The 288358-nt window shown below is 36.8% G+C and overlaps 1 protein-coding gene and 2 long non-coding RNA genes across 3 annotated transcripts; 1 reads left to right on the top strand and 2 right to left on the bottom strand.

Annotated features, from left to right (window-relative positions):
* Window positions 1-64800: 64800 nt before the first annotated feature.
* On the bottom strand, window positions 64801-283074 carry LOC106086884 (serine-rich adhesin for platelets). Its single transcript, XM_013251706.2, has 5 exons — window positions 282591-283074; window positions 199266-200674; window positions 98800-98960; window positions 73307-73403; window positions 64801-73236 (listed from the first exon to the last, which is right to left on the bottom strand). Exons 2-5 carry the CDS (start codon window positions 200489-200491, stop codon window positions 72204-72206), a joined length of 2517 nt encoding a protein of 838 aa, XP_013107160.2. The 5' UTR covers window positions 200492-200674; window positions 282591-283074; the 3' UTR covers window positions 64801-72203.
* LOC106086887 (uncharacterized) lies at window positions 82798-83394 on the bottom strand. The gene is made up of 2 exons (XR_001221199.2): window positions 83169-83394; window positions 82798-83081 (listed from the first exon to the last, which is right to left on the bottom strand). It is a non-coding gene; the product is annotated as an uncharacterized LOC106086887 (long non-coding RNA).
* LOC106086888 (uncharacterized) lies at window positions 83414-106727 on the top strand. The gene is made up of 3 exons (XR_001221201.2): window positions 83414-83503; window positions 106216-106349; window positions 106479-106727. It is a non-coding gene; the product is annotated as an uncharacterized LOC106086888 (long non-coding RNA).
* Window positions 283075-288358: the final 5284 nt, after the last annotated feature.

The following is a 288358-nucleotide window of genomic DNA, read 5'->3' as shown; positions in this document are numbered from 1 at the left end:
TATGTCTATTTAGAGCAGTTTTCGGGCTTGGGCTACCCCTTGGATACTTGAACCAAAGTTTTTATATCACGTTCTTTTCCTACTCTCCAATATCTTTCATTTGATACCCATATTGTCCCTATCGGTCAACTTTTGATTTTGGGTGGCGTTTTTGTGGTAACGGGGAAGGGTCCGCCCCCCTCCAACATCAACTAATTATATAGCCTATACCTCCTTCCTGACCATATTCGTAATCTAGTCGCGAATACCTTTCATTCGAGCCCCATATTGTCATTATCGTCCAATAAACCAATTTGGGGGGTTTTTGGGGTCGGGGCGGCCCCCCAATTACTTGGACTCAATTTTAAATATGGAAATCGTACTGTATTCTTGAATACCTTTCATTTAAGTCCCTGTTGTCCCAATCGGTCCACTTTTATTTTTGGCTGGTACTTTTGGGGTAAGTAGGAGGGTCCACCCCCTTGCGATATCAAAATGGGAATCGAATACCTTTCATTCGATTTCCATTTTGTCATTATCGTCCAATAAACCTATTTTAGGGGGTTTTTGGGGTCGGTGCGGCCCCCAATTACTTGGACCCAATTTTTAATATGGAATTTGTACTCTACTTTTGAACACCTTTAATTTAAGTCCCATGTTGTCCCAATGGGTCCACTTTTATTTTTGGTTGGTACTTTTGTGGTAAGGGGGAGGTTCCGCCCCTAATGCGATATAAAAAAATTATTGGGTTACCCAATAAGTAATTGCGGGTTTTTTTAAAGAAAGTAAATGCATTTTTAATAAAACTTAGAATGAACTTTAAACAAATATACTTTTTTTACACTTTTTTTCTAAAGCAAGCTAAAAGTAACAGCTGATAACTGACAGAAGAGAGAATGCAATTACAGAGCCACAAGCTGTGAAAAAATTTGTCAACGCCGACTATATGAAAAATCCGCAATTACTTTTTGGGCAACCCAATATATAGCATATTGCTCCTTCCGGACCATTCCCCACAATCTGTGACAATTTCAAAGAAATCGGTTTAGCCGTTTTTGAGTCTATACGGAACAAACAAATTTACAAACCCACAAACAAACAAACAAATTTAAAAACAAACACAAATTCATTTTTATATACATATATAGATTAGAAAGTGAATTGCAAGTATAACATTATTCCCTTTGTTTGACTAAAGAATATATATTGACGTTTTTAGTATTTACTTTTTCTTGACAAAGAAAAACAGTTGTATATGTTTAACAAAATAAAATAAAATGTTGACGTTAAGTTATTATACCCACCAGCATAGCATGGCGGTATACTAACTTAGTCATTCCGTTTGTAACACCTCGATATAATAATGTGCGACCCCAAAAATAGATATATATATATTATCGCATACCATACCATCGCATACCCGATGATTGGAACCTCAGCATACTATGTCCCGTACACAAGAAAGGAGACAAGACGGAATGTGCCAACTACAGAGGAATAAGTCTCCTCCCCATCGCATACAAGATACTCTCGAGCGTACTGTGTGAAAGATTAAAACCTAAAGTCAATGAGATAATTGGGCCCTATCAATGCGGCTTTAGACCTGGTAAATCCACCCTAGACCAGATATTCACACCTGGAAAATCCGCCAAATCCTGGAAAAGACCCGAAAAGGACAAATCAACACCTACCACCTCTTTGTTGACTACAAAGCCGCATTCGATACTCCTTTACGTTCAAAGGTATTTCAAGCCATGTCTGAGTTTGGTATCCCTGCAAAATTAATAAGACTCTGCAGGATGACACTTGCTGATACGCGTTCCTCAGTAAGAATAGGAAAGAATCTCTCCGAACCATTTAATACCAAACGAGGTTTCAGACAAGGAGACAGCCTCTCGTGTGATCTCTTTAATATCCTGCTGGAGAAGATTATACGAGATGCAGAAGTGAATAGATATGGCACACTAATCACAAGAGAGCACATGCTACTTGCCTAGGCCGACGATATCGATATCATAGGTCGGTCACCGGAAGTAGCCTTTGAAAGAATCGAAAGAGAGTCAGTGAAAATGGGTCTGGCAGTAAATGGAGATAAGACGAAATGGATGGTCTCCCCTCCCAAAAAGCCTTGTACAACCGAGCAGATAAAGAACACGGAGAAAGTTGGGAACCACAACTTTGAGATAGTCAGTAACTTTATCTACCTCGGCACCGCCGTAACCGAAACGAATGACACCAGTTTTGAGATAAAGCGAAGAATAATACAGGCAAACAGATGCTACTTTGGACTAAGTAAGCAGTTTAGAAACAAGGCCACCTCTCGACAGACGAAGACTACACTTTACAAGACACTGATACTACCCGTGCTGTTATATGGTTCTGAACCATGGGTACTTGTGAGAGCAGAAGAGGCAGTGCTTGGAGTATTTGAGAGAAAGATTCTTCGTAAAATATATGGACCAGTTTGCGTTAACGGAGAATATAGGCGACGTATGAAACACGAGCTGTATGAGCTGTATGACGACGATAGCATAGTTACACGCATAAAAATACAACGGCTGCGTTGGCTAGGTCATGTTATCAGAATAGATGAAGAAGCTCCAGCAAAGAAGTCTTTTGAAGGCAAACACGGTGGTACACGCATACCGGGAAGACCAAAAGCCCGATGGAAAGATCAAGTTGTGGGAGACAGCTCGAAACTTGGTGTCAGAGATTTTAGAATGAGCGCAGAAGATCGAGGCGCTTGGAACGCTATTCTACGTTCGGCTAGTGGAAGAAATATTCTGTCATAGCCAATTAAAGCAAAGCAAAGCTAACTGTTTTTGTTGAACTCGTGAACACTGAACCCACATGATGTTGTATTTCAAGACTACTGAAGAGCGAGACACTGAAGATAGAGTTAAACGAACAAGTTGCTGTTGAGTAGATAATCTTGAAAACGGCCACCATTCAGTACTTGGGAATATTTTTATCTTGTATTCATAGCCGCTTCAGTGAGTTATGAGAAATTACTCGTGTGTGTGTGTTTACCCATGCTTTTCCCAAATCAACCACGTTGCCTTCGTATGAATTTCGCACTACGAAAGAAGACCACAAGAAAAATAGTACTTTTTCTGAAGCAAAATGTACACGAATACATGCATTGTACAACGTGCACTCACTGAAATCCGAATCAATCATTCAATTTGCTGAAGAGCTCATTTTATGGATTCATTCGTCTCGTTACTTGGTATCTTGTTTATCAGTTTTAATCAGTTCTCAATTGTCTTACACAATGTTGTATTTTTAAACGAAGAGTTCAGTTCTTGAAATACTCTATGATTGTTGTCTTGAAAGCAGAAATCAATGGTCTTGCACAGGCCTTTGATGTAATATTGTGTTGCAATATGTAATTATCCATAAAATAATTAGGCTTTCTAATATTAACTGACACAACAACCTAACAGCACCCCTTCATGTGGATCAATACTTTGAGATATTACACGCGAAATGCTAAAGTACGATTTATTTCAATATAAAAATATTTTCCTTATTATACACTCGGCAGACACGGCACAGACTTCGATTAACAAAAACAGCAATAAAATAAAACAAAAGCAATCACGGTTGAAAAATTGTGAAACTAAAATATTTTGTAAACCAATGAGGCTCATATTATTGTTCTATTAAGACTCTCTCCGCTGTAAAAGAAATAGTTTTTGTTTTTAATAAAAAGACAAAATATTTTAAAGCGATACATTTCATTCGCAATTATCGATTGAAGTAAAAAATGGTTTATTTATGGGAAAAATAATTTTTTTTTTTATTTTAATTAGGTCAATTAAACATGTTTTTGAAAGAGTAAACAGTTTTTTCAGGATTGCCAAAAAGCTACCGAAGCCAAGAAAGCGACGTACAGGGCAAGCTTACAGTCAGTAGCAACATCAGGTGAAGGAGAGGAACTGTGAAAAGAGGAGAGAGGAAAAACTTATCTTCCCCAAGAAGAAGAAGGAAATGGAAAGTCGTGCGAGTGTGAGCGAATCGAGATGTTCAGGAGCCAGATTGCAGTCCGAAAATTCTACCAAAGAATTAAATATCAAACTTTGAAATAGGTCCATCCTCCTGCAGAGACAAAAAAGGAAAAGGTTTACCATGAGTATACCACAGGACCAATCCCGGATAAAATAACACTTTTACCAGCTGCCGATATCCGACTATGATTTCCATGAGTATACCGAAGAACCAATCCCTGATGATGGTATAGAATGTGTACCACCAAGTCAAAACAAGGTCAACGTAGCAGTAAGTAAGTAGTTATCATATATCAATGAGTACAGTCCGATTTAAATGTAAGCTCAAAGATAAGCGGCCTACTTTTTATAGCCGAGGCCGAACGGCGTGCGTCAGTGCTACACCTCTTTGTAGAAGTTTTTACATGACATAGTACCTCACAAATGTTGCCAGCATTAGGAGGGGAAAACCATCTCTTAAAATTTGTCTAATAGTCTCACCAGGATTCAAAGCTAGGCGTTCAGCGTCATACGCGGACATGCTAACCTTTGCATCTGGCTAGAAGAACGCGTGCCCGATACAAGAAAGGGGACAAGGCGGTATGTACCAACCACAGAGGAATAAGTCTTCTCCCCATCGCATACAAGGTGCTATCAAGCGTACTGTGTTAAAGATTAAAATCTTAAGTCAACGAAATAATTGGGCTCTATCAGTGCGGCTTTAGAACTGGTGAATTCACCATAGACCAGATATTTACACTGTGCCAAATCCTGGAAAAGTCCCGAAGTTTATTTACACTGTGCCAAATCCTGGAAAAGACTTGAGAACCGTTCAATACCAAACTAAGCTTCAGATTAGGAGACAGCCTAACATCCTGCTGGAGAAGATTTTACGAGAAGCGCGTGTGAATAGGCATAGCACACTACTCACAAGAGATACACTACTACTGCACTGAAAAATTTTAAAACCATGTTCGACTTATTAAATATGGTATTGACTTTCAAACAAAGTGTTAATTGCTTAAATAATTTTTGACATAGAAATTATATTTTCTTTTTATCACGGCACGTGACTGGTGAACAAGGCATACGTTGAACATATTTTTAATCGTACGAATTAAATTGTTATTTAATAATACAAATTGTACATGATTATATATTGTTTCCTTTTACACTTATGTTATGCGAAAAGAAGTGAGAATGATTCAAATATATGTCTCGCTTCGATCATATGCAGACACAATGTAGACTGGCTAGACAAAGAAAAATATGAAGAAAAATTGAAAGTGCAGTTTTTTTTATATCTCTCCGTAAAATATAATTTATTTAATTACAATTTCAAAATCAAAAATATTATTGTGATAAACGCTACACGGAAATAGTGAAAAGCGGAAAAATAGGACGTCAACATATAGAATGGATGAATTCCAAACGCAACAAATTGGAGGACACTATAAAATGCAAACGTGGTAGTCATAGATATCATTAGCATTATATTATTTTAATAGTTTATTTAGCATATAAAGGGTGATATTTTAGCTGTTATTTTTTCGGCAACACTGGTTTAAACAGCTCACACACTTTTCGTGTTTTGTTTCACTGTCAAACATCTTCAGTTTGGTCAAAAAAATTAACCATGAATCGTCTTACAAACGAACAACCCTTGCAAATTATTGAATTTTATTATCAAAATGCGTTTTCTGCTAAGAAAGTTCAAAGCGCTTCTTTTTTAGCGACGAAGCTCATTTTTGGCTCAATGGGTACGTAAATAAGCAGAATTGTCGATTTTGGAGTGAATATCAGCCAGAAGCATTGCAAGAGCCAAAAATGCATCCGGAGAAAGACACAGTTTGGTGCGGTTTATGGGCTGGTGGCATAGTTGGACCGTACTTCTTCAAAGATGATGCGAATCGTAACGTAACTGTGAATGGCGTGCGCTATCGTGAGATGATAACCAACTTTTTTTTGCCCAAAATGCAAGAGCTTGACTTGCGACTTCGGTGGACATTTTATTTCACATTCGGGAGCAGTCAGTTTGCCGCCTAGATCGTGTGATTTAACGCCTTTAGACTGGGGGCTATGTTAAAGCTCATGTCTATACACAGAAAAATTAAAACTATGTTGAATTAAGAAATTTGTGCATTCAATTAAAAAATAAATAAATTGTGCAATTACAATTTCAAAATCAAAAATATTATTGTGATAAACGCTACACGGAAATAGTGAAAAGCGGAAAAATAGGACGTCAACATATAGAATGGATGAATTCCAAACGCAACAAATTGGAGGACACTATAAAATGCAAACGTGGTAGTCATAGATATCATTAGCATTATATTATTTTAATAGTTTATTTAGCATATAAAGGGTGATATTTTAGCTGTTATTTTTTCGGCAACACTGGTTTAAACAGCTCACACACTTTTCGTGTTTTGTTTCACTGTCAAACATCTTCAGTTTGGTCAAAAAAATTAACCATGAATCGTCTTACAAACGAACAACCCTTGCAAATTATTGAATTTTATTATCAAAATGCGTTTTCTGCTAAGAAAGTTCAAAGCGCTTCTTTTTTAGCGACGAAGCTCATTTTTGGCTCAATGGGTACGTAAATAAGCAGAATTGTCGATTTTGGAGTGAATATCAGCCAGAAGCATTGCAAGAGCCAAAAATGCATCCGGAAAAAGACACAGTTTGGTGCGGTTTATGGGCTGGTGGCATAATTGGACCGTACTTCTTCAAAGATGATGCGAATCGTAACGTAACTGTGAATGGCGTGCGCTATCGTGAGATGATAACCAACTTTTATTTGCCCAAAATGCAAGAGCTTGACTTGCGACTTCGGTGGACATTTTATTTCACATTCGGGAGCAGTCAGTTTGCCGCCTAGATCGTGTGATTTAACGCCTTTAGACTGGGGGCTATGTTAAAGCTCATGTCTATACACAGAAAAATTAAAACTATGTTGAATTAAGAAATTTGTGCATTCAATTAAAAAATAAATAAATTGTGCAAGATATATTGTGTTCTCTTTCACTCATATCCATTGCGAAAAGAAGTTAGAATGAGTCCAATATATGTCCAAAGTCCAAAAAATTTTTATCTCTCCATAAAAAAATGTATATAATTATAATTGCAAAGTAAAAAAATCTAGTAAGAAAAACGTTACACTGAAATAGTAAAATGCGGATTTGAAGTGAAAAGCAGATTTGAAGATTCGTATTCTACTAGTAAATACCTTTCATTTGAGTCCCATATTACCATGGACGGTAAATATGTCCGATTTAGGGGTGTTTTGGGGGTTGGGGTGGTCCCCCTAAGACTTGGTCGGAGAATTGGATATAAGATACGTTTTCTTATCCTAAATACCATTTCCGAAATTTGGATATCAAACTTTAATTTTTAGGGTACTATATGAGACCACACGAAATTTCGCTCAAATCGCACCAACCATCTCCGAGATCTGGCGTTTCTGAAAATTAGGGTAAGGGGAGGGTCAGTGGATGATTTCAATTCCCACAAAGCTCTGTTAGCTCGAGCAGATAAAGAAAATGAAGAAAGTTGGGAATTACAACCTCGGCTCCGCCGTAACCGAAACAAATGACACCGTTTTTGAAATAAAAGGAAGGATAATATTGGCCAACAGATGCTTCTTTGGATCAAACAAGCAGTTGGGAAGAATTCATCACTCGGTAGACGAAAATTATGCTATACAAGACATTGATACTACCCGTTCTGTTGTAAAGAATGGGTACTTGCGTAAGCAGATGAGTCGGTATTTAAAGCGTTTGAGAGAAAATCTTTCGTAAAATATGTGGAACAGTCTGCGTTTGAGCTGTATGACCATGACAGCACAGTTAAGTGCATCAAAATACAATGGCTTTGTTGGCTAAGTCATGTTGTCAGTATGAATGAAGAAGCTCTAGCAAAGAAGTCTTTTGAAGGCGACCATAAAAGAAAACGCAAAATGGGAATACCAAAATTCCGATGGATGTCCAATTGGACAGCGACATCTCGAAACTGGGTGTCAGAGATTGGAGAAGAAGCGAAGAAGATGGAGGAGCTCGGAAATCTATGAGATTGGAGAAGAAGCGCAGAAGATGGAGAAGCTTGGAAATCTATTTTAAGTTCGGCTAGAGGAATACATTTTCTGCAATGGCCAATCAAAGTAAAGTAAGTAAGTATGGAAAATTGGTCTAATTTAAGCTAATATTTTTGTGAGTTATATTGAATACCAGCCGAACCGGGCCCGCTCCGCTGCGCCTTCTTTAACTCTCTAATATCTTTTTAGGGTGGGGACACTTCGCCCTGAATGCGGATATCGAATTCGTGCCATTGTAGCCTATGGCGCTGAACGCGTTCGAATCCTGGCGAGAACATCGGACAAAGCGGTGTTTATCCCCTCTTAATCTAGGCGAAATTTGCGAGGTACAATGCCTTGCATGGTCATTTAAGAAATGTTCCCCATTTTTTAAATGGGGACGCCGTTCGGACTCGGCTATAAAAAAGGTCCCTTATCATTGAGTTGAAACTTGAATTGGAAAGCACTTATTAATGTGTAAGAATTTGCCCCTTTTCGGCTGCACTTCAAATCGCTATAATTTGAGCACCCATATTGCCATGGCCGGTAAATATGAAGCGTTTGGAGGGTGTTTTGGAGCTGGGGCAGCCACCGGCACTTTGCACTGAAAATATATATCAAATTCGTTCTTAATAACCAACGGAAATGAAGTTCAGTTTAGGGGGTGGTTTAGGGCGTACCCCAAAACAATTGGTTCCAAAATTGGATATCAAATTCGTTTTCTATTCACAAAAACATTTCATTTGAGTCCGATATTGGGTCAAATAACCCATTTGACGTTTCTTTAGGAAGAAAAGCGCCACCTAGACTTGAACGCAAATTTTAATATCATATTCGTAATCTACTCCCCAATACCTTTCATTTGAGCCCCATATAACCATGGTCGGCTAACAAGCCCATTTGGGGGGTGGGCGATCTCTCATTACTTGGACCTAAAGTTTCATGCCATATTTGTAATTTACTGCCTAATACTTTTTATTTGAGTCCCATGTTGACATGAACTTCGAATATATCTGTTGAGAGGAGTTTTGGTTTGGGGGGGGTAGCCGGGTACTTGGGGCTGGGGCTGGGGCGGCCCATAGGTACTTGGTCCCAACTTTCATTATGAAATTCGTACTCTACTTTTGAATACCTTTCATTTGAATCCCATATTGTCCTGATCGCTCCACTTTTAGGGAGGGTCCGCCCCCCTCCCGATATCAAAAAATTATATAGCCTATGTTTCCTTCCAGACCAACCTATATAATCTGTGAAGTCTATACGTTTTTGAGTCTATACGGAACAAACAAACAAGCCGACAAACAAACACAAATTTAATTTTATATATAAGATGGAAAAATTAAAACTTTTTGTTAAAAAAGTTATCTCTGTGAAGTTGATAAAAGCGTCAAAGAACCAAATTTTAAACAAAAACAAGTAAAAGCGTGCTAAGTTCGGCTGGGCCGAATCTTATATACCCTCCACCATGGATCGCATTTGTCGAGTTCTTTTCCCGGCATCTCTTCTTTGGACCACAATTAAATTATATGTTGGAGACCTGTGAAAAATGTCAGCCAATTCGAATAAGAATTGCGCCCTTTGGGGGCTCAAGAAGTGAAATAGAGAGATCGATTTATATGGGAGCTGTATCGTGCTATAGACCGATTAAGACCATAATAAACACGTATGTTGATGATCATGAGAGGATCCGTCGTACAAAATTTCAGGCAAATCGGATAATAATTGCGACCTCTAGAGGCTCAAGAAGTCAAGATGCCAGATCGGTTTATATGGCAGCTATATCAGGTTATGAACCGATTTGAACCTTATTTGGCACAGTTGTTTAAAGTAAGAATAAAATAAGTCATGCAAAATTTCAGCCAAATCGGATAGGAATTGCGCCCTCTAGAAGCTCAAGAAATCAAGTCCCCAGATCTGTGTATATGACAGCTTTATCAGGTTATGAACCGATTTGAACCATACTTAGCACAGTTGTTGGATGTCATAACAAAATACTTCGTTCAAAAATTCATTCAAATCGGATAAGAATTGCGCCCTCTAGAGGCTCAAGAAGTCAAGACCCAAGATCGGTTTATATGACAGCTATATCAGGTCATGGCCCGATTTAAACCATACTTGGCACATTTGTTGGATATCATAACAAAACACTTCGTGCAAAATTTCATTCCAATCGGATAAGAATTGCGCACTCTAGAGGCTCAAAAAGTCAAGACCCGAGATCGGTTTATATGGCAGCTATTGGGTTGCCCAAAAAGTAATTTTTTTTAGGATTTATTATATAGTCGGCGTTGACAAATTTTTTCACAGCTTGTGACTCTGTAATTGCATTCTTTCTTCTGTCAGTTATCAGCTGTTACTTTTAGCTTGCTTTAGAAAAAAAGTGTAAAAAAAGTATATTTGATTAAAGTTCATTCTAAGCTTTTTATTAAAAATGCATTTACTTTCTTTTAAAAAATCCGCAATTACCCAACCCAATATATCAAAACATGGACCGATATGGTCCATTTACAATGCCAACCGACCTACACTAATAAGAAGTATTTGTGAAAAATTTTAAGCGGCTAGCTTTACTCCTTCTGAAGTTAGCGTGCTTTCGACAGACAGACGGACGGACGGACATGGCTAGATCGACATAAAATGTCGCGACGATCAAGAATATATACACTTTATGGGGTCTCAGACGAATATTTCGAATAGTTACAAACAGAATGACGAAATTAGTATACCCCCCATCCTATGGTGGAGGGTATAAAAAATAATCAAAATGACGCAAAATTGTCACGTGTGAGATCCCTGAATACGCCACATAGGCCGTTTAATGCTGTATACACTTTTTTAACCAAACCTCAGTGAAGGATGCAGCGAATTTTCTGCTCCAACATAATAACTAATGCTGATCTGTGAACTGGAGCTAATGAAATTCCGAGCACCAACGAAACAAGGGAGGAGAATATATGGAATGGACTGAAATCCGCAAGTAAGAAGTGAAACTCCAAATATTTGGCAATAAAACACACAAATTTACATTTTTTAAAATAACACATTTTCTGTTTTTTATTTTTCATTCACTTTTTTTATTTTAGGTTGTTTACGTTTCTTTTCATTTTTAACTTTATTTTATTGTTAAAACTCAGCAATGGTTTTCTAATTTTGTTACTTTAGTATTTTGACATTTTGTGTTTTGTTGCTTTGTAAGGGTTTTCTTCGTAATATGTATGTATTTAGTATAAGTACTTCTTTTTTAACGTTTATCTGTCATTCATTGTGGTTGTTGTTGTGGTAATGTAAACTTATTATTAATAATAAAATATTTTTTATAACATATTTTCTCCATACATGCAGACGAAATAAGACTCAGTCGAATATACGTACATGTGCATGTGTGAGAATGTATTGACTTCTGTCTCATTTTTCTTCTCTTATAACTATTGTGTAGCTTTTAATTATATTGTTGTGTTGTTGTTTTCGGTTTTAGATTTTTTTTCTTCTCAAAAGTAATTAACGGATAATAAATACAAATAGTTTCTCGTACTTTTGGGTTGGGGCGGAAACAAGCATAACATGAAGTTTTGGCAAAAAATATGAGTGTAAAGGAAATTAAAACTTTTGTTTATTATTATTTATTCCTTTTTGCTCTATGTTATTTGCTTCGGTGCTGAAGTAAAATTTTCTTATTGGCTGCTGCTATTATTCAATAACACTTAGAATAGAACGGCAAATGCTAAAATACCTCATTTTGTTTTCGTTTTATTTAATACTAATGATAATTTAAAACGATTGTTTTTGTTGGTTTCTTTTTCGAGACGAGCGCAATGATCGTAGATTTTTTCTTTGCAAATGGAAAAGGAAAGCCAGAGATCGCAACCCACACCAATCACGATGGGACGCTTTTGGTCTTTGGTTAGAAGACTTTTCAACCATATTAGGTGTGATGGCTTCAAGGGCCGTACATTTGTATGTTGAATTTGCATCGTATTTATTGCGAAAACGCCTCTATGATACAAACACCACATTAAGCACGCTCGACAACCCTGTTGATTAGCTGTACTTTTCCCAATGCATGTGTTTTCGTGTAAAGACAGATTTTTTGTCTGCAACAACTACACTACTTCCATGGTATGCCCATCATTCTGTGCACCTGTTGGAAGTTGTCTTGATGGTTTTGAACGCAAGATAACGGCAACGGCTCTCGCTGTTGCTTCGTGTGCCCAGGTTCGAATACCGGCAGGGCATTGCCCAATTTTTCATGGTTGTTAAGTTTTCATTTGATTAAAAGTAATAAATTCTTTAACTTAGTTTTCCTCATTTTCAAAAAATAATTGTAGTTCTTCTTATTTTTAATAAGTTGTATTTTGAATACAAGTTTATTTGTTTGTTTCTTATGCTTAGATGTAATAAGAGTAGGGCGATCATTGTAAATTTTAATTTGCATGTATTAAGCCTCCTTGGCTCATTTAAGTTCAAATGGATCGAAAGTTATAGCATACTATTAGAATCTTATTATTTCTTAACCCGAACAATAATAGTGGGCACAGGGGAAATTATTTATCGTGGCAGCCTGAAAGTGTGCAATGTTATTTCACCCTTAAAAATTAGAACAATTCAGAGTTGAAAAGGGAATCGCAAGAAATGGTTATTTAGTAAAGTTTTAATCAATTTTAGCATAATATAAGTTTTTTATATTTGCCAAAACTAAAATTTAATTTAATCGAATATACATTTTAATTTTATTTGATTTCGTCCCAGTGAAACTTTTTACAACATTTATGAAACGTGCTTCATAAAACTCAAACAAATGGAACATTTATGAAAATCAAGTTTATAATTTACAAAAAGTTTACATATATATATTATGAAAATTTTTAAATTATGGTCTTTTTCTTTAACAAAATTGGATGATTATATTCTTAAATTTTTTTCATAGAACTTTTTCATAATATTTATGATTTTCATTGATGTAATAAAACTTTTCCTAATATTTAGAAACAAAAGGTTACGAAAGCCGATCATTAAATTTATGAGCTGCTAAATATGGTATTCATTACAGACAGTAGGTTTGTACATTTAAACATTATTTTTTAAGTAGAAACACAAATTAAAGTTCTTTCACCAAATACCTCCTAAAGTAAATTTGTCTCTGGGGTTAATTTAATATAAATATAATAACACTTTTTGCAATAACTTTTTTTATAGAAAAATATTTGTTCTTCTTAATTTTCGGTGTTTTGTATAGTGGTTAGTGTATCAAGTGTATTATGCCAAGAGTTTTATGTGTTAAAGGTTTAAAATATATGTAAAATTTGCTGTGAAATGTTTTAGAAAAGACATTTGACCTAATTCATTCCACAGCATCAATTTTATGATGACATTTAAACAAACTGTTTCCCAATTTTTTTTATTCCATATTGTTGGGCAAGACGCAAATGTGCAGAAAATTGGATTAAACTGAGCAAAAAATTCCAGTCCAAATTTTCGGAAGAGTGAATTTGATTTTTCCTTTTTATAAATATAAGACTGGTATTATGTGATTTCCTGATTACTTTTTTGTGATAATAGATTTTGAAGCAATGCTGATTTCTTTCAGTAAGACATTCCTCCATAAAGGTGTGTATTAAGTTTCTGTTCCATCGTGTTTTGCAAGATTACTTTGTTGTAAAACTAGAAAAATCTCACTAATAACATAACACTTTTAAATGTTGTTTTTTTTAGGTTATGAAGCAAAAAAAAAAAAAACGTGCTGATTGCATTCAGTGGGACATTCTCTCGCTATTTTGAACGAATTTTCATAAAAGATTTTTGTAGTGTTTCAAAAAACTTACCGTCAAAAACCATGAAAAACGAACACTGTACCAGCCATAAAAGTGTTATATTAAAAATAATAATATTAAAAAAAATATTGATTTTTTCATTGAAACACTATGCAGCATGACATAACTACCAGGTAGTGTACCGTTAATATCTGAGTACAATTTTTCTCTCGAAGTGCACTATCTGTCAACCAATATTTCTCTCGAAGTGCACTATCTGTCAACCAATATTGGTTGTATGTGTGTATTATAGGTAAGAACCGTAACACACTCACAAACTAAGAAATTGGCGCGAACTAGTAACATACACAAATTCAGAGTTGCACTAATCACTGATTTTGACAGATAGTCAATATTTTGTTGTTGGGCAACTGTCACTATCTGTAAATTAATATATCTTGGTATGTAGATGTTTCAATTGTACTTTAAGGTGCTATTACACGACATGTGCTTTACGTATGTGCCCTCACTTCTGCATCCATAAGATTTTCTTTATGTGCCATGGCGAAACAATTAAAGGTTGTCTCATTTGCACAAAAGCTAAAGACAAGACGTACGGTCTACTTGGTCTTCCTAATATCGTAAAAGCGGCACAAATTAGATTCATGAATACAGCATTTTAATTGTTTCATGTTTCAATTGTACTTTAAGGTGCTATTACACGACATGTGCTTTACGTATGTGCCCTCACTTCTGCATCCATAAGATTTTCTTTATGTGCCATGGCGAAACAATTAAAGGTTGTCTCATTTGCACAAAAGCTAAAGACAAGACGTACGGTCTACTTGGTCTTCCTAATATCGTAAAAGCGGCACAAATTAGATTCATGAATACAGCATTTTAACCAATTCCTCTTTTTGTTCCTTCGTAAATAGCAAAATATTTTGCAAATTATTACGAAAACAAGTTATAGTCCGATTCGGACCACAAATGAATGCTGAACATTGTAGAAGTCATTGTGTAATATTTCAGTTCATTCGGATAAGAATTTCGCCTTGTAGGGGCTCAAGAAGTAAAATCGGAAGATAGGTTTATATGGGAGCTGTATCAACCTAGTAATCGATTCAGATCATATTGGGCACGTATGTTGAAGATCATAAGGGAAGCCGTTGTACAAAATGTAAACCAAATTGGATAATAACTGCTCCCTCTAGAGGCTTAAGAAGTCAAGTACCGATTTGTGCCAAACTAAGCACAGTTATTGGAAGTCATAACAAAACACCTCATCCTAAATTTTAGCCAAATCGGATGAGAATTGAGCCCTCTAGCGGCTCGGTTAAGATCAAAGATCGGTTTATATGGCATCTATACCATGTTATGGACCGTTTTGTAGCGCTTCCATCTAGAATATGACCTCTATCATATATACATGTTTTAACCGAAAGGTTAAACCAGGGTTTACTATTTTACTTGTTCTCTTGGTCTTTAGAGGAACTGTCGAATTGTAAAGCTCAAGTGTATTAGCCTGGAGGAATCCAAGATGCTGATCAACACAAGTAATAGCACACAAAAGGTATATGTTTGTCCCCCTTCCACCCTAATATTGAAGCTATAGGAAAGGAATATAAGGTTATGCCGAGAAAACCAAGAAGCAGAAATTTGATCATACAGAAGAACGTTGTTGAGGTTATTCGCATAAAACAAATCAAAGAATTGTGTTCATCGTTGTAAAAAAATGGGTGGCGCTGCTGTCATTTGTAGCACAAAGACCAAGAGAATGCATGCTGTTTGTCAATGAAGGATCACTAAGCGTGTTAGAATTGAAATCCCCGGCGAGGATGTATTTGTATTGTATTGTAGTTTTTTTTATAGACATGTGTCAATGCGTATGTTTGATAAAATACTATTAAAGCAATAGAAAGAATTGCATATTTATTCTAAATTAAAATTTCTATATTAAGTTTTTTGCACGTATCACACGATGTGTACAACTTTCAGATTTCCTACATTTGAAAAATATGTTTTGGAGAAAGAGTGATGCCCTAAATACATAGTCCTGCATTTGGATATCAAATTCGTATTCAACTCCCAAATACTTTTATTTGAGCCCCATATTGCGATGGTCACTAAAAAATTTCTGTTTGTGGGGTATTTTGGGAAAGGGTTAGACCCCCAGAAAATTGGTCCCGAAAGTGGGTATCAATTCTTACTCTACCCCCCAATACCTTTTATTTAAGCTCCACATTGACTTGGTCGGTAAATATGCCCGATTTAGGGGTGTTTTGCGGATTGGGGTGGTCCCCCGAACACTAAGCCCGGAAAATATATCAGCAACGTGCTCTATTCTCATATATCTATATATCATTTATTTGAACCCCATATTGCCAATGGTCTCAAAATAGGATATCAAATTCGTTTTCTAATCTCATTTAAACTCCTTATTGCAAAAGTCAGCAAATATGTCCGGTTTGGGGTATTGGCCCTAAAAACTATAAATATTTAGTTCCACTCTCTTTAAGACCCAAATTGTCTTGGTGAGCAAATACGTCCTATTTGGGGGTTTTTATGGTGTTGGGACGTCCGCTAGACAGTTGGCCCCTAATGTAGATATCTACTCGCAAATACCTCATATTTCCATAGGCGGCAAACATGACCGGCTTGGGGAGGTGTTTTGGGGGATGGGCGGCTACTCAGTAAGTTGGCCTTGAAAATATATATCGGATTCGTATTCTAATTTAAAATCCCTCTTATATGAGCCTCATATTGCAATAGTCATCAAATGCTTCCAATTTGGGTGGTGTTGCGGGGTTGGGTGGCCCCATAGACACTTTTTCCGAATATTGATATCAGATTCGTGCTTTACTCCCAAAGATCTTTCATTTGAGCCCCATATTGCTATGGTCGTACATTTGTACCCTTGGGGGATGTTTTTGGGGAGAGGCGGCCCCCCAAACACTTGGTCCCATATTTGGATATCAGATTCGAATTCTATACCTTTTATTTAAGCCCCAATATTCCCATGGTCAGTAAATAAGTCCTGTTTGGGGGGTGTTTTGGGGAAGGGGTGGACCCCCAGAAACGTGGTCCCACATTTGGATAATAGATTCGTATTCTAATCGCAAATACCTTTCATTTGAGTCCCATATTGCCATGGTCGGTAAATATGTCCGATTTAGGGGTGTTTTGAGGGTTGGGGTGGTCCCCCTAACACTTGGTCCGACATTTGGATATCAGATACGATTTCTTATGTTAAATACCTTTCATTTGAATCCCATATTGTCGCGATTGGTCTAAATATATGTTTGGTAGGTTTTAGGGTGGGGCGTAGGTACCCTATCCGAAATTTGGATACCAAATTTTTATTTTTAGGGTACTATATGAGAGCACACTAAATTTTGCTTAAATCGCACCACCCATCTCCGAGATCTGGCGTTTCTGAAAATTAGGGTAAGGGGGAGGGTCCGCCCCACCCCTTCAGATATCAAAAAATGTAGTACCCTATTTTCACCACGGGATCATTATGCATTATGCACTTGGTCCCAAAAGTGAAAGTCAATTTCGTGCTCTATTCCCAAAGACCTTTCATTTAAAGTCCATATTGCCATGCTCGGTAAATATGTCCGATTTGAGGGGTTTTATAGTGGTGGGGAGACCCACGAAACACTTAGTTCCGCAACTTATTGTCCGATGTCGCTAAAATTTGAGATAGTGAGTTTAGTTAGGCTCTTCGACGTCCCTCCTCAATTTGGCCCAGATCGGTCAAGATTTGAATATAGCTGCCATATAGATTGATCTCTCGATTTAAGGGTTTGGGCCCATAAAAGGCGCATTTATTGTCCGATTTTGCCGAAATTTGGGACAGTGCTTTGTGTTGGGCTCTTCGAAATTTGTCTGTAACTTGGCCCAAATCGGTCCAGGTTTTGATATAGCTGCCATGTAGACCAATATCTCGATTTAAAGACTTGGCCCCATAAAAGGCGCATTTATAATCAGATTTCACTGAAATTTGACACAGTGACTTATGTTCGGCTTTTCGACATCCGTGTTGTATATGGTTCAGATCGGTTTATTTTTAAATATAGCTTCTAAAAAGAAATCGGAACATATTTCGATATAACTGCTATGGGACATAAGGTATGAAATTTTCACCGAATTTTGATGAAAGGTGGTTTACATATATACCCGAGGTGGTGGGTATTCAAAGTTTGGCCCTGCCGAACTTAACGCCTTTTTAATTGTTTTTAAATCATATTAAATTGCCATATTAAATGATTTTCTGTGGTAAAAAACTAATTTGCCAGCCTATATATTTGGAACGGTGGCGATAGTTCTAACCATGTAAAACTCTTGAGCCAAAAAGTGTTGCCCAGCAACACGTCATTTGGTCTCGTCTATCGGTGAGCTAAAAATGGTTGCAACCTTATTGTTTAGGTTTGCAACTCCTGCTTTCACGCTGAATGTTATAATTTCGGGGCTATGGCGGCCTACACATTAATTAAATCACACAGTGTCCCGTTAGGTCATTGTAATTGATCACCGTTTTGGGGTGAGGTGGTCCGCTAGATATAAGAGCAGAATAATGATATCAGATTCGTAGTCCACAACCTTATACCTTTAATTTAACCTCATGTTGTTATGATTGGGCGTCTAATTAATTAATTAATTAATAGGTCAAATAACCTATTGGAGGCGATTTTAGGAGGTAAAATACCACCTAGGTTCTTGGACACAAAGTTTAATGTCATATTTGTAATCTGCTCTCAAATGCCTATCATTTGAGTTTCATCAAGCTATGGTTGAGTAGTATTCCCATTTGGGGCACTTATCGGGGATGGGGCGACTATCAATTACTTGGACCTCGTTTTTTATGCCATATTCGTAGTCTACTGCCGAATACCTTTCATTTGAGTCCTATATTGTTATATACGTCGAATATGTCTATTTGGAGCAGTTTTCGGGCTTGGGCTACCCCTTGGATACTTGAACCCAAGTTTTTATACCACATTCGTTTTCTACTCTCCAATATCTTTCATTGTCCCTATCGGTCAACTTTTGATTTTGGATGGCGTTTTTGGGGTAACGGGGGAGAGTCCGCCACCCTGCAACATCAACAAATTACATAGCCTATATCTCCTTCCTGACCATATTCGTAATCTACTCCCGAATACCTTCCATTCGATTCCCATTTTGTCATTATCGTCCAATAAACCTATTTTGGGGGTTTTTGGGAGTCGGGGCAGCCCCAATCACTTGGACTCAATTTAATATGGAAATTGTACTCTACTCTTGAATACCTTTCATTTAAGTCCCATATTGTCCCAATCGGTCCACTTTTATTTTTGGCTGGTACTTTTGGGGTAAGAAGGAGGGTTCGCCCCCAATGCTATATCAATCTGTAAAAATTTCAAAGAAATCGGTTTAGCCGTTTTTGAGTCTATACGGAACAAACAAGTTTACAAACCCACAATCAAACACAAATTTATTTATAGATATATAAATTCCTGATAATTTGTAGCAAAGTACCTAATAAGATAAGTTGGTACCTAATAAGATAAGTTGGTGAAAGCTTTGAGTTCCAAGTATAAAATATCAGAATCTGGGGTCAAATAAATTATTGCTTTGTTTAAAATAAGGAAGTCAAATAAAAGTTTGATAATTTATGTGGCAGAAAACGTAAGACGACGAAGCTTGAGGATAATAATATTGCAGTTCTAGCAAAGACATATTCTTTTACGAGAGCCAGAGATATATAAGAGAAGCTTGAATTTAATATTTCGACTCGAACTGTCCAAAGAAGACTTAATTAAATGGGGTTAAAAAGTGTCTTTTCCAAGAAAAACCTCTCCTACGAGCAACCAATAGACAAAAAGATTGTCTTTTGCAAAAAAGTATATAAATATGGCTGAATCATTTTGGAATAAATTTATTTGGACAGACGAGTCAAAATTTGAACTAAAAAATGGCAAAAATCGGAAAAGAATGTGGAGTGAACCAACACAAAGGCTAAAATCGAAAAACCTTATACATACTGTAAAACATGGTGGAGGAAGCTACATGGTGTGGGAATGTTTTACCTCTTCAGGAGTTGGTAGGCTCGTAAAAATTTACTCTAAAATGACTCTAAAAATGAAAAAATATTTTGAAGAAAATAACATTGAAAAATTAGAATGACCTGCTCAAAGCCCTGATCTAAACTCCATAGAGCGTCTTTGGGCTACCCTAGATGACAAAATCCGGATGGAACCTTGATCAAATCTTCAAACATTTTGAGAAAAAATGCAAAGTAAATGGAGGGCAATTCCAACAAATACTTTGAAGAACCTTTCTTTAAGTATGCCGAAAAGGTTGAGAAAAGTCATAAATAATAAAGGAGGAGCAACTTACAAAATTGTAAAGTTATTGAATTTTTAATAATATTTATTTGAGAAGTGGTACTTTATGTGTCATATAGTCTGTATTATAATAGAAAATATATTCAATGTTAAGTTCATTATTAGATAAAATATTAACCGAATTATTGGGTTGCCCGAAAAGTAATTGACGATTTTTCATATAGTCGGCGTTGACAAATTTTTTCACAGCTTGTGACTCTGTAATTGCATTCTTTCTTCTGACAGTTATCAGCTGTTACTTTTAGATTGCTTTAGAAAAAAAGTGAAAAAAAAGTATATTTGATTAATGTTCATTCTAAGTTTTATTAAAAATGCATTTACTTTCTTTTAAAAAATCCGCAATTACTTTTTGGGCAACCTAATAAAAATAAAACTACATTTTATAAACATTTGAGAACAAAAAATACATATTTCAATCAAAAAATATTTAAACCGCGCTTTATTTTGTCCGACAGTGTATACTCTTAGTTGTAGTTTTTTTTATATTGCTGCCAGATGTGGTCCGTATGACGATTTTTTTGGGATTTGACTGTCAAAATATTGTAAAAATTGCAAACGGCACATACTTGTATAAAACGTATACGAACTAGTAAACGTCATAAACCGTCATTTTTTCTTGAAGTCGTCGCACCTTATTAGCTGTGTTCGGAAACTCAAAAAAAGAGAAATTTTCGGTTTCTTAAGTGTTTTGATGGAATCATCCTTATCGGAGAGCACGCTCGTCTGCGAGTACCACTGCTTGCGCCGTGGGGGTATTCGACCGGCAGGTATAAAGCGAGCGGCTGCTGTGTAAATGATGTCTCGGAATTTCCTCTCGCCCACTACCACATCAGAGGAAGTGGCAGTTCACTGAAGCGGCGATTGGTATACTCTCTGAAGCCAGCCCAATCGGGCTTCTTATGATTGATAAACGTCCGGCGCTCATAGGTTATGAAGTCGGGTAGTTGGTCGATGGTGAGAATTATGGGGAAGTGGTCTGATTCCAAAGAGATGACGGCTTGCCAGGAAACGTCACTCAGGAGATCAGGGGATGCAATGGAGATGTCTGGCGAGCTGCTGCACCTCCTCGTAATCCTAGTGGGGGCATCCTCATTCAACGTGCAAAACGTGGAGCTTTCAGTCTGCTCTGCCAAAGCTATACCACGCTGGTCGTTACCTAGGAGAGAATGCCATGACGTGTGATGATCATTAAAGTCCCCTAGAACCAGACGATTATGGCCAGACAAAAACTCACTTATGTCGGGGTTGTAAGCCTGGCCATTAATCGGGACACAGCTACCAACCGGCGGTATGTGCACGTTGAATAGCTCTATCTCGGCAATACTGGACCTGACTGCTATCCCCATGCATTCCATGTGGGGGTCACTAGCGCCATGCGCAGGCGAGATAGGTCTATATTGCACCGAATGGTGTATTACGAAGGCCAATTCCCCACCATTTCTTGAGCGTTCCTTACGTAGCACATTGTAACCGTGACAACTATACAAGCTGCAGGTGTTGGTCAGCTTTGTCTCCTGAATCGCTGCGACCAATATGCTGTTCCGACCCATAAAGTCCACAATCTCATCGATCTTGCCACAAAGTCCGTTGCAGTTTAACTGCAAAAACGATACACTTCGCTGCACTGGCCTGGGATGCTGCCGTTGCGTAAATTGCCGTACGGGAGCGGTGGGGGCGTCACATAGTCCGACGACGAGGACGCAGAATGCGACGACGACGACGCTTATTATTATTATCTTATTCGAATTGGATGACATTTTACACAGGTCTCCAACATATAATTTAATTGTGGTCCAAACCGGACCATATCTTGATATCGCTCTAATAGCAGAGCAAATCTTTTCTTATATCCTTTTTTGCCTAAGAGGAGATGCCGGGAAAAGAACTCGACAAATGCTATCCATGGTGGAAGGTATATGAGATTCGGCCCGGCCGAACTTAGAACGGTTTTACTTGTTTTTAGTTCTTCTATTATCCCTTGTCTACCGCACAATCTAAATTTTACTTTTTTTGGGTATATTGGCTCAAACATATGTCGACCTCCGTAGATAAAGTTTCCATATTATCCGAATGAAATTCATGAGCCCCATGGCGTCATAATTTTTGACAGATTTTGCTGAATACCCTATAAATAGATCCACAAATAGAGCCTCAAATAAATTGATCCGCTGATTTGATTTTTTGAGCTCCTAAAGGCCAATTTGTCCGAAATTTGGTGCGTACTGTGCTTTCCATACACATGAATGAACCGCTATATAGGTCCACAAATAGATATAGCCCTCACTTGAATCAATCCCTCTATAAAACTTACTTAGCCTCTTCAGGATAGTTATCACGAAGTGATACCGAAGTTCACACTGGTTTTCAGTCATACCAGAAATTACAGCTTACAAATTGCAAATTTTGCCCATGCACACTCCACCAAGGAACTGGGGCAAACATCTCATATGTTAATGAGTGCAGTCCGATTCAAATTTTAAGCTCAATGATAAGGGGCCTACTTTTTATAGTTGAGTGCGAACGGCGCACAGTGGCCGCTGCCTTTGGCCAAAATTCAAAAAATATGTATACATTAACTCCTAATAGGTTAAGCATCCCAAAAGTATACAGATAAATAATTCATTCTAACGGTACTCTAGAAGAATAGCAACAAAAAAGAGAAGATGCATTTCTTGGTTTCAGCCGTGAGTTAAGTGCAAAAGTGAAGTGAAAACGACATATAAAATAAATAAATCAAATTTATATTGGAAAAAACTGTAATTAAAATAAAGATATTTACTTATGTTTTATGTAGTTTTGTGTATGTGAAGTTGTTGTGGAAGCAGCTCATACCATCGCGGTATAATCGAGGCGACGATAGGAAACCTGAAAGAAAGGGAAGAGGTTTCCGATCGGATACCTGAGATGAGCCTTGAAGTCGAGTGCGAGGTACTGCTGTTATCGGCACAGTATTGGATTGACGGAACCCTAGTATTGCCATCTGGAAGATCATGTTACACGGATGGATCAAAGCTAGAGGACAGAGTGCGCCTGGGGGTTTACATTGATAACCCAGGGACTGAGATCTGTTTTAGACTGCCTGACCATAAAACGGTCCTGCAGGAGGAGATCCGGGCGATCACGGAATGGGTGAGGTGGCGTGGTGTTAACGCGAGGACGTCAAGTGTGAACATCTTTACCGACAGTAAAATTGCCATAAGGGCAATAACAACCGGGGCGGTAAGTTCACGATAGAACGAAATTAACGCCTTCTCTGAGGATGGTAAAATCCGCATTGTTTGGGTGCCGGGCCATAACGGAGTAAGGGGATATGAAAGGGCAGACGATTTGGCGGTGGAGGCCAGAGGACTACCGTCAATTAACTTGGTTAACCCGAAGCCTTTTGGGTCGACGCAGTCCGAGTTAAGGGAGTGGACGACAAATGCGCATGCAACATTGTGGAACAGCGAAACGGTCGGTAGGACTGCGAAAATCCTATGGGGAGATCCAGATCGTAAGACGACGCTATTACTGAAAAAAAGCAAGAAGGAAGTCAGTGTAGCTATTGGTATTATAACGGGCCACATAGGACTACGAGCTCACTTATGTAAAATCGGTGCGACAAGTGATATCATGTGTATGGCATGCGGGGAAGATGATGAGACGTTGTAGCACTTTTGTCATTGCCCGGCTTTCGCGTCTAGCAGATACCGGTCTTAGGTGGATACACAATACAAGACATGAACCAACTTAGGGGAGTGGTATTGAAAACAATTAAGGATTTTGTAAGTAGCACAGCTTAAAATTTTCTTAACTCTAACTTAAAACTTTCTTTTTAGAGGTTACTTTAGAGTTTTTAGAGCGCACAACAAGCCGATAACGCTTAGGTGTATGTCCTTAGTGGCATGGGGCGGATTAATATCTGCACCCTCTTTTCAACCTTACCTAACCTAAGTTGTTGTATAGGTTATATAAAATTTGTGTAAGTTATTTGTATGTTTTGTATTGTTGTCTCGCCAGTATAATTGAGCTTCATGCAAGGTTTCTGTTGAAGCCAGTTCAACAGCACATATCTTTATAACCCTTAAATTAACCATTTAATTATTAAATCTCTTAAATCCGGAATTCTATATTTCTTTACGTAAATCTCCCTTTTATCGACCACTTTTTACATGAACTCGTAAAGTAGGGTAATTTTATAGCTTAGCCTTGCTGCGCAGGGAAAGCTTTTACTCAATTTTAATATGAAAAGTATCTGTATCACTTCTACTTCTAAACGAATCACTTATGCAGTGTCAACATTCAAAGGCGGTAAGAAGAGGCTTAATAAACTGTGTCTAAACTGAAAAACGGTCTTTTCTTGTTTTTGTTCTACTTTCAAACTGATACACCGCTTATTTTACACTTCTGGGAGCTCTATATTAATTCACAGAATAAATATAGACCTAAAATTTACCAACTAAATATGGTATTGACTTATAAAAAAAACTTTCATACAAAGTGTTAATTGCTTTAATAATTTTTTACATAGAAATTCCATTTTCTTTTGTATCACTGCAAGTGATTGGTAAAGAAGGCATTGTTATTTAATATTATAACTTGCCCATTGGTCAAGATTATATTGTGTTCCTTTTCACACTTATGTAATGCGGAAAGAAAACAGAATGAGTCAAATATATCACTCGCTTCTATCATTTACTGAAACAAAGTAGCGTGGCAAGACAATTAAAATTTTAAGAAAAATAAGAGGTGCGTTTATTTAAATCTCTTCCTAAAATGGAATTTATTTAATTATAATTTCAAAGTAGAAACAAAAATTTCTTGTAAGAAACGTTATGCTGAAATAGTGAAAAGCGGAAAATGTTAGGATATGAATAAATAGAATTGATAAATTTCAAACGCAGCAAATTGGAGGACATTGTAGAATGCAAACGTGGAATTTTTAAATATTATGACCATTATGTTACTTTAATAGTATGTTATCCATACAGAGATTATATTGAGTTAGAAAACGGCGCTGAGGACGGAAGATAGAATAAGACGGAATATAACAAATTGTACGCAAAGTGCAAAGATAGATATAGCTAAGTATAATACAATTTTGTTTTCAGCAGTTTGAATAACAACTTTGATTGAGTGCATATATATTTATATATATGTACTATATACTTATATATATACTACATGTATTTTTTAATGCATATATATATATATATATATATATATATATATATATATATATATATATATATATATATATATATATATATATATATATATATATATATATATATATATATATATATATATATATATATATATATATATATATATATATATATATATATATATATATATATATATATATATATATATTCCGATGAGATAAAAAATATTTTATTCATGTTGAAAATATCAATCAATAATACAAATTCCTTTATAGGATGTACAAATTTTTCCATTGATCCTAGTTTTTATTTTTTCTGTCTTGCCATACAGTCCACTTACAGAAGCTATTTCTCGGAGTTATACAGGTTTCGTTATATTCTCCTCCTATTGAATTTAGGAGGAGAATATTGTGTCTCTGGCATTGGTTATGTGGCATTGTTTTATTTATGCGGTACTAGGCTAACCGGGCACACTCCGGCTTTTTCTCTCTAATACATTTTACTTAACCCTTTATTGCCATGGCTGCACCACTTAAGAAGTAAAATCCGCAGATTGGTTTGAATGTGAGCTATATAAATTTATAGTAGGGTTCTCAAGTTGGGACGAAAAGTTTACTTTCAGACTTTTCGACTTTTATCAAAATAGTAGTAGTCAATCATTCGAATTTTCTATTTGTTGTTGCAAAAAATCGATTTTTCGACTATATCAAAGTTGACTTTGTAAAAAGTAGAAGTTTTGACTTTTTGTGATAAATTTCCAAAATTTTCTAAATAATTTTCTATTTCCTATAAGTCGTCGTAGATTTTTGCCATGAAGATAAAATCATTTTTTTGTATTTTCATAAAGAGGAATTATGAAAAAGAATTTATATCAAAACCAATCCGTTATCTTGAAGCCAATATGGCTTATTGCAAATGTTTCCACATTCCCTTTTTATACCCTCCACCATAGGATGAGGGTATACTAATTTCGGCATTCTCTTTGTAACTACGCGAAATATTCGTCTGAGACCCCGTAAAGTGTATATATTCTTGATCGTCGTGACATTTTATGTCGATCTAGTCATGTCCGTCCGTCTGTCCGTCCTTTCGCTAACTTTCGAAGGAGTAAAGCTAGCCGCTTGAAATTTTGCACATATACTTCTTATTAGTGTAGGTCGGTTGGGATTGTAAATGGGCCATATCGGTCGATGTTTTGATATAGCTGCCATATAAACCGATCGTGGGTCTAGACTTCTTGAGCCTCTAATGGGAACAATTCTTATCCGATTGGAATGAAATTTTGCACGACGTGTTTCGCTATGACTTCCAACAACTGTACCAAGTATGGTTACAATCGGTTCATAACCTGATATAGCTGTCATACAAACTGATCTTAGATCTTGACTTCTTGAGCCTCTAGAGGACGCAGTTCTTATCCGATTGGAGTGAAATTTTGCACGACGTGTTTCGCCATGACTTCCAACAACTGTGCCAAGTATGGTTCAAATCGGTTCATAACCTGATATAGCTGTCATATAAACCGATCTGGGGATTTGCCTTCTTGAGCTTCTAGAGAGCGCAATTCTTATTCGATTTGGCTGAAATTTTGCATGAAGTATTTTATTATGACTCTCAAGAACTTTGCTGAATAGAGTTCAAATCGGTTCATAACCTGCTATAGCTGCCATATAAGCCGATCTGGGATCTTGACTCTTGAGCCTCTAGAGGTCGCAATTATTATCCGATGTGCCTGAAATTTTGTACGACGGATCCTCTCATGACCATCAACATACGTGTTTATTATGGTCTTAATCGGTCTATAGCCTGATAAAAGTCCCATAAAAATCGATCTCTCTATTTTACTTCTTGAGCCCCCAAATTCTTATTCGAATTGGCTGACATTTTACACAGGCTTCCAACATATAATTGAATTGTGGTCCGTACCGGACCATATCGTGATATCGCTCTAATAGCAGAGCAAATGTTTTCTTTTATCCTTTTTTGCCTACGAAGAGATGACGCGGAAAGAACTCGACAAATGCGATCCATGGTGGAGGGTATATAAGGTTCAGCCCGGCCGATTTTAGCACGCTTTTACTTGTTTGCAATTAAATTAAAGCTTGAAATGGTCTATATAACCTAGCCGACTTTCAACTAGTATTACTCTGAATTTCAAAATACAAGTAGAACATCATATTTTATTTCATATGTGAGTAACGAACATTTATTTTCTATGACTTCCTCTATAAAACTCCTAAAGAAACACAAAATTATCTTTATTCTATCCGATTTTATGTATCAGGCATTATCAAAAAGCACTTTTCAATTTTCCAACAAAGAAATTATACATGAAAACATATCGCCTTTACCAAATCGGATCTAAATTCGCTGGATTGGAATATTCTTCTACCATCCGAGAAAATGCCGCTTGCCAAATTTTATAAAAATTTAAACAAAAATGTTGGCTTCAGAGCAAAAATACCGAAAATTGAGGATACGTTAGTGGGGCACCCACACCTAAAATTAGGCCGATATGGACTACATTCGCATTTTATAGGATTTAGATTTTCAATCTTGGACATTAAATACGCCTTTTAGGAGCTGAAGATTTCAAATCTGCAGTTCAGTCTTTATGAGTGCAATAAAAAGATATAGTTGTATACAGCCCATCCTCGAACATAAACATTTAATGGATACAAGATACAATTATGCCAGAATTCCATAAACATAAAACTATAAAGCTGAATCTTACACTTGCAAGGACGTAATCCCTAAAATTTTGCTTGAATATGGCACGAAGTTTTATTACCATCTGAATACCGTTGCCAAAGATCATAAAATCGATTTAACTGTTTTAATTACTATTAAATTTAAAAAAATATATATATTTATGGCAACAAGGATAATCCAAAGAGCGATGAATCGTAGCACTTGAGAAAAAAGTATCCAAATGCATCTCAGAAAATTTGAAAACAATTCTTGCTTAGCACCAACATAAGCAAAGCAAATCATGTATCTCTGTGCAGCTTTCTTTTCGACAATTCGACTTCAAAATCGATTCTACGACTAATCGATTTATCGAATGTCGACTTTGGGATCTCTAGTTTATAGGTCATTTTAGATCATACTTCCCATTTATGTTACAGGTCATAACAAAACACTATGTACAAAAATGCAGTCAAATCGTATAAAAATTAAGCCCTCCATGGGCTCGAAAGGCCAAACGGGAATTATGTTTATGTGGGAGCTATAACTAAATATGGTCTGATATGAACCATCTACAACTCTGATATTGAGGAGCCACCTGCAACTCAACCTTCAAAATTTCAACGAAATCGGGTAATAATTGGGCCAGTTACGGGCTTAAAACTCGAAATCAGAAGATCGGTCTATATGGCAGCTATATCGAAATATATAGTGGACAGCATTCCGCTCGAAAGACTGAACAGAATACTCAGCTTTACATTGATATATATATCGAGCCTTAATCATTATGAGCTCCGTATCAATTGCCTTAAATACTGTATTGTGACATATGGGATTTCAAGAAAAAAACAAAAAAAAACGAAATAGTTTCATTAGAAATAACTGTTTTAAAATGTAAATTAAGCGGGGTGATCACTTTGGAACGTGTTTCCACGTTCTTAAAATTTTTCATTTCTTTCATTCATTTTCATCTAAATAAAATTCTTTGGAAATCATATTTATTAATAATTAAAGTTTTTCCGACTAACAAGCAAAATAATTTATTTAAAGACACTTTTAAATAATATTTTTTTTTTACAGATAAAATTTCCATTTAAATAATAAAACTATAATTAGAGAAAATTCATAATAAACTATTTCTTATACAAAATTTTGTTAGATTCATGTATTTAGGATTACTTATACCCTACATCACTACTGGGGTACAGGGTATTATAACTTAGTGCATTTGTTTGTAACACCCAAATGGAAGAGAGATAGACCCATTGATAAGTATACCGATCGACTCAGAATCACATTCTGATTCGATTTAGCTATGTCCGTCTGTCTGTCTGTCCATGTTAATTTTCATCCGATCGTCTTCAAATTTGGTGCAGGCATGTGTTTCGGTCTAGAGACAAAGCCTATTGAAATTGGAAAAAATCGGTTCAGATACGAATATAGCTCCCTATATATGTTCGTCCGATTTTCAGTATTTTCTTATGACTTTTATTGCCCAATCTTGCCAAAAGTTTACACAATGCTTTCCTCGACGACTACCACAATATCTGAGTTTGCTCGAAATCGGTTCAGATTTAGATATAGCTCTTATTTATATATATTCGTCCGATTTTGGGTAATTTGCAATAATGTTATCATTTGTCAACCGTAGTTATTAATTATTAAAAATTTAACATATTTGCTTCAAATTTGATACGGATTGTTTAATAACCCATCTGAAAACATCCGCCGAGGTCCATCAGAATTGGTTTAGAATTGAATATAGCCCCCACATTGTTCTTATGGGGTAGGTGTAGGGTACTATACAGTCGGCACCGCCCGACTTTTGCCTTTCCTTACTGGTTTTTAATGATACATTGTTTGGAAAAATTTCGAAGATTTTGGCTTAAAGCTAATTTTAACAATTTTTTGCTCAAATAACCTAAACACTGTTTCTTTCGAAGAACTTATATTGCAATTCGGTTCTTAAAGATAATTTTATTAAAATCTTGTCTTTAAATGCCTCCCTGGTGAGTAGGGTATATAATTATGTTAATTTAATCGGATATCAGAAGTGCGCATCAAGCAATGATCTGTCGTTAGATCCCTTACCAGTTTTACTAACCATTCATGCAAACTGTATTCCACAAGATATCAAATGTAAACTGGCAATATTTTCGACATCAAATCAGCACTACCATAAACCAAAAACTGTCATTAAAAACGGATGAAGAAATAGCAGACGGTATAGAGCATCTAGTCCGTACCATCCAGCAGGCCTCATGGAACTCCAAGCCTAAGGCAAGCTTCTACAACCCCCCAAATTTTTCTAAGTCCAGAGTAAATTAACAGAGAAAAGAAAAGAAACGATGACAAATAAATAAATCACCGGAAAATAAAAGAAACTAAATAAGGCGGCATCTGAACTACAAAAACTCTTAAAGCCACTGAACGATAGCCATATCGAGAACCATGTCTACAGATTATTCGCTGTGGAAAGTCACAAAAAAAGTTTTTCACCAACCAAAAAAAAAATACGCTATTCGGAATGTCAGTCTCCCGAATAGCGTATTTTTTATCATCAAAAGGAACAAAAACCAACTCTGAAAAGGCGTAAGCTTTTGCGAATATCCTATACGATGTCTTTTTCTCCCACCTATACGATGTCTTTTCTCCACATAGTTCAGATGACATCCCAGAATTTATCCACACAATTTTGACTCAAACTCATCAGTTAGACTTGCCAAACAACAAGTTTTCCAAGTCTGAAGTCCGTTTTGCTATAAAATGCCCTTAACTAGGTAAGACCACGGGGTATGACCTTATTATACCTTAATTGACTGCATTACGTACATTTACAACGCCTGTCTAAAAAGAAATTTTATACCGCTGCAATGGAAAGTGGCTCGAATTATAATCATCCAAAAGCCAGGCAAACCGGCGGATCAATCAAAATCTATCTAAACCTCTAGAAACAGGATTACTGTCTCTGGTTGAGGATCGGAACCTAATACCAGACCATCAATTCGGCTTTCGTAAAAATCACGGAATTATTGAAACACGGCACTATTTGAAACAATTAGCCATGCCTTTGAAACAAACAATATAGCTCTCAGCATTCCTGGACCTTTCCTCGACAAGATATTGCACGAAGGTCTTTTCAACAAAATCGGAAAACTGCTTCCTATTAACTACTATTTGTTTATCTAACCGTATATTCAAAACAGATCCTTCTATGTCCAAGAATCAAATGAAATGAGCGAAATAAACAGTATAAGAGCGATTACCCCCAGGGTAGTGTGATGGGCCCTGTGATCTGAGACTGCTGTGCTTGGAACGTTTGCTGATGACACAGCTGTGATGGCCGTGAATAAAAATCCCCTTTTGGCAAGTGTCTTGCAAACTTATTTAAACAAACTATGTACCAGGTTGTAACATTGGCGCATAAAAGTAAATGAGACGTTGTAGTAGCTGTTGAGTGGAGCGGACGTGTTTTTATTTCATCAAAGAAGAAATATCCGTATATCAGAATAGGTACAACCTATTACGAAAAAATTTGGAGGAAATGGACTCCAAAACCACAACAGCTGCGGTGGTGGCGTAACACCGTAGCAGTTTGTTCTCCCCTCCTATAGGTGTGGGTGCTTTGGCACTTGTAGTCGGGAGAAATGCTTCAAGCGCACAACTAGTCGTCAGACTTATTAATGAGGAAGAGAGGGATGGAGGTAGTGTTTCCGAGTGGAGGATCTGGTTAACGAGCGAATTTTCTAACATGTGTGGATGTCTGTAGACGGTCCACCCATACAATTGATGAGCTGCGTGTTCAGAGGGGACATCTTTACGCTGTGTTTTGCGTCGGTGGAATGTTTTGATACCGTCAAACAGCTCGTCAGAGGTATCCACGCTCCCTGGAAGGGCGCAAAGCTCGACCTAGTGAGAAAAATGGACATCCCCCAGCTAACAAAGGCAACGTTTTTCATCAAGGGATCGGGCAGTAAATTTGCGATGGGACGGGAGGTCTTCCACAGGGAGGAGAAGGAGGAAGGAACTCTTCTTGTGGTTGGCATTGATCTAATTTCCTTGACGAGGTTGGCTAAGAGTAAGGGCATGGCGCATTACTAGGATAGGCAAAAATCCTTATATTGAGACATCAAGCCATGCAGTGGCAGGTGACTTAATACCGCCCAACGGACAGGGGCTGACGACGAGACAATCACCGCCTCTCTCAATATTGGCAAGGCTAGGATATTGAAATTCCTCCTCAGTCAGCATCCGTAATAGGTCATTTATGGTGGTCACCCATAGGAGTGGCGATAAAATGCCCCCCTTATGCCACTTCTCCCTTATATTTATGCCATGGGACACACAATTTATCAACCTGTTCCTCAGCATATGGTTTATCCAGTCTCTAAGGACCGGGTTCACCCGATACAGGCCTAAGGATGGGATCAGTGTGTCGGTCCCGACATGGTTAAAAACCCCCTCGATGTCAATGCATACCGCCAGTGAGTACGTTTTACCATCGAAGAATTCTTCTATTTTATGCACAACCTCGTGCAGAGCACACTCACCCGACCTTCCCTTGACATAGGCATGCTGTTTGTATTTGAGCAGTTCGCTGGATGTCCTACTATTTATCATGGCGTCCACAATACGTGCCATGGTTTTGAGTAGAAAGGATGTAAAGCTTACGGGTCTGTAGGCCTTTGGTGTCGCATTACTTGCCTTGCCGAGCTTGGGTATAAACACCACCTTGCCCACTACCAGGCTTTCGGAGTATATGCAAGTCCTAGGTACGCTGTGAAAATATTGGCCAGATAGTCTGCCTGTTTCTGTAGTAACGCCGTTACATCTCTGGAAGTATAGTGATTATTTAAAATGGGCATTTAAAACGTTTATATATATGAATTGGAACCTAACAGCAACACAATAAAGATAAGAATTTACTTTAAATTTCCGGATATAACTACCGACATAATTTCTAACGACATTAAGATATAAACTAAGTACATGACAATTAATTATATTAAAGTACAATATTTAAACCTAGTTCTATTTCGGAGAGGAGTTGATGGAATTTTGTCGAAACCCATCCAAAACTGAAATATCTTCAACGCACATGGGTTCATCTGAATTGATGTCTTTCACATAGACTATTCCCCGAAACGTATATGCTGACTTGATAAGGTTCTCTTTTTTTAAACGCACCTGAAACAGCCTATAGTTCATATTTGATAAATTTTCATTTATATAAATTTGTCCAGAACTCTCAAATCTAATTGTGCTCAAAGTTAGCGTCTTTTTGGCTTTCTATAAGCAGCGAGAGACTTAGGAAGGAAATTTTTGTCGTATGGAGACGTCAGTTTCGCAATAATAACTGCATCGGGAATTTTGTTTTTTTTTGTGTTTTTTCCAGTCGGTATATATGTTTTAAGCATGGTGGTGGTTCATTAAGTTCATTGCAAATAGATTCAAACATCATTTCTAAGTTCTCATTCCTGTTGAATGGTATTCCATTGGTGCGTGACTCACATGCTACAACAGAGTTTTCCTGACGGACAGACTGTAATTTAAATTCTTTTATATCATTTTTTAAAACATCTATCTCCCCAACTCCTAATTCAAGTTTTGTAACCCGCTCCACAACATCGTTCAAGACTTCTCTCATTTCACACAATCTTCTGTCGAGTTCATTTAGGAGACGATTTTCAAATTCTTTTAGGAGCGACTTCATTCTGTCCTTAATATTTTAACTCAGCTCTTCCAATCTTCCATCCATTATCTACATAAAGCGGAAAGGAAAGTCAAAGAATCTGGGTGTTTTGATGCGTTCTCCAGAACGGAACGATGTAAATTAGGCCCTCTTATTATTGCGTTTGTGGCATCCACAAACCATCTCATAATTTCGAATTGTACATTTCGTTACATTTTGTAACATTCAACTACATCGTACTTTATGATAGTCATGTGAAATAAAACGGACTTTCTCGACTGGTAGTAGTATTGTAGTTAAGAGTTGATAGAAGCATTTCTTGGGTTCTGGGTTCAATCGACCTTATCTCTACACTTGGTTTAACTCACGTCCACTACACGTTCATTGTGTGAGTCCATATTTTAAAATATAAATATTTAAAAGACTATAATTTGGCACAGTTTCTTTCAGTGTACTGTGCTAATTATTGTATTCGCAAACAACAACGAACAATGTTTGGCAATCAGATGAACACTAATGTTTTTAACTAGCAACACTTACAGCTATGATGATTTTTGTTGTTGTTATAGCTGTAGCAGTGTGTTGACGATGGTTCTATTGTTTGGCAAGACAAAGTAATGGAGCTTTTAAATGCTCCAAGTCTACTTGTGTATAATATGTATACGTTTTTATACCCTCCACCATAAGATGGGGGGCATACTAATTTCGTCATTCTGTTTGTAACTACTCGAAATATTCGTCTGAGACCCTATAAAGTATATATATTCTTGATCGTCGTGAAATTTTATGTCGATCTAGCCATGTCCGTCCGTCCGTCCGTCCATCTGTCTGTCGAAAGCACGCTAACTTCCGAAGGAGTTTAGCTAGCCGCTTGAAATTTTGCACAAATACTTCTTATTAGTGTAGGTCGGTTGGTATTGCAAATGGGCCATATCGGGCCATGGTTTGATATAGCTGCCATATAAACCGATCTTGGGTCTTGACTTCTTGAGCCTCTAGAGTGCGCAATTCTTATCCGATTGGAATGAAATTTTGTACGACGTGTTTTGTTATGATATCCAACAACTGTGCCAAGTATGGTTCAAATCGGCCCATAGCCTGATATAGCTGCCATATAAACCGATCTTGGGTCTTGACTTCTTGAGCCTCTAGAGGGCGCAATTCTTATCCGAATGCAATGGAATTTCGCACGACGTGTTTTGTTATGATACCCAACAACTTTGCCTAGTATGGTTTAAATCGGTCCATAACCTGATATAGCTGCCATATAAACCGATCTTGGGTCTTGACTTCTTGAGCCTCTAGAGTGCGCAATTCTTACCCATTTGAATGAATTTTGGCACGTAGTATTTTGTTATGATATCCAAAAACTGTACCAAGTATGGTTCAAATCGGTCCATAACCTGATATAGCTGTCATATAAACAGATCTGGGGATTTGACTTCTTGTGCTTCTAGAGGGCGCAATTCCTATCCGATTTGGCTGAAATTTTGCATGACGTATTTTATTTTTACTTTTAACAACTGTGTCAAATAAGGTTCAAATCGGTTCATAACCTGATATAGCTGCTATATAAACCGATCTGGGATCTTGACTTCTTGACCCCTAGAAGTCGCAATTATTATCCGATATGCCTGAAATTTTGTACGACGGATCCTCTCATGACCATCAACAAACGCGTTTTTTATGGTCTGAATCGGTCTATAGCCCGATACAGATCCCATAAAAATCGTTCTCTCTATTTTACTTCGTGAGGCCCAATGGGCGCAATTTTTATACGAATTGGCTGAAATTTTACACAGGTCTCCAACATATAATTTAATTGTGGTCCGAACCGGACCATATCTTGATATCGTTTTAATAGCAGAGCAACTCTTTTCTTATATCCTTTTTTGCCTAAGAAGAGATGCCGGGAAAAGAACTCGACAAATGCGATCCATGGTGGAGGGTATATAAGATTCGGCCCGGCCGAACTTAGCACGCTTTTACTTGTTTTGTTATGCTATTGGAGCTTCATCAAATTATAGTCCGATGAAATAAATTGAATGTTGAAGGCCATAAAAGAAGTCATTGGGTAATATTTCATTCCATTCGGATAAGAATTGCGCCGTGTAGGGGCTCAAGAAGAATCATCGGGAGATCGGTTTATATGGGAGCTGCATCAAGCTATAGATCGATTCGGTCATGGGTGAAGCCGTTGTACAAAATTTCAGCCAAATCGTATGAGAATTGCGCCCTCTAATGGCTCAAGAAGTCAAGCTCCAAGATCGGTTTATATGGCAGCTATATCAGGTTATCAACCGATTTAAAACATACTTAGCACAATTGTTAAAGTCATAATAAAACACTTCACGCAAAATTTCAGCGAAATCGGATCAGAATTGCCCCTCTAGAGACTCAAGAAGTCGAGATGCAAGATCGGTTTATATGGCAGCTATATCAGGTTATGTACCGATTTGAGCCATACTTGGCACTGTTATTGGAAGACATAAGTAAAACACTTCAAGCTAAATTTCAGCGAAATCGGATGAAAATTGCGCCCTCTACTGACTCAAGATTCAAGATCGGTTTATATGGCAACTATATCATGTTATAGACCAATTTGAACTATACTTAGTTATTCGAAGTCATAACAAAGAACTTCATGCAAAATTTCAGCCAAATAGGATGAGAATTGCGCCCTCTACTGGCTCAATAAGTCAAGATCCAAGATAGGTTTATTTGGCAACTATATCAAAACATGGACCGATATGGCCCATTTACAATCCCAACCGACCTACACTGATAGGAAGTATTTGTGCAAAATTTTAAGCGGCTAGCTTTACTCCTTCGAAAGTTAACGTGCTTTTGACAGACGGACGGACATGGTTAGATCGACGTTAAATGTCATGACGATCAAGAATATATACACTTTATGGGGACTTAGACAAATATTGCGAGGTGTTGCAAACGAAATGGTGAAATTAGTTGGGGTATTTTATTCTCTCGTCCTATGGTGGAGGAGGGTATAAAATGAGGTATTTATGTATGTAATATTATGTTGCAATATGTAATTATCCATAAAAATGAGGCTTCCTAATATTGATTGACAGAAACACAACAACCTAACAGCTCTCTTCATGTGGATCAAGATGTTATACGGGAAATGCTAAGGTTAATATACATTACGATTTATTTCAAAATAAAAATATTTTCCTTCTTATACACATTACAGACACGGCACACAGTGTTGCCCGGTGAAAATGAAAATTGTAACGGATCGCTTTGATTGTCTTCATTACTGTACTACAATCACGCGCGTCGCCAAGGATCGCTATTAAGATTGTACCGATTATTATGTCATTTTGATTTCAATAGGTTTCGAATGACGTTTACACAGACAGACACACATATAAGGATTTACTTTTGTTGACGAAATTGGCTGATGTAATTGTTGGACAACCCCCGAAAGACATTGTCAGTGATTGAAAAGTAGTAAGTATTAATTTTGAATACCAGACCACTAGTTTCTATGCATAATTACGACACATAGCTCAGCACAACGTCCCGAATAATTAGTTTTTTTTTTAAGTTTGTCGTTCCCCACTGCAATCACAGAAGAGAGGCTAAACTGAAAAGGAAAACCAACACCACATGCTAAAGGGTGATTTTTTTGAGGTTAGGATTTTCATGCATTAGTATTTGACAGATCACGTGGGATTTCAGACATGGTGTCAAAGAGAAAGATGCTCAGTATGCTTTGACATTTCATCATGAATAGACTTACTAACGAGCAACGCTTGCAAATCATTGAATTTTATTACCAAAATCAGTGTTCGGTTCGAAATGTGTTCATTCACCGTAACGTTGCGTCCAACAGCATCTTTGAAAAAATACGGTCCAATGATTCCACCAGCGTACAAACCACACCAAACAGTGCATTTTTCGGGATGCATGGGCAGTTCTTGAACGGCTTCTGGTTGCTCTTCCCTCCAAATGCGGCAATTTTGCTTATTTACGTAGCCATTCAACCAGAAATGAGCCTCATCGCTGAACAAAATTTGTCGATAAAAAAGCGGATTTTCTGCCAACTTTTCTAGGGCCCATTCACTGAAAATGATTTGCAAGCGTTGCTCGTTAGTAAGTCTATTCATGATGAAATGTCAAAGCATACTGAGCATCTTTCTCTTTGACACCATGTCTGAAATCCCACGTGATCTGTCAAATACTAATGCATGAAAATCCTAACCTCAAAAAAATCACCCTTTACATGGGCCACAGTGAGCGCCAAACGTGATTTTCTTCAACATTCCCGTGTGTTTTCGTGCAACTTTAAAGTCAAGTGGAACCTTGGGCAGCCGCCAGCCACAGTTTCAGATTTTGTGGTGCTGCCGCGAGAGCCAGTGGCACACTGACCCTTATCAGATTTTTTCGGTGTAGCCCCAAGAGCCAGCGGCACTGGCATTCATCACATTTTTTCGGTGCAGCCGCAAGAGCCTGCGACACACTGGCATTCATCACATTTTTTCGGTGTAGCCGTAACTACCACATTTTTCCCTTGCACGGTCGCGAAAGCCTATGATTATCATCAACCAAGGTCATGATTTGGGTGCAGACGTAATTGCCAGTGACACCTTGGGCGACAAAATCACTTGTTCTGGTATGCACATGGAAGTCAACGGTACTATTATCAACGTGGACAATGCTGTCCTGATTATGAGATGCAATAGGCGTGTGTATTTATCGTTAAGACATGGGAAGATTTGGTGATGAATAAATTTTGGTATATAGTATACATACATACATTAATTCACATTCCTTTCTCTTTTTAACGAATATTCCTGAACATGTTTCCATAGTATACAAACAATTTTACACATGTTACTCTAGTGTACACACACTTCTAAACATTTTTTCCCCCTTTCGTACACCTACATATTTAAATATGTCGTCTCTTCCGCATATATTTAAGAATAGACAGGTTATTTACTTCCCTTTCACACGTACACTGCATTATCATAAACTTAACTAACAATGTATATGTGATTACTTAACTATTCGCATATACATGACTTTATGTAAAATTATCTCTTTGATTCTAAACCGAAGTGATTATTGTCCCTGTTACTAAACAGAAATCATAGGATCAGTTTAACAAATTTTAAATAGGATTGATTCCTTTTGCCCTACCAAACGTCAGCTCATCGTTAGGCAGGTTTGAATTTTTGTCTTTGGATGAGATAAGGGACCAAAGCCGGCTGCGCCTATAACGATAATCAACCAAAGTCATGCTTTTGGTGCAGCCGTAATTGCCAGTGATACCTTGGAAGACAACATCATTTTTTCTGGTATGTACCTGGAAGTCAACGGTACTACCAGCAACGTGGATATTTCTATTCTGACTATAAGAGGCAACAGGCGTGTGTATTTTCCGTTAAGACATGAGAGATGATGATGTATTATATATTGGTTTATGATATACATACATATGCATACATGCATACATATAGATATCCATACATGTTTCATCTCTTCCCCATTGCCTTTGGAATTTTGAAAGTGACCATTTTTTCGACATTGGAAAATATCAATTTACTTATACTACCATAGTTTTAAGCACATATTCTTCGTAACCCATCTATTTACCTTATATATCTAAATAAAGGGTGATTTTTTTGAGGTTAGGATTTGCATGCATTAGTATTTGACAGATCACGTGGGATTTCAGACATGGTGTCAAAGAGAAAGATGCTCAGTATGCTTTGACATTTCATCATGAATAGACTTACTAACGAGCAACGCTTGCAAATCATTGAATTTTATTACCAAAATCAGTGTTCGGTTCGAAATGTGTTCATTCACCGTAACGTTGCGTCCAACAGCATCTTTGAAAAAATACGGTCCAATGATTCCACCAGCGTACAAACCACACCAAACAGTGCATTTTTCGGGATGCATGGGCAGTTCTTGAACGGCTTCTGGTTGCTCTTCACTCCAAATGCGGCAATTTTGCTTATTTACGTAGCCATTCAACCAGAAATGAGCCTCATCGCTGAACAAAATTTGTCAAAATTTGAACACATTTCGAACCGAACACTGATTTTGGTAATAAAATTCAAGTCTATTAGTAAGTCTATTCATGATGAAATGTCAAAGCATACTGAGCATCTTTCTCTTTGACACCATGTCTGAAATCCCACGTGATCTGTCAAATACTAATGCATGAAAATCCTAACCTCAAAAAAATCACCCTTTATAACCCCATGCATTTTGGCAACGTTAATATGAAAATTGAAACCATCTTATTATTGAGGGATGCTGAGTTTTATGTGTTTCTAGATTTACAATGTGGTCAATGGGACAGAGTTACATTTATGCACGAGTCTGTCATAGGCTATGGGTGGGGTTAATGCACCTCAATGACAACGACACCATGTCGTTGGAATATGATAAGTTTGGATAGTGCAGTGGTAACGATTAAAAAGGTAAGCTGAGTTACGGATTTACTTTTCTGGATATTTTTTTTGTACTTGGCATGGAGGAATATCTTATAAAATTGTTATGAAATTTTTTACGAATCTTTTAAAAACACCTTCAAATAAGATGTTTTCGTACGAAGGTTTTTCTTTAAAAATGAATACACATATTTTTCCCAAAAATTATATTTTTGTTTATGGAGGCCACTGTAGCGCAAAGGGGAGCAAGTCCGCCTAAGACGCTGAACGTCTGGGTTCGAATCCTGGCGAGACCATCAGAAAAAATATTCAGAGGTACTATGCCATGTAAAACTTCTCTCCAAAGAGGCGTCGCACTGCGGCAAGCCGTTCGGACTCGGCTATAAAATGGAGGCCCGTTATCATTGAGCTTTAACTTAGATCGGACTGCACTCATTGATTTGTGAGAAGTTTGCCCCTGTTCCTTAGTGGAATGTTCATGGGCAAAATTTGCATTTTTGTTTACGTAAGCCAAAAAGGGGTACCATTCTTGCATATCAAAATATTCTACAAAAATCTTCGCCGGAAAATACTTCTATAATCCTCTGATTATACCAAACCCAAAACTTTACATAAACACCGGAAATCAGTAAAACGGAAAACGCAATTCAGGGATAAAGTCGTATGTTAAAATAAACGCCTTCTACATGCAAAAAAATAATTCGTTACATATAAAAGAAAATTTCGCCAAGTAAACTTCTATTCTGATAAACGTTAGATTTTACGATACATTTTTGCAAGTATTTGTGACATATATTAAGTTGTTTTAGTTTCACTGGCAATACTCTCATTCTTGTTATATAAAATGGTATTCTGGGATTCAATTAGTTTTTCTTTACTTATAAGTTAATTTAACGTCATGCTAATGTACATGTATATTCTTTTTAACTTTGAAATAGATAGTGCATTTTGAAAAGTTCAATTTAATATTGTAATACAATTCTAACTCAAATTTTTACCAATTATAAATTCGTAATTCAAATTCCAGAGTATATTTGGATTTATTTCGATGTTATAATGTACAATTATTTAAAAGGCCTTCCATGTTGCTCTAATGATTTTTTCATTGGACATACCTATGGCGAAACTTTAAAGAGTCCGTTTCCAAGTTTACCATCAGCCCATCACATTTTATACATCACTTGTCTATATGCTTAAATACTAACCCTCTCTCTCTCTCTCTCTTAAGTAAGAAAGACACAAGAGAATAATTATTGGTCCAAGAGAATAATTATTGGTTCGTTTGCGGCTATCGAAACACTTTTGTCATTAAAGCGTTTTTAGTTCTCAACAAAATAGAGATACTTTTACCGTAGGCGAAGATGCTAAAGGGTCTACAATACACAAAGTTAGTTACATTTTTTTGATATGTTGAAGAGAAACGTCACATAGTTACAATAACAGAAAAACTTCGTAATAAAAGCTTTTGCGTGTATAGGCTTAAGAGCTCAATTCAAGAGATTGGTGTTTATGGGAGCTATATCAGGTTAGATTCCTACCGATATAAACCATACTTGTGGTAGTTAACAGATGTCATCATGCAAAATTTCAGACAAATCGGGTAATAATGGCGACCTTTGGAGCCTTATGATATTAAATCGGGAGATCTGTTTATATGGGAGCTATATCAGGCTACAGACCCATTTGGAACATACTCAATTTTTTTTTTTAATTTTTGGGAAAAAGGATGTATTATTCTTTTGTTAAAAAACCTTCGTACGAAAACATGGATATTTTTTTTAAATTTTCTTATTTGAAGGATTTTTTAAGATTTGCATTTTTGTCCATTTGCTCATACGCCAACTTCCTGTAAATTTCGGTCGAACCCATACACTTCGTTTAACAAAAACAACAAAAAAAGAAAAGGCAATCACGGTTGAAAAAATTGACTTGAACTTTTTTATCATCTACATAGTGCCCACGCAACAACCTTTAAACTTAAATATTTTGTCAATGAGATCCATATTCATATACCATTAAGATCCTCTCCGCTTTTTAAAATAATTAGTTTTTTTGTGCTTATTAAAAAGACAAAATATTTGAATGCAATACATTTCATTTTATATCCGTAATTAATTGACTGAAGAAAAAACTGGTTTTATTTATTATTTTTGCCGGTTATTCTGGTCGAAATTCAAATTTTGCCCTTGAACATTCCACTAAGGAACAGGGACAAACTTCTCACATATCAATTAATGCAGTTCTATTCAAATTTAAGCTCAATGATAAGGGGCCTCCATGGCACAGTAACTCACAAATGTTGCCGGCATTAGGAGGGGGAAACCACCGCTAAAAATTTTTCTTGATGGTCTCGCCAGGATTCGAACCCAGGCGTTCAGCGTCATAGGCGAACATGATAACCTCTGCGCTACGGCCACCTCGTAAAATTGGTCGTTTTTATCTATTTTTCATTAATCTCCCAATGGGGAGAGATACGGGCTGATTGACCACAAGAACGATTATCAATAGAATGAAAGGTTTTTATTGGTTACAGAAAAGAAATTGTCAGACACAAAGGCGGATCAGACATAGCAACAAACACACCATTAGTGGACGTTTCGGTGGTTGGTTAGGCCACCATCTTCTCCACTATCATGTTTTCTCTGTCCCTCCGTCTGCCGGGCATCAGTTCACACCTTGCTTTTTCTGGTGTATATGGTTAGAACACACAAGGGAATCCCTGTGGAATCTAATATTACCACAACAAACTAACAACTGCGGCCCGCTGTACAACATCTCTTCATGTGTCAATTTTCAATCTAATCTAATGACCTTCAATCAATTGTTGACTAAGCTAGAGTTTTTCTATCATCAATATGATTGATTCATTACCGCCACAATGCTGGTGAAACATCGAAACCTGTGGCCGAATTACCGAATACGTGATTGAGTACGCTTTTGTATCGAATGAGATTTCGTCACGTTTCGAATGGATATATTACCGCACTCGAGAGCTGTCGTATCGAAATTTTTCATACGGCTACCGATTACTTTTTGCGTCAGAGTTGATTTGAACATATGATTGTGGCAAAACCAAACAACACAAATAACAATTGGCATATACCCGGCTTTTGAATTGATTGAAAGTTTTGAAACACACGTGAATTAATAAATAAAAGAAGCATGGCTACATTGCTTTTGTTGTGCTTGTCGTCCTCTGATTCTGAAGAGGACAATAACTTTCTGCGTTTAATAAAAGTGATCGAATGTCATTGCCAAATATGCGTACCTAAATTATCTAAAAAAAAAAAACACATTTATATTATTAATAACAAGTAAAAAAGCGTTAAGTTCGGACGGGCCTAACTTTGGATACCCGCCACCTCAGGTATGTATGTAAACCACCTTTCGTCACAAACCGGTGAAAAATGTATGCCCCCATAGCAGCTTAAACAAAATATGGTCCGATTTGGATTAAATTCGACATTGATATTGAGTGGTCTAATAAGTAGCCAAATATAGATCGATCTGAACCATATATGACACGGATGTCGAAAAGCCTAACATAAATCACAGTGTCAAATTTCGGCGAAATCAGATTATAAATGTGTATTTTATGGGGCCAAGACTTTAAATCGAGAGATCGTTTTATATGGCAGCTATATCAAAATCTGAACCGATCTGAACCAAATTGCAGAAAGTTGTCGAAGAATAGGTTCGCAACTCACTGTCCTAAATTTCGGCAAAATCGAACAATAAATGTGCCTTTCATGGGCCCAAAACCTTGAATGGAGAGATCGGTCTACATGGCAGCTATATTCAAATCTGAACCGATCTGGGCCAAATTCAAGAAAGTTGTCGAAGAACATAACGCAACTCACTGTCCTAAATTTCGGCGAAATCGGACAATAAATGCGCCTTTTATGGGCCCAAAACCTTATATCGAGAGATCGGCTATATGGCAGGATGTCGAAGGGGCTAACTCAACTCACTGTCCCAAATTTCAGCAAAACCGAATGATAAATGTGGCTTTTTTGGGCCTAAGACCCTAAATCGGCGGATCGATCTTATGGGGGCTATATCAAGATATGGTCCGATATAGCCCATCTTCTAACTTAACCTGCTTATGGACAAAAGAATCTGTGCAAAGTTTCAGCTCAATATCTCTTTTTTTAAAGACTGTAGCGTGATTTCAACAGACAGACGGACGGATATGGCTAGATCGTCTTAGATTTTTACGCTGATCAAGAATATATATATACTCTATAGGGTCGGAAATGGATATTTCGATGTGTTGCAAACAAACAAAATGACTATACCCCATCCAAAACCCCCCCCCCCCCCCAAAACTTCTTCCAATCTGTTTTTCTTGTAATTGCTGTGTTTTATTTACAAGTCTAGCGGATTCGCTAGCTTATTGATAAATTAAACGCTCTTCCCGCAAAATGCTGTATACTTTAACGTTGGCAGCACTGACACACAAGTCATTTAATTTTAAAATAATGTTTCTTGGAGTTCATAAATGTGATTTTAATAAAATCCTAAGCAATTTTGTCACTTCAGAACGCGTAATCATTGCGTTAATATGTTGCGTTCTTCCTCTTTTATTTTTTTTTTTATTCAAATTGAATGATGACACCATATCTTTTAATAAACGGCGATAATATAAATAAAACACCCCCAATAAATTTCATTTACTTTGACTGATTTGACTTGGTTTGAGCTAAACTTCAAAGGGCTCATGCCTACCGTGGTAGTACCAAAGCTGTAATTGGCTATTGGGTTGCCCAAAAAGTAATTGTCGGTAATATAGTAGTAATATAGTCGGCGTTGACAAATTTTTCCAACGGCTTGTGACTCTGTGATTGCATTCTTTCTTCTGTCAGTTATCAGCTGTTACTTTTAGCTTGCTTTAGAAAAAAAGTGAGTGTCTGGGTCGTACTGAAATTCATATATGTTGTTGTAATTCGAACCAAACACCTCCCCTTCGTAATTAATAAATAATGAAACACAAGCAATTTTAAAAAAGATACAAGTTCAGCATTTATTTGTAACTACAATATAATTAGATTTTGTAGTATTTTCACTGTTATAATTTAAATAAGCGCAACTTTCCAAAAACCTTTGTCAACGACTTCCACTTCTATCCAAATATTGTTGTTGTAATTGCAGACCAAAAGCACAACACATTCTTTCACAAACCGTTTTATTTCGTACAGATTGATTGAGTTGCTTGTTGTGAAAGAAATATTTATTTTTCTTTCGAGTATATTTATTTATATTTTAAAAATACTTTCATATTTATGCCTCCACAAACACTTTATTTTTTTCCACTCAGAGTAAATACATGTGAGCAACATCACTAACAACGCGATCGCGTTTAATTTGCATAAGAAAATGACTTGTTGCACAGCGACTGTGGTTGTGATCTCAATGGGCGTCCCGAAATGTAAATTTTCCCTTGATGAAAAAACAAGTTATGACGAAACGAACACATTTCGGCAAATTTTTCCGTTTGTTTTTTTTTTATGGAGTTTCAACGCGAAAATCGATTATAGTACCGGCCTTTACTTTGTGTAAATTAGTCCAAATATCAAAAAAGGGTTTATTTACTTTTTTCATATTATAATTGCATTCAAATACTTACATTTAAACTATTTACACTCAACCAAATTTGTTATTCAAAACGCAAAAATGTTTGCTAAAGCAGCAGTTTTCGTCTGCTAGAGATGAAAAGGAAACATTACTGCTGTTTCAGTAAACGTAGGGCTGCTGTATTAGCAAACATTTCTTACTGTTATATCAACTAACAAAATCTGCTGTTCAGAGTACACAAGTCTGCTGAAAAAAATTTTATGCTACTTTTTATGGTTGCTTGTTACCTGTTTGATTACTTTAAGCATTTTTTAGAATTTACTTAGAAATTTTGTTGGAAGAGATGATTTTAATTTGTGGAATATAGCTGTAAAGAAGCTACCTGATCCATCCATTGGTATACGTTTCGAAATGTGTTTTTTGTTATTGCTCTACTAATGTGCACATGACTGGCATGACCTTTTGTATCCGAATTTAAAGAAAAAAGGTTATGGAAAGTATACATTCAGTGGTGATTATAAACATCCACTGAAACACACATTTACATGTGTGTTCTATTTTTTCTTCTAACATCCCCTTCATAATTAAGCAGCAGTCATTTTTTTCAGCTAACTTTTTTCTATGAGTGAAGTAACAATTCTATTCGATTGCTCCTGAGCACACGAGTGTATTTCGAACAGCTGATACTCGAGTTTGCACTCGTTAACGAATGCGGTATTGCCGAAACAAACACTTTCGAACAATTTTACTGGTTCCAGTATGCGGTAATTCGGCCCCTCTTCTGTCTATTAAGTCGTTGTTGTTATTTCGAGTTTTTACTTAGAATATGCAACTAATGTTTACGAATTTTCATTGCACAGGGCCAGAAAGTTAGTTAGAATCTGCAATGAAAACATATGAACGTTTTTTATACCCTCAACCATAGGATACTAATTTCGTCATTCTGTTTGTAACTACTCGAAATATTCGTCTGAGACCCCATAAAGTATATATATTCTTGATCGTCGTGACATTTTATGTCGATCTAGCCATGTCCGTCCGTCCGTCCGTCCGTCTGTCTGTCGAAAGCACGCTACCTTCCGAAGGAGTAAAGCTAGCCGCTTGAAATTTTGCACAAATACTTCTTATTAGTGTAGGTCGGTTGGTATTGTAAATGGGCCATATCGGTCCATGTTTTGATATAGCTGCCATATAAACCGATCTTGGGTCTTGACTTCTTGAGCCTCTAGAGTGCGCAATTCTTATCCGATTGGAATGAATTTTGGCACGACGTGTTTTGTTATGGTATCCAACAACTGTGCCAAGTATGGTTCAAATCGGTCCATAATCTGATATAGCTGCCATATAAACCGATCTTGGGTCTTGACTTCTTGAGCCTCTAGAGTGCGCAATTCTTATCCGATTGGAATGAATTTTGGCACGACGTGTTTTGTTATGATATCCAACAACTGTGCCAAATATGGTTCAAATCGGTCCATAATCTGATATAGCTGCCATATAAACCGGTCTTGGTTCTTGACTTCTTGAGCCTCTAGAGTGAGCAATTCTTATCCGATTGGCATGAAATTTTGCACGACGTGTTTTGTTATGATATCCAGCAACTGTGCTAAGTATGGTACAAATCGGTCCATAAACTGATATAACTACCATATAAACCGATCTTGGACCTTGGCTTCTTGAGCCTCTAAAGTGCGCAATTCTTATCAGATTGGAATGAAATTTTGCACGACATGTTTTTTTATGATATCCAACAAGTGTGCCAAGAATGGTTCAAATTGGCTCATAAACTGATATAGCTGTCATATAAACAGATCTGGGGACTTGACTTCTTGAGCTTCTAGAGGGCGCAATTCCTATCTGATTTGGCTGAAATTTTGCATGACGTTTTTTGCTTTTTATTTTTTCTTTCAACCACTGTGTCAAATAAGGTTTAAATCGGTTCATAACATGATATAGCTGTTATATAAACCGATCTGGGATCTTGACTTCTTGAGCCTCTAGAAGTCGCAATTATTATCCGATTTGCCTGAAATTTTGTACGATGGATCCTCTCTTGACCATCAACATACGTGTTTATTATGGTCTGAATCTGTTTATAGCCCGATACAGCTCCCATATAAATCGATCTCTCTATTTTACTTCTTGAGCCCCCAAAGGGCGCAATTCTTACTCGAATTGGCTGACATACTACACAGGTCTAAACCGGATCATATCTTTATATCGCTCTAATAGCAGATCAAATCTTTTCATATATGTATTACCTTTTGCCTAACAAGAGATGTCGGGAAAAGAACTCGACAACTGCGCTCCATGGTGGAGGGTATATAAGATTCGGCCCGGCTGAACTTAGCACGCTTTTACTTGTTGTTGCTAATGATGTTTCACACTCATTGCATATTCTAAGCAAAAAGTCGACAACAACAACTACGACTTAGTAGAAAGAAGACTTAAAGTGAACGACCTACAGTCTAATTCCTTTGCTAATATTTCATCTACCTGAGCATATTGCTCTTTTAATGAATTTAGTTTGAAGCCACATTGACAGCCATGGGCGCAGCTAGGGGGTGCTAAGCAGGAAAAGGAAATGCGAACAGAGGGATATGGATTCATATTATATTTTTTCTATCACAGCTACAGTAGTGGTGTAAGGTACAACATGTGTTTTTATAATTAATGCCACATGACCAAAAATACTCAATTTCCTTCGAAATTGAAAAAATACTCAATACTTCGATTTCCTAGAAATCACTACATCCCATTTAGACATCACGTCAACGTCTAATCGTTAACCGATCGCCATAACATTGCGTATTTTGATTATTGGGATCAAAAGAAAAATACGTGGGAGTCTAATGAATATTCTTGGGATCAAAAGAAAAATACGTGGGAGTCTAATGAGTATTCTTGGCCGTCGCAACTAAATAAAACCATCTACCCATGTCCGTCTGTCTTTTGAAATCATGCTAAAGTCGTTAAAAATGGAGATAATTAGCTGTATGGCCATAGTCAGGTCAAGAAGGAATATGGCTACATCAACTACATCCTGTTATACCCTCCATAAAGGCCAATTTCCCGATCTAGGGACTCGTAAAAGTTGTATTTATTACCCAATTGGGTTGAAATTTAGCACAATGATTTGTGTTGAAATAGCCCCCATTTAGAACGATCTTCTGATTTAAGGTCTTAGGGATATAAAACATGAATTTATTACATAATTAGGCTGAAATTTAGAGAATAGTTTGTGTTAAGGTCTCCGGTATGGGTGCTGAATATGGTCTAAATCGATCTTTGTCGTAATGTAGCTCTCAGGCCAATAAAAACCGCATTTATTGACCGATTTCACTATAACTTACACATTGAGCTGTCTTAGGTGTCTATGTCGAGTGTGGTTTAGATCGGACCATAATTGGTATAGCCCCCATAAAGATCGATCTACCGACTGAACTTAAACCTTTAAATATGCTTCCCGAATATGATGCTGATCGGATCCCATTTGAATACAGCTGCCATATATATCAATCTCCCGATTAACAGTCTTTAACCAATATAAGAAAGAGCCTTTTAATACATGATTTTGTTGACTGATTTGTGGCGAGTTGGGTCCATTTCAGACAGTAAATAATGCATTTACGGTTGAAAAAGTTGACTTGGATTTTTTTCATCTACATAGTGCAAAAGCACTATGATCCAATGAAATGTATGTAGTTGTTCCATTAAGACCCTCCCCGCTTTGCATACTAATTACATTTTTGTTTTTGTTAAAAATACAATATTTTTAACAAAAATACAATATTTTAAAATATGGAGCATTCCATTATCCGCATGCTGTGGATGCGCCCGGTAGCTCGCTGCTAAGCTTCTTGTGACAGTAATGAACACCACACATATTACACCTCAATGTTCCAGCCTGCGTGGTGTTCACAGCTATACCGTGCCGGGTCGTTGATTAATAATACAAATTTGTTTAAAGGTCCGATTTCAGCTAAATTTTTAATTGAATATAAAAATTTCTTAATTAAATCAAGACTTTATTTTTTTCTGTGCAATGCTAACAATGCTAAAGGTAATATAAACTAAACAAGTAAAAGCGTGCTAAGTTCGGCCGGGCCGAATCTTATATACCCTCCACCATGGATCGCATTTGTCGAGTTCTTTTCCCGGCATCTCTTCTTAGGCAAAAAAAAAGGATATAAGAAAAGATTTGCTCTGCTATTAGAGCGATATCAAGATATGGTCCGGTTTGGACCACAATTAAATTATATGTTGGAGACCTGTGTAAAATGTCATCCAATTCGAATAAGATTTGCGCCCTTTGGGGGCTCAAGAAGTAAAATAGAGAGATCGATTCTTATGGGAGCTGTATCGGGCTATAGACCGATTCAGACCATAATAAACACGTATGTTAATGGTCATGAGAGAATCCGTCGCACAAAATTTCAGGCAAATCGGATAATAATAGCGACCTCTAGAGGCTCAAGAAGTCAAGATCCCAGATCGGTTTATATGGCAGCTATATCAGGTTATGAACCGACTTGTACTTTATTGGCATATGTAGTTGTTGAAAGTAACAATAAAAGACGTCTTGCGAAATTTCAGCCAAATCGGATAGAAATTGCGCCCTCTAGAAGCTCAAGAAGTCAAGTCCCCAGATCTGTTTATATGACAGCTATATCAGGTTATGAACCGATTTGAACCATATTTGGCACAGTTGTTGGATATCATAACAAAACACGTCGTGCGAAATTTCATTCCAATCGGATAAGAATTGCGCACTCTAGAGGCTCAAGAAGTCAAGACCCAAGATCGGTTTATATGACAGCTATATAAGGTTATGGACCGATTGTAACCATACTTGGCACAGTTGTTGGATATCGTAGCAAAACACGTCCGTCGTGCAAAATTTCATTCCAATCGGATAAGAATTGCGCACTCTAGAGGCTCAAGAAGTCAAGACCCCAGATCGGTTTATATGGCAGCTATATCAGCTTATGGACCGATTTGAACCATACTTGGCACAGTTGTTGGATATCACAACAAAACACGTCGTGCGAAATTTCATTCCAATCGGATAAGAATTGCGCACTCTACAGGCTCAGGAAGTCAAGACCCAAGATCGGTTTATATAGCAGCTATATCAAAACATGGACCGATATGGCCCATTTACAATACCAACCGACCTACACTAATAAGAAGTATTTGTGCAAAATTTCAAGCGGCTAGCTTAACTTCTTCGGAATTTAGCGTGCTTTCGACAGACAGACGGACGGACGGACGGACGGACAGACGGACGGACGTGGCTAGATCGACATAAAACTTCACGACGATCAAGAATATATATACTTTATGGGGTCTCAGACGAATATTTCGAGTAGTTACAATCAGAATGACGAAATTAGTATACCCCCCATCTTATGGTGGAGGGTATAAAAATTACAATAATAGAAGTTCAGTTTTCGTACACACACGTGGGAAGTAAAATTTGATTTGTTGTATATTGCGCTCATGAAACAAGTCCCTTAAAGAGCCCTGTTCAAATTCAGATGTGTGCTTTACAACTTACTCTAGTTGGAATGGTTTTAAAGCACTATGATCCATTTGACATCTCCTGCTGATGATTTTTCTTGGTCGAAAATGAAATCACGAGGAAACCAGTCAAATGCTTTTAGCAACAACACACTTTTTGCTGACTTTTAAATGCGTTTTTTCTTTACTATTCTTTGAATAGAAAGCATTAAACAATGGCCTGAAGCCGGAAAATATCCTGCAATGGAATCTCAATTAATATGAATTCCGCTAGAAAAATAAAAGCAAATGCTTGGATATTTAGTTAAATTTATTGATGATTTTGTCATTATTAATGATCTTGTTGTTGTAGTCAAATTTGCGTGTGGAAAGGGGTAGCGATTCTTGACCAGTTTGGGAAGGCTGGAATGTTCCGATACATAAACTGAACAGTATTGTATTAGTATTCCACAGTTGAAAATAAATATTGCTTCACGGTTACTTTTTTGTGTACATTTTTAATGGTCTATCAATGGCTTCACTTTGCAAATTATGTACAAAGTTTGTACGCTTCAATACCTCGTCAGGCGATAGTCAGTTAGGAATGCTCCTAAAAATGTAAAGATGTGTTGTTGGATTATGGAATTTTAATGAAATATCGCGTATCCTCAGGTTTATTTCATGTTGGAAAACTTTTTTTTTTGGCACGAAAAAACACTAATTGCAGCACTTTCTTTTTAGACTTTTCATTTCACTGCAAAGTTAAAACACCCAATAGCTGCAACATTTTACTTAGAATAAATGACGCTAACTGTGCATGTTGTGCATTGTTGTAATGTAAAACTAGCATGTAGGTATGCGTTTGTTTGGTTTTCATTCATTCTTTTGCACACAACGAAAGCATGTGAGCAACTAGGACAACAAATGAGAAATAATGACAAAATGCTAAATTCTTCCAAGCATACATTAAGTAGTTTACTTGGACATGACTTGGAAAATTGTCCCATCAAATGAGACAATTTTCATTGTGTACCTACGTGGACATATTTCAATAACATAATTTTTATATTTATGATACAAATTATTAATATCATGAAAATATTCTTTACATGTATGAAACAAACAAATATATACTGACGTAAAAATTTTTTTAAAAAACAACATATTTTATTTATTAAAATTTTTTTTTAAAACTTTAACCATAAATCCTTTTCCTTTTTAATATAGAAACCGTCCATTCGCCCACTTTACGCCAATCCAAACTGCATTGGGATACATTTATCCTACTCAAGCTAGAATTGACCAAAGTTAGCTGTATTTTTAGGTATATTTCGTTATCATTCGTCGTTAATAGGTTAAAGTCAAACAACGTTTACACAACAACCCAAATCCACATTTGAGCAAATCTCCCAAACACGTTTAAACGCATTTGTATTTTGAATTTTCGAACAATAATGTTGCATTTGACTTTTTCGGATTATAAAGCCACTTTCAAAGATTTGCTGCAAGTCTCCCCAATTTAGCATAACACGAAATTTCCGAAATCCGTCTCAAATCTACACGCAAAAAAATAATAATTAATTAATACTATAAATTCTTGCAAGAATTTGTGAAAAAACGTAATTTTAAACACTGACAATATATTTCATCTTTGATAAATAAAATGGTATTCGGAGTTTTAACAAGTTTTACTTTCTTTTAAATAATCTTAACGTCATGCTTATGTATGTACTTTTTAATTTTAAAATAGATTGTACATATTGAAAAGGCTACCAAATTCAATTTAATGTTGTGACACACGCTGAAAACCTAGGTTAAAATTCTGGCGAGAACATCTGAAAAAAAAAATTCAGCGGTGATTATCCCCACCTAATGCTGGCGACACTTGTGAGGTACTTTTCCATGTCAAACTTTCTCCCCAAACAGATGTCGCACTGCGGCACGCCGTTCGGACTCGGCTATAAAAAGCATGCCCTTTATCGTTGAGCTTAAACTTGAAACGGACAGCACTTATTGATATGTGAGAAATTTGCCCCTGTTCCTTTATGGAATGTTCATTAGCAAGTTTGCACTTGCATAAGCAGATCTAAGATGACAATTCAAACTCTTACAAAATATATTTGGATTTATTTCGATGCTATGATACATAATTATATTAAAAGCCTTCAATGTTGCTCTAATGACTTTTGTCGTTGGACGTACCTATAGCGAAACTTTAATAATAGTCATTTTCCGAGTTTACCATACGCCCATCACTTCTAATTCATCACTGGTCTAGTAGGAGAGACTCAAGAGAATAACTATTGGTCCGGTAAACGAATGATCATTTACGACTATCGAAACAGAGTTTTTGGTCTTAAAACAAAAGAATTGTACTTTTCCGTAGTCGAAGTTGCTAAAGGGTTTACAATAAACATTCGATACCTTACAAACGATAATACTACGTTTATGGCTAACGTTTGATATGTTGAAGCGAAACGTTACTTCGTAACAATATAAGAAAAACTTCGCAATAAAAGTGTTTTGTTTCTCGCAAAAATATCTTAAACGATTTATTTTTTGCGTGAAGATTTGCGATAAGTGTAAACATGATATAAAGACGGTATAAAAACACATTCCAAAACAAGGAATGTATGGAATTTTTGTGTCAATAAGTACTTAGAAAATACTAAAAAAACCGAAACAGTTGGTTCTCCAGATGTTTAATCCGCTTCAGAACAGACCAAAGCATTTACACAATAGGTGTTTGTTAGCATAAATGCTCCCGGCATGGAATGCGTATGAGTACCATACAGTCGGGTTCTTTTATCAAGGATCTGTGAGGTGTTCATTGTCATCACAAGAAGCTCAGTTGGGAGCTACCAGGCTACGAGCCCAATCAGCGGTATCGGTATCGGACAATCAGCGGTATTGTGCGGAGAGTCTCTGTGATAGGGCCGGCGGCACCGGCTCTTGCTTAAATACTTAGTGCCTATGATGCTCGATATGACCACGCGACCATGGCAGCCGGTTGTACGCACCGGATTGACCCGATGGAATCCTCATCGGCAAGGGCTGCCGCCTCAGTGTACGTATTCTTCTTTTTTCGTCATGGGAGAGGCACACCCCGGAGTGCCTTCTCCCCACGCTTCTGGTCCGTGCCGGGATTGAAAAGAACCCCAGACCCTGGTTCTGTTCGGTTTGCCAGAACCGTCTTCATCATCGGTCGGTGTCGGTGAGGTGTAACTGGTGCATGGAGTGGGTACATTTCCGTTCTTGCTCTGGCCTAACTTCTGTAGTCATACTGGCTATGTCGCAAGGTGCTGTGCGAACATAGCCAGCAGTGGGTCACAAGCGTCACCGTCGTCGCCTTCGGCGTCCTCGTCGTCGGACTATGTGACCGCCCCGACCTCTCCCGAACGGCAATTTATGCAACGACAGCATCCTAGCCCTACTATGCAACTGACTTCGTGGCAAGATCGATGAGATCGTGGACTATATGAGTCGGAAGAGCATATTGGTCGCAGCGATCCAGGAGACAAAACTGACCAAAACCTGCAGCTTGCACAGTTGTCATGGTTACAATGTGCTACGTAAGGACCGCTCAAGGAATGGAAGTGGTGGATTGGCCTTCGTAATACACCATTCCGTGCAGTATAGACCTATCTCGCTTGCGCATGGCGCTAGTGACCCATACATGGAATGCATGGGGATAGCAGTCAGGTCCGGTACTGCCGAGATAGAGCTTTACAACGTGTATATACCGCCGGTTGGTAGCTGTGTCCCGATGAATGGCCAGACTTACAACCCCGACATAAGTGGGTTGCTATCTGGCCATAATCGTCTGGTTCTGGGGAATTTTAATGCGCATCACACGTCATGGCATACTCCCCTAGGTAAAGACCAGCGTGGCATAGCTTTGGCAGAGCAGATAGATAGCTCCACGTTTTGCACGGTGAATGAGGATGCCCCCACTAGGATTACGAGGAGGTGCAGCAGCTCGCCAGACATCTCAATCGCATCCCCTGATCTCCTGAGTTACGTCTCCTGGCAAGCCGTCATCTCTTTGGGGTCAGACCACCTCCCCATAATTCTCACCATCGACCGACCACCCGACTTCATAACCTCTGAGCGCCGGACGTTCATCAATTATAAGAAGGCCGATTGGACTGGCTTCAGAGAGTATACCAATCGCCGTTTCAGTGAACTGCCACCCCCCTCTGATGTGCTTGTGGCAGAGAGGAAATTCCGAGACATCATAAACGCAGCAGCCGCTCGCTTTATACCAGCCGGTCGAATATCCCAAGTGCGATCCAATTTCCCGGCGCAAGCAGTGGTACTCGCAGACGAGCGTGATGGGATTCGTGCTATGGACCCCGCTAACCCCAGAATCAGCGAGCTGAATCTGAGAATAAACAGGGTAGTCAACGAACATAAGCGGAATTTGTGGCTGGAACACTTGGTGCATGTAACTTAGGCACCGGTGCAGGCAAACTGTGGGCCACTGTTAAGTCTCTCTCGAACCCCGGTAGACGGGACGATAGGACCTCAGTAATTTTGGCGAGATAACCGTGACTGATACGAAGAGATGCGCCAGGTTGTTCAACCGTCAATTTATTGTGCATCCCAAGAGAGACAGGGCAAGGAGGAGAGCCATTCGCCGTATTCGTGGTCTCCGAGCCGATGAACAGCCATCACAATTTACCGTGGGCGAAGTTACGAATGTCATCCGTGGCGCCAAATCTTCCAAGGCGTTGGGCCCCGACGGAATCTCTACATTGATGCTGAAAAATCTGGATTCACCTGGAGTTGAGTACCTTACCACTGTCCTCAACCTGTCATTGAACACTCTTATAGTTCCCGATGTCTGAAAAATGGGCAGAGTGATCCCGCTACTGAAGCCTGGAAAAGACCCGAGTTTGGAGGAGTCGTACAGACCGATCTCCCTTCTCTCACCAGTTGCAAAGACGCTTGAGGCATTACTCCTCCCGAGCCTCGTAGGAGAATTTCCATTCGCCGAGCATCAACATGGATTTCGGAGACTGCACAGAACAACAACAGCTTTGCATGCCATCACCACACACATTTGCCGTGGCTTCAATCAACCCAGGCCATGTGATAGGATAGGTCCTCGTGGCACTGGGCCTATCGAAGGCATTCGACACGGTCAGCCATGCCAAATTATTTGAGGACATCGCCAACACGTCCCTCCCGCCAGGACTGAAACGATGGGTCGCGAATTATCTGTGTGGTCGCCAGTCGTTTGTGGAATTTAGGTAAAGAAGTCGAAACACCGTAGAGTGAAACAGGGAGTTCCTCAAGGTGGGGTGATATCTCCGGCTCTGTTTAACCTCTACCTATCCTCCATCCCACCCCCTCCAGACGGCATAGAGATCGTATCATAAGCGGACGATTGTACGATCTTGGCATCTGGCCCCCCACCCATTAATGACATCTGCGATAGGTTGAACGTCTACCTCAACGAGCTTGCCTCATATTTCGCTGCAAGAAATCTGAAGATATCCGCCACCAAATCTTCAGCCACACTGTTCACTACAAATACGCGTGAGGTGAATTCTGAGCTGACTGTGATGGTCGATGGAGAAATGATTCCGACCGCCAAGTGTCCCAAAATACTTGGCGTCACATTTGACAGCTCTTTCACTTTCTCCCCACATGCCACAGCAATCTGCAATAAAGTCAAAAGTAGAAACAAGGTCCTCTAGTCACTCGCTGGCAGCACTTGGGGTGCAGACAAAGAAACCTTGTTGACCACGTACAAAGCAATTGGCCGGTCTGTGGTAAGTTATGCAGCGCCAGTGTGGTCTCGTCAACTTTGTGACACGCAGTGGTATAATATTCAGATCTGTCAGAATGCCGCCCTCCGAACTGCGACGGGCTGTCTCCTCAGTTCTCAGGTGGACCACCTCCATCAGGAGACAAAGATCCTACCAGTGCGAAGACATAACTACAGGCTGTCTAAGCAATACCTTTTGGGCTGTTATCGCAGAAACCATCCAAATCATCATCTTGTGGATAGATACCCACCGCCCAGAAGCCTTAAGGTAGATCTACACGATCTAGAGCGTGAGGTTCAGTGCTACAAGAGAACCTCTAGATCAAGCGGGTCTGAACAACATTCATGCAGACACAGTAGCAGACGCGGTAATTGGCTACCGGGTGAATGTAGTCCTTCGAGAACGACCGCCACCCATTGCACCCGAAGAAATCGACCTCCCCCGGCAAACCAGAGTGGTTCTGGCTCAATTACGTTCCGGCAGATGCAGCCGCCTCACTTCCCACAGAGCTAGGATTGATGCCGAAGTGCAAAATGTATGTCCCGATTGTAACCAGGGACCGAACGATACCCGACACCTGTTTAACTACCCGGCTAGACCCACTCCACTCAGACCCAGATACCTGTGGACGCACCCCATCTTAATCGCAAAGTTCCTAGGTCTTGACACTCAACAGAATGAAGCAGACGAAAGATAGAACACAATAAACTGCTACAACAACAACAACAAGGCGAGTTATTGGCGCCTTTAAATAAACTATGTTGAGTAACTTATGACCGCTCGCCGCGGGAACATTATCCATGACGATCGGTCCTATGAACCGGAACGAGCTTGCTCACATATAAGAGCTTGAGGAGGATTGATACGTCCACATACAAATGTGGCTACAACAACAACATTAGCATAAATTCTCATACTCACTTATAGTATTTAAGAACGATTGAGTGATCGGCTTCATGCCTTAAGTCTAATACTGACTTCGACTTTTCACATAAAGAACAAATATAATGCGAATACATTACGTACAAGTGGTACTGAGCTCTATAAGCAAAATAGTAGCGACATATCGCTGCATCAGAATAAATTTAGCACAATTTTCATTGCAAATGTAATTAAATGCTCACGAAATGGGCCGAGTCAACTCTGCTCAATACTGTTGTCTTTGTTTTGTGTTATTGTTTAACTTTTGTTTGTGTTCTGACAGAGCAAAGAGGCCGTCGAATTTCACAACAATTTAATAGGCATTTTTCACTGTGAATGAAGTCAGTACTAGGCTTTAGGGTTGATATTCTATTATGCTTTCGGAATAGCAACTTAAATTTATAATCGTTTCTCGAGCGAAATTTGACTGCAATCACATGTTTTTGTTTCCATACCAAAACACATTTCTTTATCTGCACTTATTGTTTTCTCTATTTTATACATTTTTTCTCTAATAAATAAAGAAAAACGAACCACTGAAGCCAATAAAACAAATAAAAATGATGCCGGGAATAGTTTCAAGTGTTGCCACTAGTTATTTTGCTCACTAGTGACACTTTTCCGTTTCGATGACTTTTTTTATTTTTATGAAGTTTGACAGCATTCCGCCTGAAAAGCTGAACAGAATACTCAGCTTTAGGGTTGATACTCGTAAACAACTGGTAAACTCCATATGAAACAAATGCAAAAACATATCAAGAAATAAATGCATTTTTTACGCTAATGGTTTAAAAGAAGCACCTTGTGTAGTATGAATGTAAGATTAAGTTAGTAAAAAAAAATTGCATGTATTGTAATTAATTTAAAAAAATATATATACAATACAATATCATGTTAAAGATATTCGCCACAATTCCGGAAGCTGGACAGAATACTCTGCTTTAAATAAGGTAGTTATCGGCAATTATATAAAGAGCCTTTTCATCGTTGCGAATAAAAGGCCCTTTGAAGTAGCCCTAACAACACATCTGTTTAATTAGTTTATACTTTTATTTACCATTACGACAACGCCTAAAACTATGCAATACTTTTGTGGAAATCGAACACCATTTCTTTTGCGACACTATTTTATAGTTTAGTCTTTGGAGATATTCGCTTAGTTATGATAGGAACCAGGGATCCTGATTCATAGAGCAAGAGATATACATATAATTGTTGCCCTAACTATTTCAACATCAAGCAATATTCAACTCCGATTATATATATTCTTGATAGCCGCATATATCGGAATATGTCTTAATAAACCCCCCATATAAACCGATATCCTGAATTGACTTCTTGAGCCTCAAGAGGGCGCGATTTTCATCCGATTTGGCAAAAATTTTGCAAATCCAAATCCAAATATGGACCGATTTGAATCACGTTCGGTTAAGATGGCAAGAAGCTTTATGCATGCCCCAGTTTCAAGTGTCAGCGAAATCGGGTATCAATAGCGCTTATTATAGGCTTAAGACCCAAAATTGGCAGATCGGTCTAAATGGCAGCTACCATGTAGAGTTTGGATGTCGGAAGGCTTGGACAACTCACTGTTCCAATTTCAAAGAAATTTGAAAATAAATGATGCTATTATGATTATAAGATTCAATATCGAGATCATATTCGGCATGTATGTCTAGACCTCTCGGTTCCAAGTTTCAAGCGATTTTTATGAGCTTAAGACACTAAATCGGTCGTATGTGGATCGTACTCGGTCTGTATATCGAGAGACATGGTGCCATTTCACTTTTTCACATTTCAGCGAAATCGGGTAATAAACTCGACTGTTATGGCCTATGAGCCTATACGAGTACCTGGAAATCGGTCTATATGGCAGTTATGCTTAAATATAGTTCGATCGAGACCATATTTTGCATGAATGTGAATGGATCTAACAGAAGTCATTGTTTCGAATTACAATGAAATCGGGTAATAAATATGGCTTTTGTAGGATTAAGACCCAAAATTACCATATTGGTCTAACTGGCAGCTATATCCAAATAATATACCATTTGCACCACAACTCACTTATACAAATTTTAGCGAAATTAGGTTATAATTGCGCATGTTATGGCCTTAAGACCATATTTGCAGCTATACCTAATTTTAGTCCGGTCGGGACCATATTTGGCAAGAAGAACTCACCGCATGAAATTTTAGCAAAATCGGACAATACATGCCCCTTTTTGCCTCAGGACCCTAAATCAGTCTATACGACAGCAATATCCAAATTAGGACTCATTTAGCCTTATTAAGAACATAACCTGTATACGGATGAAATACGAATCTGCTCAATATCCAATTTTTGAAGGCTGTAGCATGATTACAATAGTCGGAAAGACACACGGGCAACGTTAAATCGCTTTTTAATTTTATTTGGTTGCCCAAAAAGTAATTGCGGATTTTTCATATAGTCGGCGTTGACAAATTTTTTCACAGCTTGTGACTCTGTAATTACATTCTTTCTTCTGTCAGTCATCAGCTGCTACTTTTAGCTTGCTTTAGAAAAAAAGTGTAAAAAAAGTATATTTGATTAAAGTTCATTCTAAGTTTTATTAAAAATGCATTTACTTTCTTTTAAAAAATCCGCAATTACTTTTTGGGCAACCCAATAATACAATGAAGAATATATAAACTTTGTAGATTCGGAAATTCATATTTCGATGTGTTGCAAACGGAATGACTAAATGAATATAAGTACCACCTAACCTATGGTGTTGGGTATAAATATGTGAATTTAAATAGTTTTTATTTTATCGGAGCGGATTTTGAGATTGGAAACCGCTCCGCTTCGGATTCAGAAAATTTCGCTCCCGCTCCGGCAAAAATAAGTCTGCCCCGATCCACTAAACGCTCCACTCCACTCCGAATCCGTGATAGGAACCATATCATCATATGCAAATTGCAAATTAGCCCATGAACATTCCATTAAGGAACAGGGACATACTTCTCACATATCAATGAGTGCTGTCCGATTCAAGTTTTTAAGCTCAATGATAAGGGACTTCATTTTTATAGCCGAGTCCGAACGGCATGCCGCAGTGCGACAGCTCATTGTGGAGAAGTTTTTACATGGCTGCCATACCAAATGGTACAGTACCTCCCAAATGTCGGCAGCATTAGGAGGAGATAACCACCACTGAAAATGTTCATGATATTCTCGCCAGAATTCGATCTCAGGCGTTTAGCGTCATAGGCGACCATACTAACCTCAGCGATACGGTGACCTCCATATCATCTTATATAGTAAAAGTATATTCTCCGAAGGAAATACAACGTGCTGATCAACAGAAGCAAGACCATAAATTTGATTCCAGTTGCCTTGAAGAAATCTGTCCTCCAAAACAGTGTAATCTAATTTCCTGCAGTCGCGAAACGAAAATACTTGTTCCTCATCAGGTACCTTGAATTTATAGGCAAGAAAAACGAAGTCCTTCTTTGAAAAACAGGGAGCAAAGACTTGATGGTATAGCAGAATGTTATTCAGATTGTGGACAAAAAAGAGATAAAGAAGAGTGTTTATAGTGGAGGAAAAATGAGTAGTCACTCGCCAACGCTTGATCGGCTAGAATATTAGAGTTAAAATATTCTGTGACAATTACCTCACGGTACCCCAGGGTCACAGTCTCCAAAATGTCGTATAGACCAATAAGATCAATAGAGTGGTTGGGTCTGTAAACACAACCAATAACCATTTTCACATTACGGTTGCTTAATTCAATGAATTGGTGTTCGATGCCATCTTCAGTGCTTGACTTTAATCGTAGCTTAGTTTTAAGATTAGGCTTAGCGACGTCTCCTCCACGACGCTCACGTTCCGATCTGAAAAGCTAATATCCCCGTAGACAGACTAAGCTATCAGGCATAGACGATCTGAGCCAGGTTTCTGAAAGGCATCAATGTCAGAGTTCTTAAAAATCATTTTAAACTCATCGATTTTGTTCACTAAACTTTGTGACTTATAGTCTGTTTGTGGATGTCGAACAATAATCCAGACGAACAAACAACAATCGCTCGAAATCGATTCTTTTTCGGTTTCTACAGGGTGGCTGATGAAAGCCGCTACCAAAAAAAAATGTAATAACTTTTTTTCTATTTAATAATAATAATTTAATAATTAATTTAATTAATTAATTAATTAATTAATTTAATTAATAATAATTTAATAATTAATTTAATAATTTAATTTAACATGAATAAAAGAAAAATGTATTCCATACACCGAAAAAAAAATGTAGCAATATTCATCATTGTAGCAATATTCATCAGCCACCCTGTATATATCGAATTCAATTTTTCGCTTGCACATACGTAAGTGAATGTTCTCATTTTCACTTGTTACGATTTTCGGATTACCATAGCGATGTTTTTTTTTTATTTCTTCTAATCTACTACCAATTTGTATGTACGATTGTGCAACAATGTTGTGATTTTCTTTATTTCAATCACATACACGAGACAACTCGACACGGGATAACTATTTGCTTCACACAGGCTAGAATTTTGAGCTCCAAACTGAGCTTTGAGCTTAGCTGCTAGCTACCGGGTGCGTCCACAGATTACGGATAGTGGAGTGATCCATACGGAGTAGCTGCAAATACAGTCGTGGACAACCAGCGGTTTCAAATGAAGATTCTAAGTGAGAAACTTGACGGCACCGGCTATTGCATAAATACTGAGTGCCAATGATACACGATATGAAAGGCGAGTTTTTGGCGCCGCGGCGATCCCGGAACGAGCTGCCTCACCTATGGAGCTTGACAAACAAAATAATACCAGGCGGTATTGGCAAAGTACCGTCATATTTCTATCAGTGTAAAGAAGCAAGTGTGGCAGGGAAAATGAACTTAAAATTTATGGTTATTTAACGGGACTAATATTTCAATTTTGCCAGCTGGTGGCAACAAATTCTAAGGTTGTCCTAAAGAAGTAGTCATTGCTCTGCCAACGGATAACGAAAAATTTTTATCATACTACTTTTCCACCTTAAAGCTGAGTATTCTCTTCAGTTTTTTTTTGAGCGGAATGCTGTCAAATCCCATGTTATAAAACGTCGGCTGCAAGTTGGCTAAAAATAGGCGGAAAAGTAGTACTCTGCTTACAGTTAGGAAAATGGAAAAAAAGTTAAAGTGGCAACACTTGAAACCATTGCCGCCATCATTTTTGTATGTTTTATTGGTTTCAATGGTTCGTTTTCCTATATTAATTGGCTAGAAAATAAATTTAATAGAGAAAACAATAAGCACATATTAAAAAAAAACGTGTTTCGAAAGTAGATTAGAATACCATGCCTAAAACAACAACTGAGCCGACATTGGCGAAAAGAAGAACCACGATCAAAGACTGTTTAAACTGAATGGTTGGTTGGATTGATTCTTGCTTTATTTTTTGACCTGCGATGAATAAAAGGTTGTAAATTCTCTTCGAAGTCGAATGTCCAAAGTCCATGGTAAGCACAGTTTAATTTCGATTTTTTATTGGGTTCCACAGGCAATGGATGGATGGGAGTAGTGAGTGTGTGTTGTACACAGCATATACACACTGTGTACGAGTATGATGGGGCAAATTATAATAAACATATCGTCTATCATAAAGGACGCTCTCTAAAAATGAATTTACGACTTTTTTAATAAAAAAAAAAAACGTTTATTTGTCTTCATTTAAATTGAAAAACAAAAGTTTTGAATAGACGTTGTTAATGGATTTAAAACAATTGAAAGTGGATATTTTTCACGACAAGATTTGAAGATAATAATATTAATTTATAACAATTAATTACAGCTTTCTCTCATTATTTATGACAAAATTCTAATGAAGCTATAAAGGTTGCCAGCACGACTTTTGCAGAAGATGTAGGGACATCGAGGAAGAAAAGACTGTAGAACACCTTCTGTGTGTGTGTCTCGCACTAGCAGTTAGAAGGAGTTCCACTTTAGGTTCTCATTTCTTTGAGAACCTGTCTGACTTAGCGGATGTGAACATGCGCAAGTTATTGGGCTTTTTGAAGCGAACTACCATAGAAGGCATGTAGTTCGCTTTCGGTAGGAATTAAAAGGCATCTTCCTTCTTCTGTTCCTGTGGTACCACAATGGACGAAAACGTCTTAATGAGTCTGATGACAGACTGCCACTTAAACCTAACCTATTATGTTATCAGTGAGATTTTTGCAGTTTTTCAAAAAAGTTATCGTGAAAAACATGTGTATTTCACTTAATACCCATCTTTATGGCGTTTCTTGTGATGAAAATTTAAAAATTTTGTCACTTTTTTGCGTGATTTTCACAAGTTGTTTCAAGGGCTGAAAAAGAAAGTGAAATCCTTTGAATCCCATCTCAAAGGCAAAGTCAAAAACTATGCTCTTGAACAGAAGCAGGGGTACTTACGAAGACAGTGCACAGTGGCAGTGCCTGGAATATTCGCTTTTAAAATATATAGACCAAATCTGTATTAACGGTGAATGCAAAATTTTTACGAACATTAAGAAACTGCCGCAAGACAGAGGCGCTTAGGAAATAAGATTCGTTGAAATCATAGATTCTGTCTTGGCCAACTTTGAGAGTAATGAAATTATCGGTGTAAAAAAACCTTTGGGCCACAATTTAAATTCTCAGGAAAAGAAAACCCTTAGAATTGATTAAAACATTTTAAAAATCAGTTTTATCTGATTTAGAATTATATTTGCTTTCTAAAAAAATGCCTTATCCTGCCTTAGTTGAAATGTTCTATGGTGAAAATTTTTGGAGGCTTTGCGCGTATATTAATGTCATTTTGTTAACATTGATCTAATGTCCAGTCATAGCTTGCATGACTAAAAAATAAATAAAAGTGAAAATAAAAACGTGTGTTCAATATTTTTTTTTCTCAAGGTAGAGTGTGTTTTATTATCCAGTTTTGTTTCGTTTCTTAAAGTGCTTTGTAAGAGGAGCTTTGTATTAATTTAAGGTTTCAGTGATTGGTTGTTGGAATTTTTTTTAATTATATTTCTTTTTGTCATTTATTAGGCTATACTCAGACTACGGTTTTAAAATGTTCATACTTTACAGTAAGATAAGGAAGGGGAAAGGGCGAATAAATTTTTCTTTTATTTAGGATAAGAACATTATTTCTCGTTCTATTTCTTTGAGGGGAAACTTCTGAGGGAGTAGGGTATAATCATATAACATTTCTCAATTATTTTCAAATTGTCATTGCAATGACAATGATTTGTTTTTAAGTTTTGTTTTTTTTTTTTTTGTCATGATAGTAATAGGTTCTTTTCATATATATTATTTAATAGCTTTTCCTTCATATTATACCATAATTTCTCTTTGTTTCCTGTTGTAGTCTATGCATTACTTTTTACAATTAAAATCTAAAAACTATATAGGGTGTTATATTTGTCACTTTTTGTTGCCTAAAGAAGTGTTTATGTAATACGAGTGTGTAAATGTATATAATGTCTAGTACACATTATTTTGCTGTGTGTGTGTGTGTCTGTATATAGATAGGTATGTTTATATATATATACTTTGAAGTTTTATATAAATATAAAGCATTATAAGCGTGTCATAGCATCCTGCTTCAACACAAGTGTTAAAGAGGACACATTCTCATTTTTTCACTCTTGTACATCAACTTTTAAACTTCTTGCTGCAAAATTTAACGTAACACATTCTTGTTTGCATTTTCAAATAGGAGGGGTTTCTCTAATTTATTATATATATATATATTTATCCTGTTATTGAACTTCGTTTCCGATCACATAGTTTTACAAAATTCAATATATTTATTATCCCATTTAGTGTAGTGTGTACATATGAATGTCAGTGCAAAGACATTTCAATTAGTAGCTTAGCATTTAAACACATAAAAAAAAAAAACAAAAAAAAAACCCATAAATTAAAAATGTTTCAATAAAATATAAAACAAATTAAGTCATAAATATTTTGCTTATATACAGGAAAGTTTTAGGTCTTCGGCCGGGGCCGAATGTTGGAAATCCAGACACATGTGTACTTTACGTAAAAAATTTCTGGCACGTAGAAGACTAATCGGCAGATCGGTTTATATGGGACATACAACAGTGGCATGGTTGTTGGGTGTCTTAACACAACTACTTACCAAATTTTAGCTAAATCAGATAACATTTCCAGCTTCCAGAGGCTCAAGATGCCAAATCGGTAGGTTTATATGGATACTACACGAGGTTATGCACCGATTTGGAGCGTAATTGGCACGGTTATTGAAGGGCATAATAAAACTACGTGCGAATTTAGCAACAATTGCAGCATCCAGGGCCTCAAGAAGTCAAATCTGATGGTAGGTTTATTTGGGTGCTACATTAGCTTATAGGCCAATTTAGACTGTACTTGGCACGGTTGCTGGAAGTTGTAACAGAAAACCAATTGCAAAATTTCAGCCAAATCGGATTATTGCAGCTTATATGCGAGCTATATCCAAATCCAAAGGAGGCGCAGAGGTTAGCATGTCCACCTATGACGCCGACCGCCTGGCTTCAAATCCCGGCGCGAACATCAGAAAATTTTTAGCGGTGGTTACGAACTAATGCTAGCCGCATTTGTAAGTAACCTGCCATGTTGTAACTTCTCTACCAAGTGGTGTCGCTATGTGGCACGCCGTTCGGACTCGGCATAAACAGGGAGGCCCATTATCATTAGTCGGACTGCACTCATTGATATGTGAGAAGTATCCCCTATTCCGTAATGGAATGTTCATGGGAAATTAAGTAGTAGTAGTATCCAAATCTGTACCGATTGCAAAAGCAACCTAGCACCGGATTGATTGTTGATGCACATACACATACAATGGATAACGAAGAAAACGAATGTAATGATAAAATGGATAACAAAGACGAAGAAAAAATGACCGGATAACAAATTCATACATGTTTTGGTACATTTTGAATGCATTTAACACTTCTATCAAAATTTTTAACATATTTAATAAAAAAAAAAAAACTAAATATGTATTGCATTCCGTATGTTTCGTATCGCACATGTAAACAAAGCTCATATTTGCTTTGGTCTGGTACTTTGCATACGTACGAAAGTTAAACATCGCAGTAGAACTGCATCCATACTTTGCATTGATACATTTTGGAAGTCAGTTAGGTTAGGTCAGGTTAGGATGAAAAGAGAGTGCAGATATTAATCCGTCCCATGCCACTATGGACATACACCTAAGCCAGTAATCGACTTGTTGTGCGCCCTAAGAAAGTCAGTTAGTCTCTGTATTAAATTTCAAGTGACTAGCTTCATTCGTTCGACCGGATCTCGTGATTTTCACAGATTGTGATTGTCATCAAGGATATATGTATATACTTAATTGCTGTCTCAAATCAATATTTCGGAATGACTAGACCAGTATCTTTCTTTCGTCCCTACGAGCAACTTGAGATTATAACGCAAATAAAATGTCATAATTTTACAACGAAATTATTAAGACAAGGTTTTAATTTTGACACTTTTTTTTTTGCTGGAGAAAGTGATACCATGAACAGAGCCAAATATTTGTATAGCAAAAATGAAAAAAATCTTTGTTTAGATTCCCAAGCGCAGTATCATTTAAGACAATTTTTTACACAATGTTAAGGGGCTTGGTTTTTATAGTCGAATCCGAACGGCATAAGGCAGTATTGCACGGTATGTAGTTGTCGTATGACATGTCAAATTTAGCACATGTTGAGTTGTACATGTCGTGTGATACAAACGAAACTAACATATGAAAATCACTTTTCAAAATAGCACATGCTATTTTTTTCCGATTAGAGCGTGCTCTATTCCTTGTGACAAAAACATAGAAGCAGTCGAATAAAAGCATCCCCAAGTGATTTTTTTTTCGCCAATATATTATTTAACTAGCTTTCTCACAACTTTTTCAATTAAATGTGAATACAAAAAGCGACATGACATAAGACGAAGTTAAAAATAGTGCAGGTCCCGTAAAAAATTAACAAAAAAAAGTTAAAGTTTAGATTAGTTTATGGTCTGTTTGTTGATGTCGAAAATGAAGTCCAGGCGAATGGAAGACAATCAATCTAATCCAGAGTTGTAAGCTCTTTTGACATTGACGAATCTATCTATGTTGTTGTTGCAGCTCTGTGTTGTACACTGTGGCGGCAGCCCTTGCCAATGAAGGTGGTTACCCTCCAAACATTTGGAAGTGACTTTCTCACTCTCACCCAGAATTGTCACTTTTTAGCCTCTTTTGTATGATAGTTTGTAGAGATTTTATGATTTAAAACAACAAAATACATTACTATTGGAATTCTATCATTCATGTTTCGCTAATTAGTTTCTCATAATCAACTGTTATTCACTCTAAAAGCTAAAAAAAAACATAAGGCAAAAATTTTTTTTTTTAATAATGACGTTGATATTCTAATTTTAAACTTTTTTTAAGTTTAAAAATATTTAGTCACTCATGGGTATATATTGCCAAGTGGCACGTTTCTTCCGTACCGAGACACTAATTAGAGTAAAAAATGACATCGCCTGAGATTTTTGTCAACTTCCTTGAGTGCAGATTTAGTGACTCGCACGATAGAAAATGATTGCAGGGTAATAGCTAATGCGCAGTTTACATGGCACATTAATGCATGTTCTTTGTAATAGTGTTGGTGAGTACAAAGGTGCATGCGTCACATAACCATCAGTAATGGCTGAAAAGTCGAAATCATTTGATTTTTTCGATGAATGGCGTCTATCGATTACCGTTTACAAAGAAATGTGTAATCATTAATTGTGCCAAATAAAGTTATAAAATGAGAAGTAAAGTATGAAAAATTGAATAAAATCAAAGAAAAGAAAAAATCGTATACCGTTTTTGGCAAAAGTTGTACACGTACCAACGATGAGTACGATCATGATGGGCCGTCTAAAAGGGCCATAACACTGAGGGTGAGTTTTAACTATTATCCTTTTGGCAACACTGGTTTAAAAAGCTCACGCACGTTTCGTGTTTTGTTTCACTGTCAAACATTTTAAGTTTAGTCTATAATTTAACCCAGAATCGTCCTACAAACGAACAACGCTTGCAAATTATTGTATTTTATTATCAAAATGCGTGCTCTATTAAGAAAGTCCATCGCGAGCTCACTTTTGGTGCGACGAAGCTTATTTTTGGATATATGGTTACATAAATATGTACAATTTTGCAGTGAAGATAACCAGAAACATTGCAAGAGCTACCAATGCATTCAGAAAAAGTCACAGTTTGTGGCGGTTTATGGGCTGGTGGCATCATTGGAACGTACTTCTTTAGAGATGATGCGAATCGTAACGAAACTATAAATGTTGATCAATACCGTGAGATCATATCCCACAACCTTGTGTTGCAATCTGCCAAGTGACAGCTCTATCGTAAAGCTTGACATTTATGAGGTTATACTTACTCTGTTGTTTACAGTGACATAAAGATTCATCTCGCCCAAAAAATGGAATTAAATCGTGAACATTTTGATGCGATTATTTTTTACAACTTTCGACGTGGACTAACACAAAAGCAATGCATCGATGAACTTAATTAAATTTTTGGCGATGAAGCTCCATCAAGGTTTATCGATGGTATGGTGAATTCAACCGAGGTCGTCAGTTCTTGTTCCAAAAACCATTGATGCTGTGCGCCGACTGATATTGCAAGATCTTCATGTAACCTATCGTGAGATTGAGACAACCTTGGGTATTAGTGGGACCAGCATGCATTCAATATTGCATGAACATTTGATCATGAAAAAAATTTGATCGCGTTGGATCCCACATAATTTGTTAATCGCTCAAAAAAAGGCTCGTGTCGATTGGTTGAAAGAAATACGCCAAAAAAACAAAACAACTACATTTTTGAGCACTCAAAATATCGATTTGGTTTCTTTTTATTCCCGTATGATTTCTTTTTATTCCCGTTCATAAAAAATGAAATGAGAGGTCAACGTTTTTCGTGACCTGAAGAAGCGGTTGATGCGTTCAGAATGCATGTTTTCGAGATACTTCAATCAGAGTAGCAAAAATGCTTCGAAAATTGGTTAAAGCGCATGCAAAAGAGTAAAGATCTTAATGGGGAATATTTTTGTAAAACTTTCATTGAAAACAATAAAATCAAATTTTGCTAAGAAGCTAAAATTTTCTACGATTTTGACTCATAAGATTGCAGATGAATTTCAAGGTCATGATCTGCAAGGTGGGAAATTCCGAGTTAGGGTGTTGGTGGTAGTACGTTCGTAGAGCAGTTATCAAATAATCTAAACCGAAGGGTCCCAATATTTCGTGATATTTCCGAGTTATATTAGAGGTGGGTCAACAGATGTATGTGCATTTCTGTTTTTCTTTAATCGTAATCCAAACACAAAAATCAGTGATTTAAGTTGGGGTCAAGCAACCAGGGGCAACGCCCTGATCACAAATTGGGATTTAAAAGAAAGTTGCACCCATAGAATTTAGTCTGCTGATATTTAAATACACAATTTTTGGACTTCTAAACAATCATATGCTTCATACATACATACATATGTATATAAATTTTGGCAATTTCATACGTAAATTTTTTTGTTTTGTTTTGTTATTTTATCGCCAGAAAATTGGAAAATTTGATAAAATTGGAAAAAATTTAATTTATATGCGCCTAAGACAAAAAGATAAAATGAAAAAATACATTTTTGAAGTATTTATAAAATTTTTAGGCTTTTTTCCAATTTTTACTATTTAAAAACAACGAACGATTGTTTGCTGTTTTTGCAAAAAATTACCGCTGTCCATTTAAAGCAGTTTTGTTGTTACACCAAAAATTGTTGCTAACAAATGTCTCTGGGTGTATGTTTCATTATATGGACACATTGATTCAACTCAAGTGCGGCATGTATAAATCCCAATTATTGTCTATACTTTCCTTCTGGCCTTAGATACTAGTAATACGATTCACGCTCAGTGATGTTTCGTTGTTGTGTACATTGCGTGTTCGTTGTGCACATTGCGCTTGCGCAGTTCTATTAAATATCCAGATCGCGTGCGTCCAAGCAGGTTACAAGCGGGACACATCTCGCGACTTCTACAGTCATCATCATACATAGGAGAATCTAAGTCTAAGTGCACTATTTCGATCGAGAAATTAGAATAGGCCAATCGCTGGCCTGAGAGGATAAAAGCACATTGTTTAGGATATTCACAGGTATTGAACATTTTGATACTGGAACCTTTTTATGCTGATTGTTTTCATTGGCATTGCAAATGAATGCTAATGCAGATTTGCCCATGAACATTCCATTAAGCAACAGCGGTGATATTTCTTTCATATCAGTGAGTGCTGTTCGATACAAGTTAAAACTCGATGATAAGGGCCCTCTTTTTTAATTGTCGAGTCTGAACGGTGTGACGCAGAGCGACACCACCTAGTAAAGAAGTTTACACGGCTGATAACCAAAGGCAATTTCCTCACAAGTAGCGGTAGCACTAGAAGGGGATAACCACCGCTGAAATTTATTGCTAATTTTCTCGTCGGGATTTGAAACCAGTCGTTCAGCGTCAAAGTCGGACATGCTGGGATTTTAGTTGGGATTCGTATATTTTGTTTTAAGACCCAAGCTATTACGCATACAAAGTAGATGTTCTAAAAATTTAGATAAATCTGGCTAAATAGTTCATAACTAAAAAAAACACACACATGCATTTAAATGCGCACTAATTTCTGATGAATTCCATTATGTGGCAGACACTCATTTGTACACTACATACATATGTAAATGTACATATCTGTATGTACTAATGTAGATTGAGAATAAGTGGTGTGGAGTCTGGGGTTGTTGAGTGATTTCAAATTTATTTAAAGAATTTTTTGCCATTTATTTTCACAATGAAAATTTGCTAAAAACATTTGTTTTCTTTGTTGGTTGATTTGTTTAAAAAATAATAATAATGATAATAATAATAATAATAAAAATTAAACGAAAAAACGTATTCACTTTGTTGTTTTTGCATAAAAACTCCTAAAACATTGTATTTGTTGTTTTTTGTTTTTGTTTTTGTTTTTAAATATATTAACATTAATTTGTTTATTTAACTTTACTGTTAGGTTTTATTACTCGATTAAAACTATATTTTGTTTACTTTCTTGTTGTGTTCATTTTCAAAATTGAAAAGTTAGGGTAATGATAGTACATTTGTTGTTGTTGTTATTATAGTTGTTGCTGTGGTTGTTGTTGTTGTTGTTGTAATAGTAGGAAAAGGTGTGTTGCTGTTGTTGAGAATTAATCTAGAGCAGCTATGCTGTTGTTGTTGATGTGGTAGCAGCTGTTGCTGTAGGAGCATTACTAGCATTGCACTGTATGAGGCCTGTATTTGGCGCAAAATGATTCGGATGATGATGGTGATGGTGCACCGCATGATGATGATGTGGATGATGGTGATGGGGTTGTGTTACATGATTATTATTATTGTGTTGGTGAAAAGCGCCTGCGCCATTATTACCATTATTACCGCCGCCGCCACCACTACCTCCGCCCCCGCCTCCTAATGCTGCTGGCGTATGCTGCTGATCTGCCGCCACACTGCAGGTGCCATTCATGGTGTTGCAGGTGGAAGGCGTCGTATTCTGCAGGAGACTTGTTGCGGAACAGTTAGTGGAGGGAGCAGGAACTGCTGAAGTACAATAATGCATAGTATCACCAAATTCGCCGCTACTTAAATCACCTAGAATACCGCCAATCAGGCCTCCGCCGCCGCCCACACCAAACTGTGGTGGCTTTGTACCAGCCTCAGGCTGGGTGCAAATCGGACCACCTCCATCTATCAGCGATAATGTTGTTGTTGTATTATTGTGTTGCACTGAATTGACATCTTCCCCACCCTGCTTCGCACTATCACCCGCAGTCGACGACATCGTTGTATCGCCCGATTCACTACCGCCGCCACCGCCAGCACTACTGGTTATGTCATCGGTTAATCTTAAAGCCACTTCTAAATCACGCAAAACGTCCGTCTCCTTCTCATCGATTAAATTGAATCGCCTATGCAGGGCGGTCAAATGGGCAAATGTTAAATTAAGGTGCGTATGCAATCCCAGCAGCGCGATTTCTCTGAAATGGGCCGCATAGAGATGTGCTATCACATGAAATTGCAAGCGTAAAATTTTACGGGCAATCGATTCAAACGAACTGGGAAATTCGTTGGCATATTTGGTAGGAAATATCGATTCATCGCTAACCGTTTTTTGGGTGAACGTCATCACATAATCGATATATTGTGGGGCCGCTACGCGGGTCTTCTTGCCTTTCTCATCAAACCATAAGTACGTTCTAAAATTTGATCAAATAAAAGCTTCGCATTAGTAAATAATATTTGGAATGTAAATTGCAATCCACATACCTGTTGCCCGGTCCCGTCATATCGGGACAACCCGATGTGGTACAAAATTCACTAATGGTGCCATATACCAAGTTAACATGTTCGAAAAGAGCCAAGGCTGTAATAAAGAAATCATTCTTCATTAGTTCAAATTCTTAATTAATTTCATTTCAATTTAGTTAAATACATCATTCTGGTACAAAATTAGAATTCGGAATTTATAAATAAAATTTTTGAATAAATTTTTCATAAAATATTTTCTGCAGTTTAATGGCCTTATGCCCAAAACTGAATGTAGATTTGAAAGATTTCTTTTATAGAAATGTCAAATATGCCTATATCAAATGTACAATACATTAAGTTTTGTGAATAAGGCTGTAAGTTTCTAACTCTATGCACAGTGTCAGGTAGGCTAGGTCAGGTTAGGTTCTAGTGGCAGTCTGCAATCAGACTCACCTATAGCCTGTTTGTCGATGTCGAACGGATGCTTTTCGTTCGTCTGGGCTTCTTTTTCCGATCTATATTCGTCTATATGGACGGTTTTCAGAATTTATTTTTTTTATGAGTTTTTAACTCTTTTGACTTTGGGGTGAATCTGTTTTTCCATCGAAATTGTTCCCTTTATGCTAGAATAGCAGTTAACATAAACTCTTGAGTGACGTTTCGGGATAGACAAACATGCTATTAGACATTCTAGTGTTTTGTGATACTACAGGAGAGTTGTTGTAGTTTTTTTTGCCACATGTCAATATGAAGGTAGCGATGCTCGTCAGGCTCCTATAGGATTAATTGGTAAAGTGATCGGCAGTTCGACTTGCAGATAGGAAAAGCCTTAGTTTTGTGACTTGAACTAAATCATTGGATCTAGAGAGAGAGAGAGAGATTCACATGTAGTGGTTCTAACAGTAGCTAGATTCTTTTCAACTCAATCAGAATACCAGTTGGCATACTCCTATTTTAGTGTTCATCGTTATCACGGGAAGATTGGCCTAAAGCTATCGGTTGCATCCACAATTTGCGGATAGGGAAATGCTTTGTATTTATGCTGAGTAGCTGCAAATGTGGTCGCGTGCAGTCAGCGATTTCGAGATGAGAGTCTCAGTGAGCGGTTAAGTGGCACTGGCTCTTAATTCAATACTGAGTACCAATGACAGTCGGGAGGACAAGGCGAGTTATTGGCGCCTTCAAATAACCAATGCCCAACATCAGCGTCTGTTCCCAGGTAAGGGGCGGCTACAGGCCGATCTTGGAGCAAGTGGCTCGTGACACCCATGCGGTTGGGCGTGCAACCCGCACTCGCAAAACTATAAGGATTACTCTGAGAAACCAAATAATAGTAAGAACGTTGTCTTATTTGTGCCTATCTCCCGACGAGCTGACAAAGGATGTTGTTGTTTCTGAAGGTGAGCAAGTTCGTTTCGGTACAATGACCGATCGCCGCGGGAACAAGAAGGGTGGCAATTGATTATTTAAAGGCGCCAAAAACCTGCCATGTCAAATCGAGCATCGTAGGTACTCAGTATTTTGAGCGCTCCATTAACCGCAACCTGTAGACGCGCCCGGTGGCTCGCAGCTAAGCTTCTCGTTCCGGCCTGTGTGGTGCTCACAGCTTCCCGCGCCGTGCAGACAAAGGATATTTTCTACGAGCGCACAGAGAGAGAATACGACCGCTGCCTCGCCCGTGGCGTTATGATCGTTCTGGGAGATTTTATTGCGGAGATAGGAAAGCAAACCATCTAAGGTCCTACAATCGGTTCCGATATGGGTTGAGGCTAATAGATTTCGCCCGGCAAAAAACATGGTAGTTAGCCGCACCAGAGGTTGGCACCCGTTTGAGCATGGCAAGAAAAGAACGATCTGACACTGCACGGAAGCTGGACATTGAAAACCTGCAAACACAACTAATGGCAACGACATACTCCACTCGACTGACCCAACTGCTTGATGAAAGCACTCCTTGACTCGGCGCGGGATAGCTGTGATCACCACACAGGCTGGAACATTGAGGTCTAATTTGATTGGTGTTCATTGCTGTGGACGCGCGCTAACGGGCGCGGGAGAGAGTGGGTCTGGCTGGGCAGTTAAACAGGTGACGTGTGTCGTGTGGTTCCTGGTCACAATCGGTATATACATCCTGCACGCTGCCATCAATCCTTGCTCTGTAGGAACTGCGCCGGCTGCATCTGCCAGACCGTAAGTGAGCCAGAACTACTGTGGTTTGCCGGGGGAGGTCAATTAATTCAGGTGCAATGGCAGGCGGTTTTTCTCTAAGGACCACATTTACCCGGTAGCTAGTCACCGCTTCTGCTACCGTGACCGCATGAATGTTGTCTAGGCCCGCTTGATACGCCGCTTGATTTAGAGGTTATCTCTTATAGTGCTGGTCTTCACGCTCTAGATCATGTGGATCTACCTTAAGGCTTTTGGGCAGTGAATACCTATCTAAAACATGATGATTTGGATGATCTCCAGAAGGTATCGCTTAAACAGCATGTAGTTATGTCTTGGCAAGCGTAGGAGCTTTGTCTCCTGATGGAGGTGGTCCACATGAGAATTGAGTAGTCAGCCCGCCGCAGTCCGAAGGGCAGCATTCTGATCTGACTAACCACAGACCGGCCAATTGTTTTGTTCGTGGTCAACAAGGTTTCTTTGTCAGCATCGCAAGTGGTGCCGGCAAATGACTTGAGGTAAAATAAGAGGCAAGTTCGTTGGGGCAGACGTTCAACCTATGGCAGATGTCATCAATGGGTGGGGGCGTACAATCGTCTGCGTATGATACGATCTCTATGATGTCTGGAGGGGATGGAATGGAGGATAGGTAGCTGTTAAACAGTGCAGGAGATATCACCCCGCCTTGGCGAACTCCCTGTTTCACTCTACGGTGCTTCGACTTCTTATCCCTAAGTTCAACAAATGACTGTCGACCACACAGATAATTCGCGACCCAGCTTTTAAGCCCTGTCTGGATGGACGTATTGGCGATGTCCTCGAATAGTTTGGCATGGCTGACCGTGTCGAATGCCTTCGAGAGGTCCAGTGCTATCTCCTATGTGTGCGGTGATGGCATGCAAAGTAGTTGTTGTGCTATGCAGTCTTCGAAATCCGTGATGATGGTTGGCGAATGGAAATTCTCCAACGAGTCTCGGGAGGAGTAGTCCCTCAAGCGTCTTGGCTACTAGTGAGAGAAGGGAGTGCGGTCCGTTCGACTTCCCCCTTACTCGAGTCCTTTCCAGGCTTCAGTAGAGGGATCATTATGCCAATCTTCCACACATCGGGTACTACAAGAGTGTTCAAATACAGGTTGAGGACAATTGTAAGGTACTCAACTCCAGGTTGATTCTGATTCTTCAGCATCAGTGTAGAGATCCCGACGGAATCTCTACGCCTTGGATGATTTGGCGCCACGGACGACATTCGTAACTTCGTCAACGGTAAACTGTGATGGCTGTCCATCGGTTACGAAACCCTGTCACTTTCGGTATGCACAATAAATTGGCGGTTGAACAACTTGGTGCTTCTATTCGGATCAGTCACGGTTACGTCGCAAAAAGTGACTGAGGTCCTGTCACTCTGTCTACCGGGGTTCGAGAGTGACTTAACAGTAGATCAAAGCTAGCCCAAGCCACAAATTCCGCTTATGTTCGTTGACAAACCTGTAAATTTCCAGATTCAGCTCGCTAATTCTGGGAAAAGTGGCGTCCACGCAACGAATCCCACCACGTTTGTCTGCGAGTACCAGTGCCTGCGCCGGGAAAATGGGCCGCACTTGGGGTATTCGACCGGCTGATATAAAGCGAGCGGCTGCTGCGTTAATGATATTTCGGATGTGCAAAAGGCACATTCGAGGGGGGTGTCAGTTCATTGAAGCGGCGATTTGGGGGTTGGGAACTACAATTTTTTCTACCTCGGATCCGAATTAAACGAAACGAATGACACCAGATTTTAAATAAAGCGAAGAATAATATTGGCAAACAGATGCTACTTTGGATTAAGCAAGCAGTTTGGAAAATCCATCTCTCGACAGACGAAGATTACACTACACAAGACACTGATACAACCCGTATTGTTATATGATTCCGAAGCATGAATACTTGTGAAAGCATAAGAGGCAGTGCTTGAAGTGTTTGAGAGAAAGATTCTTCGTTAACGTTATAAACCAGTTTGCATTGATGGAGAGTATCGGCGTCGTACGATCTACGAATTATATGAGCTGTATGGTGACGATAGCATAGTTAAACATATCAAAATACAACTGTTGCGTCATGTTGTCAGAATGAATGAAGAAACTCTAGCGAAGAAGTCTTGAAGTCAATTACTGTGGTCAAGTGGTGGAAGAAAGATCGAACGCTTGGAACGCTATTCTTAGTTCAGCTAATGGGACCAATGTTCTGCTATAGACAATTAAAGCAAAGAAAAAGTAAGTAGTTTTAGATAACACCCTCGATTAATATTGATTATTCGTGACTTTTCACAAAAACGAACAATTGAAAACACAATATTTTTACAACCGTAGCGTAAAGGGTGGCATGTCCGCATATGACGCTGAACGCCTGGGTTGGAATCGTGGAGAGAACATCAGAAAAAAATGTCAGCGGTGGTTATCCCTTCTTAATGCGCCATCTAAACACTTGTCCCTAAAGACGTGTCAGTGTCGCCAAATTCCCTTACTAATGCTAGCCACATTTGTAAGCACCCTGCCATGTTAAAACTTCTCTACCAAGTGGTGTCGCTATGTGGCACGCCGTTCGGACTTGGCTATAAAAAGGAGTCACCTTATCATTGAGCTTAAACTTAAATCGGACAGCATTCATTGATATTTGAGGAGGTTGCCCATGTTCTTCAACGGAATGTTCATACGCAAATTTGCATACTTTTAAATAAACAATTGTGTAATTGCATAATTGAGGACGGTTATTCGGTTAATTGTTTGGATATAAAAATACCTGAAAAACATATGAATTGTTTCATTTGTCTGCACTTGTGCAATCATATAAGCCATACTTGGTACTGGTTTTAGAAGTCATAATAAAACTTAATAAGCACAGCTGCATTCGATTGGGATGATATTTTTTTTTTCAAATCCTCTTGTATTGTATGAGAAGTACTTGTGTGGGAGCGGATTGATTTGATCATGGGAACGGCATCACGCACATATATAAAAAGGGTGATTTTTCCGCTCTTATCTTTTGGCAACATTGGTTTAAACAGCTCACGCACGCTTCGTGTTTTGTTTCACTGTCAAACGTTTTTAGTTTGGACTATAATTTACCCAAATTATTGAACTTCATTATTAAAATGCGTGGTCTGTTAAAAAAGTTCATCGCTCATTTTTGGATCAATAGTTATGTAAATAAGCAGAATTGTCGATTTTGGAGTGAAAATCAGCCAGAAGTATGTCAAGAGCGACCAATGCATCCAGAAAAAGTCACAGGTCGACCGTACCTCTTCAAAGATGATGCGAATCGTAACGTAACTGTGAATGGCGAGTGCTACCGTGAGATAATATCCATTTTTTTTTTGCCCAAAATGCAAGAGGTTGACTTGCACGACATGTGGTTTCAACAAGACGATGCAACATGTCACTCAGTACGCGTAACAATGGATTCATTGTGAGGCGAGTTCGGTGAACATTTTATTTGGCGTTCAGGACAGGTCAATTGGCCGCCTAGATTGTACGGTTTACCGCCTTAGACTATTTTTTGTGGGTCTATGTTAAAGCTCATGTCTATACAGACAAGCACGCTTCAATTGACGCATTGGAACATTTGCATGGAATAAACTTCAAACATTAAATTATATGGGCCGTACTATCGATTCAAATAAAGATTACATGCATCATGACATGTGATTCGTATAAAGTAGTCCGTTCTAACAAATTTTTAATTTCACGAATTAAAATTTGTATTGAATAGCACAAACTGTATGTATCTGTCTCTACAAAAAGCATAATGTTATTGTGTTCACTTTCACTCATATCATCCGAACGGAAGTGCTAATAAGGCAAATATTGGGTTGCCCAAAAAGTAATTGCGGATTTTTTAAAAGAAAGTAAATGCAACTATATGAAAAATCCGCAATTACTTTTTGGGCAACCCAATATATAGACGCATACACCACTGAATGCAAAAACAAAATTTCTTGCTTTCATTTTGTGCATACATGATGTAATTCAAAACGAACACATGTGGCTAGACGAAAATAACTTTGCAAAAAAAAAAAACTCGAAAGTGTAAACTGTATTCGCTAATGCGTAGAATTCAATAATTTGGAAATAAAATAAATTTGTTGTTGTTGTTGTAGCAGTATGTTCTACAGTGTGTTGTCTCTACAAAAAGCAAGATGGTGTTGGGTTCTCTTTCACTCACATGTAATCCGAACGGAAGTGCCAATGGGACAAATAAATGTTCGCATACACCATTGAATGTAAAAACAAAATTTTTGGCTTTCATTTTGTGCATGCCTGATGTATTTAAAACAAGTAAAAGCGTGCTAAGTTCGGCCGGGCCGAATCTTATATACCCTCCACCATGGATCGCATTTGTCGAGTTCTTTTCCCGGTGTCTCTTTTTAGGCACACAACGGAAGGAAAAGGATAAAAGAAATGAATTGCTATGCTATTGGAGCTATATCAAGTTATGGTCCAATTCGGACCATAATGGAATGAATGTTGGAGACCACAGTAGAAGTCATTGTGTAGAATTTCAGCCAAATCGAATAAGGATTTCGCCCTTTAGGGGCTCAAAAAGTAAAATAAGGAGATCGTTTTATAGGGGAACTGTATTAGGTTATAGACCGATTCAGACCATATTTGACACGTATGTTGAAGCGAGAAGCTGTTATATGGCAGCTATATCAGGTTATTAACCGATTGGAACCATATTTGCTACAGTTGTTGGAAGTCATGACGAAATACGTCGTTTAAAATTTCAGCCAAATCGGATATGAATTGCGCCCTCTAAAGGATCGAAAAGTCAAGACCCCAGATCGGTTTATATGACAACCATATCAGGTTATGCATCGATTTCACTTGTACATGGCACACTTGATGGAAACCATAATAAAACACCTAATGCAAATTGTCAGCCAACGCGGATAGAAATTGCGCTCTGTAGTAGCTCAAGAAATAAAGATCCCAGATCGGTTTATATGGCAGCTATATCAAAACACGGACCGATATGGTCCATTTACAATCCCAACCGACCAACACCTATAAAAACATTGTGCAAAATTTCAAGCGGCTAGCTTTACTCCTTCGAAAGTTAGCATGCTTTCGACATACAGACGGACGGACGGACGGACATGGCTAGATCGACATAAAATGTCATGACAATCAAGAATATATATACCTTATGGAGTCTGAGACGAATATTTCGAGGAGTTACAAACAGAATGACGAAATTAGGCGGAGCGATGAGGACCACACCCACTAGGGCACTGGAGACTATTCTAGATATCCGACCCATTGACATACAGATTAAGTGTGAGGCAGCCACTGCGGCTATGAGACTTAAGGCGATGGGAGAATGGATTGAGGATGGGAGCAGCTCATACTATCGCGGTATAATCGAGGCAACGATAGGAAACCTGGAAGGAAGAGAAGAGGTTTCCGATTGCATACCTGAGATGAGCCTTGATGTCGAGTGCGAGGCACTGCTGCCATCGGCACAGTCGTGGATTGACGGAACCCTAGTATTGCCATCTGAAAGATCATGTTACACGGATGATTCAAAACTAAAGGACAGAGTGGGTCTGGGGGTTTACATTGAGAACCCAGGGACTGAGATCTGTTTTAGACTGCCTGCCCATAATACGGTCCTGCAGGTGGAGATCCGGGCGATCACGGAATGTGTGAAGTGGTGTGGTGCTATCGTGAGGACGTCGAGTGTGAACATCTTTACCGACAGTAAAATTGCCATAAGGGCAATAACAACCAGAACGGTAAGGTCACGAACAGTCTTCCAGTGAAAGAAGGAGATTAACGTCTTCTCTGAGGATGGCAAAATCCGCATCGTTTGGATGCCGGGCCATAACAGAGTAAGGAGAAATGAAAGGGCGGACGATTTGGCGGTGAAGGCCAGAGGACTGCCGTCAGTAAACTTGGTTAACCCGAAGCCTTTGGGGAGTCGACCCTGTCCGAGTTAAGGGAGTGGGCGACGAATGCGCATGCAACATTGTGGAACAGTCAAACGATCGGTAGGACGGCGAAAATCCTATGGGGGGATCCAGATCGTGAGAAGACGACGCTATTGCTGAAAGGAAGCAAGAAGAAGGTCAGTATAGCTATCGGTATCATAACGGGACACATAGGACTACGAGCTCACTTATGTTAAATCGGTGCGGCAAGTGATAGCATGTGTAGGGAATGCGGGGAAGATGATGAGACGTTGGAGCATTTCCTTTGTCATTGTCCGGCTTTCGCGTCCAACAGATACCGGTACTTAGGTGGAGACACAATATCAGATATAAACCAACTTAGACATGTTACCAATATATTTCATCGATCCTCACGTAGCAACAACAATCAATGATGATGATTATCAATTATCAATTTACGCTACACACCCTTTTAACCTCACCAAATGGGTTAACTATTAAAATTAATCAATTTCAATAAATGAGAAAAAAAAAAACAATAAAAACAGCTACTACAGCTAAAAAGCAAACAATTCCTTTTTTCATTTGCTGGTCATTTTCGTATTTGAAAAAAAAAAAAAAAAATACGAAAATGACAAAAAAAAAAAGAAACAAGAATGACTAGGCACCATAATTTGCATAATTTTTGAATCGAATTGGTTCAAGCAGTTGTGAATCTTCTTATAAAGACGTTATTTGTTGCTATTTGCAGAAAGTGAAAATAAATAAATGAAACCGAATCAATATCGCGGCATAGTGTTGTCTGATGGTAGCAATTGGATTGGTTATTGACTGCTCGAGCTGTGTGCCTCGCATTCATTCAAAGAAAGATATTCAAAAAATGAATGTATTGTGAAATTATTAAATATAAGAAATTAGCATTCTGCCTCAGACACACAAGTCTGAATGGGGAGTATTTTAAGGCCAAACAGAAATGATGTAATATTTACGCACAATAACCTTTTGCGAAAGCTCGACTTTTAGTAGTTATTTTATTTGTACTGCAGTAACTTTCAATGCAATCGAAAAAACATCAAAATTATCTTATGTTGGACCACCATACATGCTCTTATGGCCATGACTCTCCGCTTTCTCTTTGAAAGAATTGCGTTCCGAAAAACAGGTCTATTCAATGATTATATCATGCGTTTATTTGAAATGCCAAATTTGCAAGGTTATTTATTTGCTTCGCATATAAAAAGCCATAAAATCATTATTATTGAATCAGAAAAGAAGAAGGAACAAATAGAATCACCACAGTAAATCACTATGATTTAGAAAGATATTAAATCATTATCATTGGAATGTATTGGAAGCTGCAGAAGAGATATCTGAAATAAAATACACACTCACCTTTCACCTAGTTATGTATTCATACATTTCTAAAGATTCTAATAACATATATGAATCAAAATCTTAATTTTCGCATTTTGTACAATAAATAGATTGGGTTATTGTAAAGAATACTTGATGTAAGTAAAAACTTACAAATCAATTGAAATCATCTCCAAATTGCCTAAAACAAAAAACTTTCGCAGACATTTAGGCCTTGTTGTTGTGTCTGAGCTAGTAGCAATTCAAATTAAAAAATTGCATTATTCTATTGCAATGTATCGAGCAAATCCTTGCGATTCATAAACGTATATGGAAGCTTTTTCCTAACCTAAAAGGATTTTGTTAAAAAAAAATACATTGCAATATTACTCAAAATCGGATGAACATATACAGTGGCACAGATAAGTCTACATACCCTTAAACTGACGGTTACGTAATTGGGATATGATTTTACGCAAGGCGTATTTATAAGGTGGCCGCATCGGCGAATTGCTACAACAAAGCATCTGTTTTGGGAACTTGATACGTCAACATTTGTAAACAGGGTGAAGAAAATTTGATTCGCCCTGACATTTAAAATTTTCGGCAAATTAACTTCGACCAATCAGAGCAAGAAGAAAGAAGTTTATTCATTTTTGAGTGGAGTGTCAAGCAAAAAAACAAATTTCAAATTGTTCAAAATTCCTCTTAGCTCCAGATAAAATCATCAGGATGACAGGTTTAACGAGTTTTCACAAGAATGTTGTAGCGGTAAGTCCTCTGAATTGAGTTTATACCACTAGCAAAGGGCTCCAATAGGAAAATTGTGACTAGAGCTCAAGGACGGTTTTTTTTTTAACTCTTTTTCTTAGGCTTTTGGATAATTGTGGCATTTTTAGATCATTAGAAAAGGAGGGGGCTAAAGTTTGTTGGCAACGAGGATGACGTTTTTATCTTGGTGTGTAGCCGTTCAGAGAATATATTGTATGCTGGCAAAATTGGCCAATCCCGGAACGATAAATTTGGTGCTATTCACCAACATGAAGTAATTTGGTGTGTTCAGGAGACCTCTCCTAGATGGGGTGGATCTATCGCTCTCACTACTGATAGGGCTTCTAACAAGCAATTGCAATGTCAGTACTTTGAAATCGCCCTGGTTGGCGGTTGTGTACCTATTGTGGAACTGCCCAAATCGGTTCAGGATTATGGCTAAATGAACACCTTTTTTCCTGTCTAAATTATTTTCACACACATAGTCTTTTCGACATTTTTGACTGCAATAGGGGCTTGCAATGGCAGATTGGAGAGAACTTCTTCAGCTCGCCTGGCCGCCATCATTGTCATGCATCTAATATTTGGTATTGTACCGCCATAATTTTGTTTTATTCTTCAGCGCTTTTTGAAAACCTAAGATCCTTGAATGAAGCTGACAGCGATTGAGGTTGTTAGACGCGTACCATTATCCAACCTTTGTTTAAGAACCAAAACAGCAGCAAACACAAATAATTTATAAATATTTATTTTGAAGTTTAAATTTTTATAAGTCGAATTCAAAAATGATTTGACATATCAAATTCCATCATCACCCCGTGACCATGGTAACCAAAAAATGCCGTTTTGAAAAATGTGTTATTTGATTGAGGTATGTACACTCTCTTGTGCCACTGTATATGGGAGCTAAATCCAAACCGATTTTGACCAAAAACCGTACACATAGAAGTAGAGATGGCAAAATATCAACGTCACAATCGATACTATCGATATTTTATGTTTTGTCTGAATATCAATTGATATTTTTCCTGCCGATCTATCGACAAAGTTAAATTTTTTTGCAAAATTGGACAAAATAAAACCGATTCGACACTGAATGTACTCTTTAAGATACATTGCGCCAATGCATTGCGCAATTTTCATACGATAAGGCTAAAATTTTGTACAATGATTACTCTCATGACTTGCAACTGGTTTCATTAAAATCGGGTTTCTTCGGTCTGAGCATAGATATTGCTTCTGTATAAAACGGCCACCCGATTTTTACTTCGCACTTTGGTTTGAAATGTTGGTGATGGGAATATAACGATCCTATCGATAATATCGCTATTTATTACTAAAAATATCGAAAATATCGAATGTTGCGATTATCGATAGTTTGCCAGCTCTAAGTAGAAGTCATACAAGAAAACATTATGCAATGATAAATGCGCTGACATGCTCTCTGGAAGTTAAAATCGAATATACATAAGTATGTATGTATGGACGCAGAAACTAACCATTGAGCTGAATAGTCATAAGACAGTCCCGCGTGCTCAATTTTCTGGGGATTACCTACCAAATGACTACATTAGGTTTTTTTTTATTTAAATATTATCGCGCATTTTGGGTGGAGAAAATACCTTGTCCACGTCTATCGTTTACCGATTATTTATGACATTGTTGGAACGTATGAAAAAAAAAAACATATATTCTCATCATTCAATCAGAATGACATTGAAGATGAAGAACGCAAAATAATTATGCCATGATTAAACGTTCTGAAATGCTAAAGTTGCTAAGAATTTTATTAAAATCACAATTATGTTTGTTTTGTTGATATTTAATTTCTTCGCATGCGTGTTAGTGTTGGCCAATGTTTAAATACAAATAAAAATTTAGCGGAAAGAGCATTCTATTTGTCCACTAGCTTAAGATTCTGATAAATTCGAAAATAAAATAGGCTATTTATTGCCCAATAACCAATAGTCCTTTTTGCATGTAACAAAATGCAATTTGTTGTAAACAAAATATTTTTACTGCTATTAAATTTCCCATGAATACTCCCTTAAATGGCAGGGCATACTTCTTTCATATCAATGAGTGTAGTCCGATTAAAGTTTAAGCTTAATGATAAGGGGCCTCTATTTTTATGCCACTTAGTGGAGAAGTTTTAACATGGCAGGATACCTCACAAATGTTGCTAGCGTTAGTAAGGGGATAACCACCGCTGAAAATCTATCTGATGTTCATGCTGGCCCCCACAAAATATTTTTGGCTTTAATAAATTTTTAAATTTTCTCGTAATAGAGACATGTTTTACCACAGACCAAGTTGCTGAAAGATTTACTATAAACGAAGTGACTTTTAAATCAAAATGAGGAAAACTCACAAACAAAGTTCAACAGTTAAGGGAAACATTACACAGAAACTATAAAAATAGTGATTTCTTTGTTGCAACGAAAGTACAAAACGTTTCCTTTTTGGCGTATATAATACATGTGTGTGAACAACTATTTTATTAGAAAATTTACCAGAAAGCGCTACCTACATGTCACATAAAAAATCATAATACAGAAACCCTAATATAATTATGCCAATATCCTAATACAAATTATGTATTCGAATTTTTGTCTAATACAAAAATGACAAATATGATATTCTAATACAAACATTATTAAATCGTTATACAAATAAAGATAAATCAAATAAAATGTTTCGCCAATAATTGGCCATTTTTCCCTTAAATGCTCTTTCTTTCAGACAAAATGGCCTACAAACGCTCAAAGCGCTTATAGGAAATATCAAGTAGGCCATGCCTTTGTAGAATCTAAAAAAATTTGCCCAGAAAGTATTAAAGATCCCAAGACATTGGCATTTTTCGCCAATATTTGGCCAGTTTTTCTTATGATGCTCTATTTTTTAGACGAAATGGCCCACTGTAGCCAAATGGGAAATAGTGGCCTGAAGGCGCTTATAGGAGATATTAAGTAGGTTATGCCTTATATTGGCATTTTTCGCCAATATTTGGCCAGTTTTCCTTATAATGCTGGGAAATAGTGACCTGAAAGCGCTTACAGGAAATATAAAGTAGGCCATGCCTTTGTAGAATCTAAGCGACTTTGCACCGAAAGTATCAAAGAACCCAAGAGATTGGCTTTTGTCGCCACTATTTGGCCATTTGTCCTTTTGATGCTCTATCTTTTGGACAAAATGGCCCACTGTAGCCAACTGGGGAGTAGTGCCCTGAAAGGGCTTACAAGAAATATCAAGTAGGCCATACCTTTGTAGAATCTAAGCAACTTGGCACTCCAAGTATCAAAGAACCCATGAGATTGTCGTTTTTCGTAAGTATTTGGCCATTTGTCCTTTTGATGCTCTATCTTTTGGACAAAATGGCCCACTGTGGCCAACTGGAAAATAGTGCCCTGAAAGCAAAACGCATTCCTTTCATTGGTGTCTTCAGATTTGGAATGAAGAAAAAATCAGCGGGGGCAAAGTCTGGTGAATACGATGGTTAAGGCCAAAAACTCACGCACAAGCATTGATGAGTGAGCTGGTGCAAAATCCATGATTGGGTTTTCTACAATTCTGTGCGTTTCTGACGAATTGCTTCGCGCATAACTTCAAGGTAGTTCTCCTTACGTACGGTCAACCTTGTGGCAAGAATTCATGATGCACCACGCCATTGCAGTCGAAGAAAACAGTGAGCAAAACCTTAACATTTGACCGAACTTGATGTCCTTTTTCGGTCTTGGCTCTTCTGGACGTTCCCATTGGGATGATTGGGCTTTGGTTTCAATATCATAGCCATACACCCATGATTCGCCAAGAGTTATGACCATTTTGAGGTATTCTGGATCGTCGTTGACGATGTTAAACAGCTCATGAGCTACGTCCTTGCGACGTTGTTTTTGCTCAAAATTTAGCAATTTTGGAACAATCTTCGCAGCCGCACGTTTCATGCCTAAAACATCCGTAGAAATTGTTTGGTATAAGCCGAACGATATGCCGATATCAACAGCAACCTCTCTGATAGTTATTCGACGATTATGCAAAATCCATTTCTTCAATCCCTCAATGTTATCATCGGTTGTTGACGTGCTCGGGCAACCACCAGGACGGGCATCGTCTTTGACATCTTCTCGGCTTTCCTTAAACCGGTTATACCACAATTGAACTTGTGTTCTGCTCATAGTAGGCTCGCCAAACGCCATAGTCAACATTTCGAATGTCATTGCGCATTTAGTTTCACTTTGTACACAAAACTTAATACAGTTTCTTTGAACCATCTTGAAAACACGACTAAACAAACTGGCAACTCAATAACTGAAAATAAGGGTTTCCTTTTAATCAGACCTTGTACATTTTCCAAAGATTTAATGGCTGCCTGGATATCATCTGGGAAGATATTTATTCCCATCGTTGTTAATACATTATTTCATAACATTCCACCACTTCTTTAATTGCAAGAAACTCTGATACACACTAATGTTAAATCAAGAAATTGGGGTATATACGATTTTATGAAGATAAATCGCGATATTGGCCCCCAAGTAGGGGGCTTTATCGAGAAAAAGATAGTCCGAACTTAACCTGCCCAAAGACAAAACTCTGTCTGTACCGATTTGTAGCACATTAGCTTTAATTTTTTACTATTTGCTAGCCATTTTACCGGGTATTTATACTTTTCCCATCTTTCACTATATCATCTTAAGGTGATGGAAGCATTTTACCCAAGTACAGTGGTCTTTATTTCTTCGAAACTAAAACCAAAACTCGCTTCTAAATTACACAGCTTAAAAACCAGATAACATATAAATCTTATAATCCTCAAAAAGAGATGACATCAAGTGTTGTATTTCTATGCCAAAGTCTCGCAACTAAGCTTCTGCCTAAAACTGGGAGTGGTTATAATTAATTGCTAATAAATCCGAAAAAAGTTAACACATAAAACCCAACCTTAAAAGTACAATTATCGATGTATGTAGACATACTGAGTAAATTAGTCAACTGCGACAGAAACAAAAAGACTCTATACAATAATTTCCAAACATAACCTGAAATTTCTTTATGGAACAGTGCATGAACTTAAATAACGACCCGTTATAAATGACGTTTTAATACTTCAAATGTATATATGTTTCTAAGCAAGTAACCTGCTTAAAACTTGGTGTGAGTTATTCTCGTTTTAATTTATCGTCTGTTTGATGTTTGTGAACGAAAAAAAAAACAAAAACAAAAATAACCAAAGTCAGTAGCAGCAACCAAACCAAAATCAAGGTTAGGCATTGGATTAATGTTTTGTTGATGTTATTTAGAAATCATAGGATTTTTCTCAAATTTCGAATTACTCGCCATTTAAACAATTTCTAGATGAAACCGTGAAGGAAAGGCCAAAGTCGGGCGGAGCCGACTATATAATACCCTACACCACCTGGTGTACGCAGTACTGTAGAACTTATCTCGAAATCTAGTCAGACTTCCATTTGGATGCCTATTGAAATATCAAAAAGAAACCCTGTAAGATTTTCCTACGATAGGACAAAGCATTTGGATTTCCACTTCCTTAAAAGGTTATATCGGATAAAAGATTATATGGGAGTTATACCGAAACCTGTGCCAATTTTGATGACACATACTGGGACGTCAAATAGAACATCTCACGCCCTATATTATAGAGATGTGACAAAAATTGTGGCTTTTACTGCCTTAAAAGTCCATATCGGATAAAATATATACATTAGAGCTATATCTAAATCAGGACCGATTTTAATGAAATTTTTCGCACGTATTGGAACGTCAAATAAAACGTCTCATGCAAAATCGAACGAAAATTGTGGTTTCTACTGGCTAAAGTCTATTTCGGATGAAAGATATATCAGGGGCCTATATCTAAATCTAAACCGAATTTTATGAAATTTTGCACACATATTAAGACGTCAAATACAGTACAACACCTCGTACTATATCTTGTTAAGATCGGACTAAAATAGTGGCTCAACCGCCTTAAAAGACCATATCGGACAAAAGATATATATGGGAGCAATGTCTTAATCTAGACCGATTTATATGGGACTTTAAATAAAACAACTCACGCTAAATTTTGTAGAAATCGGGCCAAAATTGTGCCTTCTACAGCCGTGAAAGTCCAAATCGGATAAAAGATATATATATATGGGAGGTATACCTAAATATGAACCGATTTTAATGAAATTTTGCACACATATGAAGACGTCAAATTTGGTAAAGATCGGACCAAAATTGTGGCTGCTTAAAGATATATATGGGTGTTAGTTGCAGTTGTATTGAAACTTCAAAGAAAACACTTCGGCCAAAATTTTGTAAAGATCCGGCCAAAATTGTGGCTGCTATAGATATAAAATTTCATATCGGATGAAAGTTAAATATAGGAGCTATATCTAGACTGATTTTGACTAACTTTTGCACACATATGAGAACATTGAATAAAACACCCCATGCTAAATTTTGTAAACATCGGACCAAAATTGTGGCTTCTACAGTCTTAAAACTGAACCGCGTTTTATGAAATTTTGCACACATATGAGGACATTGAATAAAACACCCCATGCTAAATTTTGTTAAGATCGAATCAGGAAGTGATTCTAAGCCGATCGGTATACTTATGAATGGGCCCAGCTCTTCTCCTTCTAAGCGTTGCAAACAAATGCACAAAGTTATAATACCCTGTACCACAATGGTGGTGTAGGGTATAAAAATAAAACAAAACAAAATCTTGAAAAACAGCTCAAGTTAAAACGAAATTTATTATGCTCCCTATATGGTTGTATCAAGAAATTGGATATTTTTTAAGTCGAATGTATTGTAGAATGATTGATGTGCGGGCTTAATTTTCAAAAGGGGGAGAGTTCTAAACTCTGTAAACATTGCAAAAATCCTAAAAGTGAATATGGCGGCTTAATGTTTTTGCTGTTGTTGTAAAACGTATAAATTATTCATCTACTTAAATATGGAGACAAACTATTTATATCTGAAGTTGTGTGAGGACACCAGTACAAAATATATAAAGTGTCCTTCAATATGTTGTGGTTAAATGCCACAGTAACAAAAGAATGAATTTATTTTCTTTTGAAGATTCTTTGCTTTTAGACGATTCCCACAATTAAAAACAATGTGACATCTCAAATATTTAATCTTCTATGATAACCTGTTTTTAGCTTCGCAAACTAAGCTAAGCTAATGTTATTACTATTTATTATTAGATCAACGATGGGCACACACCAATGTTTGGACATTATTGTATATGTACACCAGAATATAAAGCCGAGGGCTTGCAAATATATAAATTTAGCAAATTTTCTACGATGAAACCTTGTCGGATTCAAGCTTTAGGGGGGGTCCCATTTCGTAGTCGAGTCCGAAGGGCGAGATGCAGAGCGATACTTCTAAGTAGGGATGTTTTACCAGCAACAGTGAAGGTATAAGCACCAGCTTCCAACCCATCCGTTCGGAATCATAGGCGGAATATGATATGAACTCGCCGCGGTGCAAGGGATTATTTGTAGAAGCACCCCGGTAGCTTCATAACAAGCTCGGCTTCCCAATGAAGGAATTCTTATATATATAAATATATACATACATTCTACGGTCGAAGATGAATATTTCGATGTGTTGTAAATGGAATGACAAAATTCATATTCTTGTAACCCGGAAAGACTTAGGAATCTTTAAATCCTTGTTAAGTACTCTCCACCACAGAATAAGGGGAATAGCTAAGTCAATCCGTTTGCAACACCTCAAAATATTGGTATGACCTCATACAGTATATACATATTCTCGACCGCTATGAGATTTAGTGTTGATCTAGCTCTGCCCGTCGGTCTTTCTGTCGCAATCACGCAAACTTACCAACGAGCCAAAGTTGCCACTCAAAATCGTCTCATTGAGCCAATTCGTCCAGATGAATCGATCTCTTATTTTGACGTCTTGGGTCGCTTGAGAACAATACGGTAAGTGGATTTGGCTGAATTGTACACGACTACTTCCATTATGGCTACTAGCATCAATGCCAATATGGGAAAGACAACCGTAGACTTTATAATAGAATACGTCTTAAAAAAGCGGCAGATTATTGGGATGTGTATTACACACGACCCAAGGCAGAAAAGCCTACTGGCAGCTTTTGTACGAACAGGACGCCACCAAGATGAAAAAGTATCTTTCAAAAACCCATGTCAAAACAAAAACGAGACAACGGAGGACATGTTAAGGCTTTTGATGAAAGCGCATTTTTCACAGGATACGACGGGACTCAGAGACAACAATATCTTGGAATAATGAGATTGATCGAAGGCTTATCATTACAAAATTTATGGTAAAGGAAGCCTTGGGGAGCTTCAAACCATTTATGTCACCCGGAATTGATGGAATATTTCTGGCGTTACTAGAGAAGGAGGCAGACTATATGGCGCCCATCTGGCCACTATTTTCACAGCGTGTCTCGCAAATTCTCTGAAAGCCTGGCAGGAGGGAAGGGTTGTATTAATGCCCAAGTACCCCGGTAAGGCAAGTTATGTGACTCCATAAGCCCACAGACCTATAAGCCTTACGACCTTTCTATTCCAAACCAAGGAACGTATTGTGGATACCATTATAAAGAGTTGGACATCGCGCGAACTGTCCAAACACAAACAGATATCTTATGTCAAGAGAAGATCAGCGGAGACTGCCCTGCACGAGGTTGTGTATGCAGAAGGGCGAAATGGTCTTAGAGATGGCATACGACTGGGCTAGACCTAGGGGTCTCAATGTTTACCCCAGAAGACTGAAATTTGCCTCTCCCCGAGCAAGACGAAGGTGGGCCGATTTGACGCACCACGTTTCCTCAACAAAACGACTTCGATATCTGACAAGGTGAAATAGTTAGGAGTGATCTTGGACAGGAAACTGAATTGGAAGTGTAACATTCAAGCGTACCAAGGAGTCTCACCGACACAATGAAGATGGACCGTACCGTTGTGCGCATGTTTTTGGTGACTGTAGGTTTCGTTAGGTTGGGTTGAAAAGAGGGTGCAGATATTAATCTGCCCTATGCCACCATAGACATACACCTAAGCCAGTAATCAGCCTGTTGTGCGCTCTAAAAACTAAAAAGTAATCTCGAAGAAGAAAATTTTAATTTTTAAAAAATGCTCCAACGTCTCATTATCTTCCCCACATGCCCTACACATGCTATCACTTGCCGCACCGATTTTGCATAAGTGAACTCGTAGTCTTATGTGTCCCGTTGTAACACCAAAAGCTATACTGACCTCCTTCTTATTTCCTTTCAGTAATAGCCTCGTCTTCTCACGATCCGGATCACTCCATAAAATTTTCGCCGTCCTACCGACTGTTTCGCTGTTGCACATGCGCCTTTGTCGTCCACGCGCTTAAATCGGACTGCGTCGAACAGAAAGGCTTCGGGTTAACCAAGTTTATCAACGGCAGTCCTCTGGCCTTCACTGTCAAATCGTCTGCCCTTTTATTCCCCCTTACTCCGTTATGGCCCGGCACCCAAACGATGCGGATTGTGCCATCCTCAAAGAAGGCTTTATTCTCCTTACACTCCTTGGTGACTGTAAGAGTGCGAACGAATCACATCACCAATCTCCGAGATCTGGTGTTTTCAAAAATTAGAATAATGAGAAGTGCTTTTATGGGAGCCATGGCACCTTAGACATTTCGACCCAAATATGGATATCAAATTCGTGCAACACTCCCAAATCCCTTTAATTTGAGCCCCACATTGCCATGGTCGGTAAATAGGAACCGTTTGGAGGGTGTTTTGGGGCTGGGGCGACCACCGGTACTTTGCCCTGGAAATACATATCAAATTCGTTCTTTACCTCTAAATACCGTTGATTTGATCTCCAATTTGCCATAGTCGGATATGAAGTTCAGTTTAGGGGATGACGCCCTAAAGCACCCCCTATACTGAACTTCATACCCCCCAAACACTTGGCTCCAAAATTGGATATTAAATTAGTTTTCTACCCTCAAATACCTTTCATTTGAGTCCTATATTGTTATAATGGGTCAATTAACCTATTTGACGTTTTTTTTATCGCAAATTTTAATATCATACTCGTAATCTACTCCTAAATACCTTTCATTTGAGTGAGTGAGTGAGGATATGTGGGGGTGGGTGACCTCCCATTAATTGGACCTAATTTTTTAGGCCATATTTGTAATCTAATGCCGAATACTTATCATTTGAGTCCCATATTGATAGGAACGTCGAATATATCTGTTTAGAGGAGTTTTGGGTTGGGACGGCTCGCTGGGTACTTGGACCAAAATTTTAATACGATACTCCTTTTCTAGTCTCCAATACCTTTGATAACCACATTGTGCTAATCGGTCCACTTTTGGTTTTGGGTGGCGTTTTTCGGTTAAGGGCGAGCGAGCGCCCCCATCCTATATCTTAAAATTATATAGACTATGTTTCCTTCCAGACAAACTTACACAATCTTTGAAAATTTTAAGAAAATCGGTTAAGCCGTTTTTGAATCTACGGAACAAACAAAAAAACAGAGTACCATATAGTCATGATGGATCATATGCCCATTTAATGCATTTGTAGGACCCCCTAGACTTTTGTATACCAGATTCGTAATCTACTTCCGAATACCTTTCATTTGAGGCCCATGTTGTCCCGATCGGTCCCCTTTTGATTTTGGGTGGTGTTTTTGGGTAACAGGGGAATATCTTTGATTTGAGTCCCATATGATCTTTGATTTGAGTCCCATGATCGTCCAAAAACCTATTTTAAGGAGATTTGGGGTTGGAGCGTTACTTGTACCCAACTTTAATATGAAAATCGTACTCAACTCTTAAATACCTTTCATTTGAGTCCCATATTGTCCCGATCGGTCCACTGTTAGGGTAAGGGGGAGGATCCGCCCCCTTCCGATAACAGAAAATTATATAGCCTATGTTTCCTTCCAGACAAACATACACAATCTGTGAAAATTTCAAGGTAATCGGTTCAGCCGTTTTTTATTCATTCATTTATCATTCATCTACAACTTATATATACATATATATATATATATATATATATATATATATATATATATATATAATAATAATACCGAGATAACATTTCTGTCATGAATGAATGCCAAAATGACCGAGGTGTGCACATTGTGCTCCGATTTTGGTCCATATAATAATATATTTATGTATACAAATTATACGTTTCTCGATAGGTCAAGACGTGTACTACAACAAAATGTAAAAAATTGAAATAAAAGGTTAAAGGTTAGTTCTATTAGTTGGGTAAAACCCAAAATGAGGCCAAAAAATACACTTCTGTGAAAAATAAAATTCAACTTGAAAATATCATAACAGCAAAACTACTAAAGGTATCGTTCTAATTTTTCACAAATTTGTAGATGAATATCTTTTTAAAAAAATTAGTACAAATTTTGGCCACATTTCTTTAAGAAAACACCCAAAATTCCCACACTGGGAAAATATGTTTGCAAATTGTCATTTTTTAGTAAAATGTCCGTAGAGACCTCAATCCTTGGATGGCGCAAACAATTTTTTGCATGAAATAAGTTATTACTTGGGGCAATGGAAATATGTTATTAAGTTGGGGTGCTCAGCCTTGCGTGTTGAGAACTCGAAGGGTTTTCCCAGTTTTTTGTTAAAAAATGCCAAATTGTACTTCACAGGTCTCCTACAGTTAACACAATTTATAAAAATTACACTTAATCGGATCTACATTAAGTCTTCTTTACAGTACAGTAATCAAAGCCAAGATTTCTGTATAGAGACGAAACAATGAAATTACCTTTTTTACAAAAAAATGCCCAAAATTTACTTTTTCACATTTTTATACCCTCCACCATAGGATGGGGGTATACTAATTTCGTCATTCTGTTTGTAACTCCTCGAAATATTCGTCACGACCCCATAAAGTATATATATTCTAGATCGTCATGAAGCACGCACACTTTCGAAGGAGTAAAGCTAACCGATTGAAATTTTTCACAAATACTTTTTATAGGTGTTGGTCGGTTGGGATTGCAAATGGACCATATCGGTCCATGTTTTGATATAGCTGTCATATAAACCGATCTTGGATCTTGACTTCTTGACCTACTATAGGGCGCAATTTTTATCTGATTTGGTTGAAATTTAGCATCAGGTGTTTTTTGTATGATTTTCAATAACCGTACTAAGTATGCTTCAAATCGGTCCATAATCTGATATAACAGCCATATAAACTGATCTTGAATCTTGTCTTCTTGAGCCACTAGAGGATGCAATTCTTACCCGATTTGGCTGAAATTTTGCATGAGGTGTTTTGTTATGATTTCCAACAACTGCGCCAAGTACGAGTGAAATCGATGCATAACCTGATATAGCTGTCATATAAACCAATCTGGGGTCTTGACTTCATGAGCCTCTAGACGGCGCAATTCCTATCCGATTTGGCTGAAATTTTGCACTACGTGTTTCGTCATGACTTCCAACAACTGTACTAAGTATGGTTCAAATCGGTCTATAACCTTATACAGCTGTCATATAAACCTATCATTGGTCTTGATTTCTTGAACGTCTAGAGTGCGCAATTCCTATCCGATTTGGCTGAAATTTTGGATGAGGTGTTTTGTTATGACTTTCAACAACTGTGCTAAGAATAGTTCAAATCGGTCCATAACCTAATATGGCTGTCATATAAACCGATCTGGGGACTTGACTTCTTGAGCCTCTACAGGGAGCAATTCCTATCCCATTTGGCTGAAATTTTGCCCTACGTGTTTCGTCATGACTTCCAACAACTCTACTAAGTATAGTTCAAATCGGTCCATAACCTGATATAGCTGCCATATAAACTGATCTTGAAGGTATTTTGTTATGACTTCCAGCAACTGTGCCAAGTATGGGTGAAATAGTACAACTTGATATAATTATCATATAAACCGATCTGGGGTCTTGACTCCTTGAGCCTTTAGAGGGCGCAAATCCTATCCGATTTCGCTAAAATATTGCACGACGTGTTTCGTTATGACTTTTAACAACTGTGCAAAGTATGGTTCAATTTGATCCATAACTTGACATAGTTGTCATATAAACCGATCTGGGATCTTGACTTTTTGAGCCTCATCCGGCAATTGTTATCTGATTTGGGTGAAATTTTGTATAACGGTTTCTCCCATGACCTTCAGCATACGTGTCAAATATGGTCTGAATCGGTCTATAACCTAATATAACTCCCCTATAAACTCATCTCCCTATTTTCCTTTTTGAGCCTCTAAAGAACTAAATCCTTTTTCGACTTGGCTGAAATTTTACACAATCACTTCCACTTTGGTCTCGAAGATTAATTCCATTATGGTCCGAATCGGACCATAACTTTATGTAGCTCCAATAGCAAAGTAATTCTTTACTTTTATCGTTTCCCTTCCTTTGTTTGCCTAAAAAGAGGCACCGGGAAAAGAACTCGACAAATGCGATCCATGGTGGAGGGTATATAAGAAGTATTTTGAAGGCGATCATGATGATACCAGCAAACCGGGGCGGTCAATAACTTGATGGAAAGATCAAGTGGTGCGAGACACCTCGAAACTTGGTGTCAGGGATTATAGAAGGAGCGCAGAAGATCGAGGTGCTTGGAACACTATTCTACGTTCGGCTAAGGGGCGGCTAAGATATAACTCTCACATATATACTTTGATCAATTTTCACTTCTAGAGCTTTTGAAAATACATCAACCGAACTTCATCAAATTTTGCACAATGTCTTATTCTATGACTCCTACTATGTGTACAGAAATTAGTCGAAATCGGTTCAGATTTATACATACCACTAAATTTCCCATGAACTTTCCATTAAGGAACAGGGATTATTTTCTCATATCAATGAGTGCAATCCGATAAATGTTTGAGCTCAATGATAAGGGGCCTACTTGTTATTGCCGAGTCCGAATAGCGTGCCGCATAGCGACACCAGTTGGTGAGAAGTTTTAACATGGAAGGATACCTCAGAAATGAAGCCAGCATTAGAAATGGAAACACCACCGCTGAAAATTTTTGTGATGTTCATGCCGCGATTTGAACCGAGGCGTTTGGAGTTATAGGCGGACATGCTAACCTCTGTGCCAGATGTATATATAACTCCCCTATATATGTTTGTTCAATTTTAGCTAATATTGCTATAAGGTGGTCCACCGATCCTCACAAAATTTGGATCGTAGGGTTCTTCCATGGCACCTTTAGTTACTGAATTTAATAGAAATCTGTTCACATTTAAATATAGCACCCATGTTATGTATCGCCCTTATTAAAGATGTTTAGGTTCTTAGTTATTTGAGGACTTGTCTGGAATAGCGGATTTGAACACTATTTTTTTTAATTGATCTAGCTGGTTCTACGGTAGGACCAAGAAGTTATCTTCCTTCTCCTGCTCCTTTAATATCACAATGGACTAAAATGTCTAAGTGAGTCACATTGCAGATTGCAACTAAAACTTAATTGTAACTTAATGACAAAACAAATAAAGGATGATGTCTAAGAGCTATAGGAAAGTTTTTCAAAAAAACAAAAAAAAAAATAAAATTCAGAAAAATGCATGAACATTTTTATTTGCATCAATAGTACGTTTGAAGATTTTTCATGCAAATGTTGACCGTGACTGCGCCTCAAATGGTCCATCCGCTTAGTCCGATTTCGAACGGTCAATTGAAGCGAACTTGACATGAGCTTTAAAATAGCCCCACAAAAAATAGTCTAAAGACGTTAAATCGCACGATCAAAGCAGCCAATTCACCGGTCCCGAACGTGAAATAAAATGGTCACCGAATAAGCCCATTGTTAGGCGATCTGAGTGACATGTGCCACCGTCTTGTTGAAACCATTCATTGGTAGCTATTGCAATGCTTTTGGCTGATCTTCATTCCAAAACCCATACCCATTGAGCCAAAAATGAGCTTCGTGCGGTGAACTTTTTTAACAGAACACGCATTTTGATAATAAAATTCAATAGTAAGCATTCTTCGTTTGTAAGATGATTCATGATTAAATTATAGACCAAACTGAAGATGTTTGACGATGAAACAAAACACGAAACGTGCGTGAGCTATTTAAAACAGTGTTGCCAACACGATAAAAGCTAAAAAAAATCACCCTTTATATAACAAATTTGAGGTGAGGACATTTTTGAATTCTTATCAAATTTTATAACATCGCCAATTCCACAATTTACTCCCCAAATTTTGTACATCAGTTCATTGATAATAGTGGGGAACTCTTTGGATTGTACATAAATGATCTAATACTTACTATGTGATGCTAGCCATTCGTTGTAATCTAGACCAGCTGGTAGATCAACAAGAGCTTTGAGATCAGCTTCAGGTAATTTACGTTCTAGAACACTTTCCTCCAAATATAATTTGGTGTCTGTGGAATTTTGGTCGCCATCTCGTTCTTTGCGACGAGCTTTTCTGTAAAAATAAACCAATAAAAAATGTATTAGAAAAGGATATTCCGAAAAGCAGAGAATACCAAAATAATCTAGTGGATCACTAAACATGGAAGTTTTTATATGCGTGTTAAGAAATAGAAAGAGATATAAAGAGATAGTCAAACAACATCTGTGTAGCAACTGTAGCAAAAAATAATTTTGAAAACCGAAAAAACAACGGCAAAATTTTGTTAGTTTTCCTGCAACAATTTATTTCGAATCTCAACGACGCAAAGCGAAAATTTGCTATTAAAAACGGCACTCTGTGCTAGCCAACATACAACAACAACAATAACTAACTTTTAACTTTTCATGGTTTGCTTTACTTTCTTTGTTCGGCTCACGCTGCTTGTTCTCGTTCGTTTACTGTGCCTGCCAGCCTGTCTTGTCTGCTCTCTCGGGTATTTCTACGCCACTCTCTCAACTATTGCTCTAAAGAGAATTTTGCCGCGGCGGAGGTTTGAACTCATTTGGTAGTTTGGTAGTCTTGTATGCAACCTCTAGCCTACGGACATCACTTTGTTGGTGATGAAATAATTCAATAAGCATTACAACACAGTAATTGGTGTCTCAATAAAATTAAATTATAATAAAAAAAAATTTAAAAACCACTTAAAAAATTGTTTCATACGAATTAAAATTTGTTAACGTCAAATTTTCAAAAAAAGAAAAAATAAAAATGTTTTGACCGGCCGGGGCATTCAAACCTAGGCTTGCAAATCATGAATGGCACGGGAGTCTGGTTTGCAACATGTTATCATGCGTAGTATTTTAACAACTGACTCAACAAAAGAATTTGTTGAAAATCCACAAAATGTCAGCTATTTTGTCTGTCAAGTATTTACATACCTGCTGCAACAATTAATGCTAAAATTCGTTGAGAATTAACTGTTTCACATAGAAATTTCGCAGTTGGTTCCCTATTAGTTCTATGTTCTACAATAACATGCTTGTGGCTAGCTTAGGCTTAAAACTTAGTGTACTTAGACTTAGCTTATACTCATGTTCTTACCCGGCTACACACAATATATTATCGACTGAAGTCTGTGCATAACGGTATAAGGTACCTATGGTTTCACCGATTTTCGTCGGTAATGCCGTAACTTGCCACATAAAGCGCACCGTCTTTATCAGGCATTTATATAGGAACGAGTTTGAACTATTTGGTGCACTACTATTTGTTGTGTTTGTGTTAGTTTTTGTTGCCTCAGTAGCACTATGTTCGGCTTGTTTGGTATTATTGTTATTATAATTGTTATCGTTGTTGTTGGTGATGATTGTAGTAGCTTTTATGGAAAAGGTTGTGGTGGTAATGGTGGCGTTTGCTTTTGTGGAAGCGTGCACATCGATATCTTTCATTTGGTGGATTTGGCGACTGTCTCAAGTGAGGTGGTATTTCAAAGTGTTGTTGTTGGGGGGGTGGTGAAGTGTTTGTGGGTGGTTTTTGTGAAGGGGTAGGAAGAGAAATGATTGCGGATGCCAGAGACACAGTTACGGACGTTGCCACTGTACTGTGAGGCGTTTTGGGGTATTCGCTTTTGGTTTTTTTTTTCTTTTTCATAAAAATGTTATTGGGGTGAATATTTTGAGAAGTGTTTGCAGTACGGCAAAGTGTTGATTTTGTTTTTTTTTTTTTGGGGGGGGGTAAAGTTTGCGGTGGGTGTGTTTTGTTGGCTTTTCCGTTTGGCTTATTTTATTTGGTGTTGAATTTTTCTCCTTAAATTGAGTAATACTTCTTTGGCATAATTTTTGTGCTACTTTTGGTTAGGAAGATTCGGTTACGTTTAGTTGATTTGTTTTTATTTTTTATGTCAAAATTTATTAAGTGTTTTGCACTTTTTGAAGTTTTTGACCATTTTGTTGCTAATTTCTTTAGAATTTTGTGCTTATTGCAAATATTTTCGATTTTTTTTACTTTCAAAAGAGTTTTTTACACAGCCATTTGCAGAGGATCATTGGTTTCACGTCACGCATCACATCATTTAATACTTCTGATATAATTTCAAAATGAAAAATATAATCACGATTGTGAAAATAAAAAAACTTTAAACAAAACCATAAAACGTTGTTTTAGCAGCGGCTTTCCCCATACAAATGAGTACTTTTTCAATTTTTTGCTCAGAGCGCATTTTTGGCCTTAGAATCGATGGCGTATGAAAACTAAATGACAAAAAATAACAAAAATGGAAAAATTGTAATCTGATGGTCTGTTTTTTTTTTTTGCGTTAGGGTCTTTGTTATCAATTAAATGAAACGCTAAAAGCAAAAACGCAAAAGCAAATAACCAACAGCACTAAAATAAAAAATGTCACCATATGGAGTGGAAGTGGGTAACCCGCCGTTCGTAGTTACTTTTCTACTACTACTACTACTGTCATCAACTATGGTGTTATATTCGCGTATTTGTATTACCTACACCTTTACCGAAATGACGAAACGAATTGCCTGACTATGCAACCTTGACTACTTACTGCCTGCCTGTTTTTCCAAATGCTGGCTGAAATGGATGGGAATCTGGGAAATATTTAAAATTCTTAGCCTTCATTTACAGTGTGATTACGAGAGAAGTATGATATACCCTGTTTATGTGAGGGGAGCATTGACAAAGTCACGTGATCTTAACCATTTGAGGACGAATGGGACAAATATGTCCTATTTTGAATTTTTGCTATAAAATCCACATTTATTAATGGATTTTTGAAAATTTTTATTTAATCGATAGAAATCGAAAAATTGCATTTAGTTATACCCGATGAGGGTAATAATTGAATATAATTTTCCCGTTTCGTTTTGGATAGATGTCAAACACAAGAATTTGCATTATTTTTATCATGAATTCAAAATGTCTGTAGGAAGCTAAATTTATAGTATTATTGATGTTAATGCCTTCTCTATCAGCAACTTTTTGCATCAATTGGTTCGGCGATATACCTTTACCTTTACACTTCCTATAAACTATATATATATATTCTTGATCAGCGTAAAAATCTAAGACGATCTAGACATGTCCGCCCGTCTGGCCGCCTGTCTGTTGAAATCACGCTACAGTCTTCAAAAATAGAGATATTGAGCTGAAACTTTGCACAGATTCTTTTTTTGTCCATAAGCAGGTTAAGTTCGAAGATGGGCTAAATCGGACTATATCTTGATATAGCCCCCATATAGACCGATCCGTCGATTTTAGGGTCTTAGGCCCATAAAAGCCACATTTATTATCCGATTTTGCTGACATTTGGGACAGTGAGTTGTGTTAGCCCTCCGACATTCTTCGTCAATTTGGCCCAGATCGGTCCATATTTCGATATAGCTGCCATATAGACCGATCCTCCGATTTAGGGTCGTAGGCCCATAAAAGCCACATTTATTATCCGATTTTGCTGAAATTTGGGACAGTGAGTTGTGTTAGACCCTTCGACATTCTTTGTCAATTTGGCCCAGATCGGTCCAGATTTCGATATAGCTGCCATATAAACCGATCCTCCAATCCGATTTAGGGTCTTAGGCCCATAAAAGCCACATCTATTATCCGCTTTTGCTGAAATTTGGGACAGTAAGATGTGTTAGACCCTTCGACATCCTTCTTCAATTTGGCCCAGATCGGTCCAGACTCGATCCTCCGGTCTTAGGCCCAAAAGAGCCACATTTAGTATCCGATTTTGATGAAATTTGGGACAGTGAGTTGTGTCAAGCCCTTCGACTTCCTTCGTAAATTTGGTCCAGATCGGTCGAGATTCGGAATGAAAGGTGGTTTACATATATACCCGAGGTGGTGGGTATCCAAAGTTCGGCCCGGCCGAACATAACGCCTTTTTACTTGTTGATATATATTTTTGATGTTTTCAGATTCTAAGTCGCTCCATGTGTCCCTCGTCCGTCGAAATCATGAGCGAACGAGGAAAAAAAGGGTTCAGCCTATATTTTGCACAGATACGAAAAAATGCAAATTTTGCCCATGTACATTCCACCAAGGAACAGCGACAAACTTCTCACATACATAAAGGGTGATTTTTTTGAGGTTAGAATTTTCATGCATTAGTATTTGACAGATCACGTGGGATTTCAGACATGGTGTCAAAGAGAAAGATGCTCAGTATGCTTTGACATTTCATCATGAATAGACTTACTAACGAGCAACGCTTGCAAATCATTGAATTTTATTACCAAAATCAGTGTTCGGTTCGAAATGTGTTCATTCACCGTTCAGCGATGAGGCTCATTTCTGGTTGAATGGCTACGTAAATAAGCAAAATTGCCGCATTTGCAGTGAAGAGCAACCAGAAGCCGTTCAAGAACTGCCCATGCATCCCGAAAAATGCACTGTTTGGTGTGGTTTGTACGCTGGTGGAACATTGGACCGTATTTTTTCAAAGATGCTGTTGGACGCAACGTTACGGTGAATGAACACATTTCGAACCGAACACTGATTTTGGTAATAAAATTCAATGATTTGCAAGCGTTGCTCGTTAGTAAGTCTATTCATGATGAAATGTCAAAGCATACTGAGCATCTTTCTCTTTGACACCATGTCTGAAATCCCACGTGATCTGTCAAATACTAATGCATGAAAATCCTAACCTCAAAAAAATCACCCTTTATAATGAGTGCAGTCCGATTCACGTTTAGGCTCAATAATAAGGGGCCTCTTTTGTATAGCCGAGTCCGAAGGGCGTGCCGCAGTGCGACACCTCTTTGGAGAGAAGTTTTACATGGCATAGTACCTCACAAATGTTGCCAGCATTAGGAGGGGAAAACCACCGCTGAAAATTTTTTCTGATGGTCTCGCCAGGATTCGAAACCAGGCGTTCAGCGTCATAGGCGGACATGCTAACCTCTGCGATACGATTGTACAGTTACTTTTTTAATATAGGTAATTGGTGATAGCAAATGGGGCAGATATATTGGGTTGCCCAAAAAGTAATGGCGGATTTTTTAAAAGAAAGTAAATGCATTTTTAATAAAACTTAGAATGAACCTTAATCAAATATACTTTTTTTACACTTTTTTTCTAAAGCAAGCTAAAAGTTACAGCTGGTAACTGACAGAAGAAAGAATGCAATTACAGAGTCACAAGCTCTGAAAAAATTTGTCAACGCCGACTATATGAAAAATCCGCAATTACTTTTTAGGCAACCCAATATAAGAATATATCTTAAAATCCGCAGGTTTTGCTATTAGAGTCCCTATAAGCTTTAAGATCATAGTACACTTATTGCCATTCATAGTACACTTATTGTCTCCAATATCCAACTAATTTTTATCGGATTTGACCTATTTTCGTTATATAAGTAAGCTCCGATTGTTAGACCCTCCACCATGGGAATGGGGTGTAATTATTTCGTTTGTAGCACTTCGAAATATTGATCTGAGGCCCAACAAATTATATATGTATATTCTTGAAAGTCTATCAAAACCACGCAAACTTTTGAAGGAAAAAAGCTAGACGCTTGAAATTTTGTCCATGTTTTGATATAACTGACATATTAAACGATCTTGGATCTTGACTCCTTGAGCCTCTAGAGGGCGCAATTTTTATACGATTTGGCTGAAATTTTGTAAGAGCGGTTTTGATATGACTTCCAACAACTAAGCCATGTATGGTCTAAACCGGTCCATAATCTAATATAGCTGTCATATACACCAATCTCGGATATTGACTTCTTAACCCTATAGTGGGCGCAACAATTATCCGATTTTGGTGTTTTGTTTTGCAGATTTTACTTCTTGTGCCCGTATAAGGCGCAATTTTTATCCAATTTTTGCCAATGACTTCCACTATGGTATCCAACATCGAAACCTAGTTTGATCCTAATTGGGTCATACCCTGATATAGCTCCCATAGCATAGCAGTTCTTATCCATTATCCTTTGTTTGCATATAAAGTGATACCAGGCAAAGAACTTGACAAATGTGATCCATGGTGGGCACATTTACTTTATTTTTAAATTAAAATGGATTCGTTATAATTGGATTAATTTATAAATCCCTAAAGGCATCTTAATCACCTGTTTTCTAAATAATATGAGAATTAACACTGTCTGTTTGAGTCCAACTCAAAGCTAGTCGCTTTTGGAAGTTTTCTCAGAGATGGTACTATAAGATTTATTGTAGATGTGTTGACGAATCTGACGAATATAAATTGACCGCAGGAGTACCACAAGGCTTTGTGCTTTATCCCTCTCTTTTTCTTATTTTCATTGTCGATTCGATTGACTTCGAATCCGATCTACTCGTTCGCGAATGATAGCAACCCCAGTCATTCATTTCAATTGGACCATAGCCCGAGTCTTCGAGAGATTGAAGACAGGAGGCGGATTATGGATTTGCTGGCCATTTCTGAGTTGGATCGAATGAACAGAGTAGATTTTAGTGCAAGCAAAACGCAGTGCTGTTTGTCGTCCCACAAACGATTCACTGACACTTTACAATCGTCAATATCTATCGACGGTGTAGATATCAAGCAGCCAGAGGCTCTTGATGTTCTGGACATGAAGATTCAATGTGATGTCCGTTGGTCAAAACATGTTTCCGAAGTGTCGAATGAAGCATTCAAGTGCTTGGTCCTTCTTGAGCGGTGTAAGAAACATTTTACTCCCGCTGATCTTCTTCATATCTACACTACGTACATAAGGCCGAAGATGGAATATAACTCGCATATATTCGGTCCGGAGCTCCAAAATCATCCTTAGAGCTGATTGACCGTGTCCAAAGGTGGGCGTTGGAGTTGATAAGAGATGGTATTTGTTTCCCTTGAACATCGTCGAAGTGTGGGTTGTGTGGCGCTGTTCTATCGATTCTTCCACGGTGTGTGTTCTACGGCACAGAAATAAAAAATTTTCAGAAATACAACATTTTTTAGAAACGCGCACCGGTTTGTAATCGATTGGCCAGCTGATCGGTCATAATCAGAAATCTTTAGGTGTGAGGGCTTCAAAGGTCGTACATTGCAGGGTTGTATTTATGTCGAAGAAATTGCGAAAGAACCTCTATGAAATGCACACAACACGCTAACCGATCTGACTTTCTCCTACGTGCTGTGTCACTTTTCCAAATAAATGCATGCATGTTTGTTTTATTGCAGCGTGGACCTCTTGTCCACATACCTAAAATTTTTTTCCAGGGTATATATGGTTTTGTGCATCGGTTCGAAGCGTCGGCAACTTTTCATTGTTGTCCGAACGTCGTGGGTCGAGCCACAGCCTGGTTTTTTTTAATTTCTAATTTTATTTACCCGCTAGGGCGAATACCATTTTGCTAATGATGTGTTAAATTCTCTTTCGAGATGAGCTCAATGTTCGAAAATTTTATATAATGGAAAAATGAAAGTCACAGGAGATACATATACCACACCAACCATGATTTGATGCGTTTGGTAAGTTGTATTTAGTTGGAAATAGATAATCTGTTGTTTTTTAATATTTTGAGTCATTTTTTTTTTCAAATGACCGCAAGCCTTACTAACTGATAATAATAATAATATTTCGTTTGCTTCTCTTTCAAGACGAGCTTAATGATCGCAGATTTTTGCAATGGAAATGGAAACCCAAAGATCAAAACACACCAACCACTATGGGGCGCGTTTAATCTTGAGTTAGAAGACTTTTCAACCATATTGTAACAACCATACACAAACACAAGTTTGACACCTTTCAGCTGTTCTCTTCCACCGCCTGTGTTTTGTAGTGATAGACTTATTTTTTTATACGACCATTTAGCTTCCATGGTTTACACGAATGAGCATCAAAATAATATAATAAAAGCTCTAAACTTTAAAACAAAATAATAGGCAATGCAAAACAAATTTTTATAATTTTATCACTTTATAATTATGTAGATACTATATCTTCAAGGAAAGTACGTGTATCACGTTTCACAAATTTCTAAAGGGATCGAGGTATTTTAAACGCAAGTCATACGATAAAACAACAAGCCGGGTTCAAGGAAATCCACTATTTTTGGCTGACAAAAGCAGCATAGAAAACAACAAAAACCTACAATACTGGATTTCGTCTTAGGGTTTGTTAATGAAGCCTCTTTCATGCTACTGAAACGATGGTCTTTGTCAAAATGGCCATTGCGAATTGACAATGAGAAGCGTGATTGTTCATTTATTTAGCTTTTAGCGCTTACTATACACAATTGGCAGAAAAAATCAACAGCAACTAATCGATTGCGAGAAGTTGCCTAAAATCAGTAACCGAATTAACCGTAACCGAAAGTTGTGTACACAACATCCATGTTATCAATTTTCGCAATGTGTGGGTGTAACTTTTGTGCAAAATAAATAAAAGGGACCTATTATATCAGCGGGCAAGGTAAGGTCATTGCAAAAAAAAAAAAACTTATTCAAACAAATAGCAAGGAGTTTGTGCTAATCAGCTTTAAAGAAGACCAGCTGAAAATGCAACCAAAGCAAATTGATGATCTTCCATTAATTGTGAAACATCTTGTATATGGCTAGCAAAACGTATTAGCTAATTAAAGTATAATTTGTTCAAATATGTGTAAATAATTATGATTGTCAAATTTTGTAGCCACAACGAGTATTGAAAAATGTGATACTTATTTATAATCGATCTTTTAACTGAGAATGAAATCCATAGAAGGAGGAAATCAACTAAATGTAGTTTATACTGATTTTCAAAAGGCTTTCGATAAAGTTCATCATAAAATTCTTATAAAGAAACTATATCAAATGGATATTCATTCCAATTTTCTTAAATGGATACATTATTTTCTTACACATAGAGTAGAGTATTTTATGTCCGAGTTGGGAGTTCGTTTTCAAATCCAATTTTTTATTAAATCTGGTATTCCATAGGGGAGCCATTGGGCCCTCTCCTTTTTCTTTTGTTCGTTAATGACGTTTCCTTCATTTTTATTCAAATATTCAGAGGTGCGGTTATATGCCGACGATCTGAAAGTCTTTCGCACCAACGACACGGTTGTTGAATGTTTAAAATTTGAGAGTGATATAAATAATTTATTATTGTGCTGTAATTGTGCTTTGCAAGTCGTTACAAAATAACTTTTCTTTTGACAAAATGCCAGTTTAGGAAAATCGTATGCTTGGTATTAAGACTCTTAGAAATCGAAGAAAACTTCCCGATTTATTAAATTTGATTCCATTATTTGTGCCACCGCGTCAAATAAGAGATCGTCATTTGTTCGCACTCTTGCATCATAGAACAAACTATGGATCAAATGGACCACTAACTCGATGTTTACGTTTATTTAACAATGTTTCGGATTTAGTAGACATAAATCTAAGCAAACTTATGTTTAAGAAATTTGTTCTGCAAATTGTAGACAATTTAAATTTACCAACTTTATATTGATTGTATGCAGTCTGTAAGAGTTTTACTCGGTAGATCAAATGAAATATATAAAACAAATAAAAAAAGATTAATATATTATCTACTTTTTCCGATACATTTATTGATTTCAGTCACATGTACGTATTATGGTAAATCCCCAAGCAAATATTGTACATATGTAATGAAGATTTCATAATTATTCTCCCCTCCTGTGTAACCTCATTGTGGTGTGCATTTATTTAAAACTTAAACAAAAACATTGGCATTACCCAATATTCGTCTATCTTCTATTGAACAAAGAAATTTCATTCATTCGTTCCATTTACAATGCAAACAACAGACGTTTGGGTTTCATGACTATATCGCTGGTCTTAATATTTAATGGAAAATACCTCTACAACCTATGATAAGGTCGACAAAACACCATTAGGGGGAGCGCTACTATACAAATGCCGATTGTTAGGCAAACTCGTTATAGTTGCAATGGTTGGCTAGATTTTGAAGCAGTTATGACATCATTTTGCATAGGAATTTTATTATTGGGTGTCAGAGCATACACGATTTTTTTTTGTATCCAAAGTAAAATCGTTGCAGAAGCCAATCACTTAAACGGATATATAATGTTTTCTATTAAACACACATACCGTATTAGCCCGTATAAGTGCAATTATTAAAAATCTATGAAAATTTGCACTTTATCAATATAAAGCACACAAAAATCTTGAGAAGAGAGTAAACGAGTACAAGCTGGTTTAAATTTTAAACATTGATTAAAGTAATATTGAGTTTTTAGGATTGCAATAGAAATGTTTTCCCACCTTTTCACTGATCATATTACAATCTTCCCAATATAAGTATTCTTTAAATGTAGACAACATTCTAATATGTTCAAGGCATTGAACTTAAAGTTTTTTTTTAATATTTCTTTACACTTAAATTTAATAAATGTAATTATACAAATAGCAACCACACATGGTTACATCCAATAGACGTGATGACGAACCATACATCCATGGGTACACCCAAAGAAATTGTTTATACTAAAAGACAAAAAATTTATTATTTATGGATGTTTAAAATATCTAATTAACAATAATAGTGTAGAATTAAAAACCTATTTCAGGTAGTAACTTAGAAAAAGTGCATTTAAGATAAAATATGATAAAGAAACCAAATGACAAGTTCTAATGTGAAAAAGGAAGAAACCTAAAATATTGTTATTGAATAATTTTCTAAAGTGATTAAGGATTAATTGTAAAAATCTTAGCAGACATGGCCAAAAATTTAAACCATTGTTATTGTTCTGGGCTGTTCATGTTAACTAAGACATTATAATAACTCAACTGGCGTTTTCAGATGTATGAAAAACCCCAACGGTATCCAATTCTAGATCAGACAATTTGGCTACAATAAAAAAACTTCTTTGTCTCGGTTTTGGCTGAAGAAGTTAAATTTTATATTTGTGGCTCGTACTCGTTTGTGACGAGATACACGTGATTGTTTCCATCTGTAGTAGTTTACTTTACCACATTACCGTGTACTCGTATGTATGCATGTGGTGTTTTATCGTTTTAATTACTACAGTAAATTATTGTTTACCTTTTTTGGAGATATTTAAATTTTGATTTTGAGAAGCCTACTTTAACGCCATAATTTGCTACCGTTCTTTCTTCATTACATGCTACAATGACCTTTGTTCTGAGGCGAATATTAAGAGAAGGTAGACGTTGACGTCACAAACCATGACTAGTTGGTATATCTCTCTAGTGAGAAAACTATTATCAATGTAAAAATGACTACATTAAATATCATGTTTTTACAAAAAAAAATGGTTCCATGAACAGCTTGAAAATTGATTTTTATGTTTTACTCAATTTTAAATAAAGACGAAACCACATAACCGTAAAATACGTTAGGTAAAATTTCTGCTTGAGTGAAACTTGGCTGAAAGAACCATTTTTGTTGTTATTCAATCCAATTGAATTCGAATTCTTGAAATATCACTCAACTGAACACGTGTTTGCACTCTAAATTACGTATTTATATGTAAACTAGCTGGACCGGGCCCAGCTCGACAATTAAAGAGCTTTTAGTGAAATACTATGCAACGAAAATAGTATATCGCTTGACAAACAGTTTAACAATATAAGTGCCTTTATCTGAATCCCATATGATCTCAATTGGTCTACTCTTAAAATACTTTATTTCAGCCCGATATTCTCATGATGTCTGATTTGGGGGTGAAGGGGTCTCCCAGAAACTTGGCCCTGAAAATTGGTTATCAAATTCGTTTTCTAATCTCAAATACCTTTCATTTGAGCCACATATTAGCATGGTCGAAAAATTTTTACCTTTTGGGGCGTGTGTTTTGGGGAAGGGGTGATGGTGAGGGGACATGGTCCTACATTTGGATATCAAATTCGTATTCTACTCCCAAATACCTTTATTTGAGTTTGTGGGGAATTTTGGGAAAGGGGTAGACCACCAGAAAATTGGTCCCGAAAGTGGGTATCAATTCTTGCCCTACCCCCCAATTCCTTTCATTTAAGCCCCACATTGACATGGTCGGTAAATATGCCCAATTTAGGGGTGTTTTGGGGAGTCACTACTCTGTTCTCATATATTTGAACCCCATATTGCCATTGGCCTCAAAATTGGATATCAAATTCGTTTTTTAATCTCAAATACCATTTACTTAAACCCCTTATTGAAGAAGCCAGCAAATATTTCCGGTTTGGGGTATGGGCCCTAAAAACTATGAATAACGAGCTCCACTGTCCTGAAGACCCAAATTGTCTTGGTGAGCAAATACGTCCTACTTGGGGTTGTTATAGTGGTGTGACGTCCCCAAGACAGTTGGTTCCGAATGTTGATGTCAGATTCATGGTCTACTTCCAAATACCCTTCATTTGAGCTCAATTTTTCCATAGTCGGCAAACATGACCGGTTTGGGGGGATGGGGCGGCCTCTGGGTGACTTGGCTTTGAAAATATATATCAGATTGGTGGTCTACTCTAAAATACCTCTTATTTGAGCCTCATATTGCAAGGGTCAGCAAATACTTTCTATTTGGGTGGTGTTATGAGGGTGGGGTCGCCTCATAGACACTTTTCCCGGACATCAGATTCGTGCTTTACTTCCAAAGACAATTCATTAAGCCCCGATTTAGGGGTGTTTTGGGAATTGCGGTTGTCCCCCAAACACTTGGTCCGACAATTGGATATCAGATACGTTTTCTAATCTTAAATACCTTTAATTTGAGTCCCATATTGTCGTGATTGGTGCATATATATATATATATATATTTAGTAGTTTTTGGGGTGGGGCGCCCCCCTTAGGTTCCCCATCCGAAAATTGGAAACCAAATTTTTATTTGTAGGTTATTATGAGAGAGCACACAAAATTTCGCTTAAATCGCACCACCTAACTCCGAGATATCAAAAAATATAGTACCCTATTTTCACCACGGGTCATTATGCACCATCAGTGAAAATTTCAAGAAATCGGTTCAGCCGTTTCTGAGTCTATAAGGAAAACACAAGCAAACAAATAAACAAACCTACAAACAAACACAAATTGATTTTTATATATAAGAAGATTAAATCAGAATCAGTGTATACGATTAAAATTTCAACATGAAATAGATTTGCCTAAGCAAGTCAAGCTCCATCACTCCCAGACATTCCTGACGACTCGAAGTTAAACGTGTAAAGTTCGGATGGTGACGTATGTATAGAGAAACCCAAATTCAAAGTTCAATAAAGAAAAGTTAAAAGAGACTGTAAAACATGGTCGCAGTATGTTAACTGCGGCTACAGGAAATATAGCTATAAAACGAATGTATCTATACGCAAGCAAAGTAATAAAACGTTTGGAATATTTTTTCGACAAAATCCGTTTTCTTAGAGTACTTTTTTTAGAGTAAATGTGTAACCTTTCCTCCACAGTTGAACGTTAGCCTCGAATTCGCAACTTTTTGATGTAAAAGTCACTTTGTTTACGGTACAACCTTTGGTTACTTCTTTTATGGCAAAGGATTTCTCTATAACACGAAAATTCTAATAAGTCAAGAATGTTTTATTTACAGCAAAAGATGCTAATCCCTTAAGTCTCTTCCATTTGGCAGAGGGTATAAGAGAGTGAGCGTGCTGAGGCGTACGCTCAATTGTCTCATTTTTTTCACTGTAGTATAGGGTATTATAATTTAGCGCATTCGCATTCGGATCGACTCAGAACCAATTTCCGATTAGTTTCAGCGATGTCCGTACAGATTGCAATATTTCTAAATTTGTCACAGGTCTTTTGTTGGCCTAGCTGCAATATATATTTTGGCCCGATTTAAATAAAGCTCCAACGCTTTTACAAAAGAAGTCTTCTTGTCGAAAATTTCGTTTATTGCTAACGAATTATTTTTTTGTGTGGAGGTTATACGTATACGTCCAATTTCCGAGTTTACCAGGATAACGACCCAACACAAAAATCTGAATTCTGCACTCTTGATGTATAAATCTGACCACATTTTATGACACCAACAACAATCACCTAACATGAATGTAAGGGAAAATTTATCGGCTACTCAGAAAAAAAAAACAAAACGTTAGGAACATCTGTTTTATTGGGTAACAAATGTGCAAAATTTCGCCCAAATTTGATACGAATTGTGTCACCTAGAGCCACAAGAAGTAGAATCGGCAGATCGGTATATATATATATATATATATATATATATATATATATATATATATATATATATATATATATATATATAAACGGTTATGAATCGATTGAGATTTTACTTTACAAAAATGGTGGAGGTCATATAAGAAACGGGTTTGCAAAATTTCAGCCAAATCGGATAAGAATTGCTCCCTCTAGAGACTCATGAAATCAATTTAGGAGATCGGTTTATATGGGGTTCTTATAAGGATATAGACGGCGATCAAGAATATATATAATCGGAGTTGAATATTGCTTGATGTTGTAAACGTAATGACGAAATTAATATATCACTTTATAGGGCACGGTGTGTATAAGAAGAAAATTAAAAAAAAAAATTGTTTGTCAATTTAAAAGCACAAGAGCGATGCAACAAAAAAAATTGCCGGATCGGAGCGTAAAAAATGTACCCGCTCCGGATCCCTGGTTACAACATTGAATTGAACTTGGAATCCTTTTTAATATGCATTTATCAAGCGTTGTACTGCTCTATCGTTACTTTCATGGCGTGTGTTCCGGGGATATCCGCCTTCTTATTCCTGACATTAGAATGCTCACTCCGAATACAAGACTTGCCGGGAACTTACTCCCGTTTGTAATTGACTGGTCGGTTGAACGAACCATGCATTACCGAGAAAATTATTTTTTCGCCCGAACCATTCGCATGTGGAATAGACTTTCGGCTAATGTCTTTCCCCACCAACATCGACGATCAGAAGTTTAAGACGAATACCAATAGACAGTACTCCTTCTTTCCCTCCTCCAATCTTTAACTTTGCTAAATGCCGACGCAATGCACTGCATGTGTAGGAGACATCCGCACAAAATTTTTTTATAAGTTATCGCCAAGATTCCAACCCAATTTCACCGTCATAATGTCCGGCCTTCACTTGAATGGCAAAGTTGTCATATCCTTTGGTGGATTGTATAAAAATGAAGAAAATATATTTTATCGGACTTGTATAAAAAGATAAATTTTCTGGAAATAGTTGCAAATTATCCGATTTCAATATTTTGTTGAAAGACTTGCTGAACAAGTAATAAATTATTGAATAGTTGGGGATGATTGTTAAGTTTCATAGGAACATGTTCTCTTGGACTGCGGTATGGTTGGAATTATTATCATTGTTTTGTTAAGAAAATGTACGTTTAAATTATGATACCAGTAATACCTTATAAGCATTTCTTAACCGAAACGACTTAATTTACAAGGACCCACATAGTTTATGTCTACAGACCTTTGAGTGGAGCGGGCATATTTTTATTTCGCTCCGCAAGAATTTTCTGTAACTCGTTGTTGTTGTAGCCACGTTTTTATGTCAAGCTCCTGTATGTGAGCAAGCTCGTTCCGGCCCAAAAGACCGATCGCCGCGGAAACAGTGTGTCCATTGGTTACTTAAAGAAAAAATTTATCACTCAAGGATAGCTAGAATAGTGGTATACATTAGGCGATTGATAATCAGCGTGTGTTTACAGTGGAACGGCAGATCGATAGTCCGGGAGTAGGCTTAGAATGGACTCCAAGGACCCAACAGTTGTGAAGGTGGTATCAGGCCGCAGCATGTTGTCCACTACTGAGACCTCCCCTCGCGGCCGCGCCAGTTTCCTTTAGACGACAGATGTCTGGTCAGCAGGGGATTTTGACGAAGACACCCGGTTCTAGTCTAAAGGACAATTCCGAAACTATTTTATTTTCGCATGCCTATAATTTCCCTAGCCCATCGACCTTCTTCGGCGAATCAATACGCTCTTAATGAAGTTGAAATAATAATAGGCACATTGCTCTCAGGTTTGTTGAGAGGCTAATTGGCTCGGAGATTCGCAGCATAGGCTACCGCAAAGGCTACACGTCTAGATACGGAAACAGCACGGCAGACACCCAAAAGGCTGAGGTCATCTGGAAGGCATCCCATGCCCAAAAGAACTAAGGCGAATAATAGCAATATGGTTCGAAGAACCTTTGCTAATGTCGCTATGGACAGCTTGGTGATAATAGTTGTCGACGAGGGAAAAGAACAGGGCTACATACCAAGGAAGAATTGGAATGTTCTTGTGGAATTTCCTGGGTCTCCTCCAGTGTGGGACGATGCAGGCTGGTATCGGAGCCGATACAAACTTATTGCCTACGGGGACCAACGCTCAATAGCGGTGTATCTTTGCGCCCTAAAGAAGATTTGCGAGCACTGGATTTAGTCAAGAAGGAAGATATTCGTTCTCGACCAATGACACACGCTTGGATACCAAAGATTCCCTCAGATCTTGAGTCTATACTTGGGAGACTAAGGGACTGTAATCCCAATCTTTCAACCACTGACTGGAGGATTGGTAGATTGGATGAGACTGATGGCGGTAGGAGACATGCAGTATTCATACTAAACTCCGGCTGTTTCGCAGAAGTCTGTGGAGTTGTATCCTACGGATTCAACAAGTAGAGACTGAAGGTATATAGAAGCGGTGGGGAAGGGGAATCAGAAGACGACTCAGCAGTTGTTACTGAACACTTGTCTGAGGAACAATCGACCAAATCTTATCGGATTGCAAAGAGGCTGGAAATCCCCTGCAACGATCGAAACAGGAGGGAAGACGTCGAGACGGGACCCGACAAGCCCTGTGTGGGTGGGTCATCTGGTGTAATTGGGCTCAAAGTGTACGCCAGTGGTGGAGGACGGAACTCAAAAGGTACTTCCACTGCAGCAGCTAGTGAAACATCTATGAAAGAATAGTCCACACCGCAAGTGTCCAGTGTCCTGAGGAAAAGTGTTTCCAATGCTTTCTCAACTGCCCCCGGGTGATCGAACGAATCTTGTGCGGAGAATTCCTGGCGGACTTAAAAGATGAGCCTAACTCAACGGTGGTGGAAATTATGAATACTGTCTTTGGTTCGGTTTCTGCAGATAAATCTCTACCATTGAAAGGCAGGAGGATTTGACGTAGTTCTTGTACAGGAACAATGGGTGTGCGGAGGAATAGTTCGGATACTAAGCATTCATGGCCTTAAACTGCTCAAGGGTACGGGGAATGGGAGACACAGAGCCTCTATTCTTGAAAAGAGTAGTCTAAATGTTTTTCTTCTTCCGTCGCTAAGCACTGAAAATTCAGTGGTAGCCAGAATTGAAATTAATAAGTACTTGTAACTATAAATTAAAATACGGACTTGTTTTTCTAAGCTCTTGAATAAACATAAAAAGACGCTGTTTAAACAACTTTGTGCGCACAATAATTGCAACAAAGTGTAAAGAAAGTTCATACAACTGTTGAGAGTGAAGGCGACATTGTGTGTCAAATAATTGAGTTCAATTTTCTGCAAAAACACTGAATACTTGTCAATTTCTCATAAATCCACTGGAAGCTGGTGCCAGACAAAACCACTCATAAATAAACAGAAAAAATGAATGAGTTCAGAAACGAAATAAAATATATTGTAGATTGATTCAACAAGCAAATCCGCAAGATTGCAGAAAGACTACAAAAACTTGAAATATCAGAGTCAACCAATATCAGATTAGAGAAAGATATTAATGACGTAAACATCCGACTGCTTCAACAAGAAAATTTAACCGTCACAAACGATATTCGCATCATTGGCATACCGGAATATGATTGCCTACTATTTTTAACAATTTATGTAAGTGTTTGAATGTCTTGAACATAAATCAGATGGCAATATACCATGTCAAAAATTTTAAAAACAATCGCAACATTCATGACGGGCCTTTAGTTGCCAAACTCTAGAACTCATTTGAAAAGATTTAACTATTGAATGTAATCATTTGAGGGAGATGTTCCTTTCTATGCTAATGAAAATTGGACACCATATAATCATAAAACTTTCCAATCGGTGTTAAAAACTAAAAGGGAAAACAAGGCGTAACTTTAAATCAAGGATTGTAATGAAATCTGCCACTAATGAGTGCATAGAGTATTTACAGGCAAATTCTTTCAGGAAACCTAAGACCTAACAACTATGTTGACACAAACGATCTACTTGGGACTATTCGAGAAATATGGTTTGATTTCAGGGGATTTTTTGGTTGATTGAAGGTGATTTAAGTTCCAATTTGCTCAACAATAGAGTTATTTTTGATGAGTTGTACTCACTAGTTCTCTATTTAGTTAACGAGGTCTCACCGACTCATAACTCAAGAACCATGATTACGTTGCTGGATTTTTTACTAGTACAAAATTCTGATAATGTGCTTCTTTATGATCACCTCTCGGCAAGTAGTTTCTCAAACCAAGACCTTATTTTTCTAACCAATAATTTTAAGTTGCACATTTCGGATTAGACTATTTCGTATAGAGATTACAAGAATATTAACTCTAATGCGTTACTGAGTGATGTAGCTTCTGTTCAGTTTGACAATATAAAGTCTTTGATTGATTTTGATGAGAAGGTTACATTTTCAGAAGTTATATTCTTAAAATGTTTGACAAGCACGTGCCTTTGAAAATGAAGACGATATCACATAAACACCAGCCTTGGTTCAATGAGACCATACGAATATTAATTTTGGTAAGAGATGGGTCATACAGTAGATGGAAGACATTCATCACAAGCAGGCTTCGTAAAGAATAAAGTCATGAAGCAAAATGTGCGTTCTGTGAAATGGTGTGAAATTAAGAAAATAGGGCTCAAAGTTGCCAATGTTGATCAATCAAATCGTTTCTTAGCTGATGAGTTGAAGAGACTGAACGAGGAATTTTTGAATATTGAAACACCTTTTGCTATAATAGATGAAAGTGACAGCGGGATGATTTCTAGTCAAGTAGGCCCTAACATATTTTTCAGATTCCATAGTGTTTATCAATGTGATGTACTTCAAGCTTTTTCCATTGTCAAGTCTTCTGTTACCGATCTCGACGATATTGCATATTGCAAATTTTGCCCATGAACATTCCACTAAGGAACAGCGACAAACTTCTCACATATCAATGAGTGCAGTCCGATTCAAGTTTAAGCTCAATGATAAGGGGCCACCTTTTTATAGCCGAGTTCGAATGGCGTGCCGCAGTGCGACACCTCTTTGGAGAGAAGTTTTATATGGCATAGTACCTCACAAATGTTGCCAGCATTAGGAGGGGAAAACCACCGCTGAACATTTTTTCTGATGGTCTCGCCAGGATTTGAACCCATGCGTTCAGCGTCATAGGCGGACATGCTAACCTCTGCGCTACGGTGGAGTCGACCGATATTAGTCCTTCGTTTTTAAAACCTCTCATACCTACTTTGTTGCCCTATATCACAAACATTTTTAACCAGGTTTTAATGACATTATATTTCCAAAATGATGGAAGAGGGCGAAAATGCTCTGATAGCAATCTTGTCAGTTTCTAGAATAGAAGTCTAGTAGTTTTTTCCGAGCAGAATCGGTCAAATTTCTTACACTTGAATAAAGACGTTCTACAAGGATCAATTCTAGGCCCACTTTTGTTTACTTTGTACATAAATGACATTATGAATATAAAAAATCCCCCTAATATGCATGTATATACCGATGACGTGCAAGTCCGCTATTCAGGCAGTGTCGATAACGTTTTTAGTTATGTAGATCAAAATAATGCCAGTCTGGGGGCCATGTACAGATGGGTTTCTGGGAATGACTTTGCATTCAACCCATCTAAAACAAAATGCATAGTTATATAGAGAAATAACCTGGATACTTCATCTCTTCTAAACCTTATTTTGAATGGCAGCGTTGTTGAATACGTGAACTCCGCTAAGAATTTAGGTGTTACAATTGACAATTCTTTGTCTCTGAATGAGAGTATTAGTAGAGTTGTAGGTCAAGTTTACGGTATGTTGAGGACTTTATGGCATGTAAAATAATTTTTACCACAGGCAGTTAGATACATTATCGCCAAATCCTACCTCCTGCCAAAAATATTGTACTGCAGTGAATTATATGCTAACTGCGATTGTGCCCACAGGAAAAAATTAAAAGTAGTGGCAAACGACATTGTCAGATTTGCGTATAATGTAAAACGTTCCAGCAGCGTGTCACTCCGCTGCTGGAACGATTATCAATTTTACAAGATGGATTTTGCAAGGATATTGGATCTGCGTGATTTGATTGCACATAAACCTGAATATCTTTCTAACAGGTTGATATTTGCTATACTTCAAAATAAATAAAAAAATAAGTAAAAATATTTCGGCACAAATTCTGAACGACTATCCCTTCTAGACCTGAAAAGGAAGTGGAGTGCGGAGGACACAGACACAATGGTCAAACGGATCACGAAAGCCCTGAATGACTCGCTTGTCTCTGCATGTCCTAGCCAAGCCAAGGGTCAAACAGCGACCACCATGGTGGACCCCAAAACTGGTTGGTCTAAGGAAGGGCTGCAGAAAACTCTTCGACGGGGCGAAAGCCACAAGGGCACCACACGATTCAGAAGTCTATAAGGCTGGGCTAAGAAAATACAAGGGCGAGGTTAGAAAGACTCAGAACAAATCCAGGGTGGAATTCTGCAACTCCGTGAAGGATATATCTGAGGCCTCTGGACTAAGAAATATCCTATCCGCGAGACCTATTACGATAGGATATATTCAGAAGTCAGATAATGTATTGACAATGTCTAGTGAGGAAACACTAGAACTACTCGTTGATACACATTTCCCGGGAAACTCTCCAACGGGCAAAGTGCCGCCAGAAGGGTTTGTCGCTGGTATGCATTCGGAGTCGGAGATTAAAATTATGAGGTCTACCGTTTTACTTCCGCTGACTACACGTCTCAGTCATTGTGTCCATCAAGACAGGCCACTGTCTGATCCGAAAACATGCTAACAGACTAAAGGTGGCCAGTAACGACTTTGCCGAAGCTGAGGAGGGCGCCGAGGAAGATGATACTAAAGAACATATGTGTGTGTCTCCAGCACCGACAGTCAGAAGGAGTTCCACTTTCGTTTCTCATTTCATTGAGAACTTGTCTGATTGTCGATTAATATCCACAAATACGAGTATGTTCATTTTTCTCTCGGCGCATTACGGCTTTGCTACCGTAAAATTTTGCCCTGCTCATATTTAAATTGATTTTTTTAAATCTTTCTAGATACCACAGAGGTACACACAATTTTGTGTTTAAAAAAATAAACTTGGGCTGTTCAAAAGTTATCAAAACTTCTGTTGCTTTGTTTCCATTTTTATTTTTTTGTTTTTTGTTGTTGGGCTTGTCATGGCTCGTTAACTTAGAGTACCATTTGTTTGAGCACAGAGTCTCGTTTTGATTTGTGTTTAGAGCTTTTTGATATATATCAGTATTGTTTGTAGTTTTGTTTTATGTATAAATAACAGCTACAACCAGGGTTATAATAATTAAATTTATTACTCAGTGGACAACCTCAACGACTTAGGGGATCATTATTGTTGGCAAATGACTAAGAATGATATTAACGATCAGATTTGATGTTCAGACTGGAGATGATTAAGCAACTAAAGATTTGAATTGTATTTATTGTTACAAAAAGAAAAAGATTTCGCCAAGTAAACTTCTATTCTAAAGAACGTGGGAAAAAAGGAATTCTTGCAAGAGTTTCTGACAAATATGAAGTTTTTTGTTTGAAGCATGGACCCAAGACAACCTACCCTATCTGTCAACGAGATTTCATAACGTTCGGTTGTGTGTGTGCTTTATAGTTAAGAGCCATAACACACACAAACAACAAAAAATTACTCAAAAACTGAGTTGAACCAAACACTGGCTTCGACAAATAGTGACCTTGGTTTTTTGTTGTTGGCCAACTGCTTCTACCTGTTAAATTTGTCTTGCATAGACCATAGACTTGACGTAGCCCCACAGGAAATAATATACCGGCGTCAGATAACATGTTCTTCAAACTTGGTTTCCAATAAATTGATTGTGACATTCGCTGTGTGACTTGTGGCGCCGTCCTGTTGGAACCACATGTCCTCCAAGTCTATATCATCCAATTGGGGCCAAAAATTTTCGTTATTGTTGAACGGTAGCGATTCCCGTTCACAGTAACGTGCCGCTCCTGATCATTACAGAAGAAGTACGGCCCAATGACGCCGCTGGCCTATAAACCGCATCAAACCTTAATTTTTCGGTATGTAATCATTGGGTATATGTGGATTGCTGTCTGACCAATAACGCATTTTTTGATTATTGACGAAGCCATTCAATCAGAAATGAGTCTCAACGTAGCGGTCTTGAAGTTGAGGCCATTGACTCCGAATTTCGGCAATAAATTTTAACAATTTCGACTCGTTGGCTTTTGTATCTTTCCATCTCGAAATGGCAAACCTTACTGGAGAGAAATGTTAAAAGAGCGGAAAAACAACAAATATGGCGTCGTTTGCTGTCCCTATCGGTCTACTTTTGTGGCGTTCGTGTTTAAAACAGCTTTATATTCTTTTTAATTTTAAAATAGATTGTGGATATTGGAAAGTCTAGCAAGTTCAATTAAATGTTCTAACACAATTCAAACTAAAATTTTTATCAATTAATTGGCAATTCAAATTGTTCCAGAGAACATTTGGATTTATTTCGATGTTATGATACACAATTATATAAAAAGCCCTCCATGTTGCTCTGAAGATTTTTGTCATTGGACGTACCTATGGCGAAGCTTAAAAGTGATCGATTTCTGAGTTTACCATATCACTCGTCACTTTTTATCCATCACTGGTCTATACGCTTAAAAACTCACCGTCTCTCTCTAGTAGGAGAGACGCAAGCGAATAATTATTGGTTCGGCAAGCGAATAATCGTTTGCGGCTATCGAAACACTTTTACCATTAAAGAGTTTTTGGTTTTACAACAAAAGAAAGGTGCTTTAACCGTAGTCGAAGTTGCTAAAGAATTTACAATAAACAAAGTTAGTTACATTCGATAATACTACGTTTATGGCTAACGTTTGATATGTTGAAGCGAAACGTTACATAGTTACATTAAAAGAAAAACTTCGTAATAAAAGTATTTTGTTTCTTGTAAAAATGTCTCAAATGTTTTATTTTTTAGCGTGTAGGAATAATCCAGAATCCGTTTCGGCTTAAACGAACAATTTGGATACAAAACACGGAAAATAAACACAAAGATAACTCAGATCGAAAATTGCTGTTTCTAGAATAGAGAAAACAAAACAAATTCACAAAAGGCGAAGACACCATTACTCTACCAGGGAAGAGCCCAGGGCTATCAAACAGTAAGAAATCGGAGTTATACATCAAATGAATGTTGTTATTTCATAGGAGATGTCTGCATTTTATTAAAAAGCATATACAGCGGTCAAAAAAAGTATTCATCATTAGCAAAATTAATAATAAATTCACTTATTTTGGGTAATTGAAGAAAATTTAAAGTAAACAAATAATGCAGTTTTATGCAATAGTTTATTTTTCGTAATATGTTTTAAAATAAATTCAAAAAATAAATTTAATTAGCGCAAAAAATGCAATTTTATATAATAACACCAAAAACAGAACAAAAAAAGTATTCATCATTGATGTGCTATCATCAAAGTCAAATTCAAATATTATTTGGGAATCCCCCTTTTCTGTTTTATTTAGTAAAGGAGGCTTTGCCCTTGACAGCAAATATTTAATTTCATTGAAAATATAGTTTTTGTCAAAATGGGTCGTAAGCAAAACGAGGTTTCTGATGAGGTAAAAGTTTTGATAATAAAACACCACAGGAATGGTTTAACTCAAAAAACTATCAGTGAAATATTAAATAGACCACGATCTACTATACAATCCATCATCAGAAAGTGGACAGAAACGAAAACTGTTGACAATAAACCAAGATCTGGTCGACCAAAAGCACTTTCAGTTGGAGATGTGCGTTGGCTAGTGCGGCAAGTTCAGAAAACTCCGAAGACAAATGCGACCATTCTTCGTAAAAACACTATGGAATATTTAGGGAAGGAAGTTACTACACAAACAATTCGAAATACACTCAAAAGGCATAGTTACAGAGGAAGAACTGCACGTAAGAAGCCCTTTATAAATAAAATAAACCGAGTGAAAAGGCTAAACTTCGCAAAAATGTATGTAAAACAGCCCGAATCATTTTGGAAAACAGTCATTTTTGCAGACGAGAGCAAGTTTAATCTTTTTGGGTGCGATGGAAAGGTCATAGTGTACAGAAAACCAAATACAGAGCTTGAAGAACGAAACACAGTTGCTACTGTAAAACATGGTGGAGGTGGTTTAATGGTTTGGGGGTGTATGGCGGCTTCAGGAGCGGGAAATCTTGAAATTATTAATGGAGTAATGGATCATAAGTATTACATTGACATTTTAAAGAGGAATTTCAAAGATAGTGCTGTAAAACTTGGGCTTGGTAATAACTTTCAATATTATCAAGATAATGACCCCAAACATTCTGCTTTAAATACCAAGATGTGGATGCTGTATAACTGCCCCAAAGTCATTAAAACTCCTCCTCAAAGTCCCGACTTGAACCCAATTGAACATCTTTGGGAACATCTCGAACGCAAATTGAGAACGCGCAATTTTTCGAGCAAGAGTCAAATGCAACAGGTGATAATGGAGGAATGGGCTAATATAGACCAAAATATAACCGCTAAATTAGTCCAATCGATGTCAAACCGTTTAAAAGAAGTTATAAGACGCGGTGGTCGAATAACAAAGTATTAATTTTTTTAAATTATGTTATTTATTTTTTTTGTTTTTTTGCAATGATGAATACTTTTTTTGTTTAATTTTTTGTGTTCAGCTGTAAAATGGCCCTTTTTGTTCCAATAAATACTATTTTTTTCTTTAAAAACAATGAAATTGTGTACATATATATCACACAAGCACTACTGCATCATTAGTTTAATATGTTTTTATTCCAATTGTCTTTTGTAGACTTATTAAAAAAAAAACATTGAATGATGAATACTTTTTTTGACCGCTGTAGAGCAAAGCTTATATGCAAAGCTAAGAGCAAATTGTGCCGAATTCGCTGGGAACCAAATCCAGTTTAAAAAAATACAGACAATCTGCTCATTTTTAATTGAAAATATTTAAGTTTTAAAAAATATTTCTTTAAACTTTCTAAAAAAAGGAAAACATTTTTTATGAATAAAAACTATTTTGGGAGTATTTTTTGTTTAAATGCAATAACATTAGTTTTGTAGTATGACTGCTATTGTTTGCTGTAACCGAGAGGTATTTAATAAGATGGCCGCATCAGCACAGCTGATGGAACTTGATATGTCAATTCATTTTAAAATTCACTTTATTAATATATAAACTTCAAAATAAAAATTCTCTAAATTGATTTTTGTGTTTGCTGCTGTTATGGTTAGACTTAGGTTATATGTATAATGGTACGCGTCTAACAACCATAATCGTTTTGTTGCCCCCAAAAAGATTCAAAAAGCGCTAAAGAACACAGACTAAATTAACGGCAGTACAATGCCAGATATTAGAATGTAGATGATAAGGTGCCAACATGCATGACAACAATGGAAGCCAGGCGGGCTGGAGAAGTTCCTTCCTATCTGCTGTTTCTAGCCCCTGGAAATAATTTAGACAGGAAATAAGGTGATCGTTTAGCCGTAGTCCTGCAGATATGCCCGCAATTTCATTCCAGTGCCACAACAAGTGCTCAACCGTCTATAACTCCTCCTCATCCCCGCAATCATGCGTCCGTCATGTGTCCATCACGATGTCAATGTCCTGACACTAAAATGGCTTGTAAGCACCCCTATCAGTAGTGAGAGCAGCAGCTCCACACGTAAGAGTGGTTCCCTGAACCCACCAAGATATTTCATATTGGTGAATAGCACCAATTTTATCTTTCGGGTTTTAACGACAAACCCGTAGGCCAATCTTGGCAGCATACTATATGCACTCTGATTAAATCGTCATCCTCGTATCCAGCAAACTTTAACCTTACCTTTACAAATGATTTGAAAATCCCACAATTATCTAAGAGCCTCAAAAAGGGGTACAAAAACCGTCCTTATGGTGATTGCGCTCTAAACACAATATTCCTATTTGAGCCCTTTGCTACTGGTACGCTAAAATAGTATGAACTCAATCCGGGAGGAAACCTCACGTTCACACCAAGCATTTGACATCTGTGATGTGTGGTCCCCGGATATAATCGAGATATACGCCTATAAAGTTGGAAACAATTTCAGCCCAATTGGAATTGAGCCAGAACTACCCTGATGTGCATTTGGTAGCGATTTTATGGCTACAATAACCTGCAATCTTTTGTGGGTAAAGCCTCTGTAGCCAATGGAAATTTTAAACATTTTATAATTTGTGTTTTCTTGCTTGACACTCAAATATTAATGAACTTCTTTCTTCTTGCTCTGATTGGTTGAAGCAAATTTGCCGTAAATTCATGTAACGGCGAATCGAATTTTTTTCGCCCTGTATAAAAAGATCCGAAAAAAGTGCTTTGTTGCAGTATGCCTTGGCTGTTAATTTGTCTACTGTTATTTCAAATCGTTACAATATCGTAGAAAATTGGAAAAACATATCCCCCAAAATTAAAAGATAAGTTGTAGTATTGAAGTTTTTCAAGTATTTCAAGTATTTTTAGGATACTTTCAACTTTTTACATTATGATAACAGCAGCAAATGTTTGCTGTTTCAGCCAAAAATGACCATTTTAAGCAAATTTTCTGCTGTAACAGCAAATATTTTGTCTTTTTCTACTAACAAATTTCCATGATTATCGCAATAGGGGCATATTAAAAAAAAAAAGGAGTTGTTAATCGTACTTAATATCCACAATGAACTTAGTCGCAGATGTCTGGGACAAGAGCTAATATTTCATTTTTTTTTTTTTTTTTTTGAAAACAGCTATTTTTAAAGCTTTTGCTTTCCAAAAACGTCAACTAGGTAAACACAAAGGACATGTGCCCAAGACTTTCAAATTGCAGTATCACTTTCTATCTGCATCTGTGCTTCTGTCAAAAAATCAAATATAAATAACAACCTTCATGACAAACAAAAAAAAAAACTGCACCAAAATTTACGACACGCTTTTCACTTAAAATAATTCCCCCGATTACAAGTAGCTCATTCTCTTGCTAAATAGATTCTTAAGATTGTTTTTCAATTTTTAATTCATACGGTATTTTTATATATTGCTAAAGGGCCATTCGGTCAAAGCGGTAAAATTCTGCTAGCGTTTGAAAAAACAGAGAGAGAAAAAGAAAGCAATATGAATTCCCTCTGTGACGTCAGTAAATATAAATTTAGCTCCCCTTCGATGTTGATTAAAATGAAAACAAAACCTTGACCTAACAAACAAAATAAACATTGACCTACAGCAATTGAGTTTACACGCAAAAAAATAATTCGTTTCACAAAAAAAGAAATGTTCGCCAAACAAACTTATTTTCTGAAAAATGTTTGATTTTGTTTACTACATAAGTGCACGTTTCTTGCCATAAATTCCTGCAAGAAGGCCATCTCTCGACAGACGTCATATGGTTCTGAAGCATGCGTGCTTGTAAAGGCAGATGAGGCAGTGCTTGGAGTATTCGCGAGAAAGATTCTTCGTAAAATATATGGACCAGTTTGCGTTAATGGAGAATATAGGTGACGTATGAAGCACGAGCTGTATGACGACGATAGCATAGTTACACGCATCAAAATACAACGGCTGAATGGATGACGAAGCTCCAGCAAAGAAGACTTTTGAAGCCAAACACGGTGGTACACGCAAACCGGGAAGACCAAAAGCCCGTAGGAAAGATGGAAGTGGTGAGAGACATCTCGAAAGTTGGTGTCAGAGATTTTCGAATGAGCGCAGAAGATCGAGGCGCTTGGAACGCTATTCTACGTTCAGTTAGTGGAACAAATATTCTGCCATAGCCAATTAAAGTAAAGTATAAATTAATTTAACATCAAGCTGATGTATATATGTGTATTCTTTTCAATTTTAAATTAGATATTGTAAATGATGCTAATTTCAATTTAATGTTGTAACCTAATTCTAACTCAAATTTGTACCAATAATAAGCAGATCTGGGGTGGGTTATTTAAACTCTTCCAGAGTATTGGATTTATTTCGATTTTATGATACACCATTATATTAGAAACCTTCCATGTTGTTCCAATGATTTTTGTCATTGGTTGTACATTGGATGTAAAATTGTCCATTTCCGAGTTTACCAACCGCCCATCGCTTTTTATCCACCACTGGTCTATACGTTTAAATACTTACCCTCTCTCTAATTGGAGAGGCACAAGAAAATAATTATTGTTCCGGTAAACGAATAATCATTTTCCGTTAAAAAGTTGTTGGTTTTACAACAGAACAGAGGTACTTTTACCATAGGCGAAGTTGGTAAAGGGTTTACTATAAACAAAATTAGTTACATTCAATAATGGTATGTTTATGGCTAACGTTTGATATGTCGAAGCGAAACGTTACATAGTTACAATAAAAGAAAAACTTCGTAATAAAAGTATTTTGTATCTCGTAAAAATATCTCAAACGTTTTATTTTTTGCGTGTATCAACGCTAAAGTAGACAACAGACACGATGTCGTTTGTGCGATGTGATAGCCTCATTCCCAGCTGGGAAGCAACCAACATAAACAGAGCCACAGCCCGTCCCATCCCATATCATGGAAGTACCAACCGCCCACCCTTTCCACAAAAGAAGAGTAAGGCAAAAGCAAACAATATATCTCCTCCCCCTTAGCTTTTAAAACAAAAACACCGACTTTTCACGGGGGGCCCATAAAACAATTTCAATTTTTGTTGTTGTGTTTTTTGTTAATAAAAAAGACCTACCGACAAAATGTAAATTAAATTTAAAAGAAATCTATTTAATTGAGTTACCCTTAAAAAAAAGAAGCGAGCGAGCGCCAAAGCAAATAAAGATGCCACTGTATGCGTAGATTTCAAGAAAAACAATTCATTAACAGCAAAGAAAAACTCATATATTGAGCGTCTCTCGCCACAACTGAATAAATATACGCAGCCAGCCATCAACAAACACTACGTAGAACTGCTATACAGCTTGCTGTGAATGTTTAAAAATATTTTTGTTTTCTTAGATAGAAGTATTTGAATAAAAAAATAAAACCAAAGCGAATAAGCAAGAAAATCAGGCCATATTTAAATGTGGCATAATTACTAATTGGATTATCAGTATATGTATGCCCTATGTATGGTTGAGGTGCTAAAGCAATTGTGGGGAAATTTTCAATTATTGTCGACAATTCATTAGTAACAACATGAACAGAGTATAGAGTTTACAAATAACTAACTTTAAGTAAATCTGGTATTCAAAATGTCACGGGAGACGTGTGGAAAAAGATTTGATGGGTGGAAACTAATGTTTGATAGACTACTATTGCATATTGCGAGCAGTTAAAGCGTCGGGAGAGTTCACTAAAAATTGGATTGGCAAAATAAACGGAGAGAAATCCATGTTGCTTCCCATTAACGTGCAAGACGTCCGGAAGACTCGGAAAAATTAGTCTCTATACGAAAAAAAAAATAATTCATTGGCCATAAATTAACTTTTTGACAAGTAAACTTCATTTAGGGAAAACATTGCATGAATTTGTGACGAATACAAAGGATAGATACATATTTGTTTACGCCGCAATATATTGTCATTGTGTTGCCTCCAGCCTGGCGCCGTTTGGTACGATCTTTTTTGTTTGTGATATTTCTTTATAAAGTAAAAACTTGAGCTTGGCTAATGTGGTAATTGTATCATAGATGCTTTTTCGCTATTAATACGATTCAAATACAACATACCAAGGCATGACCCTTGAAGCCATCAAACCTAATATGGTTGAAAAAGTCTTCTAACCAAAGACGAAACGCGTCCCATAGTGGTTGGTGTGTGTTGATATCTTTGGCTTTCCTTTCCCATTTGCATCTCCGATCATCCAGCTCGAAAGAGCAACAAACAAAAAATTGTAAAATTTAATGAATTCGCCCCAACAGGCAAAAAACTTGAAAAATGAAAAATTCGGCAGAGCCCGGCTAGGATTCGAACCTGGGCGCACGAAGCAACAGCGAGAGCCATTGCCGTTGCCTTAGCGTTCAAAGCCATCAATACAACTTCCAACAGATGAACTAAATCATGTGTGGTACGAAAGAAAGTGTAATTTGCCACAGACAGAATGTCTGCCATTACACAAAAATAAATGCATTGGAAAAAGTATACCTAATAAGCAGGGTTGTCGAGCTTGGTTAATATGGTAATTGTATCATAGACATACATACAATACAACATACCAACGCACGACCCTTGAAGCCATCATACCTAATATGGTTGAAAAGTCTCCTAACCAAAGACGAAACGCGTCCCATAGAGGTTGGTGTGTGTTGCTATCTTTGGCATTCGATTCCATTCCATTTGCATCTCCGATCATCCAGCTCGTCTCGAAAGAGAAACAAAAAAAAAACTAAAGTAAAAACTTGAAAATTTTTCACTTTCCGAGTTTACATCCTCACCGCGATCCTACCAATACATATTCCTGGCTAACTGAGCTTTACTCTGTGAAAAAACCACAAATGAGTAATTTTTATACCCTCCACCATAAGATGGGGGGTATACTAATTTCGTCATTCTGATTGTAACTACTCGAAATATTCGTCTGAGACCCCATAAAGTATATATATTCTTGATCGTCGTGAAATTTTATGTCGATCTAGCCATGTCCGTCCGTCCGTCCGTCTGTCTGTCGAAAGCACGCTAACTTCCGAAGGAGTAAAGCTAGCCGCTTGAAATTTTGCACAAATACTTCTTATTAGTGTAGGTCGGTTGGTATTGTAAATGGGCCATATCGGTCCATGTTTTGATATAGCTGCCATATAAACCGATCTTGGGTCTTGACTTCTTGAGCCTCTAGAGTGCGCAATTATTATCAAGATTGAGGTGAAATTTTGCACGACGTGTTTTGTTATGATATCCAACAACTGTGCCAAGTATGGTTCAAATCGGTTCATAACCTGATATAGCTGCCATATAAACCGATCTTGGGTCTTGACTTCTTGAGCCTCTAGAGGTCGCAATTATTATCCGATTTGCCTGAAATTTTGTACGACGGATTCTTTCATGACCATCAACATTCGTGTTTATTATGGTCTGAATCGGTCCATAGCCCGATACAGCTCCCATATAAATCGATCTCTCTATTTTACTTTTTGAGCTCACAAAGAGCGCAATTCTTATTCGAATTGGCTGACATTTTACACAGGTCTCCAGGTCTCGCTCTAATAGCAGAGCAAATCTTTTCTTATATCGTTTTTTTTGCCTAAGAAGAGATGCCGGGAAAAGAACTCGACAAATGTGATCCATGGTGGAGGGTATATAAGATTCGGCCCGGCCGAACTTAGCACGCTTTTACTTGTTTAAGCTAAATTCTCTGCCAAATGGAAGAGACACAAGATACTATAAACAAAGAAAACGAATCAACTCTTCGTCTAACAAACCGTCTTTATCTGTAAATGAAACATTCTTGGCCTAGAAGAAGTTTGGAATTTTCGCGTAAAAACCCCATCCTTTACCACAGACGAAGTTCCTAAAAGTTAAGCATAGTCGAAGGAACTTTCACATCAAAATGTGGCATATTAACGACTAATGTTCAACATGGGTGGGAGATGTCGCGCCGTTACTTTTGAAAAAACATCACCGCATTTGTCAAAAAAAAAGATGCATAAATTTCGATTTTGAGTAAAACCCAAAACTCTACGCATAGATTTTGTGCTAGATTTTCATGCATTGAAAAATCCAAACAGCATTGAACATAAATATTGCTGTTATCCATGAATTATTTTTAATGCCGAATGTATACATGGGACTAAAATTTAAAAATCGTTGAGTGTTTTTCTTTATTTCAAACAATATCTGAAATACCGCATTCTGAGCAACTGAATGCCATTTTCATGAATTTCATTGGAAGAACCAATAGCTCGATGGGTTGGATAGCTGACGTTTAAAGCCCGAGGGAAACTCTTTTGAATTGCCTTGTTTGTAAATATAATAGGGCTAGGTGAACGCGTTCCCTATAAGTGGAACATTGGCATACTTTGTCCATTGTACAAAAAGGGAGATAAACAGTACGTATGCACATTTTTGTACTTAAGCTTGCTGAAACGGCAGCAATGTCTTTGCTGAAACGGCAGCAATTTCTGCTTTCCCATTTTCAGCAGACAAAAACTGGTGTTTTAGCAAACATTAAGCTGTTTTCAGTAACAAATTTGGTTGAGTTGTAGAGGCTTATGAAGTCAAATCCGGGAGTCGGGATATATGGGGGCCATATTAGTATATTGACCGATACCGATCACGCATATTGCAGATGTTGAAAATCATAACACAAGTATTTCTGTCAAATTTCAGATGAAATTTGAGGCTTCTGGGGGCTCAAGAAGTCAAATCCGAGGATTGGTTTATATGGATGCAATATCAGTTTACAGATCGATTCGGATCAGACTCGGTACGTCAAATCTGGGGATCGGTTTATAAAGAGGCTATATCCAAATCTGAACCGATACCGATGTTGGAAGTCAGAACAGCATTCCTTGTCTTACATTTGAGCCAAATCGGATGAAAATTGTGACCTCTAAGCACTCAATAAGTCAAAACTGGGGATCGGATTATAAGGGGGCTATATCCAAATCTGAACCGATATGGCTCATTTGCGATACATCGATAAGAAGTATCGGTGCAAAATTTCAAGCGGATATCTTTATTGATTTGAACGCTAACGTCATTTCGACAGACGACCGGACATGGCTAGATCGACTCAGAATGTAAAGACGATCAAGAATATATATATTGGGTTGCCCAAAAAGTAATTGCGGATTTTTCATATAGTCGGTGTTGACAAATTTTTTCACAGCTTGTGACTCTGTAATTGCATTCTTTCTTCTGTCAGTTATCAGCTGTTACTTTTAGCTTGCTTTAGAAAAAAAGTATATTTGATTAAAGTTCATTCTAAGTTTTATTAAAAATGTATTTACTTTCTTTCAAAAAATGCGCAATTACTTTTTGGGCAATCCAATACTATATATGGTCTCAGACGAAACGAAATCACTAGGCTAGTATACCTCCAACTTATGGGGATGGGAATAAAAACTCATCATAATTTTGAGTTCAAAAAGAGGGGAGTGTTGGTCTATAGAGGCTAATTTTGGATCAAAGAAGAAATTCAAAAACAAATTCAAATTCAAACTCTCCGTAAGCAAAATGTACTCTCCATAAGACATTAAGACTGATTCAGAAAAAGCATGTGGGGATTGGAGTATTCAAAGGGAATACCTTTCGAAAATTATATGGACCAATCTATATAAACGGAGAATATTAGTATCGAACCAAACGATACACTGACAAATTGCTATACAATGTCTACGTTAGCGATATGATGTTAGAATGTAAAGGCTCTATTACACGGCATATAGTTGTTTTATGACATGTCAAATTTAGCACATGTCGAATTGTACATGTTGTGTGATACAAACGAAACTAACATATGAAAATCACTTTTTAAAATAGCACATGTAATTCTTTTCGATCAGAGCGCGCTGTATTCATTTTGACGAAAACAAAAAGAAATCAGCTGTTTTTTTGATGACAGTCGAATGAAAGTAAACCCAAATTAAATTGTTTTGACAAATTTATGATTTAACCAGCTTTCTCACAACTTTAACAATTATTGGGTATAAAAAAAATCTGCTTTTGCTCAAATTTTACATTCGAAAATAACATACAGGTGTGATAGCATAAATGATGAATCGTATGTAAATTGACAATTTTGACAAACATTTTCAATTACATGAGAATACAAAAGTGGCCTCAAAATGATATTCATGCGACAGAGCCATTTGAAAGCACACCTTACATTTCATGGAACTACCGAAGCTTTGATAGAAATATCAAGGTGTTAGCAATTGAAGTGTAATTGTACAAGTGCAGAGCATGGAGAAAAGTAATTCCTTCGGCTTCTGTTTGGGCTTTTAGTTCGATCAATTAAACCAATGCGCTACACCCAATGTACAATAATATTATTCCGTTTGTAGGTACCAGAATGTGTTAAAAGGTCAAAAAGAATCTTTGAACGTGGCCCACAACATAAAAGTCAAAAATTATTAAAACTTTTTTTAACGGAATTATTTTACATGCAATGCCCATAGTACGTTACTATGCAAAAGTTTAACACTAACCAGATGCACTGACCTGATTAAAAAAAAAAAAAACTCATGTGTTGTCACGTAGTAAATTTTAATACTTTTATATAATTGTGGTGTAAGAGTTTAATTTATAAACTGTTGTGAAAATTGAAGCATACAAAAAATAACAACTGCTTAAGTTTACTTGCTTTCAGACTTTTGCTGTTTTTTTTTTATAATTTTTAAAATTTGCCACTTTGTCAGTTAAAATCTTACCATGTGTAAAGCAGTAAGAAATTACGATAAGAAGATATCTTTCTGCGCGCATAAAAGGACTTGTTTTAATTTGTTATGCCTATTAAAAATTTTATAAGTTAATAAAGTAACAACTTATCAAGTCCCACAAATTTGGCTATATTAGATCCTATTTAAATGACTATATAGATGTTAGCGTTGATGTGGATGACATTTGTTCTTTGTTTATAAACGTAAACAGTATTCGAAATCGTGCTCATTTTAGTGTTAATTTTTTTTATTTATTTTTGGGTAAATTAGAAGTCAAACTGTTTTCTTTCAGTAACTAAGAGGTTAACATCAATATCAGCTGATAATACCTTATCACCGACAAAACTTTCACAACAGAAATACATCGCATATACACACTGAATAACGAGTAGTGTTGCCAACGAGAAAGTTTTTTGACTGTTTTTTCTGTTGCATTGCGAGCTAGACGTTCTGAAAAACATATACAAAAAACGAGGTAAACTTTGATCGTATAACTGAATAAGATGCAAAGATTTGCCGCGATTGTACTATGCATATCTAGTCACATTTTATTTAGAAATCCGCTCCTATTGAGTTAAATTTTTAACACAATAGCAAGCAAATTTATAGTGAATCTTTTCTGGAGAGATATACATTTAAAACTAATAGGAAATTCTATGTGTCTATACAGAAAATTAAAGACCTACATTTGACTGATTAAATATAATATTGACTTATAATTCGATTTTCTTTTGTATCACGGCAAGTCATTGGTAAACAAGGCATACGTTAAACATATTTTTAATTGGACGTATTAAATTGTTATTTAATAGTATAAATTGTGCATCGATTAAAATTATATTGCGTTCCTTTTCACACATATGTAATGCGAAAAGAAGTGAGAATGAGTAAAATAAATGTCTCACTATACATACAGGCACAAAGTAGCTTGGCTAGCCAAAAAAATATTAAGAAAAATTATTTATTTAATTATAATTTCACAATAAAAAATAATATTGTGAAAATACATATATATATCTATATATCTAAATAATATCTTTTTAGGGTGGGGACACCTCGCCCTGAATGCATGCGGATATCGAATTCGTGCCATCGAGAACATCGGACAGAGCGGTGTTTATCCCCTCTTAATGTTGGCGACATTTTCGAGGTACAATGCCATGCATGGCATTGTCGCACTGCGGGACGCCGTTCGGACTCGGCTATAAAAAAAGGTCTCTTTTCATTGAGTTTAGACTTGAATCGAAAAGCACTCATTGATGTGTGAGAATTTGCCCCGTCTCGGTTCCTGGTGCTAATGTTCTTCCTTAGGATAATGTTCTCATTAGGGGACGGATGTCACCTTAGACATTTCGACTCAAATATGGATATAAAATTCGTGCTGCACTTCCAAATCCTTTTAATTTGAGCCCCATTTTGCCATGGCCGGTAAATATGAACCGTTTGGAGGGTGTTTTGGGGCTTAGACCGCCACCGGCACTTTGCACTGAAAATAGATATTAAATTCGTTCTTTATTCCCAACGGAAATGAAGTTCAGTTTATGGGGTGCTTTAGGGCGTACCCCAAAACACTTGGCTCCAAAATTGGATATCAAATTCGTTTTATATTCTCAAATGCCTTTCATTTGAGTCCCATATTGTCATAATGGGTCAAATAACCCATTTGATAAATCTTTAGAAGGAAAAGCGCCACATTGACTTGAACTCAAATTTTAATGTGATATTCGTAATCTACTCCCAAATACCTTTCATTTGAGTCCCATATAGCCATGGTCGGCTAATATGCCCATATAGGGGTATTTGGGGGTGGGCGACCTCTCATTACTTGGACCTAATTTTTTATGCCATATTTGTAATCTACTGTCGAATACTTTTCATTTGAGGACCATATCGACATGAACGTCGAAATATATATTGTTTAGAGGAGTTTTTGGGCTGGGGATGCCCGCTGGGTACTTGGACCCAAATTTTAATACGATATTCCTTTTCTAGTCTCCAATACCTTTCATTTGTAACCCATATTGTGCCTATTGGTCATTTTCGGATATGGGTGGCGTTTTTGGGATAAGGCGGAGGGTTCACCTTCACCAGATATCTAAAAATTGTATAGCCTCTGTTTCCTTCCAGACAAACGTACACAATCTATGAACATTTTAAGAAAATCGGTTCAGCCAAGTATCATATAGACACAATGGGTCTAATGGCGTTTTTGAGGGGTGGCGTGACCCCCTATACTTCGATCTGATTTTGAATGCCAGATTCAAAATCTACTCCCGAATACCTTTCATTGCAGCCCCATATTGAAATGAACGTCCAATATGTCTGTTTGGGAGAGTTTTGGGGCTGGGCGGCCCGATGGGTACTTAGACTCAAATCGGTAAACTTTCGATTTTGGGCTATGTTTTTGGCATAAGGGGGAGGGTCCGTCCCCCTTCCGATACCGAAAAATTGTATAGCCTATGTTACCTTCCAGACCATCTTGCACAATTTGCGAAAATTTCGAGAAAATCGGTTCTGCTGTTTTTCAGTCTATACGGAACAAACAAACTGAGTTCCACATATCCGTGATTGGCTAATATGGACGTTTTTGTGGGTTGGGGTGACCCCTTCGACATGAATTTGTATGGCAGATTCGTTATCTACTCCAGCATACTTTCATTTGATACCCATATTGTCCTTATCGGTCGAGTTACCGTTATCAACAAATTATAAAGCCTATTTATACTTCCTGACCGTAATCTACTCCCGAATACCTTTCATTTGAGTCCCATATTGTCAAATAAACCTATTTTAAGAGGTTTTATTTTTATCTATTATGAAATTCGTACTCTACTCTTCAATACCTTTCATTTGAATCCCATATTGTCCCAATCGGTTCACTTTTATTTTTGGGGTGAGGTGGGGAAGGTCCGATTTTTGAGCTTATTATAAATTCAGATTGCAAATTTGTTAATCAATAATACAAATTCTTTCATAGGACCGATTTCAACAATTCTTTTTATTGAATCTACATAATCTATGTCATAATCGACTGTAATATTATTATTTAATTGATCAATCATCAATAAAGTGCAAACAACTGTTTGGGGCAGAATTTCTCTTTTCATTCAATGACATATGTGGCAACACTGCCTTCGATAAAAGTTTATATTATGATAAAATGGTAGGAGGGATTGGAGCACAGACAAAGCTTGTTTCCAATACGTTGCGTCCTCCACAAACCACCATACATAAGTATGGTCATTAGGAAACAAGCAAAGTTTTTCAAATAATACCACCAAAGCAAAACCACTTACTAAAACTAGCAGAGTAGAAAACAATAGAAGAGAACGAAAGCAAAAATCATGGTAAACCATGGAGTCAGTCACATGTCTGAAATTATGTAGGTATAATTAAAAACTAAAGTCAAGCCAAAGAAACACTCAGTGTCATCGAGCACAAACAAGCAAGTAAAAAAACGAGACGCTCTATTACTAACACTTCCACAATGGGAGTACAAAAAAACCTATGTCGATAAGATAACTAACTTTACTACCACACACACATTATTACTGCCCTTTCAGCAGAATACGGCGAGCAACACAGTATAAGTTACTGATTTTTTTTTGTAATTATAACGAACAAAAAAGTGCTGCAAAAAGAAACCAAAACGGAAATTAGTCGGAAATTAAATCGAGAAGAACAAAAGTTTAGTAGAGGCAAAGATTAATACAAAATGATTTGGCGTCAGCCAAGAATTTTTTGTTAACACCTAATCGATAATGTCAAAGGAAAGCGAATGATTAGAAGGTATCAGAACAATGTAGGACATACTTTGTACAACTAAAAAATATAATTTTAATTGATGATTTCAATTTAGTAAACTCTTTATGTTAATTTCCTGAAAGGATATTCAATACAAGGCAACATCGGCGGCAGTTGTGTGGCAAATTTAAAATTTTATGGCGTATGTTTTCAAGTTCATCGACAAACTCATGGTTTGGAAATGTTGAAGGCAAAAAGGGTAGTAATTGTAGATTTTGCACAATTCTGGCCAATGGCAATATTATAGCAAACACAGCCTGATGGAAATGACAGTCCATTTCACAACGATTTTTTGTATTCAAAGGTCATGTCAAAACTCAAATAACAATGGCATTTTCGTATTTCCCTCAAACAAAAAAATGAAGACCCTGAAGTGCCATAATTTCAAATGCATAAGGAAATCATTTGCTGCAGCAGTAGAACAAATTTTGGAAGGACGATGCACTTGGCAAATCAAACGAGGCGGTAACATTTGCAAAATATGGCATAGTGTACAGAATAGACATTTTATGTGTCAAAACTAACAAGTGCCCACAACTTTGATAATCTAACTATTTATCTTTCTTTCCACATTTCTATTGTATTTCTTAATTATTTTTTATAGCTTATAAAATTTCATTCACTCACGCCTTGGCTGTCCCCTTACTAGGTCGCCTCAGTAGCCCAGTTGGTAGCAGTTTACCAGTGTGGGGGTCGTCGGTTCGGTTACCATCAGAGACCTGGAGCCTAATTCTCGCATCCGCAATCGGCTTATTACGAACGAGTTTCGCATTTTTTGGATTATGGCATCCATTATCGCCTAATTCTATTTGGAATACCGAAAAGAAATGTACGAGTTTTTGCCCGCAGCTATTTAAAAAACCAATTTTCTTCTGATTTCAAGAAATTAAGCAATAATTAAAAAATTTTAATTCACATTTTTGATTCCCTTAATTTGGACAAAATTTAACCATGTGCTTAAGCCACAATTATCAAGCATATTGTCAAATTGTCTACAAACATGACCAAACAAAAAATTGTGTCATTTAAGCACTAAATCTAATGCAGCAGGATATTTTTTCAAGGAAAGTCTTCTAACCTTTTCAATTGTACATTGTACTTTGGCTGTTGCCTCCTTGAGCCTGCCCGAAAAAACAAAGGCGACTTAAACACCATATTTTTTAGTCCTGTTTTACATAAAACAAAAACATATTTTTTTAAAGTAACATATCTTTATTGGATATTGTTTCAAACGTGTTGTTGTTTTTTTTTTTTTCTTTTACTAGTAATAACTATTTGAGATGGCAAAATATGCTCGGAGGATCGTAACGTACGCACTCGCGGTATGCGGCTTTTAACAATGTGCGGACCGAATCTCTCATCCAATCCTTAGACCAGTACCGGGTGGACTCGGTCCTTAGAGATTGGATAAACCATATGCTAATGAACAGGTGGATAAATTATGTGTCTCATGGCATAAATATAAGGGAGAAAGTGGCACAGGGGTGACTACCCATGGGTGACCACTCCATAAATGACCTATTACGGATGCTGACTGTGGAGGGATTTAAACCCGTCTGCGGGATTTAAACCCAAAGGGATAAGGCCGAAAAGGTCTTGCATATCTCAATGTTAACCCAGAGAAGACTGAAATAAGCCTGTTCACGAGTAAGACGAAGGTGGACCAGTTTAACGCATCACGTTTCCTCAATAAGACGATAACGACATCTGACAAGGTCAAACACTTAGTTGTGATCTTGGACAGGAAACTGAATTGGAAGTGTCACATTCAGGAGCGTACTGAAAAGGCTCACAGATGTTGGGCACTATGTAGACGGGCCGTAGGCTCGAAATAGGGTTTGAATCCGAGATAGTGACTCTACAGGAGCGTGATTAGACCAATACTTACTTACGCCTTAGTAGTTTGGTGGACTACTATGGAGAAAAAGTGCAACATAATGACCATACAACAGGTACAGAGAACATGTTGTCTTAGCATAGGCGGTGCGGTGAGGACCACGCCCACTATGGCGCTAAAGACTATTCTAGATATTAAGTGAGAGGCAGCCACTGCGGCTATGAGACCTTAGGCGATGGGAGAATGGATTGAGGATAGGGGCAGCTCATACCATCGCGGTATAATCGAGGCGACGATAGGAAACCTGGATGGAAGGGAAGAGGTTACTTATCGGATACCAGAGATGAACCTTGAAGTCGAGTGCGAGGCACTGCTGCCATCGGCACAGTCTTGGATTGAAGGAACCCTAGTATTGCCATCTGGAAGATCATTTTACACGGATGGATCAATACTCTGTTTCTGTTTTAGACTGCCTGACCATAATACCGTCCTGCAGGCGGAGATCCGGGCGATCACGGAATGCGTGAAGTGGTGTGGTGCCAACGGGAAGACGTCGAGTGTGAACATCTTTACCGACAGTAAAATTGCCATAAGGGCAATAACAACCAGGACGGTAAGGACACGAACAGTCTTGCAATGTAAGAAGGAGATTAAAGCCTTCTCTGAGGATGACACAATCCGCATCGTATGGGTGACGGGCCATAACGGAGTAAGGGGAAATGAAAGGGCAGACGATTTGACAGTGAAGGCCAGAGAACTGCCGTTGATAAACTTGGTTAACCCGAAGCCTTTCCGTTCGACACAGTCCGATTTAAGCGCGTGGACGACAAAGGCGCATGTGCAACAGCGAAACAATCGGTACGACGGCGAAAATCTTATGGGGTGATCCGAATCGTGAGAAGACGAGGCTATTACTGAAAGGAAATAAGAAGGAGGTCAGTATAGCTTTTGGTGTTATAACGGAACACATAAGACTATGAGTTCACTTATGCAAAATCGGTGCGGCAAGTGATAGCATGTGTAGGGCATGTGGGGAAGATAATGAGACGTTGGAGCATTTTTTAAAAATTAAAATTTTCTTCTTCGAGATTACTTTTTAGTTTTTAGAGCGCACAACAGGACGATTACTGGCTTAGGTGTATGTCTATAGTGGCATCGGGCAGATTATATAACGCTGATTTTATATTTTCTTATTGTATTTATAAAGAATATCTTATTTATTTGTTTTCTAATTTTTTTAGCATACTAGCTAAACCGGGCCCGCTCCACTCCACTTTTATATTATATGGAACAAAATTATCCTTTAAATATTTATTTTTAACAATTAAAGAGCTTTTAATTGATCACCATGCTACGACAATGGTATATCGCTTGACTAACAGTATAATTATATAAATGCCTTTATCTGAATTCATATGGTCTTTATTGGTCTATGAATTCGCACGGAGGGTTTAGGGTCATTTAAGCTTGGATGATAGTTGTTCTAGTTGCCCGATATTCTCATCGATATTTTGGGAGTGGGAAGGCAACAAGAGTGGTGGTTAGTGGGTTTAGGGTATAGTGTGGACCACAGAAACCTGGTCTCGAAAGTGGGTATCAACTTCGTGCTCAAATACCATCCATTTGAGCCCTATATTGCCCAATTTTGTTTTGGGGGATAAGGTGGTCCCCTAGACACTTAACCCTAAAAAAGTTTAGCATCGTGCTCAAATACCGTTTATTTAAACCCCATATTGCCATTGGTTTAAGAGGTGTTTATGATATGAGGCGTCCCGTAAGCACTTGGCCCCAAAATTGGATATCAAATTCGTTTTCTAATCTCAAATACCTTTCAGTTGAGTCCCATACTGTCGTGATTGTACTATATATATATTTAGTGGGTTTAAGGGGTGAGGCGCCCCACCCGACATTTGGATACCAATTTTTTGTTTTTAGTTTACTTTAAGAGGACACAAGAAATTTCGCTTAAATCGCATCACTCATTTCTGAGATATCGCGTTTCCGAAAATTAGGGTAAGGGGGAGGGTCCGCCCCACCTTCCGATATCAAAAAATATAGTACCCTATTTTCAACCCAGAATCATTACGCATATGTGAAAATTTCAAGAAAATCGGTTCACCCGTTTTTGAGTCTATACGGAACCGACAAAAAACCAACACAAATTGATTTTTATATCCACCACCATAGGATGAGGGTGCACTAATCTTGCCATTCCGTTTGTAACACCTCGAAATATTCGTCTAAGCTCCCATCAAGTATATATTCTTGATCGTCTCGTCGTTCTGAATCGATCTAGCCATGTCCGTCCGTCCGTCTGTCACAAATCACAGATACTTAATATCGATTCAGATCGTTGGGGATTGCAAATGGGCCATATCGGTTCAGATTTAGCTCCCATATAAACCAATTGCCCGATTTAATTGCTTGAGACCCTGGAAGCCGCAATGTTTGTCCGATTTGGCTGAAATTTTGTATGTGTTGTTTTGTTATGACTTCCAACAACTGTGCAAAGTACGGTCCAAATCGGTCTATAATCTGGTATAGCTCCCATATAAACCGATTGCCCGAATTGAATGCTTGAGCCCCTGGAAACCGCAATTTTTGTCCGATTTGGTTGAAATTTGCATGTAGTGTTTTGTTCCTTTGTTCCAAAAACTGTGACAAGTACGCTTCAAATCAGTCTATAACCTTACAATGTAAACCGATCACCTTCTAGAGCCCTTACAAGCCGCAATTTTTGACCGATTTGACTGAGATTTTGCATGTAGTGTTTTTTTATGACTTCCAACAACTGTGTCAAGGACGGCCAAAATCAGTCTATAACCTGATATAGCTTCTATGTAAACCGGTCTCTCGATCATCCTTTTTAGGTTCATGGAAGCTTAAAATTATGCCCTACAACTAAATTTATTTTGTATACATTTTTAGCAGAATCCATGTTGGTGGGTTCCCAAGATTCGGCCCGGCCGAACTTAGCACGCTTTTACTTGTTATATATATAAGATTGTTCAACTTTAGACCATTAAGTTTAACGCTTCACATTTATGGCAAAAAAAAGAATAATTTCATAGTATTGAATTTTAAATTATATAGCAGTTGTTCACATTATGGAAACTTACGGGAAAGGCCAGATGTCAACCGGTCTGTACTTTTCACTACATTAAAAAAATACTTAGAAATAAAAGTTAAAAACGTGAAAATGGAAATCAATAAATACGTACTATCATTAGGAAATAGTTTTCCACCCATCAAAGATGATATTTGAATAATATTTGTATGACCAAACAACTTGTTATCTTCTTTGGATAGAAAGTAGCTTAACAATTAAAAATTGTCCACATGCAAATTTTTTTACAAACATCTACGCAAACCTTTAAGCTACACTGGCCCTCAAATTTCCCATCTATATTCAAAGTATATATATATTCAAAGTATATTCTAAGTTCTTTTTTCCATAATTTTTAATCGGTTAATAGCGATGTGTTATACATTTTTATTTCATTTTAAAACTATAGAACAACCCTTCCTGTTTTATTTTGCAAATTATTTAAGAAAACAGCCCACGGACAAAATCATAAAGCTATATATTTGTAAGTTTAATTAATTAATAACAATTAACCTTCCCATATCATAAAGCAATAAAAACACTTGCAAATGTCAAATGTTGGGGGTAAGTTGGGAAACTTACAACACGAGTATACATAAAGTCTAGTACTGGGTTCATGTTTTCGCCCGTACAATTCGCCAGACGCACAATAAAAACGGTGGAGAAGATAATGCGGAATGTGGTACTGAGTTCTATGAGCAAAATAACAACCTCAGTTGCTGAATCTTTATAGATTTCGCCTTAAATAATTGTACATGTATTTCAATACCTCACGAGATAAAATAAGAAGCTCTTTAGTTTATCCGCCAGACTCCGCAAACAATTGATAGGCAATTTCACTGCGAATGAACTTAAGCCAACAAAAACAAATTAACATATATTCCAACGTCTATGTAATTTGTAGCGTCATATCGAAATTGTATTACTTTAGTTGTTTTTTCTCCAAAGTGGAGTCGAGCTTAATGACTATGATAATTATGTTAAGCACAAAGATTTGATTATTGAAAAGTTTCTAAAAAGCCATTGTATTTATTCGCGCAATAGAACTTTAGGTGAATTCCTTTTTTTTGGCTAATTTTCACGACATCATTTGTTTTTCAATTCACACCTTTTTAAGCACAACAAAGGCTACGTTGAGAAACAATAATAATTTTGTTGGTACACATCCATAATTAATATTAATTAAAATTAAATCCAAATTCAAAATGTCATGTCTCAAAATGTTATAAATTTCAAAAAGTAATAGTGATGGGTTGCTTAAATTTGTGAGTTCACTCTTACGGTGTGTGCTGGCAAAATCCATGTTGTTGGGAATACCTCATAGAGGCCAAAAACTTATGGGTACCTCTAATACTGTCATTGGCAAAGACAGCTAGCCACATTACAATGACATACTGAAACAAACTATAAGGGAACCTATTTAATGCGGAAGAATTATAGACACACACAAAAACACTACAAAACATAAGTTCGAGGGGCAGAGTGGGGGAAAGACTTGATGACAACGACTGTCGAAAAGCCAGACAAAAACAAAACTAGAAAAAAGTAATAATTTGATATGAAACCAAGGAAAAATCAACTGTGATAACAGCAGGCGGAGGCGGAGGCAATGCAAATCGCCAAAGACGAATGGCTTTTCGTGTCAAGAACAAAGTAATGAACTTCTCTACACATCGTAAAATTAAATAAAACCTATTTATGCGATCATAATTCAAATCAATATAATCTACATAAATAAATAACATTTTGATCTCAAGAGTCATTATGAATCTGTGAATCATTTTAAATGATCAAAATATTAACCTCTCCACTGAACTTTTGTCGCAGCGACAGCCATAAGGTGGGCAGTTTATTGTTCTTGTTTGTAGTTCTACAATGTGTTTAAGGCCAAAGGCTGTGAAAAGCAATAATATATTAACACATTTTTTCTATGATAATATTTACAAAGTTGGTACTATGAGAAAAGCACTCAATTGTGGGAAAGTATGTGTATGTGCGTGTAATTATATACTATTGGGTTGCCCTAAAAGTAATTGCGGATTTTTTAAAAGAAAGTAAATGCATTTTTAATAAAACTTAGAATGAACTTTAATCAAATATACTTTTTTTACACTTTATTTCTAAAGCAAGCTAAAAGTAACAGCTGATAACTGACAGAAGAAAGAATGCAATTACAGAGTCACAAGCTGTGAAAAAATTTGTCACCGCCGACTATATGAAAAATCCGCAATTACTTTTTGGGCAACCCAATAGATAAGCGTATAGTTGACAAGCTACACCATTACATATCAAAATAAAATATTACTCTACTAAAACAAAAACGCTGAAAACATTTTAAAACGTGTTCTAATCGTTAACTTATAGATTGACTATAGCAAAAATCGAATACTCGATGAAAAAGTTTAAAGTCAGCGTCTATTGCTACTTTAAGCCTAACTCTAGTGGTAAGTTTATCCCTTGGTTTTCGTTACGACCGCCTGGTGATCAACCGAACTACAATAGTTGGTCTTAGGACGATTTTCAGAACACACGCGCCACACGACTGCGCAATGTATATAATGCTGAGTAAGGAAGATATGAGGGCGAACTGAAAACGAATCAGAACAAAAGCTGGGGCCAAATTATCGAATAAAATTTGAACTTGAATTTGATGGATGTTATATCACTTATACCAATTTTAATGCAAAGTTTTCTATTAATTACGATCGGATTACTGATTCTCGTTCTGAAATATCAAAACTTTTCGTTCAATTAAGAAATAAAGGGTTTTCCAATATGGACTCCGCAATTTTAAATATAATTTGTGAACGCACTCTTACACCAATCATCAAACTGTCAATGTAAATTTATTCAATAAACTCAACATTTTCATCATGGTTAATAGAGTACACAAACGAACAACGTCTGCAAATAAAAATGTACTACCGAAATTTGGGGCCGATGACTGCTACTTTAATAAATAAACAATTAACAAAATATTCGTTATAGATCAGGTGAAAATCCACATGTACTTCACAAAAATAACTGTTTGGTGCGGTTTGCATGCCGGCGGCATCATTGGGCCAAATGAAATTGCCCAGCCGATTGGAGCTTCGTCAAGTTATTGGTCTATGCCAACAAGCCGACGGCGTTTAAAGAGCTTAGAACCAACACTGACCGGGAAATAGCGGCCGTTTGGGCGAAATGTGTTACCGAGTCATCGAAAATTGGGGCCAGCTTATGAAGTCGAGCTCCATTCATAAATGTTTTGATTGAACTTCAAGCCGATTATAAAGTTTTTGAAATCTCTCAAAAGGTTTCCGTTTTATTAAAAAAAAATTAGTTCTTAAGGACTCATTGGAAAACCCGATTCATAGTTCACAAAAACGAGATTTCAAATAAGTTTACTCGTTCACGTATGCGGTTATTCGGCCCGTGAATGGAATCCTGCAGCTCCGTGTAAAATACATCCGAGGTATCTAGGCTACGCAAGATCCAATCCTCAACTACAAGGGAGGTTAGGGTACATTCAGAAGTGAGATAACATATGGAAAGACTTGAACTGCTCGTGGATTTCCTAGGAAACTTCAAGAATTGTTCGGGAGAATCTTTGTCAAGAAATCTTTAGAACATTAATCACCGATCGAACTGCAAGCTATGTCCGATAGACTGGCTCCCTAGTTTAGGGAGTTATACTTGCTAGTATAAACATGTCACATGGTGCTTGTAGCAGCATATTCTGCATTTTCATTCCCATCTAGAGAGGTTGGTATCATGGTACATATGTTAATGCCGAATATTCCTAAAGATGACATGACGTAGTGGGCTACAAAAAATGCTTCTAGGTGTAAACATTCGTTAGTTATACGGATTTTGAACGCGAAATGCCTGGCTGGCTTAACAGTAATGCCTTAAGGGCACCTCGCTTTTCCTGTCCCGTCATATTACAGCTACTGGCTTATTATTCTAAATGCATTTAAACAAATTTGTTACAGATTTACATGGTTTATCAATAAGTTTATGAATTATCCTTTGAAAGTATGGTAAAACCGCATATGCCCGACATGTGGCTCTCGCTTTACATTCAAATCTGATGTTTGTGCTGTCAGTTATTTGAAGAATAAAACCAAAACATCCTAAAAACTCGAAAAGTAATAAAAAAGTTTCCAGTACAATTTCTAAATGTTGTTGTTTGCTGTACATAAAAAGCAAATTAGATATGCAATTGGTGTAGTTGTCTTCTTTAAATTGTGTTATCAAGTTCAAAAATACATGTTTCGAAAAGGCGTGTTAACACTTGGCTTTTAAAATTTCTCTTTATTAAAAAAAAAACTTTAAAAAACCTTTACAATTTCAGATTTGAATGGTTACAGCAACAAATAAACGAAATGTTTGCACTGTTTTTTTTTACACAGCACACGCGTTATAATTATAGATTATTCATTGCCTTCGATTCCGGAGAATTGGTTGTTTTTATTTATTTTTTTGTTAATTTGCAAAAATGTTTGATAGAATTTTGAAAATTTTAAAAACTTATAATGACTAGCTTTTTGTTAGACGATGAGCGACGCGGAATTTTTCTTTTCTTTCGATTTTTCGACAATAGTTTACATTCTCTTGCAAAGAGCGTTCTATATTTGATTTTTCAAAAATTGAACTTTAGCCAGCGAAAATTTAAAATGAAAACACTTTTGCAAAATATCAATTATTTTTCTGGTATATGGGGAGAGTGAGTGTGTTTGTGTTTTGTTTTAATTTTCGCTGAGTTCGTTGTATAGCCGTCTCTCAGGTACTTCGCGTGCCGTTCAACTGAAAATCATATTTCTGCAGAACCTAGGTATGGGTTGAGTAAGTTGAGTTGTGGTGAGAGTGCGGTATGGTGGTGCTGTTGCTGAGTGTGAGGGGACTTCGTCTGGTTGGGTTTTAAACGCCACCGCAACCGCCACCCCCGCCGGAACCACCTTCAAAGTTGCTGCCATTGTCCCCACTCGAGTGTTGTTTATATTATTACCATGAAGAGCAATGTAAACTTATCGACAAAAACGACGACAATGAACACTTGACGCGCGCGGTGTATACTTTTGTTGTTATCACAATTGTGACGTAGTCCCTGCTGCTGCTGCTGCTTCGTTTTTATAGGGTTCTGAGAGCTTTTACACACTACCGCTGCCAAACATAGAGAACGGTGGCTCTATCTATGCCCCAAGTGCTGGCGGCGATGACCAACAAAATGAAATGCATAAAATTGCCTTTGTGTAATAAATGAATAGAATACCATTTACACAATTCTGCAACATTATTTCAACTTTCTTATCCCAATCTGGGAATTATGAGATTATCAGAGTTTTAGAGGCGGCAACACTAAATGTCATATAAAACCAACGTTATGTAATTTGCTTGCAGTGGCTATAATAACGAAACCAATACGTTGCAGTAACAGACAATAAATAGATAATTGAAGGTTCAGAACACTTACTAATCATAGTAAAATTGCATATCTTGGACACATAATGAGAAACAATAAGTACCGATTCATACAAACAATTGTTAAAGGAAAGATGGAAAGAAATTCCAAAAGAGGTGTAAAGAAAATCCCTTGGATCGAGATGTTCAAGACTGAACCAGTTATCAAGACGAAATAACGTTACTGAACGCCGCGAGAAATCGAGAGACCACAGTTTCAATTACCGAAACATGTGTTTTTATAACGTTATATTATGGTCGCGTACATCCGAATAACGTACAGTAAATCATACAAACAATTTGTGTTCGTTTGTTTTTATATATATTCCGTTAGAAATCAAAACGGATGAACCGATTTTCATATATTGTGTAAAATGATCTAGCCAAACTGCAAGGACTCTCTAGCCTAACGTCGACCGAAGGACAATGAAGACTTTTATTAAGCTGTACACTTTAAACGGCATTGTGCGATAGGACATCTGGCGGCGCACATAGGAATCCCGCATGAAGATCACTGTAGAAGCTGTCTGTATGTAGAGGACACGTTCGAGCACCAGCTTGGTTCATGTCCAAATATACATTCATCATGCGAAGCATCTTTTCTCCGGTCTGGCAGATATTGCAATCGTATATTTGAAGAAGTAGGCACGACAGGAATGTCTCTACACCGGACGCAGTGCGATCCTATACGTGTGTAGGTCATGTGTTAATCTCCTTTTTCTCGTTTCTGGGTCTGATTTGTGGACTCATACCTCTTTACTTTCACAACTAAACTGCCTTACTCATTAGAGTATCACAAATGGCAAAACTTGCCTCCAAGTGGGCTATCCATTCAATCAAAACCTAAAGTAGTAACCCTTCTAGCTATTCTGCGGACCTAACCGGATATATAATCTGATCGATACAACATGGGACTCCAATGAAAGGTGCTTATTAGAAATCTGAATTTAAAAATTTGTTACACACATATGTAGTTTCACATATATGCAATTTTATTGAAAAATTTTAAAGAGAGATGTAGAATACGAATTTATATATTTATTAAGAATTTATATCATATTTATTTATTTACATGAGAACATTTTATTTATATCAGGATCTAAATGAAACATTAAAAATCTGGAGAGTACCCATACTTTCCAATTTTAGCAATGTTGTTGTTGTTGTTGTTGTAGTAGCAGTGTGTGGTACACTGAGGCGGCAGCCCTTGCCGATGAAGGAATTCATCGGGTCAATCCGGTACATACAACCGGCTGTCATGGGATTGCCAATTCAGTGTACGCAACAGTTTTGTTCCGTATACTGTTTAAGAAAGCGCAGCGCGGTAAAGCGGATCCGGCTAGTGTGAAAATAGATATAATAAATCTAAAATTTGCCCATAAACATTCCATTAAGGAACAGGGACAAACTTCTCACATACCAATGAGTGCTGACAGATTCAAGTTTAAGCTCTTTGGGGAGAAGTTTTTTTGTGATGTTCTCGCCAGGATTCGAAACCGGGCGTTCAGCGTCATACTAACCGTCGCGCTACGGTGGCCTACTAAATAAAAAAAATATTTACGAGTCATTTTCAATGTCAAAGGAAAACACATTCGCATTGAAATTTCCTGGAGCATAGTGTCATTGACTTGGGAATAACAACAATCGTCTCCGGCTCTCTTGCAGTATTAATTAGAGAGTTTATTCATTTGCAAGCTCATTAAACATATGACGCGATTACTGTTTAAATTTACAACGAAAAAACTATTGTTATGAGCAACAGCTAAATTGACAATATATGTACATAATAACCTAAAACCCATCCATTTCTTCCTAATGTGACAAGCGACAACGGCATGCACAGCTACATATAATGTACCAGCGAACAGTGCGTAGTGGCAGAATATCCATTGTAATTTCTGTCTTCCCAGCAGGAAGAGATTTAAACTTAAAACTTGGATAACGGTTTACCTTGACCCTATTTCCATTTAACACTCCAGAATTGAGTGTGACTCAATTCAAAAGTAACAAAGGCATATATTTGGGTACCCTGGGGCGAGTATATTCGTGCTCACAAAACGAAACATTGAGTCATGATTGCGATGATCACATGTTTTATACAATAGCCAGTCATCACATACGTTTTATTTCAAATCCGTGCTTTATCACGATTTTGTAGACTATAAAGAAAAAAGCAATGTTTTTTTTTACTTTGACGTTGTCATCGATAAGACCAATTTATTCAGTCTATGATAGGGAATAAAATTAAGTTAAAATGACAATTAACTTTAAAATTGTTTCGAAGCCTGAACTCAGTTACTAACTTAATAAGCAGTGCTCATTAATAATGCACTATAAGGCAAGTGGTGGGTTCTACTGTAGATCTTTTCTATCAAAGTACCTTTAATGAGTTGGCTTTTGGCATAGTTAAACGTACTAAAATGCAACGATTTTGTTAGCTAGGTCTTGTTAGAAAGAATGAAGAAGCTCCAGCTAAGAAGTCATTTGAAAAGAAATCTGTGATAAACGCAGAAGATGAAAACCAAAGCTCTGGTGGAAAGAACAAGTGGAGAACGACACCGTGAAACAAAAAGACTGCTTGCGAACGTCGAACAATAGTCCAGACGAACAAAGAACAATCGCCCGAAATCGAAACTTTTTCGGTTTGTGTATGTCGAATTCAGCTATGTCTGTTTAGCTCTCGGAATAGTTGCGAAAATTTTTAACAAAATATCATAATATTTGAAACATAATTACACGAATTTTTTGTACAAACTCAATCTTACATTCATATTATACAAAGTTCAATTATTTTTACGTGCCCCTTATAAGCCATTAGCGTTAAAAATGCATTTATTTATTTTACATGTTTTTAGCTTATACACTTTTTCTTTAATATGGAGTTTGACAGTTGTTCACGTGAAAAGCCGAATAGAGTACCAACCCCAAGTCAATGTTTTCATTTTCACATGCTTACGATTTAAGGATTGCCATCTGGTTGTTTTTCCTAATCTACTACTGATTCGTATGTGCAGTTGTGCAACTTTGTTAAGATTTTCTCAATCACATACACAAGAACAAAACATTGTAAACATATAAAATTATGTTGTGTGTTATGAAAATTAAATGAAATCATCCATTGGCGTATACTTTTTTGGCGGGTGAGGAGGAGCCCAACATAGTAAAACTACCTTCAGATTCAAAGGAACAATGTTTTAGATATCGGTTAAAACAGAACTTCCGATTTTACTTTCGGAGCTCTAATTTGTGTTAAAATTTGCAGAAGTATGCTTATGTGAGAGGTCCGTAATTTGTTATGGACAGTCCCTTTTGTTGGCCCCTTATTTTTTATCATAGAATCCGTAGTGGACACCTTAGGTTCTTAAATGCTTAGCTTGTGCAATTTAATAATTGAACTTGTTTTTATACCCTCCACCATAGGATGGGGGTATACTAATTTCGTCATTCCGTTTGTCACATCCCAAAATATTCGTCTAGAATCGCATCAAGTATAATTATTCTTGATCGTCATGGCATTCTAAGTCGATCTCGCCATGTCCGTCCGTCCGTCTATTTGTCGAAAGCACGCTAACTTTCGAATGAGTAAAGCTAAGCGCTTGAAATTTTGCACAAATACTGCCTATTAGTGCAGGTGGGTTGGGATTGTAAATGGGCCATGAGGGTCCAAGTTTTAATATAGCTGCCATATGAATCGATCTTGGTTCTTGACTTTTAAAGCCACTAGAGGTCGCAATTATTATTCGATTTGGCTGCAATTTTGCATGAGGTGTATTGTTATGACTCCCAACAACTGTGCTAAGTAAGGACGGAATCGGCCCATAACCTGATATAGCTGCCACATAAACCGATCTGGGATCTAGATTTCTTGAGCCTTTAGAGGGCGCAATTATTATAAGATTTGGCTGAAATTTTGCGTAAAGTGTTTTGTTTTGACTCGCAACAACTATGTCAAGTATGGTCAAAGTCTGTTCATAACCTGATATAGCTGCCATATAAACCTATCTCCAGATTATACTGCTGAAATTTCACACAATTACTTCTACTATGGTCTTCAAGATTCAATTCAGTTATGGTCCGAGTTTTGGTCGGACCAAAACATGATATAGCTCCAATACCATATCAATACTCAACCATTATCCTTTGTTTGCCTAAAAAGAAATACCGGACAAAGAACTCGACAAAGGCGATCCATATAAGATTGGGCTCGGTCGAACATAGCACGTTTTCACTTGTTTGCTTTCAAATTTCGCTAAAAAATTCTCGCTCGAAAGCGACTGATTTTGACATCAGCTTCGCAGTGAAGAGGTGTGCAGCGTGAGTCTCGTGATTTGTGAGTGAGATCTAAATCCAACCATGGTTGAATTTAAATTCTTCGTGCATGAGCGTGAGTGAGTGAAATCCCACTCACGTCACTAATCACGAGACAATCACTCAAGCGTTAAAAAATATCGAAACAACAAATTAAATTTTTGCAAGCTTCTCAAATCATACGGAAATGGAAAAGTATGGAAGAAGTAAAGACAATTTCTGTCTACAGATGCATAAAAATGAAAAGAGCAAGTCAGTGGTTGTGCAGAGGTGAAACATTTTATACATGAAAATACGTACGTTAAAACACCTCATGATTTTAGACGCTGCGTGCGTGAATAAAACTTTTGTCTCCTGAGCGCGCGTGAACGTGAGTGGACATAAAAAAGACATGCGTAAGTAAAATTTTTTCTCGTGAGCTTGAGTGAAAATTCACTCACGTGCACATTTCTACTTCGCAGTTTTGACAACTGTTCTGATACACATAAGCCCCTTTTTTATACTCATCAGCGAAGGATGAGGGTATATTCATTTTGTCATTCCGTTTGCAACACATCGAAATATCCATTTCAGACCTTATAAAGTATATATATTTTTGATCGTCGTAAAAATTTAGGACGATCTGGACATGTCCGTCCGTCTGTCTGTTGAAATCACGCTACAGTCTTTAAAAATAAATATATTGAGCTGAAACTTTGCATAGAAACTTTTTTCGTCCATAATCAGGTTAAGTTCGAAGATGGCTAAATCGGAATATATATTGATATAGACCCACATAGACCGATCCGCCAATTTAAGGTCTTAGACACATAAAAGCCACATTTATTATCCGACTTTGCTGAAATTTGGGACTAGGCTCTTCGACATACTTCTTCAATTTGGCCAAGATCGGTCCAGATTTGGATATAGCCGCCATATAGACCGATCCGCTGGTTTGAGGTCTTGGGCCCATAAAAGGCGCACTTTTTGTCCAATTTTGACAAAAATTGAAACAGTGAATTGTGTTGGACCCTTCGACATTTTTCAATTTGGCCCAGATCGGTCCAGATTTGGATAAAGCTGCCATATAGACCGATCTCTCGATTTAAAATTTTAGGCCCATAAAAGGCGCATTTATTGTCCGATTTCATCGAAATTTGGGACAGTGAGTTGTGTTAGGCCCTTCAAAATTCTTCTGCAATTTGGACAAGATCGGTCCAGATTTGGATACAGCTGCTATATAGAACGATCTCTCGATTTAAGGTTTTGGTCCCCTAAAAGGCGCTTTTTTAATTCGATTTCGCTGAATTTTGACACAGCGACTTATGTGTCGTATATGGTTCAGATCGGTCTACATTTGGATATAGCTACCAAAAGAACAATATTTTGTTCTACAAAATTGAACAATGACTATCGATATAGCTGCTATAGGGTTATAAATTATGCATTTTTTACCGGATTATGACGAAAGGTGGTATGCATATATACCCGAGGTGGTGCGTATCCAAAGTTCGGCACGGCCGAATTTAACGCCTTTTTACTTGTTTGTATTGGAATGCTTACGTTTTTGTTCTACTTGTCGTTCAATAAATTTCTCGTTTAGAATGAGATACACAAACCGAAAGTGTAAGAATTTGGGGAGTCAAAGAAGATCGAGGTGGTTGGAAATCTTTTAATAGTTCTGTTAATGGACCAAACAGTCTGTGACATCCAACTAAGTATGTAAGTTAGTAATGAGCCGGCTATATTTTTGCACTATACAGAGCAAGTCAGAGACAAAGTTGCTCTAAATAGTTGCCGATATTCTTGCACTGATTCTTGCACGACGGACAGTTTTTGTAGTTATTTCGATAAGTAAAACTTTTGTTCATTGAGAAGGTTAAGCAGACGATCATTCTAGAACATTAGAAATCTGAAGTAATGTATTCAGTGAAGTAATGTATTCACTTCTGCATCTAATTTTTCTGGCATCTAATGTCTTTTTAAAAACGTTTTTCCTATAAAAAAAACAAGAGTTTCTTTAGTAAAATTTGTTATTTATTGTTAAATGGATTTAAAAAACAAGCATTTATTAATTGATTTGATTTTTTTTTACAAAATTAAGATGTTCATACTTTGTGAACTGAGTTAATATTTTAGAGCAGTCAATGGAAGAAAATAAAGGTGTCAATATTTTGAGAACACTGTTAATATATTAGGGTGTTCATATTTTCACAAGTGCACTGTACCTCCTTTTTAATATAAAATTAGTTTAACTACTCGCTATTAATATTTGTTTGAATAATAGTTTGGAGGAGTTTATATTATCCATTTTTCATTATGTGTCCCTAATAAGATCTTTGTTTTTTTTTCACTTTTACGTTACTGATTATTTCGACTCCACGTCTAAGTACTTCACCATTGGACTCTATTAGTCCGTGGAAACGCAAAAGATTCATATTTTGAATGATTTTAGTCTCGTCAATTGCTTTTATTGTCCATGTTGCTGCAGACTACAATAGACGGATCATATGTGACATTGGTAGTAGCTTTGTTGTGAGTCTTATATCACGAACTTTTTTTTTTATTAAATCATTGTATACACTAATTTCAGAAATAAGTTAGTGCCTCGCCACCGGCAGGGATTCTAGAGGCAAGTTGGCTTAACTGCTACTATAATAAAATGAACATAAAATATATATACAAAAGAAGGATGATGTTTTAATTTCGCGTAGAAAGTGATTCAACATATTCTAGAAGCAATTTATCATAAAAGATGGTTTTTAACAGATTCTCAAGACTTGTTAAAATATGCTCTCTCAATAATTTCTTCAAAATGAAAAGACTGTTACAAGATCTTTTTTCCTTCTTTTAAATTGTTTTGAGCATGAGGTTTTTTTTTAATCGCCTTATATTTAAGATTTTTTCTAATCTTAAGTAAAAACTCATCAAAATATGATACAAGGAAACTACGTTATATAAAAGTCATTACACTTATAAGTATTCGCCAAGGATTTTTTGCCAACACTACGTTTCTCCCTAGTTTAGGACTTTGTTTATTAGGGCGACGACCTGTTGCAGGAATGAATGAACTTTTGTTTATTAGACACTTACTTCATTCAAATATTAAATGAGGTCACGCACAAAACAACTTTGAATCAAATTTTCGTGAAATTTTTTAAATAATTTTGTGTACGAGGTTTGTTTTTCTGAGGCCTTTGTCTAACATTATATAAAAAAAGACTAACATCTCCATTTATCTACAGGTCAATATGTCCCTGAAATCTCCCAATGTCAACTTTTTTCGATTTTGTTGGACATTTTTTATCGATTGCAATAACAATTTTCTTGTCGTTTTCTTATTGTTCATTTTACGATTAAAAACTTGGAAATTAAATTGGAAAAGTAATTTCCACATTTTGCCGGAAACGCCACGATTTATCAAACTTAATTAAATTTTACTAATGGATTATTAAGTTGTTATCAAACTAAAGGGTGATTTTAAGCTATTATCTTTTTGGTAACGCTGCTTTAAACAGCTCACGCACGTTTCGTGTTTTGTTTCACTGTCAAATATATTTTAACCATGAATCGTTTTACCAACGAACAACTAATTTTATTATCAAAATGCGTGCTCTGTTAAGAAAGTTCATCGGGCGCTAATTTTTCGCTCTCCAGAATTATCGCTTTTGGAGTGAAGATCAGCCAGAAACATTGCAAGAGCGACCAATGCATACAGAAAAAGTCACAGTTTAATGCGGTTTATAGGCTGGTGGCATTATTGGACCGTACTTCTTGTAGGATGATGCCAATCGTAACGTAACTGTGAATGGCGAGTGCTACCGTGAGGTCATATCCAAGTTTTTTTTGCCCAAAATGCAAGAGCTTAACTTGCATGACATGTGGTTTCAACAAGGCGGTGGCACATGCCACACAGCACGCATAATAATGGACTTATTGATATGCGAGTTCGGTGAACATTTTATTTCACGTTCGGAACTGGTCAATTAGCCGCCTAGATCGTGAGATTTAACGCCTTTAGACTATTTTTTGTGGGGCTATGTTAAAGCTCATGTCTATGCAGACAAGCCTGCTTCAATTGACGCATTGGTAGACTACATTGAATCATTTATTAGTGAGATATCGGCCGAAATGTTGGAAAGAGTATGTCAAAATTGGACTAAGCGGATGGGACATTTGAGGCGCATTCACGGTCAACATTTGCATGAAAAAATCTTCAAACATTAAATTTCATGTGGATTTTTTTTGTTTTGGAAAAACTTTCCTATAGCTCTTAATTTCTATTTGCATAAATCTTCAAAACGAATATTATTATTAAAGAATTTGTACATTCTATATCATGAACAGAAGATTTATTATCTTATACAGTTATTCATCGTTTGTAATAAATCGATAATATCGAGGTAACAACATATCGCTATTCTCGTCTCACTGTGCCAATGACATGCACAACGATGTCAAAAGTTGTTCAACATGCACTGAGAACCGTATTTCAATGATCTCTGTTGACGTAATTCACTCTAATTATCAATTGGGTATACATGCCGAGAGATGTCTGGCATGCAGTTAAGAGGATTGGGCAGTGGGTTGAGTGGTGCTCGCAAACAATGTGTGGTGAAGTACACTAAACCTCACCTTTCCCTCTTACACGATTCACCTGAGCGAATGTGCTTTGCTCAGCTCCCCAGTAAGAGAGAATAATATAAAAACATGCATAGACGGCGGTCAGTAACAATTGACAACGTAACAGCTGTTTTTAATCCATAACGTTAAGTTTTTATTGTAAACAAAAAAAAAAAAAACATTTTTTTATTTCAAATTGCAATTGTGGTCTCTTTTGGCAGAACTACCGTTTGAAAAGCTTATTTATCTTATGTGTGTGTGCCTGTGTGCCAAGTTCAACGATGAATAATTGAATCTGAAACAATTAATAAATAAACTATGGATTACAACAACAGCAATGTGAAAGAGGGAACGATTGGCTGGCAGGTTCGTTGGTTGTCTTGGTCTTGTGGTTATGCTACAACAGGCGCAGCCAATAAACAATTCCGCGTTGTATATTTTCCTCGTAATGTGTTATATGTAAGGTTTTTTTTGTCTTTCAAAATTCATTTCATAAAGAACAACAACAACATTCAGGCCAAACACAATTCTGCAAGTTGCCCACCATTCGCTCTCTTACGTCCACACAAGTCCGATCAAATGCATAAACGAGAATAAACGCCTGATCGCTCCGTGCTCTGGCTGCCGACGTTCTTTGATTATGTGAATCTCGATGGATGTCTGCGGCGAAGATGATTTAGTTCCATGCAATGTGATGCTTGTGATGTTTTATGTGAATTTGTTGTCAATGAAATGATGTAGGATGTTTCTTTGATTGTAATCCTAATCATTACAGTTTAGTTCAATGATGAAAACCCATCCGTCAATGTTGAGATACAACTTCCTTAAGTGCTCAAAAAACTTAAGTTCAAAATTTCTAAACGACATTTGATACATATAGTATTCTAATCGTATACCCTCCACCATAGAATTGTGGTATACTAACATAGGCATTCCATTTGTAAAATTGAAATGCGATTTTGCCCATTAAGGAGCAGCGGGGATATTTCTCTCATATCAATGAGTGTTGTCCGACACAAGTTTAAGCTCAATGATAAGGGACCTTCTTTTTATTGCCGAGTCTTAACGGCCAGGTCATGGAGAAACACCCACATAAAGAAGAGTGTTTTATAGTTTCTACCGTCAAACTATCCAAATGACTTTAAAGAGTTTACGGTTTACGAATGTTCAAATTCGCTAATTTAAAAAACCATCAAAAAGCTCCAGAACGCGTCAATTACAAAAAAAAAAAAACTAAATTACCATTCCCTCTGTTGTTACCCTCTTAAACTTATTAATGCAAATACCTATAAGTATTTCAAAATGACAAGATAGTTATTAATGACAGGACTAAGACCAAGAATCTTTTATCATCAACTCATTCATAAATGTTGTATGTAATACAGCAATAAATAATTTCTATTGATTTTCCCTTCAATTCAAAACAAGATATTCGAATAGATAATCAAATAAAGGGCGATTTTTTAACTATTATCTTTTTGGCAACACTGCTTTAAACAGCTCACGCTCGTTTTGTGTTTTGTTTCACTGTCAAACATCCCCAGTTTGGTCTATAATTTAACCATGAATCGTCTTACAAACGAACAACGCCTGCAAATTATTGAATTTTATTATCAAAATGCGTGCTCTATTAAAAAAAATCATCGCGCGCTTTTTCGACGAAGCGACGAAGTTCAGTGGGTACGTAAATGAGCAGAATTGTCGATTTTTGAGTGAAGATCAGCCAGAAGCACTGCAAGAGCTACCAATTTTAAAGGTGAGCGCTACCGTGAGACGATATCCAACTTTTTTGCCCAAAATGCAAGAGCTTAACTTCGTTCGGGACTGGTCAATTGGCCGCCTAGGTCGTGCGATTTAATACTTTTAGACTATTTTTTGTGGGACAATGTTAAAGCTTATGTCTATACAGACAAGCCCTCTTCAATTGACGCATTGGAAAATAACATTGAAGCATTTATTTGTGAGATTCCGGCCGAAATGTTGAAAAGAGTATGCCAAAATTGGACTTAGCGGATAAACCGTTTGAGGGGCAGTCACGGTCAACATTTGCATGAAATAATATTCAAAAATTAAATTGTATGGACCGTACTTTTTTTTTGAAAAACTTTCCTATAGCTCTTAAAAAATCACCCTTTAACAAATCATAAACTTACCATACTCGTGTGAATTTATGGCTTATCTCTATGTGTTTGCCTCCAAGCTTCCAGCCAACACCCTCACATTCATCATCATCATCATGGTGACCATAATAAGTGTCCTTGTCAAATCATTATAAAAATTTCATATTTTTATTCACACGCCTGTCAATGAAGGGATAACGAAATGAATTTTTTCTCGTGAATACTAACACAGCTGAGTATACGATGTACTAACAAGTACATTGAATATGTAGGAAAAGGAAAATATTGATAATGTACCCGGTCAGGGTTACGAAATCTCACAATAAATGAGGTCATTTGGTGGACAGACAAACGGAAAGCTGGCCAGCCATTGCATGCAAAAATCATCGAGTGATGCAAGAAAAGGAGTCGCTTCTTTAAAACCAAGAGATGAGGGTAAGGCGAAAACATTGTGTGAAATAAAACAACAACACAAGTCATACGAGGCCACGGCATGAGTCCGGTTGTTCATTTATTGATGATTATTGGAACATCAAATATCCATAATCTGAAATTATATGACCAAAATGGACAGTCTGCAAGTCCTTATAAACTACAGACACAAATTACAAAAGAGAAATCTGAAAAGTACTATAATGGAAAAGTTCATAAAGAATTAAAGGATAAAGTCAAAAATGGAAAGTAAAATTAAGCAATATGACTGAAAACTATTTATAAAAACTTTTTCATGTTTTTTTTTGGTTATCTATATGCGTTCAAGATCATTTGTTTAGTTAATATTTAGTTAGCGCAGGGATAACTACCAAAGCAATGGTTGCCCAACTTATTTAGGTTATGAGCTTGGGTACATTGTAGACAAATTAGAACAACTTGCTCATACTCCTGAAGAAAATTGACGGCAACAAACACTTTCAAAACACGCTTTTTAATGAAATTTTTCCTTTTTTTGTGAGTTCAAAGAATCCACTTCTTTATATTATGGACCAGCCGAACCGGGGCCGCTCCGCTGCGCCTTCTTTAACTCTCTCAAATCTTTATAGGGTGCGGACACTTCGCCCTGAATGTGTATATCAAATTTGTGCCATTGTAGCCTATGTTCACTTATCACGCTGAACGCCTGCGTTCAAATCCTGGCGATAACATCGGACAAAATTTAAAGCGGTGGTTAGCCCCTCTTAATGCTAGCGTCATTTGCCATGCATGGTCATGTAAAAATTTCTCCCATTTCTTTCTTTTGAGTCCTATATTATCGTATTGATAAATATTTCCGATTTGGAGAGACACTTGGCTCTTAATGTAAATATACGCTTCGTGCTCTACTTTCAAATACATTTTATATGAGCCCCATAATGGCATGCTCGGTAAATAAATTTTGTTTGAGGGTGGATTGGACCCCAGGGACTTTGCCCGAAAATGAGTACCAATTTCCCGAACATCAAATAGCTTTTATATAATAGGGAGGTGTTTTCAGGTGGGTCAGTTCCGCAAATACATGGCTCTTCAATTGGATATCAAATTCGTTTTTTTCTGTCAAGCAACTTTCGTTTGAGCTCTATATTGTGGTGGTTGGTCTATATACCCATTTGGCGGGTTTTGGACGGCCCGAGTAACCAACTCCAACAATAGAAACCATGTTTCGTTTTGACTGGGAGAGAGCAAAAAAAAAATTCGTAAGAATTGCATTACCAATCTCTGGGATCTGGTGTTTTTTTTAAAGTAGGGTAATAAGATGTTCTTCTTAGGGGAGGGATGGCATCTCAGACATTTCGACTCAAATATGGATATAAAATTTGTTCTGCACTGCCAAATCCATTTAATGTTAGCCTCATATTGCGATGGTCGGTAAATATGAACTGTTTAGAGGGTGTTTTGGGGCTGGGGCGGCCACCGGCACTTTGCCCTGAAAATAGATATCAAATTCATTCTTTACTACCAAATACCGTTGATTTGAGCTCCATATTGCCATAATCGGAAATGAAGTTCAGTTTAGGGGGTGCTTGAGGGCGTACCCCAAACACTTGGCTCCAAAATTGGATATCAAATTCGTTTTCTACTCTCAAATACCTTTCATTTTAGACCCATATTGTCATAATGGGTCAATCAGTCTGTCATTGACAGCCAAGTCAAACGGTTGTGCGTAAATAAACATCAGCTGATATTTTAAAAACTAACCAGAATTGTTGGCTAATTTTTTAATGGCTTCGAAACGTAAGCAATTTTCGGGTAATAGCCCAAAATACAAACATCGAAGGATTATTGAGACTCGACGTGAAAACAGGTTCCAGGAACTTTCTGACCTGGACGACGATGATGATCAAGCGGGAACCGAAATTTTCCCAACCAAAGTTCCGCCTATTGTTATTGACACATCCCATTCATTTACGGATGTAATTAAGCTTCTTGGTCAAAATGCCAAATATAAGAGGATGTCTGTTGGTACGAAGGTAATGGCCAACTCGTTGAATGATTATAGTGAGATGATAAGCAAACTAAAAAGCAATAATATTGTGTTCTACACTCACCCAGTCAGGGATCAAAAGAAGTTTAAGTTGATTTTATTTGGTTTACCTCAGATAACCATAAATACCATCACGGATGAACTTAAAACTTGCTTCAACATAACTCCAGTTAGTGTTACGGAGATAGTTACTCAAAAGTCTAACAAGAACGACGCTATATACTCGGTGGAATTTGATCGCGGGCAAATTTCTAAAAGGGAAGTAAGAACTAAGGTGAAATATTTGTTTAACGTTGTTATCCAATGGAGGAATCCATTAAGACGGACAAAAGGTCCAACTCAGTGCACAAAATGTGCCATGTATGGTCATGGTGCTTCCAATTGCTTTAGGAAGAGCACCTGCCTAATCTGTGGAGGTTTGCATGATTCATCAACATGCCAATTGAATAAGACGTCATCAGAAGGACCCGTAGTTTATAAATGCTTTAATTGTATAAAAAGCAACAGGAGAAACGTGAATCATAGGGCAGATAACCCTAAATGCCCTTCTCGTCAAGAATACCTAGACATACGCCAAAGAATAACCGAAAGAAACGGTCCCAGGATCTCGAGAAACCGAAATGTAGAGTATTCTTACTCTGTAGAAGACTTTCCTCAAGAGGTTGGCAATCATACGCAACCTCCAAACCGTATTTGGCCAAACCAGCAGCCTGGAAATCAACAAAGATTTAACCAAAATCAAGGTCAGTACCATGATAATGATGATCTACCGAATGATAAGATTTTGGAAATTTATTTTGAAGCTATCGATGCCTTGCAAAAATGCAAGAACAAATTCGATAAAATGCGAGTTTTAGGAAATATGCTCAAATATGTCATATAATTCCTCTACAATTAGAACGCTTCGTGTTATGCACTGGAATGCACAAGGCATAACAAATCGATCGAATATTGCACAGCTACAACACTTTTTAAATGAAAAACAAATAGACTTGCTCTTTATTAACGAAACATTTCTTAAATCACACCACAAATTTAAATTAACAAACTACAAAGTATACAGAAAAGACAGGCGATCTCATGGAGGTGGCGTACTTATAGCAATCAAATACTCAATCCCGCATCAGCTTATATCTTCATACTCAACTACAGTATTGGAAAATGTGTCCTTAAAACTTCAAATTAACAATCGTCCAGTCCGCTTCACAGCAGCTTACAACCCAAGATTTTCCTCCAGCTTTCTAAACGATATTAAAAAGATTACCACTGATGATGGTGATTTCTTCATATTTGGTGATTTGAATGCTCTGCATACCAGCTGGCATTGTATTCGTAACAATTCTGCTGGTAACTGTCTTTACAATCATCAATTACAAAGTAATTTTTATATCCACGCCCCAAACTCTTTTACCCGCTTTGGCCAAAGAACCTCCTTTGTACAACCTTCTGTTGTTGACATTCTTTTGACGAATTCATCTTTACAAATTTCTAATATACGTTCTCATCCCGGAATATTACCGTCTGATCACGTTCCAATCTCATGTGATATTTTTGGTTCAGTTGAAGAAAATATTATTAAAATTCCTCAATATAACAGAGCAAATTGGGATGAGATACGCAACTGGGTTGATTGCAAACTTGAGTGTTTACACTCAGTAGAAATAACCACAAACAACATCGAACAACGATTGTCTCTAATAACTAAAACGCTACAAGAAGTAAATAATAAAATACCAACTGTCAGAAAACTCAACAATAAAAACAATCTCTCCAAATTAAGTGTCTACTTAATTGGTCAGCGAAAAAGATTCACAAGAAAACTGCAAAGAGCACATGATCCAGATCAGATGATTTTATTGAAATCACTCATCAAACGAATTTCACAGCTGATTGACGAAAACGTGTCTAATGATGTCAACAACAACTGGAATACATTTCTATCTAAACTCCCAGCTGGTAGTAAAAACTTTTGGAGAGTTTCAAGGGCCATGAGGTGTAAGATAACAGCCGTTGAAACACTAACCGTAGATGGTGTAGACATGGAGAGAGCTGACATAAAAGCAAACGTCATTGCTGACACTTTTGAGAGAGCACATAAAATTACGCACAGCGATCATTCGGCAGCTGATCGTAAAGTGGTGCAACATGTTCAGTGGTTAAACTCACAGAGCATTACAATTGAACCATATGATCTTACCACAGCGGAAGAGGTAAAATTTCACACAATATCACTGAAAAATAAAAAATCACCTGGATTAGATGGTATAAAACCATTGATAATTAAAAGAATGAGTGACAATTTTTTTGTACTTTTAACACAAATCTTTAATTGGTGTCTGTGTAACGGCTACTTTCCTCAGACTTTTAAAGCAGCGAAGGTAATTCCCATTCTTAAAAAAGGTAAAGCAGCAAACTTGGCTTCAAGTTATAGACCAATCAGCATGCTGACTGTTATAGATAAAGTTTTTGAAAAAATCATCCTGTCGAGAGTAAAAAGATTTACAGAACAAAACAACATTATCCATAAATATCAGTTTGGTTTTCGTGAAGGGCTTTCAACAATTCATCAACTGAAACGAGTTTTGAAATTAATTACCGACAACAAAGTTGAGAGAAAAAGTACAGGAGTGGTATTGCTCGATATCGAAAAAGCTTTCGATACCGTATGGCATAATGGGCTCGTATATAAATTAAATGAATTCAATTTTCCAATATTCATACAGAAAATGATAAAAAGCTTTTTAGAGAAGAGATCATTTTTCGTTTACGTGGATGGCCAGAAATCTTCTATGAGAACTATAAACGCGGGAGTCCCTCAAGGTGCTATTTTATCTCCAATACTTTACTCTATATTTACATCTGATTTTAAAATTGGAAAGGAACAGTCTGTCGCCTTTTACGCCGATGATTCGGCATTAATTTCAAGCGGAAAGGTGTCAAATGCTATCGTTAAAAACATGAAAAAAGGTTTGATGGCATGTCAACGCTATTTCAAGAAATGGAAAATCAAAATTAACCACAATAAGACACAGGCAATTATATTTCCATATAATAAATCACCCAGAAGGATACCATCTCTAGCGCTATCAGTCAATGGTTCTGATATCCCGCTGCTTGATTCAGTTAAATATTTGGGGATAACTTTTGACAAGAAACTAAATTTTAAGCATCATATTATAGATATAGCTGACAAAGCAATTAAATGCGGCAGAGCTCTCTACCCTCTCTTAAATAAAAGGTCATTGCTAACACCGAAAAATAAAATCTTACTGTACAAAATGTGTATTCGCCCAATAATGGCATATGGATGCCAAATATGGTTCAAACGGAGTGCAGCATCGAATCTAAAAAAATTGCAGATAATACAAAATAAAAACTTGAAAACTATTCTAAAACTACACAGAAGATTCTCAACTCGTACTTTGCACGAGACCTCTAAGCAACCTACAGTAAGCTCTTACTTGGCAGAACTTACTCAAAGGTTTGAAATGTCTTGTAGATTTTCTCCCTATGAAGAAATTAGAAATTTAATCAGATAACCAGAATTTCGCAACTTCTGTTTTGAAGTTGTTGTAATTGGGGTTTCTATTAAATTTCGGTATATAAAATAAGGTCTTTTTCTATCTTTTTGCCTTAACCTTGCATCTCATTTATAAATCCATAAAAATCTGATGATAAATCACTATAAAATGCTTAAGTTTGCTGTAATACTTGTAAGTAAAATCTCAAAATAAGTTTACAATAATTACAAATGTACCTGTGATAATGATAGTTAAAATAATAAAAAAAAAAAAAAAAAATAATGGGTCAATCAAACTATTTGACTTATATTTGAAAGGAAAAGCGCCACCTAGACTTGAGCGCAAATTTTAATGTCATATTCGTAATCTACTCCTTTCCTTTCAAGTGAGTCCCATATAGACATGGTCGGCGACCTCCCATTTCTTCGACATAATTTTGTATGCCATATTTGTAATCTACTGTCGAATACTTTTCATCTGAGGCCCATATTGACATGAACGTTGAATATATCTATTAAGTTTGAGTTTTTGGGTTGGGGAGACTCGCTGGGTACTGGGACCTAAATTTTAATACGATATTCGTTCCCTAGTCTCAATACCTTTCATTTCATACACATATTGTGCCTGTCGGTCCATTTTCGGTTTTGGATGGCGTTGTTGGGGTAATTCGATATCTAAAAATTACATTACTATTCTCCAATACCTTTCATTTGATACCCATATTGTACCGATCGGTCCACTTTTGATTTTGGGTGGCGTTTTTGGGTAACGGGGGAGGGTCCCTTCCGAAATCAACAAATTATAAAGCCCATTTCTTCTTCCTGACCATATTCGCAATCTTCTCCCGAATACCTTTCAATTGAGTCCCATATCGTCATGATAATCCAAAAAACCTTTTTTAGGGGGTTTTGGAGCTAAGGCGTCCCCCAGTTACTCGAACACAATTTTTAATATGAAATTCGTACTCTATTCCGGAATACCTTTCCATAGTTGAGTTCCATATTGTCGCAATCGATCAACTTTTATTTTTGGGTAGTACTTTTGGGGTTAGGGGGAGGGTCCGCCCCCCTTCGGATATCAAAAAATTATATAGCCTATGTTTCCTTCCAGACCAACCTACACAATCTGTGAAAATTTCAGAAAATCGGTTAAGCCGTTTTTGAGTGTATACGGAACAAACAAACACAAATTCAATTTTATATATAAGATTTATGTGAATTATACGGCACATGTTGTAGGTTCATACTTCTCCTTGTTGTCATGTCATTTTCACCATCATCGCCATCAGCATGCTTCAGAATTAAACTGAATGGCTATGATTCTTAAGTGTCTCAATTTTTTTTGGAAATTGTCCACTTCAGTCAACCACAACAATAAAAACGTCTTATGTGAATCAAAAGGAAAACCTTCAAGAACAGAACAAAAAACAAAAGAACAAATCTGATGAATTGACTTAATAAAAAAAATCTGGACTGAAGCAATTTAATGGGATTTTTTCCAAATGAACCGTAAAATGATTCATTGACTCACTCGTTTTCTCACTCACTGAGAGAGGCTTACTTTGTTTGTTTGTTTAAGAAGAGATAGGCTTAACTTGGCAACTTAAGCATATGGCATCATATTGGCAACACTTTTTATGCAAACTACTAATAATAATCTTATGGAAATAATAAAGACATACAACCACGGCTGAATAATAACATCGAGAAAAAAATATAACTTGGTGTTTACCGAACGCTTTAAGTATAATACTTAATTTGATATAGCGGCGATTTATAGCAAAAGTTTAAAAGGCACGTACCACATGCTTAAGCCCCCACAGCAAATCAAAACGCAACCAATGGAAAGGGTATGAGTCATGGCAATATTAAAATTAAACAAATCGTATGACTTGAATTTACCACGACCCAAATATGTATAGAACACTACATTCCAATACACATTTAACACAAGACTACAGGAATTTCATATAAATACTTTTATTTAAACAGAATGTGCACATGATGGACGAAGTTGGGGAACAAGAATAGGAACTGAAGCAATTTATTGCAAATATTCTCCAGAGATCGAATTAACATCTGTCGAAAAATGTCAAATATCATGAGTGAAATCTTTTAACAACTTATTTATATTTTATATTGACAGGGGCTTGATGGTCGAATTTCACGCCATTTCTTCCACTAAAAATATTACAAGACATTGCTAAGAACAAATGATGTTAGCGAATAAAGTTCATGTTATTGGCCATTTATAAAATATTAACATATGCATGAGGATTACACGACAATATTCGGCAAAGTCATTTAGGTTGCAAAGCATTTCAATTGTATGAAATGTCACCTAACATCAACGAAAAAGAAAGCACGCAGATAATATTCATTCAAAATGTAAATTTTTCTTAAATCTTAACAAAAGTGTTTTTTTTTTACTTAATATAATGTCATATGCAAATGCAGTGACTGCTATTATTCAAAAGTCAAATTGATGCAAAATATTTTCAAATAAAAAAACAGTTAGCTGAGCAAACAACCAATTTCTGTATCAAACTCAATTTTTGAAGATGTGTTTTATACATTAGATTGATTGTTTTTTCCCGCTCCCAAATCTTTTCTCCAATTGTTACAGAATGCAATCATAAAACAGTTTGTTCATCAAAGTGGATTTTGTATACTTTCATATAGATTTTTAAGTTCTTTTACCAAGTTTTAATTTTTGTAATATATTTTAAAATTTCCATTTGAAAGCATTACCTCAGTTAGTAATTCTTTTCGTTATAATAAAGTTATCAACAATTATTTTTAGTTTGTTTATAAAAACAAATTGTCGTGCTTCGATAAAATACTTTAAATGGACACAGGTTTTTAATTGGATTCTAGAAATAAAGTGGGATTTTAAAATTTGTTTTATTTTTTCATTTGTTGTAAATGGTTATTCAACTAACAAAAAACGTGCGCCAGAAGAAAATATTGGTTGATGTTCAACTAGTATAAAAACAAAGTGGTTGATATTTTTAAAACGTTTACCAATGTGTAAATCACAAGTCGGTATAACTTATGTAGTAATCCTGATTACCAATGGAGAAACAAATTACATCCAGATATTCAGAACATATTTTTTAGTCTTGCCAATAATTGTCACAGACATCTATTTCACCAAATAAATTATATTTTACAATTACCGACGTAACAATTAACAAAACGAGTTTTCAATTTGTATGATTAGACATATGTATTTGGCACTAGGATACTCGTTGAAATCAATCTAAAATGAGCCTAAATTTTGCAACTTTTAGTCATACCTTTTAAAACATTTGTTGGGTCTTCTTCAATGCAACGCCCTTCTTAGCATCTGCTATTTAAAGCAAAAATAAATTAAAATTTAGGATTGAATTTTTTATTGCTTAAATGAGTTTTTAAGTTTACTAATATTAAAACTTCTAATGAGCCAATATGGATTATTTAGAAAAAAAAGAACTTTATCTCCATTACTCAAATAATCCTTAATCGGTTTCCACACCTATTATACGTAAAAGACAGGCATGAGCTTGGAAATTCCTCAAACGCCTCGTCGTTTCTCCTAGTTGCTCAGTACACACTGTCACTTGTCGCACCTCTTCTGCATACAGTGGAAGGCAAATTTTTAATGTAATACTCCTCCAATTAACTAGTCTTGATAATAATTACCGATTTTATGTTATTATTAAATCTGGATAGTTGGAAAAGTATTAAAATAAAAAAAAAATAATTTAATCTGTTCTATTTTTGATTAATAATATTAAAAAACAATACAAAAGGTGAAACATCCATCGGGTTTGCTTCCCACAGCAAGTGTGTGTATGTCCTGGTATCTTGCAACGATACTGAAAGCCATACTGATCTGCTTGTAATTTAATTTTATATTGTCATGGTCCGTATTTGCTCATAGACAAATCGTCGTTCTTCCCAACGTTTGCTGTTCCACGTCGCCCTGAAAAGATTCGCTTTCATAAAATTCAAAGATAATCATCCTCCGGCTCATAGTTGTATGTCCTTTCATTTCCCCATACTCCACTATGGCCCGGTACCCAAATAATGCGAATTGCAACATCCTCAGAAAAGGTGTGTTCCCTTCCTGGCCACCTAAAAGAAATCCAGAATGTTTGTTGAACCTGTTGAAATTTCCTTATTTTGCACTTTCCTCTATCGCCGTCGACCAAGGCGAAAGTCTAAATACACTTTTCTCTATACGTTTTCTTCTGTTATTTTTTTTATCGATAACCCTCGACCATATTATCGAAGCGTAGTATAGTATAGGTCTAAATATACTTGTTGTTGTTGTAGCAATGTGTTGTACACCGAGGCGGCAGCCCTTAACGATGAAGGATTCCATCAGGGAGTTTCTAAATATATTTATTTACACCCAGTGGACCACCATTGGATTTAGGCCTTCATTTTAAGCCTATGTCGCAGCTATATAGCGCCCCGCATTCGTGACATTTATCGGTACGCTACTGAATTTTGCTAGTTACGTTTCCTATCATTCCCAAGAACGTTCACTGAACCTAATGTTATGTCCCAATTTTGAACTTTTTGTAATCGCCGCCCACCATACTACCGAGGACTAAGTGACTATTGTTCTAAAGACGCTAAGTGGACCATCCTCTGATTCTGGTCTCCATTTTGAGCCTACATCCATGAAAAGAAGCTTCTTTAAAATTTGTTAGTACGCTGAAGAATGAGGCATTTCCAGCTCAGTTTTCTATTCAAGGTCACTTGTCGGACATCAAATCCGAACTTTTAAGGAAATGTGGTGTTTTAAATTGGTCAGTGAAAAAGGCAGATTTTAGTCTAGAGCCTGCGATACCACTTCTAAGGGTAGTATTACAGGGTATGATTACCAGGCAGTTGGCAGCCGCTTGTACGTACAGGACTGACCCCATGAAACCCATCATCGGCTACAACAACAAACAGACATTTTCAGTTAGGATCCTTTGTATGCTATTTATGGTGCTCACGCATAAGAGGTTTCTCCGTTGTTTCTGTTAGATAAAAAAGCAAAGACGGCATATTTCCCTTTTCAGCAGATTCACGACAATTTTCTCAATTATAAATGTAATCGAAATTAAAAACGTTTTCAATAAATAAATTTATTGAATTAATCTTTTTTTTTTGAATTGAATTCAAGCTCTTTCCAATATGATCTCGACTGAAAACTAGGCAATATTCAATTAAAAAATTAATTGGCTCAATCATTTTTTTTTAATTGAATCTAACCCTTTTTTTCAATTAGGATCTGAAAAATTAAATCTGACAAATTTTTAAATACAAACTGTGATTGAAAACCTTTTCTATTTATATAAGATAAAACTCTCATACAAACATTCTTTCGATTAGATTATTTAATCTTAAGACGTAATTCACGAGCATTTTTTTTTATTGATCCAATTCAAAAATTAATTGGAAATTTCAAAATTTCAATAACTTTTTTAATTGAATCAATTAAAAAATTAGTTGAAATTTTCATTAATTTTTTAACTGATTAAATAAAAAATTAATTGAAAATTTTTAAAAATGTCAATCATTGTTTTTTGTTTTGTCGATCATGCTTTTCAAAAACTGTGATTGATATTATCATTTTCGTGATTGAAGTCGTTTCAATTAAAAAGTTAAATGGGTCAATTAATTTCTTGATTAAAACCAATTTCTATTTTTTTCTGTGTGCAATATTTAATGGTGTTGGCATGATCGAATGTTTCGAATGATCCATACAATCGGATATTGTCCGGATGCAGACCTTGCGGTTCTCTTTTTCTTTCAAATAGAAAAACAAAAAACCCTATCTTTAAAGTTAGGCAGAAAATGTGCTTTGCTTTGTAATAGTATTTGATAGCGATTTCGTTTGGCACCACACCAAACTCATCGGTAGGATCTGTCAAAGAGGTATGTCTTCTATGCTCTTAAGAGTATTTTCTTTTTGTAGCGCAGCAAGAAAAACAACAAACTCTAATTTATATAAAACACACTTGCCCAACTGCGACTCTATTTGAAACTAATTTTCAAAACCAACCAAAATAAAACAAAAACAACTATGAAGTATTTCGCAAAAAACATCCATAATAATAATATATCACATAGATTTATTTAGGAAATCACACAATCACAACATATACATACACATCAATCCCCCATTGATACGATATTGTTCTATTACAATTGCGGTACTAGCTTCTTATTTGCTTTCAATTCTAACTTAGCTTGAATAGTGCCCTCAAGGCGTGTTTTTTTCTCAAATATATAGGCAAAGTTCACACGTATGGGTGCTTCCACATAGAAGGCCGGCATTTGTTCCATATCCCAACGATAATTGCGAACATAATAAGAAATCTGCGGCTGGAATGGACATTGATTTGGTATATTGCTATAACGGTCTAGAGATTTGCGAACCAAATTCATCAGCACCACTTGCTTTTTAAGCGCAAGAAATTCACAACCATTTTGTGCAGTGAAATTCAATAAGACAAACTGAGACTCTGGCGTGTAGGGTGGTCGCTGCATGGCAATCGAAATATCAAAGTCAAAATGATTTATTTGATTTTCAAATGACATTTCCATTTGCAAATAACGTCGCCGAACGTTACGGCTTAAATGACAGGCAAGCTTTTTCAATATCTTGGGCGGAGTAGAAGAAATTGTCGAATTGCCATCATCAGCGGGAGTGGCAGCAGCTACATCATTTATTGTACAAGTGAAACTTTCAAAAATCAACTCAAAATCACGCTATCGAATCACACATACGTGGAAGAGGAAAAAGAAGAAGAATACAGCAAATTATCTAGATTTACAAAATAAGACGAAAGACAAAAAACAAACAACAACATGGGGAAGAAAGCCCCATGCACACCAAAAACAAAATGTATGTCAAAGTATTTCACCTTTCCTATAAGATTATCTGCTGATGGTGGTACTGAATCGGCGGCCTGTGGCAGAGCTTGGCTTAAAGGTGAAAAGTCTACTAGCACAACTAATAACAGCAATTTATTCAAGCCAAAATGTGCTTTGAAGCCAAAATGTGCTTTGAACATAATGGCTGTTTGGTTGATGCGATGCGTGTGGATGGTCTCTACTTAGTTCTCCTATTTGTGCCAGTAGATAGCAAAGCGGGCGACGAGTCTAGATCCAAGTCTTAGGAAATGGAATCCAAAACTTTTATGCTTTGATTAATCTCCTGTAAATACGGCCACCGAGTTAAGAAACCCAAACGAAGCTTTGAAATAAATACAAAATACTAGCGTAGACTGTGTGGCAACTTTAAGAGTTCGACTGTAGACTTCACCGAGATTTTTCGGCTTCCCGAAAGCAGGAGTTTCAAAATGCCGCGACTAATGGTTTAATAATGGTCGGTGAAAACACCAAAAAAGACAAACAAATAATTATCCAATATCTCTTATCTCGTATCATATTCAATTAGTCAACAAACATCACAGCCTAGCGCACAGCAATACCAACAAATTAACCAGCTGCTGCTAATGGAACTATAATCTGCCAACAGAATTGGCCCAAATGGATTAATCATTTGAAACAACAAAAATTATAGATATCATATGGCGCATCATAATTGTGGTGAAATGAAAGAACATACTGCATCACCCCGAAGCTCGCTCGATTTGGCTAATTACGCAAATGAATGAAACTGTGGACAGTTGCAAAAAATAAAATCGATCAGCGATAATAGCACCTCACTTTCACATAAAACAGAAAGCCATAAAACCTAAAGACAAGATGAGCTAAATAGCATCCAATGCTCAAACAACAAGATGGATATTTTTCGCTTGATATACAGTTGAACCTCGATTACCCGGTTTGCTCGGGTAACCGAGGTTAGCACGAAAAATCGAAAACACGGTTAATAGATTTTTTTACCCTCCACCATAGGATGAGGGTTTACTAAATTTGTCATTCCGTTTGAAACACCTCCGAATATGCGTCAAAGACCCCATAAAGTTTATATATATTCTTGATCATCACGACATTTTAAGTCGATCTAGCAACGTCCGACCGTCCGTCTGTCTGTCACAAACACGCAAACTTTCGAAGAAGTAAAGCTAGGCGCTTGAAATTTTACACAAATTCAAATCTTGTAAGCGTAGGTCAGCTGGGATCGAAATGGGCCAAATCGGTCCATGTTTTAATATAGCTACCATATTTGAGTCTTGACTTCTTGAGCTTCTAGAGGGCGCAATTCTTATCCGATTTGGCAGAAATTGGTGATTTGGTATCACTTCCAACAACAGTGCTTAATATGGTTCAAATCGGTTCATAATCTGATATAGTTGCCATATAAACCGATCTCCCGATTAGACTTCTTGAGCTTCTAGAGGGCGCATTTCTTATCCGATTTGGCTGAAATTCTGCATATGTCGATTTGGTATGACTTCCAACAAGTGTGCCAAGTATGGTCTAAATCGGTTGATAACTCTATATAGCTGCCATATACACCGATCTCCCAATTTGACACTCTGAGCCACTGAATGGCGCAATTTTTACTCGATTTTGCCTGAAATTTTGGAGGTGGCCTTTTTCTATGACATCTAACAGCTATGACAAGTATGCTCCATATCAGTCCATAACTTGATGTAGCTCATATATATATTGAAAAAGTCATCCAAACAACTTGACAAATACGATCCATGGTGGAGGATATATAAGATTTCTCCCGGCCGAACTTCGTACGCTTTTTTTTTGTTTTCTTAAATTTCATTATTTATGTATTTTTATTGATTTCTCTCAGAGTTTCTACGATTGGTATATAGATAGCTTTTTAAAATACATATGCATAATTATTTAAGCTACTTATGTATTGTTATTTGTTTTTGCGCCTGTATTCTTTGTTTTTTTTTTTGTTAGATTAGGTTGAAAATAGGGTGCAGATATTAATCCGCCCTGGCTGTGAAATTTCTACTATCATTTTCAAGAAATTCCAATGGAATACTGTATGCCTCTATTGCTTGAACTTATGGAATACTGCATGGCTCTCATGGAATACTGTATGCCTCTATTGCTTGAGCTTATGGGGGGTTTCTGGGTCTTTTGAGTTTCACAGGATCATCATCGCACTCCACACTTAAAGAGGCCATTTATTGAATATCCAGGCGGCATTAGGATGCTTGTTTGAAGATATGACAGCTGTCCACAAAGCTGTCTTCATATACAAAGACTTGGCAAAATCGTGTCTGCTCTCTGAATTGTATTAAAGATAACACAGTGTCCGTAGCCACCGCATGATCAAAGAGAAAGCTCCCGTAGCTTCATAGCAGTGGTCCCTGAAATTTTTCTAGCCACAATTTACAGAGGCATTAGGTGTAGCATATAATCCAGTGTACCAGATGGTGGCGTCCTCAATGTGGCTGTGATGCATAAACAAGCCATCCTTTGGATCCGGTTGAGTATTGATCAGTAGATGGACAACTGCTGTACATACCCAACTTTTGCCAATGGCTATCTTGCAGGTGTATAGGGCAAGAGTTGCCTCTCCTGCACTTTCCAAAATGCCCTTCCCTTCATTGACTCCGAGCCCAATGAAGGGACCCTCTCTTCCTATCGGGGGGAGTGTTCGGATCATTCGAACCAAACCTCTCAATAAACCTGAACGCGATGCGCATTTTATTATTAAAAGCCCTTAAAGAGATTATTGGTTTGCCAGAGAAGACCGATGGCCTAGCAAATAAGTTCGGTGTTGTCCTCAAGACTCGAACCAGGTGTCTTGGGCAAAGCCCCTGCAGACCAGTCGATTGTTGGCTAGTAGAGCCTGGCTCGGCCATTGCAGAAAATTCTTGAGAAGCGAACTAACAAACCCTCTGCTCCACTCAACGGTTCAAACAAGAAACCCTTCAAACATACTATCCTCCAAATATTTTAAACTTAATATCCTTGAAACATTTCAAACGTACTATCTTTGACTTTGAGTGTTGCTATACTGTGGGTAACTAGAGTCCTTACAACCTGTCACCATAGCATTGGGGTACACAGTATTCATCGTTCCGTTTGCAGTATCTCGAAATATTGGTCTATAGTTTCATAAAGTATATATGTGTGTTCTTGATCGTCATGACATATAAGTTGATCTGATCATGAATGAATAAAGCTAGCCGCTTGATAGTTTCCACAAATACTCCTTATTGATGTAGGTTTGTAAATGTGTCAAATCGGTCCATCTTTAAATTTAGCTTTCACATCTCAAACCAATCTCCCCATACAACCCTTAGAGGTTTCTGGAATGCCTATCATTTCCTATTCCTAGCTCCCTTATAAGACGAGCTCCTAAGTTTATTACTTGAGACTCTAGAGGGGGCAATTCTCTTCCAATTTAGCGACCAAGTACGGTCTAAAACAGCGATGACCAGCCCTTTACGGTAAAGTTGATGGCAAGTTACACCTATTCTTATGCTCTTCGTTTAAGTTGTTGTTGAGGCCGCAGCATATCATCACGCGCAGGGGTATACGCATCATTTTTCTGTTTTTATTTTTTATTGATTAAAAATTTGGAAGATTTAAAAAAATATATTTGAAATTTCCTATTTTAGGTTTACTTTTGCAAAACACTACTCATTCAGTTCAAAAAATAATTTTTTACATATTGAGAGAATTAAAAATACTTAAAGAGAGTATTTCAAACATAAAGTTTGAGCATCGCTCCTTTAAAACGATCCATAACCTGATATAGCACCGATATAAATCGTTGTTCTGATTTACTTCTTGAGCTGCTAAAGGGCACTATTGTTATTCGATTAGGGTAACATTTTAAGTGTTAACTTCAATGACCTCTAACATCCATGCAAACAAATGATTCACATGTATACTGATATGTCCCATATTAAGGATAGTACTAAATTCGCTTTTCGCGATATATTTCGCCTATTACTTTTTTTAGATAATAGATTTTAAAACAAACAAAAAATAGCTGATTTAATTTAATAGGACACTGAGGGCTTCACTTATGGTAAAACTTTAATAAAACTGTTGTTTTAACATTGTTATTGGCGTAGTATTAAAAAAAAAAAGGCCCGAAAACCAATGTTTTTTGTTTACTACCGATCTCTTGATTTGACTTCTTGAGCATTGGATTTCTCCCTTTTCTTGCATAATTTTGATTACTTTTATTTTTGCTTTATTCATATTTTTATTATTATATTTGCTTTGCATCTTTTTGGTGTCTTGGCTTAGAGTGCTGTACATTTGTTTGAGAGCATAATTCATTCCTCATTTATGGAAAACTCATAAATTACAGATGTAACAGAGAGAAATTTATGACAACCCTTGCCTTTCTTTCGTAATACTCCATAGCACTGCTTTTGGCCATTTTCCAGGCCCTGAATTGTCTTCGACCTGCTGTAATCTGACTGCCAACATTGCAACTGTTGGTTTTTTTAATTGAAAACGAAAGAAGAGAAGGAATGAAATGAGCTTTGAAATATAAACCCCAATGATTGTCAGAAAATTACTTGAAAAACAAGTAAAAAGGCGTTAAGTTCGGCCGGGCCGTACTTTGGATACCCACCACCTCGGGTATATATGTAAACCAACTATCATCAAAATCCAATGAAAATTGCATACCTTATGTCCTATAGCAGTTATATCGAAATATGTCCCGATTTGGACCAAATACCAATAAGTACAAGTCATTGTTCAATTGTGTATAACAAAATATTGGTCTTTTTAGTAGCTGTATCTAAAAATAAACCAATCTCAAACATATACAATATGGATGTCGAAAAGCCTAACATAAGTCATTGTGTCAAATTTCAGTTAAATCGGATTATAAATGCGCCTTTTATCGGGCCAAGACTTTAAATCGAGATATCGGTCTATATGGCAGCTATATGCAAATCTTGATCGATCTAGACCAAATTGCACAAATATGTGGAGGGGCTTAACTTAACTCTCTGTCCAAAATTTCGGCAACATCGGACAATAAATGCGCCTTTTATGGGCCCAAAACATTAAATCGAGAGATCGGTCTATATGGCAGATATACCTGGACCGATCTGAACCAAATTGAAGAATGATGTCGAAGGGCCTAACACAACTCATTGTCCCAAATTGCGGCGACATCGGACAATAAATGCACTTTTTATGGCCCCAAAACCTAAAACCGAGAGATCGGTCTGTTGGCAGCTTTATCCAAATCTAAACTGATCTGTGCCATAATGCAGAAGTATGTCAAGGGGCTTAACTTAACTCACTATCCCAAATTTCGGCTACATCGGATAATAAATGCGCCTTTTATGGGCCTAAGACCCTAAATCGGCAGATCCGTCTATATGGCAGCTATATCCAAATCTGGATCGATCTGAGCCAAATTGACGGAGGATGTCGAAGGGCCTAACACAACTCTCTGTCCCAAATTTCAGCAAAATCGGATAATAAATGTGGCTTTTATGGACCTAAGACCCTAAATCGGAGGATCGGTCTATATGGGGGCTATATCAAGATGTAGTCCGATATAGCCCATCTTCGAACTTAACCTGCTTATGGAAAAAAAAAAGAATGTGTTATGGGCCTAAGACCCTAAATCGGAGGATCGGTCTATATGGGGGCTATATCAAGATGTAGTCCGATATAGCCCATCTTCGAACTTAACCTGCTTATGGACAAAAAAAGAATGTGTGCAATGTTTCAGCTCAATATCTCTATTTTTGAAGACTGTAGCGTGATTTCAACAGACAGACGGACAGACTGACGGACATGTCTAGATCGTCTTAGATTTTTACGCTGATCATGAATATATATACTTTATAGGGTCGGAAATGGATATTTCGATGTGTTGCAAACGGAATGACAAAATGAATATACCCCCATCATTCGGTGGTGGGTATAATACTTAGCGCATATGAAATCACTAATCGAAAGGAATGATTGTAGTAGTGAAATAATAATGAAATAAGGTGTCATTATAATACATTTTATAAAAAACAGACAACATGCTTAGATTATCATACAAACTCATTAAATATTTTATTACGAGTATGAATTCTTGAATTCGCCTTAGTAAAAATCAATGTTAAATATTTCCTAAAACAATGGGATTTTAAAAGCTCCAGCATGGGTTAGGGTTACCCGAATTTCGGATTGGTATTAGACCCTAATTAATTCTCCATCACCATGACATTTTAAGTGTTCGTGTGTCTGCTGAAGTTAGCAGCCAAATGCTTCTTTTTGAAGTGGATCAGTTGAAAATCAAATGAGCTTAAACCGAACCGATCATCCCATTTGAATTCTTCAACTCCTAGAAAGCGCACTTGTGCACAAAAAAAGACTTCTGATCAATAGATTTGACTTTCAATTTCAGCTTAAAAATGTACAAAATAATAGGAGTGCTACCGCCACATATATTTTAAGAGACAAATTTATTGGTATATCAATATCTGAATTGAGTGATATTCTAAGGCTACTAAGAAGGGTATGTAAGAAATATAATAACAAATATGAACTCATTTTAGATATCATATTTTTGACGCCATTGGTTGTTCTCTAGTTTGTTCACTCCATCGCCTTGTTCAAAACCACCGCCAAAATAGGAGTATGAATGATTTGTAACAAAAAAAGTACCCACTATTAAATTCTAAACAGAAAAAGTGAAAACGCTGTACCATGGCACAGAGGTAAGCACGTCCGACTACGACGACGAACGCCTGGGTTCAAATCCCGGCGTGAAGAGGCCCCTTATCATTGACCTTAAACCTTAATCGGACTGCATAAGAAAACATCAATGGAATGTTCATAGGAAATTAAGTACTTATAGCAAAGTCGCATTAAAACTAACTGTTTCAATAATAATTAATTTTTATTTTCTAATAATGTCTCTAATAGTACGACGAAGAATGTACTGTTCCAAGGAAAGGCGAGAATTACCCCAAAACTAAGAACCAAAAACCTACGAAAAATTTATTAGAAATAAAGGAAACTTGATCTTATTATTGCAAAACCCTCATTACATGAAATAATTCTGAGACACTCGGGCTCAAACGTAAAACGTAAACCAATGATGATCGTTGATTGTATGATATAGCAAAGCAAACTGTACTGCGTCTTCAAAAAAGAGTCCAAAAGAACTAAATCTGACTGTAGTTTGTCCCAATATTCGATTCGCAAACCCTTGTTGGAAAGTAACTTATTAACAAATCGTCCTAGAATGGTACCAATGCTGACCAAGAAACAATCAGATTACTTTGCTAAATGACATATCGATAATGGAGAATGAAAAAACGGAGGAACATATTGTTGGCCGACAAATGTAAAATTGTGTTATTTGGTGGAACTAGGTCCTGACAGTATGTCGGATCTCTTCCCAACACATAATATAAAGCACTATATAAAATATAGTCAAACATAGCAGTGGAAAAGTATTGACACGTTGGAGCCTTTTGTACAATGGTGTAATTCATGAATATGTATGTCTCTGTTGTAATTTGGAGCGTCTAATGTCATCTTATGGAAAATGGGTTATGCTTCTAAAATGGGTATTCCAACACCGAAAACATAGTCGTAAACTATTTCTGATATGAAGAAGCCGAGTATACTTGATAACCTTGGCGATTTTTGCCAAGAAATGATAAAGAAGCATGTGTGGCCAACGGGACCTTTTATGTTATATATATATATATATATATATATATATATATATATATATATATATATATATATATATATATATATATATATACACTCAGAAATAATGTTATCTCTATGAAGTTTCACTAAAACGAGAAGGAATTTTTTAAACATTTTGTGCAATTTTTTGAATTCGTAATGCGAGTGCGCTTGAAGTCGACTGAAAATTCATTGTTGTACATTCTGACCACAGAAAACAGAATATGTAGCTTTTAAAAAGATATATTAGTAGCTTAAAACATTTCTTTTGAGTGATCAATGCTGGAGAATTAAACAAATCTACCATATACATATGTATATAGCAGTCTGTAAGGATATTAATAATAGTATTAAAAAAAAAATCATAGTTTATTGTTTTTAATGTGGTCTATGTCCGAACATAAAGTCCTCAAAATAATCGTTGCAAACAGTTCATTAGAAAATTCAAGAGGAATTTTAATAACTATGATGTTTGAGGCCAAAAACCTTTGACGTATATCCAAATACGATGATTTTCAACTTCCATTTAGTTATAATGTGTATGGAAATATAAGAACTAAAATTTGCGGGAACCCGGGATATGAAAAATGGGTATTCCCGTTTTCCCTCGTTTATAATATAAAACGTTTTCTCACGTCTTATAGGTAATACAAATTATTTTATTCTCATAAAAAAGCAAAACCAAATAAAATATTTTCATTTGGGTCGTTGACATACTAGCCATGTACATCCGCCCGTCCTTCTGACGAAATCACGATAGCGGTCAAACGAATAAAGATATCCGCTTGAAATCCGGGTCGTTGGGGATTGCAAATGGGCCATATCGTTTCAGATTTGGATATAGCTCCCACATAAACCGATCTGCCGATTTGAGTTCTTGAGCCCTTGGAAGCCACAATTGTTATCCGATTTTAGTCGAATTTTGCACTTTGTGTTCTATTATGACTTCCACCATCCCTGGAAAGTGTGGTTTAAATCGGTCTTTAACCCATATAAACCGATCGCCTGATTTGACTTTTTGAGCCGCTGAAAGCTGCAATTATTATCCGATTTGTCCGAAATTTTGCACTTAAGTGTTATGTTATGACATCTACCATCCCTAGAAAGTATGGTCTATCTCCCAATTCTACATTATTAGCCCCTATTGCAATTGTTGTTGTTGCTGTTCTAGCAGTGTGCTGACATTTTGCAAATAGTATTTCGTTACGACTTCCAACAACAGCATCAGGTAAGACGCTATTGTTGTCCGATTTGGCTGAAATTGTACAATTGGTGTTGTGACTTCCAACATACGGAGTAAGAATGATCCAAATCGGGCTATACCCTGATATAGCTGTCATATAAGCCGATCCCCCGATTAGTCGTCTACGTCCCCAAGACGCTTCATTTTTTGGCTGGAGTGGCAGAAATTTTGTAGGCTAAGAACGCATTTGTCCTTCAACTAAGTCCGCTTGTGTACATTTTTAGTACAATCTATGCTGGTCGGTTCCCCAGATTCGGCCCGGTCGAACATGGCTCATTTTTACATTACTACTTTTACTTATGTCAACTTTGTTGATTAAATTATTAAAGTAGAATTTGTGGTGACTTCTTTTCAATCTTTTATGAAGGCAGATAAAGATATAGACTCAAATAATGAATGAGATCTTAAAGCATTATTGTGCATATAGCACATGATCTAGGCAAAAAAGAGTTCAAGGCCATAGCTCTGCTTGGACAAGGTTATACACAGTGAGTCTGCAGGGCTCAGGGGCTCAATTAGATATTTAGATCAGAGTTTCCGTCAAGCAAAAAAACATGTATGGCAGTTACTTGTAATTGCAATACAATATTTGTATAAGGGTTTTTTGTATTTGCGACCATCTTAATTCCTTCTAATTAGTGGCGTTTTAAGGATTTACTAAGTAACACTTTTCGCCATTTTTCAACCGAATAATGGAAAGAATGAGTTTCTCTTGTTTTGTTATTGCTTTGTTTACCACAATTGTAACCAGAGCCTCGTCTAATTTAGTAAATTTTCCCCAGTTACTGTTTGTGTTTTATTCAGATATTTTTTTCTTCCCCATTCGCCTATTGTTGGACATTGGGTATTTTTTTGCAGAGCTGCAACAACAAACAATTGATTGTCATCAAAGTTCGTTTATTAACATTTAAACGGTCAATGATTGCATGCATGATTGGGCGGTAGGTTGGTTGGTCGGTCGGTCCGTCCGTAGGTATCTTTTGTTAGCATGAGTTTGTTGTTTTGTAAATGAAAACGAAATGAATCGGCTTAGGAGGAGGGAGTTCGAGTGTTTCGATGGACGATTGTATGCTTGTATTTATGATTTTTTTTCTCTTAAATTACTGCTCAGTTTCATGACTCTACCAATGCTGCTGATGCTTTGTTTATAATGGCTGCCAATAATCTACACAACCAGAAAAATCAAAAGATATATCCAAATTACTTGACCAACAGCTCAGCACGACCACAACACAATGCCTAACTGAAAGCCCTGAAGAACAATGCTGACGGTTGCTGTTTTTATGGTTCGGTTTTCGGTTCGGTTTTCAGTTTCATGTGTTGTTTTTATTTCGCTTAAACTCTTGAGACTATGGCTGATGTTGGTGGGTACTCTATTAAATGACCTTGACTTTCAGCACAATAAACTAAACTGCGGTGGATTTTTCTCTCTCGTATAAAAAAAGAAAAGTTTAAATAAATTATCGTTGATTGTGCGAATGAGTGCTCAGAAACTCAGCCAGTCATCACCACTCATATGTGTATGATTGTACTTTTGTTTTGAGATCTTATTTATTTTGTTTACAGATTTTTAAATCTTCATAGTTCAGTGACTCGAAATTGAACACGTCTCATGGGGTATTTCAGCATGCAGGGCAGGCAACTATGTGAGCGTCATTATGTGGCTAATTAAACATGGCCATGAAATAATTGAAAGATATTCTAGGACTTTCACAAAACATTGTTAGAACATTATAATTCTAAATAAGCTTGGTTTAATACATATCCGGTCATTGCCGAACCTTGAGAGAAAAAAAAAAACATTGAAATCGAATGTAACCCCTTAACTTTTTCAGTTTCCCGGTTACGGAAGTTTTTTTTTAATATATGAACTAAGTAGTGATTGTGGTTGAGATTGCTCCCTTAAGACTACTAGTAATAAGATCGAAATGTCAATATGCACCATAAAAACAATGTCGATAAAGAGATCGTGGAACTATATTTTAAATTTGTTGTCATTTTTGTTATTTGACTTTTGTTTATGATATGACGTCGGATAGAGGTTGTAGGATTTCGCGATTGATTATTCGTCAATTTTCGTGCGAATGTACTTTATTCTAGACTTTAAGTCTTGTAATAGCGTGATTAGACCAATACTTACTTATGCCTCAGTAGTTTTGTGGACTGCGATGGGGAAAAAATGCAACATAAGGATAATACAACAGGTTCAGAGAACACGTTGTCTTGGCATATGCAGAACGATGAGGACCACGCCTACCAGGACACTGAAGGTTATTCTAGATATCCGACCCATAGACATACAGATTAATGGCCTGTTTGTGGACTTCGAGCCATAAGTTAATATTTTAATGTGCACACGCTTACGATTTTGGGATTGCCATATGATTATTTCTCCTAATCGACTACCAATTGTTATGATTTTCTATATTTCAATCAAATACACAAGCATAAAAAATATTTTAAAGATATAAAATTATTATTGACGAGTGAGGAGGAGCCCAACATTACAAAACTACCTCGAGATATATAGGTACTATGTTTTAGATATCGGTTCGAACCGAACTTCCCATTGTACTTTTGGAGCTCCTAGGCAAATCTTTTAGCCCCTTAATTTTGTCATAGAATCTAAGTGGGTAGCTAAGGTTCTTAAAAGCTAAACTGGAGCAATTTTTGGATGGGAATTTTCGTTCAACATATCATTCGATAATTTCTTCGTTTAAAATGAGATACACAAATCAGTTCTTGCGTTTGCAGGACGATCGACGTCGACAAACAGGCTATATGTGTGAAGCGCCTACTGCGGCTATGAAACTTAAGGCGATGTGAGAATGGATTGACGGACTCTGGTATTAACATCTGGCAGTTCTTGCTACACAAATGTTTCAAAGCTTGAGGACAGAGTGGACCTGGGGTCTATATTGAGAACCCAGGGACTGAGATCAGTTTACGACCGCCAGACCATAATACGATCCTGCAGGCAGAGATCCGAACGATCACGGAATGCGTGAGGTGGTGTGGTGTTAACGCGAAGTGCGACATCGAGTGCGATAATCTTTACGGACAGTAAACTGTCCATCAGGGCAATAACAACCAAGGCGGTGAGATTACGAACAGTCTTGGAGTGTAAGAAGGAGGATAGCACCCCTTCTCTAAGGATAGCACGTACCGCATTGGTTTGGGTGCCGGGCCATAGCGGAATAAGGAAGAATGAAAGAGCAGACGATTTGGCACTAAAGGCCAGAGGACTGCCATGCATAAACTTGGCTGATCCAAAGGCTTTAGAGGCGACGCAATACGAGTTAAGGATGTGAGCGAAGAAGGCGCATTTAACACTATGAAGCAGCCCGGCAAGGGATGACTATCAGCACAACACAGGTTGGAAATCTGAGCCCCGATTTGTGGGGTTTTCAACATCATCACCAGAATGTCAGCTGGGAGCAGCCATCCACACGATGTGGAGAGTGGGATGCTCTATTAACGAAGTAGCTGCAAGTGCAATCGCCAACAATCAGAGTGGAGAGTCACAGTTTGCACTGGCTCTTGCTTAAATACTGAGTGGTTATGATACTCAATATTGACAAGGCGAGTTATTGGCATCATTTTTTTTTTGTAATCTTTATTAATCCCATCTATCTAGCACTGATATTTAACATTATTTTGGTATTTTACTATTTTTTTAGATGGTTAATAGACCACTAGGGTTAATCCCAGTGGTCTATCCATATACGTGGGAGCAATATTCACACAAAGATTAGGTGGTTTATGGCATTAGATCTTGAGTAGTGCATTTCGTTTTAACTTTGTAAAGGTATCCCTATTTGACTTTAATTTGTCCGCTAGGGGTTTTGAATGTTTGTCAATTCTTGATTCCTATGACAATAATTACGATGAAATCTTATCCTTTACTGTTTATATTTTTAGTTCGCCATGTAGGCGTGTGTTAATAATATGTGTTGGGGCATTTGTAATTATCCTTAACACTTTAGATTGAAACTGTTGCAGAAGTTTTATATTGATATAATATCGAGAGCTTTTCTTTTAGTTTGGATGTATTTCTTCCATATAAGCTTTCTATCTATTGTAGATAAATTCCAAGATATAGGGCTTCATCATTCTGTGGGATCTCAATTTGGTTCAATTGAACAGGGGGACCTGTGGCATGTTTCAATGTAAATGTAACTTGGACAGATTTTGACTCTTTGGGCTTTTATACGTCATTCGCGCAGCCATAAAGATAACGTGTTTAAGTAAGACCGCTGTATCATCAGCGAAAGTCCCAATCACAGCATTCTGCGATCGTGGGAGGTCAGCTGTAAATAAAATATATAGCAGTTGACCAAGCACATCGGCAGGAATATTTTTGATGGTACTTGCTTCTTGAACATAAAAATGTCGTTCGTTCATATACGAATTAATAAACAGATAAAAAATTGAATGGTAACAGCTTTTCTGTTTTGTAGAGTAATATGCAGTAATGCTGCTGTACAAACGCCGTGATTTTTCCTGAATCCAAATTGATGGCCAGGGATAAGTTCTTCTTGATTTATAATTGGCGTTAGCCGTCTTAAAAATAAACTTTTAAGAACTTTGGGGAGTACAGACAGCATACTAATTGGACGATAAAACTTTACTTGATCTGTGGGTTTGTCAGCTTTTTGGATCATCGTAATTTGCGCAACCTTCCATTGTGGAGGCAAGCATGCGTTGTATATGGAGGTAAATAAATTTGAGCACCCTCAAAGCGAATAAAGATCATTGGTATGATTTGATGACACCAACAATCATGAAAGAATTTCCTGCAAATACTACAACTTTGAAATTTTAGAAGGCTGAAGTAATAGGCAAATCATATTGGAAATTTTCTGGTACAACTTCATCTGTATTTTAGGTAAAAACATCAAAAAAGTTGTTTGCAAATGTAGTTACTTTTTCTGAGTTACTCTTTGTCCAAGAACTATCGGGTTTTCTTATCGGATGATTGATTTTTGGGTATCTCTTGACAGATTGGGTTACTTTCCACAGAGAATAATCTGTAGATTTATGTGGGCCAAGACCTTTAATATTTTTTTTTCAAAATTTTCTTTTTGTATTTTCTGATCGGACCGAAAGTAGCGTGCTCACCTACAAATGTGGCTACAACAACAAGAACTATGGAACAGCGAAACGGTCGGTAGTACGACGAAAATCCTATGGGGGGATCCGGATCATGAGAAGACAAGGTTATTGCTGAAAGAAAGTAAGAACGAGGGTAGTAAAGCCTTCGGTATCACACATGGGACTACCTGTGTACTACATACTTCTGCAAAATAAGAGCAGCAAGTGATGTCATGTGTAGAAGACGATGAAACGTTGTACAGTGGGATAGAATAGAAAAAAAGGCAAGTAAAAAATCAGCCGTGTGAGAACGGGTAGTTATATCTCTTTGAAATTTGAAATGGTTAGTTCGACTACCAAAAGTCTTCTTTGCTTTATAGTGCTCAAAAATCCCTACGAAAAACTCCGCTTGAGGCCGACAATATCTATTCTGATCTTGGGGAACTTCGACTTTTTTTTAGATTAGGCCGATTTGGGCCTTTTCTTTTGCGATTTACGAGGGCATTTGCGATTCGATTTTCATTTTAATGCATGATTTGGGTTGTTGACAAAATTTGCAACAAACTTACCGCTAAAAGTGACCAAATCCGATTATCTAATTAGAAGACAGAGACAGTTTGGAAATCAAAGAAAGAATTAAAAAGATTTTTTTTTAATTTTTTCGTAAAAAAAAAGTATTGTTATTGTTTAGTCTCTGTTATAAAGAAACTTAAATATCTTAACTTTTTCTTTTTGGTTTGTAAGCCATACATATTGAAGATGTGTTTTAAGTTTAACAACATATGTCAACAAAAACGGGTATTATGTGTACTACAAAATAGGAAAAATTTTTTATCAAAAAATTGGAAAATTACCGACTTCTCTAAATGGACAGCCCATACTGAGATTTTGAGGACTGTTCTGCAACTATTTTGGAAATCGGAAACAAATGAAAATTTGGCAGACCGAAACAGTTTTCGAAATGCCGTTCTCAAATGGCAGTTTTTTTTATTTGTTTTTTTTTTTTTTTTTTGATTCTTTCCCACAGTGCGTCGAAACATTTTCGATGACATTGTTCGTCTTTCGCGGCTTACAGACACCGGCAGATACAATACCAGACATGAACCGACAAAAACAGGTATTATGTGTACTATAAAATAGGAAAAATTTTTTATCAAAAAATTGGAAAATTACCGACTTCTCTAAATGGACAGCCCATACTGAGATTTTGAGGACTGTTCTGCAACTATTTTGGAAATCGGAAACAAATGAAAATTTGGTAGACCGAAACAGTTTTCGAAATGCCGTTCTCAAAAGGCAGTTTTTTTATTTGTTTATTTTTTTTTTTTTTGATTCTTTCCCACAGTGCGTCGAAACATTTTCGATGTCATTGTTCGTCTTTCGCGGCTTACAGACACCGGCAGATACAATACCAGACATGAACCGACATAGGGGCGTGGTATGCAAAAACAATTGGGGATTTGATTAGCAGCACAGAATTTCTGACTTAGATTTTCTATTTTGAAGTAACTTTTTAGAATTTAGAGCCCACAAAAAGCCAATTACTGGCTTAGGTGTATGTCTAAAGTGGCGTGGAACGGATTTATATCCGCAACCTCTTTTCAACCTAAGCTAAATCTAGTAATAAGTTCGACAATTTGCAAGAAAGGCCAAAATGCACTATCAAAAATTTAGTTGAGGAAGTGAACGTGAGAACATTTTGCAGTTGTCGCTCAGAGTTCCTTTAACGAAATGACAGCGGCATGTCTTTGCAACATTATAGTTTTTAACAAACGGCTTACAATGTGTATTCCGGTTATTATTATAATTTTTTTATCATTTCATTTATTTATTTGCAATACAATTACAACAGCATATTCTCCTACAAGTGACAGTGTTAGTGTTTTTATGCAAGAACATTAATTGTACAAATATTAATATTAGTATCAAACGTTTAGAGCTGTTTCTTTGTTGTGTTTTTGGACGTTGTCTATTATTCCGCACACAATTAATGAACAACTTTCGTTACAATGATCTTAACCTAGGCTATAAGCCAATACAGCAAAGGTTAAGTGTAATTTCGAAACATTCAAATCAGCCATTTTGGAATTATCGGCGATCAGTCGAGTATCTTGCAAATCAACAAAACTATACCCCTAAAGTGGTTTTTCGGCTTGTAAGTTAGCTCCATAATTCCCTGTGATATTTTGGAGGCAGATTCCATATATTCCAAACTAAATTGCTGATAATTTTAAATTGCAACTGTCCATTTCGGTAAATAGAATTTCTTCGTCCCAACGAATAAACTAAATTGCTGATATTTTCAAATTATAAGAATCCATTTTGGAAAATAGAATTTCTTAATCCCAACGTTACCTAAAAACTTTAAATCTTCTACCGTAATTGATAAACTCTGTTTTGGAGGGACGCTAATATCATTGCCATTAATCCAACAGTGAAAAGTGTTGCATTAGGAAACGCTTATCTCTTAAGAATCCTTGGAAAATTTTCTCCAAAAGAAATCGATAAACCGACATTATGCGCTATCATATTAACACACTTTTTGGATTTTTTCCGATTTATTCGAAGACTAAATATTGTACAAGGGTATATTCTAGAATAGTGGATACAATGCCGCTCTTTAAATGATCAAATACATCGATAGATCTCAAAACTGGACCGAAAAAAATATTTATAAAACAAAAAGATTGCAGAAAATGGGATTGCAGTAATTTTTTGCTAAGCAACAAACATTTGCCGTTTTCAGATGGTAAAATGGTCATTGTAGCCTAAGAATGCCAAAACACTTATGTTATATCATACATTTCATTTGTAATCGTTTTAAGAATACAATTTTACTAAATGTTCTAGAATTAAAAATTTTTCTAATGATTCGAAATAACAGCGGAACAAATAATTTGGTAAAACCGTATGTATGCTTTTAAACAAAACATTAACGCCTAAAATAGCCAAAAAAAAAAATGAGCATTGACATGACTGGAAATGTCGTAACTATCATTTAGGTGCCCAAAAATTTGAAACTGTTTCCTTCAATGGCGAACAATTTTTAATTTAAAACCAGCAGACAGTGTTTGCTGATATCAGTAAACACGTTCTTATTGGTGTAATATTGTATATCCCTGGACCGCAGGAAAATCCTCCATATAGACGATCAAATCATGAAAGGCTGTCATATGCCTTATGGTGAATGTTAACTTGTATTCCATTAAAGAGCTGAAGATACTTGTCTCATACCCGATTCAAGTTTAGATCAATGATAAGGAGCCTCAGTTTGGATGCCGTATCTAAATGGCTGTTGTGGCGCGCCGCTGAGCACCTTTTTATGGATTTCAACAATTATCGCCGGCATTGTAGTGACAGTTCGACCTTTACAGATTCGCTAAGACAAATGTAAGTCCATTGAGATACCACAGTAGCGAAGTACATATGCTACCGGGGAGTTTGTGATGTATTTTCCAGGATTCGAACTCCGATGTTGCCTGTCATAAGCGGATATTGTATATAGATGAAAGGGGACTATTAATGCTTTTAACACTTCTGCAATGATTCCCACTATATCATCAATACCAACAACTCAAATACTATCGTAAGCAATTACGTTAGCAAAAAACCTTATTACTTGTTATAAACGTTTCCAGTAGATTTGTTAAATACTTTCATACAATTTATCTTCTTTTTTGTTAATGTTAGATATCCAGATAGAAGAAATAGGTTAATATCATACCATCGCATGGGCCAGTGGAAATTTATATGTTCTAATTAATCATACTCCAACCAATAGAAAAGGTAATAAATTGCTGACCGTATCTCTGGTAGATGCTTGACAAGAATTATGTTCTGCCACCCTGATGGCCCCTTACGTCTATTTCAGGTGAGTTGGGAAAGACTTCCTGCAATTTGAGGCTGGTGAGTTGGTTAGTTTTTTCGTTGTCCTCTTACTGCTTGCTTGCCTAGATGGCCAATCGTTTACTTTTCAAACCGGACTGACATTATAAAAAGAACTGCTCCCACTGACAACAATTGTTGGCTGTCTGTTGGGTTTTTTTTTGTGATTGTCCTGGCCTGTCTTGTCCAGTCACCAATGAGTTCAAAACAAAACATTTGTCCTCTCTTCACTTGCCTGCTCAGCCCCTTGGCATACAAGAAAGAAAAGTATGTCTATACATAACGTGTTTGCACGACACCATACGTATCTAGTTTGTTGGAGCAGGTCAATGCGACACAGTTAGTTAAATAACATGGAGGACGGACAGACGTACTTGTCTCACTACTCAGTGAGCGTCGTATGAAGCACACTCAGTGGACGATTCGGACAGTGAGTGAGTGTACTGGTTGCTGCTTTTTTCTTTGAGCATTATCAAGCGACCACTTAATGCATCAGCAACACACAAAACCAGGTAAACAACAATGTCAACCTGAACATTTATTTACAATGAAAAAAAAAAAAAACACACCAAGTAGTAGCAGCAGCAAAAACTCAACGTCATCAACGTCAAGCTTACGGTGCACAGTGGTCGCTGCCATTGGCCAAAATTCAAAAAATCAAAGTATACATTAACTCCTTAGGGGTTAAGCATCTCAAAGAGAAGATTTCGTAGTGTTTTGAAGGCTGGACCACTTAATAGGTTAAATCCGCAAACTTGGTTTTTATGGGAGCTATATTAACTTATGGGCCGTTCCTATGTACACATGTTAAAGGTCATACAAAACAATAGGTACAATAATGCAGCCAAATCGTATAAAAATAGCGCCCTCCAGGTGCTCAAAAGGTTAAATCGGTTTATACGGGAGCTATATCTAAATATGGTCCGATATGAACCATCTTCAACTCAGATATAGGGGAGCCTCCTGCAACTCATCGTTCCAAATTTCAGCGAAACCGGATAATAAATGCTGCAATTGTGGGCTTAAGACTTCAAATCGGCAGTTCGGTCTATATGTCAGCAATATCTAAATAAAGTCGGATTTGGACAACATTCGGTAAGGAAATCGGTATGTATAATGCAAGTCATTGTTTCAAATTTCATCGAAATCGCCGTTTTAGATCATACTTCCTATGTACGTACATATGTTAGAGGTCATACAAAGTACTAAATAGGTATAGTTATGCAACCAAATCGTATAGAAATAGCGCCCTCCAGGTGTTCAAAAGGTTAGATCGGGAAATCGGTTTATATGGGAGCTATATCTAAATATGGTCCGCCTCCTGCAACTCATCGCTCCAAACTTCAGCGAAATCGGGTAATAAATGCTGCAATAATGGGCTTAAGACTCAAAATCGGCAGTTCGGTCTATATGGCAGCAATATCTAAATATAGTCGGATTTGGTGAGGACATCGGTATGCATAATGCAAGCCATTGTTTCAAATTTGTTCAAAATCGGATAATAAATGCGGCTTCAATGTATTTGTGGCCACTTTATCGATACAAGTCCGACCACCGACCACAGTGCGGTGCCTGCAAAAAGTTTGCTGGCATAAAGGAATAAAATAAAATGGGACAGAAAAATGCTTGGATGGACGTATGGATGGCGGCGATAGATGGCTTTAATTGGGAAACAGGAAATTTACACTCATTGAAACTAACATCAGCGTACTAAACAAACACTTCTTCCACATCACCTCAGGTTGAATTTCAATGAATTATAAAGTAACCAGAACAGGGAGAGACAAGGTCAGAATACAAGACATCATCATGTGAGAGGACGGGTATGAGCGCTGCCGAGTACCGCCAACAAACAATAAACTGGTATTGGAAGATACTTTTAGCATAGATACTCAAACAGGATGGAAATATATAGGTAACTACAATGAGTACTGGCTTATGAATGAAGGTGTTGCATGCTTTTGTGTGTCGGTATATATTTTGGCCTTATTATACAACTATACATGCAGTCTCATTCATGCTAAATTATTTGCATTTCACAATGGACCCAAACCACAAATCGGCACATAATCATTTCTAAAAATGCAATGCGCAATATGCTATAGTTAAAGCACAGAGAGGTGCAAGATTACGACATTTAAAACTGTGTATCTGGAAGAATATACATCTGAAGAATAGCTAAATTATTATAATTTTAGATTTTGCAAATTTTGTCATTATGAATAAGAAACTCTGATCGTATTTAATTAAATCTTAAATGTAACAATTTTTCGGAAGACCGACTAGAACTTGGATTCAAATACATAACTTTTAACTTTACTGCGAGATACTTAGCTGTGTATAATATTTTTCTGAATTCGGATCTACAAAAATGTATCAGTAGAAGGTCATCTCAAGAAGGTTTACTGTCTTCCTTACTTTGGAGTATATCCATAAAAAGTGGTGTGGTGGTTTTCCGAATTTTTAGGGACATTCATTGGGAAGCTCTACGTACCACGGCGAAGTGGGCTGAAGAAAATGGTCTAAATGCAAATCCATATGACACTGAAGTCGTTTTTTAGCACGAAATACAAGGCTTGTGTCATATTTTATGGGAACGCAAAATACCTGGGCGTTTTGCTGGACAGGAAATCAAATTTCAAATTCAATATATTGCAAAGGACGAAGGCAACTGTTGCCATAAAAGAGGGCTTTTAGCAATCACCGGGTATTTAAGCAGCCTGTAATGACTGGCTATCAAGTGGAAAAATCTAGAATGCTACATCGTGTTGGGGATGGCTCTTCAGAAAATACACCAACAGTAAAATACTCAGGCGGATTAAAAGGGTGGTCTATCTGCATCCAACCCCGCTGAGGACGACGCATAATGTTGCTTCCGTTCGATTAAAATCAAACATAAAATGTATTACAAAATTGTTTGCAAAGAAGAAGAATCAAAAAAAAAAAAAAAATATGTATATTTGAAATCCACCTTCAACTAATTGGTGTTTTCATATAAAGGCTTTATTACAAATAAGTGCGACATATTTCTTTCCAAAAATAAATATTTAATGTTTTGTAAAATAATTTTAAACTTAAACTTAAAGAAGACATATTTTAACCAAACCATTTTTCAATCTAAAGTGTCACATACTTGAACATGTGGAAAAAGGTGTTCACCAATTGTCATTTTTATGTTAGAGGTAAAAATAAGGAAACTTTCACAATTAGATTTTGACAGAATGGATCTAAAAAAATCCGACTTGCTTCACCTAATACTTTTGCAGTTTTCTTAAGTAATGTTTCCTGAATAAAAAAAGCTCAAAAGTATGGTTTGGCCGCCACCGCCCTTCCCGGGATCCACGGTATACATTGAATTCCTTAGAACAGGGGAATCTTAGACTTCTGGACGGATGCAGCGTCTCTCAGGCGAAGCTTCTAGAAGCTGGGGCTGAGAAAGCATGACATAGGACTGATAATAGGAATCCTGACTGGTCATTGCAACGTCAGATCTTTGATGTCGCGCTGGGTCCAGGGAGAGGCAGACTTCTGCAGGATGTGAGATAGCGAGGAGGAGTTAGAGACGGTCGCGGACCTCTTGTGTCATTGCCACGCAACTGCGAGGAGAAGACACAGAATAATGGATGAACACATTTTTCCGAGACTGGATTCCATCTTGTCATTCAGGAGTTCTGCAGGGGCCTGAATTTGCTGACTGCACATGAAAAATATAAACCTATATTTGTGTTAATTGCTTTAATAATTTTTGGCATAGAAATTAGATTTTCCTTTGCATCACGGCAAGTGATTTGTAAACAAGGCATACGTTGAACATAGTCTTTCAGTGACAATTTTTATAGCAAAAATTGTGCATTGATCATGATTATATAGTGTTCCCTCTATCATATACGTACACAGAGTGATGTTGATAGACAAAAACAAGTAAAAGCGTGCTAAGTTCGGCCGGGCTGAATCTTATATACGCTCCACCATGGATCGCATTTGTCGAGTTCTTTTTCCGGTGTCTCTTTTTAGGCAAACAAAGGAAAGGATAAAAGAAAAGAATTGCTATGCTATTGGAGCTATATCAAGTTATGGTCCGATTCGAACCATAACGGAATGAATGTTGGAGACCACAGTAGAAGTCATTGTGAAGAATTTCAGCCAAATCGAATAAGGATTTCCCCTTTAGGAGCTCAAAAAGTAAAATAGGGAGATCGTTTTAAAGGGGAGCTGTATTAGGTTATAGACCGATTCAGACCGTATTTGACAAGTATGTTGAAGGCCATGGGAGAAGCCGTTGTACAAAATTTCACCCAAATCAGATAATAATTGCGTACTATAGGGTCTCAAGAAGTCAAGACCCCAGATCGGTTTATATGACAGCTACATCAGGGTATGGGCGGATTTCAACCATACTTAGCACAGTTGTTGAAAAATCATAAAAAAAAACACCTCATGCAAAATTTCAGCCAAATCTGATAAAAATTGAGCCCTATAGTGGCTCAAGAAGTCAAGATCCAAAATCGGTTTATATCAAAACATGGACCGATATGGTCCATTTACAATCCCAACCGACCTACACCTTTTAGAAGTATTTGTGCAAAATTTCAAGCGGCTAGCTTTACTCCTTCGAAAGTTAGCGTGCTTTCGACAGACAGACGGACGGATATGGCTAGATCGACATAAAATGTCATGACGATCAAGAATATATATATATTTAATTATAATTGCAAAGAAAAAATTGTGAAAAACGTTATGCTTACATAGTGAAAAGCGGAAAAAATTAGTACGTGAAGAAATATAATGGACAAATTCCAAACGCAACAAATTGGAGGAAATTGAAAAATGCAAACGCGGCATTTTTAACATATAATCTTATTTTAATAGTTTTTTATCCATATAGAGATATATTGATTTGGAAAACGGCACTGAGGTCGAAAGAAAAGTTTTAAAAATGTATATAAATAAATTTGTTTATAATACTCCTTACAGACCATGTCCACGTCAATGAAGCGAAACGATAAATTTTGTTCTTTTTTCCGATGGCTGGGATCATTAAATAAAAAGTAAATTTTTATTTTTAAGCTATATATTTCATGTTTTATACGCAATTTAATTAAATTAAATAAAAAGTTTTTTTATTCATGTGAAAAAAAATATTATTAAACGGCCAAGGTTTTATAAAGGAGATTTTGTGGTATATATAACGGCCAAACGTCTGAATGGATTAAATCCATTAGGCATTAATTTAAAGATATTTTTCCAGAAAAGCGACGAGTATATATGAAAAATAATTTTCCGGAAAGAAAATCCATGAAAATGAGGAGTCAATTTTCAATGAAAAAAGAAGAAAAAATTGTTGTTTCCTTTTTTGCAAAGCATTCGTTATGGGTGTGAATTCAAAACCAGAGTGGGAGTATTAGTGGGGAGAGTAAGAGAAACAAATGGTGCGTGAGAAAAAGTATCAATTTGTTGTTGCTGTTTACTTAAGCATCCGTTGTTTGTGTAAATGCCATGCCATAGGTAGGAGTATTAGTGAAGAGAGTGGGAGAGGTGACTGGTATGTGCGAGAAAAACAGTATGCTAAATGCGGTCACTATTGGAGTGCGGGTGTGTGGTGCTATGATGCATGTGGTCCTACTTGGTGTTCTTAGGCATGAAGGTCCTTCAGTTGCTTAAACTGCGGCTATGGGCAATGACGTATGCGGTTTAACACATTGGCAACAGTTAAATACAACTTGGCCAACGCACTTTAAAGTAATTTATTGTGTGGCCACACCATGCACTTAATGAATGAAATAGTTGGCGGAGAGAAATATTGATGTCTTAAGGTAAAGCATCAATACTCTTTTGTATGTTTCTATATTCTTGTAGACTTACATTTATTTGCAATATCCAGATCGTTTAAACCGTACATGTGTGCAAAATTTTAGAGCTCTATTTTGACTCCTAACCTTTTTTTGTGAAGCATAGACACTCCTATGCTTCACTTGCTTCCACTGCGACAACTGTCGTAAGAAGATAACTTTTAAAAAAATAGACCGGATGATAGTTTAAACAGACACGAGATCGCATTCAAAATAACCTTATTTATTCGCAAATTATCGTTAAGTGGACGAACTGTTAGCGACAAACTCTATACTTTATGGATTCAAGGATCTATATTCTTAGATGTTACTTACGAAATGGCCAAGTTAGTGAATATCTCCATTCTTTGGAAAGGGATATACAAACTGATTAAAGTAACTTCAGCAATCATTAATTTTTTCAGTGTAGGAAGCTTGTTTTAACAGCATAAATGCATAATTTGACATACTTAAGGCGACAGAACATAACATTAGGTCGTTTGCTACAACAGCTTGAGGATTATATACAATCAAGAGTTGCCAACATACAACTAATACTTATTTGTACAAAAACCTGGTATTTCGTAAGAACTTTCCCAATTAATTTGATATGAAATTTATATAATTTCATACAACGAAACACAATAAAGGCAAATGCATCCATGCATGTACAAATAGTGTACATGCACATTCCTTGGAACCAAATATTAATCACCCTTATTCAGGTTGTCCAAGGAGTAGTCGAATTTCGACACTTTTACAAAACGGTATTATGGTTGTCGAAATCGAACAGTCAATTACGTTTTCGGTATTACAAATGTCGAATTCGACAATAAAATTTGGTGCCTACTTCGTTAATAATTAACACGAGATGGCGCCGCTGGCCTCATTTCTTTGAAATTAATACAACATGACTGCTATGTCTATGTCCACGGATCTGTTGATTAGGCAATTTCTTTTTAGCTACTTTTCAATAATCAAACCTTTCCGCTTAACATAATTCTCATTGTCATTAAGCTCGGCTCCACTTTGGAGAAAAAATAACAAAGTAATGGTAGTAAGTAATGATAGCCAAACTTTTCCACTGAGCACGTGTGGCCTGCGAAACAGTTCAACATAGGCAGCAATGCTGTTGTTGTTCGTATGTTTCAGAGGGGAAAAAATTAAAACAAACAAGAAAACTTAACGGTTTTAAAAGACAACAACAAAGACGTCCACCTCATCAGAGGATGGGAAGCTGAAAAATAACCAAAGTCATTGTTGTTGCAATCGATTGAATTTCACGCGTGGGAATTGTCAAACACTTGTAAAATAGTAGAGAACAACAAGTAAAAGTGTACCACCATGGATTCTACAAAACAAAATAAATTTAGTTGTAGGGCATAATCTTATTCTACATACCAAACTTCTGTCAAACCATCAAAAATTAAAGCTTCAATGAACCGAACAAGGATGCTCGAGAGACCGGTTTGCATGGGAGCTATATATATATATGATTTTGGCTGTATTTGGCACAGCTGTTGGAAGTCGTAACAGAACATTGCATGGAAAATTTCAGCCTAATCGGACAAAAATTGCGGCTTGTAAGGACACAGTAAGTCCAAATAAGGAGATCGGTTTATATGGGAGCTATATCAGGTTTTAGACCGATTTAGACCGTACAGTTGTTAGAAGTTTAATAAAACAATACATGCAAAATTTCAGCCAAATCGGACAAATATTGTGGCTTCCAGAGGCTGAAGAAGTCAAATCGGGAGATCGGTTTATATAGGAGCTATATCAGGTTATAGACCGATTTGGACCGAACTAAGCACAGTTGTTGAAACTTATAACAGAACATTACGTACAACATTTCAGCCAAATTGGACAAAAATTGTGGCTTCAGGGGCTCAAGAAGTCAAATCGGGCGATCGGTTTATATGGGATTATAGACCAATTTTGACCGTATTAGGATATAGACCAATTTGGACCGTACTTAGCACAGTTATTGGAAGTCATAACAGCACACTATCTGCAAAATTTTAGCCAAGTCGGACAAAAATTCCGGCTTCCAGAGGCTCAATAAGTCATATCGGGCGATCGGTTTATATGGGAGCTATATCAGATTTTAGACCAATTTGGACCGTACTTGGCACAGTTATTGGAAGTCATAACAGAACACTATCTGCAAAATTTCAGCCAAGTCGGACAAAAATTCCGGCTTCCAGAGGTTCAAGAAGTCAAAGCGGGCGATCGGTTTATATGGAAGCTATATCAGGTTATAGACAGTTGTACAGTTGTTGGAGGGCATAACGCAACACTATCTGCAAAATTGGAGCCAAATCGGATAAAAATTGCGGCTTCCAGGTGCTCATGAAGTCAAATCGGGAGATCGGTTTATATGGGAGCTATATCTAAATCTGAAACGACATGGCCCATTTGCAATCCCCAACGACCTACATCGATATTAAGTATCTGTGCAAAATTTCAAACGGTTCGCTTTACGCGTTCGACTGGTGGTGGCTTACACATATACCCGGGTATCCAAAGTTCGGCCCGGCCGAACTTAACGCCTTTTTACTTGTTTGTTATTGCTCTACTAATGTGGCCATGATTGGCATGGCCTTTTGTATCTAAATTTAAAGAAAAAAGGTTATGTAAAGTATACAGTCAGTGGTGAATATAAACATGCACTGAGGCACACATTAACATAAGAGTTCTACTTTTTTTCTTACATCCCCTTCATTATTAAGCAGCAGTAATTTTTAGCAAACAACTGTCTTTTCAGCAGTAAGCCTGCTATTCTGAAATTGCAGTACTACTGCTGTAAGATTCAGCAGGCAGTGTTAGCTATTTTCAGCAAACTTTTTTCTATGAGTGAATGGCAGCTGTATCTAAATTTAGTCCGATCTGAACCATATTTAGGTCGAATGTCACATAAAACAACTCACTGTTTCAGCGAAATCGGGCAATAAATAAAGCCTTTATATAGGAGCTATATCAAAATATGGTCCGATTTGACCCGTTCAAGAACTTAACCTGCGTGCAGCAAAAAGACGTATCTGTGCCAAATTTCAGGATATTTCGATGTGTTGCAAGCGGAATAAATAAATGAATATTCCTCCTAACCTTTGTGATGGGTATAAAAATAGGATAATTTTTTTTTGCGGCATATTTTGATACTGATTAAGCTGACCGAAATGTTTGCTAATACAGTAGCCCTATGTTTGCTGAAACGGCAGTAAAGTCAGACAAAAACTGTTATTTATGGCAAACATTTTTGCTGTTTTGAATAACAAATTTGGCTGAGAGAAGAAAACATTCTCAAAAACTATGATAAGAGTATATGTAAAGCAGAACCCTTTGAAAGAGTGCATAACGCATTGAAATCTTAAATCCAATTTCAACATTTTCATTTCAGTGATCTAGTTCAGCCAGAACGAACTTTCAATGCCCAATTATAATTCTTTTGTTATCGATATTTTATATGAATTCTGTTTTTTCACCACCAGCTATGTGATGGGCTAATATTGAAATTAAAACTGCAATAGAACAAGCAAACAAGTTTAATAAACACATACTTGTTTGCCTCCAGTTTCAAGTGTTTTGCGTGTAGGTCGCGATAACGGAGGTCAACGCAGCAGCAAAATCCCAAATCTAACGTAACGCATCATTGTCAAATTTGTCCACAAACCAAAATAATGACAAATAGAGAAACCTGCACACAATAAATTACAGTTGAAATAGTCGCAGAGGAAAAGAAAATCTCAAATAACTGCAATAAATAATTTTAAATGGACTCTAGGTAAGTATGGGTTGGACTCAGGAAATAAAAGTGGCATAACTACTTAAAAGGTAGGAGAACAATTGTTAGTTGGAAGACATACACGGTACCAGGAGACAGACTGACAAATAAAGGTGAAATGATAAATAGTTGGTATTCAATTATTCAAACATAAACAACATCAATAATGATGTAACAAAAAGAAAAAAACTAAGAAGAGAACAACAAAAAAAAAATATTTAGCAATAAACACTTACGCAACTAGACCGCCCAAAAATGCAACTGGGCCACCGCCTATTAAGCGTATCTTGCGATGACAGGAATCAAAGAGAGAGGTACGTGCGGCTGGTGGCGCCTGTGTAGTAGGCGACATTGTTGCCGTTGTCGTTGTCGTCGTCGTTGCTGTTGCAGCGTTGGCTATGGGTGGTGAAGCTACGGCTGTGGCTACAAGGGTGGGAGGCGCCACAACAGTGTTAGTAAACGAAACAAACGGCAAGATGGTGCTGGTATGGTATTGAGTCGCAACAACACTCTGAGGATCAGCTGATGATTTTGTTGACGATGGCGATTTATTTGTCTTGCTAGATGCTGATAATGCTTTTGTTGTTGTGTATGAGTTTAAATAGTTATTGTTGGTGTTGTTGTTGAGGATGTTACTATTATTGTTGTTGTGAATGTTTTTGGTATTACTGCTGTGGCTGGAACTACTATTATTTTTACTACTAGTGTTACTGTTGCTGCTACTGCTACCGCTACTACTGAGAATATTGGCAAAATAACCTGTTGTGCGTGTTGCTGTTGGTGTTGACTTAGTTTCTGTTGTTGCTATCGAAGGCTTTACTTCAGTTGTTGCTGAGGTTACTGATGCGGCAATCTTAGCACCCGTCTTGCTGAGTTTACGATAACTGCTGTCGTCGTTAGTGCCGCTGCTGTTGCTGTTATTGTTGCTGCTACAATCGACAAAGTCCACAAAACGTTTAGAGGTCTTCCTCAACTCCGTGGTCTTTGTTGTAACGGCTGCTGCGTTTTTAGCCTTCTTCAGGCGCATAAAAGAAAACGGCGATCCTGATAAAAGCCCTCTACTCAGTAGATGCTCTTTAAACGTCAACGAGGGCGGTGGCGATGATGTCGTCGTTGTATTGCTACAATTGCTGATGGTAGTATTGGTGGACGCTGAGTCGACACTCGACACTGACGATATGGAAGTCGAGGTGGCGTTGGACGATGACGACGACGAAGAAGATTTGTTCTTCTTTTTCAGTTTATTAATATTTTTTGAGGTTTGTAGCTGTTGCTTCTTTGTTGAATGACAAACTTGCTGGTTGTCGACAATCTTGGAATATTGCTCATGATAATGGTACTTGGTACCTGGTGCTGAATGAAGCTGGTGCTGGTGCTGGTGCTGTAGTTTTTGTATGAGCGGTGTGCTGGATTTTGTTGTATTCGTACCGATCTCAACAAAATGCGTAGGTGTCCTCAACATTATCTCAGCGTCATTGGTTGGTGATGTGAGTTTTCGAAAAAGTATTTTGCTAGCCTTTTGAATGTTCCAAACGGTTGGTTTTGTTTTGTTGCTTTCTTTTTTGAAAATGGAAGAACATGTATTGCGTGTTTTTCCACCTATTTGTTATTTTTGGACATTAAAATCAGTTGCTGTTGTCACTTTCTAAAAGAAATATATATATATTTATAAAATATAAATATATTCAATACAATATTTTTCATGCCTCTATGAATTAACTTCTTCACTGGAGATAGTTCTTTCAATTTGGTTTAATAATCTTTGGTGATCTCTTTTTCTTCGTAAAATATTTATTGTTTTTTTATTCCCACAAAGTTTGTTTTGTCGTAATGTTCTGTTTATTACAATATTATCGATTTAAGACGCAAGCAAAAACTATTGGGTTGCCCAAAAAGTAATTGCGGATTTTTCAGGTCGGCCAAATGAAGTTGATGATGACCAAATCAAAGCATTAATCGAATTGGATCGTCATGTAACTGAGCGTGAGATAGGAGAGAAGTTAAATATACCAAAATCAACCGTTCATTATCACATAAAAAGTCTTGGACTGGTGAAAAAGCTTGGTATTTGGGTACCGCATGTATTGAAAGAAATTCATTCAACAAACCGAGCCAACGCTTGTGATATGCACCTTAAACGCAATGAATTCGATCCGTTTTTAAAACGAATCATAACTGGAGATAAAAAATGGATTGTTCACAACAACGTTAGTCGAAAACGATCATGGTCCAAGCATGGTGAACCAGCTCAAACCACTTCAAAGGCTGATATCCACCAAAAGAAGGTTATGCTGTCTGTTTGGTGGGATTGGAAGGGTGTGGTATATTTTGAGCTGCTTCCAAGGAACCAAACGACTAATTCGGATGTTTACTGTCAACAATTGGACAAATTGAATACAGCCATCAAGGAGAAGCGACCAGTATTGGTCAATCGTAAAGGTGTCATATTCCACCAGGACAACGCTAGACCGCACACATCTTTGGTCACTCGCCAAAAACTGAGTGAGCTTGGCTGGGAACTTTTGATACATCCACCATATAGCCCTGACCTTGCACCATCAGACTACCATTTATTTCGATCTTTGCAGAACTCCTTAAATGGTAAAACTTTCGGCAATGATGAGGCTATAAAATAGCACTTGGTTCAGTTTTTTACAGATAAAGGCCAGAAGTTCTATGAGCGTGGAATACTAAATTTGCCAGGAAGATGGCAAAAGGTTATCGAACAAAATAGCAATTATATATTTGATTAAAGTTCATTTTATTAAAAATGCATTTACTTTCTTTTAAAAAATCTGCAATTACTTTTTGGGCAATCCAATAATTCAAATGATAAAAAAACGAAGAAGAACTGTAGAAAAGTAAACAAATTCACTTGGCTTAGTTGGAGTAGCAACCACAAATGTGAAACTGAAAATAAACTGTTTTAGCAACAACTGTCATCGTCTTTATCTCAATTTTGTTTTTAGTTTTCCATGGGAACATTTTACCAGCGGTCTGCAGCAGAACAAGTCTTTGTTGTGTTTTCCTTGAGTTTTGTTTAAATAAATCATGTTTGAGTTCAAGTCTTTGTGGGATTTTTATGGTTTATTTGCACTCTTTTTGTTTTTTGCTATAATGGTCATTGTGTTGTAATTTAATCGTGCTTCAATTATTTGTTTTTGTTTGAAAAAGACACCGGATTATGCTTTCTGCGACATGGTTAGATATCATTAATGGATATACTGTGATTTTTATAATTAGAGTTACAAAAAAAACCTTGAAATTAATTCAGATTTCAAATTGTAGGCCCATTTCATATCACAATATTCTCCAAAAAATATATGTCAAGATTGAAAAAAATAAAAATCAGCTGAACGCGCTTTCTACCGCCTTCCATGACTGTACCCTGCATCTGCAAAAGCTTCAATGGATGTAAGTAATCATGAATACGTTGGGACGAACGAAATCAAAGTAGAATATGTACTCCGTACATATGTTAGGTTAGGTAAGGTTAAAGTGGCAGTCTCCAATCAGATTAACTTAGACGTTTTCGCCCATTGTGATACCACTGTATCTGGAGAAGGATGATGCCTTCTCGTTCCTACTGTTGAACCATCAAGATGGCCATAAAAGCTCAACAACTTGCGATCGTTCACATCCGCTTAATCAGACAATTTCTCAAAGAAATGAGAAACTAAAGTGGACACACACACAGCAGATGTTCTATAGTCTCTTCTTCCTCGACCTTCTCACACTTTCGGCAAAAGTCGTTTCGTGGCAACCTTCAGTCTGCCAGCATGTGCCCCGATCAGACAGTGATCTGTCATGACTGAGACGTCCGTTCTAGCCAGCGACAATAAAGCGGTAGAGCTCTTCAAGTCTAGACCAGGCCAAATAATTTTGAAATGCTCATATATAAAATGAAAACAAAACCAGTGGAATATTGCTTTTAGAGATAACTGAGACGCACTTTCGAATTTGAAGAAAACTTCATTGAAATTTTGCTTTGAGAGATTGTTTAATTAAAATGTTGTCTTCGCAAGATATTTCATTGATATTATGCCTTCACAAGATATTTCATTGAAATAATAGTTTTTTCAAACGACAGAGTTAGATGGAGAGAGCTTGTTGATGCCCTATGTTAACAATGAACTTTTTACTATTGATCATATTTTTATACGCACCACCATAGGATGGGGGTATACTAATCTCGTCATTTCGTTTGTAACACTTGAAATATTCGTCTAAGACCCCATAAAGCATATATATATATATTCTTGATCATCTCGACGTTCTGAGTCAATCTAGCAATGTCCGCCCGTCTGTCGAAATTTCGATAGAGGTCGAACGCGTAAAGTTAGCCGCTTAAAATTTTGCACAGATACTTTTTATTAATGTAGGTCGTTGGGGATTGCAAATGGGCTATATCGGTTCAATTTTAAATATAGCTCCCATATAAACCGATCTCCCGATGTGACTTATTGAGCTACTGGAAGTCGCAATTTTTGTCCGATTTGGCTGAAATTTTGCATGTCGTGTTCTGTTATAACTTCCAACAAGTGTGCCAAGTACGGTTCAGCCCCAATTTTTGTCCGATTTGGCTGAAATTGAGCATGTAGCGCTTTGTTATGAGTTTCAACAACTGTGCCAAGTACGGTCCAAATCAGTCTATGACCTGACATAGCTCCCATGTAAACCGGTCTATCGATCATTCTTGTTCGGTTCCTAAAAGCTTTAATCTTTGCTGCTTTGGCAGAAGTTTTGTATGTAGAATAAAATTATGCAATTCAACTAAATTTATTTTGTATAAATTTTTAGCAGAATCCATGGGGGTGGGTTCCCAACTTAGCACGCTTTTAACTGTTTTTATATAGCTGCTGTATAGACCGATCTGCGAATAAAAGTTTCAAATTTCGTTAATATCGGGTATAAAGTACAATTTGGGATCATTCTTTCTGGTTTTAATCGCAGATCGGTCTATACGGCAGCTATATAAAAAATGTCCGATCTGGACCATATTTAGAAAGCGTGTCTGTTCTGAAATTTAGCGATATCGGATAACAAATGTGCCCATTATGGGCCTAAGACCATATACTGGGAGATTGGTCTATATGACAGCTATATCCAAATATGGTCAGATATGGATCATATTCGGTCCGGATATACACAATACGCTGTTCAAAGAATTCAGAGGAATCGGATAATAAATGCGGCCTTTATGAGCTCAGACCCTAAATCGAGAGATCGGTCTATACAACAGCTATATCCACCAAATATGGTCGGATATGGAAAGATGTAAATGTCAAAAACACCGTTATCTTTATTTAGACGCACAACAATTTTTTACCACTATATGCACTGATACATATGTAAAAATCATATTTCAATCTAAGATATGCTATGTTTTATGAACTAAAAAGCTTCTCCTGTACAGTTTTGATTTTGGCACTTAAATTTTTTTGGCGGTTAGGGGCCGATGTGATAGCAAAATCCTCCTGCTAATTTTTAATCTGAAAATGTTATTGGAAAATATTTTCCACCGACCTGCACTTCTGTAAATGGCATTATCATAAAAAGACTAATCACGTCAAGTAGTATGGATGCATTTGAAAAAAAGATTTAACATAAAGAAACCCCTTTGGTCAATTGATCATGTCTGGAGTGGAATGGTTTAATTCTACAATTTTACAAAATGTGTTGGGTGAAATGCTCAGCCCAGAAATTAATATATCGCCGGAATTAAAACAAGACAAAGCGTGCTAAGTTCGGCCGGGCCGAATTTTATGCACCCTACATCATGGTCCGCATTTGTCAAGTTCTTAGCTCGATATCTCTTTATAGGCAAACAAGGAATAATAAGAGGATAGAAGATAAAATCGGGAGATCTGTTTATATGGGAGCTATATCAGGTTTTGGGCCGATTCAGACCGTATTTAAAACGTATGTTTAAGGACATAGAATAAGTCGTCGTGCATAATTTCCAATGTGCAAAAATTGGATAAGAATTGCACCTGAAAGCGATTGCACCCCAAGAAGGAGTAGCAATCCAAAATTGATTAATAGAAAATTGTTCACTTCAGTAAAGGCCACAAAAACTCTGATATAACGATTCATTCCTATCAGTACTTAACTATTCTAAAATGTCCTTCAAAATATTTTTAACTTTTTAGACACTGTAACAATCAGCTCTCAAAAACTAAGATAAGGAAGTACTGGTTGCTTTCGACAACTACAAAACCTTTTATCTATTTATTAGGTTTACGTTCATATATTTGAAACTCAAAATAGAGTTTTAGGAAATAGATTTGCTGATAGGTTTTCTGCTTCCGTTGCACAAGAAGACTCATCTACAGTGTAGGTAGGTTTCATCAAAACAAAATCTACGACGAATTCCAAGAATTTTTACCCAGGAAACTAATTCTAAAGTCAACCTCGAGCTTCCAGTAAAGCTATGATGCTTGAGAGAAAATGTGTTGTTGAAATAAGCCGAAAATCATGCTATGTGTATGAAATGTATTTAATCCCGGCCAACTGATAGTAACCGGAAGGATATAAAAGGAATTCTGCAAAGTTGGCTCTATAAAAATTTAAATCTTGCTTTACGAGTACGACATTGAAGGAGAGAATATAGGTGTTTTAAATCGCTTGTCACTGACTGTATACTGTATTGCTTTATGTTATTTTGGTATGGTGGAAAGAAAGATTGAATAGCATTCCGACAGAATAAAGGTTGCAAGTAATGATTTCTGCAAAAGCTGTGAAGACGTCAGGGAAAGGGCAACTATAGAACATCTGATTAGTACGTGTCTCACACTGGCAAGTAAAACGAGTTCTAATTCTTATTTCTTTAGACTTTCTTAACTAGACGAGTTATTAAGTTTTTTGGCCGGCTTAACGGTAGGAACTAGAAGGCACCTTCCTTCTCCTGTTCCACAATGCTCTTAACTCAGTGCAGACAAAACATTGCTGGCCAAATAAAAAATTGAGCAATCATACCAAAAATCTGTAGCAGATATGTATTTTTAAAAACTAAATGTCTTGTAACAAATCATAGACTCATTAGTTCATGCACTAATTTCGAGTTGTTGTTGATCCATAATGTAATAGTACACACATGGATTTCACAAAGAATTACTCAAGGCCCAAAGAAAAATGCGAAAAATGAATAGCAGTAACAAAAATTGTACTCATCCACTTAAAATGAATGTGAAACTATAATTTTAAAATGTGCTTTCCATCGGCCATAAGATCGAAAAAAAAAAAATCTGCTAGAGTGTTCGGAAAAACGACAGAATTTCCAAAGTGAACAGCAAAAAAAAAAAAAAACATAAAATATGAAATCACTCCAACATGCAATTGCGTGATTTCATTTGATATTTTGTTGGTGGCGTTGTCGTTTATTCATTTATTTCACTCAGCTTTGGCTAGCTATATGATTTTTTACCAGAAACTCAAAGAAGAAAAGATGTGTTTTTTTGCTGATACAGGGTGATTTGTTATCTATTTTTTTTTTGCAACACTATAATTTAAACATGAATCCTCTTACAAATGAACAACGCTTGCAAATGATGAACCTTATTATCAAATGCGTGCTACGTTAGGAAAGTTCATCGCGCGCTTCTTCCATTTTACGACGAAGATCATTTTTTGCTCAATGGGTACTTGTCGACTTTGGAGAGAAGATCTGCATTGCAAGAGCTACCAATGCATCCAGAAAAAGTCACAAGGTTGGAGAGGATTATGGGCTAATGGCATCATTGGACCGAACTTCTTCAAAGATGATGCAAATCGTAACGTGAGCGCTATTGTGAGATGATATCGAACTTTTTTTTGCCCAAAATGCAAGAACTTAACTTGCATGACACGTGTTTTCAATAAGACGGTGGACAATGGACTTATGAAGGGCGAATTCGGTGAACATTTTATTTCACGTTCGGAACTGGTCAATTGGCTGCCTAGATCGTGCGATTCAATGACATTTTTTTGTGGGGCTATTTTAAAGATCATGTCTATAAAGACAAGCCCGCTTCAATTGATGCACTGGAAGACACAATTGAAGCATTTATACGTAAGATACCGACGAAATGTTGGAAAAAAGTAAGCCAAAATGGGACTAAGCGGATGGAAAATTTGAGGCGCAGACACAAACAGTAAATTATATAGACCGTACCACCGATTCAAATATAGATTTCATAATTTTTTCTAAATTTTATGCTTTTTTTTTAAAAAAAAAACTTTCCTTTAGCTCTTAACACATCACCCTTTATATAAAAGCATATGATGCTATAATTAGAAGGGTTGACCTGAATTAAAATAGACGCTCTTACTTTTATTTGCCAAAAATGTTCAAGCTGGAATAATTTTATTGCAGTAACTCCAAGAGTATATCAGTTTAGGATGGAGGTATACATATTTCGTCATTCTGTTTGTAACTCCTCCAAATATTAGTCTAAGAACCCATAAAGTACATATATTCTTGATCTTCATGGCATTTTAAGTTGATCTAGCCACATCCGTCCGTCTGTCTGTCGAAAGCTCACTAACTTTCGAAGGAGTACAGCTATCCGCTTGAAATTTTCCACAAATACTTCTTATTAGTGTAGGCCGGTTGGGATTGTAAATGGGCCATATCGGTCCATGTTTTGATGTAGCTGCCATATAAACCGATCTGGGATCTTAACTTCTTGAGCCACTACAGGGCGCAATTCTTATCCGATTTGGCTGAAATTTTGCATGAGGTGTTTCGTTATGACTTCCAATAACCTCCAACATACGTGTCAAATATGGTCTGAATCGGTCTTTAGCCTGACACAGCTCCCCTATAAACCGATCTCCCTATTTTATTTCTTGAACCCCTAAAGGGCCCAATTCTTATTCGATTTGGCTGAAATTTTACATATGTTCTTCTACTGTGGTCTCCAACATTCAATTCAATAAGCACAACAACTCTTTTACTCTCTTTACTCTACTAGTCTAGAACCCTACAAATGCGATCCATAGTGGAGGGTATATAAGATTCGGCCCGGTCGAACTTAGCACGCTTTTACTTGTTATTCTTAATATGGCAACATTCAGATCAGCTGATTTCTTCGCTCCACTAGTGCGTAACTATTCAAGACAATAGTGTTGTGTCATCGCAAACGATAGAGAGGCAACCATACATTTATTAATCACTAAATGACAAACTAATACAAAAACATCTGTATATCAATGGGATTATTTGAATTTTTTTTAATGTCTCACCTTAAACCTATAGTAGTAAACATTTGCATGTGTAATAAATAAGTTTCGTTGATTTTTAGTACCGTTTAAAAGAAATCTTGTGTGTCTCACTTTTTTTCACGTCTCGTGTTTTTGGCATGTGGCATACCACTTTTTATGGAACTGTGGGGAGGGTCGGTCTTTATTTGGCCGCTTGTTTCATTTCTCCGATTTGTGTCAATTCAAAGTGTCGTGTAGAAACGTAATCCCATTAATAGCCATTTAAGTATTTGACAAATATTGCTCTAATAATCCCTGGGAGAACACATTAATTATACACCATAAATGACATATTTTATCAATTATACTTGCATACATATGTATGTACATGTGTCGAGTTTTGTTGTTTTTCTTTTTTCTCTCTTAAATGAGGAATATTGCTTAATCATGACTAGATATGGGTTTCTATCGGATAAATACCCAACGCTTTTTTGCGTATTATTATTTTGCCGATATCTTAGATATAAAAATATTTTCCAAAAATTTTTTTGATGATTTCGTCTTCTTTGTATATAAACCTGATCTTCTGATCTCATAAAATCGGATTTTAGTTATATATTACCGCTTTATAGACCCATCTCCAGACTTTAAGTTTTGAGGCAATAAATTGATAATTTTTCATCCGATTCGGATAAAACTTGGCACAGTGAGTTCTGGTAGATCCCTATCCATTTCTGCCCTTAGACCGACCGCCCTATCTCCCGATACATGGTATTGAGGCCATAAAAGATCCATTTATTACCCGAATTCGATGAATTTTTTCACAGTGTGTTCTGGTAGACCCCTACCCATTCCTGTCAAATGTGGTCCAGATCGGACCATATTTAGATATAGCTGCCATATAGACCGATCTCCCGATATAGAGTAAATAGCCTATAAAAGGATGATTTTTCATCCGAAATCGGATGAAAAATTACCAATTTATTGACTCAAGACTTTAAGTCTGGACATCGGTTTATATAGCGGCTATATATAACTAAAATCCGATTTTATGAGATCAGAAGATCAGATTTATATACAGAGAATACTAAATCATCAAAAATTGTTTGCAAAATATTTGTATACCCAAGATGTCTTTAAAATTATAAATACCCAGCTTTCTTTTGGGTACTTACCCATCGCCCATCACTAATCATGATGCAATAATGATTGATTTAGAAAATAATTCCAATTGGTTGCGTGTTTAATTCATGGTGAACATCATTGTTGTCATCACGCCCGGCATGATCACAACATTTGCCCATGGCAGCCGGTTGTACGTACCGGATTGACCCGATGGAATCTTCATCGGCAAGGGCTGCCGCCTCAGTGTACGTGTTCGTCTTTTTTCGTCATGGGAGAGGCACATCCCGGAGTGCCTTCTCCGTATGCTTTTGGTCCGTGCCGGGATTGAAAAGAACCCCGGACCCTGGTTCTGTTCCGTTTGCCAGAACCGCCTTCATCATCGGTCAGTGTCGGTGAGGTGTAACAGGTGCTTGGAGTGGGTACATTTCCGTTCTTGCTCTGGCCTAACTTCGCTACGGGAGTATAGTCATACTGGCTATGTCGCTAGGTGCTGTGCGAACACAGCCAGCAGTGGGTCACAAGCGTCGCCGTCGTCGCCTTCGGCGTCCTCGTCGTCGGACTATGTGACCCCCCCGACCTCTCCCGTACGGCAATTTATGCAAAGACAGCACCCTAGCCCTACTATTGCCAGGCCAGTGTCGGGAAATGTATCGTTCCTGCAGTTAAACTGCAATGGACTGCGAGGCAAGATTGATGAGATTGTGGATTTTATGAGTCGGAAGAGCATATCGGTCGCAGCGATCCAGGAGACAAAGCTGACTAACACCTGCAGCTTGCACAGTTGTCACGGCTACAATGTGCTACGTAAGGATCGCTCAAGGAATGGAGGTGGGGGATTGGCCTTCGTTATACACCATTCCGTGCAGTATAGACCTATCTCGCCTGCGCTTGACGCTAGTGACCCATACATGGAATGTATGGGGGTAGCAGTCAAGTCTGGTACTGCCGAGATAGAGATATACAACGTGTATATACCGCCGGTTGGCAGCTGTGTCCCGATTAATGGCCAGGCCTACAGCCCCGACATAAGTGGGTTGCTATCTGGCCATAGTCGTCTGGTTCTGGGGGATTTCAATGCACATCACTCGTCATGGCATTCTCCCCTAGGCAACGACCAGCGTGGCATAGCTTTGGCAGAGCAGATAGATAGCTCCACGTTTTGCACGGTGAATGAGGATGCCCCCACTAGGATTACGAGGAGGTGCAGCAGCTCGCCAGACATCTCAATCGCATCCCCTGATCTCCTGAGTGACGTATCCTGGCAAGCCGTCATCTCTTTGGGGTCAGACCACCTCCCCATAATCCTCACCATCGACCGACCACCCGACTTCATAACCTCTGAGCGCCGAACGTTCATCAACTATAAGAAGGCCAATTGGACTGGCTTCAGAGAGTATACCAATCGCCGCTTCAATGAACTGCCACCCCCCTCTGATGTGCTTGTGGCCGAGAGGAAATTCCGAGACATCATCAACGCAGCAGCCGCTCGCTTTATACCAGCCGGTCGAATACCGCAAGTGCGACCCAATTTCCCGGCGCAAGCAGTGGTACTCGCAGACGAGCGTGATGGGATTCGTGCTATGGACCCCGCTAACCCCAGAATCAGCGAGCTGAATCTGGAAATAAACAGGGTAGTCAACGAACATAAGCGGAATTTGTGGCTGGAACACTTGGAGCAATGTAACTTAGGCACCGGTGCAGGCAAATTGTGGGCCACTGTTAAGTCTCTCTCGAACCCCGGTAGACGGGACGACAGGACCTCAGTCACTTTTGGCGAGTTAACCGTGACTGATCCGAAGAGATGCGCCAGGTTGTTCAACCGTCAATTTATCGTGCATCCCGAGAGAGACAGGGCAAGGAGGAGAGCCATTCGCCGTATTCGTGGTCTCCGAGCCGATGAACAGCCATCACAATTTACCGTGGGCGAAGTTACGAATGTCATCCGTGGCGCCAAATCTTCCAAGGCGTTGGGCCCCGACGGAATCTCTACATTGATGCTGAAGAATCTGGATTTACCTGGAGTTGAGTACCTTACCACTGTCCTTAACCTGTCATTGAACACTCTTATAGTTCCCGATGTCTGGAAAATGGGCAGAGTGATCCCGCTACTGAAGCCTGGTAAAGACCCGAGTTTGGGGGAGTCGTACAGACCGATCTCCCTTCTCTCACCAGTGGCTAAGACGCTTGAGGCATTACTCCTCCCGAGCCTCGTAGGAGAATTTCCATTCGCCGAGCATCAACACGGATTTCGGAGACTGCACAGCACAACAACAGCTTTGCATGCCATCACCACACACATTTGCCGTGGCTTCAATCAACCCAGGCCATGTGATAGGACGGTCCTCGTGGCATTGGACCTATCGAAGGCATTCGACACGGTCAGCCATGCCAAATTATTTGAGGACATCGCCAACACGTCCCTCCAGCCAGGCCTTAAACGTTGGGTCGCGAATTATCTGTGTGGCCGCCAGTCATTTGTGGAATTTAGGGATAAGAAGTCAAAACACCGTAGAGTGAAACAGGGAGTTCCCCAAGGCGGGGTGATATCTCCGGCTCTGTTTAACCTCTACCTTTCCTCCATCCCACCTCCTCCAGACGGCATAGAGATCGTATCATATGCGGACGACTGTACGATCCTGGCATCAGGCCCCCCACCCATTGATGACATCTGCGATAGGTTGAACGTCTACCTCAACGAGCTTGCCTCATATTTCGCTGCAAGAAATCTGAAGATATCCGCCACCAAATCTTCAGCCACACTGTTCACTACAAATACGCGTGAGGTGAATTCTGAGCTGACTGTGATGGTCGATGGAGAATTGATTCCGACCATCAAGTGTCCCAAAATACTTGGCGTCACATTTGACAGCTCCTACACTTTCTCCCCACATGCCACAGCAATCTGCAATAAAGTCAAAAGTAGCAACAAGGTCCTCAAGTCACTCGCTGGCAGCACTTGGGGTGCAGACAAAGAAACCTTGTTGACCACGTACAAAGCAATTGGCCGGTCTGTGGTAAGTTATGCAGCGCCAGTGTGGTCACGTCAGCTTTGTGACACGCAGTGGAATAATATTCAGATCTGTCAAAATGCCGCCCTCCGAACTGCGACGGGCTGCCTCCTTAGTTCTCATGTGGACCACCTCCACCAGGAGACAAAGATCCTGCCAGTGCGAAGACATAACTACATGCTGTCTAAGCAATACCTTTTGGGCTGTTATCGCAGAAATCATCCAAATCATCATCTTGTGGATAGATACCCACCGCCCAGAAGCCTTAAGGTAGATCTACATGATCTAGAGCGTGAGGTCCAGCGCTATAAGAGAGAACCTCTAGATCAAGCGGCATATCAAGCGGGTCTGAACAACATTCATGCAGACACGGTAGCAGACGCGTTAACTGGCTACCGGGTGAATGTAGTCCTTGGAGTACGACCGCCACCCATTGCACCCGAAGAAATCGACCTCCCCCGGCAAACCAGAGTGATTCTGGCTCAATTACGTTCCGGCAGATGCAGCCGCCTCAATTCCCACAGAGCTAGGATTGATGCCGACGTGCAAGATGTATGTCCCGACTGTAACCAGGGACCGCACGATACACGTCACCTGTTTAACTGCCCGGCCAGACCCACTCGACTCAGACCCAGATCCCTGTGGACGCACCCCATCTTAGTCGCGGAGTTCCTGGGTCTTGACACTCAACAGAATCAAGCAGACGAAAGATAGTACACAATAAACTGCTACAACAACAACAACAACATTTGCCATTACATACATGCAGCGCATGTGCCGTGTGTGTATGTTTTGACATTTGTTTAGCCTTTTTGTATATCTTTGATTCTAAAACATTTCGTACCTCTCAAGCTAATTTGCATTTCATTAGCATTATAATGTGTTAATAGGCCAACCAACCTCAACGAAAGTTGCCGTAACCAATGGCGGTATTAGGCAAACCATCACCCGATGACAACAAACGCAACGCAACGCCAACCACAACCACTTAACTCAATTCAACTACTAAAAAAGCAACTTTCGTCAAAAACTACTTCAAATTTCAGAATAAATTCATCGTGCCGAACATTTGTGTTAACCACACGAATGAATGTTCAATCGGAAAATATAAGTATTCAAAACTGGTGTCAACACTTAATGACGACGCGAGAAAAAGGGAAAGAGCGAAAAAGAGAGGACGAGAGATCTTATGTTATTGTCTGTCGGTGATAACCGAAATTTTTCACAAGAGCAAATTAAATATTCTTGTCTTCTATTGTAGACAGAGAGCCTCTGCATGTAAATAAAAAAGAAACAACAAGTTAAAGCGTGCTAAGTTTGGCCGGACCGAATCTTATGTACCCTCCACCATGGATCGCATTTATCAAGTTCTTCGCCTGGTATCTCTTTATGGTCAAACAAAGTATAATGAATAAGAATTGCTATTGGAGCTATATCACGTATGTTGGAAGCCATAACAAACACCAGAAAGTAAATTTCAGCCAAATCGGCTATATGAGGTTGCGAACCGATTAGCACATTTGAGGCTCAAGAAGTCAAGACCCAAGATCGGTTTATATCAGCAATTATGGCAGTAATACCAAAACATGGACCAATATGGCCCATTTACAATCCCAGCCGACGTACTGTAGGAAGAACATTTGCAGCTCCTAGCTCTATTTCTTTAAAATTTAGCGTACTTTCGACAGACGGACGGACATGAATAAATCAACTTTGAATATCAAGAATATACTTTATTGGGTTTCAGATCAATATATCGATGTGTTACAAACGGAATGACGAAATCAGTATACCACCGTTAGGTTGAAAAGAGGGTGCGGATATTAATCCGCTCCATACCACTATGGACATACCCCTAAGCCAGTAAATGGCTTGTTGTGCGCTCTAAATAAAAAAAATGTAACCCCTAAGTTGGTTCATGTCTGGTATTGTATGCCCAGCTAAGTACCGGTGTCTGTTAGCCGCAAAGCCGGACAATGACATAGCAAATGCTCCAACGTCTCATCATCTTCCCCACATGCTATCACTTGCCACACCGATTTTGCATAAGTGAGTTTGTAGTCCTATGTGTTCCGTTATGATACCTAAAGCTATACTGATTACTTCTTCTTACTTCCTTTCAGTACATCTCCCCATAGGGGTTTCGACGTCCTATCGACCATTTCGCTGTTGCCTTTTATGTTTCGGTATTGGACAACCCTTGTGTTGCAATCTGCCAACTGACAGCTCTGTCGTGAAGCTTGACATTTTTGAGGTTATCCGTACTCAGAACGTTATGACATACTAGCGTTGTTTGTGTTACTTAAACGATTCCAAGACAAATTTCGTGAAGGTCTTCCAAAGTCAGTTGTTGTTCCAAAATCCAACTAATATTGCAAGATCGTCATGTGACCTATCGTGAGATTGAAATAACCTCATGAACATATTGCATGAACATTAGACCGTCAAAAAATTTGTTCGCCTTGGATCCTACACAAATTGTCAATCGCTCAAAAAAAAAAGACTCGTGTCGATTGATCAAAAGAAATGCTCTAAAAATACGTAACGTCTGAATTTTATGCACTCAAAACATCGATTTGATGAGTCATCCGCCGTATAGTTCTGACTTGGCACCGAATGAATTCTTTTTATTCGCGTACTTAAAAAATAAAATGAGAGGTCAACGTTTTTCGACACCTGAAGAAGCGGTTGATGCATGTTTTAGAATGCATGTTTTGGAGATATCTCAATCAGAGTGGCAAAAGTGATTCGACAATTGGTTAAAACGCATGCAAAAGTGTATAGATCTTATTTTAAAAATCAATTAAGCGATTTTCAACGATTCATATATGTTTTTGTGTTCTCTAATCCCGAAATATAAAAGACAACCCCCGTAAAAAACTTGAAACTTTTGACATTAGAAACCCGAAACGAATTGTTCTTATGTCACAAACGGTTTTTTTTTTCAATAGTTAATGACTAAGCCAGATTATATCAGATTTTGATTATATCATTTTTGATTTTAATTTAATTGATATTGAAGTTTAACACACATACATATAGTTTTTAAATTTGAATAACGCTGGTCTCTAGGTGCCAATTAGAAATTAGGCCCAGTGGCAGGGAAGTTGAATGCATGATATGAGTATAAATAATAGGATTTTTAATATATAGTTGCATTTGAAGTTAAAATTTGCCTACAGTTACGCTACGTTTCAGATTAGTTAAATATTTGACCCAACTTGTTTTATCATTTTTGCTCAAAATATGTCTTATTCGTACATTCCTGATTTTGTATTCACATTAGGCACATTTAGTTGACACATCGTGTTTTTCCAAAAACAAATCAATTAGCGTTAAGCGTTAAAAAACGCTTTAAACGCTGAACGTAGCTTTTTCATTTAGATTTCGCAATTTTCGGTGTGTTTAAGACCGCTGGAAGTAATCAGGGCTGCTTCAATAACACCATAAATACAGCAATATTTAATAGTCAGAGCAAAAATTTCATTATATATATATATATTTTTTTTTTAAACTTAAAACATCAATGAAATTTTCTCTAGAGACAACATTTCTATAAAATTTTTTTCTAACGCAAAACTTAACGGAAAATTTCGTTGAAAACAAAGTTTCTATGAAATCTTCATTAAAATGTTACAAAAATTCCTCTTTGAAAAAAGTCAATAAATGAGAAGTTATAGAAATGAAATTTAATTGAAATTTAAATTTTTTTCACACACCATTTTCTATTAATATGTCTAATTTATATAAAACTGACAAAGAACAACTAATAATACATCTTAAAAAATGCCACTGTTTTTTTTGGATCAAAAATCGATACAATAAAAACCAGAAAAAAGTAATCATATTTTCCAATATCGACCTTATGACCCCAATACTTATGTGAGCTTCAAAGTCAAACAAAAATCGTCCAAACGTGGAGGGATTATAGCAAAAATCTCCAAGAGTCAAAAGACCAACTTTTGTAAAAAAAAAACGTCAAAATGACACAAAATCATCACGTCTGGCAGCCCTGTTGTCTGTACAAAATCGACCAACAGTTATTTCCATAAACAAAGAAACATCGGCGGTTTTATTCTATTTTAGGACAATTTTGCATCGATATACTTCCTGTCCTAAAAGTTTGTTACTGCGTATACTGACATTTTCATTCCGTTTGTAACACATCGAAATATGGGTCTTAGACCCCATAGTACAGCGGTCAAAAAAAGTATTCATCATTAGCAAAATTGATAATAAATTCACTTATTTTGGGTAATTGAAGAAAATTTAAAGTAAACAAATAATGCAGTTTTATGCAATAGTTTATTTTTCGTAATATGTTTTAAAATAAATTCAAAAAATAAATTTAATTAGCGCAAAAAATGCAATTTTATATAATAACACCAAAAACAGAACAAAAAAAGTATTCATCATTGATGTGCTATCATCAAAGTCAAATTCAAATATTATTTGGGAATCCCCCTTTTCTGTTTTATTTAGTAAAGGAGGCTTTGCCCTTGACAGCAAATATTTAATTTCATTGAAAATATAGTTTTTGTCAAAATGGGTCGTAAGCAAAACGAGGTTTCTGATGAGGTAAAAGTTTTGATAATAAAACACCACAGGAATGGTTTAACTCAAAAAACTATCAGTGAAATATTAAATAGACCACGATCTACTATACAATCCATCATCAGAAAGTGGACAGAAACGAAAACTGTTGACAATAAACCAAGATCTGGTCGACCAAAAGCACTTTCAGTTGGAGATGTGCGTTGGCTAGTGCGGCAAGTTCAGAAAACTCCGAAGACAAATGCGACCATTCTTCGTAAAAACACTATGGAATATTTAGGGAAGGAAGTTACTACACAAACAATTCGAAATACACTCAAAAGGCATAGTTACAGAGGAAGAACTGCACGTAAGAAGCCCTTTATAAATAAAATAAACCGAGTGAAAAGGCTAAACTTCGCAAAAATTTATGTAAAACAGCCCGAATCATTTTGGAAAAGAGTCATTTTTGCAGACGAGAGCAAGTTTAATCTTTTTGGGTGCGATGGAAAGGTCATAGTGGACAGAAAACCAAATACAGAGCTTGAAGAACGAAACACAGTTGCTACTGTAAAACATGGTGGAGGTGGTTTAATGGTTTGGGGGTGTATGGCGGCTTCAGGAGCGGGAAATCTTGAAATTATTAATGGAGTAATGGATCATAAGTATTACATTGACATTTTAAAGAGGAATTTAAAAGATAGTGCTGTAAAACTTGGGCTTGGTAATAACTTTCAATATTATCAAGATAATGACCCCAAACATTCTGCTTTAAATACCAAGATGTGGATGCTGTATAACTGCCCCAAAGTCATTAAAACTCCTCCTCAAAGTCCCGACTTGAACCCAATTGAACATCTTTGGGAACATCTCGAACGCAAATTGAGAACGCGCAATTTTTCGAGCAAGAGTCAAATGCAACAGGTGATAATGGAGGAATGGACTAATATAGACCAAAATATAACCGCTAAATTAGTCCAATCGATGTCAAACCGTTTAAAAGAAGTTATAAGACGCGGTGGTCGAATAACAAAGTATTAATTTTTTTAAATTATGTTATTTATTTTTTGTTTTTTTGCAATGATGAATACTTTTTTTGTTTAATTTTTTGTGTTCAGCTGTAAAATGGCCCTTTTTGTTCCAATAAATACTATTTTTTTCTTTAAAAACAATGAAATTGTGTACATATATATCACACAAGCACTACTGCATCATTAGTTTAATATTTTTTTATTCCAATTGTCTTTTGTAGACTTATTAAAAAAAAAAACATTGAATGATGAATACTTTTTTTGACCGCTGTATATATATTCAGCGCTGTGACATTTTAAGTTGATCTAGCCATGTCCCCCCGTCTGTTTGTCCATCAGCGCTAGTGGCTTCAAATTTTGCACAAAGACTTCCTATAGGATTAGGTCGATTTGAAATGCACACTATAGCGAACTTATAGCTGTCTCTCTATGCTGAATGCATTGGTTGGATAAAAACATTGAATATTTGCTCCCAATTGAGTGCAACTGAATACAATAGCCTCTTCAAAAGAAAATTATATATAAATTAAATGAATTTTTTTTGAAATGGCAACTTTATAATAATACCACCAAAATTTGACTGTCAAGTTAATTCTAATGTATTTCAAAAACAATGTCACATTGGAGGGAGAAAGTGTGATAGCATGAAAGTGGAATGACGACCTTCAAATGTTACTCACATGAACCACATGTCAGCTCTAATTACATTTGACTTACTAATTACGGCGCAGTGACAACCCCTCCTAACTGTTATTATATCGCTTAAAATTTCACCTCATCAAAATTTTTACGTGAGGTGAACCAAACACACAATACCTTCAAACTGATGCTTTAACAGTGCGTAAGTTTGAGTAACACCATAGAATTAAAAAAAAAGGTGAATTGTAACTTTCTTAATTTGCTCTTGTCATACTCCAAAAATCTTTAGTCTCCCCCAAGGGCACAAGGCACATTCTCTTATATGTATGAGTGGCACTTGTTCCAATTCTAATTTTCTTTTATAAAATAAAACAATTGAATGCAAAGGGGAAGACTGTTGTCCAAGCTAACAAATGAGCACACATTTGGGACATCAATTGTTATTTTATCTTCATTTACACTAATTTGACATCTAATCACATTTCTCTGCTATACTCAATGAGATGTTATTTCTTTAAATAACTGTCATTTAAGACATATGTATATTCCAGTATACATATACAGTTGTGTTCAAAATTAAAGCAGTGTGCTCCTCTAAAAATCAAAATATCCTTTTTAATAAAAGTATTTTTTTTAAGTAAGATGAACAATTTATCAATTCTCTAAATTGTATGCAAATGCAAACTTTGCCACCAAGGGACAGGGGCAAACTTCTCACATATCAATGAGTGCAGCCCGATTCAAGTTTAAGCTCAATGATAAGGGGTCTCCTTTTTATAGCCGAGTCCGAACGGCGTGCCGCAGTGCGACACCTCTTTGGAGGTGATAGGCGGACATGCTAAGCTCTGCGCTACGGTGGCCTCCAAATTGTATACCAATGCATTATTTTATAAAAGCTACAAAAACTTAACATGTTTTATTGAATAATTTTGGTGTTCAAAATAATAGAAGTATTTATACATAACCCTATACTTTCAAAGCAAATTGCACCAACGTTGAAATTTAAATTATAAAACCTTAAATTATTTCTATGCCCAGAGCTGAACCCCATTGACCCCTTGCCTAGTATTTTTCCGGTCATTATCTTGTTAGAATACCAATTTCAGAAGCCTAACATTACTTGCTCCAAAGTTGTAACATATCCATGATCCATTATCCATAATTCGACCTACACCGTTGTACAAAATGCTCTAACGAATCAATACTTTTGCCCCCTCATATTTGACGGACCCCCCTCATATTTGACGGACGGGCAGACCCTGTCTAGACCCTGTTCCAACAAATAACAACCGAATCATATTAACTGCCAATGTTTCTATGCTTAAACTGGTACTCGACCGAAAACCTGCGTTATTTGGCATTAAAACTTTGAATTATATATTTTCCCCAGAGTTGTCAACGTCGGATACTATAGTGTTGAGACGTCAGAGCTGTAACGGCTGGTGAGAATAGCAAAACAGACAGGCAATGAGGTACTAATAGGCTGCGACGCCAACTCTCACCTTCTTACACTCGCACACCTTCTCAGAGCATCGCTACATCAGGTTTAGAATAGCACGGCCAGCGCCGAATGCGATAAGCTTCCGTAATAAGTTGAAAACCAAGTGGACAAAATTCGGAAAAATAATCAGGAGAAGACATGTGCAAGATAATTAAGATTGTCCAAGCATAGAAGACATTTCAGTCAATGTCAACAGGATTACGGCTGCAACAGTGGGGTCTTTCGAAGGTAGTGGGGTCTTTCGAGGAGGAAAATCTGCCCAAGAAAAACCCTGGATAACCGGGGAGATTCGCAATATTGGGAAAGAGGTCCACCGACTTGTTAACAGAGCACGTCGTAAAAAAGTGGAAGTTTATTGGGATGTGTATTACACGCGGCTCGAGGAATACCATAAAATTACCAGAGCGGCAAAACGTATCTGCTGGAAGCGTTTGCGATCAGGTCGATAGTGTTAATGACGCCGCCAAGATGAAAAAGTTTCTCTGGAAACTCCATGTCCAAACTGAAACGTTAGTAGACGACATGGGAGTGAGAGCAGAGCCAACGGAGGACATGCAGAGCCAACGGTGGCTTTTGATGGGATCGCATTTTCCCCAGGGACTCACGGAGACACCGGAATCGTGGCCTGGCAGGAGGCATGGGTGTTATTTATACCCAAGCCCAGCAAGGCAAGTTATGCGACACCATAGGCCTACAGGCCTAGAAGCTTTACGTCCTTTCTACTCAAAACCATGGAACGTATTGTGGACACCATGATAAAGAGTATGACATCCAGCGAACTGCTCAAATACAAAAAGCATGCCTTTTGCAAGGGAAGGTCGGTGGAGACTGCCCTGCACGAGGTTGTGCATGAAATAGAAGAAACCTTCGATGCTAAGACGTACACATTGGCGCTATGCATTGACATCGAGGAGTGGGATGGACCGGGTCCTTAGAGACTGGATAAACCATTTACTAAGGAACAGATGGATAAATTGTGGGACCCATGGCATAAATATAAGGGAGAAAGTGGCACAAGGCATGCCAAAGTTTGACATCCGCTACTCCTATGAGTGAGCACCATAAATTACGGATGCTGACTGAGGAGGGACTTGAATCCGTATGCTCGAAATGGAGCTTGAATCCGAGGATAGTCCACTGGCTCTTAAGGAGCGTGGTTAGACCAATACTTGGTTACGCCTCAGTAGTTTGGTGGACAACGATGGAGAAAAAGTGCAATGTTATTATAATACAACAGGTTCATGTTGTCTTGGCATAGGCGGAGCGATGAGGACCACGCCCACTGGGGTACTGGAGACTCTAGATATTCGACCCATGGACAAACAGATTAAGTGCGAGGCAGCCATTGCGGCTATGAGACTTTAGACGATCGGAGAATGGATAGAGAGTAGGATCAGGTCATACCATCGTGGTATAATCGAGGCGACGATGAGAAACCCGGATGGATTAGAAGAAGAAGAGGTTTCCGATCTGATACCCGAGATGACACTTGAGGTCGAGTGCGAAACAATTCTGTCATAGGCACAGTTTTGGAGTGACGGAACTCTGGTATTACCATCTGGGACATTTTGCTATACAGATGGATCAAAGCTAGAGAACAGAGTGGGAGAACCCAGAGACTGAGGTCTGTTTTAGACTGCCTGACCATAATACGATCCTTCAGGCAGAGCTCCAGGCGATCGCGGAATGCGAGAGATGACGTAGTTTTCTTGCGATGGCGTAGTTTTCTTACGGACAGTAAACCAGCCATAAGGGCAATAACAACCAGGACGGTAAGGTCACAAACAGTATTGGGGTGTAAGGAGATTAACGCCTTCTCTGAGGATGCTATGATCCGCATCGTTTGAATGCCGGCTTATAGCGGTGTAAGAGGGAATGAAAGGTATCATAACGGGACACATACGACCATGCAAAATCGGTGTGGCAAGAGATAGCATGTATAGGGCATGTCAGGAAGATGATGAGACGTTGAAGCATATCCTATCTCATTGCCCTACTTTCGCGGCTAACAGACTCCGGTATCTAGGAGGAACACAATACCAGAAATGAACTAACTCAGGGCGTGGTATTGAAGACAATTAAGGATTTTGTACTAACATTTAATTTTGTAAAAATAAAACTACCTCCGACCTTCGATTTAGCATCTATGTATGTATGCAAACAACCACCGCATATGCCAAATAATAGATGCCAAAATTTCCATTTTGCACAAAAGTCCGGAATCCAGTTATAAACCTATTTGGACCATACTTGGCACGGCTTTTGGAAGTCATTGCAAAACGTCACATGCAAAATTCCAGCCAAATCGGGTGGCAATTGCACCTTCTTGAAGCTCAAGAAGTCAAATCGAGAGAGATTATGCACCGATGTGAACCAATTTAGCAATGTTTTTGGAAGTCAAAACAAATCATCTTCGTGCAAAATGTTAGCCAAATCGGTTACGAATTGCGCCCTCTAGAGGCATTTCAACCATTCTTGACATAGTTATTGGAAGTAAAAACAAAACACCTCATGCAAAATGTCAGCCAAATCGGATAAGAATTGCAAACCTGTTTAGATGACAGCTATTTGGGATTATGGACCGATATTGCTAAACATGGCTAAATCGACTTGAACTCTCACGACGATCAAGAACGTATAGTTCGTGAGGTTGGGATCAACATTTCCATGTGTTAAAAATGGAATGACGTAATTAATATACGCCCATCCTATAATGGAGGGTATAACAAAGGCTGCGAAAGAGGCATTCTCTTTAATCGAATAGTTCGGATTCGAAATCACAAAACTTAGGACTTTGAGTAATATTTTTTTGTAGTTTGCAAACATTTCTATATCGCACAATGTAAACGCCTAGTCCCCTTGTTTCTCTAAGCTTCGAACAACATTTTCTTGTTAACAGGTCAGAGCTAGAACTAAGTAATGGCTGTTGACTTGTAATCACGTTTTATCTATTCACCCATCAGTTTAAGAGCTGCATCTAACTTTATCTGTATATCTAATCTTTAATTAACCAAACTTATCATATGACCCTCGCTGCAATATATCTTATTCTTTGTTTCTATTTATTGGTTGCTTTTCTTAAATTCTTGGAGACTCTAAAACCAAACAGCCAATTGAGTCAAAGCTAGCAAGTGCATGTATGGTTAGGGTTAACCATAGCTGGGTGTAAACTTAAATTCAGGAGAAAGAAAAGAAACACAAAAGAAAACTGAAACCCTTAAATTTTGGGCCAACATGCGCCACTTCTATTTATTATCAACACGATAACTTTGTTTTCAGTTATCGGTGTAGTGTTGTGGACGTTTTCAGAATTCTCAAAATTAAAAGAAAGTTTTCAGTTTAAACCGTCGGCGCACAGTCATACTGATGTGGTGAAGACCGCAGCAATGGCCAAGATAAAGATGGTGATGATGACGCTGGCGTACAAGTGATGTTGTTCATGGCTAATTTATGAGTTTTCTTTCTTTTTCGTTTTTTAATGGAAGTGTACGAAGACACTCTCCAAAAGATATCAGCTTTTGTAGAGCAGGAAAAAATAGTAAGTCAATGTGTTATACTTCCTAAACATTACCGATCTAATTTGATAATATTATCTCTATGTCATGTACACCATTTTAAGCGGGAAGGTTGTGGATTTTCATCCCAATTCATAACTGTAGAGGGGGGGGGGGATATCTTTTGGAGCCAAGTGAAATTGGGTTCATTTAAGAACTACCATTTAAGTTTATAATTTTTAGAGAAATGTAATCAACAGAGCGTGAAAACTTGTGAGTTACTACAACTGGCAATAAAGGAAGTTTGGGTTAAACCGCCACAAGCTGGGTCTTTTACTTTTGTTTTAGACGACTTGACACCCAGCACGTCTGAGACTTATGAAAATATGGCAAATTTCAATTTTACTTCAGACTTTCAAAGAAGAACTTTATGAGTTTCGCAGAAAAGAAAATAGAAAATCTGCTAGGGTGAAAATGTTTATTCGATTTGGTTGTGGGTCTTCTACATGTACGTTGTCAGCCCCTGCCTTAACCTTCTCCGCAAGTTTGTTTTCCTATCGGCTTTTGACTCTTTTTTTTTTCTTTATTCGAAAAGCCCTCTATCAACCTCAAAGGGTTATTGTTTGTTGTTAAAAGTCTCATTAATTGGTGTTTTTAGTTTTTCATTTAGCATTTTGCACCCCTTACACGTATACCCCTCACATTCTTGGAGTAGATTTAATTAAATAAACAACATTTTGAGGTTTTATAGAGGACACAAACGTAGGTTCTTATCTTTGTGCTTTATACTAAGGGCACGAGGTAATGAACGGAGAAAAAAGGTCGGCACAACTTTAAGGGATTCTTGCGGCAAATCCTTGTTAGACGTCACCCAACGTATGGGAAAGGAAAAAAGGAAATAAATTAAAGCACTTAAACCAAGATATTGTTGTGTGCGGCTTATATTTATTTATGGCTGTACCGGTATTCTCACTCTCTTTCTCTTTCACTCCCTCTCTCTCTATTTAAATTTCCCTCTTTTTCTTTCAATGTCTGCTGTTAATATTTTTAGTATTAACAAATTTGTTTGGTCACAATGAACAACCGTCAATTTGGATATAAGCTAACCGCTGTTTGGTAGACAGCAATCTAAGTGAGATTGAAAATTTTTGTAATTTTCGAACTTGATAATGGCGGTAATGAAGTAGTTTTAAGCATATTAAAGGTATTTAACCATTTGCAGTACATACGCTTTGTAAGTAGAAAAGGATTTTTGAGAAGTCTAAAATATAAAATAGAAATTTATTATAAAATAATGTCCTTCTATCTACTAAGAGTATGACAAATTATCAGATATGTATAAATGCTATATATTGGGATGATCCTTATACAAATAGCTAAACACTTCTCTAAGAAGGCTTTTTTACGCGTAAATTCAAATTTCTGTTAAGCCAAAAATGTTTTGCTTACGGCAAAAGAAGCCTTGTACACGAAAAATTGATTCATTTACTTTATACTTTATCTCTTGTGTCTCTTCCATTTGGCAGAGAGTGTGAAGTTGGAAGGCGAACGCTCAAAATATTAATTTTTGGTTTTTTCATTTAGTAATGGTCGGTCAGGTAGCAATCAGTATTGGCAAGAAATCAGTCGTCTCTATTGTTGTGAAAATATTTTGCGCTATAAAAAATATCCATCATTAAGTAGGTATTCTTAAGCGCGAAAACAAAAAAACAACTCATGACTAATTTTTTGCCTTTTTAGGAAAAAACACGTAAGAGCGTGCGTGCATTCGGCCAGGCCGAATATTACATACCCTCCACCATGGATCGCATGTGTCGAGTACTGTGCGCGGTATCTTTTCTTAGGCAAACTAAGAATAATGAATAAGAACTGTTAATGCATTTGGAGCTATCTTAAGTAATAGTCCGATGAACATTGTAGAAATTATTGTGTATTATATCAATCCATTCGGATAAGAATTGCGCCTCTAGAGGCTCAAGAAGTCAAGATCCAAGATCGATTTATATGGCAGCTTTATCAGGTTACGAACCAATTTGAATCATATTTAGCACAGTTGTTGGGAGTGATACCAAAACACCGCGGCCAAAATTACAGCCAAATCGGATAAGAATTGCGCCCTCTAAAAGCTGACGAAGTCAAGACCCCACATCGGTTTTTATGGCAGCTAAATTAGATTATGAACCGATTTAAACCATACTTAGCGCAGTTGTTGGAAGTGATACCAAAACACCACGTGCAAAATTTCATTCCAATCGGATAAGAATTGCGCCTTCTAGAGGCTCAAGAAGTCAAGACCCCGGATCGGTTTATATGGCAGCTATATCAAAACATGGACCTATTTGGCCCATTTACAATCATGCAATGCAAATTTTCAAGCGCCTAGATTTACTCCTTCGAAAGTTAGCGTACTTTCGATAGACAGACGGACGGCTAGATCGACTTAAAATGGCATGACAATCAAGAATATATATACTTTATGGGGTCTTAAACGCATATTTCGAGGTGTTACAAACAGAATGACGAAATTAGTATACCCCCATTCTATGGTGGAGGGTATAAAATCCAGAAGAAATTGCTAAGATATATTTCATTTTTCAGGAAAAGATGGTATTATTTGGGGCAAAATTTGTATTCGTCACAAATTCTTGCCTGAATTTATTATAAAAAAGGCAATTTTATTGTAAACAGTAAACATGAATTATTTAGATGCGTGCATGTAAACCGATCTCGCGATTTCACTACAGAGCCCCTAGAGGGCGCAATACTTATCCGATGTGGTTGAAATTTGGCAAGTGATGATTTGTTTTGACTTCCAGAAACTGTGTCAAGTATGGTTTGACCCATTACCAGATTCAGCTGCCATATAAACCGGCCTTAAGATTACACTTCTTTAGCCTCTAGAGGGCGCAATTTTTATCCGATTTAGCTGAAATTATTGTTTTGGTATGACTCCAACAACTATGCTAAGTATGGTTCAAATATGTCTCTAACCTGATTTAGCTGCCATATAAACCCATCTTCAGATTTGACTTCGTGAGCCTCTACAAAGCGCAATTACCACCCGATTTGATTCACATTTTACACGTGTATGGTAGAATATAATTTAGCGAAATGGCTGAAGAAAAAAAGAATATTCTTCGCGCGACAGCCCTATGGTGAAATCATGAGAATTAATGTTGCTTTGGAAGCAAAAGTAAAAAAAAAAAATTTTTTGGTTGTGGTTTTCTATGTCTCTAACAGTCATGACAAGTACGGTCCATATCGGTCTAAAACTTAATATAAAAAGTCACACAAAGAACTTTTCACATGCAATCCATGGTGGAGGGTATATAAGATTCGGTCCGGCCCGCTTTTACTTCTTTTTTTTAATATTTAAAAAAAAATTTAATTTTTTCTACATTAAAAGAAAATTTAAAAAAATATTACGTCAATATAAATGCTCTAAATAACGAATATATGAAATTTCATCAAATTTGAAGCAAACAAAGATGCTAAGTTAATTTATAGGATTTTTCAACAAATATGAAATTGATAACTGTGAAGGAAAATGAGAATCAGTCAGCGAAGGAAATTGGAATCGGAATGTTTTGTTCGTTAGTATATAGCGATTTTTGTTAGTATTTAGCATCTTTATTTTGAAGATTCGCTTCACAACAAACGCTGAACCCACCAGATGTTGTAGTTCAAGACTACTGAAGAGCGAGACACTAAAGATAGAGTAAAATGAACAAGTTGCTGTTGAGTACTTAATTTTGAAAAACAACCACCATTCAGTGCGTCGCCGCTACAGTGAGATATGAGAAATTATTCGCTGAAAGCGTCTCACTGTCATTTGCTGTTTGTTTTCTCATATAAAAAAAACTTGGCCTGTATGTGTGTGAGTGCGATTTTGGCAGACGGACTTACAGCAACAAAATTTCTAAATGGATTTTTTTCAACCATACTCGGCAAGAATGTAAATTGCTAGTTTGCATCAAGAAACTAAGAGCAAACTTCTCATATATCAATGAGTCAAAATCTTAAACGGCGTTATTGGTGTTTCGTAATATGACGGAAGAACTGACGCCGCTAAGCCTTTTCAGAACGACCACTATTCGATTAGCTTCAAACTGATGAAGATGAAGTTAGAAGGACCTCAATGGGTGGGTATGAATAGCTGCAAATGAAATAAATCCTATCTCAATAAAAATGGGACTTCTTTTACAGTCGAGACTGAAAAGCATGCCGCTGAGCGACGCCTTTTCGTTAAAAACTTCAATTTGAAGAGGTGTCACCAGAAATGATGAGGGGATACCACTTCTGGAAAATAGCTCAGATGCTGACGCCAAGATTCGAACATGCGCGCAAACAAATAAAAGGTTTAAGACATTTGTACGACAAAAAAATACTTTTATCACGAAGTTTTTGTTTTATTTTAACCGTGCAACTTTTCGCTTCAACATATCAAAACGTTGCATTATTGAACGTAACTAACTTTGTTTATTGTTAACCCTTTAGCAACTGCGCATAGGGAAAAGGGACCTTTCTTGTGCTGTAAAACCAAAAACTTTTTAATTGCAAAAGAGCTTCGTTGGCCTCAAACGATTTTTCCATTATTCGTACCGGACCAATGATTATTCTCTTGTGTTCCTCCTTCAATAACCTCAAACGATTTTTCGATTATTCGTACCGGACCAATAATTATTCTCTTGTGTTCCTTCTTCAAGAAAGGGTGAGGCTTTGATCGTATAGACTAGTGATGGGCAAAAACAATCACACTAATGCACATTACTTTGAACGTTCACAAGAAAATAATCTTGCAAATAATTACAATTGGATGCTAGTCACTTGTATAGACACATTCTCACACAAAATATTTTTTTCCAATTTTTCAAGTTTTGCGTAAAGTACAAAAAGGTTGGTATGTCCAACGGCAAATATCATTGGAGCAACGCACAAATGACTGTCAAGTACAAAAAATACAACAAGAGTTTCTAAAGCACATACATTGTTTGGTAACATTAAAGAAACATCTATCCCAAGGTCGGTATTTAAGTGTGCGAAAACAACAATTCCCATAAGTAATGGGAAGTATTTGTGCAAAATTTAATGCGTCTAGCTTTATTTCTTCGAAATTTAGCGAGCTTTCGACCGACAGACGGACGGACAGACATGGCTAAGTAGGCTTGGAATGTCAAGGCGATCCACAATATATATACTTTGTTGGGTCCAAGATCAATATTTCGAACAGAATGACGAAATTAGTATACCCCCCTCCCATGGTGGAGGGTATAAAAAGAATATACATATACATAAGTTAATTTACAAAACTAGTTGAAACCCCAAATAACATGTTCTATATATCAAGAATGAAAGTTCACAAATTCTTGCAATAATGTATTGCAAAAAACATGTACTTTTATTGTAAACCAAATTAAACGCTTTCAAAAAAAAAGTTTAATTGGCGAAAATTTCCTTTATGTGAAGCGAATTATTTTTGCGTATATGTACCACGGTTGTTTAAGTCAAAACACGCAATTAAAGAATGATTTTTGAAATTTGGCTTAGAGGAGTGGAAAAAGTGCTCCAAAATCCCTATACGTAGTATGGTATTTGGTAGCACATTAAAAAAAGTGGCAAACTGGTTTCATCGTCGAAAAAAGTATCGAATTTGATACTAAAGTGGCACAACGGTAACGCAAAATTTGCTCGTTCTGGAACAGAAGATAAGAAAAGGACTAGTCAGCTGAAAAGGAATTAAAGCTATTGCCTACGAAGATTGTTGTCATATGCAGAAAAACTTGCTATACACAACAAACAGAGCGTTGCTGCTTCTAACGAGACGATACATTCCTCTGGAAATAAAAATGCGCATTGAAATCATTATCATCCCCACAAGGATGTCAAAACAAATTGCCTATGCAACGACAAAAGTGACCACGACAACCTGCTGGCCCAGAAGGCTAATGGCCAATATACGATACCATTAGCTGAAAAAACACTCAATGGCGAAGAAACTACTATCTGCGAAAAAAAAAACCGCGGCTTCAAGAGTAATATCTGTCTATTGCACGGTATCAGGAGATGCCGTCCTTGCAATTGCTGGACCCTCTGGAATCTCCACGCCATGGAGCTCGACTAAATTCGCCGGTTTAGACACCAAAGGAATGTCGGAACAAAGGGTCAAACGTGACTTGGGGGCAAAGGTAGACCTACCGACTTATCCCCGATATACAGATGTGAAAAGGTTGGAGGCACGGGTACGTAATCCGGATACTAACTGACCCAGCATCCGACCATGGCAATTTAGTGCCTGAACCGAGTCCGCAAACGAAGGCAATTATCGGATACGCTGAACATGTAAACCAGGACGCAGTGGCATTAAGCATAAGGACTGGACCCAATACGTAGAGTAAGAGATAGTTAAGCACCACATAGGGGTGTATATTCCAATAATGTAGAAGCGGTTTCGAGTTGGAGTCTATACTCCAAGGTGATATAGCGTATAAAATATATAATATGAGAATTTGGCAAGCATTCCATTAAAATTTTAAATATTTTTTCACATCGTTTCCAAGAAAAGAAAAAAAAGCGAAAAAACTATCATTAATTCTTCATTCACAGGAACATTTGTAGTAATAATAATGCTTGCCATTGAATTTAAGCGGCAAGATATAACAAAACAAAACCTTACTATACATTGCAAAAGAAAAAATCTCCAACCAAAGCAGTAGTAGGCTTTCAATGTTTGTAAAATATATTCCTTAAAAAAAAAAATATATATATATATACATATACATATAAAACATGATGCCCACAATTAGTTGCCATATCGAGATGGTGGTAGTTACTTCACAGAGTTTTTCGCTGAAGACAAAAGAAAAATTGGGATTGTTATTATGATTTTTCTCACAGAGCTATTGTTATTATGTTATCTCATAGTTTATAATATTACTATGGATGTTATAATTTTCTAATTATAAATTAAGCAACCAGGTACAACTGAAACCAAGTTCCCTAACAGGCAATTAAATTGTGTGGGTAATTGAAGAAAATTTTAAATTGATGTGGTAACACTGCAACTCCAAATGTGATTATTTTTAATTGAAAGCAAGTAAAATAGCATTAAGTTCGGCCGGGCCCAACTTTGGATACCCACCACCTTGGGTATATATGAAAACCACTTTTCGTCACAATCCGGTGAAAATTGGATAACTTATGCACCCCAATTTCGACACGGATATTGAGTGGGCTAATAAACACAAGTCACTGTTGAATTTTGTATTTCAAATTTCAATAAAATCGGGTCATAAATAAAGCTTTTATTCGCTTCAGACCCTTAATCGGCATATCGGTCTATATGATAGCTGTATCTAAATACAGTCCGATCTTTACAATATTTGGGCCGGGTAGCGGGTTGCCTAAAACTACTTACTGTTTCATATTTCAGCGAAATCAGATAAAAAATAAAGCTTTTATTCGCTTCAGACCCTCTATCGGCATATCGGTCTGTTTGACAGCTATATCTAAATATAGTCCGATCCGAACCATATTTGGGACGGATGTCGGGAGAACTAAAATCGTCTACAAAATAAAGCTTTTAGGGGCTTTATACCCTTTAACTGGAGATCGGGCTATATGGCAGCTATATTTAAATATAGTCCGATCCGAACCACATTTGGGTCCTATGTTAGGAGGCGTAAAACTATTAAATGTTTAAAATTTCAGCGAAATCGTTTAAAAATAAAGCTTTATGGGCTTTAGACCCTTTATCTGGAGATCGGTCTACATGGCAGCTATACCTAAATATAGTCCGATTTGATCCATATTTAGATCAGATATCAGATTATCGGAAAATCGGTCCATATAGTAGTTATATCAAAATATGTTCCGATTTGGCCCGTTCTAGAACTTAAACAGCGTGCATCGAAAAGACGTATCTATGCCAATTTTCCGCTCAATATCTCAATTTTTGAAGGCTGTAGAGTAATTACAACGGACGAACGGACGGACACACGGACATCATTAAATCGTCTTAGAATTTTACGACGATCCAAAATACATATACCTTGTAGGGTCGGAAATTGATATTTCGATGTGTTGCAAACGGAATGACGCCCTATCCTACGGTGGTGAGAATAAAAATTAGAAAATGAAAATTTTTGTGGCACAAAAACAACACAAACGAACAACAATTTTTAAACAGTTGCGAATCAAAGAAAAGTCAACTATTGGGTTGCCCAAAAAGTAATTGTCGGTAATATAGTAGTAATATAGTCGGCGTTGACAAATTTTTCTCAACGGCTTGTGACTCTGTACTTGCATTCTTTCTTCTGTCTGTTATCAGCTGTTACTTTTAGCTTGCTTTAGAAAAAAGTGCGCGAAATTTTGTTTACATTTGTTTGCTTGGCGTCAATTTTAATATGGGTACCACATGTATTGAAAGAAATTCATTTAACAAACCGAAGCAACGCTTATGATATGCACCTTAAACGCAATGAATTCGATCCGTTTTTAAAACGAATCATAACTAGAGATGAAAAATGAATTGTTTACAACAACGTTAGTCAAAAACGATCATGGTCCAAGCATGGTGAACCAGCCCAAACCACTTCAAAGGCTGATATCCACCAAAAGAAGGTTATGTTGTCTTTTTGGTGGGATTGGAAGGGTGTGGTATATTTTGAGCTGCTTCCAAGGAACCAAACGATTAATTCGGATGTTTACTGTCAACAATTGGACAAATTGAATACAGCCATCAAGGAGAAGCGACCAGAATTGGTCAATCGTAAAGGTGTCATATTCCACCAGGACAACGCTAGACCGCACACATCTTTGGTCACTCGCCAAAAACTGAGTGAGCTTGGCTGGGAACTTTTGATGCATCCACCATATAGCCCTGACCTAGCACCATCAGACTACCATTTATTTCGATCTTTGCAGAACTCCTTAAATGGTAAAACTTTCGGCACAATTTTGCAGATAAAGGCTAGAAGATCTATGAGCGTGGAATACTAAATTTGCCAGGATGATGGCAAAAGGTTATCGAACAAAATGGCAATTATATATTTAATTAAAGTTCATTCTAAGTTTTATTAAAATGCATTTAATTTTTTTTTAAAAATCCGCAATTACTTTTTGGGCAACCCAATACATCATCTGTCTTGCATGCAAATTCTTTAGAAGAAATTGAGGTCATAGGCTATCATTAAATACACGCAGAGAAATAAAACGTATGGAATATATTTGCGACAAACAAATCTGTTTTACTGGCGAAGCTCTTTTTTTTATGAACTTCGTCTGTGGTAAAGGGTGGCTTTTTTACGCAAAAATGTTAAAATTGTTTTGAGCCAAAAATGATCTGTATACAGCAAAACACCATTTGTTCCTTTTATCTTGTATCATTTCCATTTGACAGAAAGTTGTGTTTTTTTGGGAGGTTCGTGATCGTGTGCAGATACTGAAATAGTAAAAATTTTTAAGTTTTGCTTTGGGTGAAAAAAATGCTCGTACTTATAATACCACACACGAAAAACTACGGAAATAACGGTGCCATGCTGGAGGCAATAAGAATTTCAACATCGCATAGATTGTTTGACAACATTTTGCGTCATAAAGATATGTCCACATTTGGTAATAATCACAAATACCTTGCAATTGCATCGTAAACAAAGTCTCTCCGTTTTTCATACAAGAAGTTTACTTAGCGAAAATTTCGTTTATCGCTAATAAATTAGTTTTTTGAGTGTAGAGAGAGAAAAAATCAAGAAGTAGCAACAGAATAGCCAACCCCAGAAAACACCCAACAGAGTAACAAATAACGAGTACGAGTACCAAGTAACAATACCCATAATAATAATGCAAGAAAAAAAGCAAATTATAATGAACGTAAAATATAAAATGCTGAAACCACATAATTTTGTTTGCACACCCCAGCACACATATTCTGTGTTGGTGTACTTTTACATTTACTTCCCTCTCCACTTTTGCTTTAACGAAATTGAAAATCTTCTTACAAAACTTGGTAATTTCAACATACACATCTGCAACGGCCTGCCAACGACTTTGTTATAGTGACCCATAAATGTTGGGCCCAATTTACAACTATGTATTTATGTTTATGTGCTTCGGTAGGGAACAACACAACAGCCGTTTCTCTTTGTAAACTTTTTAGACAAAAGTTTGCCCGTCCTATGGACGCAAAAAAAATGTGTCTAATCAAATATTATTTCGAAAAAAATGCGAAAAAGAAATTAATAGTGTTTGTGGTGTTTGGGAAGTGCAACGGAAAATTGCCCACGGTGTAACATGTTGAGTGGAATATGGTATTGCCGCATCACCTAAAAAAAACTTTTAATCAGTGAATAATGGTTCCAATGGATAATAATTGTTGGCCACCGTAGCTCAGAGGCTATGACGCTGAACGCCTGAATTCGAATCCTACCGAGAGATAATTTCGAACCGGTAGCCAAGTTGGTAGCGTGCTCGGATTGCCAGTGCGGAGGTCCTGGGTTCGATTGCCACCAGAGGCCTTGGTCTGTCGCTACTGTGGTATCACAATGGACTAAAAATTGTCTTAGTGGGTCTATCACCTCCTAATGCTGGCGACATATGGGTGAATCCTGCGCAAATAACGCTACATTTTTTAAGGTATTTGAAAATACTTTCGAATGAAAAAAAAAATTTTTTTTCTCCCACATTACAATATGTAAGAGAAAAAAATGGTCACAATGTTGTGTGACGCACGCCAATAAAATTGAAGTGTCTTTCGAGGTTAGTGTATATATTGGCCATTTCAAGCGAATTTTGCATTGTTAACCTCAAAAATTATATTCCATGATTTCAAGATGAATAAACGACAATTTTAAATTTGTGTCTAAACAACCCAAAACTTATAAAATTTGTTGTCTAAAGCCGTGAGCCCTATGCGACGCACGCTACGTGACGAACGCTACATTTTGTCCACTAGATTGTAGGGTAAGTGCACCTAAGTTCGGCATGTAATAATAGTCGGCACTTTTGTTTTTTCAGCTCAAATCACTAAGAATATGTAAATCTTTGTATTAAAAAAAAAAGACGTTCAATAAGATTCTCGGCTCTCCTTGTAAGCAAAAATATTTGGGCTGAGTTTACAGATTACGTCAGAATTTCGCTTTTAGTGAGAGGGTGTCCGTTATCAAGTGCAAAAGTGCCAGCTCATAAGAAAAAAAATGAGTGGAGGTACCGACTTTTTAAGTTAAAAAAGCGTAAAAAAATTTCAGATCAAAAATAATTTTTAATGGTTAAGGACAATCAAAAGAAAATTTTAGTCATAAAAATTATTTTTTTATTTGATGCCGCCTTTAAGCCTAGTACTGACTTCGATTGTGCGGAAAATGATGGGAAACATCAAATTTCACAACGTTTCCAACAGTGTTGCTTATTTGTTTAATTGCAATTTAACATTTTTATTTGGGGTGAAAAGCGTTGTTTTGGTAGAAAACGGTTGTATGTGGACATCATTGTTATCATATGACTGTAAACCCAGCCAAAAACAAATTTTTCTACAAATTGGGAGTCTTATGTACCAAGCGTCCGCTTCATACTTAAGAGAACAAAAAAAAAACTTTAAATAGAAATAGAAGCTGCTTTATGGTTGGCATTACAGAGCGGCGTTCTAGAGGGTCTAAAGAACATTTATGCAGACCCGTTGGCAGATGTGGTGAAAAGCTACCGGATGAATGAAGTCCTTGGAAAGCGACCCCCAACTCTTGCACCTAAATAAACCTACTTACTCGTTCAGGGTAGATGCACCCACCTCAAATCCTTCAGAGATAGGATTGATGCCAACATGTTAGACGTGTGTCCTTAACCATTCCACCACTTCTTCAATCGCAAAGATCTCCGCTTGATACACACTGCAGCGGTCGCGTAATCTTCTCGATATTAGCAAATCCAAGTTCTTCAGAGTACACCCCATGTAGAAGTCTATGCAACTTTTAATACCAGGGGTATTGTAGTTCCAATAATTCTATCAGGAATAGTGGTACAGTACTTTTTTCAATAAGCGGCCCCGTAGGAGTGTAATCCATAATGCCTGGGAATTCGGGTATTGTATAAAGAATAACTCAGTGTCCGTAGACACAGCATGACCAAAGGGAAAGCTCCCTTAACCTCACAGCAGTGGTCGCAGCAATTTGTCTAGCCACGATGTCCAGAGGCATTGAAGCGCCGTCCACCAACACCATCCAACATTAAATGTCTGACAACTGTGGTAAATACCCAGTGCATGACACGGGATTTAAACCAACATTGCAGGTGTATAGGACATGAGTTAACTTTCTTGCATTTTCCAAAATGTTGGATTTGAAGATAAATTTCTTGTCTAACCAAACACCAAGGTATTTTGCATTTTCAATAAATGGAACATTCTCTCGCCCCAAGGAGACAGATGCTACTTTAAGTAACTTGTATCTCCTGCTTAAAAGACCCTCTGCTGTCTTGCACGGAAAGTACAGGATATTGTGGCGGTGTTGATATCCGGGGCGACGAAGAGTGCTGCAAGAGCAACACTGAATGCGACACTTGATCTGACACCTTTGCACTTGTACGAGGAGGGCGTTACGTTGAGCACAGTCTTCTGACTGAGAGAGGAGGAGGAACTCGCGCTCTACGGATTTCGGGCATTCGTTTGTTCTGCGGTAGGCCGATGGCAGGGGATGACTACATGGCATTGGCATTGACTGCTCTTTCTTAGATAGCGACTTGGAGTTTGTCTTCTCGGAGTGGCAGCTTTCAGATTGTGGCGTCCTGAACTTCTCTGGTCCCTCTGTATACACGGATTGGTGCAAGTTGAATGAGGGCACTGGAGCAGAGGTTTTTATTGATTCACATAGACTTCTGGTCGGGTGTAGTGTCTTTCACATCCCTAATATTTCTACGAAAAAAAAAATCACACAAAATCAAAAGACAATGTTTTTTAAAAATTTGAAACTAACAATTTTTGTTGACAGATGATTGCCATTGTTCGCTGCATTTAATAGATATGTACATTTGAAATCTATGAAATTTGATAATGTTGCTAGCAACGTGTTGAAATCATTTTGCAAAAAGAACTTAGTACTGCTTATTTGAATAAATAAGAAAAAGACGAACAGCAATTAATAAATTTTTATTACAGTAACATTACGAATTACATGCATTGGGGAAGTAAACATAACAGAAAAACATTTATCTAGAATATGTTATAATCAGATCGATGCTAAAGAAGAGCGAGTTTTATCTTCTAAATATAGAAAGAATTTATTAAAAGTTTGAGCGACAGTCATAACGGTGCTGTTGAGGCTAAAAAAGTTATCGATTCAATTAAGAAATGATTAAAAGAACTTACTGCCTAGACCACTCGTTCGCCAATTCAATGAATACTGCGGTTTTCTCTTTATAAAATCATGTTTTTAATGAAATGGCTAACTAATAGAGTGACAAAAAGAAAAAAAAATTGTGGTTTAGGTCATTTTTTTATTGAAAAATATGATTTTCAATCATATATTACATAAAATTTTGTAAGATTCAATTAAAAAAATGATTGAATCAATTGATTTTTTAATTGAAAATTTCAAAAATTTTTATCACGATCGTAATTGAAAAACATTCCAGATTCAATTAAAAAAATTATATAAAATATTGAAAATTGCCTAAATATCGAAAAAATCGGATTGAATTAAAATGTTATTGATTCAAATAATTTTTTAATTGAAAACATTTTTATCGCTATAAAAAATTTTTAATTAAAAAAATTTTCGTAATATATTTTTCGGTATATGAGACCTAAACTACGGTAGAATTTGGATATGATTTCTATATTAAATATCATCAAAGTCGAATTTCTTTTATAGAATTATAATATCCAATATCTACTCTAACATTGTGTGGCTAACACAATTTGGATTTATTTGAAATTTTGGTGGTTGGTAAACTGTTTCTGAGATCTGCCCTTATGTGTGAGGTAACATTCCATGTAAAAATTTCTCCCCAAAAAGGAGTCGTACTGCGGCACGCCACCCTGATGATATTGCAATATCAGTTGGCGCACATCATCAATGGTTTTTGGAACAACAACTGATTTTGGACGACCTTCACGAAATTCGTCTTGGAGTGAACTACGACCTCGGTTGAATTTACCATTCGATAAACACTGGTCCCTGATGGAGCTTCATCGCCATAAATTAAATTAAGTTTATCGATGCACTGTTGTTGAGTTAATCCAGGTCGAAAGTTGTGAAAAATAATCGCACGAAAATGTTTCACGGTTTAATTCCATTTTTTGCGCGAGATGAATCTTTTAAGTTACTGTAAACAACACAAATAGCGCTCGTATATCAAAACGTTCTGAGTACGTATAACCTCAAAAATGTCAAGCTTTACGATAGAGCTGTCAGTTGGCAGATTGGAGCACAAGGGTGGTCCAATCACGAAATATAAATGGCAACCCTCGTATGAAACTTTAAAACTATCTGTTTCAGCCATTGCCCTAATTTTCCAAATTTTACTACATAATTTTACATATCATAAAAAAATTAACTTCTGACCACTTTCACATTTTTATGTTTTTTAGAAAAAACATGGAAACATGGTAGTTGACTATTCAAACTTATTAAGCTTAGAATCTTGGTTTTTCTTATGTTCAAAAAAGTTTTGTCCCATTTGGATTTTTTGAGCTTTTTTTTCAATATTTCGAGCATTATACTGTTTGTATTGCTTGTATGCTAATTTTTGCCCAACCAATTGGACACATATTTCAACTAAAGATTATTGAAACTTGCATAAGTGAACTGAGATGTTATGCGGATCCATTTTCTTAATCATTGTTGATATATAGGTAAATCCAAATACGGCGATAAACTTAAACCCATTTCCCTATAGAATTGTACACTCATAGAAAAAGCCTGCTGTAATAGCAGTAAACATTGTCTGCTAGTAGTTAATTTCACTGCTATTACAGCAGTAGTTCTGCTGTTATAGCTTAACGTTTGCAATTTCAGAACAGCGGTATGACTGCTGGAAAGCCTGTTGTTTGCTGAAAATGACTTCTGCTTAATTTATGACGAAGTTGTTGGAAGGGCAGTAAATAAAACTTAATGAAGGAGAAGATATAAATTTTTTAGTGCTTGTCCTTTTTACCAAACTTTTTTGACTTTAGTCCCTGTTTAGGACACATTCCGCCTTCATGTTTCCTACAACTTACTAACATAAATATTTATTATCCCAGTATTTACATCACCTTTAAGATAATACACCCTTTTCCTTTAGTAAGGTGTATGAAGAAATCATTTAATGGGAATGAAAAAGGCATACTAATGCAATTTTCACACAATGAGGGGAAAATACAAAGCATGATGGTAGGAAGCAGTAGAAAAGAAGAAAAAACCTACAAAGGAAATTTGCGCTTTCAAATGGTTGACTGATGTTGCGGTGAGAAAAGCAAATTCAACTTAAATACTATAATCGTTAAAATTATGCTTTTCGACAAACGTAGGCAACGAACAAACAGTGCAGTCTCCGAATTCACTCTTTAACACACACACAACAATGAAAGACGTTTCACTACAAGGTTAGGGAACTACAATGGTTAACGTTGTTTTTATGGTGGCTTCTGTTATTTTTTTTTTTCATAAATGTGGCATGGTGGTAAAGTTACTTGTTGGGTTTGGGGCAGGGTTGATCAATTTGATACTTTGGTTATTTTTTGGATACTTTTTAAACATCGAAAGTACCACGGTACCTTCGCGAGTCATTTGGTACTTTTTCGACTATAACTATATTTTATTATATGTATATTCAAGAAAGGAGAGTTTTAATTCTATGATTGACATTGACGTTACCTCTCTGAGGGGATACTTGTCTCACATCAGTGAGTGCTGTCCAATACAAGTCTAAGCTCTACGAGAGGGACCTCCTCTTTATTGCAGATGATTTAACTTCAGAGATGAAGATGTCACCTGCAGTAACGGAATTTGTCAATCACCAACTGTTGTATACTCACGATTATGAACTTTCGGCGAACCTTATACTGACTCCAGATGAAAGGTTGGTTTAGACCTCTGTGATCCGAAGGGTTCAACAATGGTACCTTTTGGCTCCAAAAAGTACCTTTTTAACTTTTAACATTAATCATCCCTGGTTTGGGGTATGTTTGTATGGTGGGTTAGTTTATGCACTGTGCAAACCGCCATAGTTGTGGGAGGTTTGGCAACACAGTTAGCAAAAGCAGAGTGAGAAACATCAGTACATTTGAAATACGAACAGTATCAAAGGCAATAAATAATAATGACACAAACCAAGAGTGAACAGAGAACAAATTAAATAAGGAAGAACGAAATAATAAAAAAAGCATAAAAACACTCCAACTATGAGAAGAAATACCAAGGAAATGCTGAAGGTAGATGAGAAATGAAAAACAAAACTCCAACGGCCATTGAAATGCAAAGAGTCTCAGTACAATCAGGCCTTAATAACAGAAAATTGTGAAAATTAAATTAAAGACTTGGTCAAGTCGCTATTTCTGCTTGCTAACCATAGTCATCAGCTGGCTGACTGGTAATAGTAATAATGACGTAGACGTTAATGTTAACGTTAGTTATAATGCTGACGATAGTGATGATGAAGTTGATTGTGTAGATGTTGCCTTCTGCTATTGAGTATTCAACTTAAGAGACGAATTCAATTACAGAGCACTGATTTTCTCAATATGGTACACTTAGTGGGTATAGCTATTGTTTTTCCTTAAACGGCAATGTTGTTGTTGTTGTTTTTATTCTTCCATTACGTCTATTGTGTTAATGATGTTTTTGTTTTTGCCAATTTTGCTTTGCGTTTTCACAGACGTCAATGTCTAATATTGAATTGCTTTGTAGGTGGTTAGTTGGTGGTGGTATTTGTGGTGTTGCTTTAAAGGAAGAGTGTAACAATTTATGGATGGAAAATTTATATTTCACACGCTGTTACACATTTGAGTTGTTGCAATATCAACAACTAAGCGAACAACAAAAAACCATGCAACCAAAGTAAGTCTCTAGACAACAGAAGACATAAATGTTAAATAATGATGGATATTTGCCACCAGGGGGGTTGGGTTTATACAAAGTTGCAGTTTCAGCTGCTTATAACCTTGAACAACAAAAGCAGACTGCATTCTTCGATGATTCTAGATGAACATCTTTTGAAAAAATTTGCAAAGGCGGAAGAAATTGACTTTCTTGTTTGGCTTACAAAGAATGTTTTTTTTATTAACTTAATTGACAACACATCCTCACGCCCACACAAACACACTTATTCATGTCAAATATTAAGATAAAAACCAAAATAAAAAACAACAATATTTGTTATGGAAATCACCATGTGGGATGGAGGGACACGAAGGTCGTTTTCATTCAGAAAGCAGAAAAACCTTACCATACGAAGGCGAAGAATCTCGTCCTATTAGACTGTCATCCTTTATGTTGAAAACTCTTGAGAGGTTGACAGAAACATTTCTTAGGGCAAATATCCCTGGAGATCGCCTGTCGCGGCAGCAGCATGCATATAGTAAAGGCAAATCAACTGAAACAGCCCTTCACGACCAAGTCGACTACATAGAGGGTTCTCTCGCTGCCAAGAAATATACAATGGTAGCATTTCTTGACATACAAAATGTAAAACCGACGTCAATCATGAAGGAGTCGGAGTTTCTAGGCATCAACTCTATCGTAAGAAAGTTTATTAATTACTTACTAAAAGATGCATTACGGCAGGCTTGGGATCTGTGGATCTAAAAAGATGGATCAGCAGAGGAACACCTCAAGGATGTGTACTGTGTCCTTTACTTTAGAATATAGTCATTAACAGTATATTATTGTCTCTGGAAGAAAAAGGTGTAAAAGGGGTCGTGTATGCTAATGCTGTGGCAATTGCGGTTAGGGGAAAACTCTACGTGCAACAGCGAAGTGGGCTATCGAATGTGGTCTAGGTATAAATCCGTGCAAAACAGAAGTAGTTCTCTTCAGCAGGAGATACAAGTTGCCTACAGTGGAACCTGTCTTCTTGGGAGGGAGAATGTTCCATTTACAGAAAGCGCAAAATACCTGTGTGATTTGCTGAACAGGAAATTGAACTTCAAATCCAACATTTTGGAAGGCAACTCTTGTTCTATACGCCTACAATTTAAATATATGGTAGTTTCCTTTAAAAGTTGAAAAACAATTTAATTTAAGATCAGCAGACAATTGCTGATGTTAGCAAACTTCTTTCTCTAGATGTAAAGAACAAACGAGAAAAATAAGTAAATAAAGGAAAGTGTATGTATGTCAGAGAACATTTACTAAAGTGGTGAAAAGTTCGAAAACCTTTAGCCGCGGTAAGAATGCTGCTAATTTAAAAAAGGTATTGGGCCTAGAAATTCAATTCATTATGTAAATTACCATAACATTTGAAATAGAATGAATGAAAACATTTATAATTATAGTCCAGTACTTGATAGATGCCAAAATGCAAACACGCATTTTCCTGTGTAGAAAGTCGTTACTATCTACAACTCATTTTTTGTTATGATGAAAAATGGATACATTACAAAAAAAACTCGTATTTAATGCCCGGCCAACCAGTCAAATCAAGGTGGATGACGAATATTTATGTCTCCAAGGTAATCGTCTGTATTTTTTGCGTTCAGAAGGGAACTTTGCGTTATGAGGTTTTAGATTCGGATCAGAGTATCACAGACGACTTGTGTCGAACAAATCAATTCGGTTAAAGGGAACAATTAGGAAAAAAATACTAAAATATTAGATCTTCCACCATAACAACGTTGGGACAAAACCGGTCAAAGGCTGTTTCGACATCATTGGATGAGATATTTTGATCCACCACTTTATAGCTCAGAACTTCTCCCTTAAGGCAAAATTGGTTTCGATCAATGAAGAACTGTCTTATTAGAATACGATTCACATGGTATAAGAAATCAGGTTCATTGATTCTTTACTTCAAAATCCCTGGTTACAAAACTTGAGTGGCAATCGCAACCATAATAAAACAAGTAAAAGCGTGTTAGGTTAGGCCGGCCCGAATGTTATATACCCTTCACCATTGATCGTATTTGTCATGATTTTTTTTCCGGTATTTTTATATAGGCAAACAAAGAACAATGGATAATAATGGTTATGCTATTGGAGCTATATTTGGTTATGAACCGTTTCGGTCCATACTTTGTTTGGATAGTGGAAGCCATTGTGCAAAATTACAGCAAAAATTACATTTGCAAAATTACAGCCGAATCGGATAAGAATTGCTCTATTTCCGGCTTAAGAAGTATAATCATAAGATCGGTTTATATGGGAGCGATATCAGATATGGACCTTTTCGGATCTTACTTGGTTTGGATGTTGAAGACCACAGTGGAAGTCATTGTGCAAAATTTCGGCCAAATCGAATAAGAATTGCGCCCTCTAGAGGCTCAAGAAGTATAATTGGGAGTTTGGCTTATATGGGAGCTACATCAGGTCTTGGACCGATTCGGACTATACTTGGCACATCTGTTGAATTTCATAGAATATGGCTTTACTGTTGAGAAAGTAAGAGTACTTTCGACAGACGGACGGATATGGCTACATCGACTTAAAAGTCATAGACCCATATCTCACAATGTTACAAATGGAACGACGGAAATAGTAAATCCCCATCCATTGGCGGAGGGCATAGAAAGGGTTGACAATTGTTAAGGCTTATTAACGACGAACTTGGTCGCAGAGACAATGAGGAGGATGCAGATTGATACCATCTTGATAAATTAAACCTCCTTCCGAAATAAAAAGCTTCAATTTACCGAGGAAAAAAATGCTATTTAATTGACAGTTCCAGGCAAGCGGAATTCTAGTTTCAAGATCTTTCTATACCGAGTTTGGAAGGCCTAATGCTATCATGGGATCTACACCTTGCTGAAACCCTCTAAAGACATAAAAAACAATGATTTGACACTTCCATTACGACTTTTTTATATTTTTTTCTTTAATTTGTAATACATTTTTTTCTCTTCTTCAGTTGTGTTTTAAGTGCTAATGCTATAATTCACAAAACGAATATTGCAATAGGCAAATGAATTAGTAGTATCCATGTATTTTTCTCTCCTCTTAGATGCTTAGTTACAAAAAGAAGACAATTTGAAGTAAATCCGACGTTTTGATAATTATATTTTCCAAGTGAATTCACCGAAAAAATCACTAAAACGAGCACTAGTGAACTAAATGAGATTTAATATCAAGTTCGCCGTTAAAACAGGTCTACAATTAATCAGGTTCAACCTTTTATAGATGTAACCATATTTTCTACCTCTTTTCTTTCAATATTATTCTCAGTAACTGTTGTCCATATTCCACCACTGTATATACCGATATTTATTTGTCTTTACTTCAATGGTTCATCGTTAAATCGATTTAAATATGTGTTTAAATCGATTTTCTCCCCGTTCCCTAGCCACCTTGTCACCTAAATCAAAAAATAATGTTTCGTTTATGAATCGTCCTCGGTGCTAATACGTGCGTAAATATACCGGAGTACTGCGTAATAACACTTATTTGAAAATGCAATGTATGCGAAAGATTTTAATACCCTTATTTGCATATGAACACACAACGACACGTGGCAAGAGTAAGCTTTCGCAAGTGATTTAGCCCACATAAATGTGGTAGGGTTTTCTTTCTTACTTTCTAATTTTCATGGTTTGGAAGGAGTTCTTTAGATGTGCATGTAATGCATGCGCTCCCTTTTCAGATATTAATACCTGTTTATGAAACATTTTCAAAGATTGTCAATTTTCAAAAAAAGGAAATATGCCAAATTTCATCGAAATCAGATAATAAATCCGCATTTTATGGTCTCAATGCCTAAAATTGGGAGGTCGGTCTCTATGGCAGCTATATCCAAATATAGACCAATGTGGGCCATATTGGACTAAGATGCTTAAGGGCCTAACGCAGCTCAATATGCCAAATAGAAAAACCAGGCAATAAACGCTGCTGTTGTGGGCCCAAGGACTAAAATCGGGAGACCGATCGAAACCATATAGGGCACAGATGTCTAAAAGCCTTACATACGTCACTGTCCCAATTTTCAGCGAAATCGGATTGTAAATTCGACTTTTATGGGCCTAAAATCGGGAGATCGATCTTTATGGCAGCTATATCGAAATATAGCCCAATATTGACCATACTCGGCACGAATGTCGTTGGGTAACGCAACACATGTGTTAAATTTCATTGAAATCGGATAACAAATGCACCTCCCTTCAATCGGGAGGCCGGTCTATATGGCAGCTATATCCAAATATTGTCCGATCTTAACCATATCCGGTAGGAATGTCGGGGAGCCAAACGCAGCATATTGTCCCAAATTTAAGCGAAATCGCAATAATAATAAATATGGCTTTAATGGGCCTAGGACTCTAAATCGGCAGATCAGTATTAATAGGAGCTATATCAAGCTGTAGCCCGATATAGTCAATCTTCGAACTTATGGACAAAAAAAGAATATGTGCAAAGTTTTTGCTAATTACATGGCTAGATTGTCAGTAATATATATTCTTTATACGATCGAAAATTGATATTTCGATGTGCTGCAAACGGTGGTGGGTATAAAAATGAAGAATTACTAAGTGAACCAATGGAAGGTCTTTAAACAGAGATACATATTTAAATATATTAATTTTGTTGAAACAAGGCAACGAAATTGAGTACATAAAACAATTAAATGACAATTGAACAAGTCATTGTATACGCCAATACAATCCGTTGTAGCTATCTTAAGTTCTACAGTGGTGCATCACTTTATGTAGTTCCTTTGTTTGTTCAGCAATCCGTCTGTTTCCTTAGAATCTTAATTGAAAACTTAGATCTAGTGAATTTTAACTTTTTTACACCCTTCAACATAGGATGGGAGTACTCAAATTTCGTCAATCAATTTGTATCACTTCGAATTGTTCGTCTAAGGCCCCATAAAGAATATATATATATATATATATATATATATATATATATATATATATTTTTGGCCGTCGTGATATTTTAGGTCGATCTATCAATGTCCCGTCCGTCTGTTATCGTGCTCTCAACTTTCGAAATTTTGCGCAAATACTTGTTATTGGTGTAGGCCGGTTAGGATTGTAAATATACCATATTGGTCTAAATTTAAATATAGCTCCTATATAAACCGAACTCCGGATTATACCTCCCGAGCCTGTAGAGAGAACAATTCCCATCCGATTTGGCTGAAATTTGGAACAATGATTTCTCCTATGACTTTTAACATACGTGCCAAATATGGTCTGAATCGGTTCAAAGTCTGAAATAGCTCCCATCGATCAATCTCCCGATTTTACTACTTGAGCCCTTGTAGGGCGCAAGTTTTACCCGATTTGGTATCGTATCCATTATCAGTAATTTATTCTCACAACCGAAGAATTCATTTAGTCATTACGTTTGCAACACTTCGAAATATTTATTTCAGATCGTATAAAGTATATATGTATATTCTTGGTCCTCGTAATAATCTAAGACGATTAAGCTACGTCCGTCTGGCTGTTTAAATTACACTACAGTCTTTAAAAACGAAAATATTAGGGTGGTACTTTGCACATATTCTTTATTCCAAAGCCAGGTTATGTTCGAAGATGAGCTATATTGGACTATATCTTCATATGTTTTTGGCTGTCGTCCGCGTCAAGTGTCGTCTCAAGTGTAATTCATACTACATTAACTAAAACACAGATCTTAAATAGACACAACACTAATTAACAACAAACAATCAAATTAAGCTAACGCAACAATTAATCAGAATAGAAACCAACTCAAGAATAAAAAACACAACTCCAAAACAAATAGATACTCTTTTTAACGCGCTTCTGTTCGTAACCCTATAATAATCAACAACAGCAATACACCCGCGACTTTTTCGTGTTTTCTACTTTCGAACAACATTAACACATATGACAAAACCGCGCCGCCAATCTCACGCACAAATAAACAGGAAAAATCAACAACAGAAAAGCCCTAACATAAGCCGACAACGGTTCTGGCGAGTGTTTCACCACACTAAGGGCTTTACGTCTCTCTCCCCGTGGTGTATTCCTTGCTCTCCCTTCCCACCTATCTTGTTCTCCTGGCACTGTTACTCCCACTGCTTTAGGCATAACAGTTAGCAGTAGGGGTATTCAACAGTTGCAGGAGACTAAGATTGATTCACATATTCATATTTGTTTTTTTAATTTTTGTGGGCCTAGTGGTGGGTAAGTTTAAAATACATTTTGCCAACATTCGTGGTTTAAGGTCGAATATTTTCGCGGTATATTCACTTCCACCGGCCTGATATTCTAGCTCTTTGTGAGACCCAGGTCCGTGAGAATTTTGATCCGGAGAATTTTCATGTTCCGGGGTATCACAACCTATCTCTTTTTGTATCCCACAGAGGCCTTATGGTATATGGACGTGATGATGCAGTGTCCCAAAAGCGACAACACCTAGGCTCACAAGATCCAGAATTTTATGCTCTTGGATAAAGTTCAGGATTGGAGAATTTTGGATTTCTTTACAGAATTCCAAACACGGAAAGGGAGGTCACAATAAATGTTTTTGACGTCCTTTCTAATTTAATTAGTAGGATTTTGGAGGGTTTTCCGCCGATTTCAATGTCCATAACTCCTTCTGGCTTTCCCATAAGAACCATAAGACTCCGGAGGGCCTATACGCCGAGCTCTTTGCCGCATAGAATGAATTGACGTAAGTAGTGAAGGAACCGACACATATTTCGTGTGTCCAATAACAATATCCATGACCTCTTCCTAACTTCGCACCCCGAAAGTATGAAGTTTATATACTTGCACCTCTTACTAACTGCGAGCATTGCATGATTTCAGCATCTTTTTATACCCACCACCATAGGATGGGGGTATACTAATATTGTCATTTCGTTTGTAACATCCCGAAATATTCGTCTAACATTCTTGATCCTCTCGACGTTCTGAGTCGATCTAGCCATGTCCGTCCATCCGTCCGTCTGTCGAAATCACGATAGAATGCGTAAAGCTAGCCATTTGGAATTTTGCACAGATGCTTAATATCGAAGTAGGTCATTGGGGATTGCAAATGAGAAATAGCGGTTCAGATTTAGATATAGCTCCCATATCAACCGATCTCACGATTTGAGTTCTTCAGCTACTGGAAGCCGCAATTTTTGTCCGATTTGGCTAAAATTTAGCATGAAGTGTTATGTTATCTAATCGGGTCTAAATCGGTCTTTACCCCGACATAGCTTCCAAATAAACCGATCTCCCTATTTAACTTCTTGAGCCCTTACAAGCCGCAATTTTTGTCCTATTTGGCTGAAATTTTACATGCATGTGTTCTATTATGACTTCCAACAACTGTGCCAAATACGGTCCAAATCAGTATATAACTTGATATAGATCCCATATAAACAGATTGCCTAATTTGACTTCTTGAGTCCTTACAAGCCGCAATTTTAGTCCGATTTGGCTGAAATTGAGCATGTAGTGTTTTGTTATGACTTCCAACAACTGTTGCAAGTACGGTTCAAATCAGTCTAAAACCTGATATAGCTCCCATATAAACTGGTGTCTCTATCTTCCTTATTCGGTCCCGAGAAGCTTTAATTTTTGCTAATTTGATAGAAGTTTGGTATGTTGAATAATATAATCCCCTTCAACTAGATTTATTTTCTATAAATTTTTATCAGAATCCATGGTGGTGGGTTCCCAAGATTCGGCCCTGCCCAACTTAGCACGCTTTTACTTGTTCGTACTGTGCAATACGACCCGCTATTTCTCCAACCCTGAAGCGTAAAATTTTCGTATACGTAAAACATGTTGGACCAAGTTCAATGGTTTTTTCCGCCATTTTAATTGGAAACTTTGTTTCTTGAACGACGACATAAATGCTGCGGCTGAAATGATAGAAAGGATAATCCAAATCAACATCAGCACTTGTTTTGTCTAAATATTCTTCGACGCTTGCTCGTCCATTATGTAACCTCTTCTGTCTTGCTTGCCGTGCTGGTGTTTTCCCGGCGTGTTGAAAGGTTGCGTACGTTCAGCCGCTATCCAAGAAGGGTTAGGCGAACAATCCTGCGAATTACAGACCAAATGCGATATGCTCTGCGCTTTCCAAGGTTATGGAAAGAATGGTTAATCATCATCTTTTGAGTTATTTGGAGTCTCACGATATTCTTAGCGACCGGCAGTATGCGTTCAGCAGAAATGGCTCCACGGGATACGGGATGGCATTTCTGTCGGAACGTTAAGGTCGCCCACCAGTTTGGAGAGAGTAAATTAGTGGCTTTAGATATCTCCAAGGTATTTGATAGAGTTTGGCACGATGCACTTTTGTCAAAGCTTGTCGCCATGGGTATAGGTAATGACTTCGTTCGATTTATATGTATATATTAATATATATAAAAAAAAAAAATATATATATATATATATATATATATATATATATATATATATATATATAAAATTTGATTTAAAAAAACCATGCAGGAAAACTCCGCAGGGTTGTCAAAAAATGAGTTAAAAATGAAGCCAAGATATTATGGTGATATGATATAAAACATACGCCCATGAACTATACAAAAAAATAAGTATACAAGAAAAACCTTAGACACTACAATGCAATAAATATCTTTATTACTTATCGTTTTTGCAACTGTCATTTACATGGAGAAACAGTAATGAGTAGAAAAGAAGGACAAAGTCCCTGGTAAGGACTGGGAGATCGTGAGGAGTCAACAATACCACAAAATCCGTACATGTGAAATCCATTGAACAGCGGGAAATTCACTAAGGACGAATGCTGCTGATGGTTATGATGATGGTGATGCTGTTATTGTTGTTGTTGAAGATTCTGGTGGTTTAGCTTTAGTGGCTGTTGCTGTTGTTGTCTTTGGATATTTGATAGATTATGCGGTTGACGACGCATTTGCTCATAATGGGATAATGATGACACATCACTTGTTGCGGGCGAAATAGTGGAGACTGAGCGAACCGATTTCCCAGTCAGACCACTACGTCTTCCAGCACCTTCATCCATACTGCCGCCACTGCTGACTCCTCCATTGCCAGGAGCTGAAAAGAGCTGGAGAAGTTGTTGGGTCTGTTGAAAATAGCAAAGCCAATATGCCACCCATTTCCAATATTGATGATTTGCTTATTTAAACTACTGTTGATGTGTAATTATTGTTCCTGGCTTCAGCAAAATAGAGGCACCAAACGAAAATAATCCAACGTTGGTGGTCTTGTATATAGCACACGATTTAAGGAAGACGTACGAGTTGAAGTTACCGAGTTGGCATTTGTCAAAGCCGAATTGCGGAATGAGGAGGAGCTGCAATAGTCAAGCAGGATGTAGGTGGTGTCTTAACCGCATCCGTTTCCACATAACAACCGAAGCAAATTCCTAAATGTGAATCTATACTGGCATTACTCTGACACAGTCTTCTCTGCAGTGTGTGCCAATTGACTCTAATGTATATGTGAATTATTTACATATAATTAATCACTAGTCATTTGTTTGTTTACTGCAATCAAATGCAAAATATGATTAATTGCCTTTATAATGTGCATAATATTTCCACTTTTGTCCATTTTTGTTTCGTTCTCTTGCTGAAGGAATCCAAAGGTTTAACCAAGACTATCAGATTGTGATAATTGCATTAAATAAAACTTATTGAAAACGAATTGATTTTGAAAATAATGAAATTGAGTATGAAACCAAACGTGTATATATACGCTAATAACTTGGCATTGTAAATTATTTTCAAAACAAGAAAGGAAACATGACAAATGAGTTCTCTCTATTCTTCGGGCACAAAAAAAAGCCAAAAATAAATAACGAGTATTTCTAAACAAAATGCGATATGTTTTTTTTTTTAACTCAACACAGCAACAAACGTGATCTCACTTAAGACAACTAGAATGTTTCAAACACATACATATACTACCTTTATAAAAATATTTTAATCATATGAATATATTTAGAGGTAATAACTAGAAAACAGAAACTGGATTGGTTTTTTTGGATTTACTTAAATTTCAAACTCAAATATTGGCAATTGTGCAATCGGTTTGCTTATTGCTCTTCCCCTTCCAAATGTGTGAGTGAGCACATACAATATGGAACTGGCGATTACATAAAACTATATATTTTCTCTAATAACAATCTGATCAAGTCGTTGTTCAGCTCAGAAGAATTAAATGTTTGCTAAATGATGGACACATAAGTCGCAAAGATAATGAAAACTGAAGATCCAGACGTGTGTTTGATATCTATAAGAAAACACTATCACTTGATCAAAAAAATACTATAGCGGTGTAGGTCAATGGACCTATAAAGGGGATTTTCTCGCTTAAATTGTATGGAGCAAAATGCTATCCCCGATTAGCCAAGCGGCTAATCTTATCGTCGCTTACTATCGCCGTTTATTAAAACATATGGTGTCATCATTCAATTTGAATGACAAAACTGACAGAGGAAGAACGCAACATATTTATTCAACGTTTAAATGTTCTGGAATGGCAAAATTGCTTAGGATTTTAATTAAATCACATTTATGAACTCCGAGAAACATTTATTTGAAATTAAAATGACATAATTTCTTTGTTTTGTTGATATTTTATTATTTTGGGTGTGTGTGTCAGGACTGTCAACGTTTAAGTACAAGGCATTTGGCGGGAAGAGCGTTTTATTTATCCATAAGCTAGTGAATCGCTAGACTGATAAATAAAACAACCCAATTCATTACCAGAGTGATGGTAGAGTAGATAATTATTATGCCCTACACAGGCCTGTTCCGGTTTTCGGAAACAAAAAACGAAAGATTTTATTTGCCTTAATTTTTGCAATCCTTGCCACATTACAGCTTGAATCCATGCTTCAATCAAATTTCTATACAGTAAGAAGAACCTCAAAGTATAGCTTTCGGTATCATAACGGGACACATACGACTACGAGCTCACTTATTAGCACGCTATCATGTGTAGGGCGTTGGAGCATTTCCTACGTCATTGCCCGGCTTTAGCTGCTAACAAACCCCTGTACTTAGGTGGGAACACAATACCAGACATGAACCACCTTTAGGCTATATTACACGGCATATAGTTGTCTTATGACATGTCAAATTAAGCACATGTTGAGTTGTACATGTCGTGTGATACAAACGAAACTAACATATGAAAATCACTTTTCAAAATAGCACATGTGCCCCATTGCTTCGGACAAAAACATAAAGAAATCAGCTGTTTTTGTTGTCAGTCGAATGAAACCACTCCCAAATTAAATTGTTTTCGCCAATTTATACTTTCTCACAACTTTAACAATTATTACGCATAAAACAATGAACTATTGCTCAAATTTTTAGGTTATGTCATACGAAAATAACATACAGGTGTAATAGCAAAAATGATGAAACATTTTCAATTACATGTGAATACAAAAGGTGACATCTCATAAGACATCTACATGCCTTGTAATAGCGCCTTTAGGGGTGTGGTACGGAAAACAATTAAGGATTTTGTAAGTAGCACGGAATTCCTAACTTAGACTTTCCTTTTTGAGGTTGCTTTCTAGTATTTAGAGCGCACAACAAGCCGATTACTGGCTTAGGTGCATGTCCATAGTGCCTGGGGCGTATTAATATCCGGTAAAGTAAGCCGGTCCGGTTTATTATGGTCCAGATGGAGAGGCTTCTCTACAATAACGTTTGGGTTTTTCGGGACCCAGATACGACAATTTTGCTTGATGGCACCAAAGTACTTCACGAAGACCAAAAATACTTTAGTTTTCTGGACTGCGACTGCAAGTTTTTTCCGTTGTTGAGGCACCCGAAATACCGTGCAGTTCAAAATAACACCTCTGTTGGAAAACCAATTGATACTATTGATAATTTTGTCGTTTATAAAATTGCATGAATAATTCTCGATTAAAACAAGTAAATATGTGCTTAGTTCGGCCAGGTCGAATCTTGAGAACCCACCACCATGGATTCTGCTAAAAATTTCTACAGACCAACTTCCCTAATATTGAAATTAAAAACCAATTTAGACCATTCTTGACACGATTGTTGGAAGTCGTACCAGAACACTACGTGCAAAAAAATTTCAGCCGAATCGGATAACAATTGCGCCTTCTAGATGCTCAAGAATTTAAATCGATTTTTATGGGAGCTTATAAACCGAGCCGGACTATACTTGGGACGTTTGTTGGGAGTCGTATTTCAGCTCGATCGGACAACAAATGGCGGCTTCTAGGGGCTCAAGAAGGCAAACCGGCTGATCGGTTTATAACGGAGTTATATGCAAATCTGAACCGATGTGGCACATTTACAATCTCCAATGACTTACATCAATAAGAAGTATCTGTGCAAAATTTCAGGCGGCTACCTTTACGCATTCGAATGCTTTCGTGATTTTCACAGACGGACGGACTAAATCGACTTGGAATGTCAAGACGATCGAGAATTCATATATGTATATATACACTTTATGGGGTTGCAGATCAATCCCCCATCCTATGTTCGAAGGCGTAAAAAGTACAAGTAAAGATAAAATTGTTTGTATTTCATTGTATTAAAAAAAGTTTTTAACTGTTGATATGGGGAAAACAAAAAAGGCTTTGTTTACTTTATTTGAAAAAATCTAGTACTAGCAAATTTTGCTGTAATAACAAACAAATTTGTTCTACAAATGGGATTTTTATTAAAGTCTACAAGATCACGATTGGATGTTTTAGCAAAGACCAAAGATGTCGTGTGAGCTGAGGAAATAGTGGTAGCATAACTTTCTCACTACATAAAGACATTCTATGGAATTCTTTGTCACTCGTATGGGCGTTTGTGGAATTTTGAGACTGAATTTGATTGGAAACACTATGCACACAGGATAGCTGGCACGAAGTGTTACCAAGTTTTTACCAGTACATCTTTCAAACTTGAAACGACAGCTACATAATATTTGTTTTGTTGGCAGCTCATTTTGTTATTTTCAAAAGCATTTGCTTCTGAGATTATGTAAAAAAAAGTTTATCGTAATGGAGTTCAAGTGTATTGTAGACGAACACAAACACCTAAAAGTGAACAAAATGTTTGTGTATCGCGTGGCCAAAGGACATGATGGTGATTAAAAAAAAAAGAACAACAATAACAGTTGAAATGGTTCAGTGAGTGGAGGCTCGAATTCAACCAAATTCGTGCACAGAGGCTATCAAATGGATAAAGATCTGAAAATATCCCGTGAGGGGATGCAACATATATTGAAAAACGAGCTTAAGCTAAAGCCCTACAAACTCTAAAATGCATACGATCTTACACCAAAGCAAAACAATAAAAGTAAAAGCGTGCTAAGTGTGGCCGGGCCAAATCTTATATTGGGTTGCCCAAAAAGTAATTGCGGATTTTTTAAAAGAAAGTAAATGCATTTTTAATAAAGCTTAGAATGAACTTTAATCAAATATACTTTTTTTACACTTTTTTTTCTAAAGCAAGCTAAAAGTAACAGCTGGTAACTGACAGAAGAAAGAATGCAATTACAGAGTCACAAGCTGTGAAAAAATTTGTGACTATATGAAAAATCCGCAATTACTTTTTGGGCAACCCAATATATCCTCCATCATGGATCGCATTTGTCAAGTTCCTTGGCCGATATCTCTTTATAGACAAACAAACGATAAGTAACGATTGGGCCATACTTGGTTGGGCTGTTGAAGACCAAGGGGAATTCATTGTCAATTTTAGCCAAATCGGATAAGAATTGCGCCCTATAGCGGCTTAAGAACTAAAATCGGAAAATCAGTTTTTATGTGAGCTTTATAAAGTTATGAACCGATTCAGGCCATATTTAAGACGTATCTTAAAGGTCATACAAGAAGTCATTGTGCCAAATTGGATAAAAATTGCTCCATCTAGAGGCTCAAGAACTATAATCGGGGGATCGGTTTATATTGGAGTTATGTCAGGTTATGAACCGATTTAGACCATACTTGGCGCAGTTTTTGAAAGTTGGAACAAAACACTTCAAATTTAGAACAAAAAATTTCAGCTAAATCGAATAATAATTGCGTCCTCTAAAGAGTTAAGAGCTCAAGGTCCGAGATCGGTTTATAGGGCAGCTATATCAGGCTATGAACCGTTTTGGACCATACTTGGCAGAGTAGTTGGAAGTCAAAATAAAACACTTGGTGCAACATTTCAGTTAAATGGGATGAGAGTTGCGCCCTTTAGAGGCTCAAGAAGTCAAGATCCGAGATCGGTCTATATAGCAGCTATACCAAAACATGGACCGATTAGGCCCATTTACAATTTCCAGTATTTATGCAAAATTTCAAGCCCCTAGCTGTACGCCTTCGAAAGTAAGCGTGCTTTCGACAGACAGACAGACGGACGGACGGACATGGCTAATTCGATTAAGAAGACGATCAATAATGTATATATTGTACTTTGTTGGAGGTCTCAGATCAATATTTCGATGCGTTCGGTGTTATGGGTATAAAAAAGTTGGACTCGAAAGAGCAAACTAGTTGCACAAATGGTAAATTTCCGAACATCGTGTTCTATGGCGAGAAAAATTTCCCAATTGATCAATTCGTTAACTGCTACTAAATGATCGTTTTTATTTAACCGAGTCCACATACGAGAATTTGAGCCTGCGAACGGCAACACGAAGTAATTTTTCACTTCATGTAATGGTATGGGGTGCTGCAAACGGCGATGATCGCTCTCCAATGGTTTTCATCGAGCCAGGCGACTTATTATAGGGAAAAAATTTGGAAGCTGCTTAAGATCTATGGGCACGATTCGGCATCGTTACTAAGCTACGATCACGATGTATCATATTAAACTAAAAATGCTTTTAAGTAACAGATTAAAAATATTTCCCACTTTCAAGACTTCTAAAGCATTTATTCTATTTGCAATTATTGATTACATTTATGATGGTCATATTTAATATTTTTTCAATCGAACTCCAACACACTGATTGTTCATGTTAAACTTTAAAATATAGAAATCTTCTGTTGTAAGCGTATTACTTCTACAGAATAAGAGTATCTTTACATCTTTCACGGCAGGCGATGGCAAGTTTACGTTAATCAATTACCTAAAAGCAAATAAGAAAGGTGGGGTCCTTTACAACCATCCTTGCTTTGTTTCGGCAGCAAACGTCACGTCGAAAAAACCAGTACAAATATGATGTGTGAAAACGGGTAGAGATATTAATTTGCAAAATTTCAAGACCCTAGGTGATCCGGGCGCCTTTGGCAGGCCCCCAAAATCGGTCACCTTGGCATTTCGAAAAATTGTTCGGTCAGTCAAATCCCCATTTTTAGTCCGATTTTCAAAACTATTATTTGCTGGATAGTGCTCGAAAAAAAACGAATAGAGATATGTTAGTAATTCTTTTCGAATTTCACAGTGTCACTAAAAACCCAGAAATAAATTTTGCCCGAATTTTTCTTCAAAAATCTCCAAAATGTTCTGGTCTCGAAATCGAGATTTTTTTAGTAAATATGCTGTGGAGGCTACAAAAAATGTACAAAGGTGCAAAAAATTCTTTGCATGGATTTAGGGGACACATGGAGTAAAACAAACATGTGGCCAATTGGGGCATCTGGGCTTTGGAATTTTTTTATAAAAAAATTTCCCATTTTGAATTACAAAAATTAGGTATTTGAACAATAAAGACTAATCAATGAAAATACTTTTTTTATAAAAAAAATGCAAAAAATACACTTTTTTCATTTTTTGATTCCCAAACTGTTTAACTTTTAACTGATTAATCAGATGTGGACAATTGTTGCGGTAAAGTTGTTGTAAATTTTGTCACGAATCTAAATCATACATAAAAATGAAAATCGAACCACAAATGCCTTCGCAATTTGCAATCTCGGCCAAAAAATCAACAAATAAAAATTAAAAGTCGTGTCTACCAGCAAAAACAAACAGAATTTTGAACTCAACTCAACATCGTTCTCACATTGCATAGTTTTTACTAGTTTTTCGATTTTCTCACACCGTGCCTCAGCTGATTAATGACTAGATTGTTCACGCAGTTTGTCATTCTGCGTCTGAATTTGCTTTTAAAATAAATCCAAATTACGCAATATACCTGTGCAAAAACTTTTCAAGACAAATACGTCATTTTCCCCAGAAAACAAAAAAAAAATTAAAAATAAAAATATTTTTTTAAAAAATCAAAAAACAAAAAAAAATAAACAATAATAACAACTTCCGATGGCGTTAGACATCGTTTGATCTATGTGATCTATGTGTTTATGTCCGCCAAAATAGAAAGCAAATCAAGAAAACTACTATTTTTTCCATGTTTGCAAATAAATTTTTTTTTTCCATACACATCGCCCCGTGAAAAAGACTCTTCGGACATAGCTCAAAATTTTATAAAAATATAGAAATGTAAATGTTGCCTAATACACATATACTAATGGTAGATACAGTGTATGTACTTCCATTTATATTTGTTAGGCCCATTCACTTGCAAATATGCCAATTTCGAGTAATGATTTTCTTTAAATACACGACATTCATTAGGAAGCGAGAATTGAATTGACCCACAGATGAAGATGATGGTCAATCAAAAACACAAACTGTAGCATGTATTCAAGTCCAATTAACAATACTTGTGACTTGGTGGTGTGTCCAAAAAACACAAAGTACAGGACAAAGTCAAAAGAAAGGAAAATTCAGCATTGAATCGAACACATTATTTGTTGAAGTACGTAAGTAAGAGAGACTTAACAAACAAAATTATTGAAATTTTGTGAAATTTCAACAAATTCCTTAGTTGAGGTAGTTGTTAAAATAGGCGTACTACCATATAGAGCACAAAACTCCCATGCCATTCATCACTTGCAAACCCAGGTTCGAGTCCCCCGGTCGGCCAATAAAATTTCAGAAAAATTTTTTTAGAGATGCGTGCAAGACTACCAAACACGAGTTCATACTCTGCGGCACCAAAATAGTTAAAATTTGTTATTAAGAGTAATAGTAGAGAGAGGAAACAGAGGAAAACCCGAGAGCAGCAGTAAAACGAACGAGTCAAAGCAGCGCGAGCCGAACAAAGAAAATAAAGAGACCACCACTGGAAGCAAAGCACATGCGTTGGCTGTTAGATGGTTTTTTTTGCCTTGCTTATGGATACATTGTTGTTGTTGTTATATGTTGGCTGGCAAAGAGTGCCGTTCAACAACAAATTTGTACTTTGGTTCGTTGAGATTCAAAATAAATTGTTGCAGGAAAATTAACAACTTTCGTAGTAGTTTTTGCGACCAAAGTTGGGTTCGTGTCCTGACGAGAACATCAGAAAAACTTTTCAGTCGTGGTTACACCAATTGCTGGCGACTATGCAATGTAAAAACTTCTCCCCAAAGAGGTATCGGCGCGCCATTCTTGGAACGCTATTCTACTTTCGGCTAGTGGAACAAATGTTCTGTCATAGTCAATTAAAGTATGTAAGTATTTCGTTCCGAACCACTCCAATATTTTTCGTTAAGAATTCGGATGAATTTTCCGTCTTTCATACAGACTTCTGAACATTTGGTTCCCTGGCTGTGGAAATATAAGAAAAAGCTAAATATCACACCATACTCGATTAGCGTTGTTTTGACGAATGGTCTTCACTCTCGGCCTGCGAATGAAGGTAAATTAGCAAAAGAGGTGCCATTGACACTTTTGTATTTGTTTTTAAAGGGCTTGTGCCTACCTCATCATGCTACCGCCGTCAATATGCCGGCCAGATACAAAGCAGAGGACAGAGATGGTCTATATGTCGGTTTTTTAGGTTTTCAACTGTCAAAAAGTTATAAACGTCAAAAACGTCATACATGTGTATAAAACGTAAAAAAGTAGTAAAGCCATAAACATCGAAATTTCTCCGCTTCTTGTTAAGTTTCGACAACATATCATTGTTTTAGATGTGTTATTGTTGCTATAGCGCCTATATATATTTTTCAAAATTTTAAATTTGATAAAAAAAAAGTTTTTAATTAAAATCTATTTATATAAGATATTCACAAATGCCGCCAGTATGTATTAGTAAGGGAGATTAACTGTAAAAAAGGTTCTTATATTCTCGCCAGGATCCGAAGTCAGACGTTTTCTGTTTTAGGAGCACGTTCTAACCTATGCACCAGTGTTGCCATATTCATAAATTCACAAGAGTTGAAATTAATTGTACGATTTCCTAATTATTTTTTTTATTATTATGTGTATAAAATATGCATATTTTCAAAGAAAAAACATAAAAATGAGTAAATTCGACCGAGTCGAGCTCTGAATACCCACTACATTCCTGGATACCTGTACAACAGCCTATACTTGAGCTATAGTTTAGACATTGGTTAACCCGTCTTCGATCAAGGTTATATTAAACACGCCTTACAAATATCTGGTCTGATCTTAAACCATCACCCAAAGTTTGATTTCCCACACCTAAAACCATGATCCAAAAACTGTTCAACGGTGTTATAAGATTATTATTAAGAAATAAAATTTGTCTTCATTTTGAAGAATGGAATGGAATTGTTGGTAAATCCAACAATTTTTTGTCAGAAAAGAGAACAATTTACCGATAGCTTCGGTAAGTCGAAGTTGACGCAAAAATTAAACTATCAATTCCATCGATAGTTTGCCACCTCTAGTACAAAATTGTCTTTGTCCCAACGTCAATTCTCTAACGTTCAACGATATTTTGACATTAACAGTTTTTTGTCTTTAGAATATGCTAAGCATCACATTCACTTCTATTTGGCATGAAAACTATTTAATATCGAGTCAAAAACCACTCACCATAGGATCCTAAAATTTTTGGGACAAACATTATTTCCCTGTAGATTATGAATGTTTATTATTGTTATTCTATTTAGTGATTTTGTACCCTCAAACAACGCTACAACAATGGAATATTTTTTTAGTTTTTCCTAAAAAAAAACTACCAAGTAGTTTGTGATTAAAAATACTTTAGAAATGTTTGGTATTGACGTAACATTACAAAACAAATTCATCAGAATGTCCATATAGGCAAACACAATGTGCTAAGCCCCCATTAAATTCAAAATCAGCTGATTTTTCCCCTTTTTTTTCTGCTTGAAGTTGGGTATAAAAATAACAGTAGGTAAACTGTAAAATGTTTTATTGACGAATATTTTCCCCCATTCAGTAAAAGGGGGAAATTTGTGCCGATTTAGAGTAATTTCTCATTTTATTTTTTAAATAATTTCTATTGTTATACCCACCATCGAAGGATGGGGTTATATTCAATGAGTCATTCCGTTTGCAACACATCGAAATATCTATTTCAGACCCTATAAGTATATATATTCTTGATCGTCGTAAAAATCTAAGACATCCGTCCGTCTGCCTGTCTCAATCACGCCTGTTGGAATCACACTTATTTTTTGCACAGACTCTTTTTTTTTTCCATAGACAGGTTAAGTTCGAAGATGGGCTATATCGGACAATGTCTTGATATAGTCCCCATATAGACCGATCTGCCGATTTAAAGTCTTAGGTCCATAAAAGGCACATTTATTATGCGATTGTGCTGAAATTTGAGACAGTGAGTTGTGTTAGGCCATTTGACATCCGTCTTCAGTGTGGCCCATATAGACCGATCTCTCGTTTTAAATTTTTGGCCCCATAAAAGACGCATTTACTCTCCGATTTCGCTGAAATTTGACACAGTGACTTATGTGAGGCTTTTCGACATCCGTTTCCTATATGGTTCAGATCGGTCTATATTTAGATATAGATTATTATTATTAGATATATATACACGAGTTTGTGGGAATCGGAATTTCGGCCCTGCCGAAATTAATGGCTTTTTTACTTGTCTTCTTATGCATTATGGCTGCGTTATAAAGGGTGATTTTTTTGAGGTTAGGATTTTCATGCATTAGTATTTGACAGATCACGTGGGATTTCAGACATGGTGTCAAAGAGAAAGATGCTCAGTATGCTTTGACATTTCATCATGAATAGACTTACTAACGAGCAACGCTTGCAAATCATTGAATTTTATTACCAAAATCAGTGTTCGGTTCGAAATGTGTTCATTCACCGTAACGTTGCGTCCAACAGCATCTTTGAAAAAATACGGTCCAATGATTCCACCAGCGTACAAACCACACCAAACAGTGCATTTTTCGGGATGCATGGGCAGTCCTTGAACGGCTTCTGGTTGCTCTTCACTCCAAATGCGGCAATTTTGCTTATTTACGTAGCCATTCAACCAGAAATGAGCCTCATCGCTGAACAAAATTTGTCAAAATTTGAACACATTTCGAACCGAACACTGATTTTGGTAATAAAATTCAATGATTTGCAAGCGTTGCTCGTTAGTAAGTCTATTCATGATAAAATGTCAAAGCATACTGAGCATCTTTCTCTTTGACACCATGTCTGAAATCCCACGTGATCTGTCAAATACTAATGCATGAAAATCCTAACCTCAAAAAAATCACCCTTTATATACTATGTACTGCATCGTCATCATCATCTCTGTCCATGACAGACAAGTTGTTGGTATAAGATTAAAGAGATAATAGATGAAATGAATGATGATCACCGTCATTATAGCCGGCATGTTTGTTTGCTGTGCCTGCCCTTCGAGGGCTTTTGTGTTTCTGCGTGTATGTTTGAGTATTAAATCTTTTTGAAGCGTAAAAGCAACGAAGGCATTAAAATAACTCACCGTAACAGCAATATTTTATATACAAAATCAAAAGATGATAATCGTGATATGTGGCGGGCGGGCGCATGGCCATAACTTGCAGTGTGTCGCTTTTGATTCTTGTTTTGGTTGTGAATTTGTCAGTGTTAAAAACAAAACAAAATTATTTAGATTTTCTATAAACATAGTATTAATGTGTTGTTGTTCTAGCTTTTTTTGTAAATTTCCGCATCTTTTTAACCTTCGTTTTCAAAGCTATGAAAATGTTCTTAAAATGAACACTAACAGTTTATATTTTCGTGTTCTTTGTCTCATTTCATTATCAAGCTCATCATAATTGCCGCAGCGAAGATGATAATGACGACGACGAATCGTTTCATCACCAAATTTTGTTTTGTTTTTATATATTTATTATACATTTCAAATGTGAGCGTTGTGGCCGCTTTAAACTTGATCGACAACGACATGATTGACGCCAAAGCTGCTACTGCTGCTGATGATTCCTAATACAAATGGTCTTTCACAATGCTCTCTTACTATGCGGTTGCCATTGTCACTGTCATTGAAAAAGTGATGCTGATGTTGTTGCTGGCTGGTTCTTCTACTTCCTCTGGCCTGGTGATAATGGTTTTTTGATAAAAATGTAAAAAGCCAAAATATACACAGCACAATTTCCAATGCCTATTGTAGTTATTTATGGTCAACATATGTTGTTTACCGACAAAATGTTATTGTTGGTTTTCCTTGCTCTTTTTATTACATTTTTCTGCCTGCCTGTCTGCTTCACTGACTGGTTGCCGTTTTTGGCCACTTTTGTATTTTCTTCATTCTCTGAAAAAAGCCATACGCCACCGCTGGCAGCAAGCATTTTTGGTCGCATTTATGATGCTGCATAACAAATAACCAGTGAGAGCTTAAAACATTCGAAACCAATATAATTTTATTATACTTGAGAGAGAGAGAGAGAGAGCTTTATGTGAAGAAAATATAAAAGCGATAACGGTTGAAATACCTGAGGAGTTAAAACAAGCAGTGTTGTACATTTGTCTCAAGAACAGGGATGTTTTAACAGCCCAACGGCGATAGAATGACATATTTTATGGCTAAGTCCAGAGTGATGTCGATAGAAATTTCAGCCAACTAGTTTGCGTGGCGGAACATATCGATGAATGCTAAATCGTACACATTGTAGACATCATGCAAAATGTTGAGATCAGTTAACAGTATTTGTTAAGGGGATGGTTCGGTTTTTGCAAACCTGGTTTTCGGTCTTTTAAGTTGAATGTTGTAATCGGTTTTATTAAAAATTGCAATTTTTTGACAATTATTTCCTTTGCCTTTTGGGGAAAATTACTTCAACAGTTTGTCCTTTAAAGACAATTTCATCTTATTTTTGTCTTTAGTGAAAAATAAATCAAATTTTGTGGTCTATTTCGATTTCGTTAAAATGTTTACATAAACTATTTAAAAAGGACTCGTTTATGTATATGTATGTACAAGAAATAACCGGTTGTTTAAAAAAGCAAATTTTTCGAATAACTCGAAAATCGGTTTTGAGAGAATCAGAATCCTTCGTGCTCATGTTATGAGAAACGGTTGACACATGAACACACTCAGAAAAATGCTTATCGTAAATATGAGTTTATTACATAATACAAGTTAGTTCATGATAATTATCTACGATTAGTTGAAAATTCTTAAAGAGAAAATTAACTTAGTACAAATAAAATAATAACTATTTATGAGTATAGATAAAATAGCTTGCAACTCTTGCTTATAACTTTGTCTTCTTGGTTTGGCTCGACGTAATCGAACAATTTGCAACAACAGTTGTTGGTGTTTTATTTGTAATAATATTTCGTACCAATATTTCGACCACCGCCGGTGATCTTCATCAGGGTTTGACATTTTAAAACAAAACAATCGACTTTTCCATTACAGCGAACAAAATGATCATTTTCTATCCGGTTTGCCTCAAATATGAGCGAAATTGTGTAGTTTTTCTATAAATCTGCCATATAATAGACCGACCTCTCGATTAATGGTTTTAGACCTATTTTCAGCCGATTGTGCTGAAATTCGGATCAGTGGGTTCTATTACACCTTTCAAATTCCGTACAGAATATGATCCACATAGCGGCCGTATTTGGATATAGCTACCATATAGACCGATCTTTCGATTTTGAATCTAGGGACTATAAAATATATTTGTCATCCGATTTCGTGAAAAATGAATTCTGTGAAAAATTTCCACGGATGAACATAGTTGAAGGACATGTGTGTACTATGGATATCAAATTTCTGTCAAATCAGGCAAAAATTAAAGCTTCTAGGGACCGTAGAAAACCATTCGGGGGATCGGTTTATATTAGAGCTATATCAGGTTACAGACCGATTTGGACAATACTTACCATGGTTGTGTGGTTGTTTCAAGTCACAACAAAACACTCTGTGCAAAATTTCAGCCAAATCGGACAAAAATTTTAGCTTGTAGTGGGTTCAGAAGTCAAAGATTAGTAAGTTTTGTTAAGGTAGGCAAATTAAATTCATACTTTTACAGGTTTAAGAACCTACTTTTTAAGACGTAAAAAAAAAACCAAAGCCAACCATACTTATACATATCGCCACATTATGTATATCTCAAACTACCCAAATGACTCACTTTTATACCGACCTCTACTTTAAATATTAAAATTAAAGAGAACAAATGCAGATTTTAGTTTTCGTCCTTCAACAAGGAGAAAAGGCATTGCCAAAAATTATTGAATTTGAACCTCTATATACACGGAACTATATGACATATTGAAACCAAATTTTCCATTTGCAGTAATAGGAATGTTCTCTATCGGTTGCATCCAAAAATTTGCATTACGAGTATGTTCCAAATTTGGAGATGATAATAAATATAGCTACATACTAAAATATAGCTAAATAGAATGATATAGTCCATCCGAATACATATCAGTGGGTTTATCTCTGTTCTGGTATGGGATATAGAGTATTGACCGAATATATTGAAGGTGACTCTGCTCAATATGGTAAAAAAAAATTTCCAGTAGCTGGAGTTGGTTTGCTTTCTTTTGACCCATTAAAAAACGAATACAGCGGTCAAAAAAAGTATTCATCATTCAATGTTTTTTTTTTAATAAGTCTACAAAAGACAATTGGAATAAAAACATATTAAACTAATGATGCAGTAGTGCTTGTGTGATATATATGTACACAATTTCATTGTTTTTAAAGAAAAAAATAGTATTTATTGGAACAAAAAGGGCCATTTTACAGCTGAACACAAAAAATTAAACAAAAAAAGTATTCATCATTGCAAAAAAACAAAAAAATAAATAACATAATTTAAAAAAATTAATACTTTGTTATTCGACCACCGCGTCTTATAACTTCTTTTAAACGGTTTGACATCGATTGGACTAATTTAGCGGTTATATTTTGGTCTATATTAGTCCATTCCTCCATTATCACCTGTTGCATTTGACTCTTGCTCGAAAAATTGCGCGTTCTCAATTTGCGTTCGAGATGTTCCCAAAGATGTTCAATTGGGTTCAAGTCGGGACTTTGAGGAGGAGTTTTAATGACTTTGGGGCAGTTATACAGCATCCACATCTTGGTATTTAAAGCAGAATGTTTGGGGTCATTATCTTGATAATATTGAAAGTTATTACCAAGCCCAAGTTTTACAGCACTATCTTTTAAATTCCTCTTTAAAATGTCAATGTAATACTTATGATCCATTACTCCATTAATAATTTCAAGATTTCCCGCTCCTGAAGCCGCCATACACCCCCAAACCATTAAACCACCTCCACCATGTTTTACAGTAGCAACTGTGTTTCGTTCTTCAAGCTCTGTATTTGGTTTTCTGTACACTATGACCTTTCCATCGCACCCAAAAAGATTAAACTTGCTCTCGTCTGCAAAAATGACTGTTTTCCAAAATGATTCGGGCTGTTTTACATACATTTTTGCGAAGTTTAGCCTTTTCACTCGGTTTATTTTATTTATAAAGGGCTTCTTACGTGCAGTTCTTCCTCTGTAACTATGCCTTTTGAGTGTATTTCGAATTGTTTGTGTAGTAACTTCCTTCCCTAAATATTCCATAGTGTTTTTACGAAGAATGGTCGCATTTGTCTTCGGAGTTTTCGGAACTTGCCGCACTAGCCAACGCACATCTCCAACTGAAAGTGCTTTTGGTCGACCAGATCTTGGTTTATTGTCAACAGTTTTCGTTTCTGTCCACTTTCTGATGATGGATTGTATAGTAGATCGTGGTCTATTTAATATTTCACTGATAGTTTTTTGAGTTAAACCATTCCTGTGGTGTTTTATTATCAAAACTTTTACCTCATCAGAAACCTCGTTTTGCTTACGACCCATTTTGACAAAAACTATATTTTCAATGAAATTAAATATTTGCTGTCAAGGGCAAAGCCTCCTTTACTAAATAAAACAGAAAAGGGGGATTCCCAAATAATATTTGAATTTGACTTTGATGATAGCACATCAATGATGAATACTTTTTTTGTTCTGTTTTTGGTGTTATTATATAAAATTGCATTTTTTGCGCTAATTAAATTTATTTTTTGAATTTATTTTAAAACATATTACGAAAAATAAACTATTGCATAAAACTGCATTATTTGTTTACTTTAAATTTTCTTCAATTACCCAAAATAAGTGAATTTATTATCAATTTTGCTAATGATGAATACTTTTTTTGACCGCTGTAGTTTGAGCACACACTAATACTGATAGTTTGAGCACACAAAATCACCTTCAAATTCATTTACGGCAATATTTTCTCAAAGTACCATGTAAACTAAGTGAATTTAACAACTCCCCAATCCAATATTTTCCTCGAAGTCATACGTACATCAATAAACATGCTTTTAAATGGTAATTATCGAAATACAATATCATCGGCCTTCAATTATAATATAGCCCTAAGATACTCTCCTAATGCAATGTTTACGAATTGTTGCTGACAAGAAAATAATGAACTTTGTTTACAATTATTATCCAATTTCTTTATTAAAGTTCACGTTCGGTTACCACAACATTTACAAATTGACGAAAACGTTTCCATTTATCCAAAGTTCACACGTTCGATTGTCACAACAATACGTGCGCTAGTTTAAAATTTCATTTACCACTATATTGAAAAGAGAAGAAAAAGAAACACATAAGAGGGCGAAGTAACTCGAACCACATGTGTTTGCTATATCCGCAAACGTTGTGCTTGTTTATATTTGTATTGTAGTTTTTTTTTGAATGTTTTTCAACATTGACAAACCTTTGGCTTATTTTATGGCTAATGTATATTTACGTGTTGGCTTTAGGAACTAAGTGACATTTTAATTGTTAATTGACACCCTATAAACCATACATATTCTTAATGGTCTTGACATTCTGAGTCGATCTTGCCATGTCCGTCCGTCTGTTTGTTGAAATCGCGATAGCGTTCGAACGAATAAATGTACTTTTATTTATTATTCATTTTAATATTTCATGGAAATGATGGAAAAGCAAATTTTTGATTAAGTTCAATTTGCTAACCTTTTATTAATAAATTAGTGATAGCATAGTATTATACTTATACTATTATTGCAATCATGCAATAAAAATTGACAATTTGACATTTTAATTTTTCTAATTAACAAATTTTAAATTTGTCCCACAAATATTCTATAAAGAAAATCTTGGAGAGTTGTCATATTAATGTTGCCAGAAGGGGCAACCACCGCAGAAAAATTTTTTCGCGCTAGGTTTTCATCGTCATAGGCGTACTTGCTAATCTATTCACCCTCTCGGTCTTAATAAATATTTGTATGGGTTATATGATCTCAATGACCAATCAAAACAGCCAACTAAGTGCAGACGGTAAAATTGATATCCATTATCACAAATTCTTCATAGATGAGTTTATATACTGTCAAATATGGTTATTTACGCTTATGGATTGAAGATGGAAAGCATAATGACCACCTGTCAGACTGATCTAATTAGCTCGAAAAATCCCCAAATAAATTCCACCCATACCAGCTATAATACATTATAGCTATAATACATTAAAGTATTAATGTCTACCGCTAAACAGATATGATTTTATCCGTCTCCAAGACGAAAAACGAAAAGCATACCATACAAAATCGACCGTTAAAGGTCAAACAGTCAAATTTGAAATAATTTATTTGTGATTTGTGACTTTTTTTAGAAAATAGACTTTGATGGAAAAAACTTGCTGATTTTCTTCAGTAGGACATTCCCTAACATTACTTATGAAATTATCTTCATAAAAGTATTGTTTTCGTTAAGATTTTTGAAGTACTTCAAAAAAGTACCGTCAAAAATGTGTGTTTTCAACTGTGAAAGACGAATATAGTAACAGCCTAAAGACTCAAATTGAACCAAAGAGAGCAAAATCAACAAAACGCCAAAGTAATTGTTTAAAAAGTTATCGACATAAACCTGTAATGTGTTTTAGTGTGAGTGTCCGTCCGGTACGGCAGCAGGGCGAATGTGTTGCATACAAATACAAAACAAAATACCGCAGAAACATAAAAGGCCATAAAAATGCACATAAAATTAAATGAAAATATACAAATCCCAAAGCACAATAATGCCTCACAAATAATTTCGCGAATACGTTCAATGATTTTTTGTTTCATTTTATTGCGGTTTGAAGGTAAAAGTTTTTATGAAAACCAATATGTTTTTCGTTTTGTGTCTTTTTCTCACATTACAACTTCGATTATATATAAAAAATGCAGAGGTCAGATGTCAAAGTTACAAATAACCACAATACAACGGCAAACGGCCACAAACACTAATGGCTCAGAAAGAAAACAGCTGATGTTATGTGGAGCAGCCAATATAAATGACTGGAACATCTACCCAAGTAAGAGAGACAGAGAGCGAGAGAGTAGCTTTATGAGAAAGAGTGCATACATATGATGTTTGTTTATCTGTGGGTATGTTATGCTTTCTGCGTGTTTTCTCAATACAGCAAAGCAACACTGGCAGCCTCTATGCTTGCAGAAATGGCGTACAAAAGAAATGAAGTAGGAAACATAATCCTAAAAAGAACACTTGAAGTGATTGTAATGTGTATGTGCTTGTGCACCAGAACAGCTGTTCTTCTTTTATCTTAAATAAAAAGGACAACAAGTTTTAAGCGTCAAGTAATTGAAAAATAAAATATTATACCAACTAAAAAAAGAGAAGCAAAGAAAAACTTTGATAGTTTTTATATCCATGGCAGCCATATAATTTTTGTTTATTACTATTCATAGATAAAATCGAAACTATTGACAATTAAATGAACGTATGAAAAAGAAAGTTAATTAGTTCATAAAATATTGTTGAATAAAACTAATTAATTTGGTATTGCTTACAGCAGCCAGTACTGTAGTAATATGTTTAAATTAATTCCTGTGCCCATCACTGTATTACAACATCCAATAATGTTTTTTATTTGATTAGAGTATAATTTGTTTTCGAAGAAGTTGATTTGAAGGACGTTGAGGGAAAATAAATTACAAATTAACTTGATCCTTATTAACAAATTTCGGCAGACCTTTAATGCTGGAAAGGCCAAACGGTCATTTTGATAGATTTTTAAATTTCATTTGAAATTATTAAAAAAAAAATCCTTTTTTTGTGCTAAAATTTATGTAGGTTTTTACTCAATTGGTGTAATTTTTATATTTAGCATCCCATTTTATTTGTAAATTTTTTTTTTACGGAGTTAGGTATTTGGTATACCAAGAGAGACCAACCGGTCAATTTGCCACTTGTATAAAATAGTACCACTGCTCGCCAAAATTCATCAAAATACAACCAAACCTCAGCTTGCAGAAATTATGGGAACCATGTTACGGTATTTTGTCGAATAAACCACTATACTTTTCTTATAATATTAAATTTTGCCATTATAAATATGAAACCTTAGTAAGAATACACATTTTTATATGAATATCAAAATATATTTGTGTGGATATATACACCTATAGTTATTCTTCAGCCTTAAAAAATGTAGATATCGAGTTAAAGTTTGGCACAGATTCGTATTTTGCCTATAGCAGGTTAAGTGTTGAACGAGCAAAATCATATATAGATATAGCTGGCACATAGTCCGTCTTCCCCGCTAAGGGTCTTCAGCCCATAAAAGCCACATTTATTACTCGATTTCGCTCACCGAATCGAAAATGGTCCATATCGGGCCATAATTAGATATAATCAGATAGCTGCCATAAAGGCCAACCTACCGATTTTTTACCCATTACCCGAATTTGGTCCAGATCGATGTAAAATCTGAACCTGAATCAAAAAGCTCTCTCCATCTAGCTCTATCGTTAGCCAAAGCCTTAGCCTGATTCTTCGATATATAGGTTGATTCCAACTAAGTCTTCGTGCAACGGATCCATGTGTTTTTCGGGCGTCCTCTTCTTCGCTGTCCTCTCGAGTTCCAGTCTTAAGACATTTCTCGCTATATTATCGGGCGGTCAGCGGAGAATATGACCCAACCAAATCCATTTTCTCTTTCGGATTTCTACATCGACAGGGGAAGTGTTTGTTCTTATTTGCATTTCCTAATTTGAAATACGATTTGGCCGAAAAATTCGAAGTATTTGTCGTAGGCAGCGATTTATAAAAACTTGGATTTTGCGGGAAGTCGCTTGTGTCAAGCTCCAAGTTGTACAGACACATAATAAAATAGATTTCACACTACTGTTGAAGGTTCTGACTTTTGTATTATGTGAGATACCACTGCTTTTGATTGTCTCTTATTTAAAAAAAAAAAATTCTAGACAATTCCTCTTTTTTAGTTATTTCATACATAATTAGTACGTTGATGTTTAAATTCGCTTGCACTTATGCTCACATCGCTTAACTGGAAATTTATTTCAAATGCAAGTTTGCCCATGAACATTCCATTAAGGAAGAGGGGCAAACTTACTTCACTTATCCGACTTACGCTAAAGTTAAAATTACGGATAAGTGAAACCAAATCGACGTATATACGAATCCTTTCCACCGTAAATAGATAACTTTTGCATGGCTGAATGACCAACATGTGTGCCTAATTTAGTGACAGGATATCAGTCTCTGAAACAATTGTATACCCTCAACCATGGGTTAGAAGTATACTGATTTCGTCATTCCGTTTGTAACACATCAAAATAAAGATCCGAGACCCAACGCAGTATATAACATCTTGATCGTCTTGCCATACATAGCCGATTAAGCTATGTTTTTCTTTCGAAGGAGTAAAGCTAGTAACGCTGACTTCTAACAACTTTGCTACATGTGGCTCAAATCGCTTTGCAATCTGATATAGCTTCTATTCAAAACCGATCGGCCGATTTGACTACTCTAACCTCTAGAGACTGCACAAAGGCGGCAATATCCAAATCAGAGAACTGCAAGCGGTGTCATTTTTTTGATTTGCGTTATACTTCAAAAAAATGGATGTCAACACATAACGCAAACTCAAATCAAATCATGATGTTTGTTCGTTGAATGATTCGTTGTTGTGTATAAAACAATGACAGCAATAGTGAGACAACTAACACCTGAAATGGCACAAAAACGCATAAGCATTCAATCAAATCATAGTGATGATGCTGAGGGGTTGCTTTAGAAACGGTCAGGGATGGAAAATTGTGATCTTGGTAGTTTTGCTGATTGTTTTAAACAGGGTTACCGTTGAGAATTTTCAAAAGGTCGCATAAAAATTCAATTTAAAAAAAACGTTTCCTCAAAAAAAGTAGAGAGTGTCTGATAAGACTTTGACAATGTCATTTGACCCTAAAAAGGGTCCGACATTAGTCGCACAACGGTAACACTACTTCGAAAGATGTTTGCAATTTTTTAAAAATTAAAACTATGTCAAACTTTTGAGTAAGTTGGCGAACATTTTAACAAAACAATTATAAAGAAGATAAAAAATTGAATGCCCTACCTCACACTTCAGTGACAGACATGACCTCTACATCATGGAGAGGATTTTATATATCCTACAGTGGTTTTGTAAACACATAAAAATGGGCGATATAAAATAAAATATATTTCATTCATATCAAAAAGTATCTAAATAAGATTTTCATACCAGAAAATGGAAGCGCAAACAGACCATGAACATTCCATTAAGGAACAGAGGCAAACATCGTACCATTTCAATGATCCTTTTTATTATCTCTGACACGCTAGACATGGCTTTGTTTTTGAAAAATATCAATATATACATGAATTTTTATACGAATCGTTAATTTTGATTTTTATTTTAGCAAGTAAAACGGCATTTAGTTCAGCCGGGACGAACTTTATATTAACCACCTTTTACCATTCAAATGCATAATTTATTAACCCATAGCAGCTATAGCCACCATATTCAGGTGTATGGCAGCTATATCAAAATAAAAAAAAAATACGTTCAGATCCATAAAGCAAAGATGTCACTGTGTCCACTGGTCACTGTGTCAAATTTCAGTGAAATTGGACAATAAATGCGCCTTTTATAAGTCCAAGTCCTTAAATCGGGAGATTGGTCTATATGGAAGCTATAACTAAAAATAGACCGATCTGGGCCGTATTAAACCGAATGTCGAAGAGCCTAACGCAGCACACTGTGTCAAATTTCATCGAAATTGAGTTTGGTCTTAAGGACTGGAGGTCCGCTTTATCCAAATATAGTCCGATTTTGCCCATACTCGGTACGAATGTCAAAGGACATAACACAAATCATTTAGCCAAATTTTAGGGAAATCGGTTAATAAACGATTATAAATAATTATGTTTAGGTTAGGATGATGTGAGGGTGGGCCGGCTCGAAATACATGACCACATATTAATTTAGAATAATTTTTTGTGTTAGAAAATCGATCCATTCGAAAAATTCGCTTAAATCGCTTTACCCAGTGGCAATTTATAAGGGCAAAATTACAAAAAGTTAATTACCATTCTTTTATCATGGTACCATTCTATATGATCTGTAAAATATTCAAGAAAATCGGTTTACCCTCTTAAGAGTACATGCAAAATAAAATTTTACGACAATTTAGCGTTGGTTTGGATGTTTCATAATTTTTTTAACTCGCACTCAAAATCTTCTACTTATTGCAATTATTGCTTCAAATTCAGCGAACTCGGACAATAAATGCGGCTGTATGAACTTAACGCTAAATGTTTTTATTCTTTTTACTTTTATTTATTTGCAACAACTTTACCCCATATGCCGTAGATTTTTTTCGTCGACCTTTCTGAAGACCTCTTAAAAGTGTTATTAATGACTTGATATAGTTGGACTATATATAGTTTCTAACGAAAACTTCAAAGTTTTAGTAACTAACAAGCCATTTCAGAATTCCATTTATATGAAAACATTTAAATGATTGGTGACATCTGATAGCATGCTACAGTTGTAATCAATTTGCTAAACACTTTCGCTACAGGGTTGACATCCGCCAAACAAAGGCAATAATTAAACATGATACCAAAAGTGAGGAAAGAATGAAAGTTGCTTATTTATTAAATCGTGAATCACCAATTTGTCTCAAAATGGTAAAACCATTCACAAGATTTTTACTATGACCATTTAAATGTATGTATATTAGAACTCGTTAAACTACAATACTATGTCTACCTCTAGCACCTATTATAAAAATAAAATTTTTAAATAGTCTTTTTTTCAAATTTCTTTTTTAGTAAATTTATAATAAATGGATTTTCTGCCAATTTTCTTCCCTTAAAAAATTGATGTCAAGCATTTATAATGAGCATAAAAATAAACTGTCCACATGTGGACATTTTATACATTTTCCAAATTTATACTTTTTGGCAGAATTCTAAATAGTTTTTTACCTACACAAAACAGAGAGCAAAAACATTTTCGCGATATTAATCATACATATATGAGATTTCGAAAATTTTGTGAAAAAAATCACACACTTTTGTTTTTTGCTTATTGACCATTAGGAACACGGGTTAAATATTTATGGAATGACGTTTGCTAGAAAGTGTACTATGTATATTATATATCCTCAAGTATATAATACATTGTTCATTCGAAGAATGAGAAACAATTCATCTTTAGTATTGACGTATCTATAGAAGCACTCTTATAAAAAAAAAAACACACACTTTGTTAAGTAAAATATACGATTGTATACATATGAATGGGATTTTTATTTCGTAACTGTCTTTTAATGTCGATGTAGAGAAAATATTAGGGGTTCCTTAACCTCTTGCAACTGTAGCAAGGGGCAGAGATTTTGCAAATCGTAAAAAAAGTCATTGCGAAAAAAATTCTGCAAATTAGACAAAAATTGTGGCCTCCAGAGCCTCAGAGTTTTACTTGGAAGATCGGTTTATATAGGGGTTATATCTAAACCTAGTCTGATTTAATCCCAACTGACCTACATCAGTAAGAAGTACTTTTGTTAAATGTCAAGCGGAATGGCACCGTTAGTCAGCCCTTAATCTAGTTAAAGTATTAATTTTGAAGAGAAGCAGGGAATTTATATGTTCAATGGAGAGTTTACTCGACCAGAAAACGTACAACATGGGCATGCTGACTTCAAAAATAATCGTTACCACATTGCTAATGCAGAACGAAGTGGATACCAAAACATGACAGTAACTCCAGAAAATCTTAGAAAACGGTTTCATAATTACAGTGCAGATGCATTAGTTAGAATATTGGTTTTCCTGCACTGAAAAAAAAAAATGTTGTCCTAATTTTAAAGATTCAAGCTAAAGATAAGCAAACTTAATTTAAAGATGATAATTTTTCCAACCTTTTAGGTTTATAGATCCTTAACTTTGCGTCTTGTTATTAAACATATATAACAGACAAATCTAAAATGAAAGTCAATATTGTTGAAAGTTAGGAAATTCACTTTGGGATAAGACATCCGTGCACCTTAGTTAAAGCCGCAAAATAGCCTAAGAAAAATGAGCGTCTTTAAATGATTAATTTTTTTAGATTAAAATGCTAAGCTTAACAAGTAAGAGCGTGCTAAGTTCGGCCAGACCGAATCTTATATACCTTCCACCATGGATAGCATTTGTCGAGTTCTTTGCGCGGTATCTCATTTTCGGCAAACAATGAATAATGAATAGGAACTGGTATGGTATTGGAGCTATATCAAGACATAGTCCATAAATGAATTGAATGCTGAACATTGTAGAAATCATTGTGTAATATTTCGGTGCATTCGGATAAGAACGGCGCTTTGTAGGGGCTCAAGAAACAAAATCGGGAGATCGGTTTATATGGCAGCAATATCAGGTTATGTACCGCTAATCCAAAGCACAGTTGTTGGAAGACATAACAAAACATCTCATCCAAATTTTCAGTCAAATCGGACGAGAATTGCGCCCTCAAGAGGCTCAAGACCCAAGATCAGTGTATACGGCAGCTATATCGGAATATAGACTGATTTGGACCTTTTAAGATCCCAACCAATCCCAAGGTTATTGAAGCCCATAGTGGAAAATTTCATCGGATAAGAATTGGCACTTGATTAAAAAGTGCCCCTATTACAAGCAAACCTAACCTAAGGAGTAATGTCGGGCGATAGGTTTATATGGGAGCATTTGTATATCAAGATATAGACATTTCAAACCATATTTGGCATGTTGAAGGTTATAGAATAAGTCGTTGTAAGAAACGTTAGACAAATCGAAAAATAATAGCACCCTCTAGAGGCTTAAGAAGTATAATCGGGAAATGGGTATATATCAAAGCTATATCAGATTATGAACCGATTTAGACCATACTTCGCACAGTTATTGGAAGTCATAACGAAACACCTCATTTACAATGTCCGCCATATCGGACAAGAATTGCATCATCTAGAGGCTCAAGAAGTATAATCGGCAGATCGGTTTATATGGGAGCTATATAAGATTTCAGACCGCTTCGGACCATAATTTCCACATCTATTGAGTGTCATAATTAACACCATTGTACAAAATTTCGGCCAAATCGAATAAGATTTGCGCTCTCTAGAGGCACAAAAGTATAAAGACGCTATTGCACGGTATGTATGTAGTTGTCTTATGACATGTCAAATTTAGGACATATAGAGTTACACATGTCGTATAAAACGAATTAAACCAACATATGAAAATCTCTTCTGACAAAAATATAGAAGAATCAGGTGTTTTCGTTGTCAATCGAATGAAAGCAGCCACAAATTAAATTGTTTCCACAACTTCATAATTTAACCAGCGTCCTCAGGTAAAAGCGTCCTAATCGGGAGAACGGTTTATAGGGAGCTATATTTGGATTGTAAAGGGACCGATATGGTCCAAACCGACCTATACTAATAGAAAGTATTTGTGCAAAATTTCTAGCACCTGGCTTTATTCCTTCCAAAGTTAACGTGCTGTCCACAGACAGATAGACGGACGGACATGGCTAGGCCAATCGCCATGACTTAAAATGTCATGGCGATCGGTAGTAGACTTAATTGGTTCTTAGAGTAATATTTCGATCAACAAACGGAATGACGATATGAGTGTACTTCCATCCTATGGTGGAGTGTACAAAAACTTGATTTTACAATAAATACCCAAAAATGTTTCACTTAAACCAAAATAGATAAAATCGAAAATGTAATGTAAAAATTAATTGTTTAATCTTTATTCTTAATTGTTTTTTTTTAATTAAAAAGTTTATTGAAAAATTTTTAACGAAAAATTTCTTCACCCAAGGATTCATATTGGCTTTGGCTCTACAAGATAATATATCTAAGGATAACATAAGATAATATATCAAATATTTTGTTCTTGCGCCCCTTTTATTTTGGTCATCGTGTAGGGCTTTTTGCTACGCCTCTCCATGAACCATTTTCTGATTTGATTTTATACACACATTATTATATACGAGGTTTAATTAAACAAATAACCGTTATTTTAAATTTTTTCAAAAAGTATTTATTTATTCATCAATAACTATCATTCAAAGTAACCCCCTCAGATATTTTTTTCCGATTCTTTCCGTTATTTTAATCCTCGAAACATATCTGTAACGCGCTTTTTGGTTAAACAAAACTTAATACAGTTTCTTTGGTCAATTTTTTCGAATAGTAAAACATCAAAGAGCACACCAAAATACGACTAAACTTTTTATTTGGCAAAAACAAACTGACAATCCAAAACGACGGTTAATGCCAACATATATAACATACATGTGCACTAACATAACAGACAAAAAAAAGCGAATATCGAACATACGTAACTCACGAAATTGGAAATAATGGTTATTTTTGGATCAGACATTTTTTTAATTTCAATAAAAAATTAAGGATAGTTGACCATTTTAGAAATTTAATGTGCTTTTTAATTGAATATAATTGTTTTAATAGCATTTCGATGATTGATTTGTTCATTTTTGAAGCAATTTTAATTGAAACTTTATCTTTTTTCTTAAATCACAACATTGTATTAAATTTCGTGATTGAAATCGATTTTTTCTTTTAAACTATTCTAATCGTAGATGTAAAAAATATATACATATACCCCAGATCTACTGTTTTGATATACTAAACCACGGATAGAAAAAAACAATATTGCAAGCGTGATCGGTAGGAAAAAAAATTGTCCCCAGCTGTTGCGAAAATCATATGTCACAACATGTCATACGGTCCTTCACTGGTATCGCACACACACACACACACTTGCAAGGCACGAGAGACTAAATAATATGAACTCAGTATGAACGAGAAAACATTCTCATATTTATGTACAAAATCCTTTGATTTCATACACAGGTATCTCGGATACAACCAAGCATATGTGTGCATATTACAATTTAATAGGTAAAAAGCTCTCTTCTGCAATTAAAGAAACCATCTGTTTTGCAAGCCAATGCATTGCAATGCGACGTCGATGGCGACGGATAACTGACAAATGCGAATCTCTTGTTCTTCTTCTTTTTTTTGTTATTTTTCTTCTTTTGTGTGTGAAGAGAGAAACAACGATGAAACCAATAATGTGGATAACTCATTGTTGTTGCTTTAGTTTTCAATTGAGTTTTTATTTTTGCTGTTGTTCTCGTTGCTAAGTTGCTGTGTTAGCCGCTGCAGCAGTAGTGCACAGTCAAGTAAAACAAAACAAGCAGCAACTACAACAACAACGAAAGTATGCAATGGGAATGAAGTCATGGAAAAATTATTGCAAGGCAAGTAACCGTGTCAGCAAAAACACTCTTAAAACAAAACCAAATCAAAAACAAAGTAACACAACACAGCCAGGCTTGATGGCTGGCTACGGCAGCAGCAACAGCAATTTCGTGAATGATGCTGCCGATGGGGCTCAAAATTACCGCCGCGGGACCAGTAACCGCATCAACGACAACGGCGCAACACAACACCTCTATTTGATTATGATGATGTAGCAACAAACGACGAAAACAACAGCAGTACCAGCAAACATCTAATATTTGAACAAAAGTGAGCTACATTTGTGACGCAGCAACACTCTTTTTTGTTTTTGGTATTACAACAAGCAGCGGTTGGTGTAAGGTTTACTTAGTTGGCTTTAGTTGTTCATAGTTTGTTTCTCTTTCTTTCTTGGTTTTTGCAAAACTAATTCTAACAAACGAACTACTGACTACAATGATGGAGGAGCGACAGCCAAAGAAGACGAAAACAGCAAAATATTGTGTTTGTAACGGTATGCAGTCGGTGTGAGCAATATGTTGCGCTTGGTTGATTCAAATACAGCAAAAACAACAAAAAGCCCTACAACAATGAAATGCAGAAATGTGTATGCAGTGTTGCACTGTGGTTTTTCTTATAACCACAGATAAGCAAGGCATGATTCATTTGCTGGCCTATCAAATTAAACACGGGAATTGTGAAATTGTAAAGCATTAAAGAAAACTAATAACGCATTTGCTACAATAAATTCAGAAAAAAGGTTTTACAGGTAGCTAAAAGATTTTCTGCCCTAGGCGGTAGGTACAATTTTACCTGACGCTACTCAAAGAAAGTATTTTTTTTAACATTTACATCTGTGACAATCCACATAATACAGAGCAGCTAATACGAAGTGCTACCAGGTTTAAATTAATTTCTTATTTATTGTTGATACCTTGTGCAACAAAAGTTGTATCATATTAATACAGCACAAGAATTTTATATAAAACTGGTCAATCTGTCAAACTAGAAATTACAGCTACATGATATTTGTTTTATTAACAGCAGAAGCATTTGCTTCAAAGTTTTTTAAAAAGAAAGTTATTCGTGTTATCTTATTGTTGGCGAACTCAATCACCTCTAAGTGAACAAAATGTTTGTGCAACGCACCATAAATCGTCATAATGAGCTAAAAGTATTACACAAACGTCTGAAATGGCTCGAATTCATTAAAATTCGAATTTAAAAATTCCGTAGTGGCAATTAAATGGTTAAAGATCTGAAAATATGGCGTGAAAGGATACAACATATATTGAAAGACGAGCTCAAGGTAAAACCTTCCAAGTTCCAAAAGACACACGATCTTACACCAAAGCAAAAAAAGTTAGACTCAAAAGAGGTTGCTGCGTTTGCGTAGTGAATTTCCGAACACCGTGTTCTCTGATGAGGAAAATTTCCCAATTGAGCAATTTGTTAACTCTCAGATGATCTAGTTTACTTAACGGAGCGCAAGTGCACCTACGAACTGTCACATGAAGTGAATTACCATCTCAAGTGATAGTAAGGGATTTTGTCAAGCCTATCGCTAAAGTAAATGCGGCTTATTATCGGGAAAACATTGTGTAAGATGCTTTGGAGCCGTGGGCAAGCAAAAGTTGCAGACGTACTAAGAAGACTCGGCACAATTACATAATGCATGCTTAAACCAGGAATAGGTAAAAAAGCATGTTCCGTACTTCAATTTATCGATTTGGTAGCTGTTCCATTTGCCAGATTCCAATCGAATGGATTTTTCTATCTGGACCAAGGACTAAACAAGTAAAAAGACTTTAACTTCACTCGGGCCAAACCTTGGATACCTACCACCTCGGATATATATATGAACCACCTTTCTTCATAATACGGTGAAAAATACATCAATAATGAACCTATAGCAGCTGAAATGCCATTTAGACCAAACTCGCCACAGACGTCGAGGAGTGAATTGTAGTAGATTCACTGTTTGAGACGGTAAAGAGGAATATTGGTCTATATGGCAGCTATATTTAAATATAGTCAGATTTTCACTATATTCACGAAGGATATGTAAGGGTCTAATACAACCTATTGTACCAAATTTCGGCGAAATCGATAAAAGGTTCCCTTTTTGTAAGCTCAAGAACATAAATCGTGAGATCGGTATATGTATATGACAGCTTTATTCAAATATAGACCGATCTTTACCATATAGGGCACAAATGTCCAAAGTTCACTGTGCCAAATTTCAATTTCATCGAAATCGGACTGTATACGCGCCATTTATGGGTCCAAGACATAAAATCGGGATATCAGTCTATAACACAGATGCATCCAAATATGGACCGATCTGGCCATATTGGACACTGGTGTCGAAGAGCCTATCAAAGCTCACTGTGCCAAATTTCAGAGAAAACGGTTAATAATCACAGCTCTTATGGGCCCAAGGTATATCCAATTCTGGACCGATCAGAGCTGTATTGAACAGGGATGTGGGGGGGCCTAACACAACCCACTGTACCAAATATCGACGAAATCGTACAATAAATGCGCCTGTTATGGGCTCAAGAACTTAAGTCGTGGAATCGCTATATATGGTTGCTATATCCATAATATAATAAAGGTGCCAATAGGCCTAACATAACTCGCTGTCCCAAATTTTATCGAAATCGCATAATAAATGTAGATGTAATGGGCATAAGACCTTAAATCGGCAGATCGGTATATACAGAGTCTAATGTAGCCAGTCTTCGAACTTACCCTGCAGTGGATAAAAAAAGAACCTGTGCGATGTTTCAGCTCAATATCTCCATTTTTAGAGACTGTAGAGTGGAGGCCACATTGGCGCAGAGGTTAGCATGTCCGTCTGCGACGCCGAACGCCTGGGTTCAAATCCCGGCGTGAACATCAAAAAACCATTGTAGGAGAATTCGTACAGCTTTCGACTAGTTTTTTGGCCGATTCAGAGCAATAGTTAAGGCAACTCAAGGTGTTTATCATTGAGCTCAAATTTGAAACGGACAGCTCTCATTGATATGTGAGAAGTTTGCCCTTGTTCCTTAATTTGCAATGTGTTCATGCGCAAATTTGCATTTGCAAAAGGTGGTCATATCGTGCAAAAGATTAGATTACTTCCACACTTTATGTGTGTCGAGGACGAGGGCATCTCATCGATGCGGTAGTGATGCACAAACAAGCCAACCTTTGTATCATCCTGAGTATTGAATGTAGGTGTTACGGTCTGGCAACTGCAGTATACAGCCAGTACATAACAGTTTAAACCCTCTTGAAGATGCATAGGGCCAGGGCCAGCTAATGCCCCCCTTGAAGGTGTAAAGGCCAAGAGTTGTATCTTCGAGCCTTGCCAAAAATATTGGATTTGAAGTTCATATTCCTGTTCAGCAAAACATCCAGTTATTTTGCGATTTTAATTTTAAAACTTCGATAGCCATGTCTGAGGAATACCCAAATCAATTCTGTGTCGGCTACCTAAGTGGAAACATAATTAAAGAATTGACTTACTTCGCTATCATCCATTTAAAATGTACCAGCTCAGATGCAATGTCTTAGCAGAATTGTAGTGAACACGAATTTTTTTCTACATATAATCCTTAAATGTAGATAACTTTCAAATAGAGTATGGAAGCTCCCTAAAAATAGCATAAGGTAGTAAAGCGCGTGTTTTCAGTATAATGCATTTGAAAGCCATTATTATCCCTTCTTGCGTGGATTTGCCTCTATATACAGTTTTAATACTGCTGGTTATAGCGAACCCAAGTAAATATGCTTTGTAAATAAAATTCTACCTAAACATCAAATTCTGTACCTAAACAGATTTTAGACGTTTAGTAATAAATCCGTTGAATTTTGTGAAGAATAAATATACTTATGCTCCTGTACTCTGGTTTACTAATTCGCAACACAAAATAAGCTATTAGTATTATTGCCATGTCGACGTTTGAATTCATACTCTAATCAAACTTCTGTGTAGCAAAGGGAATCTCAAACGATTTTAGAAATGAAAAGTATAAGGCTTAGAAGATTTAGTATTTATGTGCGTTTTGCGAATTTGAAACACAGAAGATGGGGGCTTATTTTTAACTATACTACTTTGGCACTACCTTTAGACTTTCGCAACAGTACACCCAGAGAAGTTTGTTGGTGCAAGCAGCAAATATGTGTGTCATTACAAAAAAAAGCTGGGAAGCTGAGACATTTTTCTTATTTTCAAAAAGAACAAAGAAAAAAATACGCCCAAAATAGCCAAAACTGTATACCAATAACATAATTTAAAAAGCGGCTTATGATTATTTTTTCCAAAATTGCGTGTTTATTTCTTCTGGAAGATGTCAGATGCACCTTGCATCAAAATTTCAGGCAACAACTGCAAATAACAGAGATATATCGTTTTCAAAAAAGGTCCATGTCAAGTTTTTTTCTTCTTCCGTAAAGTAGCAAAAACTCGAGTTAGGCTCTTTTTATATAAAACCATCGATATAAATGCAAAAGGCAAACGCTCCCAGACTAAGATAATTTCATTAAATTTCAAATGAAAAAATAACTATAATTTTTTTTAATTTGTTTTATCTGCAGCTGATTCTTCCCAGTTGCCTGAAAATCACTGTACCCACAGAAATGGGATGAATGCATGATATGGTTGGTTAATTTTGCTCACAGTTAAGAGGTGGCTACACAAGAATATTTAAACTCAATATTTAAAATAATAAAACACAGCATATGACATTAAGAAGTAATATAGGATTAATGCGAGAGATGTTCCTGGGTTTGTAGTTGTGGTGGCCGATTAGATACAACAACTTAGCATCATAAAATGCCATCATTATTCCACATTTGAAGCTGGCTTATAAATTAAATGACAGGCCTTGTTTCACATTCAGAATTGAAAGACTCGGATTTTAATAATCACATTAAAGAGGCCATTTGAATTTGGTTTTGTTTTCTTTGTATTGCAATAAACTTTTATATTTAAACACTTTTGCAGCACACAACAAAGACTTATTCACTCACAGCATTATTTTTAGTTTCACTTTGTATTTCTTTGTTTCAACAATGGTTTCATTTTTTGCTCCTCATATTTTTAGTACACAACGGGGCTTACTTATAATTAACCACAATTATTAATTACCGCAAATATGTTTTCAATGCAGGGAAATATGTATTTTTAAACATTTATTTTCATGCCTCTCGTATTCATAAGCATTTGAATATTGGATGTCGACTTCTGCTGATGTTTTCTTTTACGTTTCTATTTTTTTTCTTTCGTTTATTTTTTGCTTGCTTCTATCACCCAATGCAAGGTAAGCGGTGAATTATTTATTTTTTCACTTCGAAAGGCTTTAATGTTGTTGTTTGTGTTTTAACAAACTTTCGTATAACGAATATTCACAGAATCGAACAAATAATTTATTGGAAAGAAAAAAAAATACATAAAGAAACAAAACAGAAACTACGAGTTTTTTGTGTTGGGCTTAAATCATTAAATCGAAACGTCTTTAAACGTGTTGAACTACACACGAACACGTCACGTTACGATGCGATACCGCGCGTAGTCGTAGGATGCCAATGCGAAATGTTATGATCTAATCATGCCAAAAGAAGATTTCATACTGAAGTCACTTTCGTCTCGTTCTGTTTGTGGATGTGCGCTCACAGTTGTGTACTCTGTTATTTTGTGGTGTTTACTTGCTCTGCTGCCGATGTTGGCAACGCCAACGAATGCTCACATTCTACTGATGTATCTGCTGCCGCAGTTAGTTGGCAGAGAAACAAAACGGCTGTGTATTAAATGTTGCCATAAAACCAGTCAACAAAACCAAAAGCTAACAACAACAACAAAGGACCACTTAAACAAGTAAAGCACAAACAAAAATTGGCTTAGCAATACGTAAATCCAGCAACAACAAGGGAAACAGACTGGGCCCGACTGAATCATGACACCATTTAGTTTTTTAATACTCTCTTTCACAAGAGAGAGAAACGGAGATGTTAAAAGAAAAACAACAATAGAGATGCCACATGATTCAAATCAGCTGTTTTAAGCCGCCATTTGGAATCTTCGCATGCATTAAAATACGTAGCTATTATGGCTCTTTTATAAAGAAAAGGCTTCGGCGCAACTACTTTCTATCGATGTGTGCTCGATGTTCGATTTACTGAAAACGCAAAGACCTGTGTGGTTTGCTGAACAGGAAATTGAATTTCAAATCCAACATTTTGGAAGAGGCGACTATTATCCTATACATCTGCAATAGCAATATTGTACGAGTTTAAATCGGCGTACTGCTCTTGCCAGGCCTATAACACTATATGGGGTTGTGTTTTGGTGGTCCATGCATTTATTTGTTTCTCACAGCTGGATTGGCATCATCAGGTGCACTGAATTCATTGATAAATGGCTCTGAACATTGTGGCCAGACAAATTGCTACGACTTACTTCTCAGCCATCCAGACCGTCATTAAATATTTGGAAAACGTACTTGTGAATCCAAAAACAGCTAACAACTGTAACAAATCTCTCACATTCCAAGGGAACTGAAATCTGTGAGTATGCCTCTGTCGACATGTAAATGAATTTCGAGAACATGGCTCAAATCGTCCATTCCTGATAGCGGGGATGTTCGAATAAAACAAAGGTAATGTGAAAATGTTTTCTGGTTGTGTTTGATCTTATTGGTCTATATGACATTTTATAGACTGTGACTTTGGGTTCCAATGATGCAATCATTACAGGAGATTTTAACTCGAACATATTATCACTTGGCTTATATATTACTGATAATACAGTCGAACTTCCCTATAACGAATAAAAATAACACAACTTTTTTCCAGCTATTTTCACATATTCTAACCTCTATATAACGAATACTTCTCTGTGACGAATTGTTTTTACAGCGCAGATTAAAATTCTCACACAAAATAAAACTTATTCAACGATGTCAATAGCAACAAAAACAAGACCGAAAAAAAGTGCAAGAAAGTCTGTTGCGCCGGACAATATCCTGCAATGGAATCTCAACAAGATTTTAGGACGCAAAAAAGAAAGCGAAAGAGAGCATAACTGTAAAATAGTAGTGGCCTGACGACTGATTGGAAAATTAAGAAGGAAAAAAGGAAAAATATCAGTTTAAAATAAGTTGTGTAGTGATTGAACGACAGACAATACAAATAGCAAAACACAAAGGTTTATCTATTTAAAAAAAGTGTCATATTTTACGTATAAAAAATTAATGAAGGCTAATAATTAAGAAGGAATACCGGCTAGAACACTTTAAAAATGTTTAAAAAAAAAAGAAACGCCATCCGCAATTTACTGTCTCCAGTAAATTTCAGAACGTTTGGATGACAGAGTATTTAGATGCTTTACTGTGGGTAGGAAACGAAAAAACTAGCAAAAATTTTTCCGTTTGAGAACGGGTAGAGACTTAAGGGAATAATGAGCAAAATGTCAGGCTGCAATTCGTCCGAACGCCTCTCAGCAGGCCACTAAAATTGGTCACCTCGGCATTTCGAAAAAATTTTCGGGCAGTCACATCTTAATTTGTGGTCCGATTTTTGCTGGAAAGTGCTCAAAATAACTACCAAAAAGTCCGCATGATATCTACAATATCTCTTCTGGTCGCGACGATTTTCGACTCTTAATTGTTTGAATCTTTGCTGAGACAGGTTTCCAAAAAAACGAAGCCTCCTCCACAGCCAATTTACTAAAGAATGACAATTTTGAAATCGCCTTTGCTTGGCCGAAATGGACATTTGAAAATTTTAGTAAAAAATGCGGGTATTTTTTGTTTTTTAAAGAAAGTTTATGCGCAAAATTGAAAATCGGACCACAAATGAAGACCTGATTAAGAGATTTCCCCACCAACCAGGACCAAAATTTGCGCGTATACACGTTAAAAACTTAACTATTACAATTCAAAATTCCAAAGAGTTATCTCTATCTTTTCTCAAACGGCAGATATTTAATTTGTTCAAGTTCGACTGTACCAATCCTACCCATTGCTCTTCCACTATAAACACGCTCCTTAATCTTTATTGTCAATAAACTAAATAACGTTTTGCACTACGATCAAGTATTTGCTCCCTGTTTTTAAAAGCACGACTTAACTAAGCGAATGTCAACGAAGACTGAACGGTGGTTTGACTTGTCAATTTAGGTATATGTATTAAGATGAAGAAGATTTAAATTGCGTCTTAAATTTCTTCCATCTGTAGTAATCCGTATGAGGAGTTTCGGCTTGTTAGAAGAACCATTAATAGCCGAATTGCCTCTGCAATCAGATTACTATCAGATTACTATCATGCTTAATTTTAGTCTGCTTTGGATTTAAAATGTAAGTCGGAGGTAGTGATATTGGTTCAGGTACACTCAGAGAAAAAAAAGTTTGCTGAAAATAGCAAACACTGTCTGCTGAATATTAGTACTTAATTTTGCTGCTATTGTGGCAGTAGTTCTGCTGTTACAGCAGTAGTACTGCAATTTCAGAGTTGCAGGCTTTCAGCTGAAAAGACTTTTGTTTGCTGAAAATGACTGCTGCTTAATTATGAAGGGGATGTTAGAAAAAAAAATAGAACACATATGTAAATGTGTGTCTCAGTGGATGTTTATAATCACCACTGAATGTATACTTTGCTAAAATTATTCCGGTACTGAAATCTAATTTGAAATTTCTTCGAATAGCAATTTTGTGTTTTCTTTCCAAGGTCTTTGAGAAAGTCGTGCACAGTGAGTCCTAACTCTGGGACATGCAATACGGTTTCCATGTGGGCCATAGTTGTACTACAACAAAATGCATATCTTGGTTTAATTAAGAAATCTGGAACAATTCCAGATAACGATAGTGAGAAGGAGACGATTTTCAATGTCCATAGAGCTAGGAGAACTTAACGTTTGTCGTCGTATTCTGATGTAGAAAATTAAGAAGTAGAAACTGCTTGCAATGGAACAAAATGGACCAAAATACAGGCTAGTTTCTCCAGATCTTCGTCGAATGATCTTCCGAGACCATATTGGACCTACAGGTTTTCCAAGAAAAAGGATTATGAAAGGCAGAGTGAGCAGTGCATTCGATCTAATAATTGATGCAAGAATTGTAGATCATATTATAAGCTGCAGCGAAAAGGAGGGGCAACGCGGGCTTGGAGAAAAATTTGAGCTAACTAAAAGAAAATTCTATGTAAAGTTGAGTAGTTCCAGATGGAACTAGTGCATTGGAACTTATCCAAATAAGAAACTGCTGGAACTAGTTCCATTTCTCTTTTTTGTAGTTCCATTTTATTGCATGTAAGCTTTTTTTCTTCCCTTTGTTAATTTGTGGACCATATTTTTCAGCCTCATACAACAACTAAATAAAAGCGTAAATGTTTTCAATAGGCAATAACTGTGTACGTTGTGATTTAGGTGTATGGAAAATAAATTATCTGTAGCAACCACATTAAATGAATGTGTTGGTATAAATAAATAAACGTGGTGGCATCCACATATTATTTTTTTATTATAAACAAAACTAAATTGTTTTGGTGCGCTTCAATACGTGTTTTTGTTTTTCAGCATTGAGACTAAATACAAAAAAATAATTTTTAATTCAATTGCTTATACATCTATCTATATGTACAAATAAAACCCATAATTTTAAGGTTCAAAACAAAATTGAAAGCTGCTTTTGTGGAACGAAACTAAAAGGAGCGATCACTAAAAGGAACTAAAATGCCCACCTCTAATTTTATGCATTTCTAGACACCTCTAATTCTATGCATTTCTGAGATATAAGTTTGCAAACACTGTCAGCTGATTCTACTATTTTTTTAACTTTTAGAAAACAAAGTCAATAATTATTGAATTTCCTATACATTAATAAAAATTTTTGTAAATTTTATGCGTCGTTTTTTGTTTGTAAGCATACATTGAATTTTAGTAGATATTTTGTCTGCTGTTATTTTTCAATCATAAAAATATGATCAAATTGTAAAAAATCTTAAACAAGGTCACGCCATTTACCCTTAAAATTTAAAGATATAACATGTGAAAAGGTTTTTGAAGTATTCATGTCATTTGAATGTAACAACTACTTTTTTAACCAAAAATATCAGATAATATTTGCTGTTTCAGTAAAAAATTACTGGTGTTACATAAACGATCCTTTGGGTGCAGCTTCCATATAATCCGTTCTGTGGATTTGACTACTTGAGGGCGCAATTCTTATCCGATTTGGTTGAACCATTCCACAAAGATTTCTGTTATGACTTCCAATATCCGCGACAAGTATGGACCGAATCGAACTAAGCCGATCTTCAGATTTAATTTCATCTTGAGCTCCAAGAGGACGCAACTTCTTTCCGATTTGGCCGACATTTTCACTAATACTTTTGTTTTGACTTTCAACATCTGGCACATAAAACCCGATTTACCTCCCATATACACAAGTTTTCTGTTAGTATATAGCAAATGCCTCAATTGTTGTTTAGAAGTTCAATAATTTTGTGTGGATCATTCAAAAGATTTAATTTTTAATTTGTGTTTGTTTATATCAGCTGACTAATTTTTCTAAGTGTATGACGCCGGTACTCTCCTTGAGCCGTTAGAGGGTGCAATTCTAAATCGATTTGTCGTGTTGGTCTAAAACGGCCTGTACCTTGAATATCCAACATATTAATACCAACTTTTTTAATTTTTAAAATCTATTGGAATAGGCAGACTTACTGGAAATTTTTTGAAAATTCCAATTAATTTCTATATTTGGTACATAGATCTATATGTATATAGATATAGATGTACCTCCTGAAACATGAAATTGGGGTGAGATGTGTGGGCAAAGGTCCGTCGGCACCTGTATAAAAAAACTCCACGGCGTGGATTTTCCAAAAAATTCCTGGTGTCGGGCAGGTGTGCCCTATAGA

This window comes from Stomoxys calcitrans, chromosome 1 (genome assembly GCF_963082655.1).
Source record: "Stomoxys calcitrans chromosome 1, idStoCalc2.1, whole genome shotgun sequence".
In the NCBI taxonomy this organism is placed as follows: Eukaryota; Metazoa; Arthropoda; class Insecta; order Diptera; family Muscidae; genus Stomoxys; species Stomoxys calcitrans.
The sequence above is the reverse complement of the archived record's forward strand: the minus strand, read 5'-3'. Positions and strand labels throughout refer to the sequence as shown.

What these genes read in the sequence shown, in the direction of transcription:
- LOC106086884 (XM_013251706.2), bottom strand. Translation starts at nt 200,491, where the DNA reads ATGTTGAGGACACCTACGCATTTTGTTGAGATCGGTACGAATACAACA. An exon ending in TTTTTGGGCGGTCTAGTTGC is followed by an intron (nt 98,961 to 199,265) that starts GTAAGTGTTTAT and finishes TTATTTTTACAG; the next exon opens with AAAAGCTCGTCGCAAAGAAC. An exon ending in ATGACGGGACCGGGCAACAG is followed by an intron (nt 73,237 to 73,306) that starts GTATGTGGATTG and finishes ATCAAATTTTAG; the next exon opens with AACGTACTTATGGTTTGATG.